Genomic DNA, 288358 nt, shown 5'->3' on the forward strand with positions numbered 1-288358 from the left:
TTACCGTCAATGCCATTTCTGTCGTTCTAATCGGTGAGCTCAGTAGTTGAACTTTTCCTCGCAGATTCGTTTCTAGTCTGACTGATCTGCTTGCTGTTGCTCCTTAGGATTTAACCTTTGCGAAGGTTTGAGTTGAGATTTTATACATAATGTGGTGGAGGATAAATGTCAAACCGGCCCGAGGCACAATGTTTGATCTTTCAGTTTGACAATCCGGGTCTCGAAGGAAGTTCTCAAGGTGACATTTTTTACTAAAATCGCTCGGTGACCTCTTGGCTAACTTATCCAAAAGGTCAAAAAAAAAATTTAATTGAAAAGGAAATACGTTGTTCCAATTAAAGTAAAACTGAAAAAAGTTTGAACTTTCAAGATCCGGCTTATAAACGTTTGAACTTTAAAAATCCAGGATATGGAGGAAGTTCATGTCGTGACGTTTTACTGAATTCGGTCAGTGACTTCTTGGCATATCTATTCCCAAGGTATAAAAAATGAAAAGGAAATACGTCGGTGTAGGCCTAATCAAAGATAAAATGAGTAAGTTTGAACTTTCAAATTCCGGCTTCTAATGCTTGAGCTTTAAACATCCAGGGCATGGAGGATATTCTCGTGGTGACATTTACTGAATTCGGTCAGCACCCCAAGTCAGTCTAGAGAGGAGGGAAACAACGCACTGAAATGCTGATGACGGCGCAGTACTCAGACTCCACCAAAGCTTATTGTAACACATGCTTTCTGTAAGGATTATTTAGACATACATTTTATCATGTTGCACCGAAATATCTTCCGTGGAGGTCAATAATCTGTGTATCACCCACGAGGTCTTAGTCTGGTTTATGTTGTGCATGATGCAATAGTTTCATGCTGTAGAGTCAAGACACAGACATATGCTAGTGTGCACATTGTTTCATGTGGGCTTCCTGCATCAACGATTTGGGAAAGATAATCTGCCCAACTTCTTTTGTTTTAATCAATAAGTAAGAAAGCGACATTCAAGGCAGTTTGACCTGACGTCTTTTCTGCTAGTTTGCTGTAGTTGACCTGTGCTCAACAAAGTCGTGAGTCTTTGGTTTCATGACTATTTTGCGTGCAATCATTGTTAGGATTGGGACTCTGAGGGGCAGACACGTTTGGGGGGAATAACACATGGGGATTTGTAATGCTGTCACATTCCTGATTTTGTTATCATATCTGTTCGACACTAAATTAACTGAATAATTTACTCCTCATATGGTTATGTTATGTATGTTTATTGTCATGAAAACATACTTACAAATTGTTATTTGATCTGTGGTTAATTTCAGATTAAACCTAGTTATATTCCACAAGTCCATTTGTGTGGAAAGCGTCAATGACCTCAAGAGAGTGCAAGGGTTTATGCAAACAAGGCAGCAGAATTGCGTTACAGTTTAATGACTTTGAGTCACTCTCCAAGTTATTGGAGTAATGGCGTTCCAGTCAATCGTTGGCGACCAAAGTTGAGACGGCTGCCCGCCACCAGTACTTACCTGACATTGTGACAACCACCCATGATGTTCACAGTCCAGGGGTTGTGTGTATTGCACCTGATGTTGAGTGTATGCAGTTGACTGACGCAACTTGCGCCCTACATGGTGAGACTGAGAGCCGTAATCATCAGGTATTTCCTCGTGGTCCAGATGGGGACAAGATTTGAATCGTGAATCATCTTGGACAATTTGATTGCGGCCAAGTTCGTATACCTGTACATGTACTGTAACCTTTGAGCTTTGGACGAGCACCTGATTCTGTGTTTCGAGGATATCCCAAGTTCATCGTACTGTGACCTGTAACCTTTGAACTTTGGACGAGCACCTGATTCTGTGTTTCGAGGATATCCCAAGTTCATCGAACTGTGACCTGTGACCTTTGAGCTTTGGACGAACACCTGATGCCGTGTTCGAGGATATCCCAAGTTCATCGAAATGTGATCAGTGACCTTTGAACTTTGGACGAGCATCTGACCGTGTTCGAGGATATCCCAAGTTCATCGAACTGTATACTTTGAACTGCACATGTGTTTGATTTATTGCTTGATTGTTGTGTAATTTTCTTGCTAATTTTCAAGTAATTTTACTTGTAGTGTTTGATATCTCACATAATTTACATTTTCTTCACATAATTGTGTTGATTGATTGATTGACTGGTTGGTAAAATCTTTTCTGATTTATATAATATTGGTATTGATCATAACGTACTGCTATTCCATTTTCACTGCTGTAATTTGATAGTTCACAATGTCAGTTTCAAATGCCAGTAAATCCAGCAAAGCTGGTACTTCCAGTTCAATTAGTAGTGCTAGGCTCAAGGCAGCTGCTACTTTAGCAGGCCTTCAGGCAGAAGCCGCAAGCAGGATAGCATTGAAAGCCATTGAAGAGGAAGAGTTGAGACTTGCTCAGCGTAAGCGAGACTGCGAACTCCAGCTGGAAATTGCCAAGGCAGAGGCGGAGCAAAGGGCTCTGGGAGACATTGAACAATCTTCACATGAAGAGGAGCCTAAGCTAAGTTTACATGGGTCGACGGCTGCAGAGAAGGTGGATCAGTGGTTAACTGGTAACCCGCAGCCATCTGCTCCAGTGCAGCCATCATCGCCCATGTCAGCGATTCCTTTGCAACGTGAGATGATTGACACGCTGCTCTTGCCGAAGTGTGAGCTGGTCAAGTTCAATGGGGACCCTCTTGAATACTGGATCTTCATCTCTAGCTTTGATGCAGCTGTTGGCAACACCAGCGTTGGGGCCAGCGCCAAGCTAAATCGCCTGTTCCAGTATTGTTGCGGAGAGGCGCTGGCAGTTATCAGATGTTGTGCTGTCATGCAGCCGGATGAGGGCTACACAAAGGCAAGAGCATTGCTTCGTGAACGCTTTGGTAACGATTACAGGATTTCGGAAACTTGGGTCAGTAAACTTACAGAGGGCCCGCGCATCCTGCCAGGGGATTGCAGAGGTATCCAGAAGTTAGCTGACGATCTTCGGAGTTGCACACTCACTCTGACAGCGATGAAAAGGCTTGGAGAAGTTGACACTAAAAGGAGCCTTAGCCTCATCGTAAAGAGACTGCCACAATACGTGCAGGGTAAATGGCGTTCGAAAGCTGTGGGCATTCTGGACAAGACTGGCCACTACCCCAATGTTGCAGAACTTGTCAAGTTTGTCAGCAAGGTAGCTCGAGAGGCAAATGATCCTGTTTATGGTTTGGAGAACCGGCACAGCGATGAGAAATCACCCAAGAAGAAGGGATCCAACTACAATATCCAAGCCACCGGTGAGGTCGACCACAGGTCTCGGGTTGGGACTGACTCGTCTAAGCGTCAATGTGGCGAGAACGAATTGGTGAAAAGGACAGCTTGTCCATTGTGCTCTGGGGGACATGCACTCACGGCATGCAACAACTTTGGTAAGATGTCTCCTACTGACCGAGTCAAAGTGGCGAGTGAAAACAAGCTGTGTTTCAACTGTCTCTGCAGTAGGCATTTTTCAAGGCAGTGTAAAGCAGCTCCCTGCGGTTTCCAAGGATGTAGAGGAAAACACTCGAGGTTGTTACATGGTGTATTCCAGAGAGCGAATTCTGAAGATGGAGGTGCTCCTAAAGAATCGCCTGATGATCAGAAAGTCGGAGCAACAAGTCTCGCTTGTGGGTCCAGTCAAGAACACTCCAAGATAGCCCTACCAGTTGTCGCCGTGATGGTGAGAGGTGCGGGTAGTGGGGAGTGGCTCAAGACAAATGCTCTTCTTGATCCTGGGAGCAACAGGTCGTTCTGCACAATGGAGTTAGTGAAAATGCTGGGTGTAAAGGGCACCCCACAGTCTTTGTCTCTGGACACGTTGAACGAGAATGCACAGGTTCAAACAGTTGTGCTTTCGTTGGACGTGTCTGGAACTGTCGGCAAGGCCCATACCAGAAAGTCTTTCTGCATACCAGAGATTCACGCTCTGAAAGAGTTTCCCACTCTGCGAGATTCCTGCGCTACCCTTGAAGATGTGAGGAAGTTCAAACACTTGAGAGACATTCCTGTTCCATGCGTGGCTAAAGATGGTGTAGCGATTCTCATTGGACAAGATGCCCCACAGGCCCTGGTTCCATTAGAGGTGAGGCGTGGTGCGGAAGGCGAACCCTACGCAGTCAGAACCTGCCTTGGATGGACGGTGAATGGACCGTTAGCCAGTGGGAGTCCAGCAGCAGCAGTGTCCAACTTTGTTCAAGGCGGCCTTGAAGCTCAGGTCGAGCGATTTTGGAAGCTTGACACTGCAGACCTATCAGATGACAGAACCATGTCACTGGATGACAAAAAGGCAGTCAAGACATGGAATGACTCAGTCAATCTTGTTGATGGCCACTACCAGTTAGACATACCATTCAAGTCGGACACTCCCGATTTGCCTGAGAACAGGATTGTTGCAGAAAGGCGCTTGCAATCCCTTGCCAAGCGGTTTACCAAGGACCCCGGTTGGCACTCAAGATACTGTGCAGAGATACAAAATCTGTTGAGCAGAGGGTTTGCTGAGAGGGTGCCTGAGCACGAGCTGGCATCATCAACGGGACGAACTTGGTACTTACCTCATCACTGTGTTCTGAACCCCAACAAGCCTGAAAAGCTTAGAGTTGTGTTCGATTGCGCTGCTAGATGCTGTGGTACTTCGTTAAACGACAGAGTATTACAGGGGCCGGACATGATGAACAAGTTAGTTGGAGTCCTTACCCGATTCCGAGAGCACAAAGTTGGATTGATGGGAGACATCGAGCAGATGTTTCATCAGGTTGGAGTCTCCAAGGAACACAGAGATGTGTTACGATTCCTATGGTGGCCTGAAGGGGATGCTACTCGACCTCCTGAAGTGTTTCGTATGACGGTCCACCTTTTCGGAGGGGTATGGAGTCCGAGTTGCGCTGCATTTGCTCTGCGGCGAACGGCAGATGACAACGAGGATATGTTCAGCAGTGATGCAGTCCAGGCGGTAAAAGAGAACTTCTACGTTGATGATCTTCTTAAATCCTTCAAGTCGGAGGATGATGCAGCATTCATGGTGAAGCAGCTGACGCACCTTCTAGCTAAAGGTGGCTTCCACTTGACTAAGTGGATCTGCAGTAGCAGAAAGGTCATGGATTCCGTACCGACGGCTGAAAGAGCCAAGACAGTCACCGACTTGGACCTTGATCATGAACGTCTTCCTGTGGAAAGGGCCTTAGGAGTACGTTGGGATACCGAAGGTGATCAGATTGGAGTCAAGATAAAGTCAAGGCGAGGATGTCACACTAAGAGAGGTCTGTTAAGCATTCTGAGCTCCGTTTACGATCCTCTTGGGTGCGTGTGTCCATTTGTTCTGTTGGCCAAGCTCATGTTCCAAAATGAGTGTAGAATAGTTGGGAAGGGCTGGGATGAGCCATTGGAAGTCAGTACGCAAGATCAGTGGACCAGGTGGCTGGATGATCTTCCCAAGCTGGAGCAGTTTTCAGTTGATAGGTGTCTGATTCCTGGTGATTTTGGAATTGTTGAGGAATGTCGTTTGCATCATTTTGCTGACGCTTCACAAGATGCCTATGGCTCCGTTTCTTTTGCCCGCTTTGTCAACACTGACGGTGATATTCACTGCAGCTTTCTGATTGGCAAATCACGACTCGCTCCGTTGAAGACCATGACTATCCCTAGACTAGAGCTATCTGCTGCCGTTATTGCAGTGAAGATGGACCAGATGCTCAGAAGAGAACTAAGGGTTCAGGTGAAAGGGTCAACGTTCTGGACAGACAGTACGGTGGTACTCCAGTACATAAGTAACCAATCAAAGCGTCTCCAAACATTTGTTGCAAACAGAGTTGCCACAATTCATGATAGATCTACCGCCAGTCAGTGGAGATATGTCAATACACAGCAGAATCCTGCTGACGATGCATCTAGGGGGCTCGATGCCCAGAGTATGCTTGACAAGATAAGATGGAGAAAGGGTCCTGATTTCTTGTGGCAGACTGAGGACAGTTGGCCTGTGACTCCACAAATTCCTAGTCTGCAGGAAAAGGACAAGGAAGTGAGAAAGATAGCACTGTCCCGAGCCATAGATGTCGTTGATCAGGATGACCCCATTCACAGGTTGATCAGCAGATACTCATCTTTGTATCGACTCAAAAGGGCGGTCGCATGGGTGCTCCGCTTCATAAAGTGGCTGCGACTCCATAGGCCCAGGAACCTGGATAATGAAGATACGGGAAACCAGAGGTTGACTGTGGGTGAACTGCAAGATGCGGAGCTGGCCATAATCAGGAGCGTTCAGAGAAGGCACTACAAGAAGGAGTTCCGTGATTTGTTGGCGGGAAAGACTTCGGTGCAGAGACAGAGTCATGTGTATAGTCTCGAACCGTGCGTAGATGACCATGGTGTATTGAGGCTTGGTGGTAGACTGCGACACTCTCCAGTCGGGCCCACTTGCAAGCGTCCAGTGATACTACCTCGTGATAGTCATCTGGCCACTTTGATAGTTCGTCATGCACATGAATTGCTATCTGGCCATTCGGGCAAAGAGCATGTGCTCTCTGTGATAAGACGACAATATTGGGTTCCCAAGGTGCGACCTTTGATCAACCGCATTTTGAAGGAGTGCGTGCTCTGTAGAAAACTTCGGGGACTGCCTGGCATTCAACGTATGGCCGATCTACCTGCCTACAGAGTGACTCCAGGCAAACCACCGTTCACCCACGTTGGGGTTGATTGCTTCGGACCGTTTCATGTCAAACGAGGGAGGAGCAGGGAAAAGCGATATGGCTGTATTTTCACCTGTATGCGAATCAGAGCAGTCTACCTGGAGAAGCTACACTCTCTAGAAACTGATTCATTCCTCAATGCCTTCCTAAGGTTTGCGGCAAGGCGAGGAACCCCGGAGAAAATCTATTCCGACAACGGGACCAACTTTGTTGGAGCAGAAAGGGAGCTAAGGGCAGCTATCGAGCGTCTACAGGAAAGCAAACAGGCGGAGGGTTTCTTTCTCAGCAGAAAGGTCGAATGGCAGTTTAACCCGCCAGCGGCCTCCCACATGGGAGGCGTTTGGGAGCGCCAGATTCGTACCTGCCGGAAAGTTCTGAGTTCACTTCTGCATGATGAGGTGCTTGATGACGAGAGACTCGACACATTGTTCTGCGAAGTGGAGTCTATCGTAAATGACCGACCCATCACAGCAGTCTCCGACGATCCGAAAGATCTCGAACCCCTTACTCCCAATCATCTGTTGAAGCTTGGACATGGGCATCCAGTTTCACTCCGTGACTTGAAAGCAACTGACCAGTATGGGAAGCGATGGAAACACGTACAGTTGCTGGTTGAAAGGTTCTGGAAGCGTTGGACTGCAGAGTATCTTCCCACGCTTCAACGCAGACAACGTTGGCTTGAGCCACAAGCCAATTTCAAGGCTGGTGACCTGGTGTTGGTCAAGGATGACAATCTGCCCAGAAGTCAGTGGCCTCTAGCGAGGATTTTGAAGACCTTCCCTGGAGCCGATGGTCTGGTTAGGAGTGTGGAAGTACGGACAGCCACTGGAAATCATGTCAGGCCAATCACCAAACTGTGTCTGTTAGAAGGTGTTAAAGACTAGAAGCATCTCCTTAACCAATTGGACCAATTAGTTATAAGGCAACACGTTTAGGTTCCAGTTTAAAGTTTAATCGTTTTATAAGGTTTAGTGTTAAGCTTGGTTACTTGTTGTGATTGTAAATGTTCGTTGATTACTCTTACATTTAAGGGGCCGGAATGTAACACATGCTTTCTGTAAGGATTATTTAGACATACATTTTATCATGTTGCACCGAAATATCTTCCGTGGAGGTCAATAATCTGTGTATCACCCACGAGGTCTTAGTCTGGTTTATGTTGTGCATGATGCAATAGTTTCATGCTGTAGAGTCAAGACACAGACATATGCTAGTGTGCACATTGTTTCATGTGGGCTTCCTGCATCAACGATTTGGGAAAGATAATCTGCCCAACTTCTTTTGTTTTAATCAATAAGTAAGAAAGCGACATTCAAGGCAGTTTGACCTGACGTCTTTTCTGCTAGTTTGCTGTAGTTGACCTGTGCTCAACAAAGTCGTGAGTCTTTGGTTTCATGACTATTTTGCGTGCAATCATTGTTAGGATTGGGACTCTGAGGGGCAGATACGTTTGGGGGAATAACACATGGGGATTTGTAATGCTGTCACATTCCTGATTTTGTTATCATATCTGTTCGACACTAAATTAACTGAATAATTTACTCCTCATATGGTTATGTTATGTATGTTTATTGTCATGAAAACATACTTACAAATTGTTATTTGATCTGTGGTTAATTTCAGATTAAACCTAGTTATATTCCACAAGTCCATTTGTGTGGAAAGCGTCAATGACCTCAAGAGAGTGCAAGGGTTTATGCAAACAAGGCAGCAGAATTGCGTTACACTTATAATACGGACGTGACGTCACACAGGCGTTGTCTCATTTCCCTTTTCTTTGGGGAAGGGTATCTTTCAAGACTGTAAAATTCCATGTCATCTATGGGGGTGTTTTCTATCCATGTCTTAAAGTGTGATAAGAATGTTTTGTTGGCGGACAAACGGTGGGAAATACATCGTCTGCTATTGTGAATTTTACAGTCTTACAAAATACCGTTCTCCAAATAACATGGAATTTGAGCGGACCCATGATTAATTGTTTAAATAATTTTGAATACCAATTGCTTCAGTGAACATTACTACTGTCAGATTAACTTAACTTTGATTCCGTTTGTCGGTGTTAGTTCAATGACTAATGGTGGAATGTCATTCTCATCCTCGGGATTGAATTTCGAAGTCTTGAAAGGATATGGCAAAGCTGCCCAATATCGTAAGGAAACTCAGCTAGTCTTTGCTGTCTCGTGACAACCAAGCCTGTTCTCAACGTGTTTTTCACTTTTACAGTATATTCTAAACTCATATTCATCGTCCCTGCCAACATTAGGGTATTATCCGATAGTGTTATAATTTACTCGGTTGCTCAATTCGAACGAACTTGGATTTAGATATTGACGATGAAGCTAATATAAGGTCAGTTTATACTCGGCGCGACAGCGAACGCCAACGCGAATTTGTGACGTCACGGCGAGTTTTCGCGCTGCGAATTCGCAAATGTTGAACAAATTCAACAACTTCAACTCCGATGACTTTCGCAGCGAATGAACTACCTTACATACCTAATGTGGACATTCCTTTGGCTTCTTTTAGTTCAGAAAAACCGGAGGAACACTCTTTCAACCCAATTTCGGTATCATGATTTCCTTGAGTGTTCTTGAGATTTCCTTGAGTGGTCCTCTTCATTTTGCGACGGATGACCCTAACCTGATAATGCCTCTAAATCTGTTTTCCAGAGAAGTGAAACCTTGTGTGAGGCCCGGTTCATACTCCACGCGAATACGATGCGAATGCGAATCGAATTTGACGTCATGAAACGTTTGCTGCGAAATTCGCCAGAGTTAAAATTTGCCCAACTTTTACGAATTCGAAGTGCGAATACTTGACACGACGTCAGAAATTCGCGTTCGCTTTCGCTTTCGCGCCGAGTATGAACCGGGCTTTACTTGGCTTAGTCCAAGTGCACAGAATTTTTACACAACCCGCAATGCGTGGACCAGTTTTGTTTTTAGGTCCACACAAATATGGCATGGTTGGCACACTCCGTATAAAAGGCCTTGATGAGCGCGATTGGGCAACAACCAACTGTGACTGGGCAGGGGCGTCGCTATAGGGACTGGAAATCATGGAACAGGGGTCAACCACTCCCCCCCCCCCGCATTATTAGTTTTTGTCGGCAAAATCGTCGAATTGTCGGCAAAATCGTCATTGTGTCGGCATTATCGTCATCCTGTCGGCAAAATCGTCATCCTGTCGGCAAAATCGTCATTGTGTCGGCAACATCGTCATCCTGTCGGCAACATCGCCATCCTGTTGGCAACATCTTCATCCTGTCGGCAAAATAGTCATCCTGTCGGAAAAATCGTCATCCTGTCGGAAAAAAATCGTCATTGTGTCGGCAACATCGTCATCCTGTCGGCACAATCGTTATCATGTCGGCAAAATCGTCATCCTGTCGGCAAAATCGTCATCCTGTCGGCAAAAATAGATTTGCCGACATATAAGCTTAAATTAATATATAGGGCCACACAATATTATCCGATACCAGTATTGTCCAGTTTCGTCCACTTTAGTTCCCCATTAGTGATTATGGAGTCCAGCTCCCCCTTGAGTTTGGGGCAGTTGGGTGATCGGGGGGGGGGGGAATTGCCACCTACCAGCAACGAGTGGTCTGTCGGCTATTTTACTGACGCCACCTCCCCTGGCCCTCTCCATTTCAATGGAGTTGCTGAGCGGAAAGTAATATTGCATGCTTGGTGTCAACTGCCAAACATGTCTGCCGAGGACTAGTTCCAAGCGGAAGTCTATATCGGACGACCGTTGACCGATAACGCTTTTTTGGGCATATAGATATCTTCTTTGCGATAAGCAAACTTTCGTGCTTATTATCTCCATGAAATCGACCCCTTTTGTCTGATTGGTCAAGGAAGGGTTACTTTTATTTGTTTATTTTTTGACAGGGGTGGCGGTGGCGATGGTGGCAGGCCTGTATTTGAATAAAAGAAAGTATATTTAAAGGGGACACTGTTATCAGATACTGAATTGAATAGTTTATTTACTGAATGAAGAAAGTAGAAGCAAAAAACATTATCGGCTTGTCACACAGCTCACACCTCCACACGGTGCCTATGTCATATCATGCAATAAAATATGTAATTTTTATTACCTAAATCAGGCTAACTGATACAGGCTACGTCAAATTACAACTACACGTAACAGTATTAGTTCAGTGCAAATAAAAGCGTTTCTCATTTTTATTGCAAACGCCCATGTATATGCAGCTTCAACATTAAGGTATATATAGCTTTTAATTAGGATCAACATAATTGTAGTCTTGGTGCAAGACTCAACGGTTACTATCTGGTACGTCATGTTTCGCGTCTCATGTTTGAGCTTATGCGTTTTGTAATTGTCATCGACAGAGGGCGCACTAAATACTGGCGCTACACTATTTTGATAAACTGAATTGTGTAAGCCATGAATCGAAAAAGTACAATGAGCTCGATTCCTATCAGAGATAGGGGAAAACCACTTAAAATCAAATATGGTAGAGTCCTGAGTGAAGAGAAAAAAATATTTAAAAACATTCGAATGTCTTTGAACCAAGACTACATAAACTGCTGCTGTTGAAGTTAATTCAACAACAAATATTTCAGCTTTTTATAATAATGTGTATTTTTTTTATACGGACACATGTGGAACCAGCAAAACTGTAAGCATTTATAAATGTTACAAGCTTGATCTGGCTCTTGGAAAAATTCAAATGAGTTTGTTCCACACTGAGTTGCGTTTTAAAAAGTCAGAGAAGTAAAAAAATACCTGGTGGAACTTCTGTGAATACTTCTTTCAATATTGCGAAACTCAAGTAATTATTAATTTCATGAAAGCTAGCTTTGCATTTACAATGTACTAGTTTTTTTACCATTATTGACTAGGGAAAAGTGTAGCAGAGAATCGCAGGGTCACATTAGAAGAGACACGGTGGTTACAGGTCTCTCAGATTTTGCTTTACACTGCATGGATCAAAAAGCCAGAGAAGTAAGCAAATCTACCTCCAGCGCTGTAAATACCTCTGTTACTGCCGAAAAACTCAAGCCAGACTCTGTCTCCCGTAGCCAAGATAAGGACTGCCGAATTGCTGGACTGGTGGTGATAACTGTCATGACTGTCATATATTGAAAAGACAAGCTCACCGTTCTTTTTTAGCTGTACATAAGGCCGCGTTGCTGTGTTTATTCTAAGAAAACTGGTCGTGAAAAAATAGACTCCAGGTTGTGAGCATGTAAACACGCCCGACTGCGAATCGTACCTGTCTCCGATATTCGTCATGATGTTGTCAAAGACGATTACATCGCCAATGCCGCCGGTGACAGCTGACGTTCGGTAAGCGCTGAATGCGACGGCAGAGGGCGCTGTTGGTGTCACAAGGGTAGCTTCTCCCGGTTGTCCCTTCTGCCCCGTTTCACCCGGTGGTCCGTGCGGTCCCTCGAGCCCTGGCTCCCCCTGGTCACCTTTCTGCCCCTCACCGATGTCTCCCTTGCAACCTGCAGGTCCCAGCTTCCCCGAAGGTCCCTGCATCCCTGGCTCGCCTTGATCCCCCTTCCGTCCCTGGTCGCCGGTCTCTCCCTTGGGTCCGGCGAGGCCATACCCGGGGTCACCTTTGGGGCCAAGAGGTCCTTGAACTCCGATTCCCCCCGGATTTCCTGGGATCCCAGGTACCCCAGGGTGGCCTGGAAGGCAAGCAGTGCAGCAACTTGATGAGCCTGTTGGTTGTCCTGTAGTCTCCGAATCACGTTGACAGTGACTGCTTGATATCAGCAGCATTACAATCATCGCAAGAACAGAATGTTCACGTCTGACCTATTATTTGGAAAACCAGATATTGTTTGTTTGGCTAAATAAATATGCAATCAAGGATAAATTCTAAACAAGGACAGCTCTCCAGTCGACTAGCTAACTGATTGGCTGTCGACCACCTTGCCAGCCATTCGAGCTCTCAAGCTGAGTGGCCTACATCAACTACACTTTTCGGATAATTTGCAGCCCGGCAATAATTCAAGCCAGATTTAAACGAGTCACTGATTTTTGTAACTCGAATCGGACTCAAGTCCAGTCATTGCCTCGAGTCATTACAACTCTGATTCAAGACAATCTTTTCTCTGCGTTATGGGAGCAAAGGCAACCCAAAATAAAAGCGTATTCTCAGCAGGTTAAAAAAATAGGGCAAAAAGGTACGTGCCTTTTACTTTTACTAGTAATAAAAACATACAAATTTGAAATTTGTTATGAGAAAAAAATGGAATGTGCTAAAGATTTCGGAATATGTTGAAGAGTAGGCCTAAGGAAAGAGAAGAAACCCTAAATGTGGCCGTAAATTATCGGTGGGTCAATGGGCTTTCAAAGGGAATGCACCCACAATCCGCCTGGGCACCAACAATAAGCTTGCCCCCACCAAGGCGATTGTGACAGTTGTAAACGGAATGATTCTTGGACTACCCCATTCAAAACTTCCCATTGAAACATTACATTTTGTCCAGAGCCACTTATGAAACGGAGATAAAAGGGAACATTTATTTATTGAAACTAGGATTTGATCAATCAAGCTTAAAGAAAGAGAATTGACATTTTGTGTAAAAGGGCAAAAAGGTTAGCTTGCTGGCATTAACCACTCTGCCACATTGCTTCGTTTCAAATCAAGTGACATGATTATTTGTTTAATCATGACGTTTCACCCATGGCAAGCGTATCTACTTGGTTTGCAGAAGAAAACGCTCGCCGCGTGCCGCTCCTTTTACTTTCATGCTCAATAGTCTAAGAACCAGACGTTCACGTTTTGCAGAGCCTCATAACGAACGTCTAATGTATCCGTGAATGTAAAGTTTACAAGCCCCGCGCGCCAGCCAAGTTGCCTTTAGAAGTTGCGAAGTCGTTTGCAGCAGAAATTCGGCCAAAGCTGTTGACTGGTCAATATAGCTGCCATGGTTTTGTCGTAAAACACCGATTTTTTTTCATAACGAATTTTAACTTGCATGTTCATTTAAACGGAACTTTATTTTCTTCTTCTATTTTAGTGATTGCAACCCTCTGGGGAAAAAAAACTTTTTAGTTTGTGTTGTCTTCGCGCGCGTAGGGTCGGGAACCTGTCTACCGTGTGAGAACTGGATCATTTGCGGGCGGCAAATAATTCGAATTTGTATTAGCTCTCTTATTTCCAAAGAATGAAAATTCACTCTATTCAAGTGAAACTAGGACAAGACAATAAAAAGCATGAAATCCATTCAGTTGCACTGTTTCCGAGTCTTCACTCGAGTTTCGACTGAAGTGATCCTTTTAAAGGGAATGTACAACATTTGCTTTTGGCATGCAATTTTCATAAATAAATGGATTTGGAGAATTAGTATGTGATAGCAAATATTGTTACACTGATTTGTTTCACGTTTTGGGTTCGTAGAAAACCAAAACATATTCTTGTTGTCTGGTTCCCTGACCCCACTTAAGATGAAACGGGGCAATTTATAGACTTTGGGGAATTGTAGGATCAGAGAACAGTCTAGCAGGCTGGTAGCCCTTCACATGTGTAATCAATTGCAAAGAAAATGCAGACAAACTAAATATGAAAAAGTAGGCGCACTTTTTGAAAAAAGCCAGTTTTCTCCAACGCTGGTCGGCCGACCAGCGTTGGAAAAATACAAGTTTTTTCTTGAAAATGTTAGCACACCAGGAGCCACAACTTTACAGGATGCCTTAGACTGTCATTCCCGATCAATCCAGTAAGGTATTTCATGATAATTTGATCATTTCGTTTTTTGATGTTTGCAAATGTTGTATCTTCCCTTTAAAAGCATTTCTTTTAAAAGCATTTCACTCTAAATCGCCTGGTCCTTCCATAAGTTAACTTTGGCCAAACTATTTTCGTTCGATGTGTAATTCAAGAGTAAATACTCGTAATTTTACATCGCGAGGTCAAAAAAAGGGACTTCAACTAGAAATCGGGGTGTTTTCTTCCAGGATGAAACTTGAAAATACAATACTTAGTTATCTTTAAAAAAAATCAAATCTTATTTTAAAAGCAATTCAATATGAAAATGTAGAGTAAACTTCACTCTACTCTCTAATTCCAAAGAGTGAAAATTCACTCCATTCGAGTGAACATTCACCCCCACAGTCGGAAACTAGGGACTAGACGTTTTGGAGTCAAAGTTCTTCAATCGTAAAGATCGAGTTTTCACTCGAGCTTTGACTGAAGAGGTTCATTTTGTAGACTTTTGCAATAGAAAACGAGAGTGATTTTTAGTCTAAAACGTCTAGTCCTTAATTTCACTCTTTGTAATTTAGAGAGTACGTCTAGCGAAAGCAATCATCTATGAAAACTGACGAAATCTTACCGTCAATGCCATTGCTGTCGTTCTTATCAGGTGAGCTCAGTAGTTCAACTAGTTGGATTTTTTTCGCAGACAACTTTCTAGTTTGACTGATCTGTTCGCTGCTCCTCCTTTGGATTTAACCTCTGAGAAGGTTTGAGTTGAGTTTTTATACAAACTGTGGTAGAGGCAAAAAATGTCAAACCGGCCTATTAATGTTAGATCTTTTAAAATCCGGGTAGTGAAGGAAGTTCTCCAGATGACATTTGACTGAATTCGGTCAGTGACATTTTGGCTTATCTTGTCAGATGAAAGATATAATTTAATAAAAACTGAAAAGGAAATACGTCGGTGCAATTAAAGTTAAAATGAGAAATTTTTAACTTTCAAGATCCAACTTGTAAAGGTTTGAACTTTCAAAATGCAGGATATGGAGGAAGTTGTCGCAGTGACATTATGACTGAATTCGGTCAGTGATTATTTGGCTTATCCGTCGAATAGGTGAAATAACTTTAAAAACAAATTGAAAAGGAAATACGTATAAGTGCAATTAAAGTTAAAAAGAGAAAGTTTGAACTTTCAAGATCCGACTTGTAAACGGTTTTAATTTTAAACATGCAGGGCATGAAAGATATTCTCGTGGTGACATTTACTGAATTCGGTCAGCACCCCAAAGCCATTCCAGAGGGTTGGAGGGAAACGACACACTGAAACGCTTAGGCCTATGATGGTCTAGGGGCTACACGTTGTTTTGGTTTGATACGCGATAACCCGCCACTGCGATAATCCTCCGCCGCGAGAGGGCGTTATCACGACCAACCAATATCCATCCACGAACTGTACGAGCCGTCAACGTCTAGGCAAATTCCTAAAATCCCCCCCCCCCCGAAAATGGGGAAAACTAGAGCGCATGCGCGACGTCTGCAGGCAATTACGGTCCATTTTCAGTCCCACACAAGAGCTGACCAGTGAAAGTTGCACAAAAGACTTGCTGCATCTTTTATATTACTGGAAGAAATTTGAGAGTTTACTGCGGAACCACTATCATATGATTTTTTTTTTGAATTCGCGCTGCATATTGTTATGGCGCTACCTGCACCGGTCCACATTGTTCTTTGTTAATTTGCCACGATCTTCGCATAATGCGAGTTCGCTCAGTCTTTAAAATACTTTGTTGCATAACGCTTATTTCTCTGTGTGTTATAAAAGGGTTGGGCTCCGGGCACGCGGGGTCTGTGTCCCTCTCAACGTGCCGTCGGGTTGCTCCTGCCTCCGAAGCTGTATCAGAACATGCAGGAATAAGAACATTCCTCCATGATCAGAATAAGTCGTATCGTCAAATTGTTTGAGTTGTTTTAATTAAAGATAGTTGGTTTTGTTCTGCAAAACCTGTCTTCAACTGTCAATCTGTTCGTTGTGTCGATCCCCTTTGAAGTGTGACGGTGTAGCATGAATTTAGGTTTTATGAAATACGGACTCATTGGTGGTATCGCGCATGCTCGTGCATAGATAACTAGGAGAGGGACCGGTCAAGTGAGAGGGTTTAACCAATAAAAGGGAAAAAGAGTCAGATTTTCATACGGGTCCAATTTTCATATGACAACGGCCATGATGCATGACGTGCCGCGCTGCCACACAGCCATAATGCCAAACAGGTGTGCGCGCATTACATAATCATGGCCTAGACGTTGTTACTGACGGATCGTGATGGTAGCAGACCAGTAAATAAACTTCCATAGACCCCAATGGTAAATGCTCCCACTTCAAAAATTCGGGAAAATTACTCACAACTCTCCAAGGTGTTCGAGACACACATCAAATGACTTTTAGGATAACTTAAAGGAGAAATTTCCATCTGAAGTTGATCACCCCTGAAAATAGTCCTGAAGCCCATTGCCATTTTGAAAAACGATGCCTACACTCCATTGCAAAATAGAGCGCTTTTAGGGACCAAATTATATCCAAATTACACAGAACTGCAAGCTCCGAGTCCTGTGCACGGCTTCCACCCATATTTTTTACCAACCTTTAAGTTCATGGCCCACAGCATGCTCAAATGCTGAAGATTTTGAGGGCATGCAAATCGTGATTTGGCCGACGTAGGCAATTTCGGACCGATTTACTGGTCTGCACCCTATAAAGAAGCAAGGTTTTGAAAAATTTCCCCAAACCACTTGTACGGCACGAGGAAGGATGGATGACTCATATTTCATCCAAAAATTGCGAGAAAAAAATCTCTGACTGCGATTTCTGGCGTGAAAACAAGCCTCCTGTTTGCGGCAACCTTGCTGTAGGGCGCCCCCAACGGGAGTTAATTGAGTTTTTGCTCCTTCCGACCCCAAATTACCCCCCCCCCCTCGAAATTGCTGTGATCGGACGACGGTCCATCGGCCCCATTCAGATTTTGGGCGCATTTGTTGCAGAACCGCTATTGCTGACCCCTTTTGAAACGCTGCCCCCCCCCGGTTCCGCCCCCCTGAAAAAAAAAAAAACAACGCCGTCGTGGAATGTAAAGCGCCTGCGCAAACATTTAAAAACAAACGATGGAAGGCGCCATTTTGAAATTATAGGTAGCAGACCAGTAAATTAACTTCCATAGACCCCAATGGTAAATGCTCCCACTTCAAAAATTCGGGAAAAAAACTCACAACTCTCCAAGGTGTTCGAGACACACATCAAATTAAAGCTTATTTCATCATCTTTCATTTTCTTTTCAATTTACAGGGGGGCAAATCGATGACTTTTAGGAGAAATTTCCATCTGAAGATGATCACCCCTGGAAATAGTCTTGAAGCCCATCGCCATTTTGAAAAACGATGCCTACACTCCATTGCAAAATAGAGCGCTTTTAGGGTCCAAATTACATCCAAATTATACAGAACTGCAAGCTCCCAGTCCTGTGCACGGCTTCCATCCATATTTTTTACAAACCCTCAAGTTCATGGCCCTCTGCACGCTCAAATACTGAAGATGCAAATCGTGATTTGGCCGGCGTAGGCAATTTCGGACCGATTTACTGGTCTGCACCCTGATGATATTGGTTGGTCGTGATAACGCCCTCTCGCGGCGGCGGATTATCGCAGCGCCGGATTATCGCGTATCAAACCATAACAACGTCTAGACCCTAGACTACGCTTATGACCGCGTAAACGTGTTTGAAAAGTGCACTTCTTTAAACATTTAAACATTGTCCATGCTTTTCTGGACAACTGAGGGTGATGTTGGTGTGATGTCATTTCAGGAAGACACTGTTAAGTTTCAGGGTTTTCTGTTCAATCGAAAAATGTAAATCGAAAAATGAGCTTAATGAAAGCATTTGTGAGAAAAGTTTGCTCATTGGCATACTGCCATGAACTGACACAACAACGAATGACAAAAGATTACACAATTTGCGACAGCGAAATATCCAAAATTCTGTCAACCTTTGGCGCTGAAATAGCTGTAACAATGACGTTTCTGCCTGAAATGACATTACACTTTTGTTCATGAATATGGATATTCGGATTAGCATAAAAAAGAACCTGACAAACTCACAAAAGAGATTTGTCACATGGTGCTATCGTAACACGTGTTATTCCTATAAGTGTAACACGTGTTAATCCTATTCAAGTATTATTGTTCAATATACATGTAGTATTATTGGTATACACCTCCCTCCAGAAAATAAGCCCTAGCGCCCTCAAAGTGGAGCCCAGTTATGCCATTGAGTAGGCCTATATGCGCATCTGAACTCGAACTTTATTGGGAAGGTTTCTCATCCCATTATGTCATGCTTCACATGGAATTGGAGCAGAAAATGTTAAGTTACTCTGATTCCTTGTTCAATACACTGCTTCAGTGAACATCATGCAGATTCACTTAAGTTTTTGATCCAGTTTGTCTGTGTTAATTCAAAGACCAATGGTAGAATATCATTCTCCTTACAACGGAAGTCTTGTGAAGGAAATGGCATAAATGCCATGACATTAATATCGTATTAAAAAAAACTCAGCTACAGTCTTTGCTGTTTCGTGACAACCAAACCTGTTCTTGGTAATTTTCCCCTCACTTTTACAGTTTATTCTAAATTCATCATCATCATCATCCCTGCCAACTTTCAAGGGGACATTATCCAATAGTGTTGTAATTTTATTCGGCTGTTCAATCATAGTAAACAGAGCGTAGAAAGCCATTACTTACTTCTTTATATAAAGGTAACCTGGATTTAGATAATGATGGCGATGAATCTGATATACGGTGGGTTTATACTCGGCTTTATACATACTTCGACATACTTCGCTTCATACTCAAATTTCGCAGCGACTGTTTCCCGACGCTCGCTTCGCATTCGCAGGAACACACACTCTTTTCAGAGCACATGACGAGCGCGCATAACTGGGAAACAACCAATTGCGCCTGGGCAGGAGCGTCCCACTGTACCCCCCCCCCCCCACATATTTTAGTTTTTGTCGGCAAAGTCGTCATCCTGTCGGCAAAATCGTCATCCTGTCGGCAAAATCGTACGTCTGTCGGCATATAAGCTGCGGAGCCATGCAATTATTATACGATACCAGTATTGTCCAGTCTCGTCCACTTTGAACAGTTCCTCCGTTGGTCGTTATGATGTCCAGCTCCCCCTACCACCTCCTCTTGATTTTGGGGAAGTCGGGTGATCGGGAACTATATTGGCTGCCTTCCAGCACGAATCGGTATGTCGGCTATTTTATTGTCGCCACCTCCACAATTCAGTGGATTTGCTGAGCACAAAGTATAATTGCATGTTGGTGCTAACTACTAAGTAGAAATCTGCCGAGGACTAGTTCCAAGCAGTCTACATGCGAGCGTTGACCGGTAATGTTTTTTCTTTTGCAAATAAATATATTTCTATAAATCATAACTTTCACGCTTATTATCTCCATGAAAATTACCCCTGTTGCCCTATTTGTCAAGGATGAGTTGCTTTTATTTGTTTGTATTTTGGAGGACGGGTGGTGGCGATGGTGGTAGGCCTGTATTCGAAGCCCCCCCCCCCAAAAAAAAAATAAATTCCGTAAAACAAAAGGCATTAGCAAAAAGAAGGATTAAGATGTACATGCGAACGGTCTCCCCCTAAAGAAATAGTCGTGACAAGGGTGCATTTGTAGTTAATATAGTGTGAATGATTTTAGGATTGTATTGGCGCTCCCCATTGAAAATATTGCATGAGCCCCCCCCCCCCCTCCCCCCCCCCCCCCCCCCCCCCCACACACACACACCCACACTTACCCACCCACACACCTTTTGATTTTCGGAGGCGTAAGTGTCCGGAGAAAATAAGCGGTCTACATTTCAGCACGCCTCCCTGGAAAAAATTCTGGATCCACCCTGCCCTCCCCCCCCCCCCCCCCCCAATATCGGTTCTAGAACCGCGCCTGGTGGTAGGCCTGTATTCGAACAAAATAAAGTATATTTTAAAGGGGACACAATTATCAGATACTGAATCGAATACTTTATTCAGTGCATGAAGAGGGAAACGTAAAAACATTTCTCTCGACTTGACTACCTCTACTGATCATGTTCTTATATTGTCATATCAATATGTAATTAAACATTATATCTAAATGATATAGGCTACGTCAAAATACAACTAATAATGTTAGTTTGGTGGAAAAGTAATGTAGCGTTTGTCATATATATTGCAGACGCCCATGCAGATACAGCTTCAACATTATTATAATTATTATTATTAATTAATATTTATTCGGCCAACAAATGAACAAAAGTACAATGACAAAGCAAATATATATCATAAAGTAAACAAAAATTGGAAATGTTACAAGCTTGATTTGGAAAAATTAAAATGGATTTGTTTTGACTGAGGTACGGAAGGATAATAAAGTCAGAGAAGTTACAAAATTACCTGGCGGAACTGTAGTGAATACTTAATTGTTTCATTAGGCAAAAAAAAAAATAGTTCTGTTTCCGATTACATGGCATTCTAAAATAGGGTAGGTATGTATATAAAAAAAATGTGTACGACCATAATGGAGAGGGTAAAAGGTAGTAATTGAAGATTTTCGGGTTTTTTCCCTCATTTTCCCCAAATACAAATTAGGGAAGGGGTATCAAAGAAGGGTATGTAGGGTAACCTGAAGCAGAACAATTTTGTTTTGGCCTAAGGCCTATTGCCGAGCGCAAGCAATAACATGTATTAATTTCAGGAAAGAATCACCCTATTGATCACACTAAACGAAACAGGGGGGTTCACATTAGGTTTCCCAAATTTTGGCTTTACACTGCATGGATCAAAAAGCCAGAGAAGTATAACTGGGAAACAACCAATTGCGCCTGGGCAGGAGCGTCCCACTGTACCCCCCCCCCCCCCACATATTTTAGTTTTTGTCGGCAAAGTCGTCATCCTGTCGGCAAAATCGTCATCCTGTCGGCAAAATCGTACGTCTGTCGGCATATAAGCTGCGGAGCCATGCAATTATTATACGATACCAGTATTGTCCAGTCTCGTCCACTTTGAACAGTTCCTCCGTTGGTCGTTATGATGTCCAGCTCCGCCTACCACCTCCTCTTGATTTTGGGGAAGTCGGGTGATCGGGAACTATATTGGCTGCCTTCCAGCACGAATCGGTATGTCGGCTATTTTATTGTCGCCACCTCCACAATTCAGTGGATTTGCTGAGCACAAAGTATAATTGCATGTTGGTGCTAACTACTAAGTAGAAATCTGCCGAGGACTAGTTCCAAGCAGTCTACATGCGAGCGTTGACCGGTAATGTTTTTTCTTTTGCAAATAAATATATTTCTATAAATCATAACTTTCACGCTTATTATCTCCATGAAAATTACCCCTGTTGCCCTATTTGTCAAGGATGAGTTGCTTTTATTTGTTTGTATTTTGGAGGACGGGTGGTGGCGATGGTGGTAGGCCTGTATTCGAAGCCCCCCCCCCAAAAAAAAAATAAATTCCGTAAAACAAAAGGCATTAGCAAAAAGAAGGATTAAGATGTACATGCGAACGGTCTCCCCCTAAAGAAATAGTCGTGACAAGGGTGCATTTGTAGTTAATATAGTGTGAATGATTTTAGGATTGTATTGGCGCTCCCCATTGAAAATATTGCATGAGCCCCCCCCCCCCCTCCCCCCCCCCCCCCCCCCCCCCCCCCCCCCCCACACACACACACCCACACTTACCCACCCACACACCTTTTGATTTTCGGAGGCGTAAGTGTCCGGAGAAAATAAGCGGTCTACATTTCAGCACGCCTCCCTGGAAAAAATTCTGGATCCACCCTGCCCCCCCCCCCCCCCCCCCCCCCCCCAATATCGGTTCTAGAACCGCGCCTGGTGGTAGGCCTGTATTCGAACAAAATAAAGTATATTTTAAAGGGGACACAATTATCAGATACTGAATCGAATACTTTATTCAGTGCATGAAGAGGGAAACGTAAAAACATTTCTCTCGACTTGACTACCTCTACTGATCATGTTCTTATATTGTCATATCAATATGTAATTAAACATTATATCTAAATGATATAGGCTACGTCAAAATACAACTAATAATGTTAGTTTGGTGGAAAAGTAATGTAGCGTTTGTCATATATATTGCAGACGCCCATGCAGATACAGCTTCAACATTATTATAATTATTATTATTAATTAATATTTATTCGGCCAACAAATGAACAAAAGTACAATGACAAAGCAAATATATATCATAAAGTAAACAAAAATTGGAAATGTTACAAGCTTGATTTGGAAAAATTAAAATGGATTTGTTTTGACTGAGGTACGGAAGGATAATAAAGTCAGAGAAGTTACAAAATTACCTGGCGGAACTGTAGTGAATACTTAATTGTTTCATTAGGCAAAAAAAAAAATAGTTCTGTTTCCGATTACATGGCATTCTAAAATAGGGTAGGTATGTATATAAAAAAAATGTGTACGACCATAATGGAGAGGGTAAAAGGTAGTAATTGAAGATTTTCGGGTTTTTTCCCTCATTTTCCCCAAATACAAATTAGGGAAGGGGTATCAAAGAAGGGTATGTAGGGTAACCTGAAGCAGAACAATTTTGTTTTGGCCTAAGGCCTATTGCCGAGCGCAAGCAATAACATGTATTAATTTCAGGAAAGAATCACCCTATTGATCACACTAAACGAAACAGGGGGGTTCACATTAGGTTTCCCAAATTTTGGCTTTACACTGCATGGATCAAAAAGCCAGAGAAGTAAGCATATCTTTGTGAACTGCTGTAAATACCTCTGCTACCGCTGCCAAACTCAAGCCAGACTCTGTCTCCCGTAGCCAAGATAAGGACTGCCGAATTGCTGGACTGGTGGTAATAATTGGCATGACTGTCATGAATCGAAAAGACAAGCGCACCGTTCTTTCTTAGCTGTACATGAGGCCGCGTTGCTGTGTTCAAACTAAGAAAACTGGTCGTGAAAAAGTAGACTCCAGGTTGTGAGCATGTAAACACGCCCGACTGCGAATCGTACCTGTCTCCGATATTCGTCATGATGTTGTCAAAGATGATGACATCGCCAGTGCCGCCGGTGACACTTGCTGTGCGATAAGCGCTGAATGCGACGGCAGAGGGCGCTGTGGGTGTCACAAGGGTAGCTTCTCCCGGTTGTCCCTTCTGCCCCGTTTCACCCGGGGGACCTTGCGGTCCCTCGAGCCCTGGCTCCCCCTGGTCACCTTTCTGCCCCTCACCGATGTCTCCCTTGCGACCTGCAGGTCCCAGCTTCCCCGAAGGTCCCTGCATCCCTGGCTCGCCTTGATCCCCCTTCCGTCCCTGTTCGCCGGTCTCTCCCTTGGGTCCAGCGAGGCCATACCCGGGGTCACCTTTGGGGCCAAGAGGTCCTTGAACTCCGATTCCCCCCGGATTTCCTGGGATCCCAGGTACCCCAGGGTGGCCTGGAAGGCAAGCACTGCAGCAACTTGATGAGACTGTTGGTTGTCCTGTAGTCTCCGAATCACGTTGACAGTGACTGCTTGATATCAGCAGCATTACAATCATCGGAAGAACAGAATGTTCACGTCTGACCTATTATTTGGAAAACCAGATATTGTTTGTTTGGCTAAATAAATATGCAATCAAGGATAAATTCTAAACAATGAGTAATTGATCAGCTCTCCAGTCGACTAGCTAACTGATTGGCTGTCGACCACGTTGCCAGCCAATCGAGCTCTCAAGCTAAGTGGCCTACATCAACTACACTTTTCGGATTATTTGCAGCCCGGCAATAATTCAAGCCAGATTTAAACGAGTCACTGATTTTTGTGACTCGAGTCGGACTCAAGTCCAGTCATTGCCTCGAGTCATTACAACTCTGATTCAAGCCAATCTTTTCTGTGCGTTATGGGAGCAAAGGCAACCCAAAATAAAAGCGTATTCTCAGAAGGTTAAAAAAATAGGGCAAAAAGGTACGTGCCTTTTACTTTTACTAGTAATAAAAACATACAAATTTGAAATTCGTTATGAGAAAAAGTGGAATGTGCTAAAGATTTCGGAATATGTTGAAGAGTAGGCCTAAGGAAAGAGAAGAAACCCTAAATGTGGCCGTAAATTATCGTTGGGTCAGTGGGCTTTCAAAGAAAATGCACCCACAATCCGCCTGGGCACCAACAATAAGCTTGCCCCCACCAAGGCGATTGTGACAGTTGTAAACGGAATGATTCTTGGACTACCCCATTAAAAACTTCCCATTGAAACATTACATTTTGTCCAGAGCCACTTATGAAACGGAAATAAAAGGGAACATTTATTTATTGAAACTAGGATTTGATCAATCAAGCTTAAAGAAAGAAAATTAACATTTTGTGTAAAAGGGCAAAAAAGGTTAGCTTGCTGGCATTAACCACTCTGCCACATTGCTTCGGAGTTAGTTTCAAATCAAGTGACATGATATATTTGTTTAATCATGACGTTTCACCCATGGCAAGCGTTTCTACTTGGTTTGCAGAAGAAAACGCTCTCCGCGTGCCGCTCCTTTTACTTTCATGCTCAATAGTCTAAGAACCAGACGTTCACGTGTTGCAGGGCCTCACAACGAACGTCTAATGTATCCGTGAATGTAAAGTTTACAAGCCCGGCGTGCCAGCCAAGTTGCATTTAGAAGTTGCGAAGTCGTTTGAAACAGAAATTCGGCCAAAGCTGTTGACTGGTCAATATAGCTGCCATGTTTTTGTCGTAAAACACCGATTTTTTTCATAACGAATTTTAAATTGCATGTTCATTTTAACGGAACTCTATTTTCTTCTTCTATTTTAGTGATTGCAACCCTCTGGGAAAAAAAAGCTTTTTAGTTTGGGTTGTCTTCGCGCGCGTAGGGTCGGGAACCTGTCTACCGTGTGAGAACTGGATCATTTGCGGGCTGCAATTAATTCGAATTTGTATTAGCTCTCTTATTTCCAAAGAATGAAAATTCACTCTATTCAAGCGAAACTAGGACAAGACAATAAAAAGCATGAAATGCATTCAGTTGCACTGTTTTCGAGTCTTCACTCGAGTTTCGACTGAAGTGATCCTTTTAAAGGGTATGTACAACATTTGCTTTTGGCATGCAATTTTCATAAATAAATGGATTTGGAGGATTATAGCAAATATTGTTACACCGACTTGTTTCACGTTGTGGGTTCGTAGATGGTGGAAAAACCAAGAAAACCAAACATATTCTTGTTGTCTGGTTCCCTGACCCCACTTACGATGAAACGGAACAATTTATAGACTTTGGGGAATTGTAAGATCAGAAAAACAGTGTAGCAGGCTGGTACCCCTTCACATGTGTGTAATCAATTGCAACGAAAATGCAGACAAACTAAATATGAAAAAGTAGGCGCACTTTTTGAAAAAAGCCAGTTTTCTCCAACGCTGGTCGGCCGACCAGCGTTGGAAAAATACAAGTTTGTTCTCGAAAATGTCAGCACACCAGGAGCCACAACTTTACAGGATGCTTTAGACTGTCATTCCCGATCAATCCAGTAATTTATTTCATGACAATTTGATCATTTCGTTTTTTGATGTTTGCAAATGTTGTATCTTCCCTTTAAAAGCATTTTTTTTTAAAGCATTTCAATATGAAAAGTTAGAGTGCTTCTGACTCTAAATCGCATGGTCCTTCCATAAGTTAACTTTGGCCAAACTATTTTCGTTCGATGTGTAATTCAAGAGTAAATACTCGTAATTTTACATCGCTAGGTCAAAAAAGCAACTTCAACTAGAAATCGGGGTGTTTCCTTCCAGGATGAAACTTGAAAATACAATACTAAGTCATCTTTAAAAGAATCAAATCTTTAAAAACTGACGAACTCTTACCTTCAATGCCATTGTTGTCGTTCTTATCAGATGAGCTCTGTAGTTGAACTGGTTGGGGTTTTTTTTCGCAGACAACTTTCTAGTTTGACTGATCTGCTTGGTGCTGCCCCTTTGGATTTAACCTCTGAGAAGGTTTGAGTTGAGTTTTTATACTAACTGTGGTAGAGGCAAAACATGTCAAATCGGCCTATAATGTTTGATCTTTTAAAATCCGGCTCGTGAAGGAAGTTCTCCAGATGACATTTGATTGAATTCGGTCAGTGACATCTTGGCTTATCTAGTCAAATGAAAGATATAATTTAATAAAAATTGAGAAAAGGAAATACGTCGGTGCAATTAAAGTTAAAATGAGAAATTTTGAACTTTCAAGATCCGACTTGTAAAGGTTTGAACTTTCAAAATCCAGGATATGGAGGAAGTTTTCGTCGTGACATTTGACTGAATTCTGTCAGTGATTTCTTGCCTATTTCTATTCAAAAGGTTAAATATTTTTATAGACATATTGAAAAGGAAATACGTTGGTGCAATTAAAGTTAAAAAGAGAAATTTTGAACATTCAAGACCCCACTTTTAAAGGTTTGAACTTTAAACATCTAGGGCATGGAGGAAGTTTCCTTACTGAATTCGGTCAGTGATTTCTTGGCTTATCTGTTCAAAATGTATTTTTTTTTAATTGTAAAGGAAATACGTTGGTGCAATTAAAGATTAAAGTTAAAATGAGAGAGTTTGAACTTTCAAGATCTGACTTGGAAAGGCTTGAACTTTAAACATCCAGAGCAAGAAGATATTCTCGTGGTGACATTTACTGCTCGGTCAGCACCCCGAAGCTAGTAGAGGGGAGGGAAATGACACACTGAAATGCTTATGACTGCGCAGTACTCAATCTGCACAAAGGTCCATGAAATGAGTTGTTTTTAGAAACATATTTTGTGCAAGTTTCTACTCCTTTGAGATGTGTGAAATTGGTGGTTTTTTAAAAAAGAGCACTATTTTCAACATTTAAACATTTTCCATGTTTTTCCGGACAACTGAGGGCGCTGTTGCTGTGATGTCATTTCAGGAAGACTCTGTTAAGCTCAGGGATTTTCTGTTCTAGTTGTAACCCCCCCCCCCAAAAAAAATGCTCATTGAAAACAGTTGTGATGGTTTGCTCATTGGCGTACTGCCATGAACTGATACACATTGAATCAAGAAAATTTACAACTTTTGGTGCTGAAATAGCCGTAACATTGAGGTTTCTATACTTGAGATTACATCACACTATTGCTCAGGAATACGGACATTCGGATTAGCATAACAAATAAAAAGGCACCAAAATACCCTCGAAAATGGTAAAACGAAAATTGAAAATGGGGTTTGATTGGATAAAAAGGTGTATTTTCACGGATTTTGCATTGTTTTGCATTAAAACAAATACATTGCATGAGCCCTTTAACGGGATATTACGTCCTCGAATGCGCCTAATTGGCTACAAAACGCGTTTTAAACAAAACGATGGCAATTAGAAAGAGCATTTAACAGTAAACGTCCACACAACCATCCATTAAAAACTGGGCGTACATTGAATGGACACGGGTTTACGTATGCACACTATAACTGAAATTCGTAAAATTTGGGAGTTCATAAGATAACTATTTTTGCCGTGATTTATCGAGGAAAATCCATACGTGAACCTACCATTTTGACGTGCGATGCAGACACGCCGTGCGAGTACCTTGAAATTTACCTCACAAAATGATGACGTCATCCACAGTTTTTCCGAGCTGCACACGCATCCCCTATCTGCACCGTTTTCTAATGGTCCCTAATGTCCGCCGCTTCCGATGTAAACACCGGTTTATTCGTCTTTTCTCGAAATTGGTAAGACAGTAGGGGTTAGTTTTCTTTCAACCAGGCCTTTGAAATAGGATAAGTAAACAATCCAAAACATAACAGTTTCGGCCGGGATTTCAGGCCGTATATATACGGACGTCACACATGCGTGTCTCAATCCTCTTTTCTTTGGGAAGGATATTTTTTGATGGCTGTAAAATTTGTTGGCTCTTCATAATAGCATACGATGTAGTTCCCACAGTTTTTCCGCCAGCAAAATATTCCATCACACAAGATGGATAAAAAAGAAACTGCATGGATGAGTGGGTGTGGTTTTTAAAATCTACTACGATTTCGATTTCTACACTTTAATTTTGCACAACTTTGCTTAACTTTCCATAGAGATCAGAGTTGTCAGAGATCGAGGTTTGGTGTACTATAATTAAGCAACATTTTTGGGAAAGACGTTTACCCCCAACAGTCCAACGATAAGCCGCAAACCTTAAACGGCTCACGTAATGTAATTTTTTTATGCATTCCTTGAAAAGGCAATTTTTAAGGGATATTTTGGTGCCTTTTTGGTGTTTATGACAATTTCCATATTCGTGAGCAACAATATGATGTCATTTCAGGCAGAAACCTCAATGTTCAGTGCAGAATTTGTATTGCTAGAAAAATATCAATTGAGAAATGGAATCTATTTTTTTTTTCGGAATAAAACTTGAAACTAGACGAGGAATGCGTCTTTAAGTGTGGCTTTATATTCTTAGATGTCCCCTAACGTGGCACACTTTGATTGTTTTTGTTTCTGGTGCCTTGCCGGATGGAAAAGACGTTTTATGTCAAATTTCACAGTAAGTGAAATTCCATGAAATCTGCTCGTATACTTTGAGTTTATCTACTCATTGCAAATCTCAAAGGCGTATAGGATCGTTCATTTTGCTTTTCATGCATTTTGTTCGATTCCAATAATAGCACAATTTAAAATCCAAAGAAGAATGTAAAATAAATTTGCTAGTTTGTTTTTGCAGGCCTTTATAGGAGCCTACAGTTTTCAAAATTGGTTTTAAATGGCGCGCTCCAGTTCAGAAATTTCGCACACTATTCAGAACGAATTTGGAATTAAATTGAAATTAATTGATTGACTACTTGTCATGGGCAGATTTTTTTTGCGCGATATCTCATTGGAAAGCTCATAACTAATGTAATGCCAAAAATATCAATTCAATTTTATAAATCTATTTTTCAAGGTGCCCACCCAAAAAGCACGTATACACCAAGAGAAAAGATTTTATTTTGAAGTTGGCAGGGAACCCTTTTTAAAATGCAACCCCCCTTAAAAAAAAATTTAAAAAATGTTCTGACAAACATGTATTTGGATAAGTGGTTGGAGATAACAATGGTTTATCAGAATTTGTCAACTTTGAAGAAATTCTAAAAATAGTGTCCACTTAGGAATTTCTGAGATTTGTTTAAGTGCACCACGATAGGGAACACTCGGCCGATTTTGTGCCCAATTTCCGGACGCCACCGTGTTTTTTTTTTTTTAATTTCGGAATACATTTCATGATACTTAATTGTTCACAAGTTCAACACGTGTTGTGAAAGTAATAACACACCGGTATTTAACTGAATGAATTTGAAGTTCGTCAACCAGGTGTTTTGGCAACACCGTCATGAGGAAAATCGGGAGAAACGTCACGCTAGGGACGCCATTACAGATGTTCAGGCACCCGAATTTTAAGGTGAAAATTGAAAAAATAAGATACAAAAGTACGGTGGCTACGCGTATCAACAAAATATGAATACATTAACTTTTAAGGAGACAATTATATGGGTGATGAATGGTGGACGCTAGGCTAAAATTTAAGGCTTGCTTACAACCCAGTCGTTGTTATAAATACAAGATATTGCCACTTCTGATGGAAGTTGTACGGTTATTTTGCTATGTTCCGAGGGGTCTTTAGATAGACATTTTTCTTCAGTAAAAGATGTCGCTACAGTGGATTTCGCCCTCTCCCGACTGGGTTTGTTAATTACGGCCTAAAAAAAGATACATGTATACCAAATTTTCGCCGTCTTTCAAAGAACAAAATCAGTTTGCTCGGGAATTTCCGAAAATGATATTTATCAGCAGGTGTACCGTCATTTAATTAAAACAAATCCATTCACTCCTGCAACTACAATAAAATGAATTACTCCAACTGGATGTCGTCCCAGCGTGCACATCCCAGCGGGGGGAACAGCAATAAAAGTATTGGCTGGGTGGGTCGCGGTAGCTCTGTGACTGAATCACCTGCAATACCCACGAAATTAACATGACAATGAACAAAGGTCCGAGTTCAAACGCAATCAAGCCGACAAAAGTGAAATTCCAGAGCCGTCGGATGATCGTGTTTTCAGCTGTGATGTTTATTACTGCTTGCCCTGATGATTATTTTCGTTTGAGAGTTCATTGTTATAGGTTCAATGGTTTAACAGGTAGGATATATGTCGGACATACCAGATTTTCATTGCAACTGATGGAAAAAGTATATCATGTATATCGATACAGGATATAAACACTGGGCATTGTTTCATTTAATCAAGATTGAGGTTAATGCTCTAGTTCCTAGTTTTTTTTCCACTGGATGATGGCAATTTATCTTGATGTAAATCGTTTCTTTGTTGTTATCTCCCACTTTATCTCACCATGGTTACACAGCAGTCAGCAGTGAAAAGACAAACGCGAGAGAAATTTGACACCACCACCCTGCAACACAACGAAGGAATGCAGTGACGCCATTGGTTGCAACGGACGCCGTGCACGTTGGCTACGGGTGCGAAAACAAAATGGCGACTTCCAGTTACACGATTTCAAACGTTCGAAATCTACAAAAGTGAAAGTTTTTGTACTGCATTGAAAAGACTCACAACGTGGATTTATTAACCATGGCTTCGTGTGTGTGGATTAATAGCAGACTTCCGTCTGCACTAACTGGTGCTGGAATTTTCTTAATCGTGTTTTTGAGCCACCTAAACCCTGCCGTTTGTCAAGGAGTTTTTCCGCAGTTGATCAACGCGGCCGAGCGGAAGCCAATCTCCACCGCGCCTGCAATCGGCACCTGCGGGTACAGCCCGTCGACGGGCGGGCTGCTCACCACGGCGTTTTGCCGGAGTTCAACTTTAGCTTCCTCGGTCACGACGTGCCACCAGACTATTTGCTCACAGGGGTGCCCGAGTAGGACTAGCTCTCCTTCCCCTACCCCGATTTTGTCGCCTGCTTCCCCCTGCATCAGGCGAGATTCCCTGGACGTTCGGCCCTTGTCACTGGCCGGGTCCACTTCCCATATCTTTGATGCTGGTTGCTTCATTTCCCCGGGAGTTGTGCCAACCGTTGGGAGCAATGGAAGGTTTACAATGTCTGTCTGGTTGAAACCAGATCCATCTCAAACTCAAGAAGGGTGAGTATGAATGGGGGGGGGGGGGGGAATCATCCCATCAAACGTCATATCACTTATCAGTCTTTAAAATAAAAAATTGGTAGACTTTCCAGTTGCGGCACACTTTATAATTTTGTACTTTATTTTGCCAAACTGTTAATTGACAAACTTTGAATGTTTTTCAAAATCAACTATTTTTAAGCGGTACACTTGAAAAACGTACGGATGCAAAAAGGTTTCGCGTTGGTATCATCACGGCAGCCATAGCGCGATTTCCAACTGCTATGTCAGGATTTTTGGCTGCCGGAACCTGACAATTAACCGAAAAGTTCGCGAGTTCTCAGATTTTATTTCCCTTTTTAAAAAAATCATCCAAAGCCTCTGATTTTAAAGAAGAAAGTGAACTGTACCTAAATTAAAGGATGATTCGATTAAAAAACATCAAATTAAAGAAAACTATTTGAAAGAAAAAAAAAAATGTGGGCAGTGCGAACCGGGATCGAACCCGGGACCTGCTGCATGCTTGCTGAGCATTTATCCACTGGAACTACCGAAGTAATCTGGTTGGTCATGTTGGTTGTGTACCCCCTATACATTCCCATTGTGTTTTTACAATACCGTAATGATAGTATTTGAAAATTGCTTCACAGCTGTCTTTTAAACGATAGACACTACGAAAAGTTTTTGACAGTTTCAAATTATGATTACTGTTATTTCGCAAAGTCATGTTTGTTAATTTTTTTCCCTGGCATATTTTGAAGGGGTCCATTGTCCACTGCATATTTAGTTTTCTTCCTCAGTTGTCTAATTTTTTTCTGCTTTTTAAAAAAAATTGAAATATTTCTTCCTATTATTAGAAATCACCAAAATCTCTTTTCTTTAGAAATGTTGGGTACAAATTGAATCCATTGTGGCTGCTACAGAAAAGTGTTCCAAGTGAACAAATGCAACCCAATAACTTTCAGTATTCTAGTTTTAAAATACGAGAAACCGTGAACTGTGATCTTTAGAGCTGGAACCCAAGTCTATGACAAGGAAGAATCTTTTGAAAGTCTTCATTTCCAAACAATTGTTGACATTTCTTTCACTTTCTCCCACTTTGACTCTAGCACTCTACTGGAGAAGCGATCAAGCCTGACAGGCAGAATTATTTACACATTGCTTGTATCGCAGACCATGATAGCCTTTGAGTATAGGACGAGTCCAGACACTGCATATCTAATAAGTGCACAGGCAGACATCTCCCCAACACAGTGGACGCACTTGGCCGTTCAGGTAGAGTATTCAGTGACAACAATCCAATAGGGCTAGTTCTAAAGCCCCAGTCACACATTCACGGTTTGGAGCTACGGATATCCACCGTTTAAAATTGTTGATGGACCGTGGGAGCACCGTATTCATCTTTAGTACCTCCGTGGTTGTCCGTCATCTTAGTATTTCCTTCCTTCCTTCCTTACAAGTGCAGACTTCATGGCTGAAGATAATCGCACTGCCAGAAACACCGGGGCGAACCCCTTCTCTTAGCGATAAGTGTACTGGGTTCTTTAACGTGCATTAAACATTATACAACACACGGGACCTACGGCTTTACGTCCCATCCAAAGGACGAAGCAATAATGGTTAAGTGCCTTGCTTAAGGGCACAAGTGTCCGCGCCCAAGCTCGAACCCACGTCACTGTTGCCTCTGAAACATTTGTGCAGGGGCTATGGAAGTTTCAAACTGTTCCAAACTTCTGTGGTGAATCATCATGAAAATCAGTCCGTAGTGCAACCGTGGGACATCTGTAGGACAACCGTACTGATTTGTAGTGTTATTCGTGGCTATTGGTACATATTCTTGGAGATTAGTAACTCACTCTCGGTAAAAATCTCTACGAATTTGCTACGGATGTCTTACGGATATGCCTGAATATAGCATACTGCTGAGGTTGTACAATGTGCTACGAATATATATGCTTTATTCATAGGAGAACCTTGGTCATCCATGGCTCAATCGCAGACAACCGTGGCGTTAACGTCATTCTTCTTAGGCCAAAAAAAAAAGTCTCCAGTTTCTGGTATGCGCACGCGTCGCCTTAGCCATGTGCGTCGGCAAAATGAAAAAGTTTTTTTTTCAATGAAAGATGATGTCTCAAAACCGCCAAACTCACTGGTTTGACTGGAATCCTGCTGCTGCACAATTTTAACGTGTTTTTAGATTGGGTTATGGTCGAGCATAAGCTTTATGTGGCATCTCTGGACTCCCATATATTTGCACTAAGTTTAGTCGGGCACCATTTGCAGTCATCAGCCGACATTTGAAGCAAAAAAATCGGGTAAAAAAAAAAAAAAAAAGCCGCGTCACCGCACCACTTTTTGGGCAAGCTCCATACCAGAAACCGGAGACTTTTTTTTTTTGGCCTTAGTAATGCCGTCAATATTTTTCAACAATCAGTCCATATTCCTGACAAACCGTAATGCATTCTGAGAAAGTCGATTTCTCCACGAATCTCGATTGTGAATCTCTACCGTGAATGTGTAACTGGGGCATAAGCTAGATGTTCTTAGAAGCTAGCTGTTCGCTCATTAAAGAAAGGTATTTGTGTTGATGATCAGCATTCTGCTGGTATGTTTTCAAAACTCTCCCCACATTTTTCTGCATATCATATGTTTTTTCAGTAACCTGGCAAAAATACAAATAACGATGTTTTCCGATTAACCAACCGACCCTAAACTGTTGGGTGTAGCAGTTGAGCTTTCAAATTTATTTTCTATTATTTTGCAAACTTTATTGTTGATATTTTTTTGCATTGTGTGTGTGTATTTTGCAACTTTTACTATTAGAAATATTTCCTAATCAAATTGGAAAGGTTTCACAGTTTAAGTATGCATGCATGCATTTTTTCCAAAAATTTTGAAAGGACTGACCATGATCCCAGCGTTTATAATTATGAAGAAAGAAGTAGTGTCATGATGAGTTATTTTTTTTCATTGAAAATCACATTTCTTTTTTTATTATAAAAAAATGATCCAGGGATGTGTTCCATTGAATCATGCAGTGGACACATAACTTCAAGCATAGCTGTTGTACATGGCATTTAAAGTTGCAACTTGCATACCCTTGTGCTCTTCAAAAAATAGAGTGTTTTCTCGTTACAAATTTCAATTTTTATGTTTTGTTTTAACAAAAAAAAAACCCTACTTTATTCCGCATCTGCAACCCTCTGAAAAAAAAGGCTTCATATTGCACGCAAATGAACCCGCCCTGCAAGAGCCAAGTATTTTTTCTGGCAGCTAATGATTCAAATTTTGTGAAAAATATTCAATAACAAAACGTCGCTTCTTCGATGTCTCATTAAAAAACAAAATCTAGAAAAAATAGTTGGCTTTTTAGACAAAAATAATATGGAAATTCTAATTAGCAGATCAAACATTAATACTGAGAAGAAAATCATTTTTACAAGTCAGTCGCAGTAGTAGTTCTGACTTCGTGAGTTCTCATATTAAATTTGTTTTATGTATCTCTCCGACTGTCTTCAAGGTGTATGACACAAAACTCAGTTTTTTCGTCAATGGCCTGGCGGCAGATGGCACAGCACTGGAAACGCAGACCTTACAGGGGCAGATGTATGATGAGAGCAATGCACAAACTAGAGTTGGACAGAGAATTACAGGTACGTTAAAGCTATAGTCCATCATTGATTATTGTTGAAAATCATACTTGGTTTAAAGGGAATGTACATCGTTGGCTTTTGCTGTAATTTTCAGAAATGAACTATTTGAGGGGTTAGTATAATAGATCAAATTTTGTTACACTGAAATGTTTGAAGTTTTTTCTTCGAAAATGCTGGAAAAACCAAGAAAAACAACAAACGTTCCAGTAGTCTGGTTCCCTGACTCCACTAAAGATGAAATGGATCAATTTCCAGATGCCGGAAAATTGTAAGGTAAGGGAACAAGTCTAGCTGGCCTGCACCCGTTCATGAACATGTAACCAATACCAAACAAAATTTGAACTGAATAAAAAATGGTAAATTTTGAGCAGTAGTTGCACAATAGTTGGGTTTTTCCAACGGTGGTCGGCCGACCACCGCTGGAAACAGATACAAAAATGCCATTTTCTTGAAAATGACTTCACACCAGGTGCCATAATATTACAGGGTGCTTTAGACTGTCATTTACCAACATCCTAGTAAGGTATTTCGTAAAAACTTGGTGGTTTTATTTTTCGATGTTTGCAAATTGTATATTCCCTTTAAAGATAATAATGAGACTAAACTCCCTGTAAAATTATTCTTTCTGGCAAGCTGTCATTTTGAAGAATCAATGAAAGAGAGCCATTCCAATGATGCGTCTTAACATGCATTCTTGGAAATTTTTGTTAGTAGTTCGTTTTTAACGTGCGCACAGTTGCTATAATTCGTCATTTCAGTGCGTGACCTCACGTAGCTGCAGTCGGCTGAATGAGAACGTTTCCCAGGCGCTGATTTCGGGTGCAACTCAGAACATGACTCAGCAACTTTTGATTCGAAATTGAGATCCTAGAATATTGTTTTCTTAGAATATACAGCATTCACTGAGCTAAAACTTCATCAGGTTAGTTGTTCAGCACCCTTCTTTAGATTTTGAGCGCTTTGGTTGATTCAAACGAACATAATACACAAATTACAAATGATGGACTCTACCTTTAAAACCAGACTGCTGCAGAAACTGAAGCTTGCTAAAAGGCATATAGGATCTTTTTGCTTTTCATGCATTTTGTTTGTTTTCAATTTAATAACGTCACTCAAAAATTCAAAGCAGAATGTTCAAAACCTAACCTGTTGGCGTTTGAGCTCAGTGGATATTACACTTTTTGTGAAAACATTGAAAATTATGCACAACCTTTTCATCACGAATTATGATTTTGTCAATAAAACTCCTTATATCCAACGATCAGTCAATTGACTGATCATTGGAAATCACCTACATTTCCTGATTTTTTTCTAAATGACGGCAAGCCAACAGAAACTTTTCATGGGTTGTTCAGTACCACAAACACACTACACTGCCACAAACATACTACATGTATGTTCAGCCTCGTGTAGATAGAAAGCAAAATTCAGAATTTTGATTCATATAGGCTATCAGCTTTGGTCCAAAAATTGGGCCACTGGTATCAAATGACCAAAAGGAGCCATGCTCAAAGCGATTTTTGACAAGGTAAGCACATCTAGAATTGGAAAATGTGTGATAGCTTTGCAGTGTGAGCGGTGGCAGTTTTTTGGGTGTTATCACTTTCAATTTTTATTTTTCGAAATGGCCGCCAATATGCTTGTTACCAGATTAATTACATGCGGTAACAAGCATGTTTTGGCCGCCATTGTTTAAAAAAAAAAAAAAAAGGGATAGCACCCAAAAAGCTGCCACCGCTGCAATGCTATCACATATTGTCCAACTACAGGGGTGGATACCTTGCCAAAAATCACAATTCTGAGCATTATTCCCCTCATTTGATACCGACCAAACCCCCAGGCTGATGGCCTAATAGCCAAGCTTGTGTGACTTGTGATCATGTGCAGTGAAAAAGTACGTATAGTTCAATTGTACATTCCTTGTCATTGCTGCATGAATCAATTATTGCGCATGAAACTATTTTTTGTGATATTGTTGATTATAACTTGAATAATGATGAGAAGTCTGAAGCAGAATATTGGCCACCATTTTGTATCCTTTATCGGAGGAAAACTCATTACTGATGGATTTCAAGCATACATTTTGCAAAGCGTATTGGCCCAAGAACATAGAACATGTCTTATTTCTTCATTTTTCTCAAATGAACATGAAACCTTTAGTTTTGTTTTTCATCGATATTACATGTACGTGGTCAATTTATTGATTATCAAAACTTCTGATATCCATAGTGAAGATCTGAAATTGAGAATTAATAAGCTGCATAAATATATGTTAGGCCAAAAAAATAAAATAGTCGGTCTTTGGTCAGACCGAAGTTCCGGAATTGATGTGGCGACGCGGTTTCTTTTTTTTTTTTGGTGGCTTTTTTTTTTCAAGCTTGTATTGTACAGACAAAGTGGGTACTATTTTGCTTTTTTGTGTCCTCATTATACATTGGTGTCCTCCATAATTTGCCTTGGTGCCCTTTATCATTTGCCTTGGTGCAATTTCCCCATTCCTTGGTGCTCCTTGGTACAAAAATTTGAGGAGGCGCAGCAATAGCTGTTGTAGCTTCCGTGTTAATTTGAAAAAAAAAAAAGTTGACGCGCATTCTGATTAAAATCGACGCGCGCGCTGACCAGAGACCGAGTATCTTTTTTTTTTTGGCCTTAGTCACTATTTTTTTCTGTTATCTCCAAAAGGAATGCCTAAATGTTCAATACAGATCATAGAGAGGTTGCTGTGAAAAATATAAACTTATTATTTTTTCAAATATTTGCAAATCATTGTTTGCGTTCATGTTTCATGTATTAGTGATATGACATTACGATCACAGTTAAGCCTGTTTTGGGACACACCCTAAAATCATCGAGTCCACCATTCGTATTATTATTCAATCGTCAAACAAGAATGTAATTAAAATCCACCCATCTGGTACAGCAGCTGGTCATAATGTGAATTTCAAATGGCACACTTTCTGGGGGAGCTTTTTTGCTTCAACGCGAAGGACTGGACAAGCTGGTTGGGAATTCATTCACCGTGGGTTTTGTCAAGGTCCAGAATCCAACTGACTCTTGCGAGAGCTTGATTCTGTAATTTGTTTGGAATAAAAATATTTCGCTGTCCAAACCAATATGGTTCTTGACCAAGAATTTTTTGGGCCTGATTTTTGTTGAGCAATGAATTCTAGTGGACCTTTTTTTGGCAAAGTTTATTTCATGTTGAGACTCCTCGAAAATTGTAGTTACCATTTTAAAACTACTTGCCATTTACCCATTAGCACCTGTATTACATTGTGTTTATTCTCTGAAAAATCAATGAAATCATAGGGTGCTCTGGTGGTTTCGGGCGCTACAGTGAGTAATAGGCAGGGCATTTTTGGGCGCTACAGTGAGTTAAGGGTTAATGAACTGTAAAAAAACACTTTACTTTTTTTGGGGGGGGGGGCATGGAGGCATTTAAAAAGATTTAAATGAGCGGTTAACTCCTTAGCATCACAATTTCTTCTTTAACTTAAAGTTGTTGGTATAAGAGCAGCTTATTGTTCATTATCAGTCAGTGTTTTTTGAAGGTTGTTTTCCTTTTTCCTTTCTTCCCCTAGTGCAATTTATTTCAAACTTTATTCATGTTCTGTTTTCAAAAATGGTAATTTCAAGCCAAGAACCAAGTGCAGCAAGGCCAGCATTTACATTTCTGCACAAGCGTCGCCTCTGGGCACAAATTCTAAAGAAACCTCTTAACAAAACATTCATTTTTTTTCTCCACTTTTCATTAGGGGGAGACCAGTACCTGGGGCGAATGCAAGATTTCTACATATACTCGGAGACACTGACCAACCGAGAGATTGTTGAGTTGGCCACAGGATCCTTGCCAGAGGTCCACGCTCAAACTAACTGTCGCTGCCCTGACTCTCATCCACGGATCCACCCGCTGGATGACAGGTGAGCAGATGATTTCTCAGTTTGGTCCTTTGAAGGCAGGAATTGAACAAAGCAGGCATTGTGCATTGAACCTGTTTACACTGCTTGCTTTAACAGAATTCTAAACTCGTAATGTGTTCTTTATGTTTGTAACCTGAACTTCCTGGATTTTTTTAGGCCAAATTGCCGACCTCAAACATTTCATTGCCACATTTGGCCAAAAATTGACAATAAAGTTTATTTTGAAAATTACAAATTCTTCCCTATGCCACTTTTTTGTGTTATTGGTTAATTAAACAATTAAAACAGGTTAATCAAACAGAATACTGTTATAGGTATCCTAAAATAAACAAAATTAGTATAAAAGACAAACAGACAAACATAAACAAGTTACAAAATAGAATTATTTTCCTACCTACCCACCGGGATAATTTTCAATCACACAATGTACAATGTGCTGCTTTCATTGAGCCAGTTAACACTGCGTGTGTACAAATATTGAGGCGGAGTGAGAAACTGCTATGTAAGCACCGTCGATATATCGATATTACTCGATTATTCGATATTATTTTGAGGTCGATATCGCCGATAGCAATTTTTTAATCACATCGAAAATATCGAAATTTTCGATATTGAGGAATCATATCAAAAATATCGAAAATGCATCAGATTATCGTCACAATAAATCTTCCATAAATTTGTGCTTATACTTTGTGTTTATCGTTTGCTGTATAATGAAATAAAACTCGGCGGCAACTTGTGCTTGTGACTCAAAATAAAAACATTGCGAATGCCAAGCGGCGTCGCTTTGTGCTCTGCGTTCCCTAGAATTTGCGATTTTCCCCAATGTAAAACTATTTTGGAAAAACTCTCTTAGTTGAGATTTGTTGTAAAAAGTTTGAGCAATTTGCTCCAGAGAAAGCCTTGGAAAATTGGGACTTAATGTTTAAATTTTTTTTTTTTTTTATCAAAGTGTGATCTTTATAGTCTTTAACTTTTTACATGGGATAATCGATATATCGAATATTCTCAATATTGGATTTGTGATATATCGATTGTTGAAAATTCTGATATCGATGGTACCTACTGCTATGTTTAGAAACCTGAGCGATAAAGATACTGTGCGATAAATCTGAATGCCAACCAATCAGAGCATTGGTGGATGATGTTATGTAGCTGGCCATGATGTCACCCTTTTAATCTTCCATTCATAAATACCTCAGACAGTTTAGCCATTCCTATTGGTGGAGAGCCCGTCACGTGGCTGGTCTTAAACGGATGATAAAGACATGGCTAGCTGGTCTTAAACACTTTTCCAGTGTCACATAAAATGTGGACTCCTAAAAATCCAGTGCCTCTTACCATTTTATTGTTTGAACGTTCACAGTCCTCACGTAGGCATGCGCAACACTACCAGTGAGTCAGAATTTTATAGTTCTAAATTCAAAACGCAACGCCCCAGGTGCGTTCTGCGCGACATCGCGCAGAACATGCTACGCGCGCGTCAATCTCCATAAAAGGGTTGTTTACATCTTACTCGCCAGCTGAACACTCCATTATTTTGCTAGAGGGGTGTTTCAAAAAGCATTAAGTGAACTTGTTGAACAAAATCGGGATTTTTTTACCGAAATATTATTTGTTTTTGACCGAAAAGGTATTTATGAATGGGAATAAATATGTGCTCGGTCGGTATTAATCACTCTGTTAAAGACCCCTTAGAGTCTGGGTGCTGATAATTACCCTCGCCTCCGGCTCTGGTAATTATCAGCACCCAGTCTCTAAGCGGTCTTAAACAGAGTGATTAAAACCTCTCGAGCACACATTTATTCCCTTATTAATTTGCATATAAATAAACATCATAATTCCGCACACTTTTCTTACTGCCTATGTTTAAATATTATGATTCACTCTTTTTTTGTATCCGCTTGACGTTAATCATAGTATTGTGCAACAAAGGCCCTAACTTCCAAATATACTCAAGTGTATGATGATTATCTTGGCAGGTTCTGCCTGAGGAATGGGGATCCAGACACGACCCCTGACCTTCAGTCTCGTCTGCGGCAGGACGCCTACCCTCTAGAGTACGCCAACGATGGAGACGTCGGAAGTAGCTGGGTTTCCACCTTCACCGATGACATCATGCTCTATGTGGATCTCGTCAGTGGAGAGTTCCAGGTATTTCCACTGATTCATTTGTGTTTGATTTTTATATCGCCTCGCCTGGAGATTCTGTCTTTTAGTTTTTTTAGCCGAGAGTGCACCATGTGGAATTTGCTACACTGAATATTTTTCTGTGTAAAAGTCTTCCCCATCACGACAGTCTCATTGGGAAATATTTGTTTCAAACATATAATAAATAGGAGGAAGTTAAATAATGAAAGGTTTGCGGAAACACCATGTGCAAATAATTTCTAAACTAAGAAAATGGTTCTGAAAAGAACCAGAGGTATAAACTCGACGTTCCGGTCAGTTTGCTCTGACCGTCTTCAGAGCAAACTGACCAGAACGTCGAGTTTGTACCTCTGGTTCTTTTCAGAACCATTCTCTTAGTTGAGAAATTAATCGCACATGGTGTTTCCGCAAACCTTTCATTATTTAGTATCTCTGCCATGCAAAGCCTCAAATCTTACTTAGGAGGAAGTTAAGTTTAACTAAAGTATTTGAAGCGGTCAGTATTTATATACAGCCTGTCTAAAAAAAATGGTACAATTGAAAAAAAAAAAAAATTCTCAATATTAACTCTCAGCATAAGTAAGTCGTTTTGAGCATCACATTAAAGAAAAAAGACCAGGCTTTCCAATACTTTTTGTTTCATCTCATTTGCTTTTGTCAATCCAGAGATAACTCCAGTTTACTGCGGAACACAAAAATCGAGTGTGTGCCACTTTCTGGTTGAGTGAGAACGGTGAAAGAATTAGTGTATTTCATTAAAACATGCAATAAATATTTTTATTTGTTTATTATTTATGAAAAGAAAATATTTATCATTGAACTTATTATGTTGACTATTAAAGCTTGTATCGAGAAAACCAGACTTCCTTTGTGAACTTTAATCTGTGTTTTGTTTCTTTTGCCAAGTTGCAATTTTTTTGTGAGCTTCAAGACAGCATGGCACAGTACTCGAAACAACTCTGCCCATGCATAAAAGTGGCACAAAATCGATTTTGGTGTATCGCACTAAATTGATTGTATCTCTGAATTGACAAAAGCAAGTAGGATCAAGCAAACACTATTGGAAAGCCCAGTCTTTGTTCTTAAATATTATGACAAGTAAGAATGACTTATTGTGAAATTTCATATTTAACCAATTTTTTTTCTGATTGTACCTTTTTTTTTTGAGACAGGCTGTAGTAGGCAATTCCAGTGTTATGAAAGGAAGTGTAATGTGTGTGACAGAGCCAATTAAAGATTTGGTGTGAGTTTGGTCAAGAAATCATGCAGAGAAGGATAGAGCAGCAAAATCTGACATTGTGACTGAGTAAATGTCTGCAAGGGTTCATATAAAAACAATACTTTAACTAATTGCGAGCACAGCCTGGTTTTGTATCTAGTCTGTGGATAGACACTTGCACAGCAACTGATATGCGTGAATATAATGCAAAACATCACTGCATCTTGACCTCAAGATTCTGACCATTCAGCACACGCCTTCTGTCGTGTCTTCGGTAGCCAGATGTTGTATTGGAAGCTATTGGCCAATCAACAGCTTTGGCCCAATTTCTGCTCTAAATGACATCACAACTTCTAAAAGGTGGCTCTGATTGACTGATGCACAGGGTCGCATAGAATTGACATGCAGGGGTATATATCAGATGTTTTTAGGGAACGTCTGATTTTCAGACTAGGTTTTGCAATGGGGCATAAAAAAATGTTTTGAGTCAAATCCTGTTATAAATCAAAGTGGCCCATCAAAAATAGAGGCCTTAATTTTCACACTAGAGCCTCTCAACCCGGGTTGAACTCAACCCTAGGCAAACCCTGTGCTGCCCAGGGTTGAGTTTTAAATTTTTTCAACTCAGTGTTTAACCCCGCATCCAACCCTGCCATGTTTCATACTTGTTTCATGCAAACCAAGCTTATTTCGCCCGGTTAATACTGTTTTGAATGTTGACAAGAGTTTTAAGCCGGGTTGAAAATCTCACCCCTGGTCTGGAGCAGGGTTGAGTTTAACCCGGGGCAAAATAAATCTCTGGGTTGACACAGGGATGAAAATATTCAAGTGTGAACGCCGCTTGTTTTCAACCCCACGTCAACCTTGCGTCAACCCCAACATTTGTCTAGTGTGGAAAGGCCTTTTTTTAACCGTCTGTTAACCTTTCCTTTTTTTTCGTGCTTGAAGGTTTTCTACGTGGTTCTGCAGTTCTACAGCCCCCAGCCCACGGCAGTCACAATATCCCGCCGAGCTAACGACACAGCGGACTGGACTGTCTGGCAGTATTACGCAGAGGACTGTACCACCGCTTTTGGCATGCCAAATAACGGACTGCTCTCACTGCCCACCTCGGTCAACTGCTTGCAGTTTTCAACGTAGGTTTCCCCTTCAACCACTTAAGCCCGGTTCATACTCGGCGCGAAAGCGAACGCGAACGCGAATTTGTGACGTCAGGGCGGGTTTCGCGCTGGGCATTAGCAAAAGTTGAACACATTTCAACTCGGGCGAATTTCGCAGCGAATGCTTCGTGAGGTGAAATTTGCATCGCAGTCGCTTTCGTGCCGAGTATGAACCGGGATTTAGTCTTATGCCACGACACTTTTGATATATATGTAGATACACCAAAAAGAATTTTAGAAAGTATATAACCAAAAAATGCAGTTCCATAATCACTGAAATTTTCTCTAAGGAGGGGTACTTTTACCAAGAGCTCATTAGCCACAATGCACAAGGAGTGTTTCAGGATTTTGCCCAATACTTGTCACTTTAAATAAAAATAAATAAAATTGAGGATTTTAGAGGATCTATGAAGGTCCGGGGAAAAAAAACGCTTTGGGCATTGTGGAGATTGAATCAACATTTTCTCTGCCCATTTGTACCAAAAGGACGACAACGAGCAGAAATAGAAGAAGAGTGTCCCAAAAGTACCCACATGTATATTTTTCTGAACAGGAGTGATTTGAAAAAAACCAACCCAAATTATAATTTAACAAAGATGAAATTGTGATCTTCAGTATAAAAAAAAAAGTGCCCTGCAGTTGAAACCCTTGAATATTGTTGATGTAAACGATGGCCAGAAAGACAGGCAATCTCTTATTTGGCATACATGCAGAGCATGTTAGGTGATAAGAACAACCCATTGCAGCCAAATCAGATATCCCACCTAGCCAGTTTATGGAAGAAGATGGTAGCCCTCCAGCTTCGATCAGAGTGAATTTTATATCTCGTGTTACTTTTATATTATTTTTCCATTGATTTGTTTCCATAAATTATTTTGGCTTTTCTTAATTCAGTTCTAAAAATGTGGTGTCCTGCAGTGCAGCCGAACGATGATGATGATGCTGTAGAGATCCTGTGGTTTATATTAATCACTCATGTCACTCTTTTCCTTTGTTTTTTTTTTGGTTCAATCACTCAGGAACCCGCCGATCCCTTACTCTAAGGGCAACATCACGTTTCAGCTTCTGGCCCCCGAGCCCATCGCCAGGCCCGGCTACAACGATTTCTACAACACCCCGGCCCTGTTAGAGTTTGTGCGGGCCACGCAGATACGCGTCCACCTGCAGAACCACTACCATGTCACAAACCGAAGGCACGCTTACTATGGCATAGAGGAGTTGACGGTTAGCGCAAGGTAAAATTATCGGCATTGCTGCTTCAGATTCTATCAGTCTTTGGTATGGGCCGAATGTTGTATTCTTGGGCAAGCCACTTCACCCCCACTTGCCTATCTCCTCCCATGATTACATGGGCGTCGCCAGGATTTTTTTCCCGGGGGGGGGGGCTAAGCAAATTTTTCCCGTAAATTTCGTAACTTTTTAATTATATTCTCAATTTATCATTTTTCCGTGCGTGACCAGGGGAGCATTTGCCCTACCCCCCCCCCCATCAAATAAACAGCAATATGGCTTCGCACCTTATTTTCCTTTTTTTCCCCCTCTTTTTTTTTTTTTTTTGCGTTATTTTTTTGGGGGGGGGGGGGGCAAGCGCCCACCCCTTGCCCCCCCCCTCGCGACGCCCATGCATGATTACAAATGGGTACCGACACTAGCTGGGGAGTAACCTGCAATGGACTGGCAGGTTGTGGGTTCGAGTCCAGCCTGCGGCTATGGTGCGTGTGCCCTTGAACAAGGCACCTTGTCACTCATTGCTTCTCTCCACCCAGGAGTAAATGGGTACCTGTGAGGGCAGAGGTGATTATAGACCATTATAATGTTGTGGCCATCTTGATTTTTGTCCCATTCAATTCAACGTAACCAAAGCGAGGCTGGAAGGAAAAATAGTCTGGCTCCTTTTTGCACAAAAAACATTATCATTCAGGACTGATATTGGATGCAGGGAACATGACTGAAATGGTGGCAGCATGATAACGGTCTTTTGTAGTTGTTTTGAAGCTGCTTTACGCCAAAATGGCAGTATCGAGCTGTATACTCCCCAGGGAGCTGAGATGGTATTTGGAATGTTTCATTGGCCCAATGAGCAGGGTAATAATGATGCAGCGCCTTGAGCACCAATAATGGTGGATACGTGCGCTTTATAAATACTCATTATTATATTGTCCAGGGAAGTAGAAATACTCTCTTCATTTTCATGCCAAGGAAACCAGAGATAACTGCTGGCACGATGAGCTGTTATCGATGCATACATGTTGTCTTTGGTGTTTACGAGACTACAACTTTGGTAAATACAAGACTGTCAACCTGTATAAGAAAAGAAGGGTCACTATAAGATTTTGAGAAGATCTGCCCAACCATTTTGAGTTTTGCAAAAGAAAGAAAGAAAGAAATGGAACTGTTTCTGATTGGGTCGAAGCATTCTGATATGAGAATTTTGAATGTCATATAAAAATATCATTTAAATTTTAAATTCTTTTTTTTCCACAGATGTGATTGCAGTGGCCATGCATTGGAATGTGACTTGAATGCGACGCCATACCAGTGTGTGTGTCTGCATAACACCATGGGTGATCATGTAAGAAATGTTACCGATCGTTTTGAACGTTAAAGAAAAGATATTCATCAATATATCTTATATGGAGGACAGTGAATTTCTATTGACCAATTCAACCATCAAAATTAGAAGCCATTTTTTTTTTTAGATACACTTTTTGAGAAAACAGTGAAAAACCATGCACAACCTTTTGATCATAAAACATGATTTTGTCAATAGAACTCTTTATTTCTAATGATCAGTCAATTGACTGATCATTGGAAATCACCTACATTTCTTGATTTCTTCTATATGACAGCAAGCCAGATGGAATAAATTACAGGGGTGCTTAGTACCAGCACAATCTTTAAAGTTGTTATATACATGCTTTTCAATTTTCAAATTAAATTGATAATTTCTAGCATTGCATTCATTAGTTATGAGCTTTCCAATGAGATATGGCTCGATAATTAACCATGTAATTAATTTCAGCTTTTAAATTAGGAGCGTCCCGCTTCTAATTCAAATCTGAGGCCAGTTACGCATGTGTTTTGCGACTGCAGTTTATGAATATACCACACATTTCAAGTAATGTATTGTTATGTACGTATACATGTGCATGTGTACACACGTACATGTACATATCGTCGCGTCAGTGCAACAAGGTCGTAACTCCATTCTGCAACAAAGTCGTATCTCGCGCGAATACGCTCCGTGCAACAAGGTCGTATCTCAACGTCCATTGACTTTGCGTGTACATCCGGGTTATTTTAAGCGAGATATGACCTGTTGAAATTCTAAAATTCGTGTTTTGCGTCGTTCATGCCATTTTAGGAGATACGACTTTGTTGCACTGATGCGACGATATATAGGCCCATTAGTGTGACCAAATATAGACTTGGAAAACTACGGGTTTTGCAATCCTCTGAGAGGAAAAGATGCAAAAGTAGCAGATTCTGATAGAAAGTAGGATCGGTGGTGAAGCGAGGCCGGCCTGGCTGCACGTAGATTTTCTATGATTGTGGAGCATGTCTCGGAGCTGCCACAATCATCGCGGCTGAGCTAGGATCGGTCCATGGTGCCAGGCTAATACAAACGTGATTAACTTTTGTATTGCTAGAAGCAATAGCAATTTGAAAAGGATTTTTTTGGGGGGAAATGGGACTTGAAAATAGAATGGTAAATGCAACTTTAATGCCAGTATGATGGAAAGGAAGACTAAGGGAGTGTCTCATAAGTTGGAACGCTAGGAATGTTCTCATTGGAACGGCGTGTTCCCGAACTGGAACGCTCCGGCGTTCCATTGGGAACACAGGACCGTTCCGTTGGAACGGCAAAATCCCTTTGCGAGAACGGTCCAGCGGAACGGTCGGGAACACGCGTTCTATTGCGCGTTCCAGCAGAGCGTTCCTAGCATAGCGCGTATACGATGGCCCAGTTTCGAATATTTGCCCATATTGCGTCAGGAAAAATGGCGTCGCGATCTCCGGCAAACCGTGCGTCACTGAACGGTAGGTTTTGCCTGTTTTTGAGGATTTATATATAATATTTGGACGTGATTATGAAATTTCTGTGATGGTTTGGGTAGATAGTTCAACCCAAGGTACGAGTGATTGTTAATGCGGATGGAATCTTGGTAAATCTAATGATGTAAATATCATTTCTGTGGTGAAACGTCGGTAGCCCCGAACCTCACATCACTTGCAATCGCTACGCTGTGGTGAGTGTGTATTCACGTCAAAGTATACTTGTGCAAGAACAATATTTTGTTTAATAATACTTTGATAATGCGTACTAGATTAAGGGAAATCTCCCCCCAAAAAATCGTAGATAGAGAAGGGGTATGGGGATTTCGAAATATTTTAAGTGAATTTCTGTTAAATATAATCGATTACGAAACACAGTGGCTGTTGTTTCGGAAGATGTGAAGTTCTCTGGTGAAATTTCACCCTGAACTTTTACATCGCTACGGTGATTGTGTATTCACGTTTACAATTAATACAGAGCGCATGTTTGTAGTATGCATGCAAGAACAAAAAGTGTCTTTGACACTCGTAAGTAATAGGTTTACTAAAATCACCCGACAAAACAGCGTAGAAAGAGTGAAGGATTTTGAATTACAAACAAATCATTTCCAAACAATATAGCCTTCATCTCGAAAACAGCCCCGCTGATAAACTGAACGAGAGGGCCTGTATGTTTTGTCATGGTACTATGCGATACTTTCACGAAATAAAAATAGAGATAGATAAAAGCAGAGCTTACTATTGACGATGTACATTTTGTCAGACAAATTCCATGTTTGAAACTAAACTCTGACTCCAGGTCCTGCTGCACGGACGTACTCACGTATACCCGAGCGCGAATACCCATCCGTGCAGCGTTCTGCCGGGAACACGGTGTTCCCTCCCCGTTCCAGCTGGACCGCAGCTCGGTGCGTTCCGTTCAAGCCGCGGAACGCACCCGCGTTCCATCGGGAACAAGGCACGTTCCCGTTGGAACGCCTGTCGTTCCTACGGAACGTTCCATTGGTCAAGCGAACGTTCCCAACTTATGAGACGCTCCCTAACTGTACTGATCTCCAATGTTTGGCATTCTCTTGGCAGTGTGACTCGTGCTCGCCGCGATACAATGACAAACCATTCCGTCATGGTGATCAGGAGGAAGCCTATGCCTGCAAGCCATGCACCTGCCACAACCATGCCAACAGTTGTGAATACAATGTCACGGTGGACCCCTTCCCTGACGACCACTCCAGGTAAGCCAGTCAGCTTTTTACCCTAAAGTAATATCAGTTATGAATCAAGCAATTTTTTTATCGTGTTCAGGAGTTTGAGTAGACATGTAGTAAATTGTTGTATAGATCACCAAGCAAGCAATAGGCCGAGAAAAGAAATTGTGTTTTTACATACCGCCCTTGATTTTGTAACTTTTGTGTGTGTTTGTCTGTTAGTCTTTAAAACTTGAGTTGTTGATTTTAGGTTCCTTTAATGGTATTTCTCTTAAATCAACCTGTTTGATTGTTGAATTAACTAATAACACCAAAACAAAATTGCAAAGGGGAAACTTTCTTTTTTTAAAATGTGTCAATAAGAAGTTTGACGTAGGAAATTTTGCCAAGAAAGTCCACGTAGATGAGGTTACCGTAAACTCAATTTTTTTAGGCGTAAGAGAGATTTGTTTTGCTGGAACTTTGCTGAAGTATGCTTCACAAAACAACATGCGGGATTTGTTTCTAGTCAGTTTTGTAACATTGAGGCAGTGTAGATAATATCCAGAAGCAGTGCGAATGTTGTCCAGTATCATGCAGGCCTCACTTGTGCATGGCCGAACATAAACAACGCTGGAGACAGCTTAAGACCTTGACACAATGCATCCTTCAAAACACCTTTTGAGCATACAGCCTCAATCCTCCCAAATCCTCCAAAACACCCTGATTGATTGTGGAAGATTGAGGAGGGTTTGAGTTAAGACTTGACCCTGTTTTCCCCCCCCCCCATATTTTCATTGTTCAGGGGTGGAGGTGGTGTCTGCATTGACTGCCAGAACAACACCGAGGGGCGTTTCTGCGACCGCTGCCGGACCGGCTACTACCGGGAGGCCGGCACACCGCTGGATTCTCCCCAAGTCTGCAGGCCATGTGACTGCTTTACCAACGGCACCGTCGGGGGATCAGACATCTGTAACACTGTGAGTACAGTCACATCAGGGATGCGTATACATGTGAGGCGTTCTGGCAAAATGAGACAGAACTGGGCAGAAGTCGAAATGGGGGTTTGCGAGTATTTGGAAGAAGGATAACATTCTCCTTACAATACTGTTTGTTGCACTTCACTCCAGCATTCCGTTGACAAGTTATGGCTATTTCAGTTTGCATTTTATCAACATGTCCAGAAAGTAAAACATTGAGATAAAGGACTTTAAAGTTGTCAGTTTTGTTGAACTGAAAGAAAGGAAAGATGCCAGTTGTTTTTCCTTCAAAACACTTTTATTCCATGATTTTAAGCTCTGGCAGGAGCTTTCTACATGTCGCTTGGTGGTTGGTCTGTCTGTCCCTGGAAAATTGACTAAAATAAGCCCCCTATTAAGTACCCCCTAAAATATGACTACCAAATTGTAATTTTCGAAAAAAAGCAAACAAAATCAATTAAATATTTCACAAAAATTGTTTGTAACAATTTGGAAAGATGTTTATGGAAAATGCTTTAGTTTTGGGGGCATGTGGTAAAAACCACAAATGTTGGTTTTTCCATTGGGAACTGAATGTATTGAACTGAGCTGAAATCTTCACAGAATTCATTTGTTGTCTCTAGGCACCTTGAGAGAACTTTTGAGCAAATTTGGATTTTCGGCCCAATAGTTGACTATTTTTAATGATGCCGGCTTTGGAAAAGGTTAAGTATAGGGGGCATTTGGTAAAAACCATAAATGTTTTTCTCACTGGATACTGAATGTACTGAGCTGAAATCTTCAGGGAATTCATTTCTGGCCTCTAGTCACCTTGTGTGAAGTTTTGAGCAAATTTTGTCATGTTCGAATGTTGGAAACTTTGGGGCCACAATGAGAATTCCACACAAATGCAGCACTGACTTTTAATATGGAAAGTATTTGCACTGTAAATTTGCATAGGTTGAACACATTTCAACACAAGTAAATGTTCCAGCTGCATTACGTAACATGAAAATCACTTTCCATTCCTAACACTTGAAGTATGAACCTTCTTTTGAAATGTTTTTTTTTGGTTTTTTGTGGATAGACTGGTGGCAAGTGTCCATGTAAGAGCTTCACCATGGGTCGCCAGTGTGGCGCCTGCCAGCCTGGCTTCTTTAACCTGCAGAGCTCCAACCCGCTAGGCTGTGAGGAGTGTGGATGCCAGACGGCGGGGACCGTCGGCGGTGATCCCACCTGTCCAGAGACTGGGGTCTGCAGATGCAAAATCAATGTCATCGGTAAGGGCCTAAAACTAAGAGCAGTGTATGTAGCTCACCCGGATTACTCGGGTAAAGGCTGATGGTTTAGCCGCGAGAGCCGTGCTAATGGAACACTCAAACGCGGGCCATCATGATTCCCATGTGATGTTTGTAGCCATGGCCAAAGCCATTGACAAAACGCCCTTTTCAGACTTACAATTTCTTCCTCTGTGGCCTGAAGCCAGGTTCATACTCGAACGCGAATTTGTGACGTAATCGGGAGAATTCACGCTGCAAATTCGTAAAAGTTTAACATTTCAACTTGAGTAAATTTTGCAGCGAATGTTTCATAACGTCAAATTTGCTTCGCATTCACATTTGTATGCAGTATGAAACAGGCTTTACTTTGAGATTTACTGCTCAACCGTCAATCGCAAAAAAGTAACAAAGTTGGGTCGGAATTATCGGCCTCTTCATATCAGTCGCAATGAGCTAAATAACTAATTACGTATAGAGTTCAAATAAAGTTGATTTATTGGGTCCACTTGAGCTTTACCACTGACCAGCTGCTATATTTGTCTGTTTCTTGGAATGTACAACGCATGCGTGACGTACTTCCACCAGTGACTCTGCTCCATGAGCAGGGTCTGTGGTGGATGACCCGGGTGAGCCCGAGAATGACGTCAGAGCTAATCGAACGGCACAGGGCTATTAACCCGAGTCCACCTGGGCTAGCATTCAAACGCACCCATTTATGCCTCGCCCTGAGATCTTGAAGGGTTTGAGTCCACTGATCTCATAAAAATCTGGATTGCCAATAGTATAGAACAAAAGAATAGTGTTGCCTTTAAAGGCAAATACACACATATACCATAGACCCTCCATTGCTCTGGAGCCCACAGCACCCCCTCAAACCCTGTGCCGATTATCTCGTGGATTTTTCATTTTCTCACAATCTCACCCCTATTTCCTAGGTGACAAGTGCGACAGGTGCAACTACGGCTTCTTCAATCTGAGCTCCTCCAATCCGCAAGGGTGCCAGCCCTGTAGCTGTAGCCCCAGTGGTGGAGCCAGTCCTTACTGCAACCCGGTCACGGGTAGCTGCCAGTGCAACCCAGGCACCCACGGCCAGAACTGCGACCAGTGCCTGGATGGCTACTATGGACTGGGTCCTGGAGGCTGTCTGCAGTGCGACTGTGGCGAAGCCGGCAGTGTGCCAGGCTCATTTTGTGATAAGGTTACGGGGCAGTGCCTCTGCAAAGCCAATGTTGAGGTTAGTGATGGTGTCGTATTGTTGTACCTTCTCAGTGGTAAAATAAAGCAGTGTATTGTATATTAATAAATACCTTGGAGAGTTGATGGTTTCTGATTGGTCGAGACTCGATCACATGGCCGGGCATTAACGGTGATAATGGACCGGCTCCAAAGATCAAGCGAATAAATGGCCCCTGAACCAGCATTGATCCAGCCCCGTTCAGCCCCATGCAAGCCAATGATTGGTCAAAATATAGTAACAGTCCTGCGGTAGCTTGTAACAATAGAGCACTGCACATGCGCTCAACCCCCATCGTGTGAGACTGACGCGCGCATACGCAACACAGTTTCTAGGCAGGGATGCGTGTGTGCGCGCGCGTAAGGAAGTTTTGAAACGACATTGTACAGCAGTGCAGTATATACTGAGGATGTTTACGACGAAAGCGTAGATCTACGATTTATTTTCTTTGAACACTTCACCCACCGACATATTTACCTTTCCTAAGCCAAGCATCTTTGTAATTCCGGACACAAGGAATGTGTAAACGAGATTTCAGCTTCCTCCATCAGGTAAAGATATGAAAACATTGTTGTAATTTGTTTCGCTACGGCAGCAGTGTCTGTTGAGTTTACGTCGTTATAGCTGTTAAGCTAAAATATGGCCCATGAACATGAACACAAAAAAGTCTGGAAATATCGCCTGTTAATAACTGTTTATTTTTTTTAAAAAGGTATTTATTAATGGGAATAACAGTGTGAGGATCCGGTCTTCACTGCGTGATAATGACCGGGTGTGGGCCCCACACCCGGTCATTATCACGCAGTGAAGACCGGCTCCTCACACTGTTATTCCCTTAATAATAATAATAATCGGCATTTAAGAACGCTCTTTTTAGTAAACTAAATCACAGCGCTTACAGTATTATTATAACCCCTGATCATTGGGCCAATTAAACTTTCCAATTGCCATCTCAGCTCCCTGGGGAGTATACAGCTCGATGCTGCGTGTTATTGTATGCATTTGTAAAAAGTACTATGATGACTGCAATGTTATGTCAGTAAAAGTACTTGGATAACCGCAATATTAATTTTAGATATTGTCTTCATTCGGGAATTTTTACAAATTTCGCTGGTTCCCGCTCAATCAAGAGCGTAGAAACCCACAGGTGTCGATACATCAACAGAGGTATCGGCAGTGCTGTCGCATGCACATGCAACACTGTACTGTTTTTCAACAACCACACTTGCAGCTTCATGCAGTGCGAATTTGCTTCAGTAAAGCGCAGAATATTCGACGAAACCCGAGAAATAAAGACAGTGTCCTGAAATTTATCTCAGGATCAAGTCGGCCTGATGTAAATCATAATAACAATATTGGATGGCTTTTTTGGGGGGATACAAGAATATATTGCACTTGCTATAACAATATTGCACCAGTCAAATATACTGTTATAGCTCGTGCAGTATCCCCCTCAAAGCCATCCAATACTATATAATTGTTTTGCTGAATATACATATGTAGGCAATTTTGCAACAATTCCTCTGGAATCCTCAAAAATCCACCGCTGTGCAAGAACTAAATGGAACATACCTAAAACTTGCATGGAGAATCAAGTCCAATGAAAAAACTAACAGTGGCTAGGCTGTACCTTCCTATAAATCCTGTGGAATTTTTTTCTGAAAACATCTGGTAGATTATGATGGGTCTTGGCAGTGTGTTACCCCCATGGATAATGTGGATATGTGGTTGATTTTTTATTAGGGTCCTCGATGTGACCAGTGTCGTGCCAATGCCTACAACCTGCAGCGCTCTGACCCAAACGGATGCAGCGACTGTGCCTGCAACGTGGCCGGCACCGTCAACGCTTCCTCCTCTTGCCACGCCGTCGCGGGCGCCTGCTCTTGTAAGTCTCTCGTCACGGGGCGAACCTGCAACCAGTGCCTGAACGACAACTGGGGCTTGGAACCGTCCAATCCCAATGGGTGTCTGCCCTGCGCCTGCGACCCGACCGGTACCCAGCGCGGCAGTAACGGGACGCTGCTGGGGTGCGACCAGAACTCGGGCCAGTGCTCGTGCCTCAACGGACGGACGGGCAGGCAGTGTGACCAGTGCTCAGTTGGTGAGTAGTGAAAGACTTAGTTGGGGAAGGAGAACGTTCGGCAAATACATAAATAGGACATCCAATAATTATTCAAATGTCTGCACATATAGACGACTTGCATCTGGTGCTACATCTGAAGGAGCATCTTTGTTTCTCAGTGATAGGCATGAGTTGACACTTTATTGACACTTTTGTTCATTGTTTATTGTTTATTGATGTATTTGTGGTAATGAAACCAAGGATTCCTCAAAAGCGTCGTAGCTTGAAAGCCTAAAGAAACCTGTAGAGAGAAGACAATGAGAAGCAATTACAGTTTTAGAGGTGGGAGGAAAACCCCAGAAGAATATTCTGGGGGGAAACCCACGGAATCAGGCAGGGACCGAAAACCCAATCCACATATTGGCCCAGGCAGGATTCGAACCCAGGTCACAGTGGTGGAGGGCGAGGAAAGTATCACTACGCCAACATGACATCCAATATTTTGCAATTGTGAAACTGCCCAAAAGTGTTTGTTGATGCCCAGCTGTTTAAAAGACACCGTTATGTAGTGGGTAAGGTGGAGTTATGAATATAATGGACGCAATGGGTTTGAATCCCAAGAATATATTGTTTCTTTTTTTTGCTCCCAAAATGGTGATTTTCTTTCGCCAATTGTGTTATAAGTTCTTCTTTTCAACAGAAAGTAAATTTCACCTCTCTTTTCCAATTCATGGCTCGGGAGGATTTTGCCTTTCACAGCTGAAACATGCGCATTGTGGTCAGTGACTATACTGGGTTGCAGAAAAAAATAATTGCGTTCTGCCTGTTGTTTCCGTAATTTATATCCAATATTCATGATCATTCCCTAGGATACCTCTCTTTGGATGTCGGTGGTGGTTGCCTTCCCTGTAACTGCCATGCCACTGGTTCCGTGTCGGATACCTGCCACCCTGTGACTGGCCAGTGCCGGTGTAGCGATCCGTCAACGTCGGGGGTCGCGGGGCGACAGTGCGACAGCTGTCTGCCGGAATTCTGGGATTTCAATGATGTAACAGGAAGGTAATAAGCACATACGTATACCTAGCGTACCCGAGTGTACGCATGAAGTCAACAGCCAGCTCGCAGCCGTTTACCGGATATAGTATTTGAGAAAACTGTTTGTTCTCGACAGTGGTTACATGTAGGTCCTAACCACTGATACAAAATTTGTGTGCACATTTGTGTGCACATGCATGCTGGTGTGCGTGTTCAGCGTTGCGCATAGCGCGTATTGTTCCAAAGAGCCAGCGTTACAGCGTTGGGTTCAAACATTTTTGTGAAGGGGTGGTTTGGAAGAGAGAAATACATTTTCCACCAATTTTGTATTGAAATAAAAGTTCAAATATCAAATGACAATGATCTATATGTCAGTTATATAAACAAATATTGAGTGGCTTTAAATTGTGAAATAGGAGAAATATTTTATCTCTCGGTAAAATCTCGATTTTTCCAGTTTACTCGGCTTCGCCTTGTGAAATGGAAAAGTCCAGATTTGACCTTGCGATAACATTCCTCCCATTCCACGCTGAGCCACTCAATATTTATATACTAGGAAAAAAGTGTTTTGTTTGCAGACTCTGCAGTCTCTTTGGATGTTACATATGGAAGCCTATCCTTAACATGTTGCATTACCTGGTAGTCTTTGCCTGGTTTTCAAGAGTGTGTGACACTACTAAAGACTGACAGCAATTTTTCCTTTTTTTCAGATTTTTCTCTTATTTGCCATTGCACTTTTGAGTGAGTTTAGCTTAACCTCTTGCAGGCATGCAACTTTCTTCGGATCAGCTGATTTCCTCTTTTTTGTACTTCCCAAGTGTGCCATTGAAAATAGAAAAACACTGGACAAAGTCTTGGGAAAAATTTGAATTTCCTCTTTTTTTTGTGACTTCCCAGTTGCATGCCTGCTCTTGGGCAATTATATGATAAGTTTTGTACCCAACTAAGAAACCTTACTGAGATGCTCACATGTTTTTTTTCTGATTCCCAGATGTCAGCTGTGTGCCTGTGACCCAGCTGGCAGTCTCAATACAACATGTGAGCCCAACAACGGCCTGTGTGAATGTAAGGAACTGGTTACCGGTCGACGGTGTGATACGTGTAAGAGTGGAACAAGCAATCTGCAGGCTGGTAACCTGCTGGGATGCAGCAAAGGTTGGTATAAAGCAGTGGTTGTTTAATGTTGAAATTTACTTTGTGAAAAAAAAATGGCATGCATTTGCTTGTAACTGCTTCCAACCTTAAGCACATTACTTTGTTTAACATTTTCTTACATACCAACTTGATAAATGTAGACCCAGTGTGATTTTTTTAAAAATACAATGAAAACATTTCAATTCAAATTATTTGTTTGCCCTTTCCACCATAAATGTCCAGAGTGCAAAATTATTGTTAGACAGTGGTTGCTTACCCATTGTTTGTTTAGGTTATCCGAACAATCTTGTGTGTACATTCTGAGTGCGTGCGCTAGCAGGTCATTTTACGTCTCATATCTGTCTAATTTCTGTCTATGCAGTTTTTGTGTCTAATTTAACTCTTTGAAGTTTGTTCTCAACATTGTGACATCCACAAAAGTATTAAAACACACATGTATAAGAACATGTCTCAATAAGCCAGTGTGGTATTCCAAAATAGTCTGGGGCACAGCAAGATATGACAATTTTTTATTCGGGATAACCGTGGCAGATAAATGCTCACAAGGCTACGGGGGACGTGGTAACCAAATCTGCATTCTGTGCAATTTTTTGTGCAATCGAAAAGAGATCGAACTTTCGTTCACACAAAAGTTTTGATACACAAGACACCTAAAAACGCTTCGCTGTCCAAAGTTTTTTTTTGCAAAATGTTATACTTCAGAACACGATGATCTCTTCAATTTTGCTGGTACCCCGCTATGATTTTGCACGCATACGATGACATTTTTACCCAGAAGAAAAATTGGCAAATCTTGATGTGCACATGCCCAGTTGGAATACCGAACTGGCTTGTTGCAAAAAGATACGGTGTGGTATGGAGTATAATTTAAAAACTTGGAACCCATTTTTTTCATCAGGGGTGAATTCTCTTTTTTTTTCATGGGTATCAGCCATGTGACATTTGTTTACAAATTGGTTCAAACGGTTCTGTTCTGTGCTGCATGCGTATCTCTTGAAATGTAATTTGTGTAAAAATGGTGACATAAACTGTAGGTTGCCCATAGGTTAGACGTCACAGAGCGCATGCAGGGTTCGACCTTAACTTTTTCGTTCACTAGCCAGCTGGGCTACTGAAACAGACTCTTAACTAGCCCGCGGGCCTTTTCACAAACCCGCATTTTTTTTTTTTTTTGCTCAAATACAAAATGTCGCATTTTCAGGCTCAATTCTGAGGGAATTTTGTCAGTGTTTTTAATAAACAGATCTAATAATTTAACCCTATAAAACAGTTTAAAAAACTAGACACAAATTGATGAGGTTTACTTCCTGAATTTAATGATTTATTTCTTCCTGTCCATTCATCTTTGCCGTATCCCAATAATTTTTTGACTCGCAAGCCGGGCTGCTTGAAGGAATAGTTTGACTAGCCGGCCGCTGTTTTGACTAGCATTTGGCTAGCGGGCTACCGCTAATTTCTAACCCCGGTGCATGGTCTATACCTAGGTGTACATCTAAACTGTGTCTGTTTACATCCTTCAGCTCCCGAGCAGCAGCCTGCCCCTAGCTGGAGTGCTCTGACACCCTTCTCTCTTCAGCTAGTCTGGGGTCCCCCGGATGCACCCAATGGGAACATCCTAGAGTATAGATTGTACAGGGATGGTGTGCTGGTGTACAATGGCTTGTACGGCAACGATCCTCTCGGTGAGCATATAAGATTCAATTTTAAGAATGTTAAAAGTTCTTGACAGATTTTTTTTGCATTGGGATGATGTTCTCACTAGTGCTTCAGATTCAAATTGGACAATTGGCAAGCTCATTGTCTCGGTAGTTTCTGCTCTGGTGACAGACTTGACTCTCATCACTCTACATCGGGAGTCGTCATAATTCCATCAAAGGGTCAAGTTAAAGGCATATATAGGACCATTTGCTTTCGTGTATTTTGAAGTTTCAGCTCTGTGGATATTACACAAGAAAAGAGTGAAATACCGTGCTCAACGTTTTCATCATGAAACACAATTCATCAATAGAACTCTTTTAATATTTCAAACAATTATTGAAAATCACGGTAGGAACACATTTTGTGCAACTTCCTACTCCTTACATTTCTTGATTTCTTCTAAATGACAGCAAGCCGGACAGAATAGTTTTACGAGGTATTTAGAAGATTTTGATAATAATGTGCTGGGTTACTTTTTGGATAAATGCAAATGATCCTATATGCCTTTAAGTGACCATCTATGCAAATGAACTGTGATAAAGAGACATGTCTTTCTCATTGGTCATCTCAGTGTCTTGGGACCTTGTGATTTGTTGTGATTGACTTGTGATTGACTCGGATACGACTCTCATCAATGGAGCTTCATTGGTATCAGCCCCATCTGACCTTTAAATCTTGTTAGGTTTTCATTTCACAAGGTCTTGGAAGGCATTAAAAAATCACCGTTAGGCCAAAAAAAATTTTTCCAAAATGTTCCGCGGTAGCTCCAACAGCGCCCTCTATTTCCGCACCTCATTTTTTTTTACCAAAGAGCACCAAGGAATGGGAAATTGCACCAAGGCAAATGATCGAAAGCACCAAAGCAAATTATGGAGGACACCAATGTACATGAGGACACCAAAAAAGCAAAATAGTACCCCACCTTGTCTGTACAATCCAAGCTTGAAGAAAAAAAAAAAAAGCCGCGTGGCCGCGTCAATTCCGGAACTTTGGTCTGACCAGAGACCGAATATTTTTTTTTTTGGCCTTACACAATTTGCCTAATTTTCTTTACGTATGTATACTGAACTCTAATATTATGTATATAATGGATCAATCCTTGAGATCAAAATGTGTTTACAGGGAATGAAACCAAATAAAAGGCTGATAAAAAGTCCAAAAGTATGGATTGGTAACAGAAATGTTCTGGCCAACGTTTAAAGATAATACTTTTGAGTGCTGCTTTATTTTCATCCCTTAACACAGGTACCCAAGAGCACAACGACACAGGCCTGACGCCCTATACCCAGTACACCTACTACGTACAAGCCATGAACGAGGCAGGCAGCGCATCCAGCCCACCAATCACAGCCACCACTCCCGACGCCATCCCCGCCAACTTTGACGTTCTCACCATCACCAACGTCGGGGCCCGCACGGCCCAGTTCGCCTGGACCAAGCCCGCGGCGATCGTCGCCCCCATCGCCCGGTACATTCTGACCTCCGTCACGCCCAGTAGGCCCACCCCACCCACCCAGCACTACAGCGGGCTGGCCACCAGCTACGCGGCCGACGACCTGATCCCCTTCACCAACTACACGTTCTTTTTGACAGTGTGCACTGCCAGTGATTGTGGGCGGGGCCTAGGGAATGTTGCCTACACACCTATGGCGGCTCCGGAGGGGGTGCAGGAGGCAGACGCTGTAGGGATTAGTACCACGGCGTTCTTTATCAGTTGGGAACCTCCCACGGAACCAAATGGTGAGTAAAGGTCTGGAAATACTATGTTCAATTGTGAGCCATATATTGGGGGAAATGAGTGACATATCAACCCCGTCTCCCTTTTTAGGTTTTTATTTTAAATTGAAGAGGAGGTTATTCCAGTAAATTTCCTCGAAACTGCAGTGTCAGTATAACTGTCAAGTCCGTCACTAATCGCTGCAAGTCCTCACAAGTCCTCCAGTCCCAATTTAAATCTCAAGCTACTCAAATGAGCTTTCATAAAGGCATTCCTTTGTTAGTGTTCATCAATTGTGTCTTGTGACTGGACTTGTGAATGGACTCGTGAATTACTCAACTACATCCCTGCAGTATAATAGTTTTTGTTAACCAGTTCTCGCTGGGATTATTTTGACAAGAACAGAACAAGGCCTGGGATTACTTTTCACTCGACCTCAAGCCAGGCGGGTTGAAGCCATCACCCTCGGCAGCACACTCATATTTCCGGCCTCGCTCGCTGCGAGCGGGTCACTGACGGAGATTTCCGGCCTCGCTCCCTGCGTGTTTATGCGTCATCCGTTCCGAATACCGCAAAACTTTTGCGTGTATGCACGGCCTCCGGCACGAACTGATTATGAAATAAACGAGGAAGAATGATATTATTATTTTAAAAGATTATTATTGTAAAATGTTAGCATGACATTCCTTTTTAAAAGGTGATTGGCTCATATACCAAACCCATAATGACTCAATACCCTACAGTTGTATCGCAATAATTACAGCACCATGTCATCTCAGAAAGTAAGGCATCTATTGTTTCTAGACAATAGGTTATCTTTCTCTCATATCAAAAAATGAAATCGTGTCTAATTTTACAGGTATCATCACTCATTACGAGCTATTCATGCGCGGCCTGCCGGGCCGGAATGGCCTCCGTGACCCTCCAGAAACACGCATCTTCTTCCCTGCCGGTTACTACAACCCCAGACCCACCCTGACCCCCTTGGAGACCCCGGCTGAACCCCCCGCCACAAACTTCACCCAGGACGGTCTGGAGCCCTTCACCCAGTATGAGTTCAAAGTGACGGCCAGGAACGCGGCCGGCACTGGGGAGAGTGACTGGGCCCTGGCGCGGACCCTGGAAGCTAGTAAGTCTACCTACGTCATTAATTTTTTTTTATTCCTTACATTCCTATGCTGGCTTCATGTTTTGTCCCTATGTCTGTCCTTGTCTGATTTCTTAATGTATTTTGTATTATTAGGAAACCTCGCCACAGAATCACGGCATATCATTGTCACTTGGTGTCTAAAATTACTCTGTTATATTTCTTCTGTAGGTCAAAGCACATGTATGCCCTTGCCTACAAGCTATGCTTTCTTGTGGGTTACTCTGCAGTTTTCACTCCTCTGTTTAATACATTTTAGTGTAATACTATGATTTATTTGCGAACACTGTGGATATAAATGAACTGAACTGACCTGAAAAAAAGTGCATTGCACCATACTTCCTGTGTTCTAGAGTCACGTAAATCAGATCACTCCTAAGAGTTTGAAATAAGTACATGAAATGTTCGAAGCTTGAAACTATTAGGAGCAACTACGTCAAGAGATTAGTGTTGCAGTTGTTTGGAAAGATGGTTTTTTTTTGTAATCCCTGATTACTGTTTCCCAGCTTTGTAGCATTGCTTACATCACAAGACAACAAAAGGTCTTTGAAAATTCTTAGAAATTACACGGCTTATGCTGAAAATAAAAGTAAAATGTGCACATAAGGACTCCATAAAAATTTAAAAACTGCACATTTCTCAATTTTTTTTTAACGTTTGTACGACCTACCAAAGCTATTACAAAAAAGGATTTTGACTTGAACATATTTTGTTGCATACAATAATGCTATAGAGCGTGCAAGTTGACCTCAAAAACCTGTGAAATCTTATTAGAGTACAGCTCATCCGGGCACCATGTGTAGGATCTACAACGTGTGTATAAATGTCCTATTTGTTGCATTTCTTTTGTGTCCTGACTGGGCCCATCCAATCAACGGCAATGAATGGGTACCTTAAAGGAAAAGAAAGCATTTCAATTTACAACATATGGAAAATATTGCGATATGATGACTATTATTAAATTATCATTGTAGACCTCAACTTCCGTTTACCCAATCACGCAGGTAACAATTGGGTAACTCTAAACGTGGGGTCTGTGACTAGACTAGTCGGTGGTTGGTACCACGACGTTCACCAAAAAGTGAACGTGGACTGGTGAGACTTACACGCTCTATTCTATGGCCCCTTCATAGAAAGTGGTGATAGATTTATTTGTTTGTTTGGTGTTTTCTTTCCAGTGCCGTTGTCCACCCCAGCACCGTACGTGTACGGCATCTCCAGCTCCCAACTGAACGTGACGTGGCAGCCACCTACAGAGAGACAGGCCCTAGGCTTTATCATCCAGTACAATGTCTATCAGATTGTGATGTCTGATGATCCATTCGCTCCCCCCGAGATCCAGACGGTAAGCTGTACTCTGTGTCTGAATGGGCATCTTGTGGCTATGGCGTTGGTCGTTGTCACTTTGTGCGAGAGAGAATAGCCGTAGATGTAGACTATAGTGAGATCCAGACGGTAAGCTGTACTCTGTGTCTGAATGGGTATCTTGTGGCTATGGCGTTGGTCGTTGTCACTGTGTGCGAGAGAGAATAGCTGTAGATGTAGATGACAGTGATTGTTTTGGACATGGCCTAATACTATAATAATAATACCGAAGTCTTATATAGCGCACGTATCTACCAACAATTAGGTACTCAAGGCGCTAGAAATTATGTCTATTATTAGAGACAGGTAAATGAAGTACATGAGAAATATGAAAACCATTATGTAGCACCTTTATAATGGTTTACAAGGTGCTGTTGCGCATTAAGCAGCCACTGCCAGAAACACCGGGGCAAACCCCTTCTCTAGGCGATAAGTGTTACTGGGTTCTTTAACGTGCATTACACAACACACGGGACCTACGGCTTCACGTCCCATCCAAAGGACGAAGCAATAATGCGCCTTGCTCAGGAGCGCAAGCACCATGTTCCCACGGTCAGGATTGAACCTGTGTACCACGGCACACGAGTCGAACACCGTAACCACTGGACCACAGCACCCCACATGTGCATAATTTTAACAGATTGCTGTTTAGTCTATTAAGAACTGGGAGCAAATCCGGGTGTGAACAATAGTTTGACCAGTAGTTGATCCCTCCTTACCAATGCACTTGCAGGGGCATAATTAGCTTGGTTTCCACGTTTTCTTGAAAAGTGTATTATCCACTGAGCTGAAAGCTCAACAGGTTAGGTTTGGAACATGCTTCTTTGGATTTTGAGTGGTGTTATTATTGGAAACAAACAGAATGCATGAATAGCAAATGATCCTATATGCCTTTAATTATCTGTCTGTTTTTATTTTGTATAACAGTTGATTCACACATCGGATGGAACCTCCAACTATTACATTGTGAATGATCTCCAGCCGTACGCCCTCCATGAGTTTATAATTGAGGCATGCAACAGCATTGGCTGCGTGAAGAGTGACAGATCATCTGGAAGAACGCTTGAATCAGGTACAGCCAACTGAAATGCATAATAGTTTCAACAAAATATACAGTAAAATTTACTTCCGTCAATGAACCATGGAGTGTCGGCTTAAAGGGAATATACAACATTTGCAAACATCGAAAAATAAAACTATCAAGTTTTTACAAAATACCTTACTAGGATGTAGGTAAATGACAGTCTAAAGCATCCTGTAAAATGATGGCTCCTGGTGTGAAGTCATTTTCAAGAAATTGGCAATTTTGTATACATTTCCAACAGTGGTCGGCCGATCACCGTTGGAAAAACCTAACTATTTTTTAACTTCTGCTTCAAATTTACCATTTTTTCAGTCCAAATTTTGTTTGCTATTGGTAACATGTTCATGAACGGGTGCAGGCCAGCTAGACTGGTTCCCTTACCTTACAATTTTCCGACATCTATAAATTGATCCATTTTATCCTTAGTTGAGTCGGGAACCAGACTACCTGAACATTTTCGTTTTTCTTGGTTTTTCCAGCATTTCCGAACACAAAACTTCAAACATGTCAGTGTAACAATATTTGACCTATTATACTAACCCCTCAAGTAGTTTATTTCTTAAAATTACAGCAAAAGCCAATGATGTACATTCCTTTAAGGTGAATCAAATGTCAGAGGCTATTTTCGAGTTTCATCACAAAAAATTGATTTCGTTTCTAAATTGAGTTTTTTTCTAGCGAAACGAAGGTGAGTCACTTTTGAATGAGACATCAACTGAAAAATGGGCCCACGTTTAGTTATTGAATAATGACTTTACAATTTCGAATTATTGGCTGCCAGACTATAATTTCATTTTTGCTGGGTAGGCTGGTGCCCGCCCCACAATCAGTATTGATAATGCACGAACCGGTTGACAGTCTGCTTGCAAAGTGGAAATGTTTGTGTCCAAAAAAAGTGTTCACCTTTTTTCTCAGAAGGTTGCAGACATCCTGAAAAGGAAAAATAAAGGAAATTTGTTTGGGTTGGAATAAACAGACAAGTTGAAAATTTTATTGAGAGAAAATATTTAATTTACCACTAGTCACCATATTATGATGAGCAAAAAGAATTACAATTTAATGATTTACATGATGCATGGTGGCATGAAAGCTATGCAGTCTCTGACTGACTTCCAACAAGATCTAACACGATAAACATAGCGCAACGTTATTATGTTGCTGAGATTTGTTTTGACAGGATACCAAATTTTCTTAATGTTTTACAGCACCGGAAGATCTTCAGCCTCCCTTTGTCAACGGCTACAATTTCTCCACGATGTCGGTCACTTGGAACCCCCCTCTGCAGCAGAATGGTCCCACCCCTGTGTACACCGCGGTGCGCACTATAGCATCCTTCAACTCTTACCCACCAAGGGTGGAAAAGGGGACAAGGTTTCCTGGAGGGGCTTACTACCTGTTTCCTAGCTCCACACTTCCCAGCTCTGCCTATACAGGTTAGTGTCATTATTAAAATGAGATTAAGATAAATCTCACCAAGCTGGTAGGCCCATTGGAAAATTATATTGCAGTGTTGTAGTCAAGTACTTTTATCCAAGTACAAAGTACTGCTGAGTACCAAGCTATAAGGCCAAAAAAAAAAGTCTCCGGTTTCTGGTATGCGCGCGCGTCGCCGTAGCCATGCACATCGACAAAATAAAAACGTTTTTTTTTTCAATGAAAGATGATGTCTCAAAACCGCCAAACTCACTGGTTTGACTTGAATCCTGCTGCTGCACAATTTTAACATGTTTTTAGATTGGGTTATGGTCGAGAATAAGCTTTATGTGGCCTCTCTGGACTCCCATATATTTGCACTAAGTTTAGTCTGGCACCATTTGCAGTCATCAGCCGACATTTGAAGCAAAAAAATCAGGTAAAAAAAAAAAAAAGCCGCGTCGCCGCACCACTTTTTGGGCAAGCTCCATACCAGAAACCGGAGACCTTTTTTTTTTGGCCTAAAGTACCACTTGTATCATAGTACTTTGACCCTCGAGAGTGAGTACAGGTACTCGAGTCCAAGTACTGGGACCTTTGAGTACAAGTTTTGTGAAGCCAAGTCTAAGTAGTTGGAACTCTAAGTACAAATACGAGTTCGAGTACTTTATGGACAACTTAAGTGAAAACAATATTAGACTATGAGCACTTAGATGATGGAGTGAGATTTTCAAATAGTCGAGTCCAAGTACTTTACTTCTCTTGTTTAAAAGAAATAGAACTCGGTCCGGTGAATAAGTTGTTATAACAGCTTGCCGTTTTTTATAGGGAAACTGAATAGGTGGATTAGAACCAATTTAAGGTTGAACAAAGAAATTGACTGGAGCGGGTTTGAACCTGCAAACTCCAGATTTGCTGTTCCAGTGCTATACCAACTAGGCTATCCAACCCTATGTTGGCAGTTCCCCATTTTGTCACTGCCTTTGTTTCTTGATAATATTGGGCTTTATATTGCTGTCTGAAAGCTTGTCAGATAAAAAAAAATCACAAGCTTGCTTAGGTGGCACTAGAACCAACAACAGGCTTTCAAGTATTCCTACTTTTCCCACATTTTTCCTAGTTTTTTTTTAAATTTTGCCGCTAGTTTTCCACTTAAAATTCTTACTTTTTCCCAATCTCATTGAATAGTTTTCATAGCAGAGTTACACACGGTCATATGTAAATCACACAGTGAAGGGCTTGGGCACAGGAGTACTGCAACTGTACTTCCAAGAGCTTAGTTGAGGATGGAGCAGTACAAAACGTGCCAAATGAGGCTTATGATGCTGTAGATATTGGCGAGTATCAACGAAAACTACCCCTAAAAGCCAGCGAAAGTCCTACTTTTATCCTGATTTTGTCCTCCAAAGTCCAACTTTTCTCCTGATTTTTTTGGAAAATTTTGATCCTACTGCTCTCCTCCTTTTTCACCTTTCACCTTTCACCTTAAAAAAAAAATTACTACAGTGAAGGGCAAAACCTAGTTTAAATTACCATTTGACAAGTAACATTCATACCAGTCACATTTTTGCTGTTTCATTTTCCCACAATGCAGGAATTGAGTTTGAGTTCCGAGTGGAGCGTTTAGTGTCACCCACCACCCCCGTTGACGCCTTGCTCCTCCTAGCAATATCCTCAGGAGAGCAGGAGGAATTCCTTGCCGTTCAACTTCGAGGTGGCCGCCCCTGGTTTCTGTTTGATCCCCAGGGTGGGGTCGCTGCCGTGACACCCACTAACGATGGGGGTCGGGCGTATGATGACGGGCAGTGGCACCGTGTGCTCGCTGTACGTAACGGTGTCGTTGGGACCATCACCGTGGACGGGGTGTACACTGGTGAGTCTGAAATATAATGGTTTTCTATTCAGAATAACTGAACAGTCACTCCTTTTTAGTAGGTGATTTCACAAAATACAAATGTATTATCATCTTAGGATTTAGGACTCGACTGAGCCCTGTCACACGTCGTGTGACACATCTTGTTATTCATATTACCAGGGTGACAAGTCATAAGTGTATTTTTATTTATTTAATTTATTGATGATTATCTGGCAATTGGCCAGGATAGCCCACAAAAGTCTTTCACATTATGTCCGGTGGGGTCCCTTGGTTTGAAGACATGGATTGAAATTACAGTGTTAGTGGTGGGAGGAAAACCCCAGAATGATATTCTGGGGAAAACCCACAGAATCAGGCAGGGACTGAAAACCCAAATCCACATATTGGCCCAGACTGGTCACAGCGGTGGAAGGCGAGGAAAGTACCGCTACGCCAACCTGATCGCCTACCAAGACTGACTGTCAAAAACAACTCAATTGTTATGTATTTTCTCTACAACTCATTACAAGGCATTAAATTTGGACTGGGTCCTGCCAAAGAATGCTGATATTACTAATCATGTCATTTTCATAGTGATACAATATGTGGTAAATTTAAAGTGAATTAAATTCATCAACGGAGGCGGAATGTTTCTGAATGTGGAGAGAAACAGTTTAAATGTCTCTGTAGTGCAGGGTTCAACTTTAGCGATAGCCCACTAGCCAAATGCTAGTCAAAGCAGCGGCGGGCTATTCAAAGTATTCCTTAAGTAGCCCGGCTGGCGAGTCAACATTATTGGGCTATGGCAAAGATGAAAGGACAGGAAGAAATAAATCATTAAATTCAGAAAGTAAACCTGTATCAATTTGTGTCTAGTTTTTATTAACTGTTAAATTATTAGATCTGTTTATTGAAAACTCCAACAAGATTGCCTCAGGATACACGTTTTACATGTATTCACATTCTTTAATAAACATTTTATAAAAGAAAAACATGCATACGAGCTAGTGAAAATGCTCGCGGACTAGTTAAGAGAATGTTTCAGAAGCCCGGCTGGCTAGTGGAAAAAAAAGTTAAGATCGAACCCTGTAGTGGGGTAGCCAACAGTGGGCGAAGAAAGAAGGAATATTTGGAAAGAGTGGAGATGGAGGGGCAAATGCCCCTATAACATAACAGCTCACAGAACCCTTCCAATGTGCTACTGTCATTAAACTTTATGTAGTGTTGTTACAGTCTCAATTAGCTGAATGTAGCAACTCACTTCACAGGAGAGAGAAACACAAAACATTTTTGAGTTTTGAACAAGGATTTGCTGTTTATTGTGACAGGATAGCTTTTTGAAGTCTGCTTTGGGAGTTGTCTTGCTAATGCATTCCTTGACATTCCACAGGTCAAAGTTCAGCCCAGACTGCCTCAACCATCATCGGCATGACAACTGGTCTCCACGTCGGCGGCCTCCCTCCGGACTTTGTCCTGTCGCGGACCGAGACGGGCAACAGCGCCCTCGTCCAGCGATCCTTCGTGGGCTGCATGCGCGGCCTGAGGGTGGAGAAGCAGCACCGGCCGACCTCTTTGTGGGAGGAGCTACAGTGGGAGGGGGCTGTGGCGAGACAGAACACAGTGCCTGGATGGCAGGGGTGTCCCGTGGGACTGGCAGGAGGGGCACACTTCTTGGGAAAAGGTACGATGAGGGGCCGTTTGTTTGGTTAGTGGGGTTGTAGGTATTTTGTTTTGTGGAGTTGAGGGGATGATGAAGAAAACAAATCAAGTTTCACCCCACATCTCTGTCAGTTTTGTTTCAGCTCCTATGACAAAATTGAGATCTCATGTGCAAGTCCATTTTTAAGATTGTTTTAGAGCTTCATTTCGATGAATTAAAAAAAAAAAAGCCTTACATTTGTTTTAAATTTTCAAATTTTTGGTCTTGCCTGGACTCTGTTCAGGAAAGAGACTATACAATCACAATGTCTGTACGTGTGTACATGTAGTATGCAATATGCATGTGGTATTTTGGTTAAAGGTTTTTTTAAAAAATGGCCTCATTTGAAAAGTTGAAGTCCAATTGGGACCAGACTCGAATCATAGTATGCAACATGGGAACATTCATATGATAATGATGTCAAAGGTCACATACCAAGGTCACAGATCATCTTAGTGAAGTTGTCAAATGAAAATGTACAATTGGTCTCATTTGAAAAGTTGAGGTCCAATTGGAACCAAACTTGTGTCATACAGGCAACATAGCAACCTTCATATGATAATGATGTGGATGGTCACATACCACACACCACGGTCAAGGGTCACACTTTAACGATAATCGCGATAGCAGGCGAGACGCGTGGTTTGAGAACCACCTTTTTTGAAAAAGTTACGTTTCAATCAGGAAATTATGTGCTGGATGTTTGGCATTTGAACTTTAAGTCCATACTTGGCCATAATGACTGTTAACTGTTTCCCATTTCAATTTTATTCACAATTGTGTGGTCTGGCACTTGACTTTTAAGAAACCCATTGTGATTTGTACAGGGTACGCTATTCTGCCGGAGGGGACGGTTACCGGTGGGCCAGCATTCATTGTTACCATGGAGATGAGGACACAGCTCAGTTCTGGTCTGGTCATGTTTGCATATGCTTCCAATGGGGCCTTCCTACTACTGCAGCTAGTCAATGGAGACTTGGAGGTAGGGAGAATTTGAACTCAAGTTTTGGCCGGAAAGTTTATCTTTAATCTTGGCTCATAATAGGAATCTTGAACCTTGAATAAGGTCCTATTGAAATGATATTATAATTATAATTATAATAAAAATATGGATTATATATACCCTCCTATATGCAAACATACATTCTGTGCAAGTTGTTCTTTCAGTCAAATTCAATCACGAGGATTGACTGGCTATGACTGTTTATGTAACTTGATACAGCTATGCTTTGACTGCAGGTGATTGATAGGCCAGCTGTGCCTACCACTTGCCTGCTTTTGTCTGTAGACCAAATTTGACTAGTCACAGTGCTTGCTTGAAATATGATCTGACTGTTGGTGACTAGCCTGTGTAAAAGGCATGGCAGGTATGGGATTCAACATTTGACTGTCTGTGACTGTTCAGACAGCAGGACATAACTGACATACAGATCCTTGTCATTTGATTGGTTGAACTCATATCACGTGACATTCGTTATTGCTCCCATTCATGCCGGGGGTTAAAAAGTCCCATTCGCCCATGGGGAATGGGAAATACTATTCAACAGTTAGGATCATTCTTGCTCCATGACGTGGTATTTGTGTGCAAATGCATGCTGGTGTGTGGGTTCAGCGTTGTGCGTAGCGCGTATTGTGCTAAATAGTCAACGCTACAGAGTTGGGTTCAAATATTTTTGTGAAGGGGTGGTTTGGAAGAGAGAAATACATTTTCCACCAATTTTGTATTGAAATATAAGTTCAAATATATCAAATGACAAGGATCTATATGTCAGTAATCTGAAATAATTATAGAGTTGCTTTAAATTGTGAAATGGGAGGAATATTATCACTCGGTAAAATCTGGACTTTTCCAGTTTACTCGGCTTCACCTCGTGAAATGGAAAAGTCCAGATTTTACCTTGCGATAATATTCCTCCCATTTCACTCTGAGCCACTCAATATTTGTATATGAGTGTTTCCCAATTTTTGATTGAATTTCGTTTGTCTTGGTTTCATATCCCGCCAGCTCGTCATTCGTACAGGATCGGCCGATCCCCTGACCTTATCCACCTCAGGGGCTAACCTCTGCGATGGTCAGTGGCACTCGGTCACCGTGGTCCAGAACGGAGCCCAGGTGACGGTCAGTGTGCTTGGTGGACCGCAGGCCGTTGGGTCCGGCGACAGCACACCGCTGGTCATCACTTCCAAGCTCTTCATGGGCGGTGTCCCTGAGGACTCGGACGCTGTGGACTTTGCTAGTAATGCTGGGTTAACATTCCAATCAGGTTTGTGAAGGATTATTTCATCATAATATGCATTTTTTTTTGCAGGCACAACAGTATACAAATATTGAGTGGCTCAAAGTAGAGTGGGAGGAATATTATCTCAAGGTAAAATCTGGACTTTTCCATTTCATGAGGCGAAGCCGAGTGAACTGGAAAAGTCCAGATTTTACCGAGCGATAATATTCCTCCCATTTCACAATAATTAAAGCCACTCAATATTTGTTTTATATAACTGACATATAGATCCTTGTCATTTGATATATTTGAACTTTTTTTCAATACAAAACTGGAGGAAAATGTATTTGTCTCTTCCAAACCGCCCCTTCACGAAAATGTTTGAACCCAACGCTGTAGCGCTGGCTCTTTGGAACAATACGCGCAACGCTGAACGCGCACACCAGCATGCATTTGCACACAAATACCGCGTCATGATCCTTACTGTTGAATAGTATTTCCCATTCCCCATGGGCGGATAGTACTTTTTGAGCCGTGGCATGAATGGGAGCAATAACGAATGCCACGTGATGCGAGTTCCACCAATCAAATGACTAGGATCTGTATGTCAGTTATATAATATATAAATATTGAGTGGCGCAGAGTGGAATGGAGGAATATTATCGCAAGGTAAAATCTGGACTTTTCCATTTCATGAGGTGAAGCCGAGTGAAATGGAAAAGTCCAGATTTCCTCCCATTTCACAATTTAAAGCCACTCCATATTTGTGTTATATAACTGACATATAGATCCTTGTCATTTGATTTACAGTTAAAATGGACTTCTATTACAATACAGTATTGGTGGGAAATGTATTTCTCTCTTCCAAACCACACCTTCACGAAATGTTTGAACCCAACTCTGTAGCTACTGGCTCTTGGGAACAATACGTGCTACACGCAATGCTCAACGCGCACACCAGCATGCATTTGCACACAAATACCACGCCACGGAACAAGGATGATCCTAACTGTTGAATAGTATTTCCCATTCCCCATGGGCGAATGGGACTTTTTGAGCCAAGGCGTGAATGAGAGTAATAACGAATGTCACGTGATGTGAGTTCCACCAATCATATGACAAGGATCTGTATGTCAGTCATATAATTCCCAAATAGTTGTTAAAATTGCATACCCCGTGCCCTTCAAAACTTTTTTTTTTCTCTCCTAACAAATTTTCATATTGTACGTTTAGTTTTAAAGAAGAGAAAACCCTTTATTCCGATTTTGGGCAACTTCTGAAAAAAGGCTTTCATTTTGAGCACAAATCTACCTGCCCTGCCAGAAATGAATTACATTTTTTTTCTTTTCTCTCCAGGTTTTGGTGGATGTATTCGTCAGTTGGTCATCAGTGGTCAGCGGCTGGACTTCTCGGTCCAGGGAGCCGAGCTGTCCAATGTGTACCTGGATGGCTGCCCGGCTGAGACCATGACCTCTGACCCTTGTATCACGCCCACCACTACTGCTGTCTATACGGGCCAAGCGACCAGCTTTGGGGATGATGGACTGCAGACGTACACTGGTATGTTGAACGTTTTCTCTTTTTTTTTGGAGGTGATTGTAGTAAAGTTATGTCTTTTATTTCTTATTTTAACTGGGTAGCCCATTCAGTGGAATCCACTGATCTCCCATGGGTCCCAGTAAAGAGAAGACAATGTGAAGACATTACAGTTTTAGAGGTGGGAGGAAAAGCCCAGAAGAGTATTCTGAGGAAAACCCACGGAATCAGGTAGGGTCTGAAAACCCAATCCACATATTGGCCCAGGCGGGATTCGAACCCGGGTCACAGCGGTGGAAGGCGAGGGAAGTACCGCTACACCGACCTGACTCCCCATGTTTTCCCAAGAACATAATAAGCACCATGATACCATCAGGATTTGAACCCACATGCCACTGCAAATGAGTCAAACACCGTAATTATTATACCATGGCACTCTCAAATCCTTAAAGGGCCCATGTAATATAATTTTTTTAATGTAATCCTTGAAAATGCACTTTTGGCAAAAAACTCAGTGTTACAGCTATTGCAGCACCAAAAGTTGCCCGAATTTTGGATATTTTGCTGTTGTAAATTGTGTTGTTCATTTATTTATTTATTCCATTTACCCAGGGTTTGCCCAAACAGTTAAAAACTGGTTTCCATTGGGGCCCTGCATGAATAACAATTATTAAATAATGTTATTAAAGTAAAGCTAAACTCATAAGGAAAAGTATATATGTGAAACATACGATGAACTTTAATTTTTACAAATACAAGTCGGACGTATGATGGTCATTAATTTTTACAAATACAAGTCTCATAAATATTAAACAAAAGCTATGTACATTGTTCATATTTTAAACATTCAGCTGTTGTTTCAGTACATGATAGAAAGTCAGCAATCAAATGTTTGGCTTCACAATTTGACCAGAAAACCCCTAAACTGAAGAATGTGTTCCTAAAATGACATCACAACAAATGTGCCCTCAGTTGTCAGAAAGAGCATGTAACATTTTCAATGTTTAAAGAAGTGCACTTTTCAAATATATTAACCAACAAGGCATGTCAGATAGTTTTCATACATTTAACAGGAGTTGAAAGTTGCACAAAATATGTTCTCTAGTTAAATTCATGTCATGATCCCTTTGAATTGGTAGAAATTTTCTCGTGCTCTTTCTGAACAAACTACATTGACATGGTTTATCTAGGGACTTCAGTAATTACCAAAACTGCATTGCTTCAAGTGTCTGACCCAACTTATTTGTCATCTTTCAGAGTATTTATACCAAGTGACAGCCAGTAATAATGCCGGATCAACCACCAGTTCCTGGGCAGTAGGCAGAACCAGAGAAGGGCGTAAGTACTCCTATTTATATTTCATTCAAACCCATCCAGTGGAGAGCAATGCACCAAGCAATGCACATAGGCACAGAGCTTCTCCTGTTATAAATCTTCATCAAGTCTCAATGCTGAGTGCATTATGAAACACAGAAAACTTTTTAGCACAATCAGGGACCAAGCACAGAACATATGTGACCTGTTCTGTCAAAAGCAGACGCTTCTGGGCAGAGGTTGAAATTGAGATAGGGCCAAAAAACGCTGTGGGGGTGATTTTTATCGATTTTCAAATTTTTGCATATTTGTAATCCTGAAAATGTCTAAAATATATTATAAAAGTTTGAAACCCTAATTTGAACTCTACATATACAATTTTTGATGATTTTGATAAGGTATATCAGTTAAAGAAATAACTGTTTTGTGACATTCGTGGCCATTTTCTCCGTTTTCTACTTTTCGACACAATGAACTTCAAAATAGCATAACTCTGCCCAGGAATGACCGGTTTCAAAAATTAAACCACCTATTAAAAGGAAAAAGATCATATAACAATATGTAAAAATATCGTTTTCGACCTTATGCCCAGAAAAGTCTGATTTTGACAGAACAGGTCACATATGTGAGGTGTTCTAGCAAAATGAGACAGAACTGGTCACAGGTCGTACTGGAGGGAAATGAAATAATAAAAAAAAACGATTGGAGATCATTTTTTTTTATATTCAGATTTATTGATATTTGTAATCTTTGATATGTCTACTACAAATATTAGTAATAACAATCATAGGGGGAAAAGGGTTTTTAAGGAAAAACCATTGTCATCTTTCTTATTCACGACTATACAAAACTCGAAACTTTAAAGGCCTTTTTCTCAGTACTGTACTTTTTGACATACTGATAAATGGCAAACTTCAAATAGCCATAACTTGTCAATGGAATGTCCGATTGAAGTGCAACAAATAGCATTGTAGTAGGATCTTATTCTCTTTCCTAATAAACCCTCATTTTTATGTCTGCCCAGTTCTGTGTCAATTTGCCAGAACGCCTCACTTATTGGCTTAGCAGAAACAGGTTACCGGCTAAAATTTCATGCAATGTATATTGCCTTTGACTGGTTCTCGGCTGCTTTTTGCTTAACAAAAACGTGTGTATTTCTGCTTTTAAATGAAATGCTATTCCACTCTTCTCCCCCCCCCCCCCATTTTCAGCTCCCACTGGTGTGACCCCGCCCACTGACCCTGTAGCTCTGAGTGGTTACATCATTCAGCTTAGCTGGCAGCGGCCTACCGGCAACACTGGTCTCCTACTGCACTATATTCTGACTGCATACGATCAAGATCGGTCCCAGACAGACCCGGTCAGGGTTTACCACAATGACACTGGGCCCTCAGAGTACACTGGTTAGTGACAAACACAATTATTATGCTTCATTTGGTTTGGTGTGTTCCTCACTTAAGTCCTACAGAATGAAAGGCCGTGTCGGAATTACTTCATCTTGAAGACTTTATCTATTTCAATAACTCTCTTGAGAATTATAATTAAAAGTTCAAATTTTGATTGGTGTAATGTTCCCAACAACTTAGCAAGACAAAAGTTTTGAGGATTGTTGAGCAAACTGTCGTGAGTAAGAAGCTTACATTAAATGCCAACTGAATTTTTTTTCCACAGCACAAATTTTTGCATGATATACATGCTTAAGTACAGTATTGAGAGTCCCAAACTTTCGGGCTAGTGCAGAGGTATCAACGCTTGACCGCACAGTATACAAATTGCTCTTTTCCTTCCATTTTTTTCTTTGAGCAGGTAACATCACTGATGTGATTCCGTTCACCAGCTACCGAGTAACAGTCACAGCCTGCACAGCTGGAGGGTGCACTGAGAGTTCGGCAGTGGATGTCCAGACACTACAAGAAGGTTAGTGTGGTGATGGAAACAAGATGATAGTTGCCTGCCCCTGACTTTTGGAAACTAAGACTTTGTTCTCCCTCCTCTCTGTATTGTCCCTCTTTTGTTAATACTTCAACTGTTTAGGAAGACCTCCAATGTGTTCTATGCACACACCTCAAAAATGGACCTCCGGTCAATCATGGACTCTAGTGTCTTCTATTGTTCAAGGTTCACAATTTGAATGTGTATACATGTACATGTTCTGGTACACGGTACCCTTTGGAGACATGTGCACAATAGGGAACACATGCAAGATTGTATTCGTCTCCACAGAGCAATTTCTATAGGTGAATACGTCTCAACGAGGTTATCATGAAATAGATATACATCGATTTTACTCAAAAACTAGGAGTTTCCAAGGTGTGTTGATTTGCCACAAATTGAAGTATTTTATGTAAGGGATATTAAGTCCGAATTTCAGTCCAGGAAATTAATTCTGGTCAAAATAGAAGCATTTTGAAAGTACACTTTCAAACTCGAAAACTTTAGTACACGAGAACAAGGAAATGACTCCACAAGGATACAAATTTCAGTGTGTGTATGTGCACATGTGTTTGTTTATGGTGCAAATCAAAGATTTTCTATTGTTCCTCTTCATCGATCTTTTGTTCATACTTAAATTTTTTTGCAACAGCTCCCATTAGTTTTGTACACATTTTCTAATCAAGGTTGTTCTCGATTTGACTCCTGTCTTCAATTACACAAGGATGTTTCACATGTGTGTCCTCTATTTACGCCATAAAAATAACCCACAATTACCTCCAGAAATGTTTCACTGTCACTGGTGTCGTCAGTTTCATTCTGGTGATGACAAAAAACTGCTGATAACCCAAAACCAGTGTTACTATCGGGCAAAGTGGCATTGTAGCACAACAGAACTGCTCATTAGATGCCTTTTTTGGCAGTATGTTCATGCCAAGTGTTAAAAACTTCTTTCTAGAAAAACAAAGGTCAAGATAATGTCCGAAACCTCAAGAAATTTTGGGACGAAATTCAAATTTTTGTCAAAATCTTGTCAGGAAAAACAATTTTTCAACAACCTGTCTTAAGTAATCTGCAGTTTTCCTGCTTCAAACAAGTTTTTCCATTTGTTTATATTTCCCTCTCTTTCTATCAGCACCCGAAGGTGTCAATCCGCCCCAGCCCACGTCCACCACAGCGGATACTATAGCGCTGACATGGCCGGAACCAGACCGGCCCAACGGTGTCATCACCAGCTACGCGTTACAAATGAACGACCTGACAGTCTACACCGGTGTCCAGCAGTCGCACACCGAGTCTGGCCTACAGGTCTACACGGCATACCGGTTCAAGGTCACAGGTGAGCCAGAAATATTTGACCTGCCAGGAGTATTTTTGGCAATGTGGCGATTTAGATACAGTTGGTGAAGCATTCAGCCGTGCCAAAATGATACACGGAGAAACGCTGTTCATCCAAAGGCAGATTGGTTCTTGACTGAATGCAACAGATTTGTAATCTATGGACCATTATCATGTTGCGGACATTGTATTTTTCCATTCAAATCAACGTAACCAAAGCGAGGCTGGAAGAAAAAATAATCTGGTTCCTTTTTGCACAAAAAACTTTATTATTGAGTACTGTTATTGGATACAGGGAACATGACTAAAATGGTGGCAGCATGATAAAGGTCTATATAACTACAAGTCAATCACAATTCACAATTCACTTCACAAATAACGGCGGATGAACAATAACTGAAGTATTTTTCAATGGCTGAAACTGGATGAAACTGGATGACTTTTCATGGAGTTGTGATTGACTTGTGATGAAACCAATATTAGGTTTCGCCCTTCACCGTCGTATAACTTATATTGATTTACATCACCCCGACGCAAACATTCCATCTTATGACTTGCAATGACTTACAATAACTTGAGATGACTTGTGACTGACTTGGATTGAGTTGTGCTTGACTTGGTGATGATTTGCGATGACTTGTGATGACTTGCGATGACTTGTGACTGACTTGGATTGAGTTGTGCTTGACTTGGTGATGACTTGCGATGACTTGTGATGACTTGTGACTGACATGGATTGAGTTGTGCTTGACTTGGTGATGACTTGCGATGACTTGTGATGACTTGCGATGACTTGTGATGACTTGGGATGACTTGTGACTGACATGGATTGAGTTGTGCTTGACTTGGTGATGACTCCGATGACTTGTGATGACTTGGGATGACTTGTGACTGACATGGATTGAGTTGTGCTTGACTTGGTGATGACTTGCGATGACTTGCGATGACTTGTGATGACTTGGGATGACTTGTGACTGACTTGGATTGAGTTGTGCTTGACTTGGTGATGACTTGCAATGACTTGTGATGACTTGGGATGACTTGTGACTGACTTGGATTGAGTTGTGCTTGACTTGGTGATGACTTGCGATGACTTGTGATGACTTGCGATGACTTGTGACTGACTTGGATTGAGTTGTGCTTGACTTGGTGATGACTTGTGATGACTTGCGATGACTTGTGACTGACTTGGATTGAGTTGTGCTTGACTTGGTGATGACTTGCGATGACTTGTGATGACTTGCGATGACTTGTGACTGACTTGGATTGAGTTGTGCTTGACTTAGTGATGACTTGGTGATGACTTGTGATGACTTGCGATGACTTGTGACTGACTTGGATTGAGTTGTGCTTGACTTGGTGATGACTTGCGATGACTTGTGATGACTTGCGATGACTTGTAATGACTTGCGATGACTTGTGACTGACTTGGATTGAGTTGTGATTGACTTTGTGATGACTTGCGATGACTTGTGACTGACTTGCGATGACTTGTGACTGACTTGGATTGAGTTGTGCTTGATTGGTGATGACTTGCGATGACTTGTGACTGACTTGGATTGAGTTGTGCTTGACTTGGTGATGAACTGTGATTACTTGCGATGACTTGTGACTGACTTGTGATTACTTGATTACTTCTGTGGAATGCACGCACCAGTCTAGTCTGCAAAATTAAGGAGGTGTTACTGGATTACAGGCTAATGCGTCGGGGTAGTATAAAAACAATTGAGCAAACAACTTTGAAGGGTTGCATAGTTAGTAATCAGTGTGAATTGACTGATCATTGGAAATCGCCTACATTTTCTTGAATTCTTCTTAGTGACAGCAAGCCAGACACAATAATTCACGGGGTGTTTAGTACTATGATCTTTAATTAAAATCGGCTTCTTGTTTTTTATAATTCAGTGGGTTACCTTTATGGTAAATGCAAATGATCCTATATGACTTTGAATGTTTACAATTGCTGATTCACTCCCTGTACACCATTTTGCTTTTCAAAACTGAATAGAAAACATTTTTTTATGCTATGGGGTGCGTGATTGGTATTTAAATGACCATTATTTGCTGTGCAAGACATGACTTAAAACATTTACGATGGTAAATAAAATTGAGGGTTTTTAAATTTATTTGTATTTCGGAATAACCATTACACATTTAGTTTTAATCAATTGTGTGCCATAGATAGCTGTGTATTTACTTTTGCACAAAAATCACTATTCATTGAGAAAATAACCCAATTTTTTCTGTGTGTGGTAGCGTGTACTACTATTGGCTGCACGGACAGCCCCGAGGTCAGCATCACCACTGCCCAGCGACCCCCGACCTTTGTCACCCCGCCCACTCTACTGGCCAGAGGCCCCACCTCCATCGAAGTCAGCTGGGTGGAGCCTGCCCAGCTCAACGGTCGCCTGGAGAGATACGCCCTGTTCCTGTCGGTCCAGCCTGGGCAGCTGGGCCAAGAGGTCTACAACTCCACTGTGCTGATACGCAGTCACGTTCTGTCTGAGTTGATGGCTGGAACGACGTACCTTGTGGTCCTCAGTGTGAGTAACTTCTAGTAGACACAAAGAATTAATCAGGTTTTCTTTTTTCTTATCCATTCAGTAGGGCAGGACTAGATTTAAAAATATATATATATGAACTTTCAGTTCATGGAAAGCCAGCATTACATAATCAATTTAAAAGTCTTAAAGGGAATATACATCATTTGCTTTTGCTGTAATTTTCAGAAATGGATGGAATTGGGGGGTTGGAAATATATAGCAAATATAGTTACACTGACTTTTTTGAGGTTTTGGGTTCGAAAATGCTATAAAAACCAAGAAAAACAATCATTTTCCTGTAGTCTGGTTCCCTGACTCCATATAAGAAGAAACAGCAGTTTACATACATTGGGGAATTGTAAGGTCAGGGAACCAGTCTAGCTGGCTCGTACCCGTTCATAGGTTTGTAATCGATTGCAAACAAGTGCGATGGTCAATTGGGGCCAGTATTTGAAAAAAAGCCAGTTGTTTCCAACGCTGATCGGCCGATCAGCGTTGGAAATTGATACAAAAATACCACTTTTCTTGAAAATGACAGTATACCAGGTGCCATGATTTTACAGGATGCTTTACACTGTCATTCACTAACAGTCCAGCAAAGTATTTCAAAATGATTTGGTAGTTTTATTTTTTGATGTTTGCAAATGTTGTATGTTCCCTCTAATAATGCATTTGACACTGCATGGGAGAGAAAGCTTTACAGAGAGGGTGAAAGTAAAGTATGTCCTTGGCTGGTGTTTATCTCCAGTTTCCTTGGAATGAAACGACTGAAAATATTTCTATCCCGTCCCCCCCCCCCCCCCCCCCCCCAGGATGGGATGCCAGTCCATCGCAGGTTACTCCCCTGCTAATGCTGGTACCCATCTCTCCTGGGTGGAGAGAGGCAAGTTTGGGCAAAGTGGCTAGCCCAAGGACACAACAAGTGGCCAGCAGCTGGATTTGAACCCCTGACCCTCTGATCATGATTCACGAACCCTAATCACTAGGCCACACTCCCCATATTACAGAGAGTGTACTATATTCTTTATAGCACCCAGCAGCATTTTGGTCATCTCAACGTATTAAAAAAAAAGAAGTTTACTGGAATAGAAAAAACACTAAGACTTTTCACAAATTTGTCATGAATTCCAGGCCTGCACAGGGGGAGGTTGCACCAATAGTGCACCAGCCACTGCACGCACAGAGGAGAGCATTCCAGAGGGTGTACCAGCTCCCTCTGTGACTGTCATCAGCCCGAATGAGCTGCATGTGTCCTGGACTGCACCTGAAAATCCAAACGGTGAGTAGACAAACACTTCTGTCCGTTTGCATTCCCTGTGCCCTTTGACAAATTCCCTTTTTTTAATTAATAAATTTTCAACTTGTATGCTTCATTCCAACCAAAAAGTCTCCTGTTTTTTTTAATGTATTTGGACACATATTGCTTTAGTTTCTGACCTCCCTCTTTTCTCTGGTCGATGTGTAGCCCGCACCTTGAATCAAGTGGCCATTTTCACGGCCTTGTGATGGACTACATGTTTTCAGGGACTAACTCAAAGCCAAAGCAATGGCAAAAAGACGGCCCTAACAATCACTGCATCTATTTCTCCTTGCTCTCATTTCAGGAGTCATCACCCGCTACACCCTGATCCAGGACGGCTCCGTGGTCCTCGCCAATCTCAGCCTGTCCTACCGCGCCACCGGCCTGGCCCCTCACAGCCTCCACATCTTCCGCTTGGAGGCCTGTACCTCGCGAGGTTGCTCCTACGGTCCTGAGACCTCGGCCCGTACCGCCGAGGCCCCGCCCACGGGCAGCATCATGCTGAGCGTGTTTGTGACAGATGCCCGCACCGTGTCAGCGCGCTGGACCGCGCCAGATAACCCTAACGGTATCCTGCAGTATGAAGTGCTGTTCACTGGGATATTTTACGTTTCGCCGGGTAAGTCAGTTTGCTTTAGTTGAGGTTCAGCACCATGTGTATTTTATTTTTTGTATGAGGACCTAGCGCCAGTCATGATGCTGTTTTACAGCCTCCTCAAATTTTTGTACCAAGGAGCACCAAGGAATGGGGAAATTGCACCAAGGCAAATGATAAAGGGCACAAAGGCAAATAATGGAGGACACCAATGTATAATGAGGACACAAAAAAGCAAAATAGTACCCACCTTGTCTGTACAATACAAGCTTGAAAAAAAAAAAGCCAAAAAAACGCGTCGCCGCATCAATTCCGAAACTTCGGTCTGACCAGAGACCGACTATTTTTTTGGGGGGGCCTAATATGTGGTATGCATAATAATGGTCAGTTTTGAAGAGCGCCCCCCATTTGGAAGATGGGTCATTTTCTCTGACATTTCCCTTACACAGAGACAGGGAACTACAACACCATTTCACAGACCCGAACACTGCTCAACACCACCGACGCTAACATGCTGGTGGCCATCTCTGGTCTGATCCCGGACTCGCCCTACACGGTGCAGGTACTAGGCTACAACACTAAGGGCAGCCTACTCAGTAACCAGCAAGACGTGCGCATGACAAAAGGAAGTAAGTAATTTCACTTGTTTTTTTTTTCCACTTTTTTTAAATTAAGGCCTTAGAAATGTTGTACAAGTATTAACTCCTTCAAGTGGTAAAACTAGCCCACATTGAAAATGTTGATTTTTTTTCAAAAATAACCATTAACAAGTATGAGACAACAACTATTGTGCTTAAAGGATCATTTTGCTTTTCATACATAGCCCAGTTGTGGTGGTTTTTGCAGTAACAGGACAAGACAAATCCAAAGAAGAATGTTGAAAACCTAAGCTGTTGAAGTTTCAGCTCAGTGGATATTACACTTTTCAAGACTACGTGTACAGTGAAAAAACATGAACGACCTTTTTTTTATCACAAAACATGATTTCTTCAATGTAACACGTTATCTCCCAAAACCAGTCAATTGACTGTTCATCAAATTAGGTTTTGCCCTTCACGGACGTATATAAACACTGTATACTCGGTGTGTTACCTCCTGAGTGAAAGTTGGAAAAATCACTCGGGTGGGACTCAAACCCACGACCTCCTGCTTTCTAGTGCAGATGTTTTACCACTCGACCACCGAGCTAACGGGATCGGTTGGCTGGTTCGAATAAACACACTGAGTATACAGTGTTTATATACCTCGGTGAAGGGCAAAACCTAATTTGATTTACATCACCCCGACGCAAAATTCCATCTTATGAACAATTGACTGTTCGTTGGAAATCAGATGGAAAGCCAGACAGAATAATTTCACAGGGTGTCTAGTACCTAAGTAGGATCTGTAATCCAAGTGAGGTTTTTGATAATAATTTGGTAGGTTACTTTTGGGGTAAATGCAAATGATCCTGTGTGCCCTTAACAAGATACAACATTGATGTGAAACTCCACTGACAATCCCTGATTCTGTGCTTCAATTCTTGAGGTCCTGATGGTGTGTTCCCGCCTACACTGGTAACCCTGTCCTCGACATCCATCCGTGCCCAGTGGCAGGTCCCAGCAAGGAACAATGCACCTGGTGATGCCAAGTACCAGCTACAGTTCCGGCCAACCCTGCAGCCAGGACTCCAAGAGGAGTGAGTATATTACCCTCTGTGGAGTGGTCCATGGTGTTTTTGTGGGGGCAGATGGTACCCGAGGCAAAGGCAAGGGTGCCATTTCATCCACCACCCACAACCCCCCAACCACCCCAACCCCAGACACCAGTGAGGCGGGCGAGGCGAAGCCTCATTATTCATAATAATGATGAAAATGTGATTTGGGGAATGACAGCTCTTTTATATTTTAGCACCCATATCACATTGTTTGTTTACTTTTTAATATGATGTACAGCGGAACGTCGCTATACCGAACAGCGCTATACCGAACATTTGGCTTTACCGAACATTGTCCTTGGCTCCCAATTTTTGTGTACAAAACATACTGAACATTGTTGTTGAAAAATATCAGTGTCAAGAGAAGAGCAACAAGTGGCTATTATTTCCCCAAGGAATAGAAGGGGAAAGCCACCCATCGATGTAGGTAGTAAGCTCAAAACTGTGTAGTTAAATAATTCAATAGTCGGCACGTGTTCGAAGTCGTCTTTCAGTAACTACCAGGGCGTGCAGGGTGAAGTTCTGAAGCGCGCTATTTATTGTAAAGTGAGTACCACAGCACCAACAGCTTAAAATCGCTTCACCGAATGATCGCCATTACGAACAATTTCTGTGGATCCGTACTGTGAATTGCAAAATTTGCCCTCATTAAAATGTATTACTTTGTTTCTCTTGAATCCTCTAGCCTGTTTGATAGTCCAGTCACTGTGACTAGCTTCATCAAGACTGGCCTGAGTCCCTACACTGAGTATGAGTTCCGAATCATAGCGAGTAATAACTACGGCGAGACAGAGAGTGACTGGACAGCTGCGTTTACCTCGGAGGCTGGTGAGTTCTCTCAAATACTCAGAGATTAGCCAAGCCTTCATACTAAATATCAACATACACTCTGTTGTTTGTCTGTTGATTTAGGCCTGTATAAACTATTGATGGAATTTCTGATGCCAAATTTGAGTGGCATTCAGTACATGCCTGTGCACCAACTTCATACATGTGTATTAAAATAGTATACAAATAATGAATGTTTTTGAGTGCAATGGTAAGATTAATTTCGAGAGGTGACAGATAGAATGTTCCTTTCCACGAAGCGAACATTACATTTTCCAAGATGTAGAATTTGCAACTTTGGTGGCAGATTTTCAGAATCGGGAATAGCTCAAATTCTTGATTATTATCTTTTGTTACTGTCTATCCCCTGTTACTTGTAACTGAACTTGTGATCAGACTTGTGATGTTTTGATTGGACTTGCGATGTACTTGTGATTGGACTTGTGATGTACTTGTGCGGTACTTGTGTGATGTACTTGTGTGATGTACTTGGGATCGGACTTGGGATCAGATTTGTGATGTTTTGATTGGACTTGCGATTTACTTGTGATGTACTTGTGAGGTACTTGTGTGATGTACTTGTGATCGGACTTGTGATGTTTTGATTGGACTTGTGATGTACTGGTGATCAGACTTGCGATGTACTTGTGATTGGACTTGCGATGTACTTGTGATTGAACTTGTGATGTACTTGTTATCGGATTTGTGATGTTTTGATTGGACTTGCGATGTACTTGTGATGGGACATGTGATGTACTTGTGATCGGACTTGTGATGTTTTGATTGGACTTGTGATGTACTTGTGATTGGACTTGCGATGTACTTGTGTTTGGACTTGTGATGTACTTGTGATCGGTCTTGTGATGTACTTGTGATCGGACTTGTGATGTGCTTGTGATTGGACTTGTGATGTACTTGTGATCGGACTTGTGATGTTTTGATTGGACTTGTGATGTACTTGTGATTGGACTTGCGATGTACTTGTGTTTGGACTTGTGATGTACTTGTGATCGGTCTTGTGATGTACTTGTGATCGGACTTGTGATGTGCTTGTGATTGGACTTGTGATGTACTTGTGATCGGACTTGTGATGATTTGATCGGACTTGCGATGTACTTGTTATCGGACTTGCGATGTACTTGTATTCGGACTTGTGATGTTTTGATTGGACTTGGGATGTACTTGTGATTGGACTTGTGATGTTGTGATCAGACATGTGATGTGCTTGTCGTCCATTTCAAGTACCTGGACTACAGCACTGTTGGATCTTTACCCAGTTATGTATTAATGTCGTTGCATTCAATCAAATAATGTTTGTCTTCTCCCCCAACAGCACCTGGGCCAATTGACCCTCCCATGGCGGCCATCTTGGATGCCTACAGCATGCTGGTAACATGGGAGCAGCCAGAGCAACCCAACGGCATCATCAGTAGAGTCAGGCTGTACCAGAACAACCTACTCAGGCAAATTGTAAGTCAAGTATTAGTCAGTGGACTATAAAGAATTTCCTAAGATCTCTTTTGGTTCATGTGAATGTAAGCCAAATATAAACGTCCTTTAGTTGCGCCCATAACCTACTGAAACTCTTCCCCCTTAGATCCAAATAAATTGCCAACAAAATCAAGTTAGTGTTTTTTTGTTAATCCTCAAATGTATTATCATGATTGTGTAGTTTGTTAGTTTTCAGTTGACACATATGTATAATCTGTTTTGTTAAACCTCCGTTACTGATCCATGGAATGGGGTTAATGCCCAATTCATAAAATCGGCAGTTAAAACAGAAAATAGCTTTTGGAAAATTCACTGACACAAGTGTAGTGATAAATAATTCACTTTCATAAGTACAATCAGTGGCCGATGAAAAATGCAGGAAGACAATTGAAAAATGAGGGTTGCATCCCCTCAATTCCGATTTTTTTTTTCACCTCAAATTAACCCACATGGACCATCAGCTGATCACACCAGAAGATTATTACATGAAATCTGAAAAATGGAAAGTTAATTCTATCCCGAAAAGTTACTTTAGTCAGGTTTTATGTTCTGATGACTCTGCTTTTACCCTCAATTGAAGATATTTTCATGGTCATAGCTCCATTAGTCTGTCCAACCTGGTTCCTCCAATCACAGTGTTTGGAGGAAAAACTCACTTTTCTGCCTGTTCTCATTCATATTGTCCTTATTCACGAGTTGGCCATTTTTGTCGAGTTCCCTGAATGTATTTCATTAATTGTTAACTGTTGAATGGGATGGCGTCGGACTATTTATGCAGGCATAATGCAGCCTTATTTTACTGTCATTTTTTTTATCTGGCTTTAAACATCAGGGAATGTTTAATTACAAATTTGTAATTACTCATTGAAGCAGACTGGAACTAATTAATAATTTACTTGCTTTCATTTCTCTTCGCAAGTTCCAAAAATTAAGATTTTACCTCACTTTCAATTCAATATGGCCGACTCGTGCATAAGGCCCATACTGTTGCAGTACCTAGATGTGGAACAAAAGGATATTCCAATAGCATTTTTTCCCACATGCTGCATCTCTTTGGAATTCCTTGCCTGGTGCTTGTTTCCCTCCAACCTATGATCTCTCCTGTTTCAAGAGGAATGTTAATTCCTACCTTTAGTTTTTCCTGAGTACTTACTCTTCTTCTCATTTCTCTTGTGGCCCTGTACCTGGAGTGGCTTTTAAGCCTTGATCAGGCAAATATGCATAAAAACTGTTTGGGAGGTAATACACTGAAACAGTGTTTAAACGTCGGTGAAGGGCAAAACCTAATTAGATTTATATCACCCTGACGCAAAATTCCATCTTATAATGAAGGCAAGTAATTTTTTTTTACTAACTCTGTCTCTGTGTTTGTTTTTACAGCTGCCAGGCAACGCGACTGAGTTCCTAGCCGATGGTCTCATGCCGTACACTGATTATAACTACCATGTTGAGATGTGCAACAGTGCTGGATGTACAAGCAGTGTACACTCATTGACTTATAGGACGCCTCAAGCAAGTAAGTGAAAAGTTCAGATTTTTCATATTTTATGAAATTTTTCAAAATCTTGGCCTTATTCTAGTGTGGCTTTACAAGATTTAAGGCCTCTGTTTGAGGAAGCAATTTGTTAGGTGCTAATCTTCAGGCTTCGATTCCGCTCTGGAAATCAAGGACAACCTTGAACATGAGGTTCCATTTTTGCAGTCAGGCAAAACTCTGGGAATTTAGGAAAAACAGGGAATTTGACAGCGACCTAGAAGGGAAAGGTTTTTGCCAGTTTGGCGTATGTGCATCTTGTGCCATGTGTCCAAGTTGTGCCCATTGACTGACTGGCTATGGTGATCTGATACACAGACCCTCTGGAGACGTGTGTTCAATAGGGAACAAAAGATTGTATACATCTCCACAGGGCAATTTCTATAAATGAATACGTCTCCACAAGGTTTTCACGAAATAGATATGTGGATTTTACTCAAAAACTAGCAATTTCCAAGCTATGTTGATCTGTCGCAAATGGAAGAGTTTTAGGAAAGGGATATTAAGTCCGAATTTCAGCCAAGGAAATTAATTCTGGTTAAAATAAGAGCATTTTTAAACTACACTTTCATACTCGAAAACTTTAGTACACAAGAACAAAGGAATGTCTCCACAAGGATACAAATTCCAGTATGGGTGGCTTTTTAGTGTTTATGCAGTGTGAATATTACAAACCTCTCCAGACAATGACAATTGGCTGTGCTACACCATTTCTTGACCAGCAACCTCGTTTTTTAGTGAAAATACTTCTCGTAGAATTTTATAAATTTCTCTGCGAAAGGTCAGGAAAAAAAGTCAGGGAATTTTGTTTTTATGACATGCTGCGAACTCTAATTTTTCCTCCCCCTCCACACACAGTTCCCTCAGGGCTAGCGGCGCCCACCCTGCGCTCCGAGACACCCACGTCCGTCCTGATCACCTGGTCTCCCCCAGACTCCCCCAGCGGGGTCCTGACTGGTTACGAGATTCAACGCCGCGTCAAGGGCCTTGCTGCCGTCACCACGGTGGTATCCATCGGGCCGTCCAGCCCGTTGGTCTACCTAGACCAATCCCCTGCCGTCACTCCCTACACGGTCTTTGAGTACAGGGTCCGGGTCCGCAACGGTATTGGCAGTTCCTCTAGCTTATGGCAGACGGTCACAACACTCTCGGCAGGTAAGGACTGTTGCTTTCAATTTGTGCTTCATGATTTTTAAGAACTTCTTTATTCAAATGATAAGGAACAGTCAGATACAAGTCAGAGTGTTTTGTTTATTGCCTTTATTTGGTTTCTGCATTATTAAATGATTTTTGATTAAATTCTTTGAAATTGTTTGAAATGGATCTTTGGATTGTTAGAGGGTCAAGTTAAACCATGTAGTCCTTGATTCGGTATCTCAACAGTTTGTAGCAGTTTTGTTTTAACTAGAAAAAACAGTTGGAAATTGAAAAATGACACTCTCTAGAGGAAAGGATTACTTGTTGGATTTTTAAAACATTGTTATAAAACTATGCTTTTAGTAAAAAGAAAATTAGAATTTTCATTATTAACACGGAATATGGTTCAATCAGAAGTATTTAATTCAAATCAAAAGGTTGGAGATGGGTATCTGTAGAGTATTTGACGATGGAGAATTGATTTTTTTTTTCAATTTTTTTTTCTATTGATCGTCAATACATGACAAGTGATTCAGAAGAGCACAATTAGATTTTTTTTTTTTTTTACACCAAAGCTCCAGGGGGAGTAAATCCACCCAGCGTAACCATCCTAGATCACCAGTCAGTGCTGGTTGCCTGGCAACCACCGGTTCTCACCAATGGTGAAATCATCAGCTACACCATACGGATGCCACAGCCGAGGGTTTACATCGGAGATACCAACAGTACTAGCAGAGTAGTCAGCGGTCTGGTACCCTATACCAACTACCTAGGTCAGTTCTCTTCTACAGTAACTTGGATATGTCTCTGTTTGTTTGCTGAACTGTCCTTTCGAGAGACTGAAAAGCTGTAAATTGTTGCACAATTTGTGCTTTAAAGGGAATGTACAACATTTGTTTTTGCTGCAATTTTCAGAAATAAATGGATTTGGAGGATTGGTATGTTATAGAAAATATTGTTAGACTGACTTAATTCACGTTTTGGGCTTGTAGATGCTGGAAAAACCAAGAAAACCCATCATGTTCTTGTAGTCTGGTTCCCTGACCGCACTTAAGATGAAACAGAGCAATTAATACACTTTGGGGAATATTGTAAGGTCAGGGAATAAGTCTAGCGGGCTTGTACCCCTTCACAGGTGTGTAATCATTTGCAAAGAAAGGTCAATATAACTAAATATGAAAAAATAGGAACAGTTTTTGAAGAAGAAAAAGCAGTTTTCTCCAACGCTGGTCGGCCGACTAGCGTTGGAAAAATACAGTTTTTCTTGAAAATGTCAGCACACCAGGAGCCACGATTTTAAAGGATGCTTTAGACTGTCATTCCCTAATAATTCAGTAAGGTATTACGTGATCATTTGATCATTTCGTTCTTTGATGTTTGCAAATGTTGTATCTTCCCTTTAAAGGAATTGGACACCATTTTCAATCATTCAAAAATGAAACTGTAAAAATATCATCAAACAGCCTACTTGATTGTAAGTAAATAATAGGATCAGACATCGTGTGAAATCTTCGCACTAAGTTTGCCGTCATTTTTCGAGAAATGAGGAATCACCATCGTTTCCTTGCAGTGGTTAGGACAAAACCATTGCGCTATCAATCGAAACCTATGCTTTCACGTCAAGAAAAGTTAAACATTTTCACAGTTTTCTGCAAAGCATGTCTACCGAACCGAAAGTTTGACAGGTTAGTTTTTTAATAACCTGTGTCACTTTTATCACATTGCTGTTCCTCAAATCGGCAAAAACACATTTTCTTTGCAAATGGTGTCCATTACCTTTAACTATAGTGTATCATTAAAAAAAACGTATTTTTTTTTACAGTATATGCAAAGAAATTATAAAGAATCCTACATTCAGGAGATTTTGTCAACAAAAATTCCCTCAGTAGTGATCTCAAATGCTCACATGAACTTCACTGAGATCTCCATTGAACCTCGCATAATCCCCAAATGAACCTCACATTAACCTCACATGAACTTCTATTCATGTGAACCTCATACAAACCTCACACAAACCTGACATGAAGCTGATAATCCTATGAAAGTTTAGTGAAACTCACATGAAACTCAAGTGAACCTCACATGCATCGGATGTGAACCTCACATGCATCGGATGTGAACCTCACATGCATTGGATGTGAACCTCACATGCATTGGATGTGAACCTCACATGCATCGGATGTGAACCTCACATGCATCGGATGTGAACCTCACATGCATCGGATGTGAACCTCACATGGAACTTGCATTGATTTCAACTGAAATCTTATCACAAATCTTATCATGGGCATGGCTACATGAATCTTGCAACTGATTGGCTGAATGTCAACTTTCCATAACAGTGAGCATAGAAGCCTGTACCATCGGCGGCTGTACAGAGAGTAGCGGCACGCCGGCCCAGACTGATCCCTACATCCCCGCGGGCCAGGCGCCCCCTAGAGGCGACGCCATCACACAGACCTACATCTCGGTCAGTTGGAGTCCCCCCACCGGTCCCAATGGGCCTAACATCAGATACGAGTTGCACAGGATGAAGATCAGGGAACCGCTTCAGCCAGGTAATTTTGACTTTGAGGTGATTTTGAATTGCAGATTACAGTGACGTTTTACCTGTGTAAAGCTTGGATAGTTAGTTGACTAGCTTACTTATTAGCATATAGGATCATCCACTCTTGGTGCGTTTTGTTCGTTTCCAGTAATAACACCACTCAAAATCCAAAGGATGTTCAAAACCCAACCTGTTGAAGTATCAGCTCAATGGATGTTGCACTTTTTGAGAAAACAGTGAAAAAGCATGCACAATCTTTTGTTCACAAAACACGATTTTGTCCAACGATCAGTCAATTGACTGATTGTTTGTTGGTAATCACCTGCATTTCTTGGTTTCTTCTAAATGACAGCAAGCCAGACGGAATAATTTACTGAGTGTTTAGTAGCAATACATTCTGTATACAAGTCAACTGAGAATAATTCAAGAGTTACTTTTGGGATAAATGCAAAAGATCCTAAATGCCTGTATGCTTTTCTTTAATGCACCTATTCAAAAACGAAAAGGTTAATTAAGAACGATGCCATTTCTAAATACACACTTTCTCCAAGCATGCCTTTTTCATTTTCAAGAACCTTCATCCACTTTGAAGAAACCAAAAGGAGTAAATAATGCAGAGTCTAAATAAAATTGTCAATGCAGGCATGCACTAGCATGTCTTTACCTTTGAATGAGTTTGAGAATTTTTTGGTGTAGCAAATTGTTTTGCTACCTGTTTACTTGTTAGTCATAGTAGCGTCTGAAACAGCCCTGCCTTTGACTCACTGTAGCACTCAAAACTGTGCGAGTACTCAACCGTTTTGTGGCTTCTTCAGTGTATAAACGCAATGTAATACAATGTTATACAGCTGCTAACACGTTAAGTATTCCATTAAATTGACTGGAAATAAAATGGGTTTTGGGATTGATAGGATTTACTTTAAAGGGAATATATATCATTTGCTTTTGCTGTAATTTTCAGAAATGGATGGAATTGGGGGTTGGAAATATATAGCAAATATAGTTACACTGACTTTTTTTGAGGTTTTGGGTTCGAAAATGCTATAAAAACCAAGAAAAACAATCATTTTCCTGTAGTCTGGTTCCCTGACTCCATATAAGAAGAAACAGAGCAGTTTACATACATTGGGGAATTGTAAGGTCAGGGAACCAGTCTAGCTGGCTTGTACCCGTTCATAGGTGTGTAATCGATTGCAAACACGTGCGATGGTCAATTGGGGCCAGTATTTGAAAAAAAGCCAGTTTTTTCCAACGCTGGTCGGCCGATCAGCGTTGGAAATTGATACAAAAATACCACTTTTCTTGAAAATGACAGTATACCAGGTGCCATGATTTTACAGGATGCTTTACACTGTCATTCACTAACAGTCCAGCAAGGTATTTCAAAATGATTTGGTAGTTTTATTTTTTGATGTTTGCAAATGTTGTATTTTCCCTTTAAGAAAGAGTCAATCTTTTACAGATTGTATCCTGACTGTCTCGAAGATTGTGCAATGCTAAATATAACTGAAAAATGTCACAGTATTTAGGCCACAATTTTCTGCCTTCTCTTTTTAAGAAAATGCTTACCAATAACATTTTTTATGTAGTTTAGATTGATTTTTGGATCAAACATTTCTAGGAAATTTGTTCAATATTTTTATGACATACCTTGTTGTCCACTGTTCTTAGGAACCCCAATTGGTATTGGTTTCTGGCAACTCATCTCAGCTTTCTCTTTTAATGAAATGCTTACCAATAACATTACTTATGTAGCTTAGATTGATTTTTGGATCGAATATTTTTTAGGACATTTGTTCAATATTTCTATGACATTTCTTGTTGTCCATTGTTCTCAGGAACCCCAATCGGTATTGGTTTCTGGCAGCTCATCTACAGCGGCACTCAAACCTTCTACGCTGATCTCGGCTTGACTACCTACACCACTTACCAATACCGGGTCACTGTCTCCAACGATGTTGGCTCATTGACCTCTGACTCCAGCGATGAGGTCATGACCTTGGCTGGCCGGCCGTCCGTCGGTGCATCCCTGTCCGCGATCGCCCTGGATCACGTGACTGTGTCCCTGACCTGGACCACACCTAGTGAGTTTTAGAGTTTGTCGATAGTTTCAAACTTAGCTGCGCAATTCCGTGGTAACTCATGCTATATTTTTGAAGGGGTCTTCAGTCAGCTTTGTGCTGTTATTCTATAAGGTCAAAATATTTAGAATGGATTTTTCGCACGAAGATCCCTTGCAATTAAGTGACTGAACTACCAAAAAAAGCAAACAAAATAAACTTCTGTTGGTTTGGCAATAACTTTTTATCAGTAACTCACTTAACAGTTTGTCCACCCATTTGGTACAAATTAAAACATATAAGAAAGTAATAAACAAAAACCTCCTTTCGCATAAAATATGAACCTTTCTCTGCCTTAAAAACAAGACCTCACAATAACACTTGCATTTTGTATGCAAAAATAAAGTACTAAAAATCCTTAACTAAAATCCTTAATTTTAGCCAAAATACCATACACTTAACCATATTCCATCTCACTGCCACATCACCCAAATGAAAGGTCTTGTTGTCCCCTTTAATTTGATACCACATTTAAGGTTGTGATGCTTGCAGTGTTGAAGATTTTATACATTTTACATTTTTTAGTCATGTCTACTTGCTCATAGAATTCCAAGATATAAAAATAAAAAATCTTAGAAATTATATCAAAGATGCAGTGAAGATTTAAATAATTATGTTAAAATTGATTTTCAGAGCGCCAAACTCAAATGTATTGACATTTTTGTTAATTAAGGTAACTTTAATACCTGTTAATGGTGCCGTTGGCATTTCAATGTCTCCCTAATGTCACAGTTCCTATTTAGAGGCTAAATTTTACAGTTGCAAATAGGCTAGATTGATTGCTCGTGGTCCAAAACATAAATATACCGAAATTCGTGGAGGTAGGATGAGGTCAAATTAGGTGACATTAAAGATGGAAATATTGTGTGCACAAGTCTATGGGAATGTCTCCCAAATGACCCGTTTCCTGTAATTTGAATTCCAGTGACCATTTGCTTCATTATGTTGTTGAAACTTACACCATTCATTTCCCAGCCTTACAAGAATTGAAGGGAAGTGTCGTCAACTATTTCATCGAGTACGGTGCCAGCTCCACCCCCGGGATTCGAACCACGGCCACCTACCCGCCGGGCGTGAGCTCTACCACCGTAGGACTACTCATGCCCAACACGCTGTATGAGTTTAGAGTGATCATCTTCAACGGTGCTTACAATGTGTCCAGCAATCTGGCCTACGTGGAAACCCTGGATGGAGGTGAGCGGATGTTTTTTTTCCTTTAATCTTATAAGATGTTTGCTGCAGAATTTGGACACAAAAGTACTGAACTATTTTATTAGTGAACCACAATCAGTTATGTACTTGGTGAACATGTACCAATCAAAATGACACTGAGTTTGGGCTAATGGAGAAGTGAGAAGACGTGTCTAAACAGTTCTCTGTTAAAGGCTTCTAGGATCATTTGCATTAATCTCACAAGCAATCTACCAAATTATTATAAAAAAGCTTACTTGGATTTTAGATCGTACTGGTACTAAATACCCCGTAAAATTATTCCATCTGGCTTGCTGTCATTTAGAAGAAATCAAGAAATGTAGGCCATTTCCAATGATCAGTCAATTGACTGATTGTTGGAAGTAAAGAGAGTAATATTAATGAAATTGTGTTTCGTGATCAAAAGATTGTGCATCGTTTTTCACAGTTTTCTCAAAAAGTGTAATATCCACTGAGCTGAAACTTCAACAGGGTTAGGTTTTGAACATTCGTCTTTGAAGTGTTGTAATAACACTTGAAGAGGAACAAAATGCATTAAGTGCAAATGATCCTATATGCCTTTAATATAGATTGTTTGTTAAAGAGGTTGTGGAATGCTCGAAGACATTTCCGTCATTTTTTGGGTATATGTAGCCTAAGGTGTGATGAAATAAAAACGACTATTGTTTCTGTCATGAAATGAGTACAAAGGGTACTTTTGAGAGCTATTTTTCAGGTCCTGTTTCGACCCGAACGTGCAATTTGTGTAAAAGTCGTCGTTGCGGGCAGCAAACAAAACACAGTAAATCGTGACGTAATAAACAGGACTCGTTTATGCTACTCTGCATCGGGAGTCCTGTTTATTACGTCACGATTTACTGTGTTTTGTTTGCTGCCCGCAACGACGACTTTTACACAAATTGCACGTTCGGGTCGAAACAGGCATGACAGGACTTGAAAAACAGCTCTCAAAAGTACCTTTTGTACTCATTTTATGACAGAAACAATAGTCGTTTTTATTTCATCACACCTTAGGCTACATATACCCGAAAAATGACGGAAATGTCTTCGAGCATTCCACAACCTCTTTAAATGGGAAGGTCCACACGAGAGCAATGGTACATTGTTGGGACAGCTCCTTTACTACCATCACTGAATCAGACCGACGTCGCCAATTGAAAGATTTAGCTTTTTGTTTTGATCTCGGTCATGGAAGCATGTAAACAAACAATTTAAAAGGAAAAAGGAAGAAATCTATCAGTTAAACAATGAACAAACAGTATAAGTTATGATTTAGAAGACACAGTAAAAACATAATTGCATATATCAACGGAAAGCTGGGAGCATACTCTGTAAAACGCAGCTTCAATCAATTTCAATCAATTCAATTTCAATCAATTTATTTATTCGTCATGCCAGCATGAAATGTTCCTTCTCGCTTTGCACATAACATTTCAAATACCTACAATACAGAAAATTAAATATGTAAACATACAGTATACACGTTAAAACAGTCAATGAAAAGGCAATAAATTAAATAATAAACGAGTTCCTCAAAAACACTGTAAAACCCTAAAAACACACTCACATGAACCACATTGAACAGGCTACCTATGACAGTTTTCATGTTCATAATTTTAACGTCCTAATCCACTATCTTTTCTAACCATATCCTTTTTTCAGCTCCTGAAGGTTTTTCAGTACCCACCATCAACATCTTAAGCCCCTCAGCCCTCCGAGTCTCCTGGCAGTCACCCGCCCAACCCAACGGAGACATCCTCCGCTACGACGTCTATCAAGACAACGTCGTAGTGGCCACGTTACCCTCTTCGACATTCTCACATATCCTGTCAAACCTACAACCCTACACCATCTACAAGATCCAGGTAATTAAAGCTATAGTCCATCGTTTGTAATTTGTGCATTTTGTTTGTTTGAAGCAACAAAAGGGTTCAGTATCTAATGAAGGATACTGAACAACTAACCTGATGAAGTTTCAGCTAAGCTTCAGCTGTACATATCGAGAAAAAACAGCATTCTAAGATCTCAATTTCAAATCAAAAGTTACTGAATCATGTTTTGAATTGTTTTGAATTGCAGCCATATGCGACGTAGCGCACTGATCCGACGAATTATAACAACCGCGCGTGCGTGTGCGTCGTTCTAATACTTGTGCGCGCTGCGCTGAATAACAAAATGAACTACTAATTTAAATTTTCCTACGGTGCTTCTTAAGAATCACCGTTGGAAATGCCTTCTTTCGTTGATTACTTCAAAATGACAGCTTCCCAGAAGCAATAATTTCACAGGGAGTTTAGTGCCCTTAATATCTTTCAACCAAGTTTGTTTTTCAACAATAATTACGCCAGTTACTTTTCGGATTGCTGCAAATGATGGTCTATAGCTTTAAGGGGACAATCTCAAATTAAAAATCTAAATTAATGAGTCAAAAACTCTTACTTGCTTTGTGCTACAGGGTGACCCCCAAAAAATGCAACCCTAAAACATTTGCCTTCTAAAAAAAAAAAGATGGGTGGATTTTTATGCTTTTGGTATCGGATTAAAGCTGAGAGTTTTTTCTTGAAAATATTGAAACAATCAAGAAAATAGCACTTTGGGTTGCTGAGAAAACGTCAATTGTGTAAAAGTAGTCATTTTTATCCTGCTCACACTGTATATATTTGTGCATGTCCTAATCCCTACAAACAACATGACACATAATATGACAAGAGTACAGATGAATTTGATGGAAATACCGGTTTATTTTCCACCTGAACAGGTATGTCATCCTTTTTAGTTTTATATTAAACCCTTTCAGCATCATTAATAATGTCAAAATACTAAAGAAATAGCACAAATAAAGGATAATTGCACAGTGGGCTTACAGTCATGGACGTCGCGAGGGGGGGGGGGGATGAGTTCATCCCCCCCCCCCCCCCGGAAAAGCCAAACAAAACAACAAAACAAAAAGAGAAAAAAAAGAAAAGAATAAGAGGCGCCAAGTCATAGTAGTGTAAATTTAATGAGTGGGGGGGGGGGGGGGGCAAAAATGTCCCTGCCCCCCTCTAAAACTGAGAAATCAAGAATATGTTGAGAAATACAGGAATTTTTGGGGGAAAACATGTTTTGCCCCCCTCTAGAAAAAAATCCTGGCGACGCCCATGCTTACAGAAAAATGTTTCACTGTTTGCAGTACTTGTGTACAGGATGAAAAATGACCACTTTTACATAATTGGCATTTTCTCAGTCACCCCCACAGTGCTGTTTTAATGATTTTTGTTTCAGTATTTGAAAGAAAAAGCACTCAGCTTTCATCTGATACCCAAAACATAAAATCCACAGATCCCCCTTTTTTTTTTAAAGGCAAATGTTTTGGGGTTGCATTTTTTAGGGGTCACCCTGTATAATATCAAAAGTGTCCGCCCAGGCAAGAGAGAATCTGTCAATCCCATGTCCAAAAAATCGCAATCCTTTTTCCCCCCAGGTTGAAGTTTGCACCGTGTATGACTGCCTCCTGAGCAACGCCACCTTCACCACCACCCTAGAGGCTCCCCCAACCGGGATGACGCCCCCTAACCTGAGGGTACTGGGGTCTAGCGTCATAGACGTCAACTGGGTGACCCCGACCCAGCCCAACGGCATCCTCCTGCAGTATGAGCTGTACCGTAGGGCTTACACAACCTGTGATGAAGAGTAAGTCATTTCAAATCTCTTCACTGCTCCATTATTCCCCATACTTCTATTGGCACCATGCACAAGTACCCCCTCAACGGTAAGATAGGGAGAGTTGGGGGAGACCACTGGGAGAGACATTCGAACGTATAGAACATTATCATCTTGCGGCCATCTTGATTTTTTTTTTTCCCATTCAAATCAACGTATCCAAAGCGAGGCTGGAAGGAAAAATAGTCTGGTTCCTTTTTGCCCAAAAAATATTATCATTCAGTACTGTTAGTGGATACAAGGAACATGACTGAAATGGTGGCAGCATTATAAGGCCCCCCAAAAAAGTCTCCGGTTTCTGGTATGGAGCTTGCCTAAAAAGTGGTGCGGCGACGCGGCTTTTTTTTTTTTTTTACCTGATTTTTTTGCTTCAAATGTCGGCTGATGACTGCAAATGATGCCCGACTAAACTTAGTGCAAATATCGAGAGAGGCCACATAAAGCTTATTCTCAAACATAACCCAATCTAAAAACACGTTAAAATTGTACAGCAGCAGGATTCCAGTCAAACCAGCGAGTTTGGCGGTTTTGAGACATCATCTTTCATTGAAAAAAAACCTTGTTCATTTTGCCGACGCGCATGGCTACGGCGACGCGCGTGCATACCAGAAACCGGAGACTTTTTTTTTTTGGCCTAAAGTTCTATTGCCAATAATGCAAAGACGCTATGGCTTTGTGCACATTTAGAATAAAATTAGCCTTGGGTACTTAGAGCTACATGCGCGCGAACCAGTACGGTGTGTGCCGTCCAAGGGGCTCTTGAAAGTGGTGATAAAGCGCCCTCTCAGTTAGTGCACGGAGCCAATAAAAAAACAACAGCATACAAAATATGTGGTTGGATCCCGCACTGTGGCTCTGAAAGATATTTGTATACCTTTCCATTTTCCATTTGCATAATTAGAAAGAGTGCACTTTTTAGATTATTTATTGGACAGTTTGACATTGCGACAAGCATGGATGCCATGTGGGTGAAAAAAATGAAATTCACTTCTGTTAAAGACATAGTCCATCATTTGTAATTTGTGCATTTTGTTCGTTTGAAGCAACAAAAGTTTCAAAATCTAATGAAGGATACTGAACAACTAACCTGATGAAGTTTCAGCTCAGCTTCAGCTGTATATTCCGAGAAAAACAGCATTCTAGGATCTCAATTCAAATCAAAAGTTGCTTAATCATGTTTTGAATTGTTTTGAATTGCAGCTTTACGCGATGTCGCGCACTGATCCAACGAATTATAGCAACCGCGCGCGCCTGTGCGTCGTGCCAATGCTTGCGAGCGCTGCGCCGAATAACAAAACGAACTACTAATTTCAATTTTCCTACGGTGCTTCTTAAGACGCACCGTTGGAAAGGCCTTTTTTCGTTGATTTCTTCAAAATGAGAGCTTGCCAGAAAGAATAATTTCACAGGGAGTTTAGTTCCCTTACTATTTTTCAACCAGTATGTTTTTCAACAATAATTACGCCAGTTACTTATTTGGATAGCTGCAAATGATGGACTGATGCTTTATTAAAGCAGGGTTGTAGTTGAGACCATCACAAGTCCAGTCGCAAGTAACAGTGGATGAACAATAACAAGGGAGTGCCTTTTTTCAAAGTTCATTTGAATAGCTTGTGATTTGAATTGGGACTGGAGGACTTGTGATGGACTTTGGAGGGATTGCCAGGGCCTTGTGATGGACTTGACTACATCCCAGCTGTCGAGTCATATCCTTGTATCTAAAATATGCAAAGCCTCAAGCCACATTTACTGCTCTGTTGTTGACCGGATTTATTTGTCTTTTTTACTGTATTGACAGGTCGGGTGGAGGCACAGGAACAGACATATGTTTCTACCTGGAGTGTAGTATCACAGAGAGTGTCTGTGGTAATCAGTGTTATTCCGGCAGTCAGGTAGTGGACTATTTCCCAATTTTTTTTTCAGTATGAATTCAGTTAATTTAGTAAAATTGAAACTGCATTTTTGTTTTGAACTTGTGGAATTTTAGTAACTGGGTTTAAATTGGGCAACTGTAGATGGCAGTGTTGGTTTCAAGCTTACAACTGATGTTGAGTGCACGCAAACAATTTTTTGTCAAGTAAATTTAGACAAACTAGAAGCAAGAGGAACGCAGCTTGGGGAGCCTTTCAGGTGAATGTTGCCTACATTTATGTAAACATTTTCCTAAGGCCAACAAAAAAAAGTCTCCGGTTTCTGGTATGGAGCTTGCCCAAAAAGTGGTGCGGCGACGCGGCTTTTTTTTTTTTTTTACCTGATTTTTTTGCTTCAAATGTCGGCTGATGACTGCAAATGGTGCCCGACTAAACTTAGTGCAAATATATGGCAGTCCAGAGAGGCCACATAAAGCTTATTCTCGACCATAACCCCATCTAAAAACATGTTAAGATTGTGCAGCAACTGGATTCCAGTCAAACCAGTGAGTTTGGCGGTTTTGAGACATCATCTTTCATTGAAAAAAAACTTTTTCATTTTGCCGACGCGCATGGCTACTGCGACGCGCGCGCATACCGGAGACTTTTTTTTGTTGGCCCAAGCCAAACAAAACATTGACCCAGTTGTTTCACATTTAAGTGAGGGTTTTATTGTGCACTTGACCTAAGGTTTGCTGTGAGGGCGTCCTCCACAACCAGCAGCCTTCCTACGAGTGCTGTGGCACCAACTACCTCCCAGCCAGAACCGTGTCCTCAGACGTCTGCTGTGGCGGTCAGTTCCATCCGTACCAGGCTGACCACCAGTGCTGCAGCGGTCAGTACGTCAGCGTGCCGGTCGGTCAGATATGCTGCTCGGACCCCAATGAGGATAGGGTAGCTGTGGGGCCCGGTGATGCATGCTGCAGAGGTGTGCCCTATGACACAGCAGGACCTCAGATATGCTGTGGAGGTACGTTCATTACAATGTTGGATTAGCCCAGGTTGGACGAAGTCTTCATTGCATTACCACTGGCGTCCAGGATGAGAATTCTCTACATAAGACCACCCAAACTTTGGACCAGATTTTTGTTATGTTTTACCTCGTTACAGAAGCTTATTTCATGCCTACAGTTTCTATGTGTCCTTACCTATTGGGCCGCTGGGTTCAGGAATTCCATATGTGATGCTGACCGACAAAATATGCACAAAGCTTATTTATAACCCAAATTTTCAAATAAACCACATAGGGAAACCGACTAGGTGCATTATAGTGTAAGTTGAACAAAGACAATTGTCCTGAGCGGCGTTTGAACCTGCTACCTCCGGATTGCCATTCCTGCATTCTACCAACTGAGCTATCCAGCCCTATGTTGGCGGTTTCCCCATTTAGTCAATGTCTTTGTTCAAGGGGTGCTAGTCAGAACCCATAAACCTGTGTACCATGTAGCCAGGGATTTTGCCCAAGTCACGATGCCAGCAACATGAGCAATGCTGCAAACCTTGGAAATAGCAAACGGGGATCACTCAAAGAGGATACGGCTTCTTAAAAATAATTGCTGTACAAGATGCCCACGACTGCAGATCTTATCCCTTTTTCAATTCTCAGCAATGAAAGTCAAAAGTTGACACGTATTTATCACGTTTAGAACAACATTTGTCCTTGATTTTTATGTCAGCGTTACAATCTCGAATTCATTTGTCAAAAACATTATCCCTTTTTGTCAGTGTTGTTTGGTCCCCTTTTAATCTATACACCTCCAATGTTCAATTAAACTTCAATTCTCAGCAATGAAGGTCAAAAGTTGACACGTATTCATCGCTTTTAGAACAACATTTGTCCTTGATTTTTATGTCAGCGTTACAATCTCGAATTCATTTGTCAAAAACATTTTGAGTAAGACCAGAATAACTTTGAGATTTTAACCACTTGTAGGTACATTCTATGACAAGACGCAGGGACTGTGCTGCCAGATGACGTTTGTGTCCTTTGATGGTAAAAGTATTTTGAGTGTGGCATCTGTTCTTTCTGCCTTGGTTCCTATCCTGTTATTCCTTCTACTTTATTTTGTATTGGTGCTTGGTGGCTTGGCAACATACTTCATTTCTTTTCTGCTTGTGAAAAAGGTGTTTGAATAGCATTGGTCACAGATGTTATATACCACTATCACAGGTGGTAAATGGTTGTGGGTGGCATAGAATGGAAGGCACATAGGATCATTTGCATTTACCCCAAAAGTAACCTACTGAATTCTTTTCAAAAAGCTTACTTGGATTAAAGATCGTACTAGTACTAGACACGCAGTGAAATTATTCCATCTGGCTTGCTGTCATTTAGAAGAACTTAAGAAATTGAGGTGATTTCCAACAAACAGTCAATTGACCGATCCTTGGAAATAATGAGTTCTATAGACGAAACCGTGTTTCGTGATCAAAAGGTTGTGCACGGTTTTCAGTGCTTTCTCAAAAAGTGTAGAATATCACTGAGCTGAAACTTCAACAGGTTAAGTTTTGAACATTCCTCTGTGGATTTTGAGTGGTGTTATTATTGGAAACGAACAAAATGAATGAAAAGCAAATGATCATAAATGGATGTGTTTAAGATTCTGTAATTTTGGTTGGCAGTCGCCGTTGCAGATCATTTCATTTGAACAAGCAGTGGATTTGTGAAAAATGTCTCAAGCCTTGTCCCTGAAAAAAAAAAAAAAAATACTTTTATAAAAGCTCAGAACACTTCATTGGCTGGAATTCTTTTGAATGATGGTTACTTTCCCTTGTTTAAAAAAAAGTTCTGTACTTTCTTGGTAAAAAAAATGTAATATTCCATTCAATAAAATTATAGACAAAAATAAAATGGTTAGATTCATGGCCTAGAACAACATGGCACTCTACATTTCTAAGTAAACTTTATCTTTTCTCTCTTTTACAAAGCGTGTTTCTTCCTTCTGTTGCGTAAACCTGTGCTTTGGAAGCACCTTATCTTGTAGTGTTTTTTTTCACACAGATTTCCTTTTCAGCAGGTATCACAAACTCTGATGTTATTTTGTTTACTAATACACTTCCATTCAAATTTTACATTCTTGGAGTCAGCATTTTGTGCATTTCTATGTTGATGATTTGCCATTTTTCTTGCATTCAAACTATTTATGTTTCCATAAAGTTGTACTTCATGTAAAACTTTGTTTCTTTTTCTTTTCACTACTTTATGTCCAGGTTGTTGTGCTTAAGCAAAGCCAATAATATCTGGGACCCCAAAAAGTTTATACCCAAACTTTCTTGTGATCAAAAGCTAGTGGCTCCCATTTGTTAACATGACAAAGTAGTCTGTTCCATTGGCTTGGTAGCATGACAAATTGGACACATTTCACAAATGAGGATCTCTCTTGGAATCCAAGTTGTGTCCAAATTGATTTATGCACTGATTTGGTGGTGGATTTCTGTTTTTAATTTTCTGTGTTTACTTGAAGTTGCATTCCCCGTGCTATTTTCGGGTTTCATCCCGAAAAATAGGTTCCTTATCTAAATTGCCAGTTTTCTAGCAATACAAAAGTTGGTTACTTTTGAATGAGACATCAACCAAAAACATCGGCCCATGTTTAGTTAGTGAATTATTACTTCACAATTTCAACTTATTGGCTGCCAGACAATTCTTCTGTTCTCGCGGGGTAGGCTGGTTCGTGCCCCACATTCAGTATCGATAATGTACAGACCGAAAGCCAGTCTGTTCGCAAATTTGTGGAAGAGCACAGGGAACACGACTTTAAACATAACTTTCCTTCTCATTCAGTTTTGCACATATACTTCAATGCTTTATTTTATTAATTGCACCCTGTATAAGCCGTGGTTGGCAACATATTTTCCCAAAAAGTCCTCATAACGCCCTCAATACATAATAAAATGGCATGTTTAGGAATTGTGTTGTAATTTTGTTGACAATGATGAATTTCCAATAATCAAATAATATTTTGGTTATCTGTAATAACCATAGAGCTATATTAAATTACTAGAGCGCTAACTTCGTGTACAAAGTAATGCCTGCTGGGCGCATCCATGTTTGTACACAAACCTATGGAGACCTAGAAATTTTGTATGGCTTTTGTACGGCTATTTGCATATCTGCGTTTGTATTCCATACCGGTGCGTCGCGAAGCCAATACGCCCAAACCCAAAATGCACGATCAGCAAATGAGCGTGTCATTTTGCTCTACGCAAACAGCGCAACGCGTGCGCGTATTCGCTGAAGATGCTTTTTGCCTTCACGTTTTTTTTAACCGTCAATGACGCGCTTACGTTGTTTGCGTATGTTCTACTTGCGCGTTGCATGTAGAGTACACTTTCAAAATTCAATCCATCTAATTTCATTATGTTCTACAAACACGCACACGAACTCAAAATGTCTGCGCCCAGGACGGCTTCAAAGCGTCTCTGCGCGCAGGATGACGAGTTAGCGCTCTAGTAATTTAATATAGCTCTATGGTAATAACTCTTCTTCATTTTTGCAATGTTGGACCTTCCATAGTTTTGCAACCCATGGTTGGCAAAATGTGCAGTTTGCCAACCAAGCGTAGAAAGGTCTATAGACCACATTCTCCAAAAACATGCTGGCCCGTGTGATTTCATTATTTTGTTTTCCTGATGGATGACCAGCTATATTAAATACAGTGGATCCGTAAAAGGAAATTGGTCGAAAGCAGCTGGGAAAAAAGTATCACAAAAGTCTGAAGTCTTCATAAAGTTGTAGCCACCAACTTTTAATAAAGCCTCCTCACTGTGACCTCATGTTCAGGTACTTTCCAAGATGGTTTCAACAGCCAGTGCTGTGGGTCTTCTGTGATTGGATCGGACCAGGTGTGTTGCCAAGAGAATGACCTCACCATGAGCTTTAACCCCGAACCTAACAAGGTGTGCTGCGGCATTGAGTATGTGGACCCTGATGTCACTCTGTGTTGCTCATCAGAAACTGGCATCGTCAAGGTAATGCTAAAAGTCCTAAAGGAGAATGTTATTCGCTGGAATAATCGTGACGTCACTTAGAGGTCAACTCGGTGCCAAAAAAAAAACACCCCACCACGATTACTGGTTCACGCACACTGCAATGGCCCAGATTCGCTATGGCTGTCATATATCCGTTTCTTAATTGACTTGATTCTCCTCTTTGAAGCAAAAATAAGCACAGCTGTGCTTGTAACTGGCGTGGTGACAATCTGCTGAGAGGCAGTGAACCATTGTCAGGTACTGATTTGTGAAAATGTTCTATAAAAGTAGGACTTAAAATTGCTGTCTTTGATTGTGTGTATTAAACATACACATGTACATGAAATTTGTCTTCATGGATTGCACGTAAACTGTTGTCAAGGAAGTGAGCCTAACCTTGGGAGGAGGTGACGTCAAACTTTCTCCGCGTATAAGGAGATCTAATCTCTCCGAATTAAAAAAATTCTATTCAGTCTATGTGATTAGGTAACATTGTTGTATGTGGTTCATTTCAATCTTGAAGAAGTCATTGTAAAAAGAATAAAAAGCACAAATGTACACTTGAAACATAAACCCAATACAGCCTGTTTTGCTTTAATATCTTGTGTGCATATACATTCTAGTTAGATATAACTTTGAGGGTTATGATGTCATCGAATTAAAATTTACAAGATGAGCATTAGCCACTCTCATAAATAAGAGAGAGGAAAAAACACACATTCTTGTTCTGTAGTTGTGGGAACGTACACTAGTCTGTACGAGGTATTTGTGGGACCAAAAATGCTGTGGGGACAGCAGAAAGTCCTCATAACTCGGTCCTAATTTGCCTATAAACAATAAAAAACTTCCTCAAAATGCGGTGTAGGCCTACCCACTCATACTTGTGTTTTTACACTGAGGTACACACTACTTTCAGTATGACATTGCACTTGGAAATGTCCTTGATTTAGAGTTGTAATTGAGTCCGTCACAAGTCACTGTGTGTTATTACAAGACAGTGAAAAGTCTCAAGTAAAGTCACAAGCCAATCAAGTGACGCAGCCAAGACATTCCTTTGTAATTGTTAATCAACTCAATTACAGCTCTGCTCTGGTTATTTAAACAAAATTTTTTTGGATTTTGTTTGTTTCTAGGTCCATTCTTATCCTACCCCACAAGCCAAGCGGTCAGCCAATGACCAGTGCTGTGGCGCTGAGAAGATCACCCCCTCACAGGCTTGCTGTAATAATGCGGGCTATAACCCCCTGACGCATGTGTGCGCAGACAGGGGCACCAACGTGGAGGGGAACTGCGGTGGGGGTACGGTGTGCCCAATCAGCCAAGCAGCCACAGCTTACTGCAGCAGGTCAGTGGTCTTAGGAGACTGTACATCCATTCATTGCCATAAATTCTTAAGTACAAATGTTTCCTGATACGTTCTTTTACTACATTTTAGTTAATCTTTTTGTTTTTGGAAATCTATATCTAAAATGTCCTTCTTTGCATCTACAGGGTGACCCCAAAAAAGAACCCTAAAACTGTTGCCTTTTTTTTTACAAACGTGATCTGTGAATTGTTTCGTTTCGGATAGTAGATTAAAGCTGCAAGTTTTTTTCCTTCAGATATTTAATAAATCATGAAAACAGGAAATTTGGTTGCTGAGAAAATGCTAATTTTGTAACTCCATTTTTGGTCCATTCCAATGGCATTACTACAGTTAAGAAACATTCACTTTAATGTGTCTTTCATTTGTGCAATTTGTTTAATAATTTCACATATTTCAATGCTGAAAAGGTTAAAAATGGGATTTAAAAGGATAAGATAACTGTTCGGGTTGAAAATAAAGGTATTTCTAACAAATTATTTAAACTCTTGTCATATTATGAGGCATTCAACTTTTCCTCGGATCTGCAGATTTCCTCATTTTTAATTCTCATGAACGTTACCCTGTATTATCTTTTGTGATTACATACAATTATTATGATTTTTCTGTGCCCTGATGCATTGGTTGGATGATTTTTCTCATGAACTCAGAAAATTAGTATTTAGTCTTAATTGCTGCCAACTGGAGTTGTATTCGTTTCAATCACAAGTCTAGTCACGAGTAACAAGGGATGAGTAATGAAACAGGAATACTTTTTGTGACAGTTCATCGTTACTTGAGGAAATACAATGATGTGTGATTGATTTGTGATAGACTTGAGATGACTTTGATAACTTAAGTATGGGCTTAGTGAACAAGTACCCCCTCAACGGTAAGAAAGGGAGAGTTGGGGGAGACCACTGGGAGAGACATTTGAACGCATTGCTGATGACGCTTACGTGAAGAGGCTTTAGTTTGGCGCACCTTCAGAGTAAAGAAGTTCTGCATACTTTGTGCTATACATGTGCGAACCAGTACATGCATGCAGTGTGTCTTATCCACAGGGCTCTCGTAAGCGGTCAAAAAGCGCCCTCTTTTGTTTGTGCACGAAACCCATTACATGATCCTGTGGTTTTTGCTCGAATATTCATGAATTGAATAGAAATTCATTAGTGGTTTAATATTTTTTTTTCAGGTGTGACTTTGACATGAACACCAATGTGTGTGCCACAATTGACAGTCGGTTCATGCCATCTCCCCCACCCTCTGCTAGCCCCACCCCAGGGGGCAGTGGTGTCTGTCTGACAGCCCTGGATAGTGTCGCTATTACAGGACCCAACACATACTCATATTTGGGTGAGTTGAATGGCGAGCAGGTCACAATCCTGAAAACCTGCAAAGAATAACGTTCTGTCTTTAGCTGTTGCTGGATCCTAAAGCCGGCTTCGGGTTAAAGGGAAAATACAACATTTGCAAACATCAAAAAATAAAAGTACCAAATCATTTTGAAATACCTTGCTGGACTGTTAGTGAATGACAGTGTAAAGCATCCTGTAAAATCATGGCACCTGGTATACTGTCATTTTCAAGAATAGTGGTATTTTTGTATCAATTTCCAATGCTGGTCGGCCGACCAGCGTTGGAAAAAACTGGCTGTTTTTCAAATACTGGCCCCAATTGACCATCGCACTTGTTTGCAATCGATTACACACCTATGAACGGGTACAAGCCAGCTAGACTGGTTCCCTGACCATACAATTCCCCAATGTATGTAAACTGCTCTGTTTCTTCTTATATGGAGTCAGGGAACCAGACTACAGGAAAATGATTGTTTTCTTGGTTTTTATAGCATTTTCGAACCCAAAAGTTCAAAAAAGTAAGTGTAACTATATGTGCTATATATTTCCAACCCCCAAATTCCATCCATTTCTGAAAATTACAGCAAAAGCAAATGATGTATATTCCCTTTAACCTGCAATTTGCTTACACCACAAGGGAACCCGCGGTATCAATCAGAAAAGTCAAGCTCCGGTCATAAAACTGAGAAATTGTGTGATTATCATGGAACAAGCGGCATCTCGACACAGACTAATAGCAGTCATGCTCATGACACCCACGATGCGACGAAGATTCAGAATAAAATTAGATGATCCAGATGGGCACACAATGATGTAAAGTTACACAAGTCAAATGCGATTCATTCGAGCCTGTTGGGAACTCGTTTGGGGCACAGAAGTTCATATTTTTTCTTCTGCGACTCAATTTTATTCAGTGCCTACTGATGCCGATCATCTTAATATTCTCACAGTTGCACTTAGGTCCCCCCAAAAAATGTGACTAACATGTTCCTGACGGTGGTAGCTCATACGCAGCTTGGTCCTGAAAAGTCAGTCACCGACTATTCTGTGACATCGCAAGGTCAACCTGAGAGCGGCCTAACATTGCCCCAATTCCCTTTGATTCTCAATCCACAGATGAGGATCTGCTACCATACACCACCTATGAGTACGCCATCACAGCCCACAACAGTGTCGGTAGTGCCACCAGCGAGTTCAGCAGTGCCCAGACTAACGAGGCTATACCCATAGGGGTAGCTGCCCCAGAGTGGAGAGTAGGCACTGGGGTGTTGGACACGATCGTCCTGACCTGGACGCAACCAGCTTACCCAAATGGTAAAATCATTGAAAAGAGTTCTAAGAGCAGCTCCATCCGAGTAGAAAGTATGGTTTTTCAGCATGTTGCAGTCACTTTAAGTCATATAGACTATAAAGATTTACCCCAACATGTGACCAGAGATTTTCATTTTCTCAAAACAACTGTGTTGTCACGTCTCATTTACATAAAATGAATAATAATTTCTTTCAAGTGGCAAGTAGTTTCTTTTTCGACTATCCATAGAACTCTCCATAGAACTCTAAAGCATTGCCAACAGCCAAAGTGCAGGAAGGTTTTGGAAAAACTGAGCAACCAGTCACATATTTCTTTTCAAAATAACTAGATTCACAAATTTTTAGTGTTTAGCTATTACTTGATGATGTTGTTATATAATTTTTTTCAAACCAAAAATTCTGTGAACCATTTCCAGTCAATCTGCTTTATTCTTTTTAGTGAATGATTTAGTATTTAAATCTAATAATTAATGTGGCCTGACGTTGCGAACTTAGCAAGTTCTTCTTCAGAGGCTAAAACAGAAATGACAAAGATTATACATTAACATGGGGGTGCACACAAACATGCAGGGCTGAAAGAAGAAACACAAAAAGGAGGATTAGGTGTGAAAGGTGTGGAAAGATGCAGGGGAGGGTGGATGAGAGAACAAAGAAACAAAGGGAGATGGCAAACCACAAGGGGTCTGGTGTAAACAGGGGAGAGACCAGAAAGGGGAAGGATCAAAGGTCACAGGGAGTGGGAACGGACAAAAGAGTGTGAGAGTGAAGGGGGATGATGCGGGGGGGGGGGGGGGGGGGGGGGGGAACAGTATGGAGGTGGAAAGGGATGAAAGATGGGGGAAGATGGGTAAACACAAACAAGGAAGACCAGGTGGATTATCTGTAACAGAAGGCAATGGAGGAAGAAAAGGATTAATCATTTCCGAGTTGGATGTTGAGACCATGTGGTTGAATAGTTCGAAGACAATTCATCCACACTTTCTCTCTGCTGAGGCGAACTGAGTCCTTGCGATGGCCAAGAGATTCAATGCCCTGCAAAATCATATCAGAAATGGAATGGTTAGGCAGGTTGAAGTGATGACCAACAGGGGTGTCTAGTTTCTTGGTGTTTACTTTGAATTTACTCTTTGAGTTGGGATCAGGGTGACATAGCAATGCTTCCTCACTTTCAACCACTGTGACCCTGGTTCAATTCCTGCTCAGGGCAGAAATACTGACTGGCTTTTCATCAGTCCCTTCCTGATTCTGTCAAATTGTTCTCTGAGGGTTTTCTTCTCGCCTTCTGTCCCCACCTCCCATCAAAGGATCCTACTGGAAATATGTTGCAAAACCTTTGTGGTCCATCCAGACTGAATGCCAAATTAGAAAAAAATGATGAGTCCTGACTCTTAAAGTACGAACCATTCTGCCATAGGTGTCATCACAACTTACATCCTACGACGTGACAACATTGAGATTTACCGCGGCCTCGACACTTCGCTAGACGACAATCGAGGCATTCAGCCCTACCAACATTACACTTACGTACTCGGTGCCTGCACGAGCATCGGATGTGCCAACAGCGAGCCGGTCAGTATTCCATGGCTTTTCCCAAGGGTTTTATTTTTGCATTTCACAGATGTTTTTATTATGTCTTTCGTGGATGTCGTTAACATTCAAGTTTGAGTTTATTATCAACTAGCCCAGGGTTCAATGAATAAGATCTTGCTCATGTTTGTGAAACATTGGAAATGAAATTCTTCATCCCATTTGAGATTTTGATTTCTTCCCTGTAGCATGCATGACATGGACGAACTATATTTTGTTTAATCAACTGATTCATTTTTTTGTTCATCTAAAGGTTAAATGTAACTTTTTGTTGCAATTTCATTTAAATTTTAATACGTCCACCCAATACTATTGATGCCACTAAAATCCTTAATGCCAGCTTGAAGATTTTTATTTTAAAGTTTGCTGGGAATGTTTTTCATCCATTTATCTAAAATTACTATAAATATTAACACATTGGAGAAAATTATTAATAGTTGATAACTATGTTGTGCATAACAATGAAAAAGTTACACTGACCTTCTCCCTCCTCTCGTTTTCACAGGTGATTGCCGCAACATTACAAGACGCGCCAGCTAATCTCTTTGATCCAACGGTCACGTCCCTGGATGCCAACACCATCCAGATCACATGGCGGGAACCCGGGAGACCCAACGGTGTCATCCAGGAGTATAGAATCACTGAGGCTGGCACAGCGGACCCTATATATGTGGGAGACGCGACGGTGTTTGAGTTTCTCCACGGTGGTGAGCAGAATTTACAGCCTTTCATTCCTCTGGAAAGTCCGAGTACAAAGAATTTGTCCTTGGGTTCCTGCACAGAGGTGGATATAGGAAGTTTCGGCAAGTTTCCAAGTGAAATATGCCATGCCAGTTTGGAATAAAATAGTTTTTATGAATTTGAAATATTTGGAAGTTGTGCATATCACAATCAAAATAGAATTTCACAATCAAAATATAAATGGTTTAATTTGACAAACTTAGACAATCCTTTTCAAACAATAGTCGGGCAAGAGAATTTTCATCTGGCTTTTAATAAAATCATGAACCACAGTCTAAATTGAACTGGGCATCAAGCTTGAGTAACTGTGCATCTTCCATATAAGATTTGAGGCTTTGCATGGTGGAGTATCATTATTGTTTCGGTTTGCGGTAACACCATGTGGTAATAACTACTGCTTAGAAGATATTTAGTTCGGAAAAGAACTTGTCCTACTTATTATCAACTTTCACTATAGTTTTAGTTCTGATAAGAGCATCTTCCAGCTTAACACACAGAAGTTTCCAATTTGAGTTTAGACCTAAAGTCTGAGAAACAAGATCACAACCGATGTGTTTATGTTGACTTTTTTTCCAGGTTTGTTTCCATACACAAGTTACACATACACCCTGGTTGCTTGTACATCAACAGGCTGCACATCCAGCAATCCCATCAGCATCACTACACCTGAAGCACCCCCACAAGGTAAAAAATGATTTCTCAAGTGACAACTATTTGAAAGGCATTCCTATGTCACTGCTCTTTCCGTTTAAAATATTAAATACATTTTTTTTTTTTTTTTTTTTTTTTTCGCTGTAAAATTGTATGTGTAAATCTAGTTTTATCATTATAACTGTATTTTTTAGTGTTCTGTTTTGGAGCTTTCATCAATGTTTAGACATGTACATTTTCCATTTTTATCTTTTAAATGGACAATAAATAAATAAATTGGAATTGGTTTTGCTTTAACCTCAAATATGTGATTGACTTGAGATTTGATTTGTAACTTAAAGGTACAGTCCATCATTTGTCATTTGTGCATTTTGTTTGTTTGGAGTAACAAACGTGCTCAAAATCTAAAGAAGGGTGCTGAACAACTAACCTGATGAAGTTTCAGCTCAGCTTTAGCTGTATATTTCGAGAAACACAACATTCTAGGATCTCGATTTCAAATCAAAAGTTGCTGAATCGTGTTTTGAATTGGGCCTGAATTCAGCATCTGAGACACGTTCTAACTGAGCCGATTGCAGCTACGCAATGTCGCGCACTGATCCGACAAATTATAGCAACTGCACGCGTGTGTGTGTCGTGTCAACGCTTGCGTGCGCTTCGCCAAATTAAAAAAACGAACTACTAACGGAAATTTCCAACGGTGCGTCTTTAGACGCATTGTTGAAAAGGCCTTCTTTCGTTGATTTTTTCAAGATGACAGCGTGCCAGAAAGAATAATTTCACAGGGAGCTTAGTTCCCTAACTATCTTTCAACCAAGTATGTTTTTCAACAATAATTGCGTCAGCTACTTTTTGGACGGCTGCAAATGATGGACTGCAGCTTTAATTGTGATGGACTTAAATCTAACATTGTAACTCATTATTGTTAAAGATGTTCCATGAAAGGTAAGTAACTTATTATGGATAGTCATCACTAACAATGTGGAAGTTACTTTGATGATCAAAATGGAAACTAGCATATGACACTTGTTCGTTCTTTCATTTCAAGGCGTGTCCAGCCCAGTCCATGTTGTGGTCAGTGCTACCATTCTGGAGCTCTACTGGTCCCCGCCGGCTGTTCCCAATGGCATCATCACTTCCTACCAGCTCTACCGCTTTGACCGGCTCGTGTACACTGGAAGCCAATCAAGTCAGGTGTTCACCGACACCAACCTCTCTCCAAACACTCGCTACGAGTATACACTCCGAGCGTCTACATCTGCTGGCGGCACCAATAGCTCTGTCTATGCCTGCCAGACTCCGGAGAGCACTCCAGAGGCTATCCCGACTCCTAGTCTCACCGTCCTGAGCTCTACGTCAATCCGAGCCTCCTGGCAAGCACCTGCCATCCCAAATGGAGTCATCAGAAGGTACGGTGTTGTCATACTCAGCGGCACCCCAGAGCAGAGGCCCTATTTCAGTGGCTTGGCTACCTCCATCGTCATCAGTAACCTGACCCCTTTCAGGCTTTATGACGTCCGAGTCGAGGCGTGCACCGACGGGGGATGCGGGCACGGACCCAAGGCTTTTGCCCGTACCTTTGAAGCTCCTCCCCAAGGGCAGGGAGAGCCAACTTTGGTCGCTACCGGACCCACTGTCATCGAGGTGTCCTGGAACCCTCCGACAAACCCCAACGGGAACATCACCAGGTATATGGTGTATCGGCGGCAGTACGGCACTGCCCAGCTCTACCTTGTTTACCAAGGTGACGCAGCTCAGAAAAGCTTCACCAATGCAGGAGGTGGCCTGTCACCATTTACTCTCTTTGAGTACCGAATCACAGTGCACAACTCCGAAGGGATGGACGAAGGTCCCTGGGCTAATGTCCGCACCCTAGAGGCCCCTCCACAAGGTGTGGCCCAGCCAGAGCTAGTAGCCGTCAGCTCCTATGCCATCATGGCCAGCTGGCAGCTAACTGCCTTCCCAAATGGACTCATAACAGCATACCGGCTGGAGTACCAGGAGCTGTCCAGTGATCCAACCCTGCCTAACCCGGTTGTTCCTGCCGCAACTGTTGAAGGAAGCCTCTTTCAGACCACTTTTTATGGTCTGTCCCCATTTACTTCGTACCAGGTGCGCATCGTGGCTATCAATGGAGCTGGGGAGACGGCTGGGCCTTGGGGCCAAGTCACAACCCAGGAGGGGGTGCCAGCAGAGATCGGAGGGTTCACAGTGGTACAGCAATCAGATGGCCGGTCGCTGGTGTTACGTTGGCCGGAGCCTGGACAACCCAATGGACACATCCAAGAATACCGTATCTACGAAGACGTTTACCTCATCACACCCATCTATGTCGGCCTGACAAGGGAGTACCTCTTCCGACGTTTGGATCCGTACACAGAGTATGTCGTGGTGTTGGAAGCGTGTACAAGCATTGGTTGCGGGCGAGGCCAACCACAAACTGTCATAACAGCAGAAGTTGCCCCTGCAAACCAAGCCCCGCCCACTGTTGGGGAAATCACATCAGCGTCAGTGCAGCTCCTCTGGAGCCCACCAGTCAGTGCTAATGGTAGGGTTCTCCGGTACGACATTGTGAGATGCACAGCAACCTCAAGCAGACGTAGACGTGACACCGACTCCAGTCTTTTCACCGATACTCGAGTCGTCCACCAAGAGTACAACACTGATGCTGATGCATACAGCTTCACAGATTACTCCCTGCAGCCGCACAAGCTGTATGAGTACCGCATTGTGGTTGTGAACGCCGTCGGTCAGGCTGAGAGTTCCTGGGTGTCGGTGCGGACCGAGGAGGCATCCCCAGTAGGAGTGTTGCCTCCAGTGGTTTCACATGTGGCCAATGATCCCACCACCTTGCAGATCCAGTGGTCCGAGCCATCACAGGCCAATGGAATCATCACTGGTTACTTGTTGGGGAGGAACGACAGTGCTCCATTCAGTTTTGAGAGTGATGCCCCCAGGCAGTTCACAGATCGGGGCTTGATGGCCTACACATTGTACGCCTACACCGTCACTGCATGCACAGGCGGTGGCTGCACAGAGAGTGACCCAACGTACATCCGGACTCTGGAAACAGCTCCAGGAAGTGTGGCACCTCCAGTGGCTGTCCCGATCAGCTCAACATCCATCCAGATTAGCTGGACAAGCCCATCCCTGGATGCCGGAGAGATCATACGCTACGACTTGAAAACGGACGGGGTTGTGGTTTACTCAGGCTCGGGTTTGGAGCACACTAGTACAGGCCTAGTTCCGTATCAGGAGTACTCCTTCACAATCTCTGCTTGCACAGCAGGAGGCTGCACTGAGAGCCTTCCGACACTTAGCAGACCTTTTGAAGCTCAGCCTGTTGGTATGAATCCACCCGTTCTACGAGCTCTTAGTGCCATCTCAGTTGAGGCATCTTGGATAGAACCAGACATGCCCAATGGCTTGATCCTCCGTTATGAGCTGCGTCGGGACGGCAAGCTTGTCTATGATGGTGATGCCACAAGGTTCCAGGACTTCGGCGACGGGGGTCGGGGGTTGACTCCAGGACAAGAGTATTCTTACGTGGTGACAGCTTTCAACAGCCAGGGACTAGCCATCAGTGATCCAGCGACGGTCTTGACATCGTCTTCCTCACCTGCTGGTCTGAACCCTCCCGACCTCACAGTTCTAACCTCTTCTTCCATCCGGGCAACCTGGCTACCCCCCATCTACCCAAATGGAGACATCCAAAACTACACCCTTTATGTAGAGGGAAACATCCTATACTCTGGAAAACAGTTCAGTTATGACGTCGAACGACTGCATTTCTTCACCGAGTATGAATTCCGCATTGGGGCCTGTACCTTGACTGGATGTGCCCTGAGCGACCGTGCCCATGCCCGCACCCTGGAGAATGCCCCCAGTAACCAGCTAGCCCCTACCCTCACGCCCCTCACTGACAACCTAGGAGTTGCCAGCGGTGTGCTGGCAGAATGGGGTCTGCCGCAGAATCCTAACGGCCTGATCCTTGGCTACAAGTTGTACCGTCGTCGCGTCTACCGCCAGACAAACAACCGGGACGATCCAGTGTTGATTTACGAGGGTCCCAACACCAGATACACCGATCTGGATCCCACCCTGGTTCCAGACAAGACCTATGAGTACATGGTGACGTCTATCAACTCAGAAGGAGAGACATCAAGCTCATGGGCACCGGTCAGAATGCTGGAAGCGCCACCAGAGGTAAGTCATCCTTGAAAGCCTCCTTGGTTAAACTGCTCAAGACAGAGTTTTTAAAAGTGCAACTCCTTAATTTGCTCATGCTGGTCCACATTTTTAGTGTCTTCCTTCATGCCAGGCTCCAATTTGTGATGGACTTGTGCAGCCAATTACATTTGCCTTTTGCTAACAGTGCCTCCTTCCACAGCAAAAAGCATACGAACTTCAGCGGTAGAAATGTGCATTGAATAATTTACACAACCATAGAGCACTCCAGGTGCATATAATCATTAGCACAATCTTGCCATGAAATACACTTATGGTTAATACCAAATGTGATGTGATCAAGCTAAATGAGTCATTTGTCGGGAATATTTCTGTGGAGATTTCTGTGGAGATACAGGCCAAAATAGGGCCACTTCATCACTTCACAGCAGTAATGCTGAGATTGTGCTCTTTTGAAATCTGTAATAAAATTTTTTTGACCAGGGTCGACAAACGACTCATGTAGTTTGATCGCATCACAAATGTCTGAAATATAATCACGTTGTTTTCACCTGTTATTCAGTGCCTGACAGTCTGGCACTGTTGTCATTATATGAAAGGGACATTACGGCCTAGAATACGCCCAATTGGGCCACAAAACACATTTTAAACGAAATGATATTAAATGGAAAGGGCTTTTAAAAGTAGGATATATACGTCTACACAACCATCCTTTAAAAAGTGGGCATATTTTGTGTTATTCTTGCGAGAACATGCAAGAACGAATTTTCGGGGTCACAATTTTGTCCCGAAAAATCAAGCTGTTCATTGCTAGTTGTGATTCCAGCTGCACAGTGGTCACCTTCTGCGGACGTGTAAAAAACAACATTTGTGTATTAGTGCTGTGTGTAATTTATGTGACACACACAGGGTGTATCGTACATTGAATGAAAACTACAGGAAAAACGCATACGTACTCCGTCATTTCCACTGTCCCAGGGTTTTTTCCGTCCTTCTCGGGAACGGAACTAGACGTTTTAAAGAGTATTAGTAAACAATCCAAAACATGAAATTTCAGGGATTTCAGGTCGTAATGCCCCTTTAAATAATGTTTGATGCCTTCTATTTGTAGGGCTTACAACCACCCCAGTTACAGGATGTTGGACCTACCACCCTGACAGTCAACATCCTTGTCCCCAGCCAACCCAACGGTGATATCTCAAGTTACACAATCATCAGGAATGGAACAGAGGTATGGAACCGAGACTGAGGTTATTCTGTGTTTTGATTTTTTGGGGGGTTTCAGAAAGAAGTTGAGACTGTAGCGATTCACATTATAGTGTTTCACTAAAAGATTACTGCAGTAAAGTCTGTCACGAGCATATGACTCATCAGGCCGGCGTTTATCTCTGGTTTCCTAGGCATGAAACGACCGAGGATTTTCCTTTTCCCCCTGGATTGGATGCCAGTCCATCGCAGGTTGCTCCCCAGCTAATGCCAGTGTCATATGAAAATCCGACTCCTATGAAAATCCGACTCTTTTTCCCTATTATTGGTTACTCCCTCGCATGTGACAGGTCACTCTCTCACTATGATCCTAAAATGGCATATTATCGTACTTAGGCATGCGCGATACTACCAATGAGTCCATAATTCATGGAGTCAGATATTCACGCTACACCAGTACCCATTTTATACTCCTGGGTGGAGAGAGGCTAGTGGGGGTGAAGAGGCTTGCCCAAGGACACAACATTTGACCAGCGGCTGGATTCGAACCCCTGACCCTCTGATCAGGAGTCACGAACCCTAACCACTAGGCCACACTCCCCCTTATAAAAGGTTACTACAGAGATGCCATGTTTTTGCAGCAAGTCATGGGGAAAAGTGTAAACAGCCATTTGTAGATGAAACCAAATGGTTTTCAAGCTTGCACTTGCGGACTCAAACTCAGCACTTTTTGCTTTTTTTTTTGAGGCACAGGATCCAGATAGTATTTTTTTCTCTGAATGATGATTAAACATTTTAACTGTAAGTAATGCTTTTTCTGTAGTACCACACAAACCATAAAGGACGCATGATTATTAAACGGTAGGGCATTTTATAAACAGAGATTTTGAGATAAACACGTCATTGCACACCCTATTGCGAATCACTTCTGTTTTCAAAGTTGGCCTTCAAAAATTAACTTTATGGTCAGTCATCAGAAAGCTAAAGTAAATATTTTATTTATGATGTAGTGTCTTGAGCCACCAATATTATTGGATAGGGGCACAGTATTAATATAAGTTATCCCGCGAGCGTGAGTGGAACACGGAACAACAAGGCCGAGGCCTAATGCACGTGCGTGTTGTACGGATTGGCACGCGCATCTTAGAAAAGCGCAATACGCGGAGTGCGGTATGGACCGAGGCCGTGCTATGATTATATGTAGCACGGCTTGTTGCCATGGATCGACCAATCAGGATCGAGGATTCAAGTTTACTTGAAGATAATATGCAATATGATCTGTCTCCTTTAGCTGATAATCACCACACTGACCAGCTACACCGACGGCCAGCTTCAGCCTTACACCGTCTACGCCTACTCAGTCCGTGCTTGCACAGCAGGGGGATGCATAACCAGTGAGCAGGCCACAGTCAGGACCAGCCAGGCGCTGCCTAGCGGTATAGCTCCACCGGCAGTCACTGAAGTGGGAACAACCTGGATCCACGTAGCCTGGGATCCACCCGCCGAGACCAACGGAATTATCATCAGGTTAGCATCAGACTAGTAATGGGCATAATTTCGCTTCTTATTTTAGAGGCATATAGGATCATTTGCATATATCCCAAAAGTAACCTTCCAAAATATTAACAAAAAGCTAACTTGGATTAAAGATCATACTGGCACTAAACACCCCGTGAAATTATTCTGTCTGGCTTGCTGTCATTTAGAAGAAATCAAGAAATGAAGCTGAATGTCAACAATCAGTCAATTGACTGATTTTGGGAAATAAACAGTGCTATGGACGAAATATAGTTTCGTGATCAAAAGATCCACAGAGCTGAAACTTTGAAAAGTTCGCTTTTGAAAATTTTTCTTTGGATTTTGAGTGGTGTTATTATTGGAAATGAGCAAAATGTATGAAAAGCAAATTATCCTTAATGCCTTTAAATACAATTAGTTTGAAAAAAAGAAATGAGGACACTCAATACAAAAGTTGCATGCATGCAGGGATACAGAGAAACATTAATGCACTGGAAAGAATTCACTTGTGTGTTCCTTCATGTAATAATCCGAAATCTTGTTAAAATAAATGTACACAACTTTTTTTTGTAATCAGATAGGGTATTATGTTTTACAATGGCTTAGATTTGTTAATGTGGCATGCCATACTTTCACTTAGTTTACTACAAAATAATTTCCAAACAAGAGTAGTCTGGTTCCCAGACCAAAAGATTCTGACTATTCCCGATGAATTTTAGGTCCGGTAGCCTCCAGTAATACATTGTATTACAATACGTCACGTGACTAAAACGGGAGGAATTCCTCCTTTTTCTGAAAATTTCCGAAGTTTGCCAAATTTGTTTTGTCGACAATCGGATAGCGCCTGAGTATTTCCGAATATAATATAGGTTTAATTAACTGCTAATTGCTTATTATTTTTTTTTTCAAAGAGTTGATAATTAAAATTCATTGCTTTCATTTAGAAAACTTGAAATTCAACGACGATTTTGTGCATCAAATATACTTGGATCATATGGGCGAACTTTTTGCTGCGTCATGTACAATTTTGAATTTGACGACCGTTACTGAGATTTTCCAAAACTCGGTCTTCATTCGGCTCCGCCTGCTAACAGTGCTATTTGGGAGCCTAATTTTGAAGATTCCAGATCAACATTAGTCAATGTTATCTTACAGAAACATCAAACTGTATTATCATAACTGTATGATATTACGAAGCAAGTGATTTACTTAAAAATTTGATCAGATCGAACATTAAAAGCTAAAAGTGATAAAGCGAAATCGGAAACGAAGCCGAGCTTTGAAAAAGGGCCATGAATGTCGTCATGTTTATTTTTAGCCACGGAGGCTGCCTGACCTAAGATTCATCAGGAATAGTCAGAATCTTTTGGTCTGGGAACCAGACTACAAACAAGTGTTGTCCTGCCCTTAACCATTCGGTACTTATATGGAAACACTAACCCTTTTAAATTAGGGTTTTGGGAGGATTTTGCAGGATTGAAGGGTGTGGAGCCAAGCCCTTAATACTTTACACTAGATCATGATGCCACTTTGAAAGTTTGAGCACAGGGAATGTGCCATTAGTTTTTCCAGCTCAGTGGTGGCAAGTTTATGTAACAGTCTACATATGGATTCATAATTTAATTGAATATCATAATACAGAATATTACAAAATTTGTAAAAAAGTTTTTTTGACATACAGGTATGAGCTTCACATGAGAGCGTCCTGCCCACCCACCAGCCAGCCCTTCAGCCAGCCCTGCACAGAGGCCGGCTATCAGAGGATAGACAAGGCCCTAGCGCTAGCCCACAATGCCACAGGGCTGCGGCCTTACACCAACTACCAGTTCATAGTGATGGCTTATAACAATGAGGGTGCGGTCCAGTCACCGGATAGCATACAGGCGACACTGGGAGCAGGTATGTGGCAGGCAAGATAGATGAAACGAGAGTTCCTGTGGTTTGTTTTTGTTTTGACAGAAGTTGTGACAGCGCTGTGTCTCACCAGGTTGAGCAACCATCTTACAGACAATACACAGTTCTACTTGGGGAGGGTTGGGTAAAATACAGGGTGTTTTAAAATCAGTTCGCCCTGGAGGACGTGTATACACGCAAAGGTTTTGCGGTATTCGGAACGTATGACGGATGAACACACAGGGAGCGAGGCCGGAAATATCTGTCAGCGACTTGATCGCAGCGAGCGAGGCTGGGAATATGAGTGTGCTGTCCGAGGGTGATGGCTTCAACCTGCCTGGCTTGAGGTCAAGTGAAAAGTAATCCCATGCCTCGTTCTGTTCTTGTCAAAATATTCCCAGCGTGAACTGGTTAAAAGAAAATGTAGCATTAAGTCCATAAATATTTAAAATACTAGCACTCTCTTTTTGTAAAATTTATCTATAGAGTCTGAAGGTGTAGTAAATACTCTACACAATGGTCTTTATCCCATCTCAATTCGACACCCCAGTCCAGAGATACAGCTAATTGAATAAAAGGACCTGAATCCCAAGTTGGGCCATTTGGTATCTAATGAAAGGCATTCACATACCAAGAAGGTGAAGAAAGTTGCCCAAACATATTTTGACAGTCTTTGTCTTTGTTTTGTCTAATATGAGTTTGGCAGTTCTACGAATTGTCAGTGCCTTTGTTTGATTGTCATTTTTTTTTTTTTTTTGGATACAGTTCCAGAATACGTTCCTGAAACCAAGCCAGCCATCTTGACCAACGCCACCAGCAGGCTGATCAGCGTCAGCTGGGCAGGTAGCTTCCGACTCAACGGCATGCTGACGGAGTACCAGCTGACGGAGAATGGAGATGTGGTCTATAGCGGCATTGCCACCGGTGTCAGGCGGCCCCTGAAGGCACAGCGTACGTACATGGCCATGGTTTACACTTGGCAGATTGATAAGCAAACAAGCTTCTCAGACCAGGGCCCAATTTTATGGTGCTGCTAACCACAGAATTCCACGCTTACGATCACCATTCTTTGCTAACAGCGCTAACAGAACAATTATGCGCTAACCCTGTAAGCACATAATCCTTAGTTGTGGGATGTATGCATGCGCAGAAGCAAAAATTCCTCACCTACCCATGAAATATGCTAACCGTAAGCAAGAATGTTCTGCTACACTAAGCAGAGGTTTTTCACTAACGGTAAGCAGAACCATGAAATGAAGCCCAGACTCCATGGCACCATTTTGTGATACTTTTGGAACACACCAAGTGGCTTATTGTTCAAAGGTTTGCATAAGTATGATATCATTTTATTAAAGCTCTGGTGTGATTAAAGATATAGTCCATCATTTGTAATTTGTGCATTTTGTTCGTTTGAAGCAACATAAGTGTTCAAAATCTAATGAAGGATACTGAACAACTAACCTGATGAAGTTTCAGCTCAGCTTCAGCTGTATATTCCGAGAAAAACAGCATTCCAGGATCTCAATTTCAAATCAAAAGTTGCTGAATCATGTTTTGAATTGTTTTGAATTGCAGCTATACGCGATGTCGCGCACTGATCCGACGAATTATAACAACCGTGTGCGCCTGTGCGTCGTGCCAATGCTTGCGCGCGCTGCACCGAATAACAAAACAAACTACTAATTTAAATTTTCCTACGGTGCGTCTTAAGACGCACCGTTGGAAAGGCCTTCTTTCGTTGATTACTTCAAAATGACAGCTTGCCAGAAAGATTCATTTCACAGGGAGTTTAGTCCACTTACTATCTTTCAACCAAGTATGTTTTTCAACAATAATACGCCAGTTACTTTTTTCGGATGGCTGCAAATGATGGACTATAGCTTTAATGTGTGTTTTAGACTTCTTAGCTGATTGGTTGTCTTCTATTAATTTGCTAGACTCACCCTTGATATATTGGCACACTGGCATTGATAAATCATTGAAGTGATGTTTGATTTGTTTGGATCTGTTTCTGCAGAGTACGAGTGGACAGTGATGTGTAAGACCACCGTTGGATCAGTGTCCTATCCAACCATCATATATCAACCACCAGGTAGGGGTGAACTTCGTTTTGAGTGGATGCTAGGTATTCCCCTTGGGTACCATGTTGCCCTCCAGTGAAAAACTAATACCTCTTGTTCACATTATACAGTAAATCTTTGTTAAAGGGAATATACATCATTTGCTTTTGCTGAAATTTTCAGAAATGGATGGAATTGGGGGGTTGGAAATATATAGCAAATATAGTTACACTGACTTTTTTGAGGTTTTGGGTTCGAAAATGCTTTAAAAACCAAGAAAAACAATCATTTTCCTGTAGTCTGGTTCCCTGACTCCATATAAGAAGAAACAGAGCAGTTTACATACATTGGGGAATTGTAAGGTCAGGGAACCAGTCTAGCTGGCTCGTACCCGTTCATAGGTGTGTAATCGATTGCAAACAAGTGCGATGGTCAATTGGGGCCAGTATTTGAAAAAAGCCAGTTTTTTCCAACGCTGATCGGCCGATCAGCGTTGGAAATTGATACAAAAATACCACTTTTTTTGAAAATGACAGTATACCAGGTGCCATGATTTTACAGGATGCTTTACACTGTCATTCACTAACAGTCCAGCGAGGTATTTCAAAATGATTTGGTAGTTTTATTTTTTGATGTTTGCAAATGTTGTATTTTCCCTTTAAGTCACAATCTTAAGGGAATGGATTAAAAAAATGTGAACTATCTGAAGTTTCCCGATTTTTCTACAGTCATGTCATCTGCACGTACATGTATGTACATGAATGGCTTCTACCGACAAACTGCCAGAAACAATGTCTAGGGAATCTTGCAGCTGTTGTGTAATGCGCGCGCACCTGTTTGGCCTAATAGTTGTAGCGCACATTCAAAACTTTTCATAGTACATGTAGTTCCGAACCAAACTCTTAAATTTCTTCTAGTAGCATACAAAATGCAGCAAGACTTTTGTGCAAACTTCATGGCAGCTCTTTTGTGGTAGGCTCCCTATGTAGAACACATGGGGCTGAGAATGGACCGTAATTGCCTGCAGAGGTAGCGCATGCGCACTTGTTTTCAGGGGGAGTCTGTGTGACTATGTGAGACTAGCTAGTGAAATAAGCTGGTTATCATTAGTCAAATATTTCACATCAGAAACCTGGGACAGGCAGGTGTTATCATGATGTTTTGACGGTAGTTTGATTAGGCCCCCCCCCCAAAAAAGTCTCCGGTTTCTGGTATGCGCGCGCGTCGCCGAAACCATGCGCGTCGGCAGAATGAAAAAGTTTTTTTTTCAATGAAAGATGATGTCTCAAAACCGCCAAACTCACTGGTTTGACTGGAATCCTGCTGCTGCACAATTTTAACGTGTTTTTAGATGGGGTTATGATCGAGAATAAGCTTTATGTGGCCTCTCTGGTCTCCCATAATATTTGCACTAAGTTTAGTCGGGCACCATTTGCAGTCATCAGCCGACATTTGAAGCAAAAAAATCAGGTAAAAAACCCCCCCAAAAAAAGCCGCGTCGCCGCACCACTTTTTGGGCAAGCTCCATACCAGAAACCGGAGACTTTTTTTTTTGGCCTTAGAGATCACTGGCATTTTTCTGTAACTCAGCAGCCAAAGTTACATCACAAATCTTCCCCAAGTTGACCAGCGGTCCTTCGCTTGTCTATAACTTTAACAGAAGTTAGTAAACAAACTTAAACTCTTTGAGTCTTTCTCCTTTTTTCTTCACATCAGATTCTCCCAATGCGACGCGAGAGCCCCAAGTGGTATGGTACAACACGGTTTGGTTCATTGCCATCATGGTCCTGGTGGGCGTGGTCATTCTATTCATCCTGATTGCCGTGGTCTTGAGTCGCCTGGGTACGCGCAAGCCCTACGAGAGGGAGCGACGACCGTTACCCCCACGGCAGCAACGCGGCAACTTCACCTTCAACACCTGCGGGAAGTACTCAGAGACGGAGAGCATTCTGGTGAGTTCTGGAGTGCAATTTGGGGGTAACCTAAGGTCATCTGTAATTTGACAAACTTTAGCAAAATGTCAGACTACTTTGGGCAATTACTATTTATAGCCTGATCCAAAGGCACTGTAACATCACTGGATCTCTGGTTGACAAAGTAGGCAGGGAACCAATAAGGGAATAAATGTGTGCTCCGGAGGTTTTTATCACTCTGTTTAAGACTGCTTAGAGTCTGGGTGCTGATAATTACCCGAGCCGGAGGTAAGGGTAATTATCAGCACCCAGACTCTAAGTGGTCTTAAACAGAGTGATAAATACCGACCGAGCACATATTTATTCCCATTCATAAATACCTTTTCGGTAAAAAAAAATTAAATAATTCGTTCAAAAAATTCCGATTTTGTTCAACAAGTTCACTTCATGCTTTTTGAAACATCCCTCTCGCAAAATAATGGAGTGTTCAGCTGGCGAGTAAGATGTAAACAACCCTTTTATGGAGATTGACGCGCGCGTAGCATATTCTGCGTGATGTTGCGCAGAATGCACCTGGGGCGTTGCGTTTTAAATTTAGAACTATAAACTTCTGACTCACTGGTAGTGTTGCGCATGCCTACGTGAGGATTGTGAACGTTCAAACAATAAAACGGTGAGAGGCACTGGATTTTTAGGAGTCCACATTTTATGTGACACTGGAAAAGTGTTTAAGACCAGCTAGCCATGTCTTTATCATCCGTTTAAGACCGGCCACGTGACGGGCTCTCGACCAATAGGAATAGCTAAACTGTCTGAGGTATTTATGAATGACATTTAAATATTGTACCAAGTTGTAATTGCCTTCAAGAGTAGGGAGAAATGCAAGCAATCATTCACTGACATTGTGCATTTTGTCAACATGGTTTAACAAGCAGGCATGCAACTTTTCCTCGGATCAGCTGATTTCCTTCTTTTTTTTTACTTCCCATGTGTGCCATTGAAAATAGAAAAACACTGTACAAAGTCTGGGAAAGATTTGAATTTCCTCTTTTTTTGTGACTTCCCAGTTGCATGCCTGAACAAGGATCCTGTGAGTAGACTGTAATTGGGCATGCATGTTGTTAAGAGGTGGACTCATGATTTGAAACCTTTTTCATGCTTTATCTTGCACTTTGAAATAAGGTTACGCTTTATACGTATTGGATTTCAAGTTAAGAACTTCCCGGATGCATTGGAAAATTGGCCACTGAGAGAGTTGCATATAATAGGCCCATAAATAATTACGAAGTCCTATCCTATCCTAGCAAGTCCATACATAGACAAAATCAAACAAAGTCCAGCCATTGCTGGACACATTGTTGTGCCTTGATGTCATTCTGTGCAAGGTTCACACACAGCAAGGTCTTGTTTTCCTGCAGAAAGCCTGTAAACATTGAAAAAAAGGCCTGTTTCTCTTACCCTGACAAGTACTTCCCTTTCTAGGCATAATACGGATATATGATAGAATAAGTCAAAACAAGGCAGCGACGAGAACACTTCTACCGTGACCCTAATTACGAAGTGATCTCCAGTCAGATTTGAAGTCAAGTCCTCCGAAGTCCATCGCTAGTCCCTAAGTTTCAGGAAAAGTCACTAGCAATTCAAGTGACCAGTGACAAGGGCATTGTTATTGCACACCCAAAGCTCTTGAACCAGACTTGTGATAGACTTGTCGACCATCACTAGTCACTTAGTGTCAGGAAAAGTCACTAGCAATTCAAGTGACCTATGACAAAGGCATTGCCTTTGCTCACCCAAAGCTCTTGAACCAGACTTGTGATTTGACTTGTGATTGATTTGTGATAGACGTATCCACCACTCTGTCTCCAGTGGCTAATGGTTGTCTGCTATATCTCTCCCCAGGACCCCATCCCTCAGGCTGTCAGTCGGTCAGCCAGCATGCACAGCCTTCGCAACGCTTACATCAACCCTACCTTCCTGGATCCTAGCCAAGGGGGCCTGCCCCAGCCTCCGCTCAGCTACAGCCGGGGCACCACGCCGGAGAAGATGAAGCAGCAGTTTGACGACTCGGGCTGGGACAGTCGCGTGCTGCTCCCCAAACAGGACAGTGGCATGGTTAGTATGGCCGATGTAAGTACACTCGTTCACAGGTTTGCTTCTTCTTGGCAGTGGACATCATGAGCTGCTTCTCTGTTCCTGCGGTAGCTTGTAGCTTCAGCCGATACTCTGGTTTGTAGTGAAGATGACTGTATCTTTAGTCAGTTTGTATCTCCTCTGTGCTTCAGTGTATATTTACTAATCAATTTCTTTAGTATGCAACTTTTAGGACTTCTAAATCAGCTGCTCTAGGCACCCTAGTCTCACCGTATCTCACTTGTATAGAGAGTCAGAGAGCGATTTGTGCGTCAGTGTTCTTACGACTCACCAACATTTAAATATTGCAAGCACTCAAATGGGTACACAAATACTGAAATTTGTATCCTTGTGGAGACATTTCTTTGTTCTCGTGTAGTAAAGTTTTCGAGTTTGAAAGTGAAGTTTGAAAATGCTCTTATTTTAACCAGAATTAATTTCCTGGGCTGAAATTCGGATTTAATTTCCCTTTTCTAAAACTCTTCCATTTGCGACAGATCAACCCACCTTGGAAATTCCTAGTTTTTGATTAAAATCCATATACCTATTTCGTGAAATCCTTGTGGAGACGTATACAATCTTTTGTTCCCTATTGTGTGCACGTCTCCAGAGGGCACGGTGTATCAGATCTGCATTCCAAGTGTACTGGAGAACTAGACAGATTGGGTTACAGGGGTGGTAGAATGGCCCTACCTACTGCACACATGGGAAACCACATGTGTGCCTCTCAAATGCCATACTGCATGTCGTATGCATCGTATGCACCTGCAAACATGTAAGACTTTTAGGGCTGGCTTAATGGTTAATCTATTGTCATGGAGCATAGCAATACAAAAGAGATTTTAGGTTTTAGAGCTTTGCCTGTCGTCATATTCTGTCTCCATTCTGTTGGCATCCTGTCTGTGCATGCTGTCCTTTAGTTTTGTGTCTGCCTTCCATGTCTTGTGCTTGGGTATTAATGTTCTATTGCTCTCCTCTTGCTAATTTCTTCCACTGTGGAATTAGTAATGAGTGTGTGATCTTAACGGCTTCACTATCCTATCTTCGGCACTCTTTATGTTGAAAAGTAGATATAAAGCTATGTGTGAAGCAGTATTTCCTTCACCTGTTCCTCCAGTAGCCAGATTGAGTCTAACAACATTGTATTACGTGTACATATTTTTAGGCTCTGGCAGGAGCTTCTACATGTCACTTGTGGTCGATCGGTCGGTCGGTCTGTCCGTCTCTCTGTCTGTCTGTCTGTCCCCGAAAAATAGACCAAAAAGAATTTACTAAATTGATCAAATGCCATGCCGTGGTCCTAAAATGCACTCTTGACAATGGTTTTTGGAACACTAGTTTTGTTTCGATCGATGCGCATGCATTTATTTTGCACGTCTGTCCCCGAAAAAAGACCAAAATAAGTCCCATAAGTTTCCCCACAAAATATAACTGCTAAATTGAAATAAAAAAAAAAAAGCGTACAAAATGAATTTAATACTTAACAAAAATTGTTTGTCACAATTCAGAAAGAAGTTTATAAAAAGCTTGTAAATGGAGGCAAACTATGTGCAGTAATGTTACAGTCACGTGGTATATAGCGCAGCGTGATTTTCGCATGAGACGGCCCGGGCTTGTACGCAAAATCTCCAGTCAACGCTACCGTCCGTTGCACGGTGAAATCATTTGTGCCGGCATGGATGGTACCCCCGTTGCACACGGTCATTTCTTGGCACTGGTGCGGAAAGGAGCACGGCGTCGCATTTTTGGGAGTCACATTTTTTAAGCTCTGGCAGGGATCATTTTGATAGATTTCGTGCAAGACTTTCATGCAAGATCACTCAAGTTCACTCACACTTCTTTATTCCCTAAAGAATCAGTATGTCCACAGAGTGCTTGTGTTATTAGGGGTGGTACAGTGATAAGCAGGGTGGTTTCGGATGGTACAGACTACAGGGACTACAATGTAATAGGTTAAACTAATGTTGAATTATCTTTCTTTTTTTGACCTTCTCTCTTTCTTGTAGGGTTTTGATGAGGATACAATGACGCACATCAGCCAGCCGTACAGCTACACCAAGGAACAGACCATGTTCACCGACACTCACCTATGAGTGGCTTGGCAAGGATGCCTCTCAAGTCTTGAAAACTGCAACACCAAGAACTCAAACATGTGACTTAATGATGAAAGTCGGTCATCTTTTTAAAACAAACACTTCGGTAGCATACTAGACAGGTGATATTGCTGGCGTGGACGTTTTACTTAAACTTTATATGCATATCACAGTAATTGAAAAATTATGCATTATTTCAGTGTCAAATTGAGATTTTATCATAGAGCTTTATTAAATTACAAGAGCGCTAACTCGATGTACAAAGAGATGCCTGATGGGCGCATCCATGTTTGTACACAAACCTATAGAGAACTCGAAATTTTGTACGGCTTTTGTACGTCTATTTGCATATCTGCGTTTGTATTCCATACCAGTGCGTCATTGAAGCCAATACGCACAAAACCAAAACACATGATCAGCAAATGAGCGTGTCATTTTGCTCTACGCAAACAGCGCAACGCACGCGTATTCGCTGCAGATGCTTTTTGCCTTGACGTATTTTGAACTGTCATGACGCGCTTAAGTTGTTTGCGTATGTTCTACTCGTGCGTTGCATGTAGAGTACACTTTTAAAATTCAATCCATCTAATTTCATTGTGTTCTACAAACACGCACATGAATTCAAACTGTCTGCGCCCAGAGCGGCTTCAAAACGTCAACGCGCGTATAGAATGAGGAGTTAGCGCTCTAGTAATTTAATATAGCTCTATGGATTTTATGCATTTTGGAAATGAAAGTGCAGTCATGTGCCTGAACTATGTATATAGTGAATATCGTCTGTGGCCTTATTCCAGATTTTCTTAGCCATATTCGAAGCCTTCTTCAAACTATTTTTTTTTGCAGAGATTGATGTTTTGTCATTTCTTTATAAATTTTGTTGTGTTTTGAGCGGAAATTTTTTCTCTGCTCTGAATTTGTATTGAGTAACTTTAAGCATTGTGTGTATGTTTTATTTCTTAACGTAATTATCAATATCTCAAGTACTTCGGATTTTTGTGTGCAGGTCTTTCAAAATATATACTGTATTTTGCCATTATAAAAAAAAAGTTGTTTTTAAACTTTTGAAGAGTGATTTTTGAAACTTTTGTAAAAATGCATGTAAAATATGGCCGTTTGTACTAATTAATGATGTTTTGATCATGCCTTAAATAATTTGTAATTGGAAGCTGAGGTATTATGTGTGTGTACTTATCTTAGGGTTCAGGATTAAATGAAAGGAGTAAAATCATGTTTTCTAATGCAGATATTTTGCTAATTGTATTCATCAATAAATGAATTTAGAGGTACTGTAAGTCTTTTTTAAAAACTGTTACCACCATGACATAGATTATGAATGAGATTGAAATAATAATAAATAAATAAGTTGTAATGCTTAGGCCAAAAAAAAAAAGTCTCCGGTTTCTGGTATGCGCACGCGTCACCGTAGCCATGCGCGTCGGCAAAATGAAAAAGTTTTTTTTTTCAATGAAAGATGATGTCTCAAAAGTCTCAAAACCGCCAAACTCACTGGTTTGACTGGAATCCTGCTGCTGCACAATTTTAACGTGTTTTTAGATTGGGTTATGGTCGAGAATAAGCTTGATGTGGCCTCTCTGGACTCCCATATACATGTATTTGCACTAAGTTTAAGCGGGCACCATTTGCAGTCATCAGCCGACATTTGAAGCAAAAAAATCAGGTAAAAAAAAAAAAAAGCTGCGTCACCACACCACTTTTTGGGCAAGCTCCATACAAGAAACCAGAGACTTTTTTTTTTGGGCCTTATATACATGTACAGTAGTGCTTTCCATCGTATCAACGATCTCAAAGCACTTTTACAATTATCTGGCCATGAGACCACCCAGCAGCCGATATTGGCACGCATGCTGTCTTCTATACCCCCACAGGTACCCATTCATACTCCTGGGTGGAGAGAGGCAATTGTAGCTAAGTGTCTTGCCCAAGGGCACGAACACCATGTTCCTGGCAGGGTTCGAACCCACGCACCATCGTACATGAGTCAAACACCTTAACCACTGGACCATGGCATTCTACAAGAGATTTTTTTTATTGTAATAAAATATTGCAATAAACATTCCAAATGCAATAAAACTGTGACCCTCCTAGCTCTTCAAAATCCAGTCGAGGGTTTTGAATAACATCACATTCATGTTTCAAGATATGCACATGCGATGAACGCGGGAGCAGGATGCTGATAGTTGGCGTCATTTTTTTGTAAACATATCTCAAGAACCTAGTCATTGCGTGATGTGGTATATGTTATAACAAATGCCTAGTGTACTTGTAATTCATACATTAATTTTAATAGTTTTTTTCTATTGAAAGCATTTGTAATCTGTAGTAGTTTGTTCATTGAATTACCCAGAGGCTGATGTAAATAGTCCTATCATTTTTATTCCTAGACTTCTAAGCAAATCCGATGCCCACTGTATTCATTAGAATCCTTGAAAAGAAGGCCTGTGGTTCACGAGATCCAACATATGACCTTGTGTTTTTAAACAAACTAATCACCTTGATTAAAAAGCTTGCAACACCTTGAGAATTTTTAGGAATTTTGTCTTGCCATAAACAATTCAAGTATCCCAAGAACCCTTACATTTTGTCAACATTCCATCAAAGATATTATAAGACAACCTTGCAATAGCTGAAGTTATCACCGAGATATTTATTTCTATAGAACATTATCCCAATCTCCGTCCTTTATTTTACTTGTAACTGCTCAAAAAGACTTGAAAAAAATCCATGAATTTAAATGAAACGTAAACAAACATTTAAAACAATTAAAGCGATCCGAACTGTTTTATTTTGTTCTTTGAAAGAACTAACTTTAATTGTACATTTTTTCTTGTATTCTTACGCAACTGGTTTACTTTTTTTGTTACTCTGTGGTAAAAATCTAAATAAGAGAATCAGCAATAAAGAATTATGTGGAACAAAAACAAACCCATTGTGTCATTAAAATATAATTGGTGTAATTTTTCATGTGTGTATACCATGGTGCCCTGTGACGTCATACCGACAGGCACATACCTGGCAACAGACACATTTAAAGATATAGTCCATCATTTGTAATTTGTGCATTTTGTTCGTTTGAAGCAACAAAAGTGTTCAAAATCTAATGAAGGATACTGAACAACTAACCTAATGAAGTTTCAGCTCAGCTTCAGCTGTATATTCCGAGAAAAACAGCATTCTAGGATCTCAATTTCAAATCAAAAGTTGCTGAATCATGTTTTGAATTGCAGCTATACGTGATGTCGCGCACTGATCGACAAGTTATAGCAACCGCGCGTGTGTGCGTCGTGCCAATGCTTGCGCGCGCTGCGCCGAATAAAAAAACAAACTACTAATTTAAATTTTCCTATGGTGCGTCTTAAGACGCACCGTTGGAAAGGCCTTCTTTTGTTGATTACTTCAAAATGATAGCTTGCCAGAAAGATTAATTTCACAGGGAGTTTAGTCCACTTACTATCTTTCAACCAAGTATGTTTTTCAACAATAATAAGCAAGTTACTTTTTCGGATGGCTGCAAATGATGGACTATAGCTTTAAGCATCTATTTCATGTTATTTGGCCCACACCAAACAAGTATATATGAACAAAAATATAATACTTCATATTTCAAAGGGAATACATGCAGTACAGCAGGGAACTGTTCGGGTTACAACAAACAGTATTGCAAAGCATTTTACTATCTTTCCTTATACCCCCAAGTCCTCATTTTGACCTTCATCGACAAAATTATGGTGCTGTCGGCAAAATAGAAAATGAAGAATGGAAAAAGAAGAATGAAATGTTAAAATACTTTTAATTACTACACCGTCAAAAATGTTTCCTGAAGTTGTACAAACCAGATTCAAGTTCTTCTGCATTTTATTTTTATTAATGAGAAATGCAATCATTTTCTTTAGTAGAATCCATTGCTCATAACACGAATAGAATGCTTGAATGATCTTCAGTTTTTTGGATGGTATAATAATTATTCAAATGGAAGAATCCGCCATCTTGGGTAAAGAAAGGAAAAAATAATACAAAAATATAAAAAAATAACCAGTATCAAACACAAATGCATTGGCCTTCTGTTTCTAGTTTCCTAAAGCAAGTCCAATGTAAATATCGATAAAACTGCCGTTTTATTGGCCAGCTACATACTGTGAATACACACTACAAATGCACACATCTTTGTTAACACCGGCAATCGTGGACTCCCTATTGTCCCTAAGGCTAAAAAAAAAAAAGTCTCCAGTTTCTGGTATGCGCGCGCGTCGCCGTAGCCATGGGCGTCGGCAAAATGAAAAAGGTTTTTTTTCAATGAAAGATGAGGTCTCAAAACCGCCAAACTTACTGGTTTGACTGGAATCCTGCTGCTGCACAATTTTAACGTGTTTTTAGATGGGGTTATGATCGAGAATAAGCTTTATGTGGCCACTCTGGTCTCCCATAATAGTTGCACTAAGTTTAGTCGGGCACCATTTGCAGTCATCAGCCGACATTTGAAGCAAAAAAAAACAGGTAAAAAAAAAAAAAAAGCCGCGTCACCGCACCACTTGGGGGGCAAGCTCCATACCAGAAACCGTAAACTTTTTTTTTTGGCCTAATCCTCATTCCTTTGTTTGTACTATATTTTTTTAGCAACAGCTCTCATTGGTTTTGTGCACGAATTTCAATCGTGGACGTCCTGTCAATCATGGACCCTTTGTTTTTTTGCCCTAACCCTTTTGTCATAGGTCCGCGATTGCCAGTGTTTACATACTCATACTAAGACATGTACACACGTTTGTTTATGGTGTAAATCAAGGATTTTCTTTTGTTCCTCTTCCCTTTTCCTTTGTTTGTACTTTTTCGCAACAGCTCTCATTGGTTTTGTACACGTTTTCTAATCGGGGTCATCCTCGATTTGGTTCCTGTCCTCAAATCATCGATGATGTTGCATGTGCGTGTCCTCGATTTACACCACAAAAAAATGCATACGCATGTACATAACAGTAAAGCATCTGTGTTTTCTTCCAATATTGCACAATTCCAAGTAAACCAAAATATATCAATTTGTTTGAATTAATAACACATTACAAAAAACTATATGACTGATCCTTTTTTTTTTTTTCACATACTATAAAATAATTGTTTCTTTTATTTACAAAGCTTACATTACGGCCGGTTGCACTGCATCAAGAAAAATAAGTTGTGCATTTTCTAGATTGAACATTGATGATAAGAGACTGTTGCTATGTAATTGCCATAAATGTTGACATTTGGATTAATTCTAGACATATACCATGTAAATAAATTTGATTGACAGTACATACTGTAGAACCGGCAAGAAGTTATTTTGTATTTTCATTTTAAATATCTTGGGTTTGCTTAAAAAAACAAACACAAAAGAAGCCAGGAACACACGAAATGTCTGTTAAAAATAGAAGAAATGAGTAAAACTTGATATTGTTTTCACCAATGAGCAACCTATACCAGCCAGATTAATCACAGTTTAAATAGTTTTTAAAATTAAGAAAATATGTAATTTGTCCTCCAGTACACTTGCGGAGAATTCACACAAAGCTATCAGCACTCCCATGTTTTTTTTTATGGAAACATTTTCCATCCAATCAAAATTTTAATTTTTCAAGGATTTTAAAGGCCGCTATAAAAATAGTGACACATGTATACTGGGCGCCACTAATTTTGACGACAGTTTTTCAATGACATCGTTCCATTTGAGGTTGGCAAATTCGCCGGGCCTATTTAACGGCATATGATGGACATTTTTGTCATGTGCCCAAACTCGGGTGCATTCCTGTCAAGAAGCTGTGTATGTCCACACTCAGTTGAAAGTTGGCCACATTTGTTGAGTGTGTAAAGCAAAATGTCCTTCCCTTGCCTTCCTCAGGAGGCTGCACACTGCCATTTATAGTTCCTGTTTCAAATAATTTTAAAAAAGAAGTTAAAAGAGTTCAATCTAAAATTGCATCATTTCTAGTGACCCCAAAACTTGCCCAGACGTTGCAAAGACGAAAAGCTGGGGGGGGGGGGCCTGGTCACTATTTGATAATAGATAGCACTGTTCATTACACTGCTCAGAGCTGTACTCTTGTGTATGTCAAGAATGCTGCGACAAACTTTTAGGGGTACTGTTTTTTCTCTAATCAAATAGTCCTGGACGCCATTTTGGGACCCATTTACGGGGCCTGCACCTGATTTCATGAAACTAATCGTAACTTACGATGCATCGCAGCACTGTGATGCGTCGTATCCCTACGATGCATCGCAGCGGCGACGCGTCGTGCAATCCATTTCACTAAACACGTCGTAAGTGCCACGCGTCGTAGGTGTATTTATAGCACGACTCGGTAACTGTTTTATGTAATTATTCCGCGTACAGTAAATAGTCGTCTGATATTCAACAAAGAGTCGTCAGATCTCTTCTCTAAAATTATTAAAACGTAAAAAACAATGGCGGTGATGTGATGCAATTTTGAAGGGAAACACTTTGACACTTTGAAGGGAAACACTTTGACACTTTGAAGGGAAACACTACTTTGACATTTCAACTGCAATATTCCAGGCTAATTCTAATTATTCAATGCATTTTCTATTTACAAATTTACACACATTGTCTAGGTATTATAGTCTCGTTTAGGTGTTTTTTTATGGCATAGAACCAGCTAAGAAAAGGACGCTTCTTATTTTGCGATGACCACATCGTAACTTGCGACGTGTTTTAAGCCATTGTTAAGGACGTTACGATGCATTCAACATAACACGTTTCGTGAAATGGATCATACGACGCAACGCAAGTTGTGACGTGTTACACGTCGTAACTCGGGTTGCGCGCGTCACAGCGCTTCCTGAAATCAGGTGCTGGTCACAGATCTTTATTTCCAATTATCAGTCAACAAGCTCACCTCAGCAATGAGTGACCTTCAGGTTGTAGAAACTTCCGTCGGTACTTTCCCCTCCCTGTTGCCCTCCCCCCTCTGCGCCAAGTGGAAGCTCTTCTGTACTCTGATTGGCCAGTGTGCTGGAGGAGCCCGAGCGCAGTTGGTTGACTCTCATGGGTATCATCTGGGCTGAGGTGGCTGGGCTCATGGAGGGTGTCGTGGATCGGGAGGCCGAGACGTAAGAGTGGCCTAGAAGGCGGATTAGCTCTTCCTCTGATGGTCCTCCAGGCAGGTTGGGATCGACTATAACAAAGGTAAACACATCCTCAATTAATATTGTGTTTTGCCAAGTAAGCTTTCCAACTGTCTCTCAGTTGAACGCCCGAAATAGAAGTGAGTAATAGCTGAATGTCAACGATGATTCTTCTTTGTAGTATTCATATTTGACTGTAAAAAACACTTACCGTTCTCCCCTTTGTTGACCTTGACTAGGTTGTCCAGTCCTGTACTCAGATCCCACATCTGTGAGAAAGTCACAGAGAGAGTGTGTAAACATTATTTTTTTTTATGCCTGATTTTTTTTTGGGGGGGGGCCCAAGAAGTAAATCTAAAAACTAAACGACATGCAACAGGTTGGGCCAAAAAAAAAAAAGTCTCCGGTTTCTGGTATGCGCGCGCGTCGCCGTAGCCATGCGCGTCGGCAAAATGAAAAAGTTTTTTTTTTCAATGAAAGATGATGTCTCAAAACCGCCAAACTCACTGCTTTGACTGGAATCCTGCTGCTGCACAATTTTAACGTGCTTTTAGATGGGGTTATGATCGAGAATAAGCTTTATGTGGCCTCTCTGGACTCCCATATATTTGCACTAAGTTTAGTCGGGCACCATTTGCAGTCATCAGTCGACATTTGAAGCAAAAAAGTCAGGTAAAAAAAAAAAAAAAGCCGCGTCGCCGCACCACTTTTTGGACAAGCTCCATACCAGAAACCAGAGACTTTTTTTGTTTGGCCTTGTCAACGTCATTTCATGTTCGACCAGGGTGTGACTGGCTCCCGTTCCGCACATTATCAATACAGAATGTGGGGCAGGAACCAGCCTACCTTGCAAAAAAACGAATTATTGTCTGACAGCTAATAAAACAAAACTGTAAAGTAATAATTCAATAACAAACCATGGGCCAGGTTTTTTTGGTCTCTTGGGCCAGTCGATGTCTCATTCAAAAGCGAATAATTTTTGTACTGCTAGAAAAATAGCAATATGAGTGCCGTAACTGAACAAGAGAGGGCGTTTTTTTTACCACTTTTGACAGGCCCTTGGACACACTGCATGCCGTTACTTGTTTGTCTTCGTAGAGCGTGAAGTATGTACAACTTATTTTTTCCGAATGTGCACAAACCCATGGCGTCTCTGGGTCAGCGTCAGACGTCTTTGGCGAAGCGTTCAAATGTCACTCCAAAAAGGTCTCCCCCAACTCTCCCTTTCTTACAACTGAGGGGGTACTTGTGCACGGAACGGATAGAAAAGGGATCTCTTTTTCAGGATGAAACTTGAAAATAGCATGGGGAACGCAACTTTAGCCCCATACTTTCATATGGGACTCTTCTGAATTCTCCAAAATCCTCTTCTGTGCAGGAAACCAATGGCATTCTTTGTTCTTTAACCCAACTCCCCACTGTCTTTTATGAAGTACTGGACCAAGTCCGCCAAAATCCATCAATCACACTGCTTCCAATGCATGCTTTGCTTTAGGCCTCCAGGCACAAGTCCATCATACTCCATCAATATTTAGTCAAGCTAGGCCTGCAGGACCAAGTCCACCAAAATCCACCAAAATGGGGGGAAGGATTTTGATGGAGTTGGGGAGATTAGGGTTAACTTTAAAGTGAAATCTGCACAATGTTACCTAATAGTGGCTAGGTTCTGCCTGTCCTCAGTCTTGCAGAATCTTCCGAAACCTATCATATTTGGACTTGATTATTACAACTGTTGTTTCTACTGACCTGTATGGACCCGTTGGAGTGGCCGGTAAACAGATACCTGCGTGGGGGCGACCCCATACGACTTGAGCCCTCGCATTCGTGGACACAGAAGGACGTAATGTTGCTACCGTCCACGGAACGGATCAAACAAACTCTGCAACAAATAACAACGAAATAAGAGAAAAGCCAGTTCATATGCATGAGTTAACCTTTTGTGCCTTCGTTGTTACTGAACTAAATCCATCATTGACAGGCACAACGCGGGCACTGAACCACCATATCTATCAACGTCAGTCAAGGCATGGTACCCTCAGTTTAACAAAACTACCACAGCCTGTCAATTGTACCAATATGAGCCCGACTAGAACTGTTAAAACCTGTCATCTGATAGATTTTGACAGATAAGTTATCTCTCTCCGTTGTTGTCACTGAGAGAGAGGGACGGCTAACGCCAATTTTCGTGAAGCCGCCAAGCTCGCAAATTCACTAAGCAATGAAAGGTTCAACATCCAAAATGTAACGCGATATATGTTGCTCCGTCTGGTTCCAAGGGGACCTTTACTGTTTTTTTGAGCAAAGGTTTCTCAGGTCAATTGTCCTGCTAAGCAGCTCCCAGTTGTTTTACCTTTGTCCAGTGGACGCTAAGCGGACATACAGCTGATCGGTCTCTGGTACCACCTTCTGGACAAAGACTTGCTGGTCATCTCGATCACCGTATGGCCCTGGAACAGAAAAAAACAACTTATGTTTATCTCACAGAATTTGATTTAACAGATAAAAATCAGACACTCTGATAAACAGGAATGGTTTAACAAAGAGATCAGCAAAAAAATAATTGGAAACACAGGATCGGTGCCAAAAAGTCAGCCTTTCTCTTTCTTTTGTTCTTACTCAGTATCCTTTCTAAATATTACAAGTATTTGAATATGCATTATTCAATTATATTTAATAATTCACCCTAAAACACCTAAACCCCTCAACATTAATCTGCATGTTTTGTTTGATTCTGATGGAGTGAGAACTGCACTAGTAAACTGATAATGCTTTAGATAGGGTCAGGCATACCACCATAATCCGAGTCAAGTTTGGGTGTTGCGTTTACCATATGGTGTTTGATTTTGCAAGAGTGAGGAAGAAGAGTGAAGAAGGATCCTAGTAAATCACTCCAGGGGGTAAGGATTAATCAATAATTATTCAATTAATCAAACATTTGGCCAGCCTTAGCACCTGTCACAATACGTCTCCTGTGCGCAAGCAAAAGGATAAGACTAACATTAACCCTAACTCCCTAGGCATTTTGGCTAGGATGTAACCTCAATCCTGCAAAATCCTCCAACTGCCTCCATGTAAAAATAGCATACAGCCTCAATCCTATATTTCTTGAATGTGGTCCTTGGAGGGATGACCACTGCCTCAACCCTGCAAAATCCTCCAGCAGTCACTGTCAGAATGTCGAGGCAGAGCCAGTGACATCCTGGAACACTGCGGAGGATTTCAAGTATAATCTAAGCCTAAATTTATGCACGGCTGAGCATAAACAACACAAGGTCCGGCCCAAGACCTTGACACAGTGCATCCTCCAAAATCAGCCACACATTTTTGCCATGTACAGTTGACTCTCGTTAGTACAAACACCGTTAATAAGTTCTGGTTATAGCAAACACAAAGCCTTGGTCCCGACGGTGCATTTATGTGCACAATGAATGGGACTGATGTTCCTCTTAATACAAAAGTCTGATATAACAAACAATTTGGCTAGGTCCGAATGAGTTTGTATTAACGAGAGTCAACTGTAGCCTCAATCCTACAAAATCCTTCATTTTACAAAGAGGATTTTGAAGGATTTGGGAAGATAAGGGTTAAAATAATGATGCTAAATCAAATGGCTGCAATGACACTATAAAAAAAGAAATATACACTTCTTATTTTGATCTCACCGAAGTTGTTTCCGGCGGCATAGGTCAGGTGAAGGTCGGCTTCCTCCAGGGAGAGAATCTTGAATGAATTGAGGGGAGTGGAGCCAGGCTGGGTGGAGATCATGCCACGGAATCGGGTCACGTTCCACGTCCGGACATGGTTGGACTCTTGGCATACTGCCAAACAAGAAAACAATCAATTGTTTCAGACGAGAACAAAGAAGAATGTAAGTTGAAAATGAAGAAACTTGAGGCATTTGATCCCCTCAAACCATCAAACATCAAAAAATGACAAAATACTATAGCAAAAAGGGCAACTCATACAGCAGTAGTAATTAAGTGTTAACTTTATTTGGACGTATTAAGTGACAAAAATGAAAGAGGAAGAAGCAGAGATATACATATTCACAGTGGGACAAATTGACAGAATGGTGACAATGTGACAAGTGGACAGACTAACAGGGTGACAGAGTCACAGACTGACACAGTGACAGAGTCACAGACTGACACAGTGACAGAGCAACAGAGTGACACAGTGACAGAGTCACAGACTAACAGAGTGACAGAGTCACAGACTGACACAGTGACAGAGTCACAGACTGACACAGTGACAGAGTCACAGACTGACACAGTGACAGAGTCACAGACTGACACAGTGACAGAGTCACAGACTGACACAGTGACAGAGTCACAGACTGACACAGTGACAGAGCAACATAGTGACACAGTGACAGAGTCACAGACTAACAGAGTGACAGAGTCACAGACTGACACAGTGACAGAGTCACAGACTGACACAGTGACAGAGTCACAGACTGACACAGTGACAGAGTCACAGACTGACACAGTGACAGAGTCACAGACTGACACAGTGACAGAGTCACAGACTGACACAGTGACAGAGTCACAGACTGACACAGTGACAGAGTCACAGACTGACACAGTGACCAGAGTCACAGACTGACACAGTGATAGAGCAACAGAGTGACAGAATCACAGACTGACACAGTGACAGAGTCACAGACTGACACAGTGACAGAACAACAGAGTGACACAATGGTGACAAAGTGACAAATGGACAGAGTAACAGAATATCACAGTCACAGACTGACAACATTCCAGTGCAATAGAATGAACGGCGACAAAGTGACAAAGACTAACATGACAACAGGGTGACAGCAGGTGACAGAGGTGACAAATTGACAGAGTAACAGATCAACTGAGTGTCAGAGAAACAGAGTGACAGAATGGTGACAAGGTAAAAAAAAAATCACAGAGTGACAAGAGTCCACAGGGTGACAGGGTGACACAGTGACAGAGTCCATCAGAGAGCCTGATGAGTACCTGAGATGAGGTGCTTCTCAGACAGCATGACTTTGGAGATAGGATTGCAGTGGACGGTGAACGTCTGGAAGAGTTGTGGACCCTGGCCGACAGTCTCTGGATGCTGGACAATCACACGAACCTTGCCGGCGATAGTACCATAGGCGATCTCAATCCAGTTGCCTGTCAGGCCTGAGGGGAAGAATGTACAACATCAAATCCATTAACATCGTGCTATTAAAGCTACAGTCCATCATTTGTAATGTGTGCATTTTGTTCGTTTGAAGCAACAAAAGTGTTCAAAATCTAATGAAGGATACTGAACAGCTAACCTGATGAAATTTCAGCTCTGCTTCAGCTGTATATTCCGAGAAAAACAGCATTCTAAGATCTCAATTTCAAATCAAAAGTTGCTGCATCATGTTTTGAATTGTTTTGAATTGCAGCTATAAGCGATGTCGCGCACTGATCCGACCAATTATAGCAACCGCGCGCGCCTGTGCGTCGTGCCAATGCTTGCGCGCGCTGCGCCGAATAACAAAACGAACTACTAATTTAAATTTTCGAACGGTGCGTCTTTTTTGGAAAGGCCTTCTTTTGTTGATTACTTCAAAATGACAGCTTGCCAGAAAGAATAATTTCACAGGGAGTTTAGTCCACTTACTATCTTTCAACCAAGTATGTTTTTCAACAATAATATGCCAGTTACTTTTTTGGATGGCTGCAAATGATGGACTATAACTTTAACACAGCTGTCAGCAGCCATTTGCACAAAAGTTTCTTGTCAAGTATATAACGGATGCCATGCGAGGGGTTTACACGATACAATTATTGTACAGCTGTGAAAGACACTATCAAGTTTAACGAGACTTAGCATTGCTGTGAAATGCCATAAATTCTAGGCAACTCAGACAGGAATGATCATACTTTTTATGCTAAAATGTCACATTGCAGTCATTGAATTGGCATGGCCTGCCTTTACAAAAAGGTTTACGTTTTCTACGTGAGAGTGGCGTTCAATATCCTTCAAACACAAAGCTGTGAATTCCTGGCACCAACTGAGCAAAGTCAGACAATTACAGAATAAGCGAGTTCGGTACTCCAACTGCGCATGTGCACATCACGACTTGCCGATTTTTCTTTCAGGATAACAATTCCATCGTATGCGTGCAAAAGCACAGCAGGGTATCAGCCAAATTGAAGAGATCATCGTGTTCTGTAAGTATAACATTTTGCAAAAAACTTCTGGACAGCGACGTGTTTTTAGGTGTCTTGTGTGTCAAAACTTTTGTGCGAACGAAAGTTCCATCTCCTTTCGACTGCACGAAAAATTGCACAGAATGCAGATTTGGTTACCATGTCCCCCATAGCCTTGTGTGCATTTATCTGCCGCGATTATCCCGAAAAAATAATCGTCAAATCTTGCTGTGCACCAGCCTATTTTGGAATACCGAACTCCCTTATTGATATGCAACAATCGTGATAAGTCAGTTTAATAATCCGTTTGTGATACGTAAACCGTAACTTCGCAGACTTGGGCGTTAATTTCAGGCAACACTTTCATGAGCGAAGTAACAAGTAAACAGTGTTTACAACCATGGAGCCTGGACTTACTTGTCTTTGGGGTGGGGTAAACGCTGAGAGCGGTGACGGCATCGTTGCTGGGGTCGTGGTAAAGTTCAGTCACCAGAAGGTCGTTGTCCTTCATTCTCAGAGGAAACTTCTGCATATCTGGCCACAAGAAACAAACAAGAACTCTTGAGTCCAGTCTAATCAGATCTTGATCTTAATTTAAACCTAACCCTGCTAAATGCAACAGAGAGCAACTATGGTATAAAGTTGTTGCACACTGTTGCATTTTCAGGCCACTTACAGTCCCCATGCTTTGTTGCATCTTGTTGCATTTAGCAGGGTCACTGCTTATATACACTGTTGCATTTTCAGGCCACTTACAGTCCCCATGCTTTGTTGCATCTTGTTGCATTTAGCAGGGTCACTGCTCATATACACTGTTGCATTTTCAGGCCACTTACAGTCCCTATGCTTTGTTGCATCTTGTTGCATTTAGCAGGGTCACTGCTCATATACACTGTTGCATTTTCAGGCCACTTACAGTCCCCATGCTTTGTTGCATCTTGTTGCATTTAGCAGGGTCACTGCTCATATACACTGTTGCATTTTCAGGCCACTTACAGTCCCCATGCTTTGTTGCATCTTGTTGCATTTAGCAGGGTGACTGCTCATGGCGCCACGGCTGATATCATCCATAGCTCAGTTGAGTTGGTGTTGAAGAGGTTACAGGATCAAATCGGCCCCAAATGAACCTTGATAATATCAATTCCCCTTTACGTCAGACTAAATCAAAGGCAGCTCAGACTAAATTGAGTTACTTACCGATGTAATAGATGGAGCCATTCGTACATCCCAGGAGTAGGAATGAGCCTGCTGTGTCATGGCTGGCAATACCGCACATCTCTTGGGTCTAAATCCAACAGAAACAAAAATACAAGAGGATTTATTTATTCACTGTTGTTTTTTAACCCATCACCATCACGTTTAAAAAAAATAAAAACACAGTAAACTCGTGTTGTTCGAGGGCTTGCGAGAAAAAAAACAAATCTCAAGCCTACTCAGGTTGGGACTCGAACCGACGACCTCCTGCTTACCAGCGCAGACGTCTTACCACTCGACCACTGAGCTTGCCGGGGTCTGCTGGCTGGTTTGAAACTGATACAGCAGTGGGTACGGCAACCAAACTATTCACAGGATGTACTTTGCGTCGGGGAGATGTAAATTCAATATTTTTTCTTGGCCCTTCATCAGAGATTTTTTTTAAGTTGGACAACACCGAGTATAGAGTGTTTTGGAAAAAAAAATACGTTGGTAAAGTGCCAAAAACCAATATTGAACTTATATCTCCCCAACGCAAAATTCATCCTGTAAATAAGATTAATTTTAAAGGTAGAGTATATCATTTGTGATTTGTTCATTTTTTTCGTTTGAAGCAACAAAAGTGCTCAAAATCTAAAGAAGGGTGCTTACCAATTAGCCTGATGAAATTTTAGCTCAGTGAATGCTGTATATTTTAAGAAAACAATATTCAATTCAGACACTAATTCCCACTCATTTAAACTATAAGAGTCAGACACAATCTGTCACAGCTTCTCATTGGTCAGAAGTTTCAGTTGGTTCCCTACCTGCCAATGTTGTGTCACAGCGTGCCAGACCCCAACTTTGCCCGTATGGCTGGTAGCCACCAGTTGACTACCAATGAAGAATAACGAGTCCACATGTACAGCAAGATCAAAGGTACCTGAAATAGAGACAACAACATCTCTCATTATGGGCCAAGTTCGGGCAAGGACCATTAGTCGACTAGTAGTTGATTTGAGACGTACCTTACGCCTGCGCAGTAATAGCAACGTGCGAACGTCTCTAGTCAAACGCTGGTCAAAATGTCATCGCAAAACGTCTGGATCCTGGCTCTCTGCTAGCGTTATGAATGCGCGCGGCTATTGGTTACCAGCGAAGCAACCAACCCCAGTAGGCTGGTTCCAAATAGTCGACTAGCGTAGTCAACCACCGTCGACTAGACAGAGTTCGGGCAAACGTTAGTTAACCATTGGTCAACTATAGTCCTTGCGCGAACTTGGCCATGGCCTTGCCCCACCTACTAAGCAGGGAAGTCAGCTTAGGCGCTTGTTGCCTGCTTTTCCGGGCATGTCAGCCACTTCACAAGTGAGTCCCCGCTTTGAAGGGGATCATTCACTATGTGGGCTTTCAACTGTAGCAGCCTGATTTGCAAGAACAACTGGTTTACACACACACACACACCCTTTGCACTTTCAAGTATGGTGAGGATATCAAATTCTTATCCAGAGAGTATTCACTTATGCAGATGCAAGCTTTCTCAGATTCTCTTCCTGGAACTGTCACAAAATTAATAATAATAATAATAAAACAGCATTTATATAGCGCAATATGAATCAAAGATTCCTCAAAGCACTTAACAATAGTATGAGAAACAATAAAAAAAAAATTTGAAATGCAATGGAAATGTCAATGTCAGTTTCAAAATAATACGTACATTTTTGTGTACGTATGCAATGTACATCTGCAATGTCGGCAATGACAACATGGCCATTTGAGAAAATGAATATACACTTTATGTAAATGTAGCAATGCATTTAAAATCTGTAATAAAAATGTACATATTATTTTGAAACTGACATTGACATTTGCATTTAAAAAAAATGCCATTACATTTCAAAAAAGCATATGCATATATTATTCAAATTAACTGCAATTAAGTTTTGTAGGCTAAGGGCTATATTTTTTTTATTTGTTGGGGTAAAAAGCAAACCAAAAACCCCAAGTATTTACCAACTTGACTGCGACTGCTCTCATCCTGACAGCTCCAGAGCCGAATCTGGCTGCCGTAGGACACCGCCACCATCTTCTCCTTGCCCTCTGATTGGCTGAGAGGGACCCGAGAGTTAAGAGCCACTCGCTCGATGGTCCTCTCCAGGTACGGAGAGGTGAAGACCAACTGCCAGCCCGTGGACTCCTTGATGCGATAGCAGCAGACGAAGTGAGCGTAGGCCAGGACGATCCAGTTGTGATGGCCAGAGACGATCAGAACTCTGTGTGGATCTGTGCCGGCTTCTGCGAAGTTAACCATCATGAAACGATTATGTTTAAAAATTGTAGATGTGCATCAATAATCTGCTCAATGCCCTACATCATTATTACCCCTGATCATCGTGCTGATAAAACATTCCACAGATACTCACAGCTCCTGGGCCGCGGAGTATGAAGCTTTATGCTGCAATTTTAGCACTAAGGGCAGATTCACGCGCGTCTGCGTGGATAACAGAAGAAAAGTCAGAAACCTTACATCCTTGCCTGTTACCTAGTGTATTACCTTACAAGCAAAGTCAACCTCTTTAAGATAGAATACAAGTAGATGAAATACATTTTGGTTCATTTCAATACTATCTGATTTGGACTTTTTGCATAAGCTTCACAAGGTGCATGAGCTTCAGAACGTAGTCAAATACTTGAACATTCCTTCCTCAATCCTCTAAAATATCCCAATGTGCAAAAACCCGTTGGTCCATTCTTTGTACTCTAACTTTCAAGAGGCATGAAGAGAACAGGCTATAGACTAGCTCTGCGACGGCCATTTTCCAAGGTGGAACCATGCTCACTCGAGTCACGCTCAGGTAGTACGCATGCACTCTGGGCTCTTTCGACCAATAGCGTTACAGACATTTGTGCATGCCTTGTCTTCAAGAACTTGTGAGGCATGCGCATGAACGTGGTTCCACCTCAAAACAGGCTTCCATTTTCATTCGCTGGATAAGTCTATGCCTTTCTCAATCCTGTAAGATCCTTCAAACTTTCCAGTGGATATTGAAGGAACTTTCAGGGGTAAGGGTGAACAAATAAACTCCTCACTGACCAAATCTCATGTCTAGGTCTGTGCTGGCTATTAACCTGATGTAAAGTAAAAGTGGCTGGGCTCATATCATCCTGATTTCTGCAACATTTTTGATGGATTTTAAAGGAGTTGGGAGGGATATGTTTAACAAATACAAATGTAAACTCTTTACTGACCACATGAAATGTCTAGGTCTGCACTGACTAACCCCGGCTCTTTGGTACATCAAGAATAATGTGAAGTGAAAGTGGCTGGGCTTTATATTATCCTCATTCCTGCAAAAAACACTTTGATGGAATTTGAAGGATCTAGAAGGGTTAAGGGTTAACAAATGTGAGACGTTCTGGCAAAATGAGACGGAACTGGGCACAGGCCATGGAGGAGAAAAACGCAACAACTAAAACCAAATGGGGGTGATTTTTTTTTTGATTTTCAAATAATATTTGTAATCTAATCTGTGATATGTTTACTACACATATTTTAAAGAAAAGTATCAAAATTACAATTTTCCAGACTACAAAACAGTTGAAACTTAAAGGCCTTTTTCTAAGTATGTTACTTTTTGACATGTTGATAAATACAAACTTTAGGCCAAAAAAAAGTCTCCGGTTTCTGGTATGGAGCTTGTCCAAAAAGTGGTGCAGCGACGCGGCTTTTTTTTTTTTTACCTGACTTTTTTGCTTCAAATGTCGGCTGATGACTGCAAATGGTGCCCGACTAAACTTAGTGCAAATATTATGGGAGTCCAGAGAGGCCACATAAAGCTTATTCTCGATCATAACCCCATCTAAAAACACGTTAAAATTGTGCAGCAGCAGGATTCCAGTCAAACCAGTGAGTTTGGTGGTTTTGAGGCATCATCTTTTATTGAAAAAAAAACTTTTTCATTTTGCCGACGCGCATGGTTACGGCGACGCACGTGCATACCAGAAACCGGAGACTTTTTTTTTGGGCCTTAAGCAAAGTTAGCTTGTAAACGAAACGTCTGACTGAAGTGCAACAAACACTTTAGAAGGGAATTTTTTTTTCTTTCTTTCCTAATACCCGGAAGCCCTCATTTCAACCTCTGCCCAGCTCTGTCTCATTTAGCCTGAATCCCTCATAAAATAACATATCACTGACCAAGAGGCATGTCGAGATCGGCCCTGGCTAGCCTGGGCTCGATGGCAGACACTGGTCTCTGGCTGGCTTCCCTGAGTGAGGTCCCTCTGGCTAGCGTTGGTCTCGGTCTCATCTCGGCATCCACGGACAAGCTATGGCGGTGGTCACTCCTCTCTAACCTCGGCGGTAAAGCTGCCATCACAAATTCATTTCAAAAAAAGTTAACGTGAGTATTATACAAATACAGCATGGTATGAGGGGAAGTAGTGGGAATTACTGGTCCCGAGTCAGCTTGACTACCTCCCGACGCGAGGCGGAGGGAGGTAGTCAAGCTGACCTACACCGAGGGACCAGTAATTCCAACTATTTTCCAGAAATAAACCATGCAGTATTTGTTTTACTACACCTCATAAATATTTAGTAGCCTCACTGTCTTTTTAGTAGCCTCACTGTCTTTTTAGTAGCCTCACTGCCTTGTCGATAACGGCCTTCCTAGATTTTGCATATTTATTCAGCACAATTCAAGTTCTTCGTCACAGTTTGAAAAAGTCTGGCGCTAACACAAAGTGTTTTTACTGCAGTTGTAACAAGGATTACAACAACAGACTGGTTCCATAAAGATTACATGTCATAGTCTACATGTCTACGAGGCGGGTTCCAGAGGGAATTTTTGGTGCTACCAGAAAAACTACCGCACGGCAGCGAGCTGGATACTCACCGGGATGACGTCACCGGGATGACGTCACCTGGGTGCATATCATTTTTACTTCCCGGACGGGCGGCGGAATTGGCCAATGACGCGCTCCAATTTGATCATGAATATTTATGAGGTGTAGTAACATCAACTCCTCCCCCAGGTTTTTTTGTGAACTCAGATATGTCTCATCAACAATGATCCTGATGGAATTTCCGAATTAATATCGATTTCTTTAAGCTATTTGCCGTTTGGCTAACATTCTCTGCCAAATAGACACAATCCTGAACTTTTGACTAAATCGGTTAAAATTCTGAATAAACACGTAATGAAATATATGCTGCAATGCTTAATGATCAGAATGAGCCATAACTTTAAAAAGTGCACTTAATAATTGGGAAAATTGTATGTAGGATCTGTCAAGCAGTATTCTTTTTACAGTAAGCCACAAGAACTTGGCATACATGAAAGTTTTTTGTGAATACATGCAACAAGACCTTCAAGTGCAATTATGTTTTGAGTAGAATGACATGTAAACAATAAACGACAGATTAACAATTGTATACATTAACATTTTATAAATGCAGGAATTTGACTGTAAGGCCAAAAAAAATAGTTGGTCTCTGGTCAGACCGAAGTTCCAGAATTGATGCGGCGACGCGTTTTTTGTTGTTTTTGGGGTGGCTTTTTTTTTTGCAAGCTTGTATTGTACAGACAAGGTGGGTACTATTTTGCTTTTTTGTGTCCTCATTATACATTGGTGTCCTCCATAATTTGCCTTGGTGCCCTTTATCATTTGCCTTGGTGCAATTTCCCCATTCCTTGGTGCTCCTTGGTACAAAAATTTGAGGAGGCGCGGCAAATCGACGCGCGCGCTGACCAGAGACCGAGTATTTTTTTTTGGCTTTATATTGACAAAAAAATTATTGTACTGGTACTAAACGTCCCGTGAAATTATTTCATCTGGCTTGCTGTCATTTAGGAGAAATCAGGAAATGAACATGATTTCCAACGATCGGTCAATTGACTGATTTTCGGAAACAAAGAGTGCTATGGACGAAATCGTGTATTGTGATCAAAAATGTGTGTTTTCACTGTTTTCTCAATAAGTGCAATATCCACTGAGCTGAAACAGGCTAGGTTTTGAATATTCTTCTTTGGATTTTGAGTGGTGTTATTATTGGAAACAAACACAATATATGAAAAGTAACTGATCCCATATGACTTTAAGACCGTCAGGTACTCAAGGGGCTTTAAGATGATGGTGGAAATCGCTTACAGGGTGGAGGAAGTATGCCATGGAAGAGAACATTGCCGCAGGACGATCTCTCCAAATCCTCGCACAGTGACAGATTCTTGACTGTCAAAACACACAAACATACCAAATAAAAATAATGCGTTTATTGAAAAGGCAATCCCAATTAAAAAAAGATACAAATAAAAAATAAACAAATGAAATTGTGTTTCTTAAAGTGAGCATCCAATTCAAAACAAAGAATTGAAAAAAAAAAAAAAAGGACCTTAATTAAAATATGTGTACAACAAAATTATAAATATTTTTTTTATGAAGTCTAAGCATTTTTCATGTTTGTTAAAATTAATTTTATCTTAATAACCTGACAAACTCCAAAATAAGATCTTCCCTCGTTTTGGGGGATTTTGGCAGATAAGCCATGTGCACCAAGTCCATCAAAATCCACCAGCGCCAGTGGTGGACTTCAACCGATCTGGTCCTGAAGCATTATGTGAAGCAGAGTGGGTGATGGATTTTGATGGACATGGTCTTCTACTGAGTGAAACTAAGTAGGGAGCATGGGTTCATTGATTATTCACAGAGGCCTGACCAAGCTATAAAAAAAAATGGAACATCCCCAAAATTTGATCCATGGTCTCTGATTGTAACCGCATTCTCTCCCTACCCGTCTTCTTGCTTCGTGAATAGCCTGCCCATTTGACTTATCACAGAGTGCCAGCATATTTTTTCAGGGGTGTGAGTGACCACTGATCAAAATAGCTGAAAACAGCTGAAAAAGGTATAAAAAAGCTGAACTTTGGAAATCTCCTATACTTTTGTACACAGCAAGAGAGGGAAAAAAGCTGAAATCCAAAACAAAAAAAGCTGAAATCAGCTTTAAAGGGAATGTACAACATTTGCTTTTGCTTCAATTTTCAGAAACAAATGGATTTGGAGGATTAGTATGTTGTAGCAAATATTGTTAAAATGACTTGTTTCACGTTTTGGGCTTGCAGATGCTGGAAAAACCAAGAAAATCATTCATTTTCTTGTAGTCTGGTTCCCTGACCCCACTTAAGATGAAACGGAGAATTTATAAACTTTGGGGGAATTGTAAGCTCAGAGAATCAGTCTAGCAGGCTTGTACCCCTTCACAGGTGTGTAATCAATTGCAAATAGTTTTTGCAGTTTTTGCAGCAAAGAGTTTGCAAGCAGTTTTTGAAAAAAAGCCAGTTTTCTCCAACGCTGATCGGCCGACCAGCGTTGGAAAAATACAATTTTTCTTGAAAATGTTGGCACACCAGGAGCCATGATTTTACAGGATGCTTTTAGACTGTCATTCCCTAACAATCCAGTAAGGTATTTTGTGATAATTTGATCATTTCGTTTTGAGATGTTTGCAAATGTTGTATCTTCCCTTTAAAGCTGAGATTTCACACCCCTGATTTTTCCAACAGTACAGCTCTGGAGTCTTTTTGTAAAGGCCAGTTGTCACTGAATCCTGCAAACTATCCCCAATTTTGTAATTTTTTTGGCTTGACTACAAGCTCAGTAAATGGGAGCTTCTGGAGAAATCAGATAACCATTACTCAGTTAGAAAAACAAGTGGTCCGCAGACCGCAAGTGTGTCTCCTTTTTCTGTGGTTGATCCCTGTATGTGGTGGGTTCTAAGAAGAAGTCATATTTTGTGCATTTTTCAACAATGACCTCAAATGACCCCTACATGACCTTTGACCTCCAATTTCAAAAGAGTTGTCATGAACCCCCACCCAAGGATCACTCCATCCAAGATACATTCAAATCCATCAAATTCTGTAGACAAAGAAACATTGGAAGCATATTTGAACAATGACCTCTAATGAACCCTACATGACCTTTGACCTCGGTAATAAAGAATTGCGTCTTCCCACCCAAGGGTCACTGCCTCCAAGTTTCGCCAAAAATCCATGAAAGCATGTAGAAGTTATACATTGCTTTCAAAAACTGAACCGAAACGTTAACATACATATGGGGCTACAGACATACGTCATACGGGTCTACGGTCATATAGTATTTAACCCTAACCGCCCTGAATCCTTCAAAATCCTTTTTGCCAAAGTGGAGGAATTTGGAGGATTGAGGTTAAATGGCAAAAGTGCGTTACTGATTTCGTAGGATGCACTTTGTCAAGGTCTTGGGCCAAAACCTTGTGTTGTTTTTGCTCAGTCATGCATAAATATAGGCCTGGATTATGCTTGACATCCTCCGTACTGCTCCAGGATGTCACTGGCCAAGCCTCAACATCTGGACAGTCACTGCCGCAGGATTTTGCAGGATTCAGGCAGTGGTCACCCCTCCACGGACCATTTTCAAGAAATAATGGAGGAATTTGCAGGATTGAGGCTATATGCTATTTTTTTTCCATGAGGCCAATTGGAGGATTTTGCAGGATTGAGGCTACATCCTAGCAAAAAGGCCTAGGGAGTTAGGGTTAAGACTGGTTTGTGTCTCCCAAAACTTTTAGGCCAGACACAAATAAGGATAATCAGATTTTGAAATCACCGATATCTCCCACCACTATTAAACAGGCATGTCCAATCTATAGAATGTAAGCTCTTGCATGCGTGCTTACCGAGTGGTGATATGCCGTAGAACTCTGCTTCATGCCGCAGCGTCTGTATATCCACCCCTTTGAGGTTGAGCTCCTTGGTGCGAAGGTAGTTCAGAATGGGTGCAAACACGGTCGGATCTCGATCAATGAAAATCTGCAGGGAAAGGCAACTCCCAGGCATCAGACGGCAGGCAACTTATTAAAATTGTCTACTTCAATCCAAACACTCACAGAATCTTTAACTGCTTTTTGAATCCTGTTAACCAAATACTCTGGGGAATTTATGGGTAAAATGCAATATCCTGACATCATTTTAAATCCATTATAGTATCAGTAAGGCAAAAAAAAAAAAGTCTCCGGTTTCTGGTAACTCTCGGTGGGTAACTCTATCAAAAACATCCTGATGGAATTTCCGAATTAATAAGCTATATGCCGTTTGGCTAACATTCTCTACAATTGTATACATTAGGCCAAAAAAAAAAGTCTCCGGTTTCTGGTATGGAGCTTGTCCAAAAAGTGGTGCGGCGACGCGGCTTTTTTTTTTTTTACCTGACTTTTTTGCCTCAAATGTCGACTGGATGACTGCAAATGGTGCCCGACTAAACTTAGTGCAAATATATGGGAGTCCAGAGAGGCCACATAAATCTTATTCTCAATCATAACCCCATCTAAAAACACGTTAAAAATTGTGCAGCAGCAGAATTCCAGTCAAACCAGTGAGTTTGGCAGTTTTGAGACATCATCTTTCATTGAAAAAAAAACCTTTTTCATTTTGCCGACGCGCATGGCTACGGCGACGCGCGCACATACCAGAAACCGGAGACTTTTTTTTTTTGGCCTAACAGTCAGTCATTGAAAATATGTTGAAAAAAAAATGAATACTGGACTTAATAAATTTTGTTAATTTCTTTTTCATTACTTTCAACAGACTTTGTACACAGCAACCAACGGGGCGTCGTGAAAACTAACGCATGCCCAATTGGCGACAGCTCAGGACTACGCATGAGATGTGTGACTACTTAAATACAACAAAAAAGAGAAATTCATGAATTTTGTATATGGCTTTTTCAATTTGTGCTCAGATTTGGAGTTTGATTAGGACACTTACTGCTCCTTCTTCATCTCTTACTGAAGGAATGCGACCGCTCATCAAGCTGAGGAAACAAGACCAGTAAGAACTTTCAGTTTTCGGAGCATTTAGAGGCAAATAAGCTCAACAGAAGTGCAAGAATTTCTATTGTTTCAGGCATGAATAGTTTCAAATATATTAATAATTATATTGATTTTTTTTAGAAACAGGTTAAACAGGAAAAGCGACAGCAGAGAAGAGATTCTAAACGAAGAATTCTTACCTGGAGAAAAAGGAGTCAGGAATGCATGTCAATGTTTGCTTGGATGTCGAAAACCTAGAATCAACGTAAAAAAATTAAATACTTTAAAATCGCTTGTTTGGTTTCAAGTATACAAAATCACCCTTGCAAAGAAGTAGGAGTTATTGTGTATATTAGGAGCCCCTCTTTTATTTTAGTCCTTAACCCTAACTCCCCAGCCTAATTTACTAGGAACCATACCAATTCAGGCAAATTCCAACACCCACATGGGAAATTGCACACACACACACTGTTGGACTTAGTTTCTGGAGGTATGCCAACCCCAGTGTAAAAGACCATCAGTTTAGGGGAACTGTACCTATCCCAACAGATTTAAACACAAACCTGCCCTGTTGAACTTTGATGGGTTGTGTTCGGTTAGGGTTAATTAAAGTGTTTTTATCATTCATTTTCCAAATTTTCAATTTCCAAGATAAACTTTTGCAACCCATAGGCACATTCCTCAAGGCGTGTATTAAGACGAATGAACGCGGTATTCCGCCCATTTGCATCGCCCACAAACTTTACGTATGCTCTGATAGACATACACAACACACAGTACATTGTACATGTGTGGTACGGTACTACCGGCTAAAAGCTAACAAATTGGAATGCAGGTAGTTGAATTAGCAAGTCAAAAGAACTTTTATCTTATTTTTTCTCTGTTTTTAATTGAAAAAGTAATTTCGAAATTCACTAATTTAACTTGACCCACTCACCCACATTTTCGAAAAAATATCAAAAATTAAAAGCGTAGAAATTTTTTTAATGGCCCCTAATTTTAATTCCGAAATTATTTGGGCGATCGTATAGTGTAGGACCCGGTTCCTAGTCTAAGGGAACAAAAAACACTTTAAAATTATTAGACCCACATGTACCAAACTAGTTGGCGACATTCTCAACAAACAGGTATGTCATAGATAGAGGGCAGGGTTTTGATTTTATTAGGGAAATCTGGGGGTAAAATGACGATGACAGCGCGGCGACAACACACAAGGAAAATAAAGTTGGCGATCACCACGCGATCACCGTGAGCACGCACGGCGCGCTGAATCGCAAGGCAAAAACTGCGCAGCAAAATCGTAATTTCTAACCAAAGAAAGTGTTCAAAATTGCAAAACGGGTGTCATTAGAATTGAGAAAAGTCTGCTTTTTATTGTAAAGGTGATTTTTGAGCAATAAAATTAAAAAACATTTTTGACTCTAATTTGTTCAAAAGTGTTCCCTAACGTGGCGCACTTCGAAGCTTACCCAACTTTCCTCATGTAGTGTTGCCAAACCTCTTTGTTGATAAACCTCAAATTCATGCAGTGAAATGCTGGTACTTTTACCTTTTTAATGCTTGCTATTTAACCTCTGTGAACAATTTCGGTTTCATAAAATTTAATCCGAAATGCAAAAACGGTCGCGTCCGGAAATTGGGCACAAATTGGCGGAGTGTTCCCTAACGTGCGCACTTGAATAAATCTCAGAAAATTCCAAATTTAACATTTAAGAATTTCTGTAAACTTGATAAATTCTGATAAATCATTATTATCTTTACTTACAAACCCAGACAGATGTTTGTCAGAAAATTATTTTCTTATTTTTCAGGGCATTTTCAAAGGGTTCACATTGCACTTGAAAATAAAATCGGAAAATCACGCCAAAATAATTTTTTCTTTTAACTTGATAACTTGGTAAATATACTCGCGATTTATGAACGGGAGTGTTAAGAACTTGATGAAATTTCACTTTCTGTGAAATTTCAGTTAAAACTTTTGCTCTAGCTAGGCGCTACAGGCGAAAAATAAAGGCAGTGTATATTTTGCCGGAGACGGCAAACCTTTAGTAAACGTTAGTTTGCCGGATATGCACTGAACATGTGCAGTTACTGTTTTTTTGTACTCGAACATGTTCAGGTGACAAGTTTTAGTCTGGCTCCATGCCATTATCGTTGTTACCTTGTATTCACAAGATGGGATTCAGTCCATTTTATAATTTCGGACTTTTTTTCCCTTTTAAAAAAAATCCTCCAGAGCCACAAATCTGAAAAAGAAAATGTAATACTCTGCAAAAAATGTTTGAGACATGTTAAAATAATAAAAGAAGAATATTCTTATTTATTTGGGGATGAGAAAAAAAAACTTAAAAATGTGGTCGGAATCGAACGCGAGTCCTTCCGTTTTCTAAAGCCTTTACTTAACCACTACACCAAACGTGCTACACAACTTTTGGTGGGAATTTAATACATCTTATAATTCAGCCCTATTTTAAAGAGTACAGCGCCCTCTGTTGATATGGATTGCCGCCGGCAAACCTTTAGTAATCGTTAGTTTGCCGTCATTACCTCCGGCAAAATATCCACTATCAAAAATAAAAGTGCGCCACGTTAGGGGCCGCGCTACTCCTAGAACTATGAGGCTCCACGTAGTGGAGCCTCATAGTTCTAGGAGTAGGGCCGCGCCACGTTAGGGTACATCAACAATACACGATCGCCACTATTTCTGCCATATTTAAGTAAAATATTTCCACAAAATTAACACACACACAATCCGACCTCATGAAAAAGATAAGGAGCAACTATAGAATGCAGGGCCACGCCGAAGCAAGGTTTTTTAATTTGCTTGGAGGCGTGGATGGATAGGAGTAATAGATATGCAAACCTGCAAAAAGTGCGAAGTACAGCGAATGCACTTGTCTTCTAAGCTTCTCATGAAGGATCGGAAGGGAGGGCGTGCTTGTAAACGTGTTGGGGGCACGGTACGGATCGGAGTGGCGGAGGCGCGGAGTCGGGGAGTCGGGGAGTCGCGGAGACGCGGGGCACTGGAGTGGCGGAGGCGCAGAGTCGCGGAGTCGCAGAGACTCGCACCGATAGAGGGCGCAATTCTCGGCGGAATTATTTTGAGAACGAAGCATCCGTATCCACTTTAAATGGGCTCGCAAATTAGGAAGGGAGGAGGGCGACGGGGCACTGTCTGGAGTGGCGGAGGCGCGGAGTCTGGGAGTCGCAGAGTCTAGTCGCGGAGACGCGGGGCACTGGAGTGGCGGAGGCGCAGAGTCGCGGAGTCGCAGAGACTCGCGCCGATAGAGGGCGCAATTCTCGGAGATATCGACTGCGGCCGCGCTCCACGACTCCACGATCGATTTTCGGAGGTAGGTCGACTGCGGCTCCACGCCTCCACGCAGCCGTACGGAGGCGTGGATGTAGAGTAAAGTGGCCCTGCATTCTATAGTTGTGCCAAAGATAATTGCACTTCTACCATCGGGAAATTGAGGATACGTTTTGTTCAAGAGTACAGCACTTCGCCATGTTGGCGGCGCATGCATGATTTACCTGTCCGGAAACTGGGCGCAAGACAATCCATGATTTCCTCAAACTTACCTCGCTCCTCCAACGTTCAATTTGATGATCTCCCCGGAAAACCCCGGTGCTCCAAACAGCCCATACATGTTTCTGAAATTACAATACTTTCCCTTTTGCTGTTATCAATATATGTTCTTCTGAAGGGAAAAATTGGTTCATTAACTTTTTGTGCTAATTCGATTCGTGCGCACGAATGTTTTCCTTCGTAGCTCGTAATACGTACGCGCGTAGGTATGACGTATATGTACCAGACGTGTATTATGAGCACCAGACTATAGTTAATATGCGATTATTTTTAGCGCATGCATATTAGTGGTTAACGCCCTCCTGGTCAGACATCTATCTATAGGCCTTATGCAATTTCCTGTGCAATCTTTGAACATTTCAAAGATTATTTACTGATTCACTAAACAACTACATTTCTACTTGATGCCATTTCTTCACCCAAAAGAGTGTTTATGAAAATAAATACAAGTAACAATAGAATAAAAACGAACTTTTTGCACCTGATAAGGTATTCATAACATTGTGCAATCCATGAGAGTTTGAATCACGTACTTGTACGAATATTCCTTGCATGTGCCTAAGCCCCTCCTAACAGATGGGCGTCGCGAGGGAGGAGGGAGGAGGACAAGGGGGCGCTCCCCCCTCCCCCCACCTCTGGAAAAGCCAAAAAAAGAGGGGAAAGAAGAAAAAACAAAGAAAGAAAAAGAGGCACGAAGTCATTGCTCTTAATTTTATGGGTTGACGGGGGGGGGGGGGGATGTCCCTACCCACCCTCAAAAATGATAAATCAGGAATATGCTTGAAAAGTAGAGGGATTTCGGGGGAAATGTGCTCCCCCCCCCCCCCCCCCCCGTCTAAAAAAAATCCTGGCGACGTTCTGTTTTCCAATTTCACAACCTCTGGATGGGAGGGGCGACTGATGCAATTAACCCCTGATATCTAAGCCGTAAACATCTTGGACAGAATTTATATTGAAATTATTAATATGCATATTGTCTCATCAATAATTAGTATTTGCATCACTGTCAATTAAAAAAAGGCTTTGCAATTGTCAATTTCAGTTCTTCCTAAACGGTGTTTTGTTCCTGTTGGAGAAAGCAATTTAGAAAGATTCCCATATCTGGCCATCACTTGTCTTGTCTTTCTTAGAGTTTAGGCACTCTCCTGAAGACGGTCAGAGCATACTGACCGGAACGTCGAGTTTATACCTCTGGTTCTTTTCAGAACCATTCTCTTAGTTGAGAAATTATTCGCACATGGTGTCTCCGCAAACCTTTCATTATTAATATCTCCACCATGCAAAGCCTCAAATCTTACTTGTCTTGTCAACCTGTGCACAAACCCTGAAAATTTTAAAGTGTTTTCTCAGTAAAAACTTCAATATTTTCCATGCTAAATTTGACTTTTTAGGACATATTATCACTTTCTGATGGCTGATAGGTCACTGAGGGGAAAAAGTAGTGATGGCCAGATATGGGAATCTTTCCAGGAATTTTTATACAAATCGTGGGTATGGCTCATGCTGTACTAAACACCGAAGCTGCCTCGCCGCGTAGCCACGCCTCCCTCAACAGTTATTTCCTTCTGACAGAACACGACAAAGCCTCATTGTTTACAAGAACAAAACAAGCGAAACTATTTCAGCCGATTAAGTCGGGCGTAGCGATGGCATTATTTTGCGCTGAATGGTGATTATCCCCATAAGGCCCTACTCTTAATCTTTTGACCAATTCCAAAAATGTAGCATATGCAAGATCCTCTCCCTATAGCTGACATATTGGAGCCAACGCTACGTTACAGTTTCTTGACGAGATTCGCTAGATACTTCGCCCATATTTCACTGATTATTAGTGGAATCTCTCATAAGGTAAGATATTTCACATTTAGTAAGAACACTTGACTACTTTAAGATGCCGCCCACCCCTACACACGCCACACAGGACCACCGCGGGAAGGGATGACGTGTAGGCCATCTGAAGCCCCTCGTTCGTCGGTCATGCGTTGCAAAAATTGGGCCTGCAAAAACCTTCTCAATTTACAATTCACGTCAAAATATTAGCGACAACTTTTCATTTCAAGATTATGACACTTCCTTTTAGCTCGAAGGTAGGGGTTTTTGTCATAACATTTCACGACATCTTCCTAGTTTTATTGTAATTTCCAGAGAGAAATTATGCTAGGCCCAGGCCTAATTGGAAACTCGGACACTATGAGAATGCAGTGTTTCCACAAAGATATAGTAACCAGGTAATTATGCATCCAAAGCAAAAATATGCCTACATAGATACAACATACTTATTTCATGGCCAGAAAAAAAGGTGAAGTTTTTATTCGTTTTTTGGAAGGTGGCGCTGTGACTAAAGTTTCAGAGGCAGTCTGGATCCTAGCCCCATAAATGTGGCCTATTTACTGGACTGCCTCCGTAAACGTAGGCCACACATCCACGTGTACAAAAACGTCTCGCACTTTGCCAAATTTTGATTTTCACATTTAGGCTTTGTTTGTAGGATTTTTTTTTGCTTTAGAAGCATACTCACCCTCTTTATAGGCTAGTCAGAAAGTGCTGCCTTTTTCAGACGTCTAATTTTTGTGAAATTTCATGTTGAAATTTTGATACGCAAACGTGTAAAAATGAATCTGGAAATTTCACGAAAAATATACATCTGAAAAAAGGCAGCACTTTCTGATTAGCCTATGAAGAGGGTGAGTATGCTTCTAAAGCAAAAATAAACTATAAACTAAGCCTAAATGTGAAAATCAAAATTTGACAAAGTTCGACATGTTTTTGTACATGGTGGAAGTGTGGCCTTTATTTACGGAGGTAGTCCAGTAAATTGGCCACATTTATGGGGCTAGCGCTATGACTCAAGTTTCAGAGGCAGTCTAGATCCAGACGGCATTTATGAATCTAGCACAAACACTCGGCACTGTATAATGGTCTTTTGTTTCTTTCCAGGAGGAATACTGACCATGCATTCATATAGGCTCCCACACCAATGGCCTAGAAATTCACCTAGAAAAACTGCACAGGCTTTGACCAGTCATTCCAAGAAATCGGAACTGGTAAGGAGGCGGGCCCTGAGTTTCGCAATACATGTAGCTCTAAAAACTAAATGCGTGTAGAGAAGCTTGCATACCTGCTTAAAAATGACAGTAAAGCATATAGAGAGGGGCTATTGTGATAGCACGCATTCCTAAAATCACTGGCCCAAGTTCAAGCTGAATTGAATTCGGCACGACAATGGCGCTGGCACTGCATTTAGAACGGTTCCACTGCCGTTTAGAACGGCGCCACTGCCGTTTAGAACGACGATAGCACGGCAGACCCTGTCGTACCCTAAGGACGGTGCCCTGCCGAACTTAATAGGCCTGTTCTCGCCGAATTCACAAAATGTCAAATTAAATAAGTTCGGCACGCCAGTAAGCACGGCTCGTAGAACAGACCTTATCAGGGAAATTAGAGGGAAACATGATAACGAACGAAAAAAAATTAATACCCACATTTTCTAACATTATGTAAATTTTTCTTTATAAAATTAGTCGTGTAAAGTGGTCCGTTGACAGCTCAAAATAACAGTAAATCCTTCTTTGTTTTAATCTCCAGAATCATCTGTGCAGTTCCATGAGCAAACTTCTGTCACCAAGGTGCTTCTGCCGTGCCGCTCTTGTAGTATTATTTTCGGTTACGTTTGCCAGTGGTAAGTTTATTAAGAAAAGATATAATATAAGTTGTATTTTTATTCACGTTAAATTTCATCAGATTGCAATGGCCTATCACCACTTAACTTGTGCCGATTTCCCTAACCACTTGTTATTACTTTTTTTTGGCATGCATTATTTCCGCATAGTTGGTTTGTGGCTTCATTTCAAGACGCCAATTGATATGCTTCATGGGATGCCGCAAGAAGACTCAAATGAAGAATTGGCCTTAAGATATGAGACTGAGTTTGAGGAGGAAGAGGAGGGTTTGACGCAAGACGACCAGTTGGGTCCCAACTCACTATCAGTTGCACCTTCTTTTGCTGATGAAGTTCGAGCTCTGGCCAAGGCCTTACCCAAGCGGAAGATTGTCCTGACCACAGCCAATACGGGATTCCTAGATTTCACCCAGAACATGCTGTTGAGCATCCAGCGAGTCGGGATCCATCCGGAAGTGGTTGTGATTTGCGAGGATGAGGCCACTTACAAGTTCCTGCTCAAACATCGTTACGGGCTCCACGTTTTGAAACCCCCCAATGCCATTCCAGAGGCGGCAGGGGTGCTCAACTACGGCGTACCTGACTACGTCACACTGGTCAACAACAGGCCCAAGTATACATATGAGTTCATCAAGCAAGGCTTCGAGGTCTTTTTCGTCGATTCGGACACTTTCTGGTTCCGCGACCCATTTCCGTATTTCAAAGGGGACCAGTACGACGTTGCCTTTATGAGGGACTACCGCAAAGTTTTCAATGCTGGGGTAGGGTTCTACAGACCCACCAACCGCACCGAGTACTTCTTGCGACTCTGGTCCTGGGTCCTGGAGACCCAGCCCAAGATCAGACACGACCAGCACGTCATGAACTACATCCTGTCCTCCAAGATTAGCCCCGATATCAAGATCAGATCTCTGAGCTTCCAAGTTTTCCCGACTTGCAAGATTTTATACGACTGGGATCATGAAGTATGCAGAAACGTCACCAAGAAAACTGCACTCTTTCACGCCGCATTTGTACCTGACCATGACAACAAAAGAAAAGTCTTTGATATCTGTAAGATATGGCTACTAAATTGAATCCCCCCCCCCAAAAAAAGCGGGTCCAACAAAATACGGGTGACACAAATTAAACCGCACACGACAAGTGATCATACACTATTGAATTCGGTATTCCCATTGTTTTAAATTAACACCAATAAAATGATAGGAAAGAATTCAATACCTGGACATCACTTGACGCCCTGTGCACGAACCCTATGAGACTGGTCTGAGAAATTCTTTTAGGACATGTTGTCGCTTTCTGATGGGTGATAGGCCACTGCAGGGGAAACTTAGTGATGTCCATGTATGAAATTCTTTCCAAATGTTGTCTTTTTCCCTTTAGTTTGTATGGAATCTAACGCTCTAATAAAAAGAGGTATTAGGTCTAGAGTACTAATGTATATCCATATGTTCCTTTCTGTTGCAAGCAAAAACATGGAAAACAAAAACGGAAAAGTGTGTTTTCCTTTACATACTTTTTGAAATTCATGTACATTAATAATATGCATAATTTATCCAAATTATGTGGATGTAGGTTATAAGTTACACTGAGTATAAACTTTACTTTACATGTTTATATTACAGTTTATTATAATTCATGTCGTTATAAAGTTTATTGTTTTCGTTTCGTTTGTGAAAGGTCTCTCATATAATTTGAACAGAAAGTGATTTGTGATATTTGTTGACCCCAGATAAAGAAACACACTTAAACTTAGTTGGCGGTTTGTGTTTGCATTTGTTAATTTCCATCAGGAGTTTGCATACTATATGGTTAAAGGGAATGTACAACATTTGCTTGTGCTGCAATTTTCAGAAATAAATGGATTTGGAGGATTAGTATAGGAGCCACAAATTTACAGGATGCTATAGACTGTCATTCCCTAACAATCCAGAAAAGTATTACGTGATAATTTGATCATTTCGTTTTTTTGATGTTTGCAAATATATCAAGAGTATCCTTCATAAGATGGATTTTTTTCTAAGAGTATCCTTAGGCCTACCCCTTTGGAACTAGAACAAACGGTTTGTCAGAATTACAGAGTAAATGAAATAAATGAAACGTAGGAAACATTAAGAAATGGTACTGTTTTAGAAATGAGAGGATAACACACATGGGCGACGCCAGGATTTTTCTAGGGGGGTCAAAGCACACTATTTCCCCAAATCCTTGTACTTTCTCTGGCATATTCTCAATGTATCAATTTTTCGAGGGTGGGCGGGGGGGGGGGGGTATTTGCCCACTGCACCCCCATTGACACCCTTGTGGACGTCCATGTCGTTAAATGTGCACAGCAATATGACTTCGCCCCTCGTCTTATTTTGTTCCCTCTGTTTTTTGGGGAGGCTTTTCCGGGAGGGAGGTGCCCCGTCTCCCCTCCCTTGCGACGCCCATGATAACACAGGATTGACTCTCCAACTAGGGAAACTCACATATTGGCAAACATCATTTTAATGGTGACAAATTATTTGTTTCATCCCCATGAGTGAAAAACAAAACAAATTATGATAGCCTTTTCTGGTGAGTAGCTTAATATGTATTTTTAAAGAAGGTATACCATTATACACGTTAATCTCATGGTCTTCTAACGAGGGGATAGTTGCATGGTGCCCACATCGTAATTTCCATATCCGACACCAGATTTTCCTAAATTTGACAGGAATGCTGGTTGGATATAATCTACGATATGGCATCATTTGATTGCGCTGTATTTAACCAATGAGGGCGCCTTACTGCATTTTCGCCAATTTTTGGTCAAAGACCGTTTTTCAAGTTGGCATAATATCTTCATTTTTCATATTTACAGTAAAAGGAGAAAACTAAGCGGCTATTATGGCGGCCATATTTGATTCTTAGGCACGCATGGGTGTATACCCTCGCTGTAACGTAAAGGGGAAAAACGCGTCCGGGCCCATAGACGAGAATACAAAATGATCACTGAAGCAGAACTAGATTCTAAAGGAAGACGCAACTTTCATGTCTACGGTTCCGAATTCCAACAGTTGACTGCGATTGTTAGCATGGTGAATACATTCGCCAGGTGAACGTGTGGTCGCGGATCGCGGAGTAAACAAGCTGCGTTTCCAATCACTTGTTTGGCTTCTCGCATTGACCGGAGGTCATGCAAAGTTTCGTCCGCCTATAGATCTTTCTATTTACGATCGAACGATCATACCCACGTTGAGGAATATAGTTTCTTGACGAGATTCGCTAGATACTTCGATCACAGTGTACTGATTATAAGCGGAATCTCTCAATAAGGTAAGATATTTGTTTAGTAAAAACACCTCCCACACATACAACGGCGATCGTGTACAAACTGTTAAGTATCGATCAAATAGGCCCTAGAGTCAAGGGTGTTTTTTGTCATTTAAAGAAGACCTTTTCGATCTACAGCAGACTTTTCTCAATCATAACGACATTTTTTGTGTAATTTTGAACAGTTTCTTGGGGTAGAAATTACGATTTTCCAAAGCGGTTTTGGATGGTGCCGTGCGATTCAGCGCGGTGCGCGTTCACGGTGCTTCGCGGTGATCGCCATCTTTATGTTCGTGTTGCGTTTCGTCGTCATCATCGTCAGTTTTACCCCTTAAATTTCCCTTAACAATTCACAGCCAAAAACAAAAATGATATATATGCATGGTCTTCATGTCGCAAACTACACGTAGTTTGGTAAGTCAAATATTGTTCTCTTATACAGGGAACCGTGCCCTCGTGCATGGTTGCAGACCAGTAAATACATTTCCATAGACCCCAATGATAAATGCCCCAACTTCAGAAATTCAGGAAAAATACTCGCAACTCTCCAAGGTGTTCAAGACGCACTTCAAATTAAAGGTTATTTCATTGTCTTTCATTTTCTTTTCAACTTTTTGGGGGTAATCTGATTACTCTTGGGAGAAATTCCCATCCGAAGATGATCACCCCTTAAAATAGTCCTAAAGCCCGTCGCCATGTTGAAAAACGGTGTATACACTCCATTGCAAAATAGAGCGCTTTTAGGGGTGCATACCTGCAAATAAACTCCCATAGACACTAGTGCTAAATGCCCATACTTCAAAATTCTTTTAAAAATACTCAAAACTCTCACAGGTATTCAAGCTGCACAGAAAAATGATGATCAATGTGTCATCTTTCATTTTCTTTTCAATTTATGGTGGGTTGACCATTGACTTTTCGAGATATTTTCACGCAAAGAAGACGACCCCTATTTTCCCCAAAGCGGAAAAGTAGCCATCTTGAAAAACGATCCCTCCACAACATGGCAAAATAGCGCCACTTTCGAGCCCAATAGCATCCAAAATGCTCAGAATTGGAAGCCCCAAGTCCGGGCCAGAGGTTCACTACCATATCTCTTCAATTCCCCAATTTTACGGCGCTCAGAACTCTCTAATATAGAATATTTTGAGGGTATAACTTTTATTCATGAGCTTGGCGGATCGATTTACCGGTATGCACCCTTAGGGCCCCCGATTTCATCCAAATTTCACAGAAATACAAGCTCACGGTCCCGTGCACGGCTTCTACCCTCATTTTATTTTTACAAAGTTCATGGCCCACAATGCATACAAATCGTCATCTGGCCGGCGTAGGCAATTTCGGACCGATTTACTGGTCTGCAACCTTATACATGTACACTACACGATCAAACGTACAAACGCCACTCACAGAAATCACAAGGCCATTTTTAGGGCATCTGGGAACTGGAATACCGGTGCCGTACAATGTAAGCCATATATATTCTGAAATTCTCTTCTTTAAAATTATGACCGCTCAAAAAAAAATGGGACTTAAAAAACGTTAGCAATTTTCGTTTAACAAATTCACTTCAACATATTCAACTTATAGCTTTTCATTTCAAAATTGTGACTTTTGTTTTTTTTGGCATGAAGGCTGGGTCTCCATGCATGTTATGATCAACTCAGCCCTACCAACTCGCTCCCTGACCAACTAGCCCCTATGGCGTATGGCTTTGCTTGAAACTTTCCCTTAGAAATTATTGAAGTTATCATTTTTTTTCTGTGAGAACGTTAGGTAACTCGGTCGCTAAGGTGTCTTTGAAACACGTCGTTAGAAAGAGATGCTTAATCGTACTAATTTAAGCACTTTAATTGATTTACTGTTTTCATTGGCTACTTACCTTTTTAACGTCATTGAATAACTTTTTTTTTTTAAAGTATTAGAACCCTTAAGAATAGCAGTTCAAATAACTGAAAGGGATATCCTGTTGAAATAAAACTAGTACATGGGATATGTTTTTCGGTTCAGTTTTACGCCGTAAGGCCGTTTATACGGATGGGTAAACTGAAGCGTTGGGTTTGCTTTTGAGTTCAACTTTTTGGGAGTTTTGAGGAGCCAATACATGTACATGTATTTATCATTCGTTTGCATAGAGAAGACTAGCCCGAAACTTTGGGGCTCTAAATGCAGTTTATGAGAGTCCCAAAACATAAGGTATTGAAAGCATGCAATATAAAAATCGTAGACTGGCTCATGAAGTACAGTGCATCAGTAACCTACTTCTACACATTCTGTCCAGTCATGCCACCAGATACTGAATGGTCGATCATTTGACAACATTTGACATGCATTCAGTCTAGTCTTTATAGCTTCAAATTAAAATCACCTGGCTTCACTCTCAGTTGCAAAATGTTAAGTCTCCTTTAAAAATTGAATTGAATGAGTACATGCATAGAATGAAAACATTAATCGGACATACATAACACAAAAATAGCTTTGCAAAACTCCCAATAGGGGTAAAAGTATGTTCGTTAAAATTATAACCAAACGAATTGTCGTCATAAGGAAAAGTATTCCCTTCGAAACACGGAAGGTGTATCTTTTAATAACACCATGCAAGTCGCACAGCGTCTGATTACTAATAGGCCTAGTTGAAAGAACACACAAACTTCATGAAGGCCTTTTAACATTTCCCCCATCACTGGTGGCAGACTTTAAATGAAATTATCATCCAGGGGGTCAGCAAGGGCGGATCCAGAACACAATTTTTTTGGGGGGGGGGGCCAAAAAAAAATTTGGTCCCCCAAAACAGTTGGTCTAAAAAATTACGGCGTGGGGTTCGGGGCCCGCTTAAGGGCCCCGAAAAAAAATTTGGATTCTAGATGCTCTGTGGTGCGATCTGAGGCAATTTCTGACCACTTTAACCAATTTATTTTGAGGAAAAGATGGTGGTGTACTCATTGCCTGCCTTTATTGCGATGTCACATTAAAAAAAAAAATTGGTTTCGCTTTTTTTTGGGGGGGGGGGGCCATGGCCCCCTTTGGCCCCCCCTGGATCCGCCCTTGGGGGTCAGTAGGTCAGGGGGCGAGTTGACCAGATATCCGCAGACTGATTTGGAGAGAAATTAATACATGTAGACTGGAAATGAATGACCATGGATATTTATATTTACTCCATGGGCCTTATTCACGCGTTGGCCATTTTTGTCAGTTCCCTGATTGTATTTCATTAATTGTTAACTGTTGAATGGGATGGCGCCAGACTACTTATGCAGGTACATCATGGAGGAATAAGAACACATGCAGCCTTATTTTACTGTAATTTTTTTTTTTTTTTAAATATGGCTTTAAACATATTAGGGAATGTTTAATTACAAATTTTAAATTATTCATTGAAGCAGACTGGAATTTATTATAAATTAAGTTGCTTTCATTTCTCTTCGCATGGAGTTCCAAACTTTAAGATTTTACCTAACTTTCAATTCAATATGGCCGACTGGTGAATAAGGCCCATGGTCTGACCATGAAGGAATAAGAACACATGGTCTGACGTGCCCGTTCAACGTAACGAAAAATGGTGCACGCTATTGTGCAAAGTAACTGCCCGTGACGGATTACGTAATGCTCTGCGCGATTCCTTTTTGGAAGGCATCCTTACTAAAGCCATATGATCCGAGTGACCTCGAGCGATATTTTATTCATGACACTTTGTGTTACAAAAGGTACCCAACACGAACTGAGTCATCCCTGATAATCGATACGTACCCCCAGGCACACACACCCTCGCAAGTGTGTATTTGCCTGCAATGGGGGACCCCCTATTGTCCCTCTTTTGTTTGTATTGAAATTTTTAGGAAGATCCCCCATATGTTTAATTTGTACACGATCGTCAGTCGTGGACCTTCGGGAATTGGGAACCCTATCCACTGTTGTTCAACGTCCCAAAACTCACACACACAGAAGTGTGTATTTGTCTGCAATCGGGGACCCCCCATTGTCCCTCTTACATGTATACTTTAACTTTTTAGGAAGACCTCCCGAATGTTTTGTACACGATCGTAGATTGGGGACCTTCGGGAATTGGGGACCCTATTGTCCTCTACTGTTCAACGTACCTTATTGAATGCAGAAACAAACTCACACACCCACATTAGCGCCCATTGCCTAAACCAATGGTTCCTAACCTCGTTCCCATGTTGTCGAGCGGTACGCTCTCACCACTACCTGTTCTCTCACTTACTATTGGAAACGAGGTCGAAACTAAAGTAAGCCCTGGGGACGAGTTTGCAATGGTTTCCAGTACTACTCCGTGTGCAGTGCTAGTGTCACGTGGTTTAGTTGAAATGACGCCCGTTTACGGACCGGGTACGTTTAAATCAACAGCACAAGGCGATATACACGTATAAAGCAATGCGTCTACAACGGTCGCCATGCTTTTTTTATTTGCCCCTTTCCTATTGGACAAGAGGCTTCAGAAAAAAGACGAATATGATAGCGTGCTCCGATTGGTCTATGCACAATATAATTTCATAATCTGGCTGTGAAAATAAACCATCTAAAATCATGATTAGGATGTATGCTTACCCGGTGAACATTGTGAACAAATCTGCGCATGTCCAGAGAAATAATTTGAATGTTATTTCCAGAGAAACATTATTTTAGTCCCGAGAAATTAGACCTATGGAAAATGCCCAGTTCAGTGCTCCCAAGGAAACAGTAAACAGGTTAAATTACACACGTCATGCAACCAGAAATATACACTTACCAAACTTTTGATTTTCACGCCCCCCCCCCCCCCCAAAAAGAATCATGCTTTTTCGGCAGGTATGGTGCCAGAGTTTTAGAGTTGCCATCCCCAAGAGCATAGTAGCACTCACCACAGTCGACACTATATAATGGTCTGGCAAAGATCATAAAGATATTCTTTTTATTTCTTTCCAGGAGGAATACTGACCATACAGTCATACAGGCTCCCACACCAGAGGCGCGGAACTACGGGAGCTTTTTCCAGTCAGTTTCAAGATGACGGTGAGGATCAAGTCTGTTCTAAACGCCATGTCACTGTCGTACCCTAGCCTACTCAACCGAATACAGTCGACTCTCGGCCGGACCTAGCCGCAAAAATGTTTGTTATACATGTACATGTTTCAGAATTGTGTTTTAAGAAGAACATCAGTCCCATTCATTGTGCACAAAAAATGCACAATCGGGACTTCAAGGCTTTAGGTTTGTTATAACCAGAATGTGTATTAACAGTATTTGTACTCAGAGGAGAGTCGAGTGTAGCCCTAATGGCGTTGTTTACATAATGCGCTTTCCTATGAGAGCGAAGTCGGGACGCCAGACGAAGTACGGACCGTCTACCACATATAGGGTAGCAGACCAGTAAATAAACTTCCATAGACCCCAATGGTAAATGCTCCCACTTCAAAAATTCGGGAAAAATACTCACAACTCTCCAAGGTGTTCGAGACACTCATCAAATTAAAGCTTATTTCATCATCTTTCATTTTCTGTTTTCTTTTCATTTTCGGGGGTCAACTGATGACTTCTAGGAGAAATTTCCGTCTGAAGATGATCACCCCTGAAAATAGTCCTGAAGCCCATCGCCATTTTGAAAAACGATGCCTACACTCCATTGCAAAATAGAGCGCTTTTAGGGTCCAAATTACATCAAAATTACACAGAACTGCAAGCTCCCAGTCCTGTGCACGGCTTCCACCCATTTTTTTTTACAAACCCTCAAGTTCATGGCCCACAGCATGCTCAAATACTGAAGATTTTGAGGGCATGCAAATCTTGATTTGGCCGGCGTAGGCAATTTCGGACCGATTTACTGGTCTGCACCCATAGGAAAGCGCCCATGTAAACAAAGCGTGACGTCATTAGGTCTCAGGCCTATTAAGCTAGTTGGCAAGAGCTCGTCTGTTACTAAAATAAGAAGTGTATTACTAAAAATTTAATATGCCGTGTATAATAGGCCAAAAAAAAAGTCTCCGGTTTCTGGTATGGAGCTTGCCCAAAAAGTGGTGCGGCGACGCGGCTTTTTTTTTTTTTTTACCTGATTTTTTTTGCTTCAAATGTCGGCTGATGACTGCAAATGGTGCCCGACTAATCTTAGTGCAAATATATGGGAGTCCAGAGAGGCCACATAAAGCTTATTCTCGACCATAACCCAATCTAAAAACACGTTAAAATTGTGCAGCAGCAGGATTCCAGTCAAACCAGTGAGTTTGGCGGTTTTGAGACATCATCTTTCATTTAATAAAATACCTTTTTCATTGTGCCGACGCGCATGGCTACGGCGACGCGCGCGCATACCAGAAACCAGAGACTTTTTTGGCCTAATAACTTAAGTCACAAGCACATTAAACAATGCGTCGCCCGAGCTGTTTAGATTGTAACACGTGTTTACATTTGTTATACCTATGTCCATGTACTTTGAAATGTCAGGGGTAAGCATTCCTCTGTGAAATATTGGTCGGTTGACAGCTCAAAATAACAGTTATTCATTTATTTTTAATCTCAAGAATCATCTCTGCTGTTCCATGAGCAAACTTCTGTCAGCAAGGTGCCTCTGCCGTACCGCTCTTGTAGTGTTATTTTCGGTTACGTTTGCTAGTGGTAAGTTTATTTAAAAAAAAAAATACCTGTAAATAAGTTGCCGTCTTTTGTATTATGTTGGAATTCCATCCAAATGCAATTTTACCGCTTATGTCGATTCCCTATGACAAATAGTAATTTGTGTGTTTTTTTGGCATGCATTTTTTTGGTACAGTTGGTTTATGGATGCATTCCAAGACCCTACTTGATGTGACTCGCGGGGTGCCGCCAGAAAGTTTAAATGAAACATCGTTCTTAAGACATGAGGCCGAGTTCGAGAAGCAAGACCACCTGTTGACTGTCAAACCGTCATCACGTGCATCTTCCTTTGCTGACGAAGTCCGAGCTCTGGCCAAGGCCTTACCAGAGCGGAAGATTGTCCTGACCACAACCAATTCGGGATTCCTAGATTTCACCCAGAACATGCTGTTGAGCATCCAGCGAGTCGGGATCCATCCGGAAGTGGTTGTGATTTGCGAGGATACGACAACTTACAAGACCCTGCGGCTCAATGATTCTTACGGAGTCCACGTTTTGAAACCCCCCAATGCCATTCCTGAGGCGGGAGAAGCGCTCAGCTTTGGCGTACATGACTACGTCACATTTATCAACAACAGGCCCAAGTATACACATGAGTTCATCAAGCAAGGCTTCGAGGTCTTTTTCATCGATTCAGACACTTTCTGGTTCAACGACCCGTTTCCGTATTTCAAAGGGGACCAGTACGACGTTGCCTTCATGAGGGATTACCGCAGAGTTTTCAATGCTGGGGTAGGGTTCTACCGACCCACCAACCGCACCGAGTACTTCTTGCGATTCTGGATCTGGATCCTGGAGACCCAGCCCAAGCACAGACAAGACCAGCACGTCTTGAACTACCTCCTCTCCTCCAAGCTTAACGCCGGCATCAAGGTCAGATCTCTGAGCTTCCAAGTTTTCCCGACTGGCAAGATTTTATACGACTGGGATCATGAAGTATGCAGAAACGTCACCAAGAAAACGACATTCTTTCACGCTGCATTTATACCCAACCATGACAACAAAAAGAAAGTCTTTGACATCTGTAAGATATGGCTACTGAATTGAATCACACCCCCCAAAAGGGGGGTCTAACAAAATACGGGTGACACAAATTAAATCGCACACGACAAGTGATCATACACTATTGAATTCGGTATTCCTATTGTTTTAAATTAACACTAATAAAAAGATAGGAAAGAATTCCATAACTTGACACCCTTGCACGAACCCTATGAGACTGGTCTGAAAAATACTTTTAGGACATGTTATCGCTTTCTGATGGGTGATAGGTCACTGCAGGGGAAACTTAGTGATGTCCATGTATGGAATTCTTTCCAAAAGTTGTATTTTTTCCTTTAGTTTGTATGGAATCTAACGCTCCAATAAAAAAAAGAGGTATTAGGTCTAGAGTACTAAATATATCCCTATGTTCCTTTCTGTTTCAAGCAAAAACACGGAAAACAAAAACGGAAAAGTGTGTTTTCCTTTACATACTTTTTGAAATTTATGTACATTAATGTTATGCATAATTTATCCAAATTATGTGGATGAAGGTTATAAGTTACACTGAGTATAAACTTTACTTTACATGTTTATATTACAGTTTATTGGCTTTTTCGCAATTTTGCGAAAAAGCCTTTCTTTTTGTTCTGATTTTTTTTTTTTTTTTGGCTTTTTCGCAATTTTGCGAAAAAGCCTTTCTTTTTGTTCTGATTTTTTTTTTTTTTTTTTGGCTTTTTCGCAATTTTGCGAAAAAGCCTTTCTTTTTGTTCTGATTTTTTTTTTTTTTTTTTTTATTTCTTTTTGTCGCCAAAATCCCATAGACTTTGTACACGTTTTTTCTACACGCCACTTTTGGCATTAATCTTTGTCAGACATCATTCAAAGTTAGCAGAAGCATAGTCCCTATAGCAAAGATGTGCCCCGAAGATTGACGTCATGGTGACGTCATCGACTAATTTATTATAGATTTTTGAATATTTAATTTTTCCTATAGACTTTGTACACGGAAAATAAAAAAAAATTGTCGATTTTCAAAGGGCATTTTTGACTCTTTGCCAGTAATTCATTTACACCAATCTTTGTCCAAGCAAAGACCCTAATTCAAACAACATTGTGTAATGATGACGTCATGATGACGTCATCCGGTGTTTATTTATGGGCAATTAAATTGTGACACTTTTAATATTTAAAAATGCATAAGAAATCAACAGTACGCGTCCGCAGCATTCTTTTGCTGGCAAGTGGTAGAATAGGTTGAGGTCTTTATTTCATTCAGTGTGCGTGCAATCACGCGACCCTTGCTTCCGGTCGAAAAAGGCCAAAACCGGAAGTGGCTTATTATTTGAAAGTGGTAATAGATATGAACTTGCTTTCAACGGTGTTAGTGTCTTGGCCGATAGTATTCTTCAAATCATCTACCGATGACGTCACGCAATCTTCGAGCGCCCTCTAGCGACAGGTTGCACATTTTCAAAAATGTATTTGGAATAGATGTCTGTGGCGAAGTTTGTCAGAATCGCCTAAATATTGGTGTATATGACGACCTTGACCCACTTAAGACTTTTACAAAGTTTTAGGCGTATGACGTCATCAGACCGGAAGTTATAAGGAAAAGACTCTTTTTCTTTTGAAAATTCCTGAAAAATCAACCATGGCAGTTTTTATATTTGTTTTTACTTTAATTGTCGATTTAAGGGTAGGTCTAAAACATTTCAAAGTTTTGAGGCAATAAGCGAACTCGGACATACCCTGCGCACGCTTAAAACTTCAGGTTGACAATACCTCTGCTTTAAAACATGCACAGGACGTCCACAATGTACATGTACATGCACGTACGTGGTACATACGCACATACATCGTATGTCAGTCAGCCTGCAGCGCACGTGTGGCTGAGGTCAAATCCTGTCCACAGTCACCGTTTTAGCCGATTTCGGCTAACTTTGAGAGATTTTATGTTCATTCATGCGCATAGTCAGGGATGTATTATTGATAAAAAAAATCATAATGCGGAAAAGCCCTGTGTTCTGTTGCAAACAGACATACAGCTCTAGTTTTTATTTCTTTTTGTCGCCAAAATCCCATAGACTTTGTACACGTTTTTTCTACACGCCACTTTTGGCATTAATCTTTTCCAGACATCATTCAAAGTTAGCATAAGCATAGTCCCTATAGCAAAGATGTGCCCCGAAGATTGACGTCATGGTGACCTCATCGACTAATTTATTATAGATTTTTGAATATTTAATTTTTCCCATAGACTTTGTACACGGAAAATAAAAAAAATTGTCGATTTTCAAAGGGCATTTTTGACTCTTTGCCAGAAATTCATTTAAACCAATCTTTGTCCAATCAAAGACTCTAATTCAAACAACATTGTGTAATGATGACGTCATGATGACGTCATCCGGTGTTTATTTATGGGCAATTAAATTGTGACACTTTTAGTTTTTAAAAAAGCATAAGAAATCAACAGTACGCGTCCGCAGCATTCTTTTGCTGGCAAGTGGTAGAATAGGTTGAGGTCTTTATTTCATTCAGTGTGCGTGCAATCACGTGACCCTTGCTTCCGGTCGAAAAAGGCCAAAACCGGAAGTGGCTTATTATTTAATAGTGGTAATAGATATGAACTTGCTTTCAACGGTGTTAGTGTCTTGGCCAATAGTATTCTTCAAATCATCTACCGATGACGTCATGCAATCTTCGATCGCCCTCTAGCGACAGGTTGAAAATTTCCAAAAATGTATTTTAAATAGATGTCTGTGGCGAAGTTTGTCGGAATCGCCTAAATATTGGTTTATATGATGACCTTGACTCCTTTAAGACGTGTGCGAAGTTTTAGGCAAATGACGTCATCAAAGCGGAAGTTATAATGAAAAGACCCTTTTTCCTTTGAAATTTCCAAAAAAATCAACCATGGCAGTTTTTATCTTAGTTTTTACTTTAATTGTCGATTTAAGGGTAGGTCTAAAACATTTCAAAGCTTCGAGGCAATAAGCAAACTCGGACATGCCCTGCCCACGCTTAAAAACTTCAGGTTGACAATACCTCTGCTTTAAAACATGCACAGGACGTCCACATAGTACATTTACATGCACGTACGTTGTACATCTCGTATGTCAGTCAGCGCGCGGCGCACGTGTTGCTGAGGTCAAATCCTGTCCACAGTGACCGTTTTACCCGATTTTCGGCTAACTTTGACAGATTTTATGTTCATGCATAGTCAGGGACGTATTATTGATAAAACAAAATCATAATGCGGAAAAGCCCTATGTTCTGTTGCAAACAGACATAGATCTCTAGTTTTTCTTTCTTCTTCTTCTTCTTCTTCTTCTTTTTTTCCCAAAACCCCATAGACTTTGTACACGTTTATTCTACACGCCACTTTTGGCATTAATCTTTGTCATACATCATTCTAAGTTAGCATAAGCATAGCCCCTATAGCAAAGATGTGTCCTGAAGATTGACGTCATGGTGACGTCATCGACTAATTTATTATAGATTTTTGAATATTTAATTTTTCCCATAGACTTTGTACACAGAAATTAAAAAATAATTGTCGATTTTCAAAGGGCATTTTTGACTCTTTGCCAGTAATTCATTTACACCAATCTTTGTCCAAGCAAAGACCCTACTTCAAACAACGTTGTGGAATGATGATGTCATGATGACGTCATCCTGTGTTTATTTATAGGCAATTAAATTGTGACACTTTTAATATTTAAAAATGCATAAGAAATCAACCGTACGCGTCCGCAGCATTCTGTTGCCGGCAAGTGGTAGAGTAGGTTGAGGTCTTCATTTCATTTAGTGTGCGTGCAATCACCTGACCCTTGCTTCCGGTCGAAAAGGGCCCAAACCGGAAGTGGCTTATTATTTGAAAGTGGTAATAGAAATGAACTTGCTTTTAACGGTGTTAGTCTCTTGGCCAATAGTATTCTTCAAATCATCTACCGATGATGTCATGCAATATTCGAGCGCCCTCTAGCGACAGGTTGAAAATTAACAAAAATGTATTTTGAATAGATGTCTGTGGCGAAGTTTGTCGGAATCGCCTAAATATTGGTGTATATGATGACCTTGACCCACTTAAGACGTGTGCGAAGTTTTAGGCGAATGACGTCATCAGACCGGAAGTTATAATGAAAAGACCCTTTTTCGTTTGAAAATTCCTGAAAAATCAACCATGGCAGTTTTTATATTTATTTTAACTTTAATTGTCGATTGAATGGTAGGTCTAAAACATTTCAAAGTTTCGAGGCGATAAGCGAACTCGAACATACCTTACGCACGCTTAAAACTTCACGTTGACAATACCTCTGCTTCAAAACATGCACAGGACAGGACGTCCACAATGTACATGTACATGCACGTACGTTGTACATAGGCACATACATCGTATGTCAGTCAGCCTGCAGCGCACGTGTTGCTGAGGTTAAATCCTGTCCACAGTGACCGTTTTAGCCGATTTTCGGCTAACTTTGACAGATTTTATGTTCATGCATGCGCATAGACAGGGACGTATTATAGCACTTTTGGCATTAATCTTTGTCAGATATCATTGAAAGTTGGCATAAGCATAGTCCCTATAGCCAAGATGTGTCCCGAAGAGTGACGTCATGGTGACGTCATCAAGTGATTTATTATGGCTTTATGAATAATTAATTTTTCTCATAGACTTTGTACACAACTTTCTCCACAAGTCTTTCCCTATACAACACTGATATATCTTACTGAGTAGTTCTGAACTTCGGCCGAGAATTACTATGAGAAGGAAAAAGAAATCGTATTTTTTGACGTTTACCAATTGATTGAAAATATTCCCAAGAGTCAGAATATCAAGTAATATTTTATAAAAATGTTTCAGTTTAAAGGAAAATCACGCATTTGAAGGTGCAGTTTTTCTGCTGTGGGATTTTTAACCCATTGACTTTGTACACGTTTTTAAGCCACCATTTTTATAACTTGGCGATCTGGAATCGTCATCAAAGTTACAGCCAAGGTAGACCCTCATACAAAAATTATGCCAAGACTATGACGTCACGATGACGTCATCACCTATTTTTTTTATTGATTTTTGAAAATTTACGTAAATATTGTGAAGTCTTATATCTACAGAAATGTAAGTCCGATTGGGTTGAAACTTGGTATGTACCTAAACCAGGATGTGTTATAGATTAAAAATGAGGTGACGTCATGATGACGTCATCCTGAGATTTTATATGAATATTAATTTTATTGGACCTTTTAGCCATATCTCCTGAACGCAACATGCAAAATGCAAAATTCTTTTTTGCATTTGGTCTGTTATGTAATAGCTAGTCGCACAAAACTTGAAAAATGTGTGACGTCATCATGACGTCATCAAAATGCGATTTTTCAAAACTCATTTAAGGAAAGGTCCGATTGTCATGAAACTTGGTGGGTAGGTAGTTAATCATACTAGTATGCAAAGTTCGAAGTGATGTCAGGTGACGCCATCAAAAAATTTAAAAATATTTGTCAATTTTCAAAGTGCGTTTTTGACTCTTTGCCAGTAATTTATTTAGATCACTCTTTGTCCAAGCAAAGACCTTGTACACACGCACATACATCGTATTGCCGAGGTCAAATCCTGTCCACAGTGACCGTTTTAGCCGATTTTCTGCTAACTTTGACGGATTTTATGTTCATGCATATTCGGGGCATATTATTGATTAAAAAAAATCATAATGCGGAAAAGCCCTATGTTCTGTTGCAAACAGACATAGACCTCTAGTTTTTATTTCTTTTTGTCGCCAAAATCCCATAGACTTTGTACACGTTTTTTCTACACGCCACTTTTGGCATTAATCTTTTCCAGACATCATTCAAAGTTAGCATAAGCATAGTCCCTATAGCAAAGATGTGCCCCGAAGATTGACGTCATGGTGACCTCATCGACTAATTTATTATAGATTTTTGAATATTTAATTTTTCCCATAGACTTTGTACACGGAAAATAAAAAAAATTGTCGATTTTCAAAGGGCATTTTTGACTCTTTGCCAGAAATTCATTTACACCAATCTTTGTCCAATCAAAGACTCTAATTCAAACAACATTGTGTAATGATGACGTCATGATGACGTCATCCGGTGTTTATTTATGGGCAATTAAATTGTGACACTTTTAGTTTTTAAAAAAGCATAAGAAATCAACAGTACGCGTCCGCAGCATTCTTTTGCTGGCAAGTGGTAGAATAGGTTGAGGTCTTTATTTCATTCAGTGTGCGTGCAATCACGTGACCCTTGCTTCCGGTCGAAAAAGGCCAAAACCGGAAGTGGCTTATTATTTAATAGTGGTAATAGATATGAACTTGCTTTCAACGGTGTTAGTGTCTTGGCCAATAGTATTCTTCAAATCATCTACCGATGACGTCATGCAATCTTCGATCGCCCTCTAGCGACAGGTTGAAAATTTCCAAAAATGTATTTTAAATAGATGTCTGTGGCGAAGTTTGTCGGAATCGCCTAAATATTGGTTTATATGATGACCTTGACTCCTTTAAGACGTGTGCGAAGTTTTAGGCAAATGACGTCATCAAAGCGGAAGTTATAATGAAAAGACCCTTTTTCCTTTGAAATTTCCAAAAAAATCAACCATGGCAGTTTTTATCTTAGTTTTTACTTTAATTGTCGATTTAAGGGTAGGTCTAAAACATTTCAAAGCTTCGAGGCAATAAGCAAACTCGGACATGCCCTGCCCACGCTTAAAAACTTCAGGTTGACAATACCTCTGCTTTAAAACATGCACAGGACGTCCACATAGTACATTTACATGCACGTACGTTGTACATCTCGTATGTCAGTCAGCGCGCGGCGCACGTGTTGCTGAGGTCAAATCCTGTCCACAGTGACCGTTTTACCCGATTTTCGGCTAACTTTGACAGATTTTATGTTCATGCATAGTCAGGGACGTATTATTGATAAAACAAAATCATAATGCGGAAAAGCCCTATGTTCTGTTGCAAACAGACATAGATCTCTAGTTATAATTCATGTCGTTATAAAGTTTATTGTTTTCGTTTCGTTTGTGAAAGGTCTCTCATATAATTTGAGCAGAAAGTGATTTGTGATATTTGTTGACCCCAGATAAAGAAACACACTTAAACTTAGTTGGCGGTTTGTGTTTGCATTTGTTAATTTCCATCAGGTGTTTGCATACTATATGGTTAAAGGGAATGTACAACATTTGCTTGTGCTGCAATTTTCAGAAATAAATGGATTTGGAGGATTAGTATAGGAGCCACACATTTACAGGATGCTATAGACTGTCATTCCCTAACAATCCAGAAAAGTATTACGTGATAATTTGATCATTTCGTTTTTTTAATGTTTGCAAATGTTGTGTATCTTCCCTTTAATATAGAACTAATATGTGCTCTCCATGGCAAATATATCAAGAGTATCCTTCATAAGATGGATTTTTTTTCTAAGAGTGTCCTTAGGTCTACCCCTTTGGAAATAGAACAAACGGTTTCTCAGAATTACAGAGAAACTGAAATAAATGAAACGTAGGAAACTTTAAGAAATGGTACTGTTTTAGAAATTAGAGGATAACACACATGGGCGACGCCAGGATTTTTTCTAGGGGGGTCAAAGTACATTATTTCCCAAAATCCTTGTACTTTCTCGGGCATATTCTCAATGTATCAATTTTTCGAGGGTGGGCGGGGGGCCGGGGGGATATTTGCCCACTGCACCCCCATTGACACCCTTGTGGACGTCCATGTCGTTAATGTGCACAGCAATATGACTTCGCCCCTCGTCTTATTTTGTTCCCTCTGTTTTTTGGGGAGGCTTTTCCGGGGGGGGGTGCCCCTCCCTTGCGACGCCCATGATAACACAGGATTGACTCTCCAACTAGGGAAACTCACATATTGGCAAACATCATTTTAATGGTGACAAATTATTTGTTTCATCCCCATGAGTGAAAAACAAAACAAATTATGATAGCCTTTTCTGATGAGTAGCTTAATATGTATTTTTAAAGAAGGTATACCATTATACACGTTAACCTTATGGTCTTCTAACGAGGCCTGGATACTTGCATGGTGCCAACATCGTAATTTCCATATCCGACACCAGATTTTCCTAAAATTTGACAGGAATGCTGGTTGGATATAATCTACGATATGGCATCATTTGATTGCGCTGTATTTAACCAATGAGGGCGCCTTACTGCATTTTCGCCAATTTTTGGTCAAAGACCGTTTTTCAAGTTGGCATAATATCTTCATTTTTCATATTTACAGTAAAAGGAGAAAACTAAGCGGCTATTATGGCGGCCATATTTGATTCTTAGGCACGCATGGGTGTATACCCTCGCTGTAATGTAAAGGGGAAAAACGCGTCCGGGCCCATAGACGAGAATACAAAATGATCACTGAAGCAGAACTAGATTCTAAAGGAAGACGCAACTTTCATGTCTACGGTTCCGAATTCCAACAGTTGACTGCGATTGTTAGCATGGTGAATACATTCGCCAGGTGAACGTGTGGTCGCAGATCGCGGAGTAAACAAGCTGCGTTTCCAATCACTTGTTTGGCTTCTCGCATTGACCGGAGGTCATGCAAAGTTTCGTCCGCCTATAGATCTTTCTAGTTACGATCGAACGATCATACCCACGTTGAGGAATATAGTTTCTTGACGAGATTCGCTAGATACTTCGATCACAGTGTACTGATTATAAGCGGAATCTCTCAATAAGGTAAGATATTTGTTATAGTAAAAACACCTCCCACACATACAACGGCGATCGTGTACAAACTGTTAAGTATCGATCAAATAGGCCCTAGAGTCAAGGGTGTTCTTTTATCATTTAAAGAAGACCTTTTCGATCTACAGCAGACTTTTCTCAATCATAACGACATTTTTTGTGTAATTTTGAACAGTTTCTTGGGGTAGAAATTACGATTTTCCAAAGCGGTTTTGGATGGTGCCGTGCGATTCAGCGCGGTGCGCGTTCACGGTGCTTCGCGGTGATCGCCATCTTTATGTTCATGTTGCGTTTTGTCGTCATCATCGTCATTTTTACCCCTAAATTTCCCTTAACAATTCACAGCCAAAAACGAAAACAAAAATGATATATATGCATGGTCTTCATGTCGCAAACTACATGTAGTTTGGTAAGTCAAATATTGTTCTCTTATACTAGAGGGAAACGTGCCCTCATGCATGGTTGCAGACCAGTAAATACATTTCTATAGACCCCAATGATAAATGCCCCAACATCAGAAATTCAGGAAAAATACTCGCAACTCTCCAAGGTTTTTGAGACGCACGTCAAATTAAAGCTTGTTTCATCGTCTTTCATTTTCTTTTCAACTTTTTGGGGGTAATCTGATTACTCTTGGGAGAAATTCCCATCCGAAGATGATCACCCCTTAAAATAGTCCTAAAGCCCGTCGCCATGTTGAAAAACGGTGTATACACTCCATTGCAAAATACAGCGCTTTTAGGGCCCCAATTTCATCCAAATTTCACAAAAATACAAGCTCACGGTCCCGTGCACGGCTTCTACCCTCATTTTATTTTTACAAAGTTCATGGCCCACAATGCATACAAATCGTCATCTGGCCGGCTTAGGCAATTTCGGACCGATTTACTGGTCTGCAACCTTATACATGTACACTACACGATCAAACGTACAAACGCCACTCACAGAAATCACAAGGCCATTTTTAGGACATCTGGGAACTGGAATACCGGTGCCGTACATGTAAGCCATATATATTCTGAAATTTAACAAATTCACCTCAACATATTCAACTTATAGCTTTTCATTTCAAAATTGTGACTTTTGTTTTTTTTTGGCATGAAGGCTGGGTCTCCATGCATGTTATGATCAACTCAGCCCTACCAACTCGCTCCCTGACCAACTAGCCCCTATGGCGTATGTCATTGCTTGAAACTTTCCCTTAGAAATTATTGCAGTTATCATTTTTTTTCTGTGAGAATTAGGTAACTCGATCGCTAAGGGGTCTTTGAAAAACGGCGTTAGAAAGAGATGCTTAATCGTACTTATTTAAGCACTTTAATTGATTTACTGTTTTCATTGGCTTCTCACCTTTTTAACGTCATTGAATAACTTTTTTTTTAAAGTATTTAGAACCCTTAAGAATAGCAGTTCAAATAACTGAAAAGGATATCCTGTTGAAATAAAACTAGTACATGGGATATGTTTTTCGGTTCAGTTTTACGCCTTAAGGCCGTTTATACGGATGGGTAAATTACCGAAGCGTTGGGTTTGCTTTTGAGTTCAACTTTTTGGGAGTTTCGAGGAGCCAATACATGTACATGTATTTATAATTCGTTTGCATAGAGAAGACTAGCCCAAAAATTTGGGGCTCTAAATGCAGTTTGTGAGAGTCTCAAAACATAAGGTATTGAAAGCATGCAATATAAGAAACTAGACATGCTCATGAAACAATCTGTCCAACATCAGTGGTACGTACAGTGCATCAATACCCTACTTCTACACATTCTGTCCAGTCATGCCACCAGATACTGAATGGTCGATCATTTTGACAAAATTTGACATGCATTCAGTCTAGTCTTTATAGCTTCAAATTAAAATCACCTGGCTTCACTCTCAGTTGAAAAATGTTAAGTCTCCTTTAAAAATTGAATTGAATGAGTACATGCATAGAATGAAAACATTAATCAGACATACATGGCAAAAACGTAGCTTTGCAAAACTCCCAATAGGGGTAAAGTATTTTTGTTAAAATTAACCAAACGAATTGTAGTTAGAAGGAAAAGTATTCCCTTCGAAACACAGAAAGTGTATCATTTAATAACACCATGCAAGTCGCACAGCGTCTGAGTACTAATAGGCCTAGTTGAAAAGCGCACAAACTTGATGAGGGTCTATTAACATTTCCCCCATCACTGGTGGCAGACTTTAAATGAAATTATCATCCAGGGGGGCAGTAGGTCAGGGGGCGAGTTGACCAGATATCCGCAGACTGATTTGGAGAGAAATTAATAGATGTTTTCAACTGGAAATGAATGACCACGGATATTTATATTTACTCCGTGGGCCTTATTCACGAGTTGGCCATTTTTATCTAGTCCCCTAAATGTATTTGTTAACTGTTGAATGGAATGGCGCCAGACTATTTATGCAGGCACATGCAGGCTTGTTTTACTGTATTTTTTTTTTAAATATAACTTTAAACATATTAGGGAATGTTTAATTACAAATTTTAAATTATTCATTGAAGCAGATTGGAATTTATTATAAATTAAGTTGCTTTCATTTCTCTTCGCAAATTCCAAAATTTAAGATTTTACCTAACTTTCAATTCAATATGGCCGACTGGTGAATAAGGCCCATGGTCTGACGTGCCCGTTCAACATGCCAACGAAAAATGGTGCACGCTATTGTGCAAAGTAACTGCCCGTGACGGATTACGTAATGCTCTGCGCGATTCCTTTTTGTAAGGCATCCTTACTATAGCCATATGGTCCGAGTGACCTCGAGCGATATTTTATTCATGACACTTTGTGTTACAAAAGGTACCCAACACGAACTGAGTCATCCCTGATAATCGATACGTACCCCAGGCACACACACCCTCGCAAGTGTGTATTTGCCTGCAATGGGGGACCCCCTATTGTCCCTCTTTTGTTTGTATTGAAATTTTTAGGAAGATCCCCCATATGTTTAATTTGTACACGATCGTCAATCGTGGACCTTCGGGAATTGGGAACCCTATCCACTGTTGTTCAACGTCCCAAAACTCACACACACAGAAGTGTGTATTTGTCTGCAATCGGGGACCCCCCATTGTCCCTCTTACATGTATACTTTAACTTTTTAGGAAGACCTCCCATAAGTTTTGTACACGATCGTAGATTGGGGCCCTTCGGGAATTGGGGACCCTATTGTCCTCTATTGTTCAACGTCCCCTATTGAATGCGGAAACAAACTCACACACCCACATTAGCGCCCATTGGCTAAACCAATGGTTCCTAACCTCGTTCCCATGGTGTCGAGCGGTACGCTCTCACCACTACCTGTTCTCTCACTTACTATTGGAAACGAGGTCGAAACTAAAGTAAGCCCTGGGGACGAGTTTGCAATGGTTCCAGTACTACTCTGTGTGCAGTGCTAGTGTCACGTGGTTTAGTTGAAATGACGCCCGTTTACGAACCGGGTACGTTTAAAGCACAGAGCGATATACAAGTATACAGCAATGCGTCTACAACGGTCGGAATGCTTCTTTTTTTTTTTGCCTCTTTCCTATTGGACAAGAGGCTTCAGAAAAAAAAGACGAATATGATAGCGTGCTCCGATTGCAATTGGTCTATGCACAATATAATTTCATATTCTGGCTGTGAATATTAAACATCTAAAATCATGATTAGGACGTATGCTCACCCGTTGAACATTGTGAACAAATCTGCGCATGTCCAGAGAAACAATTTAAATGTTTATATTCAGTCCAGAGAAACATTATTTTAGTCCCGAGAAATTAGACCTATGGAAAATGCCCAGTTCAGTGCTCCCAGAGATACAGTAAACAGGTTAAATTATACACGTCATGCAACCAGAAATAAATATATACACTTACCAAACTTTTGATTTTCACGCCCCCGCCCAAAAAATCATTCGTTTTCGGCAGGTGGTGCCAGAGTTTTAGAGTTACCGGCCCAAAGAGGCACAGTAGCACTCACCTCAGTCGACACTATATAATGGTCTGGCAAAGATCATAAAGATATTCTTTTAATTTCTTTCCAGGAGGAATATTGACCATACAGTCATACAGGCTCCCACACCAGAGGTGCGGAACTACGGGAGCTTTTTTTCAGTCAGTTTCAAGATGAGGGTGAGGATAAAGTCTGTTCTAAACGCCGTGTCACTGTCGTACCCTAGCCTACTCAACCGAATACAGTCGACTCTCGGCCGGACCTAGCCGCAAAAATGTTTGTTATACATGTACATGTTTCAGAATTGTGTATTTAGAGGAACATCAGTCCCATTCATTGTGCACAAAAATGCACAATCGGGACTTTAAGGCTTTAGGTTTGTTATAACCAGAATGTGTATTAACAGTGTTTGTACTCAGAGGAGAGTCGAGTGTAGCCCTAATGGCGTTGTTTTCATATGCGCTTTCCTATGAGAGCGAAGTCGGGACGCCAGACGAAGTACGGACCGACTACCACATATAGGGTAGCAGACCAGTAAATAAACTTCCATAGACCCCAATGGTAAATGCTCCCACTTCAAAAATTCGGGAAAAATACTCACAACTCTCCAAGGTGTTCGAGACACACATCAAATTAAAGCTTATTTCATCATCTTTCATTTTCTTTCCAAGTTTTGGGGGGTCAACTGATGACTTTTAGGAGAAATTTCCATCTGAAGATGATCACCCCTGAAAATAGTCCTGAAGCCCATCGCCATTTTGAAAAACGATGCCTACACTCCATTGCAAAATAGAGCGCTTTTAGGGTCCAAATTACATCCAAATTACACAGAACTGCAAGCTCCCAGTCCTGTGCACGGCTTCCACCCATATTTGTTACAAACCCTCAAGTTCATGGCCCACAGCATGCTCAAATACTGAAGATTTTGAGGGCATGCAAATCGTGATTTGGCCCGGCGTAGGCAATTTCGGACCGATTTACTGGTCTGCACCCATAGGAAAGCGCCCATGTAAACAAAGCGTGACGTCATTAGGTCTCAGGCCTATTAAGCTAGTTGGCAAGAGCTCGTCTGTTACTAAAATAAGAAGTGTATTACTAAAAATTTAATATGTCGTGTATAAGGCCAAAAAAAAGTCTCCGGTTTCTGGTATGGAGCTTGCCCAAAAAGTGGTCCGGCGATGCGGCTTTTTTTTTTTTTTACCTGATTTTTTTGCTTCAAATGTCGGCTGATGACTGCAAATGGTGCCCGACTAAACTTAGTGCAAATATATGGGAGTCCAGAGAGGCCACATAAAGCTTATTCTCGACCATAACCCAATCCAAAAACACGTTAAAATTGTGCAGCAGCAGGATTCCAGTCAAACCAGTGAGTTTGGCGGTTTTGAGACATCATCTTTCATTAAAATACCTTTTTCATTTTGCCGACGCGCATGGCTACGGCGACGCGCGCGCATACCAGAAACCAGAGACTTTTTTGGCCTAATAAGTCACAAGCACATTAAACAATGCGTCGCCCGAGCTGTTTAGATTGTAACACGTGTTTAAATTTTGTTATACCTATGTCCATGTACTTTGAAATGTCAGGGGTAAGCATTCCTCTGTGAAATATTGGTCGGTTGACAGCTCAAAATAACAGTTATTCATTTATTTTTAATCTCCAGAATCACCTCTGCTGTTCCATGAGCAAACTTCTGTCAGCAAGGTGCCTCTGCCGTGCCGCTCTTGTAGTGTTATTTTCGGTTACGTTTGCTAGTGGTAAGTTTATTTAAAAAAAAAATACCTGTAAATAAGTTGCCGTCTTTTGTATTATGTTGGAATTCCATCCAAATGCAATTTTACCGCTTATGTCGATTCCCTATGACAAATAGTAATTTGTGTGTTTTTTTGGCATGCATTTTTTTGGTACAGTTGGTTTATGGATGCATTCCAAGACGCTACTTGATGTGACTCGCGGGGTGCCGCCAGAAAGTTTAAATGAAACATCGTTCTTAAGACATGAGGCCGAGTTCGAGAAGCAAGACCACCTGTTGACTGTCAAACCGTCATCACGTGCATCTTCCTTTGCTGACGAAGTTCGAGCTCTGGCCAAGGCCTTACCAGAGCGGAAGATTGTCCTGACCACAACCAATTCGGGATTCCTAGATTTCACCCAGAACATGCTGTTGAGCATCCAGCGAGTCGGGATCCATCCGGAAGTGGTTGTGATTTGCGAGGATACGACAACTTACAAGACCCTGCGGCTCAATGATTCTTACGGAGTCCACGTTTTGAAACCCCCCAATGCCATTCCTGAGGCGGGAGAAGCGCTCAGCTTTGGCGTACATGACTACGTCACATTTATCAACAACAGGCCCAAGTATACACATGAGTTCATCAAGCAAGGCTTCGAGGTCTTTTTCATCGATTCAGACACTTTCTGGTTCAACGACCCGTTTCCGTATTTCAAAGGGGACCAGTACGACGTTGCCTTCATGAGGGATTACCGCAGAGTTTTCAATGCTGGGGTAGGGTTCTACCGACCCACCAACCGCACCGAGTACTTCTTGCGATTCTGGATCTGGATCCTGGAGACCCAGCCCAAGCACAGACAAGACCAGCACGTCTTGAACTACCTCCTCTCCTCCAAGCTTAACGCTGGCATCAAGGTCAGATCTCTGAGCTTCCAAGTTTTCCCGACTGGCAAGATTTTATACGACTGGGATCATGAAGTATGCAGAAACGTCACCAAGAAAACGACATTCTTTCACGCTGCATTTATACCCAACCATGACAACAAAAAGAAAGTCTTTGACATCTGTAAGATATGGCTACTGAATTGAATCACACCCCCCAAAAGGGGGGTCTAACAAAATACGGGTGACACAAATTAAATCGCACACGACAAGTGATCATACACTATTGAATTCGGTATTCCTATTGTTTTAAATTAACACTAATAAAAAGATAGGAAAGAATTCCATAACTTGACACCCTTGCACGAACCCTATGAGACTGGTCTGAAAAATACTTTTAGGACATGTTATCGCTTTCTGATGGGTGATAGGTCACTGCAGGGGAAACTTAGTGATGTCCATGTATGGAATTCTTTCCAAAAGTTGTATTTTTTCCTTTAGTTTGTATGGAATCTAACGCTCCAATAAAAAAAAGAGGTATTAGGTCTAGAGTACTAAATATATCCCTATGTTCCTTTCTGTTTCAAGCAAAAACACGGAAAACAAAAACGGAAAAGTGTGTTTTCCTTTACATACTTTTTGAAATTTATGTACATTAATGTTATGCATAATTTATCCAAATTATGTGGATGTAGGTTATAAGTTACACTGTGTATAAACTTTACTTTACATGTTTATATTACAGTTTATTATAATTCATGTCGTTATAAAGTTTATTGTTTTCGTTTCGTTTGTGAAAGGTCTCTCATATAATTTGAACAGAAAGTGATTTGTGATATTTGTTGACCCCAGATAAAGAAACACACTTAAACTTAGTTGGCGGTTTGTGTTTGCATTTGTTAATTTCCATCAGGAGTTTGCATACTATATGGTTAAAGGGAATGTACAAAATTTGCTTGTGCTGCAATTTTCAGAAATAAATGGATTTGGAGGATTAGTATAGGAGCCACAAATTTACAGGATGCTATAGACTGTCATTCCCTAACAATCCAGAAAAGTATTACGTGATAATTTGATCATTTCGTTTTTTTGATGTTTGCAAATGTTGTATCTTCCCTTTAATATAGAACTAATATGTGCTCTCCATGGCAAATATATCAAGAGTATCCTTCATAAGATGGATTTTTTTCTAAGAGTATCCTTAGGCCTACCCCTTTGGAACTAGAACAAACGGTTTCTCAGAATTACAGAGTAAATGAAATAAATGAAACGTAGGAAACATTAAGAAATGGTACTGTTTTAGAAATGAGAGGATAACACACATGGGCGACGCCAGGATTTTTCTAGAGGGGTCAAAGCACATTATTTCCCCAAATCCTTGTACTTTCTCTGGCATATTCTCAATGTATCAATTTTTCGAGGGTGGGCGGGGGGGGGGGGGCGGGGGGGGGTATTTGCCCACTGCACCCCCATTGACACCCCTGTGGACGCCCATGTCGCTAAATGTACACAGCAATATGACTTCGCCCCTCGTCTTCTTTTTTTCCCTCTGGTTTTTTTTGGGAGGCTTTTCCGGGGGGGGGGGGTGCCCCGTCTCCCATCCCTTGCGACGCCCATGATAACACAGGATTGACTCACATATTGGCAAACATTATTATAATGGTGACAAATTATTTGTTTCATCCCCATGAGTGAAAAACAAAACAAACTAGAGGTTCGCGTTTGTTGTTACAAACGCAGAGTGGTCGGGTAGACAACCATTTCATTAGACATTGTCCAATTAAGTTATGAATATGTTTGTCAGAAAAAAAGGACCAAGAACTTCAACATTTCCAGTACCAATAATTTTTTTTACAAAAAGAATGCGTCTTTTAAGGTGTGATAAATTTCAGTAAACAGTTTGAGTACAAGTTATTTCCGGTTTGATGGCGTCATCAGTCAAAACAGGGAAGGGAGGACACTTGTTTATCATTAAGTAAAAATAACGCATGGAAATATGGAAATTAAGTGTATGTAATAATAACAGCTAACTTCCAGTTTGATTACGTCACAGTATTTGGAAGCAAAAGGTCAATATAAAGTGTAACAGATGTCATTTTTTTTTGGGGGGGGGGGGCAAAAAACAAAGTCATGAGACAGGGATCAAATGATGGATTTAACTTTACACATAAAATGGTCATTGTTGAATTCTCCCTACAGTAACTTCCGGTCTGATGACGTCATGATTATGAAACCTTGGAAATTCATTTGTGGTTGCTCACGGATATATAGGGGCAATTATATCATAAAAATTTGATTGAGGGTTTTAACATTTTAAAAGATTAAACTGTTTTCCATGTACCGCTGGAGGGCGCCCTTTCGTGGATGACGTCAAAATAATGTTTTTGTGATTGGCATTCCTCACTTAACACTTCCATAATGTATTTGTCTGTACGAAAATGCTTTCGTTTTAGAGTTAGATTCAGTTTCTATTGCACTTCCGGTAACACCGGAAGTAAAGGTCAAGCAGTTTTGTGCCCGGGAATAATAAATGTTGCTCAAGGCACCGTCTACAACCTCACGAAAAAACGAACACGATACCCTATTTAGTTCAAGAGATATAGGTCAAAGTATTTTGTCAAATCGTGCAATCAAATCGCTTGTAATTTGATACCTGATGACGTCATGATGACGTAACAACAGTTATAACATCTTCGTAACATGGTACAAGTTCACAGTAGGTTTTATGATCATACCGTAAACCGTGTGGAAGAAATTGTGCTTTGTTTTGATTTCAGGCTAAAGTCTTCATTTTCAATTCACGTAACTTTGACCTTCCGGTGGACCCGGAAGTAAAGGTCAAGCGAGTTCACGTACATGACAAAAAGTGTTGATCACCTCATGGTCTATCTGATTACAAAGTTGGAACATATTTGATCATTTTGTTTAAGAGTTATAGGTGAAAGTATTTGGCTCTTTTTTCCTCTAAAATCGCTTGTAATTTGACACCCGATGACGTAATCGTGACGTCAGAGTAATATGCACCACTTCGGATGAGGGTCGATATATATTGAAAGTTACAAGTTCATACCATATACCGTTTAAGAGAAAACCCGCGGAGAAGTATTGTCCGGAAAAAAAAAGAAAGAAAGAAAGAAAGAAAGAAAGATTAATCGTAACAGATCCAAAGAGTGGTCGGGTTGTGCCCGACCACTCAATTATGATAGCCTTTTCTGATGAGTAGCTTAATATGTATTTTTAAAGAAGGTATACCATTATACACGTTAATCTCATGGTCTTCTAACGAGGGGATAGTAGCATGGTGCCCACATCGTAATTTCCATATCCGACACCAGATTTTCCTAAAATTTGACGGGAATGCTGGTTGGATATAATATACGATATGGCATCATTTGATTGCGCTGTATTTAACCAATGAGGGCGCCTTACTGCATTTTCGCCAATTTTTGGTCAAAGACCGTTTTTCAAGTTGGCATAATATCTTCATTTTTCATATTTACAGTAAATGAGAAAACTAAGCGGCTATTATGGCGGCCATTTTTGGATTCTTAGCATGCACGGGTGTATGCCCTCGCTGTAATGTAAAGGGGAAAACGCGTCCAGGCATATAGACGAGAATACAAAATGATCACTGAAGCGGAACTAGATTCTATAGGAAGACGCAACTTTCATGTCCGTTCCGAATTCCAACAGTTGACTGCAATTGTCAGCATGGTGAATACATTCGCCAGGTGAACGTGTGGTCGCGGATCGCGGAGTAAACAAGCTGCGTTTCCAATCACTTGTTTGGCTTCTCGCATTGACCGGAGGTCATGCAAAGTTTCGTCCGCCTATAGATCTTTCTAGTTACGATCGAACGATCATACCCACGTTGAGGAATATAGTTTCTTGACGAGATTCGCTAGATACTTCGATCACAGTGTACTGATTATAAGCGGAATCTCTCAATAAGGTAAGATATTTGTTATAGTAAAAACACCTCCCACACATACAACGGCGATCGTGTACAAACTGTTAAGTATCGATCAAATAGGCCCTAGAGTCAAGGGTGTTTTTTTATCATTTAAAGAAGACCTTTTCGATCTACAGCAGACTTTTCTCAATCATAACGACTTTTTTGGTGTAATTTTGAACAGTTTCTTGGGGTAGAAACAAGGGCGGATCCAGGGGGGGGGGCCAAAGGGGGCCATGGCCCCCCCCCCCCCCAAAACGAAACCAATTTTTTTTTTGTTTTATGTGACATCGCAATAAAGGCAGGCAATGAGTACACCACCATCTTTTCCTCAAAAAACATTGGTTAAAGTGATCAGAAATTGCCTCAGATCGCACCACAGAGCATCTAGAATCCAAAATTTTTTCGGGGCCCTTAAGCGGGCCCCGAACCCTACGCCGTAATTTTTTTTACCCACTTTTTGGGGGACCAAAATTTTTTTTGGCCCCCCCCCCAAAAAAATTGTGTTCTGGATCCGCCCTTGGGTAGAAATTACGATTTTCCAAAGCGGTTTTGGATGGTGCCGTGCGATTCAGCGCGGTGCGCGTTCACGGTGCTTCGCGGTGATCGCCATCTTTATGTTCGTGTTGCGTTTCGTCGTCATCATCGTCAGTTTTACCCCTAAATTTCCCTTAACAATTCACAGCCAAAAACAAAAACAAAAATGATATACATGTATATGCATGGTCTTCATGTCGCAAACTACATGTAGTTTGGTAAGTCAAATATTGTTCTCTTATACTAGAGGGAAACGTGCCCTCATGCATGGTTGCAGACCAGTAAATACATTTCTATAGACCCCAATGATAAATGCCCCAATATCAGAAATTCAGGAAAAATACTCGCAACTCTCCAAGGTTTTTGAGACGCACGTCAAATTAAAGCTTGTTTCATCGTCTTTCATTTTCTTTTCAACTTTTTGGGGGTAATCTGATTACTCTTGGGAGAAATTCCCATCCGAAGATGATCACCCCTTAAAATAGTCCTAAAGCCCGTCGCCATGTTGAAAAACGGTGTATACACTCCATTGCAAAATACAGCGCTTTTAGGGCCTCAATTTCATCCAAATTTCACAAAAATACAAGCTCACGGTCCCGTGCACGGCTTCTACCCTCATTTTATTTTTACAAAGTTCATGGCCCACAATGCATACAAATCGTCATCTGGCCGGCGTAGGCAATTTCGGACCGATTTACTGGTCTGCAACCTTATACATGTACACTACACGATCAAACGTACAAACGCCACTCACAGAAATCACAAGGCCATTTTTAGGACATCTGGGAACTGGAATACCGGTGCCGTACATGTAAGCCATATATATTCTGAAATTTAACAAATTCACCTCAACATATTCAACTTATAGCTTTTCATTTCAAAATTGTGACTTTTGTTTTTTTTTGGCATGAAGGCTGGGTCTCCATGCATGTTATGATCAACTCAGCCCTACCAACTCGCTCCCTGACCAACTAGCCCCTATGGCGTATGTCATTGCTTGAAACTTTCCCTTAGAAATTATTGCAGTTATCATTTTTTTTCTGTGAGAATTAGGTAACTCGATCGCTAAGGGGTCTTTGAAAAACGGCGTTAGAAAGAGATGCTTAATCGTACTTTTTTAAGCACTTTAATTGATTTACTGTTTTCATTGGCTTCTCACCTTTTTAACGTCATTGAATAACTTTTTTTAAAGTATTTAGAACCCTTAAGAATAGCAGTTCAAATAACTGAAAAGGATATCCTGTTGAAATAAAACTAGTACATGGGATATGTTTTTCGGTTCAGTTTTACGCCTTAAGGCCGTTTATACGGATGGGTAAATTACCGAAGCGTTGGGTTTGCTTTTGAGTTCAACTTTTTGGGAGTTTCGAGGAGCCAATACATGTACATGTATTTATCATTCGTTTGCATAGAGAAGACTAGCCCGAAAATTTGGGGCTCTAAATGCAGTTTGTGAGAGTCCCAAAACATAAGGTATTGAAAGCATGCAATATAAGAAACTAGACTGGGTCATGAAACAATCTGTCCAACATCAGTGGTACAGTGCATCAATAACCTACTTCTACACATTCTGTCCAGTCATGCCACCAGATACTGAATGGTCGATCATTTGACAAAATTTGACATGCATTCAGTCTAGTCTTTATAGCTTCAAATTAAAATCACTCGGCTTCACTCTCAGAGTGCAAAATGTTAAGTCTCCTTTACAACTTGAATTGAATGAGTACATGCATAGAATGAAAACATTAATCAGACATACATGACACAAACGTAGCTTTGCAAAACCATAGAGCTAGGACCCAAACTCCCAATAGGGGTAAAAGTATTTTCGTTAAAATTATCACCAAACGAATTGTCGTCATAAGGAAAAGTATTCCCTTCGAAACACGGAAAGTGTATCTTTTAATAACACCATGCAAGTCGCACAGCGTCTGATTACTAATAGTTGAAAGAATACACAAACTTGATGACTTTAAATGAAATTATCATCCAGGGGGCCAGTAGGTCAGGGGGCGAGTTGACATATCCGCAGACTGATTTGGAGAGAAATTAATAGATGTTTTCAACTGGAAATGAATGACCACGGATATTTATATTTACTCCGTGGGCCTTATTCACGAGTTGGCCATTTTTGTCGAGTACCCTGAATGTATTTCATTAATTGTTAACTAGTGAATGGGATGGCGCCAGACTATTTATGCAGGCACAATGCAGCCTTATTTTACTGTAATTTTTTTGGGTTTTTTAATATGGCTTTAAACATATTTGGGAATGTTTAATTACACATTTTTAATTATTCATTGAAGCAGACTGGAATTTATTATAAATTAAGTTGCTTTCATTTCTCTTCGCAAGTTCCAAAATTTAAGATTTTACCTAACTTTCAATTCAATATGGCCGACTGGTGAATAAGGCCCATGGTCTGACGTACCCGTTCAACGTGCCAACGAAAAATGGTGCACGCTATTGTGCAAAGTAACTGCCCGTGACGGATTACGTAATGCTCTGCGCGATTCCTTTTTGGAAGGCATCCTTACTATAGCCATATGGTCCGAGTGACCTCAAGCGATATTTTATTCATGACGCTTTGTGTTACAAATACCACCGACACAATAACCTGAGTCATCCCTGATAATCGATACGTATAGGCACACAAACCCTCACAAGTGTGTATTTGCCTGCATTGGGGGACCCCATATTGTCCCTCTTTTGTTTGTATTTAACTTTTTAGGAAGATCTCTCATATGTTTAATTTGTACACGATCGTCAATCGTGGACCTTCGGGAATACGGGCGATTCCCAATAGTGCGCCTCCAAGAGTTTACAACGCGTTGGCCAATCACAATGCGCGAAATCAGTCGACCTTTTCCAAACGCGCATTGGGTCGACAGATTTTGCGCATTGTGATTGGCCAACGCGTTGCAAACTCTTGGAGGCGCACTATTGGGAATCGCCCGTATTGGGATCCCTATGTCCTCTGTTGTTCAACGTCCCAAAACTCACACACACAGAAGTGTGTATTTGCCTGCAATCGGGGACCCCCCATTGTCCCTCTTATACTCTAACTTTTTAGGAAGACCTCCCATATGTTTTGTACACGATCGTAGATTGGGGCCCTTCGGGAATTGGGGACCCTATTGTCCTCTATTGTTCAACGTCCCCTATTGAATGCAGAAACAAACTCACACACCAACATTAGCGCCCATTGGCTAAACCAATGGTTCCTAACCTCGTTCCCATGGTGTCGAGCGGTACGCTCTCATCACTACCTGTTCTCTCACTTACTATTGGAAACGAGGTCGAAACTAAAGTAAGCCCTGGGGACGAGTTTGCAATGGTTCCAGTACTACTCTGTGTGCAGTGCTAGTGTCACGTGGTTTAGTTGAAATGACGCCCGTTTACGAACCGGGTACGTTTAAAGCACAGAGCGATATACACGTATACAGCAATGCGTCTACAACGGTCGCAATGCTTCTTTTTTTTTTTGCCTCTTTCCTATTGGACAAGAGGTTTCAGAAAAAAAAAGACGAATATGATAGCGTGCTCCGATTGCAATTGGTCTATGCACAATATAATTTCATATTCTGGCTGTGAATATTAAACATCTAAAATCATGATTAGGACGTATGCTCACCCGTTGAACATTGTGAACAAATCTGCGCATGTCCAGAGAAACAATTTAAATGTTTATATTCAGTCCAGAGAAACATTATTTTAGTCCCGAGAAATTAGACCTATGGAAAATGCCCAGTTCAGTGCTCCCAGGGATACAGTAAACAGGTTAAATTATACACGTCATGCAACCAGAAATAAATATATACACTTACCAAACTTTTGATTTTCACGCCCCCGCTAAAAAAATCATTCGTTTTCGGCAGGTGGTGCCAGAGTTTTAGAGTTACCGGCCCAAAGAGGCACAGTAGCACTCACCTCAGTCGACACTATATAATGGTCTGGCAAAGATCATAAAGATATTCTTTTAATTTCTTTCCAGGAGGAATATTGACCATACAGTCATACAGGCTCCCACACCAGAGGCGCGGAACTACGGGAGCTTTTTTCAGTCAGTTTCAAGATGAGGGTGAGGATAAAGTCTGTTCTAAACGCCGTGTCACTGTCGTACCCTAGCCTACTCAACCGAATACAGTCGACTCTCGGCCGGACCTAGCCGCAAAAATGTTTGTTATACATGTACATGTTTCACAATTGTGTATTTAGAGGAACATCAGTCCCATTCATTGTGCACAAAAATGCACAATCGGGACTTTAAGGCTTTAGGTTTGTTATAACCAGAATGTGTATTAACAGTGTTTGTACTCAGAGGAGAGTCGAGTGTAGCCCTAATGGCGTTGTTTTCATATGCGCTTTCCTTTGAGAGCGAAGTCGGGACGCCAGACGAAGTACAGACCGTCTACCACATATAGGGTAGCAGACCAGTAAATAAACTTCCATAGACCCCAATGGTAAATGCTCCCACTTCAAAAATTCGGGAAAAATACTCACAACTCTCCAAGGTGTTCGAGACACACATCAAATTAAAGCTTATTTCATCATCTTTCATTTTCTTTCCAAGGTTCGGGGGGTCAACTGATGACTTTTAGGAGAAATTTCCATCTGAAGATGATCACCCCTGAAAATAGTCCTGAAGCCCATCGCCATTTTGAAAAACGATGCCTACACTCCATTGCAAAATAGAGCGCTTTTAGGGTCCAAATTACATCCAAATTACACAGAACTGCAAGCTCCCAGTCCTAGTGTGCACGGCTTCCACCCGTATTTGTTACAAACCCTCAAGTTCATGGCCCACAGCATGCTCAAATACTGAAGATTTTGAGGGCATGCAAATCGTGATTTGGCCCGGCGTAGGCAATTTCGGACCGATTTACTGGTCTGCACCCATAGGAAAGCGCCCATGTAAACAAAGCGTGACGTCATTAGGTCTCAGGCCTATTAAGCTAGTTGGCAAGAGCTCGTCTGTTACTAAAATAAGAAGTGTATTACTAAAAATTTAATATGCCGTGTATAATAGGCCAAAAAAAAAAGTCTCCGGTTTCTGGTATGGAGCTTGCCCAAAAAGTGGTGCGGCGACGCGGCTTTTTTTTTTTTTTACCTGATTTTTTTGCTTCAAATGTCGGCTGATGACTGCAAATGGTGCCCGACTAAACTTAGTGCAAATATATGGGAGTCCAGAGAGGCCACATAAAGCTTATTCTCGACCATAACCCAATCCAAAAACACGTTAAAATTGTGCAGCAGCAGGATTCCAGTCAAACCAGTGAGTTTGGCGGTTTTGAGACATCATCTTTCATTAAAATACCTTTTTCATTTTGCCGACGCGCATGGCTACGGCGACGCGCGCGCATACCAGAAACCAGAGACTTTTTTGGCCTAATAAGTCACAAGCACATTAAACAATGCGTCGCCCGAGCTGTTCAGATTGTAACACGTGTTTAAATTTTGTTATACCTATGTCCATGTACTTTGAAATGTCAGGGGTAAGCATTCCTCTGTGAAATATTGGTCGGTTGACAGCTCAAAATAACAGTTATTCATTTATTTTTAATCTCCAGAATCACCTCTGCTGTTCCATGAGCAAACTTCTGTCAGCAAGGTGCCTCTGCCGTGCCGCTCTTGTAGTGTTATTTTCGGTTACGTTTGCTAGTGGTAAGTTTATTTTAAAAAAAAAATACCTGTAAATAAGTTGCCGTCTTTTGTATTATGTTGGAATTCCATCCAAATGCAATTTTACCGCTTATGTCGATTCCCTATGACAAATAGTAATTTGTGTTTTTTTTGGCATGCATATTTTTGGTACAGTTGGTTTATGGATTCATTCCAAGACGCTACTTGATGTGACTCGCGGGGTGCCGCCAGAAAGTTTAAATGAAGCATCGTTCTTAAGACATGAGGCCGAGTTCGAGAAGCAAGACCACCTGTTGACTGTCAAACCGTCATCACGTGCATCTTCCTTTGCTGACGAAGTTCGAGCTCTGGCCAAGGCCTTACCAGAGCGGAAGATTGTCCTGACCACAACCAATTCGGGATTCCTAGATTTCACCCAGAACATGCTGTTGAGCATCCAGCGAGTCGGGATCCATCCGGAAGTGGTTGTGATTTGCGAGGATACGGCAACTTACAAGACCCTCCGGCTCAATGATTCTTACGGAGTCCACGTTTTGAAACCCACCAATGCCATTCCTGAGGCGGGAGAAGCGCTCAGCTTTGGCGTACATGACTACGTCACATTTATCAATAACAGGCCCAAGTATACACATGAGTTCATCAAGCAAGGCTTCGAGGTCTTTTTCATCGATTCAGACACTTTCTGGTTCAACGACCCGTTTCCGTATTTCAAAGGGGACCAGTACGACGTTGCCTTCATGAGGGATTACCGCAGAGTTTTCAATGCTGGGGTAGGGTTCTACCGACCCACCAACCGCACCGAGTACTTCTTGCGATTCTGGATCTGGATCCTGGAGACCCAGCCCAAGCACAGACAAGACCAGCACGTCTTGAACTACCTCCTCTCCTCCAAGCTTAACGCTGGCATCAAGGTCAGATCTCTGAGCTTCCAAGTTTTCCCAACTGGCAAGATTTTATACGACTGGGATCATGAAGTATGCAGAAACGTCACCAAGAAAACGGCACTCTTTCACGCTGCCTTTATAGCCAACCATGACAACAAAAAGAAAGTCTTTGATATCTGTAAGATATGGCTACTAAATTGAACCACCTCCCCCACGAAATAAAATAATGCCTAAGACATTGAGGATGAAACAAGCTAAATCGCACATGACAATGCGATAACAGTAAAATGCGCTTCTTTTCCTTTTACAAGATTTGGTAAAACTGGACATCCGCATAGCACATAACTTCAAACTTCAAAATAAAATAGTGATGATATAGGCCTATTATTACGCAATCAGAAAGTTAAATCTGTTACTATACGATATGTGTTTGCAATATAAAATGATATTGTAAACACAATCAACATGTGTAAATAATTGAAACAAATATTTGTTGACACACAAAAAGTCGCTCCAAATAATGTCTATAGAACTATCTTTTTGCATAATCCAAATGTACATAAAGTTAGGGCCTGTACGTCTAAAAATTATATCCAAATTATGTTGATTATAAGTTGCACTGTGCATATACCTTAGTTTACTTTTCTACATTTATGTTTGTTATAAGTCATGATGTTGTTTACCTGTATGATTTTATTTGTTTTTGTTTGTTTCATTAACTTGTTAAAGTGATTTTTGATATTTCCAACTTGTTAAGGGCCTTGTTGAAGACTTCTTTTATGTTACCCTAGATAAAGATAAACACTTAAACTTACAATGGCGGTTATTAAATTTCCATCAGGACTTTGTACATGGATTATTAAAGTTGGAATGATGAAATAAATTACTAGTCTCCGTTCTTCACTTTTTTCCCTTTTGGAATTAAACAGTTAAAGGTTCCTCATAATTACAGAGGAAACGAAATAAATGAAACGTAGAAAACATGAAATATGTTGCTGTTTTAGAAATGAGGGGATAATCCGAGATTGGCACCCCAGGGAAACCAAAAGAATTCGACAGGGACTGAAAATCCAGTCCATATACATGTATTGGCCTGAACGGGATTCGAACCTTGGTCAGAAGATTAAGGAAGGCAAGGATATAGTCCAGTGAGCGACCGTACCAATGTATTGCACGGACTTCGTGCCTCCAACAACTTTAATACTTGTAGGATCATTTGTCTTTATTCATGCATTTTGTTCGTTTCCAATAAAACACTACTCAAAATACAAAGAAGAATGTTCAAACCTAACTTGTTGAAGTTTCAGCTCAGTGGATCTTACACTTTTCGAGAAAACAGTGATACTGCCATTCACAATCCACGATCACGTACACGTTTCGTCCACAGCACTCTTCACATGTATTTCCAAAAATCAGTCAAATGACTGACATTGGAAATCACCTATGTGTCCTGAGTTCTTATAAAGGACAGCAAGGCAGTCGGAATAATATCACGGGGTTAATAGTACCAGTACGATCTTTAATCCAAGTATATAATATGCTTATTAAAGCAAAGTTACTTTTGGGATAAATGCAACATGATCCTACATGCCTTAACATCATCCCCTATGAAATTCAAGCTTTCAAAACAGGGTTTTCGTCTTACATGTACATGTGTATAGGCCCATGCGTAAAGATGGGAGGTTTTTTTTGCCGACGAACCTTTGGAATAGACCATTATCATGTTGCGGCCATCGTGATTTTTCCCATTCAAATCAACGTATGAAACCAAAGTGAGGCTGGAAGGACAAATAGTCTGGCTCCCTTTTGCACAAAAACCCATTATCATTCAGTACTGTTATTGGATACAGGGAACATGACTGAAATGGTGGCGGCATGATAAAAGTCTATCTGCCCCCGGTTTGGAAACAAGTTTTAGTAGTAGTGTTGTTTGGACCCCTTCTCCCCCTTTCAATATGCAAGGCTTGCTTTATGACGCAACCATAATAATGGGTACACGTTTCATAACTCCATACAGTCCGACTGTCGTTCTAACAAGGTCGATGGGACTAGCCAAATTACCTCTTTATACATGTAACAGGAATGTTGTTATAAAGGACAGCGAAACAAAGAAACACAAAGAGAACCCGAGATTTGGGACCTCAGAATTTGCTCTTTATAAGCAGAACCTCTTTATAAAAGTGCTCTTTATAATGAGAGTCGACTTTTACCTATGTATTTTTTTGTATTACCTTTTCTGACACGCCTTGCATGCTATCTCCCTTTGAAGATACTTTTGTACGAGTCTTTTATTTTTGCTGTTCTTTTAATTATTCACAACACTGTTTTTCTCCCAAAATCCAAACGAGTAAAAACTCAAAGTCTCGCTGTAAAACAGTGGTGATCCTTTATTGACAAAACATCCACCCAAATAAATCCTTGTTTGCATTATTAATTATAATGCCTTAATTGTTAAAAATGTTAAATTTCGTAAAATGTGTAATAAAACCCCTACGGGATGGTAAATCTTATTTAAAGAGATCGTCAGTTTATGTACTACATGTATTTTAAATTTAAAACAAGGCGGAAACAGTATGCGCCTACACGGCTTTGCCGGCTGGGCACAATAAAAACAATAATTTTGAGATATTTGCAACAATTGTAATCTCAAATAAGCTTATGTTGAGCGAGTATTGGCCTACAGTTCGACTTTCTTGAATAGATTGCAAACAAAAGCATGATATCCAAAAATCTTCAGCTATTACAGGTACAATGTATATAAAAAAAAAAGTGTCAATATATATATTTTTTGTCAAGGAGAACCATGATTTGGTAATAAACGAATCGTATTCTAAAGCATGTTTATAAAGCTTTTGATTTCCTATGTTCATTACCAGGTATTTGATTGATAATACAACAATAACAAAATACTTGTGCATCGGTACCCCCCCCCCCTAAAAAAAACCCAAAACAACAACCAACAAACACATATAGATTCATAAATTCACATGAAATGAGCCGTCCGGCATGTTAGCATGAATCTTCTTGTACTTTTAAGGGGGCGTGACAACTGCTTTCATAGTCATAAACAGGATGCTAACGAATGTTGGCTGTTAAAACAACTTTCAACCATCAACACGAATGTACATTTATAAGTGAAATGAATTCGTGTGACAAAGTCAAGTTAAAGGACTGTGACGTGGTGTGAGGAATGGCTTGTATCGGCGGGACTCAGGAACGAGTGTCACATTTTGAGGGTCACATTTTTCCATTTCTGATAGTGATGTATGTGAAGCTCTTAGATTTTTGGGGGTAAAAAATGCAGCATTATGTGAAAGTTCTAAAGCTTCTTCAGAATTAGTCAAATTTTCGAAATCCGAATCTTGACATTCCTAATTCATGTTTGTTTAGCTCAAATTGGGTTACTGGTCTGGTTTCAGCAGAACAATTCAATCACACCAAATACTTGTTCATATTCCTCAATAATTGAAGTGAAACTACTTAATGTAGTGCGGTGTATACGAGGAGACATCAATCTGTCAAATAATATTACAAAGACAGAGCTGCATGTGCAGAATAAGAAGAAACCATTGGGTACAGCAGGGATAATATTCGTATAGAGGAACTGTATATAATATTCCTAAAACCATATGTGAAGGACAAAACACAATCGAATTGACAACACTCCATCACCCCGGTGAAAATTAAATCACAAAGACAATAAATTTTTACTCAAATTATTATATTTTTGAAAGTCTACAGCCGAGCATTATAGGTGTTTTTCCCATCTGTGCCAAAAAATCTTTAAAATTTATTAAAATGTTACATTCTTTTAATTTGTTCTGTGAAATAACACTAAATATTATTTAAAAATTTTTTTTAATCAAATGGTGGGATGTGTAGTTTATCAATATCAAATCTCCCTGCACACAAATGTCCGGTATGACTAAAAAGGCCTGAAACTGAAAATGATTACGTACATCAACGAGATTAAACCCTCTCGGGTCAAAAGAGGGAAAAGGACAAAGCATATTTGATCCTATGTTGATTACGCAAACGTTCTGCCCTTTTGCACAGAGTGGTGCCAATCAAAATAAGTGTTGCGATAAAAAATGTGACTGATTTCGTAAAGTGTCAAAATTTACCAATTAGGTTGAGCATAGGCCTAATCATTTCAATTGGCAGGATGCAATCACCCTGCCTCCCCCCGTTTGTGACAAAAGCTTCCTTTATGAACTGTTGTGTATGCTATTTACACAGGCACTGTGTTTGGATAATAATTATAGACCCTTTACGGTCATCAACCATCTTTGAAAGCCTTTTTCCCTCCGTTGATTCAGTAACACTGAACGTTTAAAGCAAGACATGCGACGGAGGATCCCCCATTTCGTGTGTTGGTTATTGTGTTCATGGAACCTCGGGTTGCAGAGCAGTAAATCGGTCCGAAATTGCCTACGCCGGCCAAATCACGATTTGCATGCCCTCAAAATCTTCAGTATTTGAACATGCTGTGGGCCATGAACTTGATGGTTTGTAAAAAATATGGGTGGAAGCCGTGCACAGGACTGGGAGCTTGTAGTTCCGTTCAATTTGGATGAAATTGGGGCCCTTAACGCGCTCTATTTTGCAATGGAGTGTACGCATCGTTTTTCAAAATGGCGATGGGTTTCAGGACTATTTCCAGGGATGATCATCTCGGATAGAAATTTCTCCTAAAAGTCATCAGTTGACCCCCCGAAAATTGAAAAAAAAAAGAAATGATGAAATAAGCTTTAATTTGATGTGTGTCTCAAACACCTTGGAGAGTTGTATTTTTCCCGAATTTCTGAAGTGGGAGCATTTACCATTGGGGTCTACGGAAATTTATTTACTGGTCTGCAACCCTCGGGAATTCTTTTGAGATATTTAGGTGGGATGTGCTAGGTAACAGGGACATGGGGGACATGTCTAAAATCGTGCATGGTGCAACACTGAATGCAGGAGAGGTGTCCCCGTGCTATCTACGTGGAACAAAAGCACACACTTCAAAGATGGCTTCAAGGCCATGGATCTGTTGATGTTGCCCATTATTTACAGGCAAACGTTTCTCACTCACACCGAGCAGGCCTATGTTTAGCATTCATCATTCATTCCATGCATCCTTCTCAATAGACCGTACTTAATAGGGGCACTGTAGTGAGGCCCTTTTCTAAGTACAAAAAACTAGAAAAATCTCTTTCATTAAAGCAAATTAGTACCTTTAATTAAATTTATTAAAGACTGTAAAGATGTAGATTTTCGAATTATAGCAACATATACCGGTAAACCCATGTCAATTAAGGGCCCGTCTCAATTCATATACGGGACGAGTTCCGGTCGGACGAGTGGCAGACATTGTGTGGCGTACAAGTTGCAGGATTCTGAACAACTTCCCCGCAATCGTCCCGCATTGAAGTTATCAGTATTGGTGAGTCAAGCAGTTTTCTAATGAAATTAATTTTCAAATTATGCAGAGGCTTCTTCTGGACAATGTTTACCTGCAACTTGTCCGAAACTCGTCCCGGATATGAACTGAGACGGGCCCTATAGTATACCTTGGATAAATGTCTGTTTATTACCCCCATAAGGCCTTTGGAACACTTTAAACTTAAAAAAAAAAAATCGCACTTGTATTCTCACACAAACTACACATTATACAAAATGAGTGCTGAATTGCTATACCTGCCACCTAACATGCGACTTGAATTGTAATATAAAGGGGGAAAAAAGCAAAAAACTTACAATACGCCATCCATTCCTTCTCACAATTTCACTCAAAAAAAGTGCAAAGTTTCGAAAACTTCAACAATCCTAAATTTATACAGTACTACAATATGTTATATGCTCATAGTGGTTATATAATAATTTCTAGCCCTCTGTACTATTTTATATCAAAAATATATAGGTATTTAAATATACTTCCTGATTCCAAGAGTGTTTTTCCTTCAGTAAATGACACCCCGACACATTAGTTGGTGTAATGCACTCATTAATATTACAATATTCCCCCAATCGGCAGGTAAATAACCTTGGTTCTGAAACTTCTTCCCGTAATTTGAAATGAACCCATGCACTTTGCTTTTAAAAATACTTATTTATGGTACATAATATACAACCAATTGAAGACATCCTCCACAAATATAAACAAATGCTCTTTTCCTATCATACAGAATAGTGCTGTGTAATTAAAACTTTGATACATCAAAAAAAAACTTCTCAAAAGCCCACTTGTGTTTGTATATTGGGATGTCTGAAAAATATATTTCAGGCACCTTATAACTTTTACTTACAACAAGTGCTTTCCAAACGTGACACTGTGGAGAATTCATAAAGATGTTGTTATTGCACCGTAGAAAATATTCTCCTGTGTAAAATACTTTTTTTTCTGGTAAATGAATGTTACATGAAATAGTCTCGGAAGGTGAGTGGAGATTTCCGGGGGAAAATAGATTTAACAAATACAGGTTCCAGCTCTGGCTTCAGCTCCAGGGTGATTTTAGTCCAAAGTTAACAGAGTATGAGCATTAAAGGCCTCAAGATGCTTGTTAAAGATGAAGCCAAAGCTGGAAGATGAAGCCACTGTTTGGAAAACCTCATATCTCATTAAAAAAAATACTGGTTCAGCGCCTTAAAATCATTAGAATGTCTTGATCAATATTTGCAGCATAATTAGGTACATGACAGGATTTACACAATGCTCATCAAACGCGTAAGGTAATACTGCCCTTGTACTGAGTAAATATCTTCTATATTTCAATCCAAAACTTGTCTTTCAGACCTAGTCATACCAGTCCACACTTGGCGCACAGAACCTCCTTTAGCTGGCCAAACCAGCACAGTGAGATCTTTTAAATTTGGCTGCCCAGACAAAGTGCTCATTGCAATTATTAGCCCAAAATCTAGCCACTTATTGAGGCTAGTTCAAACTTCAGCGCTCCGCCAATACTTGCTGAGAAGTCACAAAGTTCATGACTGCGTTGGCTTCTGCACCGAATACGAACCTGCCTGTATTCGCACGACGCCTAATAGTGCGCTACACCACACAAAATAATGTCATAAGCAGTCCACATGTGTGCTCCTTTGATAAATGTGCACTATAATTAATTCGCAAACAGGCAAAGGGCCAATGCTAAAAAATATGTACACATGTATCTTGTGACAAACACGTTTTTGGCATTTCCGACCAAAACGTCCCCCCCAAAAAAAAACCCCACCCAATTTGGATCTTTGTCCCTTTTTCATTAAATCTTGCAGGCATATGAAATATTGCATGGTCGCAGAGCTCACATGATGATGAAGAGCTTTTCCGATTTCCAATGGATATTTTTGTTTTCATCAGGCATGCCATCGAACGCCACTGACTCTTGTGTTTGTGGCATATAGACTGGGCCATGTGCAGTTCTAGAATTTACCAAAATTCAGATCATAATATAGCATCAGTACCGGAGCATTTACGCTTACATAAATATGTTCCTATATACATTTTGCTTCAACTCAAACTATATATACACACACATACCAATATTAAAGTTGTATTATTTCATCCAAGGCAGTTCTGTGATTAACAAATAAGCGACTCTGGATCCACACTCTCAGGCGTTGAAATTAAGCACCAAGTCTAGGTTGCCTTTAAACTTGTGGTGGTTTTTTGGCTTCAACTTTAGTCAATGTCTTTTTCTTCAAAATAAAAGTTTGGACTTCGGCGAACACAATAGGCCTATGCTTGTTTTGTATGAAGAAGGTTAAGGTATATTTTAATGTGAAAGTTACTGTTACGAAACTGCTTCCGCAGCTTATCTTTGTTAAAAGCCCCGTAAACTTTAACATCCCTCAAAAAAAAAACTTCACAAAATTTCAGTGTTCCTTTTTTGCTTGTTCTAAAATTTAAAAAAAAAATTAAACATGTGCTTTTCACAATGCAGTTCAAAAACAAAACAATACAAGGGGGAGTCAGGTTGGCATAGCGGTACTTTCCTCGCCTTCCACCTCTGTGACCCGGGTTCGAATCCCGCCTGGGCCAATATGTGGATTGGGTTTTCTGTCCCTGCCTGCTTCCGTGGGTTTCCCCCAGAATATTCTTCTGGGCTTTTCCTCCCACCTCTAAAACTGTAACTTCTTCTCATTGTCTTCTCTCCACAGGTTTCTTCAGGCTTGCGAGCTACAGTGCCTAGGGCGCTTTTGAGGAATCCTTGGTTTCATTACCAGAAATGATTATTAATAATAATTAATAATAATAATAACACGACAGCAAGTGAAAACTGTGAAGGCTTCAACACAACATGAAGTGGGCGTTGGATTTAAATTGCAGTAAATATTGTTCTTGCATTAAGTTTGCAGTTATAATGATACAAATCAACATTATTTAATACTCAATTGTAATTATTAATCAAACTTACTTTGCTCATCTAATTAACTTGTTCACAGCATTTGTGGTTAGAAATTGTGATGAAAAAGGTAAAAAAAATTTACAAGTTGTTCCTTTGATATGATAGCTTTTCTTATTTCAAAATTAGCAACTAGAGATTTGAAATTGATTCTGTATAAACGTTTTGATCCTTTGGAAACGGATGATCCCTCCACCCTGCATTTAGTTAACTAAATACATCCTTAGAATCATGTACCCTAAAATGTATGACCATGATTAGCCACAAAAAAAATTTGATTCAATCAAAAAAAAAGTTTTTGATCTTGTGGACACAGATGATTCCCCGCCCTGAATTTAGATAATTAAATATGTCTTTAAATCATGTACACTAAAATCATTGATACATTTAAAAAATTGACAACAATAATTTTAAACCATTCATCAGTAAAATAGTACATTACAGTTGATCGGTGTTACAAATAAAAATTCAGAATCAGGGAATAAAATCAGTAAAATAACCAACTCAGTAGTGCATAATACATGGAAGTCTTTGCAAATAGTATGTGCATTTAAATTTAAAAAAAAGGTGGAGTTACTGAAATTGTTCTTCATTTCACCATTACATGTGGTTGGCCGACACAACTTTTAAAATCTGATGAAAACTAAATTGCAAGGGATTCATAAAAACTAGAGGAAATGACAAAGGATTTGGTTGAAATGTTAAAAAAGAACAATCAGTTGAAGAAACTCTGAAAACTTCATTTTTCTAAAAGCAAGGGAAGTTCTGTGTACAATGTAAACATATATGTTGATTGCAATTTGTGCTCCCGTTAAAAAAACAAAAAACAAGACATATTAAAACAAAAGTGCAGGTAAAATCTTTCAGAGTGGGGTGTCCAAACCATATATCTGTCCTACTCTTATGGAATGTGCACTGTAATCCCAGACAATTAGCACCAGTTACAAGAATTGTGCACAATTAAACAGTAAAAAAAAAGACAGTGAATACAATTGTTTTCTCTGGATTTGATCATGCCCTTGCATTCGTGCGACATTACACGGTGCTTTGTTGCCTTCCTTCCAGATATCCTGTCCAATCAAGATGGTCGCTGTCTCCCTTCATAATCGTGTAATGAATTCAGGCTCTCCGTTGCTCATATCTAGACTCCTCCTAGCAGGCTCGCCTACTGGGGAGGCAGTTAGTTCTGGTTCCTCAGTTCCGTTTATCTGGGAACTAGCTTTCACTTTCCCTCCTCCCTTTGAAGGGGAGGACAATCCCGCCGGGATTTCATCAGCTGCTTTTACAGGCGACCGCTCTGGTGTCTTAACCGGAGCTTTCTTAGGCGAGCCCTCTGGACTTTCAATGGCACTCTTTGTGGGTGACCCCTGTGGCGTGTCAACGGCATTCTCTGTGGGCAATCCCTCTCCAGGTGTCGTCTTCACGGGCGACTTCTTTGGCGAACCCTCCGGAGTCGGAACTGGTTTCTTGCGAGGCGACCTTCCCGACGGAGACTCGGCTGATTTGGTCGGTGACGGGGGATGGGAACCACCAACAGATTTGGGAGAAGAACTCCCTTGTTCCTCAGGAGAATCCTGTGATGACGATGATGATGATGACTGTACCGCCTTGACTGGGCACGGAGGATCAATCTCCCCCGTCTCGTCGGACCTTCCCTCGGGGTTTGTCTCGATCACCGCCTCCACCTCCACACCTCCGTTGACCCCGACCACACCCACCTGCTCTTGGCTGGTTGCTACCCCGTTGCTATGGGCAATGATGACAGGTCCTCCTCCAGACGATGACTGGTTGTTCTTGAGATCGTTCAGGAGTTGTCGGCACTTGGTCTCGTACTCTGCATCCAGTGATGCTGCATGCTGCCATTAGGATTGAACCACAAAAAAAAAAAAAAAATCGGTCTAAACTTCCTTAACGCAATTTCATGGAACTGGTAATGTGTGAAAATGGACTCAGGGCATGAACAAGAGATGGCGCTATTTGTCACCATTCATAAGAGCTCCAGAGGGAGGGATGTGCCACATCCAAGCACATACAAGTGCGTTCACACCGTCGATCGTGGACCTCCCATTGTCCCTCTTTTGTTTGTACTCTAACTTTTTAGGAAGACTCCCATATGTTTGTACACGACCCCAATCGCAGACGTATGCTGGGAATCGTGGACGATATTGTTCTCTTTTGTTCTCTGGAATTTTTCGGCCACGGTTTGAATAGATGAACACGCACTGGTTGACTCACATTATGGTATAAAGTGTGTGTGGCTAATTTGCACAAACCTAAAGCATCTTCACATGCTATGAACATAGCACCACACAGGCTATGCTTCTAGAGTCTCTAACAGTGGTCCCTCCCAAATTTTATAACTGTTGATGAGGGGGTACTTGGTGCAGTGTACTATCCGCTCCGTTCACAAGTACCCCCTCACTGGCAAAGAAAGTACAGTTGGGGGTGACCGACCGACGCCATCTTGCCTGACTGCAATTCATTTGCCGCGAAGCGCAGCCACTGTGTGTACGTAGTACAAATCCCCTGGTGTAAGTGCGTCACACACAAGGAACGATGCGCGTCAACCAGTGAAATGTCCCACCCATGGGATGCCGTTGCTAGGTAAAAGGGCGCCCTCTTTTGTCGGCGCACGGAACCCATCCCTATACGGAGTTCACAACAGCATCGTGATGTGACACTGGGGAACCCAGCCACCGTGACTTACCGTATCTTCCTCCGCAGCGAGTTCCTCCTGCAGTTCCTTCATCTGCGTCTCCAGCTCCTCTCGTTTCTTCTGCTGGATCTCATGCAACTGTATAGCAAGAACAAAAAAATCAAACAGGTCAAGTTTCAACCTCAGTGTTTTCTGCAAGAATTGAATTAACTGCCGAACTTCAAGAATCTTGGTAAATTAAATGTGGGAGAAACTCACCGTCTGTCTGGAAAGCACTGCCTGCTGAATGTATTTCTGCTGGTTTTCTCGTCGTAACCTGTCATTAAAAAATACGCAAAAATTTGCATCAATAAATATTGTTCTTTAAAAAATCATAATTTCCTTTTTTTTTGACCCGAGGATGTTTAACCTTAAACCTAAACAGAAAATGGAGTAAAGAAGACATTTGTTGCTATTGTGCGTCCTGAGAGTGTTAAAGGGCCCCATGATCTTAATTCCAATTGATAAGACATTATATGCAGTTATCCACCCATCTTAATTTTATGAAAATAAAGACGTTTTGGACTAGCCATTGCAAGGGTGGATCCAGAGGGGTTACTGCCGGGTGGGAGGGGGGGGGGGGCTGTCTCAAGTGAAAAATGGCCTTATTTGAGATTGTTTCAGTCACTGCCGTGGGGTGGGAAGGGGGTGGGGCGAAAGGCGGTTCAGGGCGCGGGGGGGGGGGGGGCCTCCGCACCCCCTGGATCCGCCACTGGATTGACAGGAGGCATTTGCATGTTACTATTAGTGCGCATGCGCAAGTTATGTCATAAATCAAACACTAGTCGACTAATGGTAGAACTTGCTCTAGGCTGCAATTTATTCTTTGTCCAGAACATTATGCTCTACTTGAGCTCACTGTGGCCACGCACCAAACGATCACTGAAATACCACGACAAAATGACATTAGACCTGATTTTCGAAACTGCAAATTGCCTGGGATGACAAGGATTCAAGTCCAATTACTCACCTGCTCATTTCTTGCTTGTCGCCTCGCCGTTTACTCATCTGCTTCAAGTCCTCCGCATTCTTCTCATCCAGTCTCTTCCTTAAATCAACTTCCTCCCTGAAAAAAGAAAAAAAAAAAAAAAAGCCGTATGGTTCATGTTCATCCATCTCCCATTTTCTGTTAGTTGCGCGAATGGGATTTTGGATAATCAATGAAAAAAACAACTACATCACAAATGTCAGTTGTGGTTTATGGCTTCATCATTTCAGCTGACAAAGACGTAGGGAGATGGGGTATTTAGGTCCTAATCCAGGCACTTACTTCTTGTGCTGACTGTCCAGCTTTCCCAACTGCTTCTCATGGACGGCAACCATCAACTCCATCTGGAGTTCATACAGGATCTCTGCATGTTCTTTCTTCAAATCTCTCTCGTCAGCAAAGTGCTTCTTGTACAGCTCTATCAACGCCGTCTCCTGAGCTGCTTGCTTCTTCAGAATCTGAGGATTTGCATAAAAAAGTCTTTAAAATGCGAAAACTATAGGAAACTTCTACAACCCAAATCACGCATGAAACTGGAGCTTAACTTCATGTTGTCTAATTGGCCCAAGATGCTAGTGATCGAAAGTGGACGGTGAATAGTGCACCCTCTAATGGCACAACAAATAGACCAGCGCGCCTACTTGCACTAACGTCTTGGCCCTTTCGTTTCAGCGGTTTAAGGTTTTCTTTATTTTCTCCCTAGGCTTTCCTAGGGAACCAATCAGCGATCGAGAAAAGTTTCAATGGCTCGCCCAACGGTTGGGCCAAAGAATTTGGCTCATTTTACCTCATTCTCTTTGTCTCGCGTTAGAGCGTCCATCACCTCGTTTAGCTGTTGTCTCATCTCGTCAATGTTTCTGCAATAAAAATAAGCCCTGGTTAAGCAATGCACAGTGGTGCTCCAAAATAAGATTGAAGACTTTATTTGCCAAGGTTTTAGGAAAATGGCATCAAACGGCAAATCCACACACAAAATTGTAAATTGAGTAACTTTTCAAAGTCCAACACAAACAACACAGGACATGTTGTTACAACTGATAATGTAGTAAACAAAGGATAACGTATCGCCAACCGATAGTGTCACACAAATTGACCAATATTGTATCACTAACCGATAATGTAACAAAAGTTTACCGATGGTGTAGTACATGTAATAGTCAATTGTTGTTAGATTATCAGTTAGGACCGATAATGTAACAACAACTGACTGATAGTGTGGTACATTTTAATACATTATCGGTAATTTTTTTGCTACATTATCAGTTAGTGGTACATTAACGGTCAATTTTTGTAACATTATCGGTTGGTGATACATTATCAGTACTGAGTAACACATGTTGAAAATATTTGGTGGCTTTTTAAAAATAGTTTTTTTAATTATTTTTTATTTTGCTCTGCTCTTTGCACTCGGGAGATATAAATCTACATTCATAAATACCTAAGACAGTTTACGCATTCCTATTGGTCGAGAGCCCGTCACGTGGCCGGTCTTAAACGGATGATAAAGACATGGCTAGCTGGTCTTAAACACTTTTCCAGTGTCACAATAAAATGTGGACTCCTAAAAATCCAGTGCCTCTTATCGTTTCATTGGTTGAACGTTCACAATCCTCACGTAGGCATGCGCAACACTACCAGGGAGTCAGAATTTTATAGTTCTAAATTCAAAACGCAACGCGCCAGGTGCGTTCTGCGTTCGCGCAGAACATGATACGCGCGCATCAATCTCCATAAAAGGGTTGTTTACATCTTACTCGCCAGCTGAACATTCCATTATTTTGCAAGAGGGATGTTTCAAAAAGCATAAAGTGAATTTGTTGAACAAAATCGGGATGTTTTGAACGAATTATATGATTTTTTTTTACCGAAAAGGTATTTATGAATGGGAATAAATATGTGCTCCGTCGGTATTTATCACTCTGTTTAATACCACTTAGAGTCTGGGTGCTGATAATTACCCTCGCCTCCGGCTCGGGTAATTATCAGCACCCAGACTCTAAGTGGTCTTAAACAGAGTGATGAAAAACCTCCGGAGCACACATTTATTCCCTTATTATAGTTTGAACCACAGCATGGCCTAAAAGCTTGTAAAAAGACAAAATTTCTGTCAAAAATCCCTGATTCTGGTACTTGCTGGTATATAAGATTCAAACTGGCCGACTGACCTCAGACCTAAATGGTCAGGGAATAAAGATGGCCGTAAATGTACTAGTTAGCAGGAAGTTCAAGTTCCATCCAGGTATGCATGACAATTTTTTGGGGGAAAAACCCCAAAATGTGACAGCACTTAGAACTGAGATGGGTAAACCAAATCCAGTAGAAGAAAAAAATAGAGATGAACTTAAGAAGAAAACAAGAGAATATTGAGCTGTGACTGACTGTCCCTTCTTGGCCGCCTTCTTGAGTTGGCTGGATTGTTTCTTGGTCAGAGACTTGAAGGCTTTCTGGTGGTTCTTCTTCATCTTGACTAGGTCCTTGTCGTGAGTCCGCTTCATCTTGCTCTGTTTCTTCTCTTCTTTCTTGATCAATTTCTCAAGCTCCTGGTTCAGACGCATCACCACCTTCTTGTATTTCTAAAAAGTTAGGAGAAAAAGTATTTAGGGATTAAAAAGACAAGGGTAATTTAAAGGTACGTAGGATCATTTGCTTTTTGTGTATCTGCTTTTTCATGTGAAGCAATATAAGTGCTTAAGGGTGCATGACACCTTACCTGTTGAAGTTAAAGCTCAGTGGATACAATACATCTTACTATAATTCGGGCGATTCACAATGCAGTGCGCCACCAGAGTTTGCGGGAGATGGTTGACAAATTCGCAGCGTGGGACATTTGAAATTGTTAGTTTTCCGGTCAGTAGTTTCGTAAGCGTATGATTCGAGTATATGTTTGCCCTTTTCTTTTCTTTTTATCAATATGGTGTAGTAAGGCGGCAGAACGCTATACCCCAATCTATAACAAACTAGCTCAAGTTGCCTACTGACAATCATTCAAGTGGGCCATGTTTTGTCGATCGTAAACTTGAAAAATGGACTCTCCATGGCAAACTATTGGTGGCGCACTGCATTGTGAATCACCCAATTCCATAAATCTCTGTGTGTCTGTCTGTATTTCGATTATCTCCAAAACTGGGCACTGTATGAAGTTGACAATTGGCAGGTGAATTGCTCAGCACCAAAGAATGTGCAGACCAGTGTCAAGTTGCTTGGATGAGTGGTTCTTAAAGAAGCTGCAAAAAAAAGCAGCATTTTCGGAGGCCCACACCTACAACGTGTATATACAGACCACGCCACGTACTGCTGCACATTTTGACAAGCACTGCAGTCTATACCGCGCCACAGGTACAGTTTAACACACATGCAAATGGTGTTTGGGTGTATGGGCTCTACCATTTCTTGAAGGGGGAAGATCCCGCAACGGTGAGGCGGGCTTCGACCATTTTTTCAAGGGGACGATCGCGCAACAGTGAGGTGGGCCTCGACCATTTGTGGGAGGGCAGGGTCGCGCAACAGTGAGGTGGGCCTTGACCATTTTTTTTTAAGGGGAGGATCGCGCAACGGTGAGGTGTAGATATGGCACGCTGTTATACAGTGCACTCTATACTGCCACGTTTGCAGGTCTACTGGAGGCCAAGCAATTTCCCCGTTGCAAACAGGCACGTTTTGAACGGGCACTGCACTAGTTTTGACAAAACAGAGAAAAAAGTATGCAAAACTTTTTTTGTGTCTACATGTATGTTAAAAACCACATACAATTTCTAACCTTGTGATCTTTGATGTCTTCTAGCCTTGCAGCCTGAATTTCCTCTGTTCGGCAAAAACAGATTTGAAAAGGTTAATTAGCGAACACTTCAAGATAAAAAGACAAGAAATTTGCTTGATAGAAACAGGCATGCAACTGGGAAGTAACAGAAAAGAGGATAATCCAAATTTTACAAGACTTTTAAACAGAGTTTGTCAGTTTTTAATGGCATAAGTGTGAAGTCAAAACAAGGATATCAGGTGATCAAAGGAAAATTACATGCCTGTAGAAAGGCAAAAATAAGCTCCACAAAAATAGGATGCATACTTGGGACATTTTTGACGACCTAGTGTAGTGGAGCCATATTTTTAGGTCCATTTTGCCATCTCATATTTGTGGGGTAGCAACTGTGAATTTGTTCGCGCTGTGAATGCGCAAAAGTTGAACACATTTCAACTCAACGTGAATTTCAACGTGAATTTCGCAGGGAATGCTTCGGACGTCAAATTCGCATCACATTTGCATGAAAAACGTATGAACCTGCCTTAACACCTGTGCTGTTTTAGACTAAAAGAAGGAGTATATTTCACTTTTCATGTTAATTCAGTAGAGAATACAGAGTACTCTGATAAAAATGTTGATTCGAAACCAAAGTGGGGTAGCCAAAAGAAAAAAAACAAACACCTTCACCGAAACGGAACAGGACATATAAATCTTGAAAGTTTTATACAAAATATTGATCAATGCCCCAATCCAATTCTTTATGTTCAAATGTACTTCTGGTGTTTCATTAGTTAGACAAACGAATACAAACAGGTATAAAACCAGATTAAGATTGGAAACAATACAAGATGACTTTGTTTAACATAAATAATGTTCACATGTAGAACTCGAACAAAGTTGTTCATGCATGTTGCATTCAAATCTTTCTCATTCAAGTATTATTTGCAGCCTGTTAGAAACACTCCAATGTGAATGCACAGATAATCTTTTGATTATTTTTGTTGTTTTGTTCAGTGGTGAAATACTAGTTGTTCAATCAATGGGCTAACAAGATTTGTTATTTAGAGGTGAAATAAAATGAAACTACACATGAAATAAAAATGTCAGAGAATTAAATAAGTCTAGAGTGAGAAAAAGTGCAGTTTTGGGGGCAATATAAAGAAAAAACACTTGTGCAAATATCAAACAATGCCACATCAGAATGAGGCCATGCATAAAGTCAAGCTGACAAAAACATCAAAATGTAACATCACACTAATTCAAATAAATCAAGAAATCACACACAAGAACATGAAAGTAGGCCTTTACAGCAGGAATCGAACAACATTGACAGTCAGCTAAAGTAAGGAAAGATAACACATTAACGACACTTGAAAAACTACAATTTTTTTTTTACATTAATCAGGCATGCAACTGGGAAGTTACAAGAAAAGAGGACCTTTCCAAGTTTTGTAGTGTCTTTCAAATTTTAGTGGCATCCAAGAGAAGTAAACAAAAAGGAAATCAGCTGATCTGAGGAAAGGTTGCATGCCTGATTAACTGAGGAAAATGGAAAAGCTAAGGCTACAAAACAAGCAACACATCTAGGACTACTTGTCACATTACATTGAACACTTAAGCATTGGGGTTGAAGATGCACATTTTCAAGAAAACAATGAGAATGTCAGTGCTTTAGCCACTACTGTTTCCAATAAAGAATTCAAAATGCTAATAGCAGACTAGATATTAAAAGTTGGTCAGTATATTTTTTAATTTGAGTACATGATAGAAGGAAAGAGACTAGAGGGAGATTTGAACCTTGGACCTCCAAATATTGCATTACTGACTCTTTCAACAAGCATTCTTGTTCCTTTGTACATCCCAGTCACAGCAGTTATTGAAGGCGTTGTCTTGGGAACATTAGTCAGAAGTTGGTTATGCCATTACCACCTGTACTACATTGTATTACATTGCGTTTCAAACTCAAAAACGATGTTTAAATGACAATCTTTTGCTAAAAAAAATTGGTTAAAGTGGTCAGAAATTGTCTCAGATTGCACCAAGAATCCAGAGCGCCTAGAATCCAAAATTTTCTGAACCCCACGCCAAGTTCTCACTCTCAGCTTTTACTCAAAGTTGGCAGCCCTGCAGCATTGGCAATCTCCCAGTTAGCCCAGGTCTTTGTTACAATTAAGGTAGATGCTTTTCGCCAAATAGGAAGTTAATGCTCATCACGCAACTCCACTGAACTAGCTGATTCTATGGAGCTGTTAGAATGTTATCATGATTTCATTAAAAAATATTAACATTGCACCCTCATATAGCACAGCAGTTCTACTACAAAAACAGTTTTGAGATGATTAAGTTTTACAGAGGAGAAACAATAAACACAATCGACATCTGTGGACGAAAAAAGACAACCATTAGAGGGAAAGAGACGAGCAAACAACAGAAATGTAGGAGGCGGCATGTTGGAGGAATATCGGTATGAATGGGTACACATACGTGATGAAAGTACAGCTAACGTGAACAGCAGGCAAAATGGATGGTGTTTTTTGTTTTCTCCAATCAACAGCACAGAAACAGTGACAGTAAGCATGCTGACGATAATGTGAGATTGAAGTCTGGACACCAGACAGAATGAAGCAGAGTGACATGGAAGTGGATATACCGACTATGAGTGATCGCTACAGCTACTGTCACCACAGACACATAATTCTAGGATTTCTTTGTTCTGGCACTGTGCTGAAATTCATTACAGGAGGCTATTTTTATCAACAATATATCAAACAAATACTTTGGTAAGTGACCACCTGAGTTAAAATTATACCTGCCAACCCTAACATGGCATATTTTATTGTTCATTTTGCTATCGCTAACATTTTTTTGCATTACCTGAATCATACATGTACATCTCCTGATGCATATCAGCACAGTCAGTGACTCTGTTATTTACGTGCTTCTTATAAAAAAACCATACATCATGCAAACCTGTCTTGACCTTGTATAATGAGACCCCCTTTGATTTTTTGACGGCCCATGTGTTATGATCCCTGTGTGTCACATTTGCAAGCATGCAATCCTTAAGTGTGACAATCATGCATTATCAGATTGCCTAAACCCGTCCAAATAAGTCTGGCCCCTTTGGTGTCCCTAATTTGACCAGCTTGTATCACATGTGTGACAATCAACCTGACAACTTGTCATATCCTTGTCACATGCACTGTCACAAATTGGTGTCAGAAACAAAGTCACAATCTGTGTCACAGCACTGTCATGTCAAATGTAAAAAAAATCTGTCCAGACCCTTTCCAGACTTGTCACAACCCACATTACTAGCACTTGTCAAAATCAATATCAAAAGGTTGTCAATGTCATAATCTGCAAAAATACTTGCTGTCACAAACCCATGTTCGTAACCCTTCATACCAAGCTGTCACACTATGAAGTCACATCCTTAGGCAGAGCATTGTCAAGTTTGTCAACCCAAATACCTGTCATGACCTACAAGCTGTGCATAACCTCCATCTTGATTTGTCCAGATTCTTGTCACTGTGATATCACAACTCTCGTCAAATACCTTACGGAACCTACAGCACATCAATGACCATTTCCACAACTTGTGTCACTGTCATATATTGCAAACCCCTTGTCACACCGATACCATTTGTCATGTCCTGTCACAACTTTTTCTGTATTGTCCCTTTCATATCACAACCCTTATCGCAAACCATAACCCCGTCACAACTCATGGCCCCTGATACCAAATTTGACACGTGTCACAATCCATGACCTCTGACATAACCTACGACACATTACGACCCACGACAAGACCTATACATGACCGTCTCATAGTCCATGACCCGTGACCAACATCACAACCTTCACTTTTGAGGGGGTGCGGGGGATGTGTTACCGTCATTCAGTACCTGATTGGCCCAGATTGGGTGCGCTAATGCTGCGGTTGTTCTGATTGAGTGGGGCGCCCAGTGATTCCATCTGAAACTGAGCGGTACCCAGGGATCTGGTTCTGGGTATCGGCAAGCTGTCTGCTCAGAGCGGGAACAGGGAAGAAAATAAAGAAAGGAGGGAGGGGAGTAATCAAAAACAAACAAACAAAAAAAACTAGCCAAAAAAAGAGAAACGACCAAGCGTTAATACATCTTAGCTTGAAGCTAGCGTAGCTTTGTGGCATCAGCTGTGTTGCGGACAATTCCTTTGCTTTATTCTGGTTTTCTTTCATGTACTGGCAGAGCTGTAGTCAGGTTCTTTCAAATCAAATTGCAAGACATTGCAGTTTGCGTCAAGTGAAAAGTTATTCAACTGAACTGTGACAAAAGCATTGCTTTGTCATAATTCATCCTTGGTACTCGTGATTTGACTTTTAATTAACTTTTCAACTCTGTGAAGTGGTAAAAAAAAAAGTGGACAACTTGAACTTCATTTGAGGTACATAATAACCTTAGACGAGGGTAGTTGGCATTCCCCCCTCCCACTTTCGCTGAAATGTTAATAAAACGCACAACCTCCTCTCAACTCCAAGATATTACTACCGCCCAGACATGCTTAATGATGACATCATAATGATCTCAGCATAAACATCCCATGCTGAATGGATAAGCGTGATCCCCAACAAGCAGTTGATGTATATCAATGACGGCACACCCGAACATGGCAAACAGGTGTGACTGAGTGAACATGAAACGGTCTGACCTGTGAAATCCATCCTTATCAAGTGAAATTAGAACAAAATCAGTGTTAACTCCAAGCAATAGCTGAACCTAAATATTTAAAACTGAACCTTGTATAAATATTTTTAAACAAAGCAAATGAAGATAGTATACAAATACTGAATGTTTGTGAGTGCAATGGGAAGAATAATTTCATGAGTTGACAGATGAAATGTTCCATTCCACGAGGCGAAGCCGAGTGGAATGGAACATTTCATCTGTCACCGAATGAAATTATTCTTGCCATTGCACAAACGTGAAACATTCATTATTTGTTTTATATAACACCTGAATAAATCCTCGTCATCTGATTGGTTGACTTTTAATAGCCACTTTATTCAAGTTTAAAACTGTTTAAAAGTTTGACAAGTTCAGAGCTATCTTATTTAATTTATGCAAACTATTCAACAGGTTGAGAACTATCATATTCATTTTATCTCAAGTTAAAACTGTTCCACAAGTTTAGATTTCAAACAGTTCTAGTTTAGATCTCGCGCCGTGTGTTGGGACGAATAATTCAATGACATGTGATCAACGATCCACCAATCAGATGACAGGCATTTATTCAGGTGTTGTATAAACTATAATATAACTCATTAAAATTAAATTATGTGTGATACAGTGTCTGTTATCTGATATTTTGTGTTCAAGTGCAAAACCGGCAATCTTGTTTCGCTTAGCAACACTCAAGAAATTGGCATTAGGAGAATTTTAAATGAGAAGCCACTTTAGCCACCAGGTCTTTGCTTTTCTGCAGTGTGCAATTGAGACAATATTCACGCCAGCTGAAAAATTGCATTGCCAAACAAACATTTTCCTCAAAGGCTTCACAATGAAAAAATAATTAAAATTTTGGTAAAGTAGACATGATCTGAACTAACAATCTCCATATGGAGTAGTAGGGGCTCCGTGTGCCAACAAAAGAGAGTGCGTTTTTACCACTTTTGAGAGCTCCGTGACACACAACGTGTGCGTACTATACTGGTTCGCGCCCGAAGTATGCATGACTTCCTGAATGTGCCAAAGCTATTAGCCACAGCGTCTTCGCGCGAGCGTCAGGCGTAGTCGGCGTGCGAATACGTTCGAATTTAACTTGCGGTGGTCTCCAAGACTAATCCCCGCCCCAATAACTTTGGATCATTTGAAATACGCAGTGGATGGACCGGGAACCAGTCTAGGTCTCCCCCAACTCTCCTTTTCTGGCCGTTGAAGGAGTACTTGTGCACGGAGCCCATATTACGCAGGGTATTTAAATATGTTAATCAATAGTTTTTCACACAATCCAACCAATCTACTCATCACAGTTTTGTAGGCAACCCTTTTCTGACGAAACATAACATTATTGTTTCGTAGCCTCCCTGTTGTTGTTATTGATGTTTTACTTTTGCCATTTTTTATCATGGCAGTGTATACCCTGTATCCGCTCCGTTCACAAGTACCCCCTCACCGGCAAAGAAAGCACAGTTGGGGGTGACCGACCGACACCATCTTGCCTGACTTCAATTTTGCCGTGACGCGCGGCCGTACCATGAACCACTGCGTGTACATATTACAAATCCCCTGGTGTACGTGCGTCACACACAAGGAACGGTGCGCGTCAACCAGCTAAATGTCCCGCCCATGGGACGTCATTGCTAGGTAAAAGGGTGCCCTCTTTCGTTGGCGCACAGAGCCCATACAGAGCCACTTGATTCTTTGCCCCAATCAGGCTTTGGCCACTCCCTCCTCTTTTCACAAAATTTAATAGTAAAGTGCATATCTAAATTTATAATCTCAAACTGGTTGTGTCAGCATTTTCAAATTGGATTCATTTCAATTTTTTTTGTTTATTTCTTCGTTGTAATCTTTCCAAATAAGGGAGGAATTCACTACATGTTAAATTCACTACATTTGTAATATTGGCCCTTTTCAATCGCTCTCATATCTAACTGTACATAAGGCCCCCAAAAAAATACTCGGTCTCTGGTCACACCAAAGTTCCGGAATTGATGCAGCAATGCGGTTTTTTTTTTTTTTTTTCAAGCTTGGATTGTACAGACAAGGTGGGGTACTATTTTGCTATTTTTGGTGTCCTCATGTACATTGGTGTCCTGCATAATATGCCTTAGTGCCCTCAATCATTTGCCTTGGTGCAATTTCCCATTCCTTGGTGCTCTGTGGTAAAAATTAAAAGAATTTAGGAGGTGCGGCAATAGAGGGCGCTGTTAGAGCTACCGCGGAACATTTTGGAAAAAAGAAGAAGATTGACGCGCATGATTAAAATCAACGCGCGTGCTGACCAGAGACCAACTATTTTTTTCTTTTTGGCCTAAGTACAATTTTAAACAAGTACACTATTTGTACATGTAATACCAAAAGTAAGAAAAGTGATTTTGAGTTTGATTTAAAAAAAAAATTAATATCCACAACAGCAGATTTGTCTTACCTCCAAATGAGGAGGATGGAGTGATAGCAGCCAAGCTGGTTTGCAGTTTAGCGTTCTGTTTCAAACCGTTGGATTCAACCGAAGGGATGGTGTTTTTCCGGTAATTTCCTGGGCCCGTCGTCGTGCCGGCAGGGGATGGAGCCGGGGCAGGGGAGACTCTACGTTCCGCCGATGGCTGGTCTGGAGTGTCGTCATCACCATTCTCCTGTTCCTCCTTCAATCAAAAGAAGAAATTAAACCAGCAGTCAAAACTTTCGTCGATTTTAAAGTTGCATTCCCTGTACTCTTTGACAAATTTGAGAGTTTTGTATTAATACCTTTTCAACTTGTATGTTTTATTTCAACAAAAACCTCCCTTTTTTCCTCTTTTGGATGTCTGCAACCATCGGAATTATTGTCTGCCAGCCAATAATCCGAAATTGCAAAGTAATAATTCAATTACTAAACATGGGCCATTTTTTTTTCAGTCGATGTCTCATTCAAAAGTAAATTGCCATATTTCTAGAAATATGGCAATTTAGAAAAGGAATCTATTTTTCAGGAAGCCAAAAATAGCATGGCAAACGAAGATTCAAGTCCACAAGTACATTGAAACATAATGAATCAATCCTCAGAAACTACGCTCTGTTGAGTCCAGATTCCTAACCAATACTTAGACCTTATTTGTCTTACTTCTTAAGCGTAATTGACACTGCAGCATGCTTTTTAAAAACCTTTTTTAACTTTTAACTTTTTTTTATCAACTGAGAAAAAAAACTTGACAACACTTCAATGCAATGGCAGACTTATCAAACCTCACATGAATAAAAAAAAAACCTGGAAAAATCTCCAAAAAGCAATGTCATCCTTAGAAAGTAATCATCTCAACATCACTTTTTTGATCTATATAATTCAATAACATTTTAAAGGGAAGATACAACATTTGCAAACATCAAAAAACGAAATGATCAAATTATCACGAAATACCCTACTGGATTGTTAGGGAATTACAGTCTAAAGCATCCTGTAAAATCATGGCTCCTGGTGTGCTGACATTTTCAAGAAAAATTGTATTTTTCCAACGCTGGTCGGCCGACCAGCGTTGGAAAACACTGTCTTTTTTCAAAAAAATTGTTCCTATTTTTTACATATTTAGTTATTCCACATTTTCTTTGCAATAGATTACACACCTGTGAAGGGGTACAAACCTGCTAGAGTAATTCTCTAACCTTACAATTCCCTAAAGTCTTTACGTTTCTCCGTTTCATCTTAAGTGGGGTCGGGGAACCAGACTACAAGAAAATGATTGGTTTTCTTGGTTTTTCCAGCATAAACAAGCCCAAAAACGTGAAACAAGTCAGTTGAACAATATTTGCTATAATATACTAATCCTCCAAATCCATTCATTTCTGAAAATTGCAGCAAAAGCAAATGTTGTACATTCCCTTTAAGACAGAATATAGTTTTCAAAATTATGCTTTCATTTGCACATTTGCGATGCATCAAAGCTCACCATCAAGAAACAATTGTGATTGATGACTATACCAATGATTGATTCATGATGTAAACTCTACTCAAGCACTTGTATTAACCCTCCTACTGCTTCAACAGTCACAGACAGTCAAAATTCCATCCACTTCCTCTACGCCATGCCTTTAACACAGGCTAGTCACCAACACACATATCATATTTCAAGCAAGCACTGTGACTAGTCAAATTCAGTCAACAGACAGTGGAAGCCACAGCTGGCTTACAGTCAAAGCATAGCTGTATCAAGTTACATAAACAGTCACAGCCAGTCAATCCTGCTTTGTGTTGGCTGGGGGCTCCTAACTGTTGAAAACAATCACTTGCTTGATTTTGACTGAAAGGGCAACTTGGCACAGAATGTATGTTTGCATAGGAGAGTTAAAGTGTGAATATCTCTACTACAACTATAGTCCCATTTTCAACTGAATGTCAATAGCAGTGATGCTTTCCATTTTCACTGCAGAGGGTGTTATCAGTCATTAACGTCCAAACTTGTGTGAGTGGCTCTATACTGACCGTTGCCTGTTCCTGGCTCTTGACCTGCTTGACCTCTTCTTCCTCTTCAAGGGCCTTCAGCTGGGCGGCTCGCTTCTCCTCCTTGGACTGATAAGCGATGGGATTGGCCAAGGCATCGGCAAAGTTGGTCATCCGCTCGGGGACGTAGTCCCTCACCTTGATGTTCAGGAAGAGGGTGGGGAGCATCAGGGGCTGGTTGGACTCGTTGCACAGGAAGAGGTGACGATAACCTATAGGAGAAGGGGTGAGGAATGAGGCGGGGAAGAAAGGGGGGGGGTTAATGATTAAGGCAAAGGTTTAAAGGGTTGTTCATTGACAGAGTTGTTGCCCAGTTGTTGAATGATTTTACTACGCTGTGTCCAGACAAAAACTTGTCTGCATTTCAGCAATGATTTGCTGATGAAACAGCCCCCCCCCCCTCCCGGCAAAATTCCTGGATCTGCCCCTATTGCCGCGTCCACCGTCAGTCAATCATAAGTCAATGCCTACACCAACCGCAAGTCAGGTGACAAGCACACAGAGACCAATACAGCAAAGGATTTTTTCAGAGAAAGTTCATTTGAATGGCATGTTACTCGACCAGAGACTGAATGACTAGAGGAAAGATATGAGATTGAACTAGTACGGCAGATAGGCGATGACTGCAAATCTGTTCTCAGGTTGATCAATCCAGATGGTGAATTGTTGAATAGACAGACACAAAATATAAGTAAATGAATCACCGCAGCCTTCACCCTTTCAGTTCCATGTGCTTCATACACAGTTCATCTCCAGTAGCCGATTTCACAAAAACCCTGCGCTTTTATGAAACTTTGCTCAAGTGCAACATTTTCCTGTGTTTTGTTTTGCACACTGAAGACATGATCATCCTATGAAATCGCTTTAACATATATTGCGTATATTTTCCTCCCAGGCTAATATTTTTTGTGAAGTTGTGTCACTTTTTAATCCTAAAAAAAAAAAAATTCAGACCCCTCCCCCAGTTGCCCCCTTAACCCCTTCTGGGTATGCAACTGAACTTGTCCAAGATTTTCAAACATTTTGGGGACACAAGTCTCACCCCTTTTCCTACATCGATCCTTTTGACCCAGAGAAGCAAAACCCATTTTGGGGCCAGCTATTTTCTTCTTACCAGGTCTGAGTGATTCCACCGGCAGTATTCTGTGGCCGACCATCTTGCCGTTGTCTTCAAAGACTGCGATGCGAAGCATGGCCAACTCCGGCATAATCACCTGACAATTTTAAAAGGGCAAAAACTAAAATGAACCTTCTCTGTCTAAGACTTGGGCCTTGTTTCATGGCTCTGGTAACTATTACAGACGAGTGTTTTGATAACAAAAATAGCAAATTCTGCGCTAACAGTGAGTGAATGTTATGGGTTAAAGGTATAGTCCATCATTTGTAATTTGTGAAATTTGTTCGTTTGAAGCAACAAACGTGCTCAAACTCTAAAGAAGGGTGCTGAACAACTAAACCTGATGAAGTTTCAGCTCAGCTTCAGCTGTATATTCCGAGAAAAACAGCATTGTAGGATCTCCATTTCAAATCAAAAGTTGCTGAATCAGGTTTTGAATTGGGCCTGAATTCAGCATCCGAGACACATTCTCACTGAGCTGATTGCATCTACGCGATGTCGCGCACTGATCCACGAATTATAGCAACCACACGCGTGTGCGTCATGTCAATGCTTGAGCATGCTTCGCTGAATAAAAAAAAAGGAACTACTAACGGAAATTTCCAATGGTGCTTCTTAAGACGCACCGTTGAAAGTGCCTTCTTTTGTTGTTCTCTTCAAATGACAGCTTGCCAAAAAGAATAATTTCACAGGGAGTTTAGTCCCCTTACTATCTTCCAACCAAGTATGTTTTTCAACAATAATTAGGTCAGTTACTTTTTGGATAGCTGCAAATAATGGACTCTGGCTTTAAGCAAGGATGTTTGGCTTGTGCACATTCGTTCGTCCTGTAACTGATGAAATTATGATAGCACCATAAAGCACACTTTGGTTATCATGATTTTTTTAAATAGCATAAATGAGATATGAAACAGGTCTACAGTAACATTTCTGCTCCTACTTACTACCCAAATTTTCAACTGAACATGCAGAAACCAGTAGCATCGGCCCACATGAGAAAATGCACCCAACTGTAACTTCATTACAGCAATGGTATTCAAATTTTCAGTAAAAATAAAGCGTCCATCAAATATGGTAATGTTTTACTGAGGTATAGACTAATTTGGTGAACGAAATTAGAAGCCATTTTTGAGGTGGAACCACATGTGTATTTTGTAACCCTATAGGTCTCGCTCAAATGACGTCATTTCCTACAGATTGCTACGTGCATAGGCATTTTGGGTGTCAGATTTTCGTGACGCACATCGGCTGCGCCGTATTTCGAAGAAGTTTCAAGCAACATTCACTTGTGTTTAGAACATTTTGCACACTGTGCGCACACGTTCCTGATGGTGTTCAACACGCAGTTGTGATTTTCCTACGAAGATAATGTCCTATGAGAGAGATCTATTGGTCGAAGGCGCCAAAAGTGCAACGTGCTATCTAAGCAGGAGCCTGGTTCCGCTTAAAAAAATGGCTTCTAAGTTTGTTCGGCAAATTAGTCTATACTTAGTCCATCCATGCAATTCAAGCTGCTTTTACCTTTTTGAAGACGAAGGGATTCCCATCGAAGACAGGGTTGATGGAGTTGGAGGTCTGTGACTTGGTCTTATAGCGTCTACGCACCGTGTCAGCTGGAAGGCCAAACATGTCCACCTCCACGTATGTGTGGACCCGACGGTCACTCAGAAACTGACCGCTGATGACCTGCACATGATGCAAGAGGTCAAAGGTGACAAGAGGTCAAAGGTGACAAGAGGTCAAAGGTGACAAGAGGTCAAAGGTGACAAAATGTCACAGTGGTTAGCATCCGCTGATAATTTAAAAAAGAAACCAACTACTTCCCCAAATCCGTCAAAATTCATGAGGAGGTTTAGAGAATTTTGTTGGATTGAGGACAGTTGTTGCTTTACATGGGTCTGATGACCTTGAAACAAACAAAATACCTTTGGGTTTCTGCACAGTGATGAAAATTATAAAAATTTAGCGCAGTTCCTTGCCTTTAGAGTTAAGATTAAAGGGCAAAATCGAGACACGGAAAGACTTCTAAACGACTAAACTGCTGCAACCCATAGTTAATATTGAGGTTGTTGGCATTCTTTAAAAAAATTGTGAACAGTAAAAACACAGCAGGAGTAATCTGTTTGAAAACTAATGAAGTCTCACATGACATTTACTATACATTCAAATCATTGAAAATACAAATCCAAACAAATATGAAATATATATGACATGGCACACTATAGTTATTTTTTGTTTCAGAATCAACATATCCGAAACCATTTTGCATAAACAATATATGAATATTTTCATTGTGAATATTCATTCTGCTAAGTTCAGGATAACAGTTAGACTGGTGACATGACATGCAATGCCATCAAGACTTAGTTTTACTGGTGTGGATATTTAAATGCGCTGACCTTACAGCAGAGGTCATTAAAGACAATGACACATTAGCTGCTCTCAGACTCTACATCTAAGTGAGAAATAACTGTTTAGACTGGCAGTCAGTCTGCCTAGCACTTGACGGGTCTCGGGTTCGAGTCCCAACTCACCCTAACTTCCACAGTTGCTGCTACTACTCCATCCATGGTGGACTCAGCAAACGGATCAAAGAGACGGTCCTTACGCCTCATAAACTCCGGCTTGAGGATGTAGCCCGTCCGGCCGTTGATCTCAAAGTAGCCCATGTTGAGCTGCATGGGAAGGTCTGCTCGGCAAGAGAACGAAAGTAGGGAAAAGATTATTCCATACAATCCAATAAACCACAATGGGAAACTCGCTAGGTGCAAAAAAGAAGTTGAACAAAGAAATTGACTGGAGCGGGATTTGAACCTGCAACCTCCGGATTGCCGTTCCAGTGCTCAACCAACTGAGCTATCCAGCCCTATGTTGGTGGTTCCTCAATTTGTCAATATCTTTGTTCAAGGGTGTTTCTCAGAAGCCCAAAACCCAGAGGTCGCCGGTTCAAATCCCTACTGTAAGGAAAACAAAATTTTCATTCAAAATGAAACTATTAATATTTTATTTATTCTTTTTGATTGAGATTGTTTTTCTGGACCATGTTTCCAGAATACCTAAACAACACATTACACATGGTGGCACTGCAGTTCTCAGGTCTGGAAAAACTTCAGAAGTGGCTAAAAATGTTCAGTTTTAGAAATGGAAGAAAAGTCCCGACAAGTACCAATTCTGGGAAAAAACCCACAAGTTCTGCGTCTTTGAGGGATTCGAACCCAGGTTGCAAATGCGAAGTAAATGTGACGTCAGGAAACCTTTGCTGTGAAATATGCTGGCGTTGAAATGTGTTCAACTTTGCAAATTCGCAAAGTGAATACTTGCCGTGACGTCACAAATATGCATTCGCGTTCGCTTTTTAGCAAGGCATAAACCGGCTTTAAGATAATCAGTTTGGGAGTAAAGCACATAAGTAGCAGTACACTGATGCCTTAAAACACGGAAAATCATTGTCTCACCAAGTGTCTGGTAGTTCAATGCAACCATCTGACATCCGACATTCCAGAAAATCTGCAAGAACAAAATATGATGAAAATCAATCATTGTTACATTAATGACTTTACATGAATTTAATTTAATTAAAAGATTCGACACATCTACCCAAATGACCAACATTTTATGTATAATGCAAGTCTCCTAAATAGGCTGCACTACATTAGTTTTGTGCAACTTTTGATTCTATTTTTTTTTTTTTTTTTTTTTTTTTTAATATGTTCCACATGCATCACTCTATATTTCTCATATGATACTCATTCAAATGACAGTGAACTTCCCAACTGGACTTTAAGAATAAAATCAATTGATTTTTAAGGATGAAACGATCCTCAACACAGACTATTTACAGTTTTTATCATTTCATACAATCTGCACAGGCAAGGCAACACAAATGTTCACTTGTTGTCCCCTTTCAACCTCTTTCTCTCAGTCATCTTTTCCGGCCATTACCTGAGGCATGTAGTTGCTGGAATCTACCCTGGTTCCCCTGGGGTAGATACGCGACAGTTGTCTCTTGTTGTAGCTAAGAACAATTAGTGAAGGAAATTTTAAAAACCTGCTTCTTGAACGTTCTGAACACATAATGAGCCTAAAGTACTGTATTAAACATTTCCGAGGATGTACTCTACATTCTCCTGACGACGGGTAGAGCATACTGTTCGAAACGTTGAGTCCCTCCGGTTCTTTTCAGAACCACACATACTCACAAAAGAGATTTATTCACATGGTGCTACTGCAAACTTATCTTGTCTTAGTACTCTACATTTTTTTGAATAGTAACAATTTTGTGCTTGTAGAAGTACACACACCAGAACAGTTTTTTAAGTTAGAATGTTGACAAGCCACAACGTTTTTTTTTACACTTGGAACATGTTTGAAATAAACTTGAACTGGTTTTGTCATGTGAAAGAGGTACCTAAAAATCACTTCAATCACAGTGCTGTTGATGAGGTTTTTCTCTAATACTCCAAAACACAAGGTTGTGGATGTATAGAATCATAGCCTGAGAAACTAAGAAGACTGAGAATCTTAGAAATTGGACAAAACTGTTTTTGAAATTGTCCAGGTATCTGCACGAGGAGCATCAAAAAAGGTCCAAGTATCTGCAAAAGGTCCGAGTCCATTGGCAAATATTTGTAAATTTCTCAGTAAAAAAGAAACAATAGTAAAAAAGAAACAATAAAGAATGAAGTAAAAAAGAAACAATAAATCGACCAAAAGTTCACGATGAAAACACTGAAAGTCGGGGAAAATTGGAGGCACATTGTGTCGAAATGCAAAGGATACTTGGTGAATTGGATGGGGTTCTCCTTGACTCTGTTCATTGCCGACGTCTCAACAAAGGAAGAGATCTCATAACTGCGATTTCTCTCTGAAATATAAAGATGTGAGATACATGAGGACTGATCAATCCCACATTATGCTTAAGGGAAGTCTGCGAACTGTTTGCTGGGCCTGTTCCTTTCACGACAGTTTTGATATTATTCTAGAAAAGTTTTGAAAGGTGGGTTTGGAATTTTTCATATGGATTGACTGTGGATTGACTTGTATTTACTGATCAACAGAGATAGTCGCACTCATCACAAGTCCAGTCCTAAGTCAAGTCACAAGCTACTCAAATAAACTGTAAATGTTCATGCTGTAATGTACGCCACAACAGGTAATTTGTGACTTACTTGTGGTCGGACTTGTGATTGACTTGTTTTCAACACTGCCTTATGTAGCACCTTTGATTTAGTTGTGACCTTTGTGTTGGGCAAAACCTCAACACTGTTTTATACACAGTGTAGCTAACAACTTGTGATTTATTTGTGACCGGATTTGTGATGGACTCAAATTCAACACTGCAGCTTACAATTGGTACAACACCTCAACGCTAACCAATCTTTGATAAACTTAAACCTCGGATGAAGAAGCAATGTGCATCCCACACACAACACTCCATCCTGTGTGTTAACAATTTGTACTCCAAACTCATTCCCGCAAGGAATCAGACTTACTTTCAGCAGCCTCGAAGGTATGGAAGTGGACAGGCTGTATGTAGTTGACCAGGGCAGACATCTCTCTGCCAGCCTCTGCTTCCTGACCTGCTGTACCCTGTTCAGAATTTTTAAAAAGAAAGAAAAATCAGAGAAGGCAAGAGTGGTAATAATGGTAAAAATGCTGCAAACATTGAAGTTGAACACATACTATTTTGTTCAAGCTATAAGATTCTCAGGTCCCAGCACAGTGAACCATTTTACTAGATAACTTTATCCAAAATCCAGAATTATGTTGTCTGATCAGGTTTTTCTGATTCATGAAAATCACTCTTAGTATTCCTTGCTATAAATAAACCACAACGTATTTCTATAAACGCTGTATACTCAGTGCTGACCCAAGTGATTGTGAGAAGAATCGCTTGGGTGGGACTTGAACCTACGACCTCCTGCTTACTAGTGCAGATGTCTTACCACTTGACCACCAAGCTTGCAGGGGTCGGCCAGCCAGCCGACCCCGGTGAGCCCGGTCTGCACTAATAAGCAGGAGGTCGTGGGTTCAAGCCCCATCCAAATGATTTTTGTCTCACAATCACTTGGGACAACATTTGAGTATAACGTGTTTATAAAAATACGTCGGTGAAGGGCAAAACCCAATATTGAATTGAACTCGTATAAAAATTTTACACCCCTTCCACAGAATGCTTCCAAATATTCAAAAGTTCGATTTTTGTCAGTCACTACTCTCAAAGTTTTGGAACATTGGCAAATTAAATAAAGGATGTTTGGCTTATGAATATGCATGGGGAACAATTCTACCTTTTCCCTCTTCTCCATCTGATGGCGCTGGGCCTCCTCTTTGCTCATGTTCTCCTCGTCATCATCGCTGTCGCTTTCTTCTTCAACTTCATCCAAGGTGTCACTGGGCGTTTTACTCATACTGCTGTCTACACTCCGTTCACTGTCTGTGGAGAACGTCTTCGTGGCTGGAATGGAGGCTAAAGGGGGGGGGGGTGAGCAGGTATTCAGGGTCACAGAAGAAAATAAGACTCATCAGATGAAATGGGAGTGTCGAAAGACAAAACACAGGCTGTATCCTGCATGAGAGGTTCAACTCTAAAAGTGTCCGACGTTCAGCAATCTTAACACCTGGAGCATACCACAGACCGGGGCCGTCGCTAGAGGGGGGGGGGGGGGGTGGAGGGGGGTTTGACACCTCCATTCGAAATTTTTGTGGGTAAATCCATAATTGTTGTCTTTTTAATATTATTTTACTGTTGTCGGCAAAGTTTGAAATCTGAGGACCTTTTTTCTTTTGTTTTTTTTGCTTCTCAAATATTTTATTGCATGTTTGTCGGCAACCTTTACCTTTCACACCTCCCATAAATCTTTCTGTAAGCAAATTTGTAAATTTGAGGGACTTTTTTGTTGTTGGTTGGCTTGTCGGATGTTTTGCATGCAAACTTTTCAGCAAATTTGGTCCCACACCCGTCCCCCATTGAAAATGTTCTAGCGACGCCCCTTCTACTGACTAGTTAAGCGGACTTGTGGTCAATTTCTCACAAGTCAATCACCAGTCCATCATAAGCCAATCACAAGCCAAGTCACAAGCTTTTCCAATGAATTTAGACAAAGGCAATCATTTGTCACTTTATTGCGTTCCTAAATTCTAAATTTCCTTGTGAGTTAACTTGTGATTCACTAGCGAATTGACATGAACTATGACTCAGAATGGACTTGACCACAGTCGTGATACATGAGGCTAGTAAATAGTGTGCCGAATTGTCAAACACAGCACGGTGCTGCAAAAGAAAACGCAAATCGGTGCTTTTAAAAGCAAATGCATACAGAGTGATATCTTGGCACTCAGTCAGCTTCGATCACTGCTTTTAGAATCATACCGGTGGTGAAAATAAAAAGTAAGAAACAGCCAGTGATAAAACCCAGAAAAATGGTTTCTCCAATTTAGGCTACTCTACGGAAAGAAAGCCTCCTTAGATGATTCTGCTTATATTTCTTGTGAACAATGAGGTACAAAAAGAAAAGAAAAGACACATATACAGACAGAGCGACAGCCCGACTGACAGACAGACAGCGAACACTGAGGAGACACACACATCAATGTCAGCATAGTAGAGATAGGAGCAACGGAACCCCAAAAAGTGAAATTGTATAAGTGGAAAGTCATGAAAAGAGGCAGTTAAAATGAGGAAAAAATGTGAAAAAAAACAGCTAAACATATCAACAAGACACAAAGAAACATTGCTGTAAGAAGCCAAAGTTTACCAATTGTGTCTAAATGTCCACTACATGAATACTATTCAGCCAATTCCTAGAAATTACCTTTCAATTTAATCCAGAAATCACAAATCCATTGAAATCACAAACTTTCAATCGTGTCAAAAGGTAACAGACCAAAGTGTGCAAAGCACTTTTATAATATTCAGAAAAGGGTGTTGATCAGAACAGGTGATAGACGAAGAATTTCTTTTTTTTCTCAAAGAGAAGCTGAGTTTCTTTGGCATAATACAGTGTGTCTAAAGAATCCCGCATCCAAGAATGGCCAATGGAAAAGCTTGTAAAAAGTGGAGTTTATAGGTGGTATATATGAGGTGTAAAGAAACTGCAGGGTGCATGGCATGAGGATGTAACCATAATATGTAATAAGTATTAAAGTGAGGATTAAATATTGTAGCGAGTGGGCCAATATCATAGAACTGCCAAGTAGAACAGAATTGCTGAGGAATTTAGACACGGTTTTCATCATCCGATGAAAACATCTATTCATTTGCACACCATTTTTCATCGGTTGCTGTTACCATTCAGCACTCCAGACTCAACAGCCATTCAGTTTCAAGAACATAGGTCTGGGAGCTAGATGAGCCAATGTAAAACATTCCCGGATGTCAGCATCTACCTAAGTTTTCTTAGGTCCATTGCATATTTGGAATATACAATGTACTACTTCTTGTGATGTGATGGTGACAAGAGATTCATGTACTAACTTTTCCAATTACCCACCGATAAGACTGCATAGATAATGTTCTTTGCCAATGAGAGTTGTAAAGGTTCCTGAAACCTCTACTCCTCAGAAGTGCGAAACTTTTTATTGAAAAATATGACCTTTTTTTCATGGCAGCCATCTTGGGGTGCCGTGCTCTTGTGCTTTTGTTAAAGGTACGCAAGAGCAGACCTCATGTGCAGCTATTCATTATAACAAAAACACAAAGTTGGCCACTTTATGCGAATGCTCAATGTTCAATTTTGTTTGTGAATGTATCGCTAAAATCACATTTTTATGTCCTCCGTTAGTAACAAATATGGACCCAGTCTATACTCCTACAAGTACAGTGCACTACTGCTCCCGGAAGCCCCTTACAAAAACTATGCTTTTCAGTTTTCTGAAGGAAAAGTGAAATTAAAGAAACCAAGGATTGTTTTCTTCAGCAATTTTCTTCAGTCAGGCAGCTCCATTCAATTGGGTTATTGTAACAAAGCACCAAGCCCACCAAACGCACTTACCACTCCGTCCTAGGGAAATAACTGAAAAGAACAGAACCTAATTTATTTATTTTTGTTTCATCTCAATATATATTTTTTTACACTTCCAACAAACACGGTAAAAAATCTAGAAATAATATAATACCATGGCATCTGGCATATGACACTGCAGGGTGAATATAATATTTTTTTTCAAAAACTAGTGCAGGAATGCTTTTCAACTTTATTGTTTATTGTTTTTAAATTTTTCCCTGTGAAACAGGGGTGAAATTGGGGAAAACGAAAAATCCACAAAGTTATCGGCTCAGGGTTTGAGGGTTGTCAAGGGCCCCCATCCATCCTTAAAGTACCCATTTCTTGTGTTTTATATAAACTCTTATAATAAAAAAAAAACATGTTTAGGCCACCAAAAAAAGTCTCCGGCTTCTGGTATGGAGCTTGTCCATAAAGTGGTGCGGCGACGCGGCTTTTTTTTTTCCTTACTTTTTTTCCTTCAAATTTCACCTGATGACTGCAAATGGTCCCCGACTGAATTTAGTGCAAAATGCATGGGAGCCCAGAGAGGCCACATAAAGCTTATTCTCGACCATAACCCCATCTAAAAACACGTTAAAATTGTGCAGCAGCAGGATTCCAGTCAAACCAGTGAGTTTGGCAGTTTTGAGACATCATCTTACATTGAAAAGAAAACTTTTTAAATTTGCCGACGTGCATGGCTACGGTGACGCGCCCGCAGACCAGACATCGGAACCTTTTTTTTGGCCCTGATATTAGGGAAAAATCCGGGCAAAAAATCTTGAAATAAGGAAAAAATACCGACAAAAAATCTTGAAATCAGAAAAAAAACTGACAAAAAATCCTGCAATCAGAAAAAATCTTGACAAATCTCACCCCTTAATTTAAAATGCAAAAAGTTGCAAACACTGCAATACATGTGATTACCACACAAAATTTATTTGTATAAAAGAATAAACTTGTCTTTATCACATTCCACTATAACAAACTGCACCGGTACACTGAACAATCAAACACGTAAAAGACTATGCTATAAACCTTCGTGCAGTAAATATGAGAAGTATCAAAAGTGCATCAATGAGTAAACCATGAACACCGAAAATAGAATTTAAAAAAGAAGAAAAAAAGAAGAAAGTGTTTTGTATTCAAACATTGGTTTCCATGCATGTATCCCATTGGGATTGCTTTATTTGCAAGAAGTGTGAATAAGACTTAGATTAGACTTACTAGAGTAGGCCTAACATTTCCAGAAACAATCCAAATCCATGAATAAAGAATCCATTTAAGTTTTAGGACAATTAAAACCTTATGTTTTTCATGGGAATTTTTCGTAATCGCATGACCGCATTACAATGCGTGATATCTGAAGTTTTTAACTCATTATTGAGAATATTTTTGAGTAAAAAAAAAATTCTTTTCCAAACCACAAACACAGTTTCATGAAGCCTAATTAATTCATGCATTCAAATAATAAAGAAAACAACCCTTTATTTGCTCCTGAAAGGTTTGTTGATAACTGAAAGCCAACTCTGCATTCAAGTCTATACACATCTGAATAACAATTTGATTTTTCCACACTGCCTACTACAAGTGCATGAAGCCACATGTAATATTCCTGGACATACAGAAAATCACTTCATATTCGTGCCGTAGAAACTTTAAAAGTTGAATTTTATAGTTCAACTATTTAACCTGTGCTTATGCACATTCTAAATGCCAACCTTTTTTTCTATTTTTTCCAAAATAAAACACTTAATTTGGCAAAACACAACTGTTTCTGAAATAAAAGTAACAACTGGGTGTGAACATTACATATAAAAAAGCAGACTATATTTGTGTGAGCGTGTAGAGCAACACTGATATTGTTATATATGCTGCCAAAATAGAGTGCCTACTAGTGACTGGGCAAATAGCGGCAGCTATGGTGATGCTATACAAAGCAACACAGACTGTTTCCTTGTCTTGCTGCCTCAGAAACTTGCATCATTATGTGGTCATGACTATAATGAATATTCATGAGCTATACCAAATGACCTTTACATTCCGTGTGAGAAAAAAACCCCAAGATGGCGGAAAATCATGGACAATCATTGAAAATGAACAACTCAAGCTGAGACTGAAAATGCTTCTGAATGATGGGAAAAAAATGGAATTCGTGATCAAGGAGGAAGGATCGAAATGGAGATCATTTTCCGATGCAAGCTTCTGAGACTGACGTCGAAAAAATAAGCGGTCGACAAGAGAGCACATTTTTTTTTTACCTTCTGAAAAATTGGTTTCCTCTCCCTGACCAATGGTGGAGAGATTTGACATGGTGTGTGAAACACGACGCCTGGCTACGGGTGGGGAAAATGTCCAAAAGGTCAAACAAACTTGGCCTCATTTTGAGTTTGGAATGAATGGAAAAATCAATGCTACATGCTGCATATAATGATGTTAGTACACGAGGGTTATTTTTTTGTACAGGACAAGCTCCTACACTAGCTGTTGCAAGGAAGAAGTTTGATTTGATGTGTTGTCATGTGGAGAAATCCTGTGGATAAAGAAAATGCACGAAATTGGGAGAAAGAGAAAGCAGATGATACCAAACATGTAGATGGTGATGACCTGTGCAGCGTTAGTCTCTCATAAGAATGTGCAATGAACTCCACTGCAAGAAAGATATCACCAAGTGTATGTTAGTAATAACTCCCTGTCACCTCTAAGGAAAGAACAGTAATGATGAAGGATGAGTTGAAAGGTGGCACGTGAAGAACAAAAGGGATTGAAGGAGTTTGATTGTTACCTCGTTTGGGTTGGCTTTCCGGAGCGGCATTTGGCGCAATTTCTGTACTGGCTAATATGGACAAACAATTTTTATTTCAAACAAAATCAAGGGAAACCTGTACTTATCAAGGCTCAATTAATGTCCGAGTTTCTCAGTTTGTTTTAAAGTTGGGTTAAACAATCAAGATCGTGTGATTCTTTTTCTCAGACCACGAATCTGCAAATTACTTTGGACTGTGATTTAGTTTGTACATATTGATTTGATTTTTGTTCTGCCTTTGCAATTAATTGTGTTTTGTTCATTCTGTCTGGATGACGAAATTACACTCAACCAATCTACTCTTGCAAACACACAAAACTTGCGGAAGCGGATTTTTTTTTTAAATTAATTAAATAATACTAGGCTATTGCTTTCTCTAAAAAAAAAAAAAAACATATATAAATTGGAAATGCCGACTGTTTCACTGCCTTCAACATGACAGGCACCTCGATGAAAAACTTTCAACTGTTGTGGAATAAAAGTGTGTGAATAAATTGCCGACTTGCTAGCTAGCAGGGTGACTACTGACTAGCTTATGGCTGTTTCTTTCTCTCTCAAAAAACATGGATACCTTTGCGATTTGTATTTTCATCCTTGGCTCGGGACATATTGAGCGTTTCACCGCCCTCTTCATCCTTCTTTGGCAGCTTGGGGCTGGGCCTAGGGCTGGGCCTGGGGCTGGGCTTGGGGCTAGGCTTGGGGCTAGGCATGGGGCTGGGCCTGGGGCTGGCCGAGGGACTTTCCCGAATCTTGTTAATCTGACCTGTTAAAACAAGACAACACGCCCTTCACTCATCAACTGAACACATTTGAAAAACTAAACAACCAAAGACATCAAAATTTGTTTAGTTTGTTACTTTTCATACAAGGATTACAAAATTACAAAATGATATTGCCTTGAATCCACGGTGATTTCATTTTGGCATTTTGGCAATTTCTGAATTTATGGCGACTTGATTACATTAACGGGATTTTATCTCAAATAGCAACAGATCCAAATGACGCATGTAGACAAAAGAATCGATTTTCAAAATACCTAAGAGTAATTTCCAAATCATCTCACTAAATGTGCTTTTGAGATATCCACACAACAAATATTTCATTAGATATAAAAAAAGACATCTACAAATTGTGAAAGTTAAGAAACCCCTTCACCAAAAGTTATGCGTTTCTAAAAATGAGAAAAGATTATTGAAGATTCTTGAAGAAATCTGTAAAAAAAAAAAAAAAAAAATATCTGTCACCCAGGTGACCAATGAAATAAATAACAGTGATTGCATGCAAATTTTCACATGCCGCTTCCACCATATTGAAGAGATCCAATCACCACGTGCAGCTACAAAAATGGAGGGAAAATGTTAAGATTATTTGAAATTCAAAAATGTGAAATGTTTAAAAGATTGAAAGAAGGTTCATGGAAGATGTATTATTCGGTTTTGTTCAAAACCAATGCAAAAAAAAGTTACTTCTAATGTTTGTAATTTCATTTGGCATTGTGCATGAATGGTACAGCTCATATTTCCTGGAGATCCCAATTTTATAAGACATTGGCATGCATATTAAACAAAGAAATACATAATCTTGGGAATTAGTGGCTGCTAGGAGAAAAAGGGTGCAAATTCTGGGAGGAAAAACCCTAAAAGGACCCTTGAGAAAGCGTTACCTTCCTCTCCCGCCATGTCAATGGCCGGACGTTGGAATTGACCAACACGCCGGCTTTTGGTCACCACTGACCCCTCTGGACGAACAAACAAACAAATAAAGGAAACAAAATCGATTGACTGTAAGATAGTCAAGTTTAAGGGTTCTTTTTCAGCAAACTCTGTGTTGAGGCCATGAGATCTTTAGAAAGTGACTATTACAAAAAATTATTTTTGACAAAGTCCATTTTTTATTGGGGGAGGGGGGGGGGGGGCTGAAGATGTCATTTTAAACTGGTGAAATTATCCAGGCAAATGCTAGCTATGACTTGTGTGAATGATTGAAATGAAGGACAGGATTCCACATTTGTAACGTTACACGCCGTTAATATGGAGATAGTCTGGTACCTTCAACTATGGGTCGCTCGGACGGCTCTTTGCTACAGCTCTCGCGGTGCCTGGTTAGAACTGAAAATCAAAATGGCAACAATTTCAATCCTAGCACTCACCCTCACGGATGAAAAAAGTCAAAATTATCAACTTGGCTAAAACAGAAAGGACCATTAAGTAAGAAAAATAAGAATCGATGTTTACATTCTCACTGAAGAATAAGAGTGTTAAAAAAAGAATTCGGACTTGTGCTGAAAAAGTTGTAATGACCACTTGTAGTTACAATAAATACCTACCTAGTAAAAACCCTACAAAAACTAGATAAAAATCAGTAAAGGTGCTTCTTTAGGGGAAAAAAATCTCAGAATTTACCAGATAAAAACATAAAACTATGCTGAGTGAGACATTGTTTGAAAGCCAAGAGTGAAACAAGTAAGTATACGAAGCTATCCAACACATAGTCAAAACAACAGGTAAAAGAGTAAAAGTGCCGGTTAAAAAACCAAAAATATTTCTGACGCACACTCCTATTTAATTTTTCGTTCTTTGTAAACATCACGCATTTACCTTCCCCATTGGTACTGTCTATGCTCGATCGTTTGCTAGACTGGCTCTCTCGACGTTTGGACGACACTGGAAGATTAGGAAGTCGATATTACTGAACTTTTTTTTTATTAGAAGTTAAAGTTTTGAATGTATAATCTTGTTTTTGATTGGCCGATGACTGTTTAGTGTGGAAAAGCTCTGAATGAATAGCAAAAGCCGTGGAAGATGAAAGCAACGTCAACAACTATTTTAAACGGTTGGTTGGCAAGCTCATAAAGATGATCGTCCACTGTTGTCTGATGCTCAGATAAGACTGGGATAGCTGGAGTAGCTCTGACTCCACTTTGTTTCAATACCACACCAAATATCTCTACAGTGTTAAAAGAAACACATCATTTCTTCCTTATTGGGAGTTATTGCATGTTGTAAATTTGTAAAATGCAGGCATGGGCATCGCCAGGATTTTTTCTAGGGGGGAGGGGGCAAAGCACATTTTCCCCCAAATCCTTGTACTTTCGCTAGCATTTTCTCAATTTATCATTTTTTCGAGGGTGGGCGGGGGGACATTAGTCCACCCCACCCCCATTGACTCCTGCAGACGCCCTGTGCTTTACTGTTTCCACTTTCTGAATTTGACACTGGTCTTTGTATACACCAAGCGACATTTTGTTTATGAAATTGGATGTTGTGGTCACGTGATGCCAACTTCCAGCAAATGGTTCTCTTCGGCACTGCATGTATGTCTCTTGAAATATGAATGGTTTAAAAAGTGTTGAAATTAATGTGGGCCAAATAACATGCAAGAGATGAAAATGTTTGTGTTGCCCAGCGGTAGCCTGTCAGCATGGCGTCCCAGGGCACATGGCCTTTAACTCTCTTTCCAAGTTGCACAAGCAGCAGCAGTTTTCCTGGCTCCAGAAGACAGGACTTACATAACCGTGGAGAAATAACCCATTGAGTTCCTGTACAACACCAAACCACCTGCCTGTTACTCCCTATAGACCATTATCATGTTGATTTTTTTTTTCCCATTCAGATCAATGTAACCAAAGCGAGGCTGGAAGGAAAAATAGTCTGGTTCCTTTTTGTACAAAAACATTATTATACAGTACTGTTATTGGATACAGGGAACATGACTACAATGGTGGAAGCATGATAAAGGTCTATACCATCCTAGACTGCCCCAGCACCAGATGGTTTTATGTTCTCATCATGAAATAAATACAATGTAATACAATGTATACATGGTGCTTATAGGTTAAAATACAAAAGGAGTGAACACATCTCGTCATTTTTTGGTGATGACTAGACTACTCTATGACTAATTTGTTTTTTTTAGTAGATAATTCCAAGAAAAGGCAGGAAGCACCTATACTCCAAAAGGACTCTTGACACAGAAAATAAGACTATAGGAAAGCAGTGGCGCACCCAGGATTTGGTTGGGGGGGGGGGCTCAAAAAAAAAATCCCCAATTTTTTTGGAAGTTAAATTTTTCTTCAAAACATTTTGCCCAATTTTTTGGCTGCAGAACAAATTGGGTTTTTTTTTTGGGGGGGGGGGGGGGGAGACGGACTATTTTGACGTTGGTGGCACCACTTACATCCCTATTATACTACCCGAAAATAAGCCAAATACATATCACCAAGGTCAAATCGTGGGACTAAAAAAAAATCCACCCCCAAAAAAAAAAAAAAAATTGACAATCTCTTGGGGGGCTTAACCCCCCCCCCCCCCCCCCCCCCCCCCCCCCCCCGGTGCGCCACTGTAGGAAAGGAATATGAGATCGATGGAGCTTGTTGATGAAGCTCTTGGAAGACTGTGGGTTGTTGGATGGTGGGAAGCACGATTGTGGTAGAGAGTTCCACAATTTGGATGTGCAGACAATGAAGGATGATGAGTGGGATACAGTAGGGTACCTAGGTATCAAGACTGTGAAAGGGTGAGCATTGGTGGCGGGTCTCGTAATCTAATGTAATTTCTGTAAGTGAATGAGGGATGGTTAGTTTTTCAGAAGGCAACTTTGCGGCGGGAACGGCATTCTTATTGGGAGCAACACACAAGCTCTGCTGCAAAACCAAGCGACAGTTATTGACATAAAACTTCGCAATTCGCATTTTGATATTCTTTATAACAATGACTTATCAACAAACATGTTTCAGGTTGTTGCCTTTCCCAAAATAAAACATAAAATTGCAATGCTAAAAAATGTATATAAAGCGGATATGATTTTCTTCTTGTAAAAAGAGTGGATTTCTTTTTTTCTTTTTTTTGCTTTTGAAGCGCAAGCAAAGCTGATAGCTCTTTTGCTCTTCAGTTCATCTGCAACTGTCAATGGTCACTAGCATCAAGCACAAATGAGCATAAAGACTAAATACCTGTTTTTAAACATGATGTCAAGTCTAAGTACTGGGCAAATTTATATCAAAATTCAAGTGAAGTGTGCATCTTATCTATTTGTGCAACAATTGTTTCTTTTCTACAGCACCAGCCAAGCCTTTTGATCTCCAAACTCCACAAAGAAAAGTAAATTTGTTCTTTTTTTTCACAAAATGTGTTCCTCTACATTTTAAAGCCAACATTAGCACCCTCCACCACAGCAAAATGAGAAAAACTCTCTCGGGAGATTCGTTACCTTCGCCATCCATATTTGGACTTAACGTTTGGCTCTCGCGACGTAACTTATTGGACACTACTGACACTGTACAAAGAAAAGGAATGAGACTGATTGATTATCAAAGGGTCAGAGACAACGATGGACGCATACTGTCAACTGTCAAAGCTAAAATCCATTCAATACCTTTCATTCAAAACTGGGTCATCTTCATTCAAAACTGAGTCATCTTCAGCATAACATCATTGTGAAAATCCTTCATGTTTATCTTTTCTTCATTTAGTAATACCTTGGACACTTCACCTGTTGCTACTGGTCAAAAGCCAATCAAGCGGCTGGTTTAAAACTGCCATTTAAACACTGCTGAGAAGCGTTTCAAACTGGTTGAGAAATCCCAGAGTTATAAACTGATGTTTAAAGGCAACTAGGGCCTTCGGCTCAAGCCAATATCCCTGACCAGGCCCCTATTCACTTTTAAACCAAACATTTAACTGCTCCATCACACTACTATCTTCATATATATAAGATGTTCCAAAAGTCAAAGTAATTCAACACCTGATGGGCACAAGTAATTACGGTACACTGCGAAGCATTTGTTAAATATCTTCTTACCATCCACACAATTTTATAAGCTACAGAATTATGGGATTTTTTTCGCACATTACCAGAAGAGAAGAGACTTCCAGTAAATTGCACACAAAAAAACAACAATCAAGACTACAGCACACAGAGAGGACTAAATGTTTATATGTACATTAAGCAGCAGCAGAGAGAATTGTCTGTTTATAGGCTACAGATTATGGCGATAGGTCAGGAGAGGACAATGTTTAGTAATACGTTACGTTGAGAACTTTACAATTTATGATCTGTTCTTGAAATGAATTAAGTAGTTGTATGATAAGCCCTTTTCATGATTGACTGCGCAGCATGGTTGGAGAGAGAAATGGGTCTTACGCACTGGCTATTGATGTCCTTAGACAACTCAGTGAAAAATCAATGAAAAATTGCACTATACACAAAACTTTATAATACGTGCAAATGCCAACCACAGTCAATGCATACACTTCATCCAATCACCTCAACTACATGAAGCATATTTTTTGGAAAACCTCTTTTTTTGGCCACTGAGGTGTTTGTTTCCGGAACAAAAAGTAGGGTACCGGTAGGCATCTGATAATTCAATAACTTTTATGCAGCTTACATGTAAACAACAAGTAATTACTCACTGTCAAAAAGTACACTTAAATAATATGGCAAAAGCTTGGAAACATGTCAATGGGCAACGGTAGTGACAAATCAATTTTAATTTATTATTAAGCTATTAATGGTTTGGTAATTAGGAACTTCAAATCTAAATAAAAATTAAACATGCAGGATAAAAATCAAAACTGAATTAAATCTGAATTTAATACTGAAAAACGAAAAATGCGAAAAAGGAAACAACTCATTAACTCAACATACATGTACAGAACTCTGTGTCAAGGAAGAGGCATGAAAGACAATAATGATTAATACATGTCATGTGAAAAATTCTGATGCGAAATTAATCGTAGGCTGGTGAGAAATTGAAATTCAGTGGAAACTGCCAAATTTGACAGGATGAATCCTGGAAAATCTGAAATTTTGAAGCAACTGGACAATGCCAATGTTATGTAATGTCCGTGACAGAGCTTTCAGAGTAAAAAAAAAGTGAAGTCTGTCGCGAGCCAATGTGGCTCATCAGGCCGGCGTTTATCTCTGGTTTCAGTAGCATGAAACAATTGAGAATATTTCTACTCCCCCTGGATGGGATGTTAGTCCATCGCAGGTTACTCCCCAGCTAATGCCGGTACCCATTTATACTCCTGGGTGGAGAGAGGCTAGTGGGGGTGAAGTGGCTTGCCCAAGGACACAATATTTGACCAGCAATTGGATTCGAACCCCGGACCCTCTGATCATGAGTCACGAACCCTAACCACTAGGCCACACACTCCCCCTGTCTGTAATCTCCTTGACCATTACCTTTTAGAACTCGGTGAATAAACCTGAAAATGATTTTTTTTTTAATCTTATAAATCCATCATCTGGTAATGGTCAAAGAAACTAGGAGTTTTTGTCATTTCTCTGAATCATTAATTAGATATCATAGTTAAACTGGCTCTGTCACGGACATTACACATCCTTCCATAAATGCTGGAATTGCCAAACTATGAAAATGAGGAAAGAAAAAAACACATACCAATGAAAAATCTCATACAAAAATGTGATGCGATCAAGCTACATGAGTCATTTGTCGATCCTGGTCAATTTTTTTTTTATTACAGATTTGAAAAGAGCACAATCTCAACATTGCTGCTGCTGCTGGTACCATCTTTAGTTCCAAAATTATGGAAGTTGGAACACCAAGAGATGTGATAAAGTGGCCCTATTTTGGCCTGTATCTCTAAATAAAAATTCCCGACGAACGACTCATTTAGCTTGATTGCATCACAAATGTATGTGTAACATCATGTAGAATGACAACATAATCTAAGAACAAAATAAATTGCTTAAGATGAAGTCAACATTTGTATCAGGGTGATAAAACAAAATGAAGCATGGCCTGTCGACGTAAAGAAAAGCACTATGGTTTAGAATTCAAATCTGGACGGAAATTGTACAAAAAATTGGCATGTTCAAATAATGTGAGTTAGTCGAGGGAAACCTGGAATAGTGTTAAAAGTTCCTACGATCCAAGATCCCTAAAAAAACACCAGGAGATTTTTTTTGAAGTTTTTGTGGGATTGAGGAGGGTTAAGCCGATCAGTGTTGTTTCACATGGGGCTTGGAGTTCCATGTAAAGTTCCATTTCAAAGAACATGTACAGTGGTGAATTTTGGAGGATTCAGGATGGTTTCTGGCAAAAATGTCCATATAAATATTATATGGACATTTAAATATTTTTATCATCCACATTCGGCTCTTCTGTTTCTGACACTTTGGCCAGGTCTTTAAAGACTGAGGTACATTTCCGACATACACATACAATATGACTTCCACCAATTCATGTTCTACAAACTTTTTGAGAATGGACTCTAAATTCCCACAACATGGTGATAAAAGACAAAACATAAAGTAGACAGATATTACATGTAGCTATAAGTAATTATGTCTGTTTATGTTCGTTTATGACCGTTGCTTAAGCAATGCGAGTACAAAATAAAAAACAAAACAAAAGATAACAAAAATGTAAGAAAACACGTTGATCATTCTCGGCCGAGATGAAAAGCGATGAAGGCAGATGATGAGAGAAGTAGGAATAAGTCTTTTGCGTTACCTTCGTGATCCTCAGATGAAAAAAGGTCATTATCTTTTTCGTCGATCTGAAGTAGCTGAGACCGTTTGCTTGCTTTTCTGGAGACTATAAAGGCATCAGTGTGGGTCAATTGTGGAAAGAGTAAAGAGTATAAACTTTTTTTTAAAATGGTTTGGTCAAGAAATGCCATTTGCCTTGAGTGGCGGAAATACATGTTGAAGATTTGGTTAGGCCAGCATTTTTTTATTTATTTGATTTTTAATTTTTATTTATACATCCATGCATGTGTAGTATGTACATGTACATGTTTAAACACACGGGGGTATATGATATATGCCACTATTGTTTAATTATGAAGGAACCATTTTTAAACATTAACTCTATGTACATGTAGATTTTTTATTTCTGAAAAACGCTGCTCTGGTCTGCAACATGACAAAAGGGAATGTACAACACTTCAGTCAGCTCGAGGTCAGATACAGTTTTTACGTATTTTAGAATTGACAAACACAACTTAAGTTCATTTTTTTTCTTGTGATTAACAATGGTTCATTATGAATGTGGCTCCTGAATTCAAATGTGTTTAGTACAATACCAAAACAACGAAGGACAGACAATTAACTGCACGACAATAATTATATGCAAGAAATCAACCATGAAGTTAAGTAGTGGCACTCTTCAATACTTGAAATTGAATTATGACAATAGATGGTAGAAACGAATTTGCTGTTAAAAAAAGAAAAGTTCAATATGACATTATCGATTGATAAGATAATGATGCCGAAATGAGAAAAAATCATCTTGTTCTATACCTCCTCGTGTTATTTTGGCCGTCTCACTGACAGAAACCTCGCTGTCTATGGACGACTGGCTGTTTAACCTACGACCTGTCCCTGTGTCAAAGGTCACAAATTTTAACATCTACTCTTTAAACACAATGTCAAAAGTGTTGTTAGCTGTGTTTCGTGGAAGTATAACTGAAAATGTTTGAAGCTGAATGTTTGAACTTAGACAATGCAGACAATCATACCATGCCATTATTCAAGCTTTTGCAACCAAAAGTAATGTTGGTGATGTTTTAGTTTGTAGTAATCAAAAATATATTTTTAAAAGAACAAAATATGGCACAGCTGTCTCTTTCAATCAAAATAAAGTTGCATATTGTTTTCATATCTGAAATCTCCATGTTATGCTGAAATGTATTTGTGATGACTGCAACATAATGTGAGAAGACGTAAATGGATATAACAGCATGAAATATGTGACCTGCTCAGCCAAAACTAAAAAAAAAACCAAAAAAAAAAACAAAGAAGAGAGTCTGTTGGATTCAAGTTGCTACTTTTTTAGTCAACTACATGAATGAAAAGTAATGGAAAATAAGCTTTTTTTATAAGGGGCCTGCCTTATCCTTTTAATTTCTAACTGAGCCAGAAATAAATCAGGCTTTGCCAACTAACAAATACATTGTACAAACATGTAGCTCAGAAAATTTCCTTGGGGGGGGGGGACCTGAACTGTCACACAACAACTATCACACAGGCAAAAGTTGGATTTATTGGAAATAAGAGAGCACCAATTTTAAGAGAGACTTGTTTTTGCAGAGTGGGTCACATATTATGGGGTCATGCAACTTAATAGTTATAAGCTGTTTATGTATGGGTTATATGCTTTGTACCATAGGATACTTTGATAGCTAAAACATATATGTTTTGCAGATGTAGTGATCATGTTAAGGTAAAGAGTTTCAGATGAAAAATAATTATACATTTGATGTCTGTCTGATGAGAATTTTTTTAAAGGTTTTGATTTAAACCCAAAAAAAATCAGATAAAAAAATACCGAACCAGACGTTTAGAGCCTGTTCTGTTTCTGAACTGATCCGGTTTAATAACAGATGATGTTATGATAACCAGTTTTTAAGTTGAAGTTGGTGAAATAATCAGCATTTCATGTCAATGAACATTGCTGACAACACCACTATTTGGCAATTGTGTGTTTATGTGACAGATGAATAACGTTGATTCCTCACAACTTTAAAAAGCAATTTGTCATATTTGTCGGTTAAAAAAAAAAACAAGGAAAAAAAGACTACAATAATGTACTGTGGGAAAAAAAGTGTGTATGCATTCCGATTGGTTTTGATATAATTCCAGGGGTCACTGATTTTATCCTCCCTAGGAATTCGCATGAATTATTTTAAGTATCATTCACTACCTTATGTTATGCAAGTTTACATAATTTGTTTCGTAATTAACATGTACAATGCAGGGGTTTAAGTACCAGCAGATTCAGCAGAAACAAAAACCTGTTTCTTGGTAAACCATAAATTGGAAATACAACCTTCATCATTGGGATCATCTTGACAAATAAAATGAATTGTAAAATCGATGAACTTTTATCCGCGCTTTTACGTTAGGCCAAAGTATATAAGCAGTCAAATGAAAGCAAAACAAAAGGTCTTCTACTTATGTGACATATTCTGTACGGTGAGCAACATTCTAAACCAACAGAAACATTGTGACAGAAATATTGGTGAAGAAAGTAACAAAAGTACCATTATTATTAATTTTTCAATTTTCCAAACTTGAAAATGTTTTGCTTTTGAAGTTGACATACATGTATTGTACGTCTTGTTTGTTTTATGGTCAGTTTTTATAAAGTTTTCTTGCATACTCAAGGGAAAAACATTAGTTCTAAGAAGACAGAACTACAAAGCGTCTACAGACACAATATGTTTAGTAGATTTGTAGCTGTAAATGTTAAAAAAGTATATGAAATCAAATCAAACACAATACTTCATTGCTAAAATGGGAAAAAAAATGAAAAGAAGAGCCTCTCACATGGATCTAACTTGGCTGAAATCAAAACAGAGATTCTGTTATTGCAAAACTGAAAATTAATATCATGAATTTGTCTACATTATCAAAGCATGATTTTAGTTTGTACTCAAATTTGTTTGGCGCCTAAAGTGGTCTAGTGACGACAGGAATTGACCTATCATCACTGTTTGCAAGTTAGCACGGCCCCTTATACAACCCTATGGAATTGTCTACATTAAGTTTTGTTTGTCTCAGATTTTGCGCTTTCGGCATCAATTTGTATGTCGTGTAATTGGACAATATTTTGCAAGCCGGATTGACGCGATTCTACCGCGATAGGTTCACTGTTTTTGTTTTGGTCATTGGCAACAGAAAAATGTGTTGCTTGTCGCTTGAAGCAACATATGGAACAAAGCTGTCTCAGATAATTCCATTGGCAGGTCAGACTACCACAGATTATTCTGATTGAATTAGAGTCCGACAAGAGCAAAATTCATGCTTTGAAAAATGTATACCAATGCAGGTATGTAGTACAGTGTTGCAGGCCAATGAAGAGCAAGTTCAATCGAGGACCACTGATGGCTTGGTTTCTGATGTAGGACTTAACTCACTCGCACTCTGATAGCAATCTGTGAGTGTCTCTGGTCAAACGATGGTAAAAACATCATCAACAAACTTCTTGGTCCTGCAGCTGATTTCACAAAACAGTGTGTAACTTGTGCCACGCCTAGGATTTAAGCAACTAATTTGTTGCGCAGCTGCGCAATAAACTTACGATCAGTTTCATGACACTCGTTGTAGTTGGGCAAAGATATTCAAATATCTTGGACAAAGACGGAAAGAGAATTTGCAATGGGTGTTTGTGTATTATTTCTGTTTGGTCACAAAACGGTTGTTGAATCACCTCCCCCCACCAATTTGAAAGTGGATTGGTCCGACTTTCTTCAGAATGATGTGGTGACTCAAAAAATTTGTCACAGGTACAATGGCAATTTATTTACTTTAAGCATAAAGCTGTGTCTTGTATCAATATTGGCAAGTTGTGTAGTAACAGGCCTCATCACGACAATCACGATTAGCCCAGAGTGAACTAGTTCATTTTCAGTCGCTTCGCCTTTACTTTGCACGCCACCTAAAATGATCATGAGAATTATGCTATAATTTGTTATGTAAGGCGCGAACGTTCGCACTATAAACTTTCATGAAATGTGTCATAACTGAAATGTTGCGCAGCGTGAAATGTTGTGCAACTTATGCAATAAATTGTGGCACAAGTAGAGTTAAGCCATTGCAAGCTCCGTGAAATCGGCTGCTGGCTCCCTGCTGTGTGGCAATTTTACCAGTGATGCAACCAACCTCCGTAGTCTCATCCTGAGAAGTTGACTTTATTAGTCCAACTACAGTCGACTAGTGTGGGTTTGAGTAAAGATGTGTATAGTAACCCGTAGTTCTCGTTTGAACTTGCTCCATCATGTGGGATTCACCACAAGCTCACCAAAGGGCACTAAAGTCATGAATGTCTCAACTTGATTTTGGTACAGACATCACTTTCTCTGTTTACAGATGTCAATTTTTCTGTTTTGGGGATTCCCCTACTAGTTGCCCTTTGGCGAACTTCATTCACTGAAGGGAAACAAAAATCATGCTTTGTAACTCCTTAACCAGGTAGACTGGCTACCTCGTCTGGACGTTCTGTGGCTGGGCAGGAAGTCAAAATCGTCATCATTGTTGTCAAAAGATGAATGAGAGGAGAAGGACGAGGCGCTGGTGAGACGTCCTCTGCCTGATAGAGAAATGAAGTAGTCAGATATGAACCAGTCAAGTCCTCGCAAAACATCACAAGCCATTGCAAACCTCTAATCATAATACCTCACAAGTTCTCACAAAACCTCGCAAAAACTCACATGTCTTCACAAGTCCTCAGGAATCATCACTAAACCTCACAAATCCTCACAACTTCTCTCAATTCATCACACATCAACATTAGTCATCACTAGTCATTACAAGTTATCACTAGTCATTACAAGTTATCACTAGTCATTACAAGTTACCACTAGTCATCACAAGTTACCACTAGTCATCACAAGCAATCACAAAACCTAACGTACCCATACCTGAGACATATGCATTCTTTTGTCACTTTCCTCCTCCGTTACTTGTAATTAGGCTCATAAATTGACTGGGAATTAACTTGTGATGGACTTGTGATGGACTTGACTACAGTGTATTGTTTATTGGTATATATTTAGCCCAATGAACAGTTTAAAAACAAACTTCAACCAAAATGCAAAGAAAATGCAATAAAATAAAATACAAATAAATGTCGCCTGAGAAGGGGGACTGAAAAAGAGAACACTTTCTTTTGTGATGCTAAATTTAAAAAAAATTGCTTTTGTATGCTCTGTGGTGTATTTTGAGCACTGTAAAAGTGATTTTTGCAGCAATTTTTATTTTTGGATTTGGGGATCAATTGCTTCTGCTGCCTAGCAGGAAAACAATGAAGAGGTAACATTTATAGTAGCCTTGGGCCAAGACGTCAGTGATCAATGGTGATATTAGCTATTGTTGTAGAGCGCCACACACAACTGTTTTTTACTTTCTCTCATTAACATCTTGGGAATTTCGAAGGGAACCGGGCGTGGTCATTTTCTGTAAATTAGACCGTTGGTTTAAATATTAATATTGTAGAGCAAAACTGCACGCTTCCGATTTGACATCGGTAGTTGCGTGTGGGTATCAATGAGCTGCATATCTAATTAGCAATGCTTGATCACCGCACTTCAAAGTGGAATTTTCGCACTTTGCGCGTATATTTACAACCGTCGCGCAGCGCACGCGCCTGACTATAAACCATTTCGCAATCACTGATTGGTTCCCTAGGAAAGTCTAGGGATAAAAAAAAAGAAATAGTTAAACCGCTACTACGAAATTCCCAAGACGTTAGTTCGAGCAGGTGCGCTGGTCTAATTATTGTGTCGTTAGAGGGCGCACTATGCACGATCCGCTGTCGATCACTAGCGTCTTGGGCCAAGACTACATTTACAGCAGCAAAACAATTACAAATGTTATCAGAACATCACCATACTTTAAGGAATATTGTCCACTCCCTCATAAATCTAAGTGCAATCTTTATTTATTATGTTAATGCTTTAAAAAAAAATATCATTATTTAAAACAAAAGGGAAATATATACATATATATAAGCTGCTCTGACAAAAAAAGGCAAAAGAAAATGCTTTGAAATATGATGTTATAAGCTGACTAAATATCAAATAAATGTTAAGGAAAAAATATATATCTGAGGCATTCTGGCAGGAATGAGACAGAACTTGGCAAAGGGCGTAGTGGGGAAAAATGGGGGGAAAACAATTCCATGAGGTTGATTTTTTCTGTTTTTACAATTTATTGATATTTGTAATCTTTGATATGCCTCCTACAAATATTTTATAGAAGTGGTATAAAAAGGTAGAATAAAAATGTTTTTAGGGAAAATACAATTGCAATCTTTCATTTTTCAGGACTAAAAACTTAAAACTTTAAAGGCCTTTTCTCAGTATTTTACTTTTTTGGGCATGTCGATAAATGCGAACTTTAAACAGCCATAACTTGTCAACAGAATGTCCGACTGAAGTGCAACAAACAGTATTGTAAGGAACATTTTATTCTCTTTCTTCATACCTGAAAAAACTCATTTCGACCTCTGCCCAGTTCTGTCTCATTTTGCCCGAATGCCTCATGCACATAGAAGTTTTATTTATCAAATAATTACACATAATATGTATGGTTGAAGAAAATACAATGTTAGCAATGACAATTCTCAGCCGCAAAATGAGCTGAATCTGTATCTTGTGAGGAGAAATCCAAACCAAGTAAAAGAAACATTCAAGAAAAGAAGTCAAAATTATTGGCTTTTTAAAAGTAATTTGCGGCACCAGTTTAAAAATATACAATTTAGTCAAGAATGGCAGGAACTTGGTTGCGATGGTCAGCCACTAGGCACAGGAATGGAAGCAAGGCTAAAAGCAAGAGAGAAATAGCCATATGTGGCCACTGGCCACTATTCAAGGTGGACAAAATGGCTCTGTGGCCCATCAGCAGTCCGGCAACCGGAATAACATAGTCATCTGCTTGTTTTACCTTTTCGTTTTCAATATAATGAATGACAGGCTTGCGGACACAACCTGTGGGAATAATTTCTCACACTAAGAAACGGTTCTGAAAAGAACCAGAGGTATAAACTTGACATTCAGCTGAAAGACGGTCAGAGCATACTGACCGGAACGTCAAGTTTATACCTCTGGTTCTTTTCAGAACCATTCTCTAATAGTTTGAGAAATTATTCCCACATGGTGTGTCCGCAAACCTTTCATTCATTAGTATCTCCACCATGCAAAGCCTCAAATCTTACTTATTTTCAATATTGGGTAGTCAGTTTAGCGTGGTGGTACTTTCCGTTGCCTTTTGCCTCTGACAACCGAGGTTCACATCCCACCCAGGCTGACATGTGGATTTGGTTTTCAGTCCCTGCCTGATTTTGTGGGTTCCCTTTATAGAAAACTGTTCTTAGGTTTTCCTGCCAGTTGTCAACTGAGTATGTCTTCATTGTCTTCACTCTTTCAGTTCAGGCTTCTGGGCTACAGTTGTCTGTGCACTTCTGAGGGGCCCATGGTTTTTATTTACGCTAGAGAACATTATTAACAAAAGTAATTACAGCACAAAATACTGATGCACATCCCCTAATACCGTAATAAACGCCCGAGTAGCCACAAAGCCAGCGTAACTAGCCAAATGTCACATTGGCTTAACAGCCTGGAAATAATTGTTGAGAAAAAAGGAGGGTGCCATGCATCCACAGTAACAAGTGACTGCCCTTGTTCGGTTTATTTATGTCAAGCACGTTTTATTGAGCCTCTCAAAAGCCTGCCACATAATTGCAGGCAGTGTATGCCAGCGCACAATATACCAATCAAGCTGCCCAAAGAATTCATGCGCTCTTGGAGAAAATCAAGTCATCCTCGAGTGGGAACTTATTTTGATCTGTTCCCTTTCATTTCATTTGCAGTTTTGTTTTTAAGGTCGCTTTTCTATATTCCAGATAGACTGAGGATGACCTTCTTGCCCATGCCTAATTCAATTCTGAATGTCAAATCTCATAGCAAGATTCTGCAAGGCCTAATGAAAAAAATGAGTGCCATCTAGCATAGCCTGTCTATTCATGTCTTTCTCATTCTGATTTATAATTTTTTTTGTTCTGTATAAACCAAAGATTCCTCACAGTGCCCAGTTCATTGATGCACAAAAGCTTGAAGAAACCCAGAGGAGTTGAAAGACAAGAAATGTTTTGCTTTTAGAGGTCTAAGGAAAACGCTGGAAGAATATTTTATTATTCCAGCATCTAAACACCCAATTCACTTCTCAGCATGGGTTGCAGAGGTGGACAGTTAGGAAAGTACCAATTGACTATTCCAGATTTTGTTTTTGCACTAAAATCCCTGGTTTTTCTTTACCAAAAATTATTATTCAAGGGCGGGAATCAAACTGTGGTCCCTTTAAAATGAAGGCAAGACAAAGTACCGCTATGCACACTGGATCATCCTTTTACTGGTTTGGATTTCTCCTCGGTAGGACAAAATCAAATTTGTTAGTATCAAAATAAGACATGATTTAGGGAGAAAGAGGTTTGTTAGTTGCCCTGCGGTTCCCGCGATGCCTCAAAGTATTGGTTATCATTTCCTTGATGGGTTTGAACTTGAAGATTACCTTTACGTTCGCCTTCTTTCGCTGCCTTCTTTTGAGCTGGAAAAAAATTGTTTATCAGGGAAAATTCAGTAACTACATTGATAAAACCACCATATTTATGATCATTTCTACCTGGATCTGACAAGAAATTGGTAAAACAGAGACATAGGAGAGTTATAAATTGAACTTGTTTATACAAATGTCACCCGTACAGTGCGTGAAATCGGCTGACCTTATGTTCTAGACATAGATGGCTTCCAGATTTCATATAAGCACATACATGTATAGACCAGGGTATCATGGGGGCATTATTCAGGAAGTACATAAAATATTAACTGCAGTATCCTGGGTAGGGTACAGAACTGAAAGGATTAATAAAGTAGGAAAACCTTTTGGGTAAGTAATAAATATAATAATAACGTGATTCTTATATAGTGCTTTATACCAAAGGTCTCAAAGTGATTATTACCCCAGTTCATCAGGCCATGAGACCATTTTGGGGGTTTTTTTTGGCAGCAGCTTGAGATCAGCGCAATATGGTCTCTACCTTCACAGGTACCCATTTATACTCCTGGGTGGAGAGGGGCAATTGTAGTAAAGTGTCTTGCCCAAGAACTCAAGCACCATGTTCCCTGTCAGGGTTCGAACCCACGTTCCACGGCACGTGAGTCCCAACACAGTAACCATTGGGTTATGATGTCTCCTCATTTTGTAAATTCCTCACTACACATAAATCAACAACTTTTGGAACGAGACCAAAGTTGATGTAGAATTCTCTATTATGCCTGTCTGTTAGTTTCTGATGTGCTCCATGGGGTGAAACTTTCAAGACTGGAGAGTTCCAATGCCAAAGTGTTTAGAATGACAAAAAGGAAAGAAATATATTCACATTCAAACTTACTTTGGTAGAACGTACAGTTAGTACATGTCGTTAAAACAGCACAGAAAAATGTGCTTGACTCATTTAAGCAGTACTACAATATGACATCGTAAGTATCCTCAATGATTGTTCAAAATTCGGCTGTTTTTATCCACATACATGTATGTTAAAATACCTTGGTTGATAATGAACATGTATGATTACACGTTACATGTACATTAACAATGTTCAACAGACCATTAGAATGTATCTTTACCAAGGTATCGTCACACATTCTCAACTGTAATAATTCAGCAGTAAATGTGACTGGAATTGTTAAAAATGTAGTCTTTGACAAATAGTTGCCAAAGAACTTGAGATTGATGGGAAAGATTTGTCCTGAACAGTTGCAAAAGTACTTGAGATAAATGGGAAAGAGTTTTCCTGATATTGTGCATCCTTTGAATGTAAACAGAATTAACAAGCTCATGATTTATAGTTGTGTGTTACATAAAAGACATCTGCATGACCATTCACACTCAATTGATAATCAATTTGTGAATTAACAATTGACAAAGAACTAACAGATATTGGTTTTATTTTAAACTGAGTTTACTGATAATGTTTGACATTTTTTTTTTCAGTGCTTATCTGAAATTCATGACAGCATGGTGTCAATGATTTTGTTCATGCTGAACTTTTAAACTATAAAAGTTGATGAAAATGACCGAACTGACGGAAAGCTCACAAACGCCTGAAATTATGGATTTGCTGATGTGAGCAGGGAACATAATGCCATTGGATTTGTTGGGTCATGGTCGATTCAGCAGACTTTTAATTGGATTCAACAGGGTCCTAACAACATACGTTGCGCAAGGTAAGGATTATTCTACACAATCCCAGCATGGGAACTGCGACATGCCTTTGTTCCTTGTGTTTATCAAACCCAGCTCTAGAGTCTAGCTTGTGAAGGGCTACTCACATAATTATATTAGGGAGTCTTGGCATTGCCAAAAACATGTGAAATGGCTCGATGTAGATATTTATCCCTACTGATCCGAATGGTTGCCATGGTGATATCATAAAAAAAAATAGAGTTGAGTGAATTCCTGCATGATTTCAGGAAATTATGCAAACGTAAATGATTGTTGCTCTTGATCAGCACTGTGCAGGAAACGAAGCCTCTGAAATTCAAAATCAAGCATGGGGGGAAATGTAAATCAGAATGGTCGCCATGGCGATAAGGTCTTCATTTGTAGAAGCCTGAATTGATATGGATGACTGCCTGCCTTGGCGGCCGCAGGAATCTGATGAGAAAATGACGAACACCCTCTGACATTTCAGCACAGCAGAATCTGGATTTTCATCAAGACCGACAGAACGGTAGCTCAACTAAATTTACTGATAAAAATTCCAGTCAGGTGGCTGTGTTTTCAAGATATCCATTTCGCATCCGTATCACAAAAGCAGTCCCCACAATCAAATTTGGTTATTGTTGACACGTTTCAAGATTTCTTTCAGTCATTCAATTTCTTCTTTTTTTAGGTGCTGACCTAGAATATATTTAGGATAAAGTGTGCCTGCGACGACTTTTTGGCTGCAATACAAATTTCTGATTATTTGTCACCCATGTATATGTATATGATCGGAAATTTTCTTTGGTGAGAATTTGATTGAACGGGTGACGTGTTTGCACCATTTAAAATCTTCTTTTTTTTTAAACGTATGTCACCGCGTATGTAATGTTTTGAACAGCGGACTGTGTTAATGACAGTTGATGTTTATGTAAAAATTGGCGTGGTTGAAATTCCAATGAAAATGGAATTGTGGTGACACTGTTTTATCGGTTTTGAATTGTGTGGTCTTTAATGCAACTGCTTTAATCACTTTTATGAACAACTCGTTACGTTAATGACAGTTGATATGAAACTTATATTGATGTAAATAATCATGTCCTGATGCCATGTGAGAACAGCGCTTGATTCCGTTGTGACAAAAATGCTGGCGTCGAATTGTGAAGTTTGTGAGTTGTTTTATTGAATCTCTCACACTTATCAATATCGGATTTTTCCACGGTGGTGGCCGAGGACAAGTCACTCTGGACACGGCGTAGAGCCTGGCGATGGAGTGCTTCTTCTCGTGCTTTCCCACTACTCAAGGTACTCAGGCTGCGCATTCGACGTGACAACCTGCCTGAAATTTTTATTGGGGGGGGGGGGTTCGTTTCAAGATTCGAAAGAATTTTTAAGCATAAAAATCTACTATCTTCATGTGCATCAGCGAATGATGCTGCAGCCTTTGTTTTCTCAGGATGATCATGAAATATGCCACTTTAGTTGGAATTTTACTGTGACCTTTTCACAACCTCAACGTTTACTAAATGTCACTATTTTATTAAAGTTTGGTTAAAGGGAATATACAACATTTGCTTTTGCTGTAATTTTCAGAAATGGATGGATTTGGGGGTTTAGTCTTTTATAGCAAACATTGTTACACTGACTTTTTTGCAGTGTTGTGCTCCTGTAGTCTGGTTCCCTGACCCAACATAAGATGAAACGGAACGATTGTATAGACGTCGCAGAATTGTAAGGTCAGGGAACCAGTTTACCTGGCTTGTATCCGTTCATATGCGTTTAATTGATTACAAACAAAATGTGGTCTAACTAAATATGGTGAATTAGTATTTGAAAAAAAGGCCGTTTTTTGCAACGTTGGTCGGCGGCAGCGTTGGAAATTGATATAAAACTGTGACTCACTAACAGTTCAGTAGGATATTTTATAATATTTTGGGAGTTTTGTTTTTAGACGTTTGCAAATGTTGTTTATTCCCTTTAAAACACTAAAAAGCTTGCAATTCTTTTTTTTACAAGAAATGTCTTTAGCGTCTTCTCTTATTCTTGCAGCATAAAACAAAAACTTCCAACATTTTGCCATTTAATATTTTCTCTTCCATCCAAAAAACGAATGCTTAAGAATGAGCACTGGCGTCTGTTCACTTCTATGAATAAACCATGTGTTAGTACATGTTCATAGTGGATTAGAAGTAGTGTATTATCAAAATGTCACGATCGCCATGCAAATGTAATCAAAAGCCCAGTCATGGTAAAATAGACTGGGAATAAAACAACTGAGTTAAGTGGTTAGTACATGCCGACAATTGAACGTTGGACTTTAGACCAAACGATAGCACGTTGGAAACCTCCAAATTGTTGCAATGACACGAAGAGGAGTGAATATTACAAAATGTCAAGTCATCCATTGTGAAGTATGTGAGCCGGTAATAGATTTGGTCGGAGTCTATACAGGGTGAGTAAAAAAAACCCAAACCCAAATATCGGGACCATTGTTTTAGTGAAGTTCTACATGTAGCACTTTTCAAATCTCGGATATGAAAGCCCAATTCATAAGCTTTCTTTTAGTACAAGAATCATTCAAATCACTCATGTACTTTTCAAGTTGCGGAGTTTTAAACACAACCACCGTTTTAAAGTTCTGTCCACGGATCACAAAAAAGGTGTGTGTTCTTTCAGCAAAACGAAAACAATTCACACACATCCTTATGTGATTTGTTTTCGTTTTGCTGAAAGAACACTGAACTTTTTTGTGATCCGTGGACAGAACCTCAAAATGGCGGTTGTGTTTAAAACTCCATAACTTGAAAAGTACATGAGTGATTTGAATGATTCTTGTACTAAAAGAAAGCTTATGAATTGGGCTTTCATATCCTAGATTTGAAAAGTGCTACATGCAGAACTTCACTAAAACAATGGTCCCGACATTTGGGTTTCGTTTTTTTTTTAGTCACCCTGTAGAACACGTTGTTACTTTGCATTTGTGCTAATTATACCTGCTGAGGGGCAAGCAAAGCACACCAGATGAAAAACAGATGACGACATTTCTTCTTCTTTTTTTAATATGCGGAGGATACTACATTGCAAAAGACTCAAAAAGGTACATACATGTAAGGCAACAGGATTAATACATTTGATCCAAACATTTTCATCAGCAAGAAGTATCATCCAATGGAAGAAAATCATTTTTTTTTAATGATCTACATGCACAATTCAAATTTCATTGCATATCCCTCTACTTACCCGGGAAGTCAAATCTTCCAGAAAAAGTTCAATTCTAACCATTTTATTCTGCAAAATACACCAAATCCCGATGTCTTCATGAGAACCTCAGGAATGCTGCAAACGCAGCTTAAACTATCTCACAGAAAAGCAAAAGAAATTTCCTGTTTTTTTTTGTTTTTTTTAATCCATAATCAAGAAAATAAAAATGAAGTCATGAATACCTGATCGTTTCTTGGCCCCATCTATCACCCTTCTCTTCTTGTTTTTGACAAGAATCTTGCCTCGGAGTGCGTTGGGACTAGGAAGTGATACGCCAACCTCAATCTACGGGGGAAAAATTAACAGTGGGAAGGATAAGAACAGGGCTGCAATCCACTTACGCGAACATCGCAGACCATGCCAATGATTTCCCATAGGCTATGCGTGGGAAAAAAAAGCTGCAAACGTTGGCAACGCAACGCAAATTGCATTATTTTCTTTTGTTATTATTATTATTATTTAATTTTGGTAATGAAACCAAGGATTCCTGAAAAGCGCCCTAGGCACTATAGCTCGCAAACCTGAAGAAACCCGTAGAGAGGAGACAATGAGAAGAAATTACAGTTTTAGAGGTGGGGGAAACCCCAGAAGCATATTCTGAGGAAAACCCACGGAATCAGGCAGGGACTGAAAACCCAATCCACATGTTGGCCCAGGCGGGATTCAAACCAGGGTCACAGCAGTGGGAGGAGAGGAAAGTACCGCCACGCCAACCTGACTCCCTTGTAAGGCCCCCCCCCCAAAAAAGTTCTGCTTCCGGTTTCCCTACCTACCCTATTCTGACAGCCCCTACCCTATATTTTTTATTGGAAAAATGAGAAAAAAATACCCAAACCATCAATTTCTACCTTTTACCCTTGACTACATGCAGACGCCTCCATATGATCATGCACACAAAAAATTTGCCAAAAAAAAAATTCCCTACCTACCTACCCTATTTTCAAATGCCATGTAATCGGAAGCAGAACTCATTTTTTTTTGGCCTAACTTGTCTAAACACTGTTTGGATGCCTCGGTAGGACAGACTGTGAGAAATACAATGTAAAGATGCCTTGCATACAGCAGCCATCTTTAAGGCATGCTTTTGTTGTTATTTTGATTCAGTAACAATGAATTCACAAATGTCTTCTCATGCGTGTCTGTGTGGGACAATAGCATCCACCTCAACAAAGGCTCCAATGCAAAGGGTTGTTCTTTCAACTCATGGTCACGGTGTTTATACATGGCAAATATCGATAACCAAATGCTTTTTGACTGCTAACTGGGAACCTAGAATGCCTGCTAGTATGAAGGACGATGCCCATGTGACTATTCCACCTAATTATAATCCAGTCGACAGGTCCCTCGACAAGCTTACTTTTCTTTTCGTAATCCTACTAAATCTCTTGCATTTCTCTTCTCAAAACTTGTCCACACAATTCGAGAAAAGTGATTCAACAAGCCGGACGGTTGAAACTAATGGTTTTTTTTCCCTTTAATCATAACCTTCCCAAATCCATCTAAATCCATTCCCTAATTTCGGGGATTTTGGTAGGCAAGCCATGAGTACAAAGTCCATCAAAATCCACCTATAGTAGGTCATGCGGTAGTCAGGTGGCATATGGTCGGAAATGTGACCGTCTGGTCCAAAGCACCAAACTTGGCAGATAGATTCTTATAGACCTAGAAAAGATATTTAGAAGGGGTGACACCTGAAATTCTTTTGGGAAGGGTGCCTAATTTGCATAAATCGTTAATCCCTGCCGTGTAATATATTTTTTCCCATATTTGGGTATATTTTTATTTTTTTATTTTTTTGAAAAGTGTATTTTGGTGATCCTACTTGCATATTCTTACTTCAATAACATTTTCTAAAGCATGTTAGTGACTGAATAATTACGAGGACATAGTAAATCACCAAAATGGCTACTGTTTTACCCTAAAGTTACGCGCATTACCTTTTCCTCAGTTACCTTTTCCTCAGATATCATCAACTAGTCTCGCCAAACGTGGGTATTGATGAGCTTCAAATTCATAAAGGTACTTACTGACATAGTTAACCTAACAAAAATAAGTGGGAAATTATGTGAAAATTGATATCATCTTGATGTTTGGCCCAAAAGACCAAAAAAGGGGAGAAAATGTTGTGTCCGTAAATTGGGCTACTACGGGTAGGGTAACGTGGGGACCGTGAACAAGTTCAACAAAATCCCCCCAAATAAGAGATTATTGTTGTTTACAATAATTTTGTCTACGCCAAACCGTTTTCTCTACAATAATTTTGGGAATTTCCTTGAACTTGTTCCAGTCTTCCATGTTAGGCAACCCTTCACCTTACTTGTTAGCCCAATTTATGGACACCTCGTTTTTTCCCCCAGTTTTTGTTTTCTGGGCTAAATATCACAATGTTCTCATTGTTCACATGATTTTGCATAAGGTTTCAATAGGGTACCTGTACCAGTAAGCTACGTGGTGAATTTGAAGTTCATCAATGCTGATGTTTGGCAAGACTAATTGATGATATCTGGGGACAAGGTAAATGCGCGCAATTTAGGCCATAATAGTAGCCATTTTGGATCGTTACTATGTCCTCATAATTATTCAGTCATTTATATGCTTTGGAAAATGTTATTTAAGTAAAGATATGTAAGTAAAATCCCCCAAAAACACTTTTCAAAAAAATAAAAAAATAAAAATATACCAAAATATGGCAATAAATATATTACACGGAAGGGATTAACGATTTATGCAAATTAGGCACCCTTCCCAAAAGAGTTTCGGGTGTCACCCCTTCTAAATATCTTCTCTAGGTCTATAAGAATCTATCTGCCAAGTTTGGTGCTTTGGACCAGGCGGTCACGATCTTGACGTAAATTAGATCTTAGCCACCTGACTAGGTGGATTTCAGCAGATTTGGTTCTGAAGCATTATGTGAAGCAGGGTCAGTGATGGATTTTGGCGGACTTGGTCCGGTACTTAGTAAAAGACAGTAGGGAGTTAGGGTTAATCCAAATGATTCTCATAACACAGTGTTGAAGCCCTACTGTAACAGAGAGGAAATAACACAAATTTTTTTTAATTTTTAGTCAAAGGGTTTTATTTCCACATTACCGGATTTGCTTCGAGGGTATCCACAAGAAGTGCTTCACCAAATATCGTCCGGCAATAGTTGGCCATCTTAGCCTGCTGCTTTGGCCTGAACAATATCAAACACACAACAACAACAAATTCACAAGGTCACTAACTAATTATTATAACTTTTTTTCTGACATTTTTTTCAAGACAAAGTGGAAGGATCATAAGCAGGCCTGTCAGCCATCTTGGTTTTGCTTCTGGCTTGAGTCTGAGGGTTTACGAAGAATCCAACCCTTCCTTCTCAGAATAAAAATTCACCAAGCAATCGTATCAAATTTATTTCTCTCAGACAAGTTTGCAGACACACCGTTCATGTTTGGCCAATGCTGTGCCCAATGGAATAAAAGCTAAGGCAGTTAGGCCCGACAAGAAACCAAGAACACGCGTGGTGAGTTTTTGGACTTTTTGGAAATTAGCAAGGTATTTTTGTGGTGGCATCACATAAAATTAATCTCTTTTGTGAGTATGCGATGGTTCTGAGAAGAACCGGTTTTAACTCAACGTTTCTGACAGCATACTTTGCCTGTCGTCAGGAGACTGGGAGAATTCGAACTGGAAGTGGAGTATTTTTGGATATTAATATAGTGTTACTTACCCGCAATGATTCTCAAAGGACAAGATGACGGGAAAATCGGTGGTTTTGAATGCTGTTTCCTTGATCGCTTCAATGACCTCCTACAAAAACCAATCAGAGAGAAAAAAAAAAGAGAAAATAAAATTGAATTTTTCAGAGGTTACTTAAAAAAAACACCACAACTGTCTTTTTACTTTCTTCATTTCAGGGACCAAGCAATTTATCTTTTTCCCAGAACCAGTCAGTGGTACTAGCTAAAACAAAAAAGTACTTATACAGCATGTGATTTATATCACAAGATTTGGGGTAATTTTATAAGGTTATGAAATCGAAGAAAAGTCATAGCATAGACCTTATTCACACGGTAGCCATTTTTGGTTGTGTTCCCTGAATGTAGTTTATAAACTGTAAACTGTTGAGTGGGATGGTGCCAGACTATCTATGTGTTTCAGACCTCAGTTTTCAAATTTTGTTTTAATGTGGCTTAAAACGTTAGGGTATGTTTAATAACAAATTTTAAATTATTCATCAGAGCAGACTGGTATTAATTTGTAATGAACTTTATGTCATTGCTTTCATTTCTATTCACATGTTTTCCAAAAATGAAGATTATACCTTGGTTTCAATTTAATATGGTCAACTCGTGAATAAAGCCTATAGTAGGTCAGGTCAGAGTTTTAAAGTCTAATTTTTTTTGGGAAAAACAAATCATTTTCAAGCACTATTTACCCTATGATTACTTCTCAATCTAGACATTAAATTTTTTTTTCTGTATGTCATGTATGTGGCATGCTTGCCTATTAGCAGCCTTTAATATTTGATCCTTTTACATACGAGTACAAAAATGACCAAATTAATGAAATGCAATTTCTTTTCTGGAGTTTCCACTAATAATTATGGCAAAGTATTCCAACTTCTGCTGGCACAAATGTCAAAAGACTGCATATCATGCTCAATACATTTAAAATACAATTAAAAAAAAAATAAACAATTTCAATTTCAAGAGGACAAGAAAATCATTAGCTTTTTATCCAATGAGATGATTTATGGGGAGTCATAAAAACACTGAAAGCTGGCCACGATGTTGAACAACATTTGCGGGGATTACAATTTGTGTAATTTTGGATTTCAGCAGAATCCAAAATTTTCCCAACTGTCCAAAATATTTGAATGAATTTCTCCGAAAGGGAATAAAATATGACAACTCTTAACAAAAGGGGAAAAAAACACATCTTTTTTCGAAGCAGACATGTTGTAGGCCGCATTAATAGATGATATTACGTTTTTCAAGTCGGATAAAATATTTTTAAAAAGCGAATGTTTGAATTAAATCGTCTAAACTTACAACTTCAATTTGAAAAGAAAAATATCAAAATGGCTCAACAGTACATGGGAGTAATGTTTCAAAAAGATAAGTTACAGTTGCCAAAGATCGCAAGAAATACAGAAAGCCCTGTCATCAGTTTTAAATCTTCAATATAATTAAACTAACACATTTATGTTGGTGTACAATACAACTAACTGATTTCTCAAAATGGACGCCAACAATTTCAAATTTTCTATCGCGAACAAAATAGGGTCCAAAAAAGATTGTACGGAATTGTGGTCATTCGTGAAAGGGAATTTTATTTATAACTGCTTGATAAAACTGCATACAAAATTTGAGAGCGAAACGGGATGTTCATTACAGCTAAATGTCCAGTATATCAGTATTTATTGTGGCAGCACTACTCTTAAATTATTTTCAGGGAAAATGGAATGATTTGATTGGTTGCCGACCTTGAAGGAGACCTCAGTGCACATTGTGAAGCCGTGCGTTATGATTGGTTCTTCTTCGGCCGTCTTCCCGTCCCAACAATCCAACTCGACGCATCGGCAACCGCACAGCAGGGCTTGGCGGTACATCTCCACGGAGGATTTACCCGTTAACTGATGACCTGGAAGGGGAGGAAGAGTAGTATTTAAGGTTCAATCGTATGATGTCAATGTACGATGAGGCCATCCGGTTTTCCCGCGATCGGCCACCATTACAGTAGGCAAGGCTTTGGTTGGCAGCCAGATCATGCATTGTAAACTAGACGGTAGGGCATATACGTGTAAAGGTACCACTAAGGAGACACGTTATCGTAATTTCTTCGCACGATGGGAGATATCGGTCATTAGGGAGACATTTTTATGTCTCCCTAATGTCACAGCGCCCCCCCCCCCCCTTTAGAGGCAAATATTTTACCGTCGCAATTAGGTTATATTTGTTGCTCCTGGTCTAATTTGTAAACATACCGAAATTCGTGGAAAAAGGACAAGGGAATATTGGGTTAGGACACATTTAAATTTGAAAAATTTTGTGCACAAGTCTATGGGAATGTCTCCCAAATGACCCATTTCCCGTAATCATTGTTGTTATTATTATTGTTATGAGCGCCATGGTCTCGTGGTCTGGAGCATAGAATTTGTGGTCTGTGAGCAACTCTGCAGGTTGTGGGTTCGAGGCAAGCCTGCGGCTACAGTGCATGTGCTCTTGGGTGAGGCACTTTGTCACTCATTGCTTCTCCCCACCCAGGAGAAAATGGGTACCTGCGAGGGCAGAGGTGGTAATCGTGGTTGATTTCAACTGCTTTGCGCCGAAATGGCAGCATTGAGCTGTATATTCCCCAGGGAGCTGAGATGGTATTTGGAATGTTTCATTGGCCCAATGAGCAGGGTAATAATGATGTAGCGCCTTGAGCACCAATAATGGTGGATACGTGCGCTTTATAAATACCCATTATTATTATTATTATTTTATTTCACATAAAATTACTGCAAATTCATGGTCAAATGGCATAGTGATCACTACCTGTGCCATGTAAGGTTGTCACAATTGTGCCGACCCAGCGCTGGGTGTTGTCTCCTTACATTTTTATCAACCTGGATCTACCACTGGAGCTGGAACCATTTGAATCAGCTAAGACTACTTCAATTTGCATTCCCCGTGTTATTTTCAAGTTTTATCCCCCCAAAAGATTCCTTTTCTAAATTGCAAGGTTTTTTTTAGCAATACAAAAGTTACGGTATTCACTTTTGAATGAGACTTGATCGAAAACATCGGCTCATGTTTAATTATTGAACCTTTACTTTACATTTTTAAATTATTGAAAAAATAAATTGAGCACGGGAAATGCAACTTTAATTGATTGGTTTGCATTATCAACCATCAGAATGTTGTGGCCTCTTGGCCTTGGGCATACAATTCAACATCTGTGGGTGGATCTACAGAGTGTGGGTTATTGTGTTTGAATTAGCTGTTTGCACTTTAAAAAATAGAGCTGCATTGAGTAAATATATTCCACAGGGAGTTGAGATCAATATTAGGAAAGTGTTATTGGCCCAATGACCAGTGATAATAATAAAGGGCTGTGATATTTGCTGGAAATAGCCATATAATGCCTATCATTATATGTGTACGTATTATGTGTACAAGTGGAATGCAGATCTGATACACCGTGCCCACTGGAGACATGCACACAATAGGGAACAAAAGATTGTATACATCTCCACAGGGCAATTTCTATAGATGAATACGTTTCCACAAGGTTTTCACAAAATAGATATATGGATTTTACTCAAAAACTCGGAATTTCAAAGGTATGTTGATCGTCGCAAATGGTAGAGTTTTAGAAAAGGGATAGAATTTCAGCCAAGGAAATTAATTCTGGTCAAATAAGAGCGTTTTGAAACTGTACTTTCAAACTCGAAAACTTTAGTACACGAGAACAAAGAAATGTCTCCACAAGGATACACATTTCAATATGTCTGTGCCTATTTGTGCATGAAGTATTGAATCTAAGTTGACCAGGGATCAGGGGTCATCAGGGGTCACATCGGCCGTTCCCTGACTCTTCATGTGTATATTTGAGTGTGATACTGAAGAGGTGCACAGACTAGAGTTGTGTACCAACCTGTCAGGTATGTGTTGTGGGATGAGTTGATGAAGTAATGGGATATGGGCTGCTCCATATCATCGCATAGTAAATAGGCGTCTGGTCCCACAATGGAGTTTTTTTCACTCAATAGATAGCGGAGAAGACCGTCCACCGACAGCTGGCCTGTACAAAAGAATATAGAGATGAAATTTGACTTAATTTGATTATTTGGTACCCATTTCAAAAACTTAGGCAAGGGGATCATTTTGACAGTACTATAAAATGACATAGAGCAAGTCATAATCCTTGAAAGCTTTTAACAGCCATTAAAACCCATTTTAAATTTTTTTCTCTTTGTTTGTACAGTGCAGTAAAACTTTTCATATTTTAGTGTGGTAGTGTGTACACTCCCAGGCCCCCTCTATCCCCCGCAACCAAAACAAAATAATTATTATATGTTCTAATATTTCACAAATTTCAAAAGTTCCCCAGCAAAAGAAATTGAAAATTTTGCATTACCGGTTATGTTACCTTCAAAATCCTATATGGAAGGAATCAACTTTTTTTTCCCTGTTAGATACATTATCACCATAGAGCTATATTGAATTACTAGAGCGCTGACCCATGTGCAAAGTAATGCCTGATGGGCTCATCCATATTTGTGCACAAACCCATGCAAAACTCGAAATTTTGTACGGCTTTTTGCATATCTGTGTTTGTATTTTATACAGGTGCGTTACCAGGGGCGTCAATCGCTTCTCAAAAGTGGGAGGGACATACCTTGATCAGAAATAATGCAAGCGCGAAGTGCAAAGCCCTTACAGGGTTTTCTAGAATTCGGATTCTAGATGCTCATGTGGTGTGATCTGAGGCAATTTCTGACCACTGTAACCAATATTTTCGGAGCAAAAGATAATGATTTAAATATCATTTTCGAGGTTGAAGTCATTGAATAAGCTATTATATTCTCAGCTAAAGGCATGGGGTACGGGGTCCGCTTGAGGGCCCCCAAAAAAATTGATTCTAGATGCTCTGTGGTGCGATCTGAGGCAATTTCTGACCACTTGAACCAATATTTTCTTAGCAAAAGATACATTGTAGTACATAATAGGGCCCTGTAAATGAGGCACAAGTTCAATAATCTGGGGGGGAAATTTGATATTGTGTCCCCCATCCTTCAAAAAGTGGGGGGGGGGGGGACATGTCCCCCTGTCCCCCCCAGGATTGACGCCCATGTGCGTTACCGAAATTGATAAGCCCAAAACCGAAACGCACGATCAGCAAATGAGCGTGTCATTTTGCTCTACGCAATCAGTGCAAAGCGTGTGCGTATCCACTGCAGATGATTAACTGTGACTTTTTCTTATACTGTAATGACGCGCTTAAGTTGTCTGCGTACGTTCTACTTGCGCGTTGCATTTGGAGTACACTTTCAAAATTCAGTCCATCTTTTCATTGTGTTCTACAAACACGCACATGAATTCAAAATGTCTGCACCCAGGGCAGCTCCAAAGCGTCTCCGCGCGCAACAATGAGGAGTTAGCGCTATAGTAATTTAATATAGCTCTATGATTCTCACCCAATTTACTTCAAGCACTGATTTTGTAAGGCAGTGTACCGAAATGGGAACATAACAACCGCACCTTTCTTCATGAAGGCTTTGTTGGGTTCAAACTCATTGACGAGTTCCTTGGCTCGTGGGACGTCGTAGAATGGATACAAAATCTCATTGAGTCTGGGATCTCGCTGTTCGTCATTCAGGAACTTGATCACTTGCTGGGTGGTCAGGTAGGGTTTATTCTTGGCTCCTCTGTTTAAAAGGGAAAACAAAACAAAAACAAAGTTCTTAAATGAAAATTCCAACAAAAGCACACAAAAAATGAAGGAGTGCAAAACACATCCTAAGGCCAAATATAAAAAAAACATAATTAGCGTCCTGTCTTTTTTAAAAAAAGGAAGCGGGAGGCCCCCCTTTTTTTCCCTCCAAAATGGCCGCCCGACCGGGCTATTTTTGAAGATGGCTGCCAGTTTTTTTGTTAATGGCCGCCATTGGACTCAGGAAATAACATACCAGCTTTATAAGGGCTAGATGCAACAGACAAAGAGGCCAAAATGATGTCACTGCTTAAAATTTAGCATTTTTTCAGTTAAAAAAAAAGAAAAAAAAAGGAGGCGGCCTCCAAAAAGGAAGTGGGCGGGGAAGCTTAACATGTGTTTTTTTATTTGGCCTAAAACTACATGACAATGCTGCCTTTTTCCCATGATTCAATGGGGGTAAAGTAGATTTTTCAGTTCCTTGAATCAGTCAAATCTGATGACAAAAACAAAATCTTATCAATCTTATCTTATCTTAGAGCACTCGTTTTTGCTTTTTTGCACTTATATCAAATTAGAGCGAGCAAGTCTCACCAGTCCATGTTCAGCTTTTGATGTGAACATCTCGGTACCAAACACTGACTAGTCTAGTCACAGACTCCTGGGTTTGAATCTATTCAATTGTTATCTGTGTGATCGATTAAATGGAAGTTGACGTCAACAAGTTTTATTTTCTAATAGTCAGCGATCTGCAATATTTTCAATATGTTGTAAATTGTAATGCTTTCTTTTCTTTCAAATTACTCATTTATTGCCCTTGATTGTATGGGCCCAGTCACGACACAAAATGACCACAAAATAGGACATTACACATGCTGTAGATCCTATACATGGTGCCTGGATGTTCTGCATTCTCTTAAACATCGCGGATTTTTGAGGTCCACTTACACGCTCTTTTAGCATAAAAAGCACCACATCTCGAGCAAAAGCCCAAGTATACCACAAAAAGTCTTTTTACTTCCCCCCTCCACTTTTAGCACCACACATGGTAGACACTCCCCCCCCCATGTCCCATGTATGCTACACGTACATTGATGTTCACACCCATTCCTCTACTGAAAAATACCAGCAACTGCCCAATATATTTATTTCTTTTCTTTCGGTCATCAATCTGAAGTATATCGCTACACGCAGTTTGGTTGAAATGCATAACTACAATGAGTTAGCAAAACATTAACTTCCTATCCAGGGACGTCGGTTATAAGGGAATGTGGACGGTTCACTGACTTTTATTGAAATGTTGAGCCGAGTCAACATTGCGCATACTCAAACAACCCGCAGAAAAAAAATCCAATTTATTCGTTCCATTCATCCTCCCGAAATCAATCACTCGTAGAAGCCTTTGTAAGTACTACAAAAAAAAATCAATATGTGTTTCAATGGAGATCACTGTGAAATTACAGCATTGAAATGAAAGGCCAGAATAGCTGAAAATGTGCAGTGTGATTTGACAGGCAAAATGAGCAAAATCACCGACAATAGATGAATGGAGAAAGAATATTAAAAAAAAAAAAGTACAGGCGGTAGACACAATGCAACATCTGCACTGCTCCGTGAGTCAACCCCCCCCCCCCCCCCACCCCAAGGCTTAAATGACTGTCACCACGGCGATGGCTGTTGGATTGAGGAGAGTTGGTTCACTGTCATCATGTTATGGGCAATAATAGATAGCGGGCCATATGGCTGTGAGAGCGTAAAGAGAACGAGTGATAAATGACGGAGGTACATGCAGTTGTTGAATGACTGAGAGGCTGTGAATCCACGGACAGACAAGTTTACTGATGATATATTGAAAGTGTGGAATGGGAGAGGTGAGGGAGGGGGCTGTATTCTCAACAGTATCAATAGCAGATCCAGAGAGGCTACTGGGGGGGGGGGTAAAGGGCTCTCTCAAGTGAAAAATGGCCTTATTTGAGAGGGGGAGGGGCCTCTGCAAGTATTTTCATTTCGTTCTGACAAGCTACATTGAAAATGGTGTCTTTTGGGAGACACTTTACCCATTGGCACCTGTACTTGAATTACATTGTATTCATGGGCGTCGCCAGGATTTTTTCTAGAGGGGGGCAAAACAATTTTTGGCCAAAAATGCTTGCATTTCTCAACATATTCTCGATTTATCAGTTTTAGAGGGGGGCAGGGACATTTTGCCCCCCCCCCCCAACTCATTAAATTTACACCACTTTGTCTTCGCGCCTCTTTTTCTTTCTTTTTTTTCTTTCTTTTTTTTTTTCTTCTTTTTTTTTTTTTGCTTTTCCAGGGAGGGGCAAGTGCCCCCCTTGCCCCCCCTCCCTCGCGACGCCCATGATTGTATTCATTCACTGATGAGTCGATAAAGCCATACAGCGCTCAGCTGGTATCGGGTATCACAGGGAAGTTTGGGTCGGTACACGGACTAATGGGTTTGATTATTATTTCCCAAGCTGCATGTTGTTTCCAAGAGTGATGCATTTTTCCAGTCAGGGTGGTGGAGCAGGGAGCACCACCCTCAGGTGTGCCTGGTGAGACTGCTGCATGGCGGGGAGGGGAATCAAGGACTTCACACATTGAGGGAATGACTAGGGCTGAGCATTATGGGTTGTGACCTGAAAATTATCACAAGCAATTCACTACGAACCTTTATACAACACCTGAATAAATCCTAGTCATCTGATTGGTTGATCGTTGATCACATGCCAGTGAATTATTCGTACCAACGCACGGCGCGCGTGTGGCGCGCAGCGCACAGTGCAATGGAAGTTCTATTGCACGGTGAATAGAACTTCCATTGCACGGTGTCACTGCTGCTGGTAGTGGCGCTGTTTTAAATCGAGATAAATTGAATATGATTGTTCTCAACCTGTTCAACAGTTTGCATTAATAAAATATGGTGAACTTGTCGAACTTTTAAACAGTTTTTAACCTGAATAAATTGGCTATTAAAAGTCAACCAATCAGATGACAAGGATTTATTATATTTATATAAAAACAAATAATGAACATTTCATCTGTCATCTCATGAAATTATTCTTACCATTGCACTCACAAACATTCATTATTTGTATACTATAGTCTGAAATATCTTGGTTTGTAACATCAGTGCCCTTACATTGTTGAGTCAGAAATTCAACAGCCACTGTGCAAATTTCAAATGATTTGTCCCATTCAGAGACACTTAAGAAAAAGTTGGGCTCACAGTGTGGATACCCACTGGTGAGGAAAAAAGAGGGTGCTTGATTTGAAATGTACACGCTTTACACTGTGAACTGGACTACATGTACATGTGATGAAGTACTGAGGTGCTTCTATTAATGCTCTGTAAATTATATACATTTACAGACGTTTCAAATTCTTTGTTAGTTAAAACGGGAATTTGACAACTTGCATTCCAAGTTAAATTCCATTTAAGTCCAATTTTGAACTTAAGGTTCACTTTAAACGTTTAGGAAAATTTGTAATACCATTAAGATTTGTTCATATAAACCTTTACATATGTATGTAAAAGTCAAATCCTATAGTGCTATGGACTTGGAACAGCAGTTAATTGCTCTGTGCATGCAGTGTCTATGCTGTGTGGTCTACCGGTGACAGAAATGGTTGGGTACTTTTCAATTCATCCTCCTACAATCAAAATAAAGCACATCGGTGGAAGGGAGGAGGGGGGAATTGTAATCTGATCAACTTACAGTCCTTGAAAGACTTTGTCGATTTCTTTCTGGCTGATGAGGCGGGTGTAGAAGGTGAAGAAATCTTCAATACGGAAACTGTCGGGAGTGATACTGTCATCCTGATGGCAAAGAAAGAAAGAAAGAAAGAAAGAAAGAAAGCAAACGCACAGTTTTATTGGCATGAGAATATTAGACAGAACATATGTACATGTGCACACACAAAAATGTACAACTGCCAATAAACCATGAAGAGAAATGACTTGGTCATTATTAAGCCATTTGAGTTGAACCCCTCCCCCAAAAAATAGACTTGAGTTGGACTTGAACCAATTACCATACCGGTACCGGTTTCCATGTATGGAACCCCCTGGTTCCCCTTCGGCACAACCACTGACAATTTGGGGAACTGCCAACTTAGAGTGCTGTTGACAAAATCGTGTTTCGTGATCAAAAGATTGTGCCTGGTGTTTCACAGTTTTCTCGAAAAGTGTAATATTCACAGAGCTTAAAGTTCTTAAACTTCAACAGGTTTCAAACATTCTGCTTTGGATTTTGAGTGGTGTCATTATTGGAAACGAACAAAATGCATGAAAAGCAAATGATCCTATATGCCTTTAAATACTCTTAATCCTTATTATATGTTTCATTTTCCGAAAGCCTTTTCCTTTATCCTTGTTCAATAACTATTTCTCATATGCCCTATGAATATGCATGTCATTGAAAGGGCGCCCTCTGTCATCAATCCTGTACGAACCGCATAAGGGAAAAAAAACCACGGCTGGATAGCTCAGTACACAGAGCGCTGGTACAGTATTCCCGCGGTTCAAATCCCACTTACCGGAACATGTAAATTCTCTGTTCAACTTAGTTACATGAATATGTGACCTACTGAGGCAAAATGAGGAATGTCCCCCAACACTTGTTTTGAGTAATCGACGCCTGAAGTCAGATATTCTAACATGATGTACATAACGTGAAAAGTCAAAGGTGGGGATTATTTCTCATTATGATATAGCAGGTCACATATTTACACATATTTTTAATAAATTTACAATGTACACAATGGAGATCAGCTTAAAAATGCCTGTGTCCAATTTATGGACCTATCCTGTGTCAAGTTGGCTTACTCTTATTTGACAATTTCTATTTCTGTGGTAACAAATCCAAAAATATTATGACAAAAACCTTAAAATAGTTTTCTTCAAAAGTTACATGTCTGCACTCAGATGGCGAGTGACCTTATGCTTAGTCCCTTGTTGGACCTCCATCTGAGACAAAAATATCCACAACGGTCGTAAAAAAAAAAGTCATCATCTGCAAATTTTCCCTTTTTCCTCCAGAGCCCAATTTTCTTAAAGTTGCTTTACAAATGTCTTGGCCTAGCATAAATCAGGGCCGAATTTAATGGCGTTGCTTAACAGTTAGCAGAAAAGTTGTGCTTATTATGTAGAGAATTGTGCTAACCTTGAGCACAATGTCATGGTTAAGTTATGCTAAAGGTTGTGCGCCCATAAAGATTTAAATAGTTACGTCAGTAATTCAAGTAAAGTTTTCTTCTGAGATTAGCAAGTCAATTGCTGGGCTTGCTGCTTATGGTCTACAAGGAAAGATGGAGGCTCTTTTAGTGAAACAATTTGGGCTTAGCAGTATCATGACATCAGTCCATGCTGAGAACCAGTTAAGAACTACACACTGCATATCATATTGGCTGGTAACCCATTTTTTGCAAAGAAATTTTTTTTTTTCTGTGCCAAGAAAATTCCTGAGCTTAACAGCTCCGCAAAACTAAGCCCCATGTGAAATACATGCACTTCGCCTGTCTCTGTCTTACCTTCTTATCGAGGTGAAGTCCTGCGGCCTGCAGAGCGTTTTCTACTTTCTTCTTGTCCTCCCGTGACGATGCAAACATCTTTTTGATGCTGATGGCAAATCAGACAAGTGTTAATAAAATGTCAAACGATGCCGCAGGACAGAAAGTGTGAAAATGTCAAACGTTACGAGAATTTTTTTTTTTTCATTCTGATAAACTAAGGGACTGCTCATACTTGAAATGCACCAAAAAAAATTACATTTGTGATATAATGAAAGCATTCACATTGTCAGAGCGCACATTTAAACTCTGGCGAGTTGAAATACAAATGTTTTATTGACGCCAATGTCAAATGTAAAAGAAAATATATCAGTGAAGAACATACACACGAGCACGGGAAATTTTACAGTGAGCAGTCTTGAAAACACAATTCCTTTACATGCAGGCCTATGATATAGGATTCTAAATCTACTTCCATATAATGAAACAAAATGTGTATGTATAAAAAATAATCAAATTTTTTTTTTAGCATTTGGACAAATTTGACCATAGCAGTTGCCAAAATAATTTGGACATTGATTGGACAGATGTAAGACACTGTTTCAAATCCACCCATTAGGTGGCTACTCCTTGGGTTTAGTGCCATGGTGGTAAAGGCAAAGATGTATATTGTGTCTCAAGATAAATGTGATTCTCACAATAAGGTGACATAACTGAGGTGGTGTCACACTCGTGAGTTCTGCTCATTTTTACATTTGAGGTGAGCATGCAGGCTGTGACCACACTCTTGGTTGAAGGAGCATAGATTTGTTTTGCCAATTGATATTTTCGGCGTCGAACGAAAAAAAAAAGCCACTGATGTAACTGAATTACTTCTTCATAAAATTTGAATTAGTAGCTGCCAGACAATAATTTGACTCTCACAGACAATAATTTGGCTCTTTCAGAGGGTTGCGGATGAATCAAGTATGAAATTGGAATGAATGAATGGTTTTTTATGTTTAAACAAAACATACAAGTTGACAATTCATTGGGAGAAAAAACTCTATTTTTGAAGTTGAGCACGGGGTATGCAACTTGTTTGCGACTGTGATACCCCTTAAGGGTTCAGTCTTGAGTCCCTGAAACTGTTAAACAAATTTTGTGTGCAAGAAAAGGCTTTCATGGCTCACATGAACATACAAATACAGAGCAAACTTAACTTTCACATCGTGTTCATCTTTTGCCTTTAATGTCACATACAGGATGAGTAAAAAAAAACAAAAAAAACAAATGTCGGGACTATTGTTTTAGTGAAGTATTGCATGTAGCACTTTCAAAATCTAAGATATGAAGCCCAATTCATAAACTTTGTTGTAGTACAAGAATCATTCAAATTGCTAATGTACTTTTCAGTTACGGAATTTTAAACACAACCACCGTTTTAAGGTTCTGTCCACGGATCACAAAAAGTTCAGTGTTCTTTCAGCAAAACGAAAACAAATCACATAGGGATGTGCGTGAATTGTTTTCGCTGAAAGAACGCACACCGTTTTTGTGATCCGTGGAGAGAACTTTAAAACGGTGGTTGTGTTTAAAATTCGGTAACTTGAAAAGTACGTAAGTGATTTGAATGATTCTTGTACTAAAAGAAAGCTTATGAATTGGGCTTTCATATCCTAGATTTTCAAAGTGCTACATGAAGAACTTCACTAAAACAATAGTCCCGACATTTGGGTTTTGCTTTTTTTGACTCACCCTGTACATTCATGTTCACGCTTACTTTTGAGCTGCTTATGAACCGGCTTTAAAAAATACATGTAGGTTTACAACACAGTCGGGGGAAAAAAAAGCTTGGCATTCAAAACTGGGAAAAAAATAAAGAAAAGAGAGTCGTGGACATACTATCGGCAAAAGCTAGGGTTACGAGCGAGAGATCTTGTCGCTGTCTGAGATCTAATCAGACTTTTTCTCCTTTGAAGAGGACAATGCGGTGAGGAGCGGGGAAATGTTACACCTCACAATGGCCTAGTGTTTTCAGAAGAGATTAGGATCAGGTGACAAACTTCAGTTTCCACGGAGAGAAGCCCTGAAACCTGACGGGATTTGGAATTAAAAAACGAGAAAGGTTTTTTGTAGGGACGTGTGATGTTTAAAGGGAGAACTGCAAGTCCTTGGAATGGACACGTGTGTGATGCTCATGTGGTGTTTCACTATAATGGAAGTTTCGCATTAAAAACAAGGTTATATTTGAGAAATTTGTTTTTCTTTTTTAGAGGGGGGGGGGGGGTTGGTGTTTTCAAAAGTCAAAGGTAACTAAAACAAAACCTCACCTTTTAAGGGGCACTTTTCCTTCTTTGTTAACCATTATCGTCAGCCTTGTGTAACTGTCGCAAAAAAAAAGAAAAAAGAATATCTACAATGAAAGACAAAAATACATGTACATCTTACTCTTCCTTTTTAGAATGCTGGAACTGCCCAAATGGATACCAATTATTCCAACTCTTTTAAAACTAAATAAAAAATGGCCAGATTTTCTGTATTTTGAAACACTCCTCTCAGTGGAAAACTCTACTATTCCAATGACACTCACATTTTTTCCAAAAGTTTATACGGAGAGGGATACTGGGCGGAACGATGGTAACCGATCTTCAGAATCATGTCTGCCCATTCCTGCAAATAGAACAGAGAAGCAATGGAGTTACATGTACATGTATGTACAGTGCAATGTACGCATGTTTACGTCTAAAACGTACATGTACATACCTTGTACATGTACATGTAGTTAAATTGGATATTAAAAAGAAATAGGTTGACGGAAATGTACAGACACAATAAAGAAATTCAATTCAGTTTAAGAACATTTTTATGGATGTGGGTGGGGAATTCATTTTCCCCAGTTAATTTATCTAGAGTGTATGGGCTCCGTGCGCCAACAAAAGAGGGCACCCTTTTACCTAGCAACAACGTCCCATGGGCAGGACACATACATTTCGCTGGTTGACGCGCGCGCACCATTTCTTGTGTGTGACGCACGTACACCAGGGGATTTCTACTATGTACACACAGTGCCACGCTTTGCGGCAAAATATTTCAGTCAGGCAAGATGGCGTCGTTCAGTCACCCCCAACTGTACTTACTTTGCCGATGAGGGGATACTTGTGAACAGAGCGCATAGATTTTAACAATATCTGCATGAATTTGCACTGTGTTTTTCCCAAATCTTTTCAAAGGTTTAAAATATCTCTTGTCTGTCACCGTTTTCTTGTAGCCAAATGTGGAGTGCGGTGGCCTCGTGGTCTGGGGCATTGAATTCATGGTCTGCGGGTAATTCTGTGGGTTGTGGGTTCGAGTCCAGCCTGGGATTATGGTACGTGTACTCTTGGGCAAGGCACTTTGTCACTCATTGCTTCTCTCCACCCAGGAGTAAATGGGTACCTGTGAGGGCAGAGATGGTTATTGTGATTGCATTAGCTTCCTTGCCCCTATCAGGCAGCATGTGCGTGAATTGTTTTCGCTGAAAGAACGAACACCTTTTTGTGATCCGTGGAGAGAACTTTAAAATGGTGGTTGTGTTCAAAATTCGGTAACTTGAAAAGTACGTAAGTGATTCAAATGATTCTTGTACTAAAAGAAAGCTTATGAATTGGGCTTTCATATCCTAGATTTTCAAAGTGCTACATGAAAAACTTCACTAAAACAATAGTCCCAACATTTGGGTTTCGATTTTTTTGATTCACCCTGTACATTCATGTTCACACTTGCTTTTGAGCTGCTTATGAACCGGCTTTAATAAATACATGTAGGTTTACAACACAGTCAGGGGAAAAAAAGCTTGGCATTAACAACTGGGAAAAAAATAAAGAAAAGTGAGTCGTGGGCATGATGGGTCGTTCCCTCCCCCTCCCAAGCTGCTAGTCGCCCCTCCCAGTCCCGAGATGTTTCTGTAGTATTTATTACCCATTTGCAAAACAAATGAAATACATACATGTACTGGTTAAGGCAAAGAATTCAATAATGCAAATGCAATTAGGAAGGCAATTAGAAATTTAACTCTTGTGTCGAGAAACATTAGATTCTGTCCAAGGTGAGGAGTAAATAAATATGTTATCCCATTAACCTGAGGGGGGGGAGGCATTGCAAAATCCAACTCCACTCATCAATTTTCAATTTTGTGAATTCAATACCAGTTACAAAAGAACACAAAACTTGGAATTTGAACCCAGAATTTAATACACTTTTGATGTACATGTAGAACTCTTCCTTCACAAAGAGTCGGCAGCATGCCTCTCTTGTCACATTCACTTCTCGTATCACATCCGTGGGAATGTTTTTGATGAATAAGGGCCAACGTCTGCAGCCAATTAAAGTGAGAATTTGTGAGAGGGCAGTGTGCGATTGGTTGTCATTTTTTGTTCTTACATTCGTTTTTGTTCTGCCTGGTTTTTTTTATTGGACGGCAGTACTGCACTGGGGAGTGGGCTTTCAAACAAGAAGGTGCCGACAATTTGTTTGGACTTTTTGTTGAGCGTGTAGCGACTTGTTCCACCATGATTGGACATTATTCAGCTGCCGACTTGTGGGAAATGAACAGCACAAAGACGGCCAACCCAGGCGCAAAGAATGCCGGTCTTCCTGGGCCATGTGCAGTCAGTCTTCCCCACAGGCGGAATCAGTCTTCCCCATGCGTGGCTTTACAATGCGCCAAATTTGTTTTCTTGCATGTGAAGCCACGCGTGAAGCCTGTCTCCGTCATTCCGTCAGTGCCGCTATGAAATAACACTGCGGCGCACACACGTTAACCACGCTCTAACCACGATTGGTTAACACGCTATCAGCGCGCTAAACCTAGCTAGTGAAAAAATGTAAATATTTTGCGTGAGTCCAGATTCTTTCACACCCAGCTGTATGTTTGATACATCTTCTTCAATGGGTACAGTTATATTCCATTTGAAGTCCAACTTCAATTATTTTTTAACTCTCATTATAAATTTTTACCGGTCTTGTAATTATTTTTTATTGTAATGCATACAGTTTTAATACCTCTGTCTATTTTTAAAATGTTTTCAGTGTAAACCCGCCCACAATTCAGCCTTCGGGCTGCGACGGGAGAGTAAAATAAACCATTTAATAAATAAATAAATAAATAAACTTTCATCTCTATACTAAAGTTCTTCTTTATTGAAACTTTTTTCCTATTTACAACAATGAAACAGAATGTTTTTGTGCATTAATTAAATTTAGTTACTCTCAATTTCAATTGCAAATTTCAATTTTCAAACTGGTTTTTTTTTTTTTTTTTTGAACTAGGATTGACAAACTACATCAGGTCTGGTGAAAAGTTTTAGTGACTATCACAGCTGTGTTGTCTAGCAGTTTTTTAACGATACTCGAGCGCTTGCAAATGTCCAAAACCGAATTTTCTTCTCAACAAAACTGTGCAAGAAAACAAAGGAAATCAGAAAACAAGTGATGTCAATTGACAAATTTCAAATAAAATAAAATTGCACAGCAAAATCACATTTTTTTGTTTAGTAATCTGCCAAATTTTGCACAGTAATAAAGTAAAAATCGCCTCACAATTTTGCAATGTGAATCACGAGAAATTGCTCACTAGAGCCGAATGCAAACTCCCATGTCCACATGTTATAATCTAGTCTGGAATGTTGGTTTGTTTTATAATGTCATTAGCTAAGAACAACCTGGGGCTGAACACGAGGCAACTTCTGACTTCAGCACAACACGGGCCGCAAGACACGTGCTTCTCCTGATATTTCACTACTTGGGAGTGTGCGTAATTAGCAGAGGACTGACAGAGGCTGCAGGGCCTAACACAAAGGTCTTGCGACCAAAACCATTCTTATGCCTTCAATGGTCGCTAATTTGATTTCCAGAAATATCTTTTGATGAAAAAATGAACACATACATTGTGAGGCTGAGAGGAGATTTAAGAAAAAATCTGCTCATCTTGTGATAGGTTTTGTACTTCTGTACAAAAATATGAATCTCATGCAGATCTGCTGGCTTTATTAACACAGGAAATTTTTATGAGACGGATGATTTCAAAGCTTGGAATGCAAAATGTTTGCACAATTTCTTTTATTTTAGATCCTCAAACCTTTAGTTTTTGATGCTGAGCTCAAATGATATTTTCAGGCATACTTTACCTTTAAAAAATGTGAATTAAGACGCACTGAATGTTTTTTTTTTTTTGTCTGATTTTTGGGATGGATGAAGAGATATTGATTTGTTCTTCAAAATTTTGGGGGGAAATGGAATGGTCGTGGCCATTTTTGAAAATTGATATTACAGAATAAGGATTGGGAAGTACAGCCCAGTCACTATAGAGTCCAGGTGTGCCACGTACTCTGGTTCACGCGCATAGCTCAAGTGTGCGAAGACATCAGCATGCGGACCAGCACGTGAACCAGCAGAACAAAGACAGCTGACGTCAGATTTTGCGATACTCTACATGTGCACGTACAGTACATGGAAGCTCAAAAATGTCCAATATGAGTCTTGCAGGATTTGAGGGAATCATGATCGTTGCTGACAAATTGCTTTTGGGTGATATGGTTCAATTCGGCCTACAACAAACCTACTAGGGCTGCTCCGAATATACCGAATATTCAAATATTCAATCATCATCTGAATATTCAAATAGCTTTCTGCTGTTTTGGTAGTCGAAACATAAAAAACTATGCATGTACACACATGACTGTGCTGTTATTTTAATCGTAAAGTTGATGTGCTTTATTGTCAGATGCCACTTTTTGTTGACAGTAACTTTTTTGGGTGCCGGTGGTTCATTGTTCCCATCCTTTTAGCAGGTTAAAGCCACAGTTATAAAATACTGCAAAACACTCCTGCGGCCCATAACATCGATTGCCCCGCACAAATTTTAACCGCTGCGCAACTCTTGACAGGTGCGGCATTCAGTTGCAGCTGGCATGTGTAAACTTGACTGCCGAGTTTTGAATATTCTAATATTCGGTCAAACGCTGTTTCAAATAGTCAATACAAAATTATTTTAACATGGACAGCCCTAAAACCTACTGTTGAATGCCAAGATCCAAGGTACGGTAATTGACTTTCTGTATGCCAAGAGAGCCTCTAGCACAATGCCTACACAAAATATTACAGTCATTGGCAGGATAAAAATCAACCTACACACCTATGGTAAAAAAAAACCTCTTTCTGAGAAACACCATGGGAGCAACTGCTCAACAACACCTAAAAATCGGCCACTGTTATACATATCAGATACATGTTGTTCTCGCCTTAAGGTGATTCATTTGCGAGAGAGAGAGAGAGAGAGAAGTGTCTTAGCACTTTTTTGTCGAGATGAAATCTGAAGACAACAGGCCCGGCTCAAGTGCCCCGGGCTGGGTTGTTACCATGCGGGGGATTTACGGGTTACAGTCGAGTTATGATTACAATGTTTTTCATCATGCTGGATGGTAATCCCCTCTCTTCCCTCGCAAATTGATGTCGCACCTGAAAAACATGTCTAGGGATGCGAGCCGGCAACACGTAGGAGGAGACGAGAGAGAAGAGTAAAAATCACAAAACGAGGATGATGACTGGAAAACCTTCTCGTTCATCCACTCAGCGAAATTAGTTCAGACACCCAAGACGAATCAATGCTGTGCACGTGGGTGCAGCAGACCGGTAATATTAAATCTTCGGAACGGGGGCGTGAATATAGTACTAACGGGGAACGGGGGGGGGGGGGGGGGGGGGGGGGGGGGGGGGGGGGGGGGGAGCAGGTTAAGCAGGCCCTGAGACTCATATGAAGGCAAAGTTATGCCAGCTGCTGATCATTTACAAGATGCAGTCACGGTAACCAGAGGAGGAGCAGATGTACTTCTTCCCTGAAACCATCCGAGTTTACCAAACAGTTATCTTGGGCATGACCCTCAAGCTGGCTAACAAGATATGCTCCGACAGCTGAACTGAATCCTAAATGTACCATTTTGAGGGACATTTAGGCCAACAAAAAAAAGTCTTCGGTTTCTGGTATGGAGCTTGCCCCAAAAGTGGTGCAGCGACGCGGCTTCTTTTTTTTTTCAATTACTTTTTTTTCCTTCAAATGTCGGCTGATGACTGCAAATGGTGCCCGACTAAATTTAGTGCAAAATATTTGGGAGTCCAGAGAGGCCACATAAAGCTTATACTCGATCGTAAACTCATCTAAAAACACGTTTAAATTGTGCAGCAGCAGGATTCCAGTCAAACCAGTGAGTTTGGTGGTTTTGAGACATCATCTTTCATTGAAAAAAAAACTTTTTAATGTTGCCGACGCGCATGGTTACGGCTAGGCGTGCATACCAGAAACCGGAGACTTTTTTTTGGCCTTATGGAAAAAATTTTGGGGGGGGGGTTGGGGTTGGGATGGGGGTTTGGGGGCAAAACAGACAATGCACCATATTTTGTTCTTTACACAAAGACTTATCCACCTCCACAATTTAACAGCAGATTCTTAATTTTTCTATTCTTTTGTAATCAAACTTGATCCTAACCAAACAATAACCACCACGAAAAAAACGCATAAAAACGCACACACGAAAATCCCCAAACATCAAAACAAAAGTAAAAGTCAACAAAGTGACTATATTCCAGTAATTAGTGAAACGGAACACTGGACCTGAAATTCCGCCACAGCACACAGAAGTTCTCAAAAAACAGCCTCAGCTTTTTAACACTTGATACCGAAACTAGTGAAATTAAAAGTGAGAATCAAAACCGCAATGATGTCACGTAACAAATTACCGACGCAAATGATGTCCCTCGCAAAACGCATATCCCGGCAGGATGTTCGTCAACCTGAAATGTGGCATCATTTCATTTTCCCTTATCACAGATATGTCAACATCAGAGAAATCATTTATTTTGTGTTTACATGTAGAAGTTGAACTGTTGAAGCCATCTATGTGATTTCATATACAACTGTATATATTACCTTTTCTTCATTTAGAAACTGTCACTCTATATAGATCCATATTGCAGCAATATATATTTTCCGGGGGGGGGGGTGGCGGGAAATAACTTATCTAACTGAGACACTGAATAACACACACATGTTTACATTACAGGTACCTACTGTAGTGTGGACGTTCCTTAGTTTTTGTGTAGTTTTTGAAAGGCGGCAGAACACTATGCCCCAATCTATAACAAGTTAGCTCAAGTTGTCTACTGACCCTCATTCAAATGGGCCATGTTTTGTTGACCCTAAACTTGAAAAATGAACTCTCCATGGCAAACTCTTGGTGGCGCACTGCATTGTGAATCGCCCGAATTAACCGATCACTAATTTTGAGATGGAACGTCGATGTGGAATTTTACCCTGCACTGTGTGGCTTGTAAACATGCAAACATCGTTCCTTTACAAGTTTTATAAGATGGAATGTTTGCGTCGGGGTGATATAAATCAAATTAGGTTTTGCCCTACACCGACGTTTGAACACTGTATACTCAGTGTGTTACCTCCCGAGTGTGGAAAAAATCACTCGGGTGGGACTCGAACCCACGACCTCCTGCTTTCTAGTGCAGATGTCTTACCACTCGACCACCGAGCTAACGGGATCGGCTGGCTGGTTCGAATTTGATGTACATAGCAGCGGGTACCGCATAAACTATTATAAGATGGAATGTTTGCGTCGGGGTGATATAAATCAAATTAGGTTTTGCCCTACACCGACGTTTGAACACTGTATACTCAGTGTGTTACCTCCCGAGTGTGGAAAAAATCACTCGGGTGGAACTCGAACCCACGACCTCCTGCTTTCTAGTGCAGATGTCTTACCACTCGACCACCGAGCTAACGGGATCGGCTGGCTGGTTCGAATTTGATGTACATAGCAGCGGGTACCGCATAAACTATTATAAGATGGAATGTTTGCGTCGGGGTGATATAAATCAAATTAGGTTTTGCCCTACACCGACGTTTGAACACTGTATACTCAATGTGTTACCTCCCGAGTGTGGAAAAAATCACTCGGGCGGGACTCGAACCCACGACCTCCTGCTTTCTAGTGCAGATGTCTTACCACTCGACCACCGAGCTAACGGGATCGGCTGGCTGGTTCGAATTTGATGTACATAGCAGCAAACGTCGGTGTAGGGCAAAACCTAATTTGATTTATATCACCCCGACGCAAACATTCCATCTTATAATAGTTTATGCGGTACCCGCTGCTATGTACATCAAATTCGAACCAGCCAGCCGATCCCGTTAGCTCGGTGGTCGAGTGGTAAGACATCTGCACTAGAAAGCAGGAGGTCGTGGGTTCGAGTCCCACCCGAGTGATTTTTTCCACACTCGAGAGGTAACACACTGAGTATACAGTGTTCAAACGTCGGTGTAGGGCAAAACCTAATTTGATTTACAAGTTTTGTCCCAAAAAAAACTTGAGCAGTGTTTCAGTAGTGCTCCGCTGACATCAACTATAAATGTACATGCAGGGCTGCCATCTTTGAGTAAGAAGAGCTGAGCCTGAGAATTAGGCAATGGAGCTTGATCAGAATGAATACGAGCGCAAAGCGCAAAGCGCAAAGCGCGAAGCCTTGTCGGCATGGGGTTCGGGGCCCGCTTAAGGGCTCGGGAACATTTTGGATTCTAGACGCTCTATGGTGCGATCTGAGGCAATTTCTGACCACTTTAACCAATTGTTTTGAGCGAAAGATCATCATTTAAACATCATTTTCGAGTTTGGAGTCACTGATTTATTAGAGTGAGAAATCCCCTGTGGGCGTGAGAATAACCTGAAATGCGTGAGTCTCACGCTCAATGCGTGCGAGTTGGCAGGCCTGCACATGTACAGGTAGAAACATGGATTGCATGTAACACAGATGGAAAATTACGGGTTTTTTTTAGCTGGAAAGCACACAATCTACGCAATTACATGCAATACAATGTACATACACATCAATCCAAATTTTCAAGAGAGAATCACATAAGAAATCAATTCATTATAAAGGACCCTCCCTCATCAGCTACAAAAAAGTTACACATAAATATCTGTAACGGACAGATTAAAACACAGCCATTTCAATCATGGACCTGAGTTTGTATAGGTGCATTTCTTGTGAACATGCTTTGGGTTCATGGACATGTTGTACATTCAGCTGGAAATTGATCAGTGCACTTTGCTTCATTCATTAGCGTGAAACAGTGCACGCACAGGCAGTACAGGTACATCCCGCCTCTAATGGCTCTCATGAGTAGGGCAAAGTCAAAATTTATTGCCCTGAAAATATTTTCTTGTAATCTTAATGGAAGTCTGAACCCTGGAGCGTTATTTAAGTGCTAATGATATGTTGTTCAGACCAATGACAAACATACATATCAGCTGATTGCACACATGAACACACTACTTCGTTTCTATCGAGTACACGTACTGAATTTCTGTTTCATTTTCGTTTGCAACACAAGTTGGGAAATGGTTAATTATTTGAAGAGTAATCAATTTGACGTAAACTAGTAATTGAACAAAATGTCAAGAGGCACGTCAATGACTGACTTGCCATCCAAAAGTGAAACCTTAAAACTGTACTCAACTGCATGGTCTTTCCTAACGCTGCGACGACATATACCTGTACTAAGGCCATGTAAAAACAAATTTGGTTTCTCATCCGAGCTTTTCTAAAAAAAACGTAAGGAGGCACCCCCTATTTCCCCCAAGATAGTGGACTTTCCAAGAAGGCGGATAGACTCCTCCATTTTCTTGACTCTTTTGTATTAATCAGTTTTTGACTTTAGTGGTAGCCCAAATGCTACAGTTGCAGACAAGTCAAACTATTCCTTAAATAGCCCGGCCGGCGAGTCAAAAATTATTAAGATACGGCAAAGATGAAAGGACAGGAAGAAATTAATCATTAAATTCAGAAAGCAAACCTGTTATCAATTTGTGTCTAATAACTGTTTATAGGGGGTTAAATTATTAGATCTGTTTTTTAAAAACACTGACAAGATTGCCTCAGGATACTTTATGCACATTGTTGTTTATGAGACACTGAAAGAAAAACATGCAGGCTAGAGGATATGCCCACGGACTAGCTAAGAGTCTGTTTCAGTGGCCTGGCTGGCTAGTGAAAAAAAAGTTAAGGTCGAACCCTGAAAATGGTGTCCAAAGGAGCCGTTATGCACTCTTTCTACATAGCTACAATTTTGTTGGAAGCTAGTAGAAAGACAATATATTGACAAAATTTGCAATATATTGCAAATGTATGAATTAAAAAAAAAAATAGAGATTCGCGTTTGTTGTTACAAACGCAGAGCGGTTGGGTAGACAACTATTTTATGAACACTGTCCAGTTAAGTAATGAATATTTTTATGTAAGAACAAAGGATCACGAAATTAAATCCTTTTCAGGACAATCAATTATTTTGTTTAAAAAATACATCTTGAACGCTTTGATAAATTTCAGTAAACATTCAATGTACATCACATACAAGTTATTTCTGGCTTGATAACGTCATTTAATAGTCAAAAACGGGAAGTGAATACTGATTTAGTTCGGAGTGGATGTTCATTGGGAAGTTATTGAACGGATGAACATTTGGAAAATATAAGTGTATGTATTCATAACACCAAACTTCCGGTTTGATGACGTCACAGTATTTGGAAGCAAAAGGTGAACATTGTAATGGTATTGTTATTTGGGATAAGATATATGAAATGGATCAAATGATAAAATTAAATTTTTACAATATGATCGTTGGCAAATTCTCATAGAAGTAACTTCCGGTCTGATGACGTCATGAATTTGAAGCCTTGCCAAGTTATCTGTGGTTAATCAAAGAATATCAAGGGGCGATTTGGTAAAATTTAAATCTATGGTTTTAAAATTAAAGAAAAGAAACACTATTTTATGTGTCGCTAGGGGGCGCCCTTTCGAATGAAGACGTCATCACACTGTTTTTAGTGTCTGGCTTTCCTCACTAAACACTTTCATAATATATGTCTGTAGTAAAATGCTTCCGCTTTTGAGTTACATGTATATTCAGTTTTTTTTGCACTTCAGGTAACACCGGAAGTAAAGGTCAAGCGGTTTTGTGTCCGGCAACACAAAATATTTCTCACGGCATTGTCTACAACCTCACTTAGGATGAGGGTCGATATATATTGAAAGTTACAAGTTCCTATCATAAACCGTTTAGGAAAAAAAACTGCGGAAACGTGCTGTACGAAAAAAAAAGAAGAAAAAAAGAAAGATTAATCGGAACAACTCCAAAGAGTGGTCGGGTTGTACCCGACCACTCAAAAAGGAGGGGGGGGGAAAAAAAGGAGGCAGGCAGGAAAATTTGCCGGCAATGAGAACTTGGTGTATTTTCTTACTTGGCTTAATGAAACAGCTGAAAAGTCTGAATACAGTTGTGAAAGAAATAATTCCGACTGTGTTTTTTTTATCTATTCAAAATATTTCCTGCACTTGCCAGTTCGAAAGAAAAAAAAATACCAGTCCCAATGTCCCAAACCAAGGTCCCGCCTATTATTCCCTGTAGTGCCAAAAACTGTCCAAGGAACTGAATATTCATGGATTTATCAGTGAATAAACACACAGTAATATTTACAATGTAGTACAGGTGGTAATAGACTGATGAGATCAAACATTATGCAGTGCTAAATTTTGTGTGCAAGTATGTATCTAATATTATCTTGTCAAACTAAAAACACAAGAAAGACTAGCTTTCAAACCAGGGATTTGTAATGATGCAATAAAATCATAAAAGTTGGAAATAGAAACTTAAACCTCATTGCAAGCTGTTAATGTGAATCAGTGCCCTGTCTGTATTTGTAAATTCTTTCTTCTTTTTCTCAAAGTAGACAAAAGATATAAACTGACAGACTTGAAACGAGAAATACAGATCTGACATTGGGGTTGGTGTAATGTAACTCACCCTTCATTCATTCTAGTGAATGTGTATCGAATGCAGTGAGTCAAAAAGCAACTTGGAGGGACATTTTCCAATGCTGTACAAATGTACAAATGGCAAAGGTCCCACTGTCCGTTGGCCATTTCTTGTTTCTGCCTCAATTACCGATAAACCAATGCTTTCACTTTTTCTCCCGCACGTCATGATACGTACACTTGACAGAAGTCAAGAGCTGATAACATCCCAGGGATGGCTCCTTGCGGGATAAGATAATATCTCTAGTGACTAGGATATAAATTGCCTTGGATTCACAGTCCATGCCTTATAGTCTGAACACTGTATGAATCTCACTCTAATATGGTCTGAGAACAGCTCGTGCATCTTACAAGATGGAATTTGAGTCGGGAAGATGTAAATTTTATATTGGGTTTTGCCCTTCGCCGACATACATGTATTTTCGTAAACACTGTATACTCAGTGTTATCCGAGGGCTTCAGAGAAAATATTCACAACAAGCTTATACTCGGGTGGGACTCGAACCCACGACCTCCTAACATGTTAATTTTAAATTGGGTTTTGCCCTTCGCCGGTGTAAAAAGGTAGTGCATCATTGTCCTTTTGACCTCCGATAAAGGGTCAACTCAATTTAAACATTTAAATGCTTCCTAATACACAAATCATAGTCAATGGAGTTCATGTAAGCAAGCACATATTTTTAGCTGCAGAAAGCAGCTCAAGAAACACCATCATGTCTCTCCATTAGTTGGTTGGTTAGTAACAAACGTCAGCACATGCCTTTTATGGCAATCAATCACCTTGTCCTGTAGGACCTCGCAACAACAGGTGTCTCGGGTTCATGGCCCTGAATTACGACAGGTTCAGAGGTCTCCACTGACCAGCTACCAAATTATTGCAGCCGTGGAAAATTGGGTCACTGGAGTCAAAAACCAGACGTTTGCACTGCAAACACTTCTATCGAGGGCACTCATTTCACATCTGGGCTGGCACTGTGCTGCACACAAATTGGGTGTTCCACATGCTACATAACGCTCCATGTACCAACTGACCGCAGCTTCCGAGATCATTTCGAGCTTGTTCAAGTATTCGATTGATCAATTGTGTTGGTTATTCAGTTAAAGGGAATATACATCATTTGCTTTTGCTGTAATTTCCAGAAATGGATGGAATTGGGGGGGTTGGAAATATATAGCAAATATAGTTACACTTACTTTTTTGAGTTTTTTGGTTCAAAAATGCTATAAAAACCAAGAAAAACAATCATTTTCCTGTAGTCTGGTTCCCTGACTCCATTTAAGAAGAAACAGAGCAGTTAACATACATGTACATTGGGGAATTGTAAGGTCAGGGAACCAGTCTAGCTGGCTTGCACCCGTTCATAGGTGTGTAATCGATTGCAAACAAGTGCGATGGTAAATTGGGGCCAGTTTTTTTTAAAAAGCCAGTTTTTTTCCAACGCTGGTCGGCCGATCAGCGTTGGAAATTGATACAAAAATACCACTTTTCTTGAAAATGACAGTATACCAAGTGCCATGATTTTTCAGGATGCTTTACACCATCATTGAGTAACAGTCCAGCAAGGTATTTCAAAATGATTTGGTAGTTTTATTTTTTGATGTTTGCAAATGTTGTATTTTCCCTTTAAACTGAATGATGGGTTCTGAAGAAAAAAAAATTTAACAGTAAGGCTTCCTTTCCGAGTGCGCATAAGCACTCGCCAGAAATTCTCAACCCAAAAAAAAAAATTCCGCGTACCAAGGGGCAGGCAGAATCTTCGAAGTGTATAATAACCATGACAACGGCAGAAGCTTTGAGGATGTTATACCTACCCTCATATACATATTAAAGATTAGGTCTGCAGTCTGCAGTGTGCCTACGTACCTGTGTGAGCTTCTCACTGTTGGAGCAGAAGTTGAGCGTGTTGTTGTTGACCATGTCCGAGCCGTGGACGATGGTCAGAGTTTTATCTTCCAAGGGGGTGTCCGGAGATCCCATGACACACGTCTCTCGTAATTTGCCATCCTGACCAATCAAAAGACACACGGAGATGAAAATATCAAAATCATGGTACATATGGATACTAATCATTATAGTGTAGCACTCCGGAAAGTCTGAAAATTTAAGTTCTGAATAACTTTAAATGAAGTTCTTTCATTATAGAAAAAGATATACATGTATGCATGGCTCAGCCATTTCTGCAAATACCGCAAAAATGTCTATGAAACAAACGTTCCCAAAACAACAGAGAACTAAAAGTAGACATTTTAAAGAGGATTCTCTGTGTTTAAAAACACAGCTACCGGTAGTTAGTAAATCGGACCTAAAAATGGCATTCACAAAAATATGGTACAACGTTAAATTTTAAGTCCCTTATTGACATCCACTAATTTTCACACCATAAATCT

At 40.5% G+C, this 288358-nt stretch overlaps 10 protein-coding genes across 29 annotated transcripts in view; 6 read left to right on the forward strand and 4 right to left on the reverse strand.

The window, feature by feature from the left end:
* Positions 1-723: 723 nt before the first annotated feature.
* Positions 724-8433, forward strand: LOC119741505. The gene is made up of 3 exons (XM_038217283.1): positions 724-1055; positions 1302-8083; positions 8329-8433. The coding sequence occupies exon 2, from the start codon at positions 2253-2255 to the stop codon at positions 7587-7589; it is 5337 nt and encodes a 1778-aa protein (XP_038073211.1). The 5' UTR covers positions 724-1055; positions 1302-2252; the 3' UTR covers positions 7590-8083; positions 8329-8433.
* A 2539-nt stretch (positions 8434-10972) lies between these two features.
* On the reverse strand, positions 10973-15132 carry LOC119741831 (collagen alpha-1(X) chain-like). Its single transcript, XM_038217740.1, has 2 exons — positions 15024-15132; positions 10973-12498 (listed from the first exon to the last, which is right to left on the reverse strand). The coding sequence occupies exons 1-2, from the start codon at positions 15033-15035 to the stop codon at positions 11647-11649; spliced, it is 864 nt and encodes a 287-aa protein (XP_038073668.1). The 5' UTR covers positions 15036-15132; the 3' UTR covers positions 10973-11646.
* A 7781-nt stretch (positions 15133-22913) lies between these two features.
* LOC119740434 (collagen alpha-1(X) chain-like) lies at positions 22914-24019 on the reverse strand. Its single transcript, XM_038215746.1, has one exon. The coding sequence runs from the start codon at positions 23995-23997 to the stop codon at positions 23173-23175; it is 825 nt and encodes a 274-aa protein (XP_038071674.1). The 5' UTR covers positions 23998-24019; the 3' UTR covers positions 22914-23172.
* Positions 24020-30436: 6417 nt separating this feature from the next.
* On the forward strand, positions 30437-129871 carry LOC119741066 (usherin-like). 2 transcript variants are annotated; one of them, XM_038216716.1, is made up of 65 exons: positions 30437-30588; positions 30812-31550; positions 32639-32804; positions 35050-35182; positions 38938-39103; positions 41086-41257; positions 43422-43609; positions 44653-44868; positions 46118-46205; positions 48770-48921; positions 49679-49853; positions 50920-51112; positions 52048-52346; positions 54090-54447; positions 55278-55467; positions 56435-56598; positions 58119-58280; positions 59542-60036; positions 60873-61142; positions 62339-62505; positions 63453-63597; positions 64815-65042; positions 66617-66895; positions 68268-68558; positions 69404-69558; positions 70582-70840; positions 72152-72355; positions 73589-73669; positions 74857-75048; positions 75452-75562; positions 76713-76916; positions 79172-79458; positions 80590-80737; positions 81063-81377; positions 81803-81982; positions 82881-83031; positions 83735-83877; positions 85211-85347; positions 86749-86884; positions 87761-88057; positions 88615-88812; positions 90382-90597; positions 92426-92671; positions 93683-93901; positions 95582-95784; positions 97383-97591; positions 99420-99513; positions 100222-100501; positions 101465-101524; positions 104315-104502; positions 105636-105847; positions 107040-107200; positions 108319-108516; positions 109928-110082; positions 110606-110807; positions 111418-111525; positions 112541-115698; positions 116792-116911; positions 118178-118413; positions 120086-120303; positions 121063-121248; positions 122315-122389; positions 124074-124309; positions 126173-126400; positions 128410-129871. In XM_038216716.1, the coding sequence occupies exons 2-65, from the start codon at positions 31039-31041 to the stop codon at positions 128494-128496; spliced, it is 15702 nt and encodes a 5233-aa protein (XP_038072644.1). In that variant the 5' UTR covers positions 30437-30588; positions 30812-31038; the 3' UTR covers positions 128497-129871. The 2 variants fall into 2 exon arrangements, with proteins under 2 accessions (XP_038072644.1, XP_038072643.1); XM_038216715.1 differs by lacking the exons at positions 30437-30588; positions 30812-31550; positions 32639-32804; ... (6 more) ...; positions 48770-48921; positions 49679-49853 and having other exon boundaries at positions 50926-51112; positions 126173-126385.
* Positions 129872-133530: 3659 nt separating this feature from the next.
* Positions 133531-156600, reverse strand: LOC119741478 (BTB/POZ domain-containing protein KCTD3-like). Its single transcript, XM_038217235.1, has 17 exons — positions 156385-156600; positions 153003-153056; positions 152759-152804; positions 151672-151804; positions 149106-149186; positions 147154-147324; positions 144972-145253; positions 143786-143901; positions 142983-143070; positions 142203-142319; positions 140610-140780; positions 139287-139442; positions 137975-138071; positions 137371-137503; positions 135836-135893; positions 135396-135674; positions 133531-134407 (listed from the first exon to the last, which is right to left on the reverse strand). The coding sequence occupies exons 1-16, from the start codon at positions 156450-156452 to the stop codon at positions 135397-135399; spliced, it is 2049 nt and encodes a 682-aa protein (XP_038073163.1). The 5' UTR covers positions 156453-156600; the 3' UTR covers positions 133531-134407; position 135396.
* Positions 156601-158073: 1473 nt separating this feature from the next.
* Positions 158074-161825, forward strand: LOC119741849 (UDP-D-xylose:L-fucose alpha-1,3-D-xylosyltransferase MGP4-like). 5 transcript variants are annotated; one of them, XM_038217758.1, is made up of 4 exons: positions 158122-158239; positions 159329-159435; positions 159977-160070; positions 160221-161825. In XM_038217758.1, exons 2-4 carry the CDS (start codon positions 159343-159345, stop codon positions 161144-161146), a joined length of 1113 nt encoding a protein of 370 aa, XP_038073686.1. In that variant the 5' UTR covers positions 158122-158239; positions 159329-159342; the 3' UTR covers positions 161147-161825. The 5 variants fall into 5 exon arrangements, with proteins under 5 accessions (XP_038073684.1, XP_038073686.1, XP_038073687.1 ...); XM_038217759.1 differs by lacking the exon at positions 158122-158239 and adding an exon at positions 158250-158478; XM_038217760.1 differs by lacking the exon at positions 158122-158239 and adding an exon at positions 158488-158619.
* Positions 161826-163000: 1175 nt separating this feature from the next.
* On the forward strand, positions 163001-171576 carry LOC119741932. 2 transcript variants are annotated; one of them, XM_038217888.1, is made up of 4 exons: positions 163001-163370; positions 168291-168377; positions 169880-169973; positions 170128-171576. In XM_038217888.1, exons 2-4 carry the CDS (start codon positions 168372-168374, stop codon positions 171036-171038), a joined length of 1011 nt encoding a protein of 336 aa, XP_038073816.1. In that variant the 5' UTR covers positions 163001-163370; positions 168291-168371; the 3' UTR covers positions 171039-171576. The 2 variants fall into 2 exon arrangements, with proteins under 2 accessions (XP_038073816.1, XP_038073817.1); XM_038217889.1 differs by lacking the exons at positions 163001-163370; positions 168291-168377 and adding an exon at positions 168384-168474.
* A 7902-nt stretch (positions 171577-179478) lies between these two features.
* LOC119741935 lies at positions 179479-187134 on the forward strand. The gene is made up of 4 exons (XM_038217891.1): positions 179479-179700; positions 183739-183826; positions 185309-185402; positions 185556-187134. Exons 2-4 carry the CDS (start codon positions 183821-183823, stop codon positions 186464-186466), a joined length of 1011 nt encoding a protein of 336 aa, XP_038073819.1. The 5' UTR covers positions 179479-179700; positions 183739-183820; the 3' UTR covers positions 186467-187134.
* A 2810-nt stretch (positions 187135-189944) lies between these two features.
* On the forward strand, positions 189945-198158 carry LOC119741933 (UDP-galactose:fucoside alpha-3-galactosyltransferase-like). Its single transcript, XM_038217890.1, has 4 exons — positions 189945-190211; positions 194743-194829; positions 196319-196412; positions 196566-198158. Exons 2-4 carry the CDS (start codon positions 194824-194826, stop codon positions 197474-197476), a joined length of 1011 nt encoding a protein of 336 aa, XP_038073818.1. The 5' UTR covers positions 189945-190211; positions 194743-194823; the 3' UTR covers positions 197477-198158.
* An 8160-nt stretch (positions 198159-206318) lies between these two features.
* LOC119740218 (1-phosphatidylinositol 4,5-bisphosphate phosphodiesterase beta-1-like) overlaps positions 206319-288358 on the reverse strand; it is a 116208-nt gene continuing 34168 nt past the window's right edge. Inside the window, exons 4-44 of one of the 14 annotated variants that reach the window (XM_038215434.1) lie at positions 287835-287975; positions 274650-274729; positions 274390-274443; positions 272099-272186; positions 270286-270386; positions 266392-266558; positions 264785-264931; positions 262626-262783; positions 260868-260947; positions 260249-260333; positions 257341-257443; positions 252206-252241; positions 248124-248228; positions 244439-244519; positions 243648-243731; positions 240374-240439; positions 237763-237828; positions 237214-237273; positions 236829-236903; positions 235737-235928; positions 235145-235195; positions 232366-232386; positions 229663-229841; positions 228865-228961; positions 228152-228236; positions 227315-227387; positions 226828-226879; positions 225907-226061; positions 224894-225058; positions 223370-223469; positions 222238-222467; positions 220213-220426; positions 216987-217106; positions 213097-213140; positions 211719-211912; positions 210127-210196; positions 209622-209797; positions 209322-209417; positions 208571-208628; positions 208364-208450; positions 206319-207512 (exon numbers count right to left, since the gene is read on the reverse strand). In XM_038215434.1, the coding sequence (XP_038071362.1) occupies positions 206757-207512; positions 208364-208450; positions 208571-208628; positions 209322-209417; positions 209622-209797; positions 210127-210196; positions 211719-211912; positions 213097-213140; positions 216987-217106; positions 220213-220426; positions 222238-222467; positions 223370-223469; positions 224894-225058; positions 225907-226061; positions 226828-226879; positions 227315-227387; positions 228152-228236; positions 228865-228961; positions 229663-229841; positions 232366-232386; positions 235145-235195; positions 235737-235928; positions 236829-236903; positions 237214-237273; positions 237763-237828; positions 240374-240439; positions 243648-243731; positions 244439-244519; positions 248124-248228; positions 252206-252241; positions 257341-257443; positions 260249-260333; positions 260868-260947; positions 262626-262783; positions 264785-264931; positions 266392-266558; positions 270286-270386; positions 272099-272186; positions 274390-274443; positions 274650-274729; positions 287835-287975 (4992 nt within the window). In that variant the 3' untranslated portion in view covers positions 206319-206756. The remainder of the gene's footprint in view (positions 207513-208363; positions 208451-208570; positions 208629-209321; positions 209418-209621; positions 209798-210126; positions 210197-211718; positions 211913-213096; positions 213141-216986; positions 217107-220212; positions 220427-222237; positions 222468-223369; positions 223470-224893; positions 225059-225906; positions 226062-226827; positions 226880-227314; positions 227388-228151; positions 228237-228864; positions 228962-229662; positions 229842-232365; positions 232387-235144; positions 235196-235736; positions 235929-236828; positions 236904-237213; positions 237274-237762; positions 237829-240373; positions 240440-243647; positions 243732-244438; positions 244520-248123; positions 248229-252205; positions 252242-257340; positions 257444-260248; positions 260334-260867; positions 260948-262625; positions 262784-264784; positions 264932-266391; positions 266559-270285; positions 270387-272098; positions 272187-274389; positions 274444-274649; positions 274730-287834; positions 287976-288358) is intronic. The other 13 variants (XM_038215436.1, XM_038215435.1, XM_038215437.1 and 10 more) reach the window with 13 other exon arrangements.

The sequence above is a fragment of the Patiria miniata genome, unplaced genomic scaffold, assembly GCF_015706575.1.
Source record: "Patiria miniata isolate m_02_andy unplaced genomic scaffold, ASM1570657v1 HiC_scaffold_5, whole genome shotgun sequence".
NCBI classification, from domain to species: Eukaryota; Metazoa; Echinodermata; class Asteroidea; order Valvatida; family Asterinidae; genus Patiria; species Patiria miniata.

Excerpts from the sequence above, each read along its gene's own strand:
- LOC119741849 (XM_038217756.1), top strand. The coding sequence starts at position 158,120 with ATGCAAGATCCTCTCCCTATAGCTGACATATTGGAGCCAACGCTACGT. Across the intron at positions 158,240-159,976 it reads TTAGTGGAATCTCTCATAAG|AATCATCTGTGCAGTTCCAT; the intron begins GTAAGATATTTC and ends TTTAATCTCCAG. Across the intron at positions 160,071-160,220 it reads TTCGGTTACGTTTGCCAGTG|TTGGTTTGTGGCTTCATTTC; the intron begins GTAAGTTTATTA and ends ATTTCCGCATAG.
- LOC119741932 (XM_038217888.1), top strand. Across the intron at positions 169,974-170,127 it reads TTCGGTTACGTTTGCTAGTG|TTGGTTTATGGATGCATTCC; the intron begins GTAAGTTTATTT and ends TTTTTGGTACAG.
- LOC119741505 (XM_038217283.1), top strand. The coding sequence starts at position 2,253 with ATGTCAGTTTCAAATGCCAGTAAATCCAGCAAAGCTGGTACTTCCAGT.
- LOC119741935 (XM_038217891.1), top strand. Across the intron at positions 185,403-185,555 it reads TTCGGTTACGTTTGCTAGTG|TTGGTTTATGGATGCATTCC; the intron begins GTAAGTTTATTT and ends TTTTTGGTACAG.
- LOC119741066 (XM_038216716.1), top strand. The coding sequence starts at position 31,039 with ATGGCTTCGTGTGTGTGGATTAATAGCAGACTTCCGTCTGCACTAACT. Across the intron at positions 31,551-32,638 it reads CCATCTCAAACTCAAGAAGG|CACTCTACTGGAGAAGCGAT; the intron begins GTGAGTATGAAT and ends CTTTGACTCTAG. Across the intron at positions 68,559-69,403 it reads GGCACACTTCTTGGGAAAAG|GGTACGCTATTCTGCCGGAG; the intron begins GTACGATGAGGG and ends TGATTTGTACAG.
- LOC119741933 (XM_038217890.1), top strand. Across the intron at positions 196,413-196,565 it reads TTCGGTTACGTTTGCTAGTG|TTGGTTTATGGATTCATTCC; the intron begins GTAAGTTTATTT and ends TTTTTGGTACAG.
- LOC119741478 (XM_038217235.1), bottom strand. The coding sequence starts at position 156,452 with ATGTATGGGCTGTTTGGAGCACCGGGGTTTTCCGGGGAGATCATCAAA. Across the intron at positions 147,325-149,105 it reads TGGCATACTTCCTCCACCCT|CTTTACCGCCGAGGTTAGAG; the intron begins GTAAGCGATTTC and ends TTGTGATGGCAG. Across the intron at positions 143,902-144,971 it reads GAGCAGTCGCAGTCAAGTTG|GTACCTTTGATCTTGCTGTA; the intron begins GTAAATACTTGG and ends TCTCTATTTCAG.
- LOC119740434 (XM_038215746.1), bottom strand. The coding sequence starts at position 23,997 with ATGATTGTAATGCTGCTGATATCAAGCAGTCACTGTCAACGTGATTCG.